Here is a 250,721-nt window from a genome sequence, read left to right as displayed (position 1 = left end):
TAACAATGTACATATATACAGAGTATAATACAATGAATCGGCCACTCAGAAGTCTAAAAGCCAACTGAGGTTAAATGCAAAATGTGAGGTCATATTCCCTATTCAATCCACCCATACCAAATGTACCCAACTTCCTAATCCAAAAGGCCTCCTTTTTTAATAGAGCCTGGTCCCTACTACCTCCCCTCCAGGAGGCAGGCACCCCATCAATTGCAGTGACCCTTAGTTGAGACACTGAATGTCGACACGTGTGGAAGTGCTCCGCCACAGAGGTTGTACAATTAGAATTGCGTATATTCGATTTATGTGAAGAAAACCGGTCCTTCAACCGATGTGTGGTCTTGCCTATGTATGCAAGGCCACAGGGGCACTTCAACATGTATATGACATAAGTTCGAATTTTAAAGGGAAGACCTGAGGACGGATGGTGAAAGGTGTCACCTCTAATAACATGATTACACATGTGGCAGGAAAGGCATTGAAACATGCCACCTCCTTTCCCGCTATTAGAGGAGACACCTCTCCCCCTGTTGATTTTATCACGTACAGTGGGTGCCCTTTTGAATGACATAATGGGCGGATATCTCAATTCAGGAACCGACGGTAAACCATCTCTTAAAATGTGCCAATGTTTACGTATTGACCGGGATATAAGATCACTGTATACATTATATGTGGAAACAAAAGGAATCCTAGGCAACCTATTTCTTTCCCGATGTTGAGTTCTAGTCTCAAAAGTTCTCTCAGGATAACCACATGCTCTAAACTTGTTCTTCATTTGGCAAACACGTTCCTCCCTAATGATGGCATCACTAACCACAGAGGAAACCCTAGAGAATTGGCTCAAGGGTATACTGTCCTTGGTACTTCTTTGATGGAAACTATTATAATGAAGTACCGAATTACGGTCTGTTTCTTTTACATATAAATCTGTTTTAAAGTTACCATCCTCAAGAATGACCAAGGTGTCTACAAAAGGAATACTTCTGCTATCACAATGTACCGTCAGTTTGATATAGGGACATGATTCATGCAACTGTGACACAAAGTCATGTAGGGTCGAATGCGACCCCCTCCAGACGCAAAAAATGTCATCAATGTATCTCCACCAGCACAGTGCGTGTCAGTGGAAATAAACATGGTTGTACACATAGGCCTCTTCATAGAGTGCCATGTACAAATTAGCGTAGGAGGGGGCCACATTCGACCCCAAGGCTGTTCCCCGCTTCTGCATGTAGAATTTACCTGCAACAGAAAAATAGTTAAAGGGACTCCGAGCAGTGCAGAAACTATGGAAAGATGCATATCATTTTAAAGCTCTCTTTCTCCTCTTTCCAATGATATGTAAACCACCGCCCTACGCCTTTTAGTTTTCGCTATTTTCGCTATTGAAATTGCCGCGGCCACAATTTCAATCGCGAAAATAAAGAAAACTAAAAGGCATAGGGCAACGATTTAGGTGTCGCCAGAAAGAGGAGAAAGAGAGCTTTAAAATGATATCCATCTTGCCATAGTTACATTGTATTACACAGGCCACAAATTAGCGTACAAATTAGCGTAGGAGGGGGCCACATTCGACCCCAAGGCTGTTCCCCGCTTCTGCATGTAGAATTTACCTGCAACAGAAAAATAGTTAAATCTCAAAACTATCTCCAACAACTGTATGATGAAACGCTTTTGATTGGTTTGTGATGACCAGGCTGGATGTTACTAATGATCAAATGCGTTTCACAATGATGGCAGACTACTGTTGGCTGCTTCAGAGAGACATTCCAGATGATACTCAAAAGCATAAATGCACCAACAGGAGCGTCACAGGGACGAAGAATTAAGTGTGTAGGTGGACTCATTTAAGTTCAAATAAGGATTTTCATGAAAAAATTTAATAAAACATTAATTTTATAAGTCTATTTCCATTTATTTTGAGGTATTGCCATAGTTAACATAGTTACATAAATTGTCAGGAAACGACATGTCCTATGGCAAAATGGAGGTCATCAGATTCAGTGCACCAAAAAGCATAAAGATTATGTGGAATGACGAAAACAACTCTCAAAAATGTTTTTTTTTTTTTGCAGACCTGCGTAAGGGCTGGTGCACACCAAGAGCACTTCTGAGCACTTCTAAAAATGCTAGCGCTTTAAAAAGCGCTTGGCTAACGTATTTGAATGGGATGGATCACACTAGAGTGATGTGATTTTCTCCCAAAGGCAAATGCGGGTCCTGCAGCATTTCTGCTTATTTCTGAGGCGATTCAGCCTCAATGTAAAGTATAGGAAAGTGGAAAATCACTAGAACAGAGCGATTTTCCAAGCGTTTTTGTTACAGAAGCTGGTTCAGTTACAGCTCTACTGTAACAAAAAAAATGCTACACCAAAACGCTCCAAAAATTACGAGGCATGATAATCACTAGGCACATGCCTAGAATCTTCTTGAAAAATCACTTCAAAAAGCGCTGAGCGTTTGCGATTATGCTAGCGCTTTTTGGTGTGCACTGGCCCTTAGCTGTTTTCTCAGGCATCCTTTTTGTATTTAAAGATAACTATTTTGTGCTTGGAGCTTGTGAGTCAAATAATCTACAGTATGTCTTCTGTTATGTCCAGACTCATTCAGAATTGTGACTCAGCCAGATTGATAGAGAGTTCTGTACATTTTCAGCTAATAATTTTTGAAGGTTAAAACAAACACCGTATTTTTTCGGACCATAAGACGCACTTTTTCTCCACCAAAATTAGGGGGAAAAACTCAGTGCATCTTAGGGTCCGAATAGTACGTTTTGGTGTCGCCCCTCTCCGCATTGACAAATGTTCGCGATGTTCCCGCTAAGCCTTCTGCAGCCCCGGCAGTGTGATCTGTGTGAAAAAAGGTGGTGGCAGAGAGATCCTGAACTGCAGGGTGGGTGGATGGGGCGGCCTCCACTTTGATCCACTTACACTTGTCCCGCTCTCCCGCTAAGCCTCCATGACCCCGGCAGCTAAGTGGTTACCCCGCTAAGTTTTATGTGACCCCCGACACCTAAGCAGCTCCCTGCTAAGTTTTATGTGACCCCCGACACCTAAACGGGTCCCCGCCAAGTCTCCCGGCACCCGCAACACCTGATCGCCCCCCCCCCTCTAAGTTTACCGTAACCCCGGCAGCTCTTGGAGGAAACTCTTATCTGATCTGGCCGTTCCTTGGTCTTCAGTCCGCTCCTGCTTGCATCCTCTCTGGCGCTGGCAATCCCAGCTGCTCGCATCCCCGCTGTCATCCTCTCTCTGTGTGACCCATCATGTGACTTATCATGTGGTCACGCTGAGAGAGGATGCCACCCGGGATGCAAGGAGCTGGTGGTCACGCTGAGAGAGGACGCCACCCTGGATGCAAGGAGCTGGGATTGCCAGGGCGGATGCAAGCGGGAGCGAACACCAAGTAACGGATCAGATGCACTCAGGTGCTGGGGATGTCAGAAGAGTTAGCTGGGAGCAGCTTAGGTGTCCGGATCACATAAAACTTAGTGGGGAGCCGCTTAGGTGCCGGAGGTTGTGGGAGGCTTAGTGGGGGAGCCGCTTAGTTGCTGGGGCCATGGAGACTTAGCAGGAGATCAGGACAAGTGTCAGAAGTAGATCAAAGTATGGGAGGCCATCACACCCTGCAGTTCAGGATCTTTCTGCCACCACCAGGCGCCCCCTTTTTTCACACCGATCACACTGCTGGTGCTTCAATGAATGCACTGGGGCTGCAGGAGGCTTAGTGGGGCTGGGGGAAGTGGGGGCTACTTAAGCTGGGCAGTGCAGCTTAGAGACAGCTTGGGGGGGAGCTCCACAAGATGACCCTGCAACATGGACGCTCTAGGTTTAGTATATATTTTTTCCCTCATTTTTGTCCCTCAAACCTACTTGCGTCTAATGGTCAGGAGCGTCTTATGGTGTGAAAAATACAGTAGTTCACAGTGCTCAGTTGTGTTGCAGAATAATTCTGCATCTCACTGCTCATACAATTCTATGAGACTCTTCACAGTACTGAGTTGTAAATGATCGTGTTATTCTAACTCACTGCATGCAGACTTTGTATTAAAGGAATACTGTAGGGGGTCGAAGGAAAATGAGTTGAACTTACCCGGGGCTTCTAATGTTCCCCCGCAGCCCTGCCTCCGGTTCACTTCTGGAATTTCAGACTTTAAAGTCTGAAAACCACTGCGCCTGCGTTGCCGTGTCCTCGCTCCCGCTGATGTCACCAGGAGCGTACTACACAGGCACAGACCATACTGGGCCCGCGCAGTACGCTCCTGGTGACATCAGCGGGAACGAGGACATGGCAACACAGGCGCAGTGGTTTTCAGACTTTAAAGTCTGAAATTCCAGAAGTGAACCGGAGGTGGGAACGGAGCATCTGTGAGTGGCTGCGCGGGAACAGGATGTCTGCGGGGGACCATTAGAAGCCCCGGGTAAGTTCAACTAATTTTCCCCTCGACCCCCCAACAGTAGTCCTTTAAAGTCTATGTCCAGTCTCCATTGCAGTTCACAGTCATTATAATGGGTGCATTATGCAACTGACCACTGTGAACCTAGCCTCCAGGTATAAAGTTGCATGCAAAAAAATAGCATCTCACTGACCATCTCTAGTCCCTACCATAGTCTTAAGCCTGGTAAATACAGTCAATTTTGATTGGACAATGATTGGACAATCTTACCACCTCCATGTACTATGAGGGCCAACAGATTTTGAATACTATGAACAGATTGTGTAGGTAGGATTGTTTTTAGCTTCTGCCATAAGCAAAATTAGTGGGGTCTGAACCACAACTTTTTACAAGGCTCCCATAATTAGATTCAGAAAGCTAATTATTACTTACCTAACATTTAGGAAATTAAGCATTAGGCTAGGTTTACAGTGCTCAATTGAGCTCAGCTCAGAAAAATTCTGCATGTCAATTCACTGCTCTTACAATTCTATGGGTCTGTTCACAGTAACGGATTGCGTTTTTCTAACTCGCTGTATGCAGGCTTTGTATTAAAGTCTGTGTCCATTCTACATTGCAGATCACAGTCATTATAACACGTGCGTTATGCAACTAACCACTGTGAATCTAGCCTTAGTGTTCTAAATCAGATTATCCCCCTGCAAAATTCCAGCTAAGCCCCTGCTAATTTTGGTTGTTACTTACGGGTGTTACTTATAAATCATGGGGTCCTGGCGAAAGATTGATGGGATCCCCCAACAATTATACCCAGCTCCCAATAGTAACCCCTCAGCATGGGGGACCATATGCCAGGGGTCACTAAAAAAGTGTGACCATTAGAACCCCCCTCTTCCTCCAGTTGAGGTGCAGCCACTTTTTTTCCTTCTATCCATAACAAGAGTGAGCACAACATCTGCTGGGGGCGGGTGGTATTGGAAAGGAGGGGAGAGATGGAGGGGAGAGATAGACACCTCCACAGCTCTGGCCTCCCCTGTGGCTGCTTCCCCGGTAGATAAAGGGATTTTGAAGAGAGTGGAAGAGGAAGGTTGCCATATTCATTCTCTAATAAACAATGCCAGTTACCTGACTTCTGTGCTGATGCTTTGCCTTTAAAGAGAAACTCCAACCAAAAATTGAACTTTATCCCAAATCAGTAGCAGATACCCTCTTTTACATGAGAAATCTATTCCTTTTCACAAACAGATCATCATGGGGTGCTGTATGACTGATATTGTGGTGAAACCCCTCCCACAAGAAACTTTTGAGTATGTACTCCTGGCAGTTTCCTGTCTGTGAACCTTGTTGCATTGTGGGAAATAGCTGTTTACAGCTGTTTCCAACTGCCAAAAAAACATGAAGCAGCTACATCACCTGCCAACAGTAAAAATGTCACCATGTAATAAATGTCAGAATATAAATCAGGGATTTAAAAGATTTTACAATGGGCAAACATTGACTAAATCATTTATACATAATTATTGTAAAAATGAAGCACTTTTTTTATCACATTATTTTCACTGGAGTTCCTCTTTAATACTGTAAAGTCACTGGAACAGAATGAGCATGCCGATCAGATGCTTTGACAATGGTCTGACTCTGCTGGCTGCGTGCTTGTGGCAGGTGTGTGACTCAAAAATGGCTTAAACCACAAGTTCAGCATGACAGCCAGGCAACTGGCAATGGTTGACATCCTCCATACTCCTCTCACTTCATGGTAATCTTGAGACCTTGAGACATTTAAAGCAAAAGCATTTATATTTACCTGGGGCTACCCCAGCCTCCTGTAGTCTGTTAGCTACCTCCATGTCCATCCGGCCCCCTCTGTTGCACTACTGTCAGTCCTGGTAAAGTCCTCAACTGAGTGGTCGCCCCCCCCCCCCCCCCCCAATCGATTCCTGTGGCTGGGAGTGTTCTGCGCATGCGCAGTTCATTAAGGCTGCAACTGCATGCACAGAACACTCCCGATGATGGAAGTGCCATTCGCAAAGCTGTTTCTAGCCTTTTTGTTACTCCAGGCAAGAAATCCTATCGCTGCGGATGTGGACTTGATTAACAGCAGAGCTTCACACAGGCGCAGTAAGGACGACCTCAAAGTCGGCCTCTGCACTGGCAGGGACCCCAGGCCGCGGCTGCAAGCGGAGATGCTGCGTGGGACATGTCGTCTTCAAGGGGCTGGAGGAAACCCTATATTAGTACTGTATATACTCGCATATAAGCCTAATTTTTCAGCACAAAAAATGTGCTGAAAAGTTACCCCCTCGGCTTATATGCGAGTCAGTGAAGCAGAACGGATGGAGGAGCAGGTTTTGTTACTGGCAGAGGAGTGTAAGGATTGTGCACTACTGATCCTGCTCTTGCCAGCTGGCTCCCTGCTGTGTCCATGCCCTCCATCCCCTGCAATATGGTGTGCAGAGTGCGCTGCTCTAGACTACCTGTGTCCCCTGACTTGTGAATTGGAGTGTGCAAGCACAAGGCACATCTGGCTATGAGGAGGGGGGGCTGACTTAAACTGGTGGCACATTTGGCTACTGTGGGGGTGGGGCTATACTGGGTAGGGGGCTTATATGCGAGTCAATCATTGTCCTGGTTTCTGAGGGAAAACCGGGTACCTCTGCTTATACGCGGGTCAGCTTATATGCGAGTATATACGGTATATCAAGGGGCAGCACAATTTGCTTTATGATTCCTTTAAGATGGTAATTGCAAATAGGAAAAAACACATAATAAAGTCTAATTTACTTGTTGCTTGGAAGTTGGAAGAGAACTAAACAAGTGACTATACCTAGGAATAATTGGAAAAAATGCCACCTAAAATGATCATGTGAACAGCGAACAGCGTGATTATTCTGCAATGTAAACATAACTTGTCAAGAAAAACATTACTCATAAGTGGACATCCAAGCAGCCCTGATGAGCGGTCTTCTTTCCCACACATTGGTGGGCTCTACAGGGAACTTTCATTGTTGTACCGAGGCCTCTGAAAGGTGCATTCCCATTGAATTCCCTCATCCTGGTGGCTGTGTGAGAAGCTTGTCATTGTGTCCCTTGAGGCAGAAGGAAAGTAAACATGCCTCCTCTCTTCCCAAGTCTCGTCCCCTCTCACGTCCCTCCTCTTCGCAGCTTGCAGAGGCTGTCCTTCATTATTCAGCAGCAGCAGCAGTCAGCTCCTCTGGAGCACCCCGGATCCGCCTCCAGCCGGACCTCATACACCCCCACCACCTCCTCCTCCTGGCCTGGCTCCGTTCACTGCCACACACTGGCCAGCAGCAGCAGACAAGGGGCTTTCCTGAATGCTGCTCCTCGGCCACTCCTTTTCTCCAGCCCCCTTCACCCTGTGCTTCGCTAACTCACTCAATACATTCTCCATAAAGATGCAGCGTGATGAGCTCTGACAGGAATTCCGTACAGCAGAGGGGGGCTTGCTGCTTGAAAAAGGCGGCTGCTGCTACATAGAGCCAGCAGATTGCTGCTGCACAAAGCTTTCAGTGATCACCACTGTCGGATACAGAACGCTGCCCGCCATCCCCGAACTACATCTGGAGACTTGTCCCTGCAAGATCTGGCAAGAAGGTAAGAAGGGGGCTGGCAGCCGGGGATTCCAGGAGCATTTCGCCCGCATCTTGCTTCTTCTGACGGGGCGACTCTGCTGCCAAGATGTGCTTATTGTCTCTCTCACTATAGTTGCTGCTCGCAAGCTGATGGAGGATGTCAGCACGTCTGTAGTGAATAGCGAGCAGGGGGATCGCGGGGACCACAAGGCTGCCATCCAGGTTTGCTACTTATATGTAGCTTGGTGGCTGGACTGGAGTAGGGGATTAGAGAGGCCTGCTGCATACACACTCCCTCTTGCTGCTTCTCCCTGGCCTAAGCTTGCTAAGACCCAATGAAGCCATCCTGCGCTGTTTTGGTATAATTATAGTAGTGGTGAGTTAACATATGTTGTCTTATGTTTTCTTCTCTAACCAATTTATTTTTTTCTTCACATTCTGTCAGTAATAGTCATATAAAGACTAGTATATTTGTTTTATATCAAGGTAAAGGGCTTGTACACATAGGCTTCAGATGCTTATGTGCGTGTGGCGCTCATGGGAAAAGAAATAGTTTTCTGTATGATAGCATTCCTGTGGGCATGGGTAGTCTTCCTTGAGGAGCTATTATTAATATGTTTTTATTTAGCACTTATGTTTTCTGAAGCACTTTTCATACTGGACTGTGATGTAGGATATGAGCCTTTGACCAAGGTTCAAACCCTGACTCAAGTAAGGAGTGTTTGGGCAAGGCACCCTAATGATCCTGATCGCCTGTGGAGTGTGCCCTACGTGGCTGCAGGCCTGAAACGCTTTGAGACACACAGGGAGAAAAGCGCAATATAAATGTTGTGTGTCTTGTCACTGTCCCTCAAAGGAGCTTGCAATCTAATTTCCCTACAATAATCCTAGTCTGCTTCTTCAGCCATATTTGGGCAAATCCAATCAACCTACCAGCACATTTTTGCTTTGTGGAGGGGTAACTGGATACCCAGAGGCAAACCATTGGAAAACATATAATGTCCTGCCATGGGACTCTAGGAGTACTGCAGGTGTGTTTGTCAATAATGACAACAGCACTAAAGTTGTCAGTGCATGTGTTGATTTTTCCGATTGATTCAATTGCTTTGATTGAAGCTGCTGGAAATGTATTTACCGTAAATGCCTGATTAATAAACATTCTATCAATTTCCGGAACTTATTGATTGGACATGTGAGGTGAGCACAGAGATGCCCACATAGCTTTGTATTGCATGGAGTAGCACAATGCTTGCAGTTATTTTCCTTCTTGAAAGATTTCTGTGGCATGTTCTGTATGCTACCTAAACTGTTTACATTTTTTTTACACACCTGGGGTTTCTTCCAACCCCTGCAGTCTTGCAGGTCCTTTGGTGTCTTCCACTTCCCCTCAGCTGTTCCGTTGTCACCCCAATTAATGTCCTCGACCAGCTTGTGTCACGCACTACAGGGCATGCGCTGTTCTGGCTGTGTGCTTCCATGGGCAGGTACATTCTCCACATGTGCAGTTCATAAAGACTTGTAAGTGCATATGAACAGAACACTCCTGGCCACGAGACTGCTATCAAGGAGGCGCATGGCTGGGACAGCACATGCACCATAGTGCGCTACCCAGCTAAATCAGGGTGACAGCAGAACAATGGAGTGTGGTGACGTGGACAGTGGAGGAGACCTGGAGGATGCTGAGGGAGGTGGAAGAGAGCAGTCTTCAACCCATCGGTTTTGATTTCAGTGAATTTTATATAGTAAATGAAGAGAATTCTGTTCCTGGTGGGAACCATGTCTTTTGCCCACAGTTTAAGGCTAAATACTGATGTCATTTCTTCCCTTAACTTTTTTTATTTTCTCCTCCATTCGCTGAGTCACCTCAGCCTTGCTTGTAAACACACGTGAGCAGGGGATCATGTTTCAGCTATGCAGCTAGGCAGGGAAATAAAGGGAAGAGGAGGAATATATTATAGATAAAAAGAACCCCCAGCTTGACACTGACTATTAAAGGGCCAGTGCTCCTAAAGTATGTGATAACTCCAAACCATAACCGCAGAAAAAGTTTTGAAAGCAGGATTTGCATCTTTATCACCAAAACACTCAGACCAGTTGCTGTTGAAAGTTGATTTTTATGGTGACAATCCCGCTTTAACATCCTGTGTTTACTTATTAGCTGTGTCTGCCAAGGATTGCTGAATTTCTGTGCTGACGCAACTGAAAGATCAAATTACACTTGTGATTACTTAAAGATTAGGGGGAATTAGACAGGCTCTTCACTCTTAAAAACACACGGGGTGCATTTCTCTCTGTTTCTCTTGTGTCCTCAGCAAAAGTTCAGATCCACTTTAACTGCGAAGGACCAATGAATAGATTTGTATGTGTTTTATAACTGTGGGACTTGTCATGTGAAAAATGAAAAAAAGTGTATTTTCTGAATTTACGCCTAATGTTTTCCTGTTAAATGACTATAAAATAAAATTGTTTTTGAAAAAAATAGCCTAGATTGTACTGAATAAAACAAAATATATATCACTAAGATGGTATAAGTGATTTAAAAAGGTACTGCTGTAGTAAAAGCTACACAGTTAAAGTGTCAAAAATGTCAGGAACCTTAAGACCGGTTTTACACCTGGCCATTGTGCTTACGGTTCGAAGCTACTCCCTATCGCACCTTACTCCTACAGATACTTTCATCTATAGGTATAAGGGCCCTTTTCCACCTGCAATCGCTAGCGTTCATGCTGAACGCTAGCGATTGCTGAATCGCAAAACCGGCGATTCCCCCGATGTTTGCGGCCGCGATTTTGCTATGCTATGCACTGCATAGCAAAATCTCGGCAATTATCGCTCCGCCGCGCGTTCGCGTTCCCGACAAAAGCGAATCGCGGTAGTGGAAATGACCTACCGCGATTTCTATGTTAAAAAGCAAACCGTAGCGATTGTAAAATCGCTAGCGGTTTGCGGTTTTGCGATTCAGCCAGCGCAAACGCGCTGGTGGAAAAGGGCACTAAAGGTCCTCGCTCTCTCCTGGATATCTTCCTATCACTCTGTCAGGTTTTTCACAGTTTCTTACTCAGATCAGATCTCATCTCCACATCCTTTACCTGTGGGGGTACCGCAAGGCTCTGTCTTTGGCCCCCTCCTCCTTTCCATCTACATGCAGTCTTGGCAACTTAATACGATACACAACTACACCTTTTGGCCCCAGTCCATAACGCCCTCCTCACATGTGTTCCTGACTGTTTGTCTGCTATATTCTCTTTAATTACCGCTCGCTTCTTAAAACTTAATGAGTAAAACAGAGCTAATTATTTTTCCACCGTCTCTGTCCACCTAAAATAACAATAAATGTTATTAACACCCCCATAACTTCAGTTCCCAAAGCATGGTACCTAGGAGTAATGTTTGACTCCCCTCTCTCCTTTATTCTTTACATTCACTCCCTAACCAGCTCTTGTCATCTCCAACTCAAAAACATATCTCGCAGCCAACTTTTTCTCACTCAGGACACTACTAATATGTTAATACATGCTCTTATAATATCTTGCCTGGACTATTAACCTACTACTTTGTGGACTACCAACTAACAGGCTGGCACCGCTCCCATCTGTACTGAACTCGTCTCATTCATCTTTCTTCCCACTCTTCCTCTGCTGCTCTTTTCTGTCAAGCTCTTCATTGGCTACTGTAACGAGAGGGATATGGAGGCTACCATATTTATTTCATTTTAAACAATACCAGTTGCCTGGCTTTCCTGCTGATCCTCTGCCTCTAATACTTTTAGCCATAGACCCTAAACAAGCATGCAGCGGATTGTCAGATCAAAGCATGTTTGTTTCTGGTGTTATTCAAACACTACTGCAACAAATAGATTAGCAGGGCTGCCAGGCAACTGGCATTGTTTAAAAGAAAATAAATATGGCAGCCTCCATATCCTTCTTGTTATAGTTGTCCTTTAATTCTAACTTACAAAGCTCTCCACAATCTCTCTTCTATGTACATCTCCTCACTAGTTTCCAGATACCAACTCAACCGCAATCTCAGATCTGCACATGATCTTCTATTGTCCTCCTCTAGAATCACCTCCTCACATTCATGTATATAAAATTTTGCATGTGCTTCACCCCTGCTCTGGAATCCTCTGCCACAACACATCCATCACTTCCCAACCGTTGATATCTCTAAGCATACACTCTACTTTAGGCCAGTTCACCCTTTGACCTCTGGCCAAGTTATACTTCCTACCAGATAACCTAAAACACACTGCCCCTAGGTATGAATATTGTATACTACCCAACCTTTTGTTCCTCCTATTCCTTTAGATTGTAAGCTTGCAAGGGCAGGGCTCTCTCACCCTTTATGTTTTGGATTTTGTTACACATTTATTCATATTATTTCTGTCAATGACATTACTAATTCTGTACTTTGTACCGATTCTGTACCGATGTTGTACCCAGGGCTGTGGAGTCGGTACGAAAATCCTCCAACTCCTCAGGTTAGGATTCCTCCGACTCCGACTCCTTTTAATTTGCATATTACAGTTTTGTTGATTGAAAGTATGTAACATGAAATGCATCTCTTAACTGCCAATGCTTAGGAATTTTAAAATACAACTGAAGTGAGAGGGATATGGAGGATACCATATTTATTCCCTTTTAAACAATACCAGTTACCTGGCTAGCCTGCTGATATTCTGCCTCTAATACTTTTAGTCACAGACTTATGCTGGGCATACATGGTTAGATTTTCTCTTATCAATCATGCCACTGATGGCTCGATTGATAATTTCCGACATGTCCGAACACCGCGCGGAAAGATTTCCCGCTCGATACCCGCGGGCGGACAATAGCGGAAATCGAGCGGAAGATAAGGAAGCACCCGCAGGGACTAGCGGGAATCGATCCGGGATGCGCGGGGACGCGGCGGGAGTCGATCCGGCGGCTAATTTAGCTGCTGGATCTAACCATGTATGCCCAGCATAAAACTAGTCCTTGGTAAGAGTACTTGTAGCAGGTACAGACAGGAACAAAGAACATCTATCAGGCCCTAGGCAATGTAACTGTGGGTACATGTAAGAATGATGTGCAGGTACTCTGCAGGAAAATGAGGCTATGCTTCCTCTATTACACATTTTTCATGTACAATCTGAACCAGGTTTATGGGTGATAGACAACACCTCTGTGTTCAATGTGCACGACATTCTCAGTGGATTCCCTGCAGCTCTGTGGGGAGTGCATATGCAGAGTATAGTACTACTATATAACAAAGTAAACCTGAGACAGATAAAATTAAAATTTTATACATACACAGGGCTTCCTCCAGCCCCCTTCAGGCTAATCAGTCCCTCGCTTTCCTCCTCCGCCACCTGGATCTTCTGCTATGGGCCCAGGTACTTGAGCCTGTCAGGCGTAGTGCGCATGCACACACTCCGCCGCTGGGAGCGTACTACACCTGCGCAGCACTGTTGCGCAGGTGCAGAATGTTCCTGGCTGTGGGAGAGGCATGCGGCTGGACTGCGCTGACTGGCTGACTCATAGCAGAAGTTCCAGGTGGCGGAGGAGGACAGCAACTGGATTAGCAACTGGATTAGCCTGAAGGGGGCTGGAGGAAGCCCCAGTGTTGTGTATGTTGCGTTGTGTATGTATAAAACTTTTCTTTTCATCCGTCTCAGGTACCCTTTAATTCGTAGTCACCAAACCTAATTTGAGAAACATATCAAATTATTTGATTTCACGAGCAAAGGGAGTGCATACATTTGCATAAACCACCATCAACGCAGAATTAATTCCATCTTATTGACCATCTTTATTGGATATATTTCTGTGTATACATCATATATACTGTACAGTCACAATCAGATATGTATATCTGACTTTAAAAATACGGGGACTTTATTTCATTTCTGTGGACTAAGCACAGCTATTACTGTATATATAAATTATTTTTGATGACTATTATCTGAGAAATAGAACTATTGATCATACTTTCTTTTAAATTCATTAGGGCAGCACGGTGGCGTAGTGGTTAGCGCTCTCGCCTTGCAGCGCTGGGTCCCTGGTTTGAATCCCAGCCAGGGCACTATCTGCAAGGAGTTTGTATGTTCTCCCCGTGTCTGCGTGGGTTTCCTCCTGGCACACTGGCTCCCCCCCCCCAAAAAAAAAAACCAGTCAGATAAGTTAATGGGCTTCCCCCTTAAATTGGCCGTAGACTACAATACATACATTATGTATGTATGTGTGTGTGTATGTGTGTGTTTATATATATATATATATATATATATATATATATATATATATATATATATATATATATATTTATATATATATATATATTTATATATATATATATATATATATATATATATATATATATATATATATATATATATATATATATATATATATACATACATACATACATACATGTGAAAAACTATTTGCCCCCTTCCTGATTTCTTATTCTTTTGCATGTTTGTCACACTTAAATGTTTCTGCTCATCAAAAACCGTTAACTATTAGTCAAAGATAACATAATTGAACACAAAATGCAGTTTTAAATGATGGTTTTTATTATTTAGCAAGAAAAAAAACTCAAAACCTACATGGAGCTGTGTGAAAAAGAAATTGCCCCCTGAACCTAATAAGTGGTTGGCCCACCCTTAGCAGCAATAACTGCAATCACGCGTTTGCGATAACTTGCAACAAGTCTTTTACAGCACTCTGGAGGAATTTTGGCCCACTCATCTTTGCAGAATTGTTGTAATTCAGCTTTATTTGAGGGTTTTCTAGCATGAACCACCTTTTTAAGGTCATGCCACAACATCTCAATAGGATTCAGGTCAGGACTTTGACTAGGCCACTCCAAAGTCTTCATTTTGTTTTTCTTCAGCCATTCAGAGGTGGATTTGCTGGTTTGTTTTGGGTCATTGTCCTGCTGCAACACCCAAGATCGCTTCAGCTTGAGTTGACGAACAGATGGCCGGACATTCTCCTTCAGGATTTTTTGGTAGACAGTAGAATTCATGGTTCCATCTATCACAGCAAGCCTTCCAGGTCCTGAAGCAGCAAAACAACCCCAGACCATCACCCTACCACCACCATATTTTACTCTTGGTATGATGTTCTTTTGCTGAAATGCTGTGTTACTTCTATGCCAGATGTAACGGGACACACACCTTCCAAAAAGTTCAACTTTTGTCTCGTCGGTCCACAAGGTATTTTCCCAAAAGTTTTGGCAATCATTGAGATGTTTTTTAAGCAAAATTGAGACGATCCTTAATGTTGTTTTTTTTTTTTTTAAAGTGGTTTGCGCCTTGGATATCTGCCATGCAGGCCATTTTTGCCCAGTCTCTTTCTTATGGTGGAGTTGTGAACACTGACCTTAATTGAGGCAAGTGAGGCCTGCAGTTCTTTAGATGTTGTCCTGGGGTCTTTTGTGGCCTCTCGGATGAGTTTTCTCTGCGCTCTTGGGGTAATTTTGGTCGGCCGGCCACTCCTGGGAAGGTTCATCACTGTTCCATGTTTTTGCCATTTGTGGATAATGGCTCTCACTGTGGTTCGCTGGAGTCCCAACCCTTTAGAAATGGCTTTATAACCTTTACCAGACTGATAGATCTCAATTACAGTACTTTTGTTCTCATTTGTTCCTGAATTTCTTTGGATCTTGGCATGATGTCTAGCTTTTGAGGTGCTTTTGGTCTACTTCTGTGTGTCAGCTCCTCTTTAAGTGATTTCTTGATTGAAACAGGTGTGGCAGTAATCAGGCATGGGAGTGACTACAGAAATTGAACTATGTGTATATATATGTGTGTGTGTACAGCGCTGCATAAGATGTCGGCACTATATAAATACGAAATAATAATTAGGAGTCAGAGTCTGTGCCTTTTTCTCCCGACTCCAACTCTAGGTACCCAAAAATTGCTCCCACTCCTCGACTCTGATTTCAAAGCCCTGTTTGTACCACTTCTGAATTTTGTATATAGGTGTATACCATTGTCTGTACTAATTTGTACCCCATGGTTTGTTTCCCATTTTGTACAGCGCCAGGGAATACTGTTGACATTTCACCGAACGGGCCTTTGTGGCGCAACGCGTTAAGTGTGCTAGGTCCCATTGCCTTACATTGTAGTTGCGAGCCTTGGAATGCGAACTGGTTAAGTTCTTTCTTGCATTTTTGACTTCATGTCGTCTTCATTTTTATTTTATAGTCTTTTCACATTGCAAAGCGGTTGAAAAGTATTATTATGAGAATGAAAACTTGCCTTTTTAATAACTTAACTGAAATCTTTTTTTTTTTTTTTTTCTCCTATGTCCATAAATAAGCAGCCAAGGCTGTCCAGGATAAGAGGAATGCCATAAGTGCGTTCTGTAATGATTGATTTTGCTCCTCATACCTGGTTGGTACATTCTTTTCCACATCCCAGGAATTCTTCAGTAGCTTGTATGTTTTTATTTTCTGAACCAAACTCATTTATTACAGCTGCAGTTTGGCATTTGCAGGTAATTCACCATTCTCCAGTCCTATTCCCCTCCACGCTTACACCTTAGTATATTTCAGTGCAAAAAATTCACCATTACTGGAACTTTAGAGCATTATCATACTTCCATCCCTTTTTGTCTTATGATTTTCATTTTTGTTCCTGGTCCAATGCACAGGGAAGGCATGATAGGCATTCATATTGAAGGTCTGCTGCCACCACTTGTTGTGTCACAACTTTAGCTGTTACCACTCAAATTTGTTCACTTTGTTTGCACACCTGGACGTCGTTGCTAGATGTGTAGCCTTACTTTCATAAGGTCATAAAGAGATGATTTGCCTATTTGGGAGCGATGCATCATGGGAAACCACAGTTGCCCACTTAGGGCTCGTTTACACCAGAGGCGCTTTGTGATTTTTTTTTTTTTTTTCTTTTTAAGCGCTGGCCGGTTTTTTTTCTTCTTTTTTTTTTTTTTTTAAATCGCCCTGAAAGCTCTTGTGCAATGATTCTCTATGAGAAAGTTCACATCTGAGCAGTTCGTTTCCGATCCGCTCAGAAAAGCGTTGCATGTACCATTTTTGAGGTGATTCCGCCTCAATGGAAGGTATAGGAAAAACGCAAAACGCTCATAAAATCGCTTAGTGCAGCGATTTGCATGAGCATTTTTAAGAATAAATACATTTCCCACCCCCGGGAGAGCGGTGAGGAGGAGTGTGGCCGGCCAGCTTTGCAGGGGTTGCAGGGACTCAGGATGGCATGGGAAGATTTTTCACTTAAGATTTCCCTTAAAGGGAGCCCGAGGTGAGAGAGATATAGAGGCTGACATGTTTATTTCCTTATAAATAGTGCATATTGCCTGGCTGTCCTGCTGATTCACTGCCTCTATTACTTCAGGCCATAGACCCTGAACAAGCATGCAGATCAGATGTCTAGGACAAATCTGACAAGATTAGCTGCATGCTTGTTTCAGGTGTGTGATATAGACCCTACGGACCAGAAAGATCAGCAATATACCAGGCAACTGGTATTGTTTAAGAGGAAATAAATATGGCAGGTTCCATAGGTCTCACACCGCAGATTGCTTTCAAGTGTGCACGTGTACTTAAGCCAAGGTTCTTATCCACATGTTACCAATATAATTAGCCTAAATATAAAAGCTGATATCTTGAATATTGTTGCATCACATGCAAGAATTATGTATATGGAGCAGTGTTGGTGAAAACCCTTGGTGATGCTGGGATTTGGTGGATGTGGGTTTGTGAATACACATGTTGATGAAGAAACCCTTGTCTTTAAAATCAAGGAACTAGAGCAGTGCTGTCCAACTTCACGGGCATGGAGGGCCATTTTTTTTTCAGACCCCATGGTGGAGGGCCGAAGGTTCTTGGTAGAGACCCCCCCCCCCCCCCCCCCCCGGAAAAAAAAATTGCAATTAAAGGACAATTCGATTGGCAGCACTTTCCACAAAATGCAATTCAAGATTTCGGTGAAGTTGTGTGGAGCGTGCAGTGCGGCGAAAAACGCGAGGGTCCCGTTGCGTGTACGCCCCGAAAAATGGGTGTGGCCATGGACCAGAATGTGGGTGTGGCCACGGGTGGAGACAAATTTACATGAACTTAGCAATGTGGGACATTAGATTAGGGCAGTGGTGGTGAACCTTTTGGAGGCCAAGTGCCCAAACTGCAACCCAAAAGTCACTTTATCGCAAAGTGGCAACAGCAATTTAAGCTACATACAAACGTTTTAACTCATACATGAACAGTTGAAAATAAACTGTGAAGATAAACAATTTCATCCATCCTACTCCTGAAAAATGTATTCTTTTTTTTTACAACCTCCCAGTTTTATTTTCCGTTTTTAAACAGCTAAAAAAGTAGGTTTAACCTCCTGAGCGGTATGGACGAGCTCAGCTCGTCCATCACCGCCGGAGGCTGCCGCTCAGGCCCTGCTGGGTCGATTTTCTTCAAATAAAAAGCAGCACACGCAGCCGGCACTTTGCCAGCCGCGTGTGATGCCTGATCGCCGCCGCTCTGCGGTGATCCGCCGCGAGCAGCGGCGAAAGAGGGTCCCCCCAGCCGCCCGAGCCCTGCGCAGCCGGACCAATCAGTTCCGGCCAGCGCTAAGGGCTGGATCGGAGGCGGCTGACGTCAGGACGTCGGCTGACGTCCATGACGTCACTCCGCTCGTCGCCATGGCGACGAGGAAAGCCAAACAAGGAAGGCTGCTCATTGCGGCCTTCCTTGTTTATTCTGGGCGCCGGAGGCGATCGGAAGAACGCCTCTGGAGCGCCCTCTAGTGGGCTTTCATGCAGCCAACTTTCAGTTGGCTGCATGAAATAGTTTTTTTTTAATTAAAAAAAACCCCTCCCGCAGCCTCCCTGGCGATCTCAATAGAACGCCGGGGAGGTTAATGCTATTGTCTCATATGATGATGATTCAGCTTTTCCCATAGTCTCGCAGTAAGCAATCATGTGACCCCCAACAAGACAAATTCAGCAATCATGAGGCCCCCAACAAATCATGAGGCCCCCAACAAGACACATTCAGCAATCTTGAGGCCCCCAACAAGACAAATTCAGCAATCATGATGCCCCCAACAAATCATGAGGCCCCCAACAAGACAAATTCAGCAATCGTGATGCCCCCAACAAATCATGAGGCCCCCAACAAGACAAATTCAGCAATCATGAGGCCCCAACACGACAAATTCAGCAGTCATGAGGCACATAAATAGACACCTCTCACCTGGCTTCTAAATTCTCCTCTACCGGCTGCTGTGCCTGGCTGGCCTGGCTATACTGTTTTTGGCCGGATTGGGGATGATGTGTGGGCTGAAAGGCCTTGCGGTGACGCTGTGGCCGGGCTGGCGGTGATGCTGTGGTGTGGCCGGATGAGGTAGTGACAGGTGCCCCCCAGTTGAGGTAGTGACAGGTGCCTCCCCAGTTAGTGACAGGTGTCCCCCCCCAGATGAGGTAGTGACAGGTGCCCCCCCAGTTAGATAGTGACAGGTGTCCTTCCCCCCCCCCAGCTGAGGTAGTGACAGGTGCCCCCCCCCAGTTAGATAGTGACAGGTGTCCTTCCCCCCCCCCCAGCTGAGGTAGTGACAGGTGCCCCCCCCCCCAGTTAGTGACAGGTGTCCCTCTCCCCCGGCTGAGGTAGTGACAGGTGCCCCCCCAGGTTAGATAGTGACAGGTGCCCCCCCAGGTTAGATAGTGACAGCCCCCCCCCCCAGTTAGACAGTGACAGGCACCCCCAGGTTAGATAGTGACAGGTGCCCCCCCCCAGGTTAGATAGTGACAGGTCCCCCCCAGGTTAGATAGTGACAGGTGCCCCCCAGGTTAGATAGTGACAGGTGCCCCCCCAGGTTAGATAGTGACAGGCACCCCCCCAGTTAGACAGTGACAGGCACCCCCAGGTTAGATAGTGACAGGCGCCCCCCCAGGTTAGTGACAGGTGTCCCTCCCCCCCCCCAGCTGAGGTAGTGACAGGTGCCCCCCCAGGTTAGATAAGGACAGGTGCCCCCCCAGGTTAGATAGTGACAGGCGCCCCCCCCCAGTTAGACAGTGACAGGCACCCCCAGGTTAGATAGTGACAGGTGCCCCCCCCAGGTAAGATAGTGACAGGTGCACCCCCAGGTTAGATAGTGACAGGTGCCCCCCCAGTTAGACAGTGACAGGCACCCCCAGGTTAGATAGTGACAGGTGCCCCCCCAGGTTAGTGACAGGTGCCCCCCCAGGTTAGATAGTGACAGGTGCCCCCCAGGTTAGATAGTGACAGGCGCCCCCCCAGGTTAGATAGTGACAGGTTCCCCCCCAGGTTAGACAGTGACAGGCGCCCCCCCCCCAGGTTAGACAGTGACAGGCACCCCCCCAGGTTAGATAGTGACAGGCGCCCCCCCAGTTAGACAGTGACAGGTGCCCACAGGTTAGATAGTGACAGGTGTCCAGAGCCTCCAACCATCCAAACCCCTGTTACCTCTGCCGTGCGCTGCCCGGCCACCAATGTCTTCTCCTGTATCCCCGCTGGGCTGCCGCTGCCTGCCTCACAGCTCAGACCTCACAGATCGCGGCGACTGAAGCAAGGAGAGCGCGCATAGCACCCGCGCGGAGGAACTTCACATGCGGAAGTGACTAATGATGTCACTTCCGCATGTGACGTACTCCGTGTATGCGGGTACCGTGCACACTCTCCTTGCTTCAGTTGCCGCGATCTGTGAGGTCTGAGCAGTGAGCTGTAAGGCAGCGGGGACACAGGAGAGGCCACACAAGAGAGAGCAGGCATGGCGCCCATAGCGCACGCCATGCCTGCATCTCAGGGAGACGAGCGGTCCGCAACAGGAGGCCTGGCAGGCCGGATGCGGCCCGCGGGCCGCCAGTTGGACAGCGCTGAACTAGAGGAACAACACTTTATCTCTCCCATTCCCAAATATGCTGTGCTGTCCTGAGGATTCTGACAGACCAGTTCAGTAAGGCCACATTTACAGTGGCATGCAATGGATCGGTTCAGGGCTCGTGCTGCAACGGGTACAGTGAAGCACACAGTCAATGTGAAGGCACGATTAGCAGTAATGCACTGCATGCATATTGCGATGCTCCTTCCACAATGTGAACGTCACATAAGTGATTAACCTATTTTGGTTCCTGGACGTAGAAACTACGTCCAGAAACCATGCGCGCTACCGCGCGCTCCCGCGGCCGATCGTGCACGCACACTCTCGGCTGCGGATTCGGCAGCCAGGCAATCAGTGTATCGGGCTATGGTGCCCGATCACTGATTCCTCTCCCCCGCTGAAAAAGCGACAGCTTCTCTCGGAAGCTGTGCTTTTTCTGGCTGTTCGCTCCCCGATGCGTCACTCTAAGCGTGTGTTACGCTTAGAGTGACGTCATGTAAACAAACTCATGGCCGCCATCTTGTGGCCAAAAAGTAATACTACAACTGAAAATAAAAAATAAATAAAAATTAACACACATTTACATTATCAATCTATTGTTTACCTCCCACCCTCCCAAAACTACCCAAATAAAATGTTTACTATTAAAAAAAAAACCATTACAATAAAAAAAACATGTAAATATTTACCTAAGGGTCTAAACTTTTTAAATATCAATGTAAAGATGAAATATTTCTATATTTTTTTTATTTTAAACTTGTAAATAGTGATAGATGCAAAATGGAAAAAATGCACCTATTGCCGCCATACATTGTGATAGGGACATAATTTTAACGGTGTAATAACCGGGACATATGGTCAAATACAATACGTGAGTTTTAATTATGGAGGCATGTATTATTTTAAAACTATAATGGCTGAAAACTGAGAAATATTAAATTTTTCCATTTTTTTCTTATTCTTCCTGTTAAAATGCATTTACAGTAAAGTGGCTCTTAGCAAAATGTACCCCCCAAAGAAAGCCTAATTGGTGGCGGAAAAAACAAGATATAGATCAGTTCATTGTGATAAGTAGTGATAAAGTTATAGGCGAATGAATGGGAGGCGAACATTTCTCACGTGAAAATGACGGAACGCGAATGGGTTAAAAAGTGGCCGTTACATTGAACCACAACCAGGGCTGTGGCATCAGAGTCGAGGAGTTAGAGCAATTTTGGGTACTTGGAGTTGGATTTGGAGTCTGTGGTTTCCTTAACTGAGGAGTCTGAGTTGGAGTCGGATAATTTTTGTACCCACTCCATAGCTATGCAAGGGCTTTGGAGTAGGAGTCGGAATAATTTTTGGGTACCTGGAGTTGGAGTTGGCGATTTCATAAACTGAAGAGTTGGATGATTTTTGCACCGACTCCACAGCCCTAACTGCAACGCACCACTGTGAACGAGGCCTAAACCAATAGGAATTCCTGGAAGACTCCAAAATGCTTTTAATGGAGTTCCCTGAGGGCTGTTTTATACAGCAATTCACAAATGCATCATAGAGCTTTTGGAATGGTTGCTAGAGAAAAGTAGAAATGCACAAGAAATGCAGCATGCAGGAAGTTTGCGACCGGGGGAAATTAGGCCGCAATTGAATTGCAGTAGTAATAAAAGGTTTTCCAGATTTTGTTTACTTTGAAGATGTCTTCACATTTAGTGTCTTGGTTTCAAATTAAAAACCGATCACTTAATGCAGCAAATCACAACTAGTATAAAACAGCCCTAAATGTTCTGTATGGCGGGAAAAGTTTGGAGAGAAGGGAGTCGCAGGGTAAAGCACACTTGAATTCCTGCTCTTATGAGAGTGAAATGTCAGACTGTATCTGTGGAGGGATGGAGTTTATCTGTTTACTGAGATCTGTATATCAGATCCACTGGCTGCACTATGACCTTTCACTGTCGCAGCTCCTCTCCAAAGGGCCGTCCTGCAAGCTCATGTCAGACTGCAGCCAGTTCATCTGCTAAGATATAATATAATATTATATATATATATATATATATATATATATATGTATGTATTGCAGTCTAAGGCCAATCAATTTATGGGGAAGCCAATTAACTTATCTAGGATGTGGAAGGAAACTGGAGTGCCAAAGGAAACCCACGCAGACACCATATGAACTCCATGCAGATAGCACCCAGCACTGCAAGAGGAGCGTTTTAACCGATATGCCACAAATGTGACATGAATATTAACTAACTACTGTGGGCTCAAAAATGTTAAACTTGCTTCCTTTCATTCCATGTTATGATAAGTTACCACAAACATTTTAAAATCACCCCATTAAAAAAAAATCACTGCCAAATGTCCTTAATTTTCTAATCTGTTCATGGCTATGATGCCAAAAATCATGCAGGATAAAATGGTCACTTTCCAGGACATGCTAAATTTTGGCAGCCAATATGTCAGGTGATTCTTGGTTTGAGCCACACCTTTTTTTTGTTTTTTGTTTTTGTTTCTGTTTCAACAATACTAAAACACTACATTGCACTCTCACAGCATGCACAATTCTTTATTGCTTTCTATAAATACATATATGAAGCCAGCCTGGTGCACTCTGAGTGCCTTCCCACTTACCTAGTTATATAGTTATTTTGGTTGAAAAAAGACATACGTCCATCGAGTTCAACCAGTATAAAGTACAACACCAGCCTGCTCCCTCACATATCCCTGTTGATCCAGAGGAAGGCGAAAAAACCCTTACAAGGCATGGTCCAATTAGCCCCTAAAGGGAAAAATTCCTTCCCGACTCCAGATGGCAATCAGATAACATCCCTGGATCAACATCATTAGGCATTACCTAGTAATTGTAGCCATGGATGTCTTTCAGCGCAAGGAAAGCATCTAAGCCCCCTTTAAATGCAGGCAGGGCTGTGGAGTCGGAGTCGTGGAGTCGGAGTTGTGGAGTCGGGCAATTTTGGGTGCCTGGAGTCGGAGTCGGGAAAAAATGCACCGACTCCTAATGAATTTGTAACTGTAATTAAAATAGAAAATATGATAAAATGTTCTATTTCTCAGATAATAGTCATTAAAAATAATGTATATATACAGTAATAGCTGTGCTTAGTCCACAAAAATGAAATAAACCAATCAAAATTAGTTACTTGTGCTGCTTAAATAAAGCAGTCCCCGTATTTTTAAGGTCAGATATACATATCTGATTATGACTGTATATATGATGTGTACACAGGAATCTCTTATATATACTAAATAACATTTATGCTGTAAGAATAAAGCCTGATGTGTAGCTGTGTCACTAATAGAGATGGTCAATGAGATGGAAATAATTCTGCATTGATGCTGATTTATGCAAATGTATGCACTCTCTTTGCTGATGAAATCAAATAATTTGATATGTTGTTAAAATTTGGTTTGGTGACTACAAATTAAAGGGTACCTGAGACGGATGAAAAGTAAAGTTTTATACATACCTGGGGCTTCCCCCAGCCCCCTTCAGGCTAATCAGTCCCTCGCTGTCTTCCACCACCCGGATCTTCTGCTATGAGTCCTGGTAATTCAGCCAGTCAGCGCTGTCCAGCCGCATGCCGCTCCCACAGCCAGGAACATTCTGCACCTGCGCAATAGTGCTGCACAGGTGTAGTATGCTCCTGGCGGCGGAGTGTGTGCATGCGCACTACGCCCGACTGGCTCAAGTACATGGACTCATAGCAGAAGATCCAGGTGGTGGAGGGACTGATTATCCTGAAGGTGGCTGGAGGAAGCCCCAGGTATGTATAAAACTTTATTTCATCTGTCTCAGGTTTACTTTGTTACACAGTAGTACTATACTCTACATATGCACTCCCCACAGAGCTGCAGGGAATCCACTGAGAATGCTGTGCACATTGAACACAGAGGTGTTGTCTGTCACCCATAAACCTTGTTCAGATTGTGCATGAAGAATGTGTAATAGAGGAAGAATCTCCTCATTCCCCTGCAGAGTACCTGCACATCATTCTTACATGTACTCACACTTACATTGCCTAGGGCCTGATAGATGTTCTTTGTTCCGGTTTGTACCTTTTACAAGTACTCTTACCAAGGACTAGTTTTAGTCTAAAGGGAATAAATATAGTAGTCTACATATCCTTCTCACTTCAGTTGTCTTGTAAAATTCCTAAGCGTTGGCAGTTAAGAGACGAATTTCATGTTACATACTTTTAATCAACAAAATTGTAATATGCAAATTAGAGGAGTCGGAGTCGGTGGAATCCTAAACTGAGGAGTCGGAGTCGGTGGATTTTTGGACCGACTCCACAGCCCTGAATGCAGGTATAGAGTTTGCCATAACGACTTCCTGTGGCAATGCATTCCACATCTTAATCACTCTTACTGTAAAGAACCATTACATAAAAACACACTGTCACTGACTGTGGTCGCGTCAAGACAGAGAGAACCCCACAATACCCCTAATATCTAAAACGGTATACAATCCAAAATGGTGTATACGCTCAGACGGTAAGCTGGGATAATCTCCAAAAGTCAGTTTGACCACAGATCGGCGAGTCCACACTGCTAGGAAGTGTTCCTCAGATAAGACATAAAAAAGGGCAAAGAAAGGGGATAATAATAGTGTAGTATCTTTAAACTTTGGTGTACCTTCACCTGCTAGTGCAATTAGCTATATAGCACCCAGATAACGTATATACAATGCGCTCACCAGATAATGTTGCTGCTCTATGACAAACAGCTTAATAGGCATAAAGTATTCCACATCCGATCACTTGTTAATCCTGCTGTAGATCTTTATACTCCAATAGTCCTCAATAAAAGCAGATAGGGTACAGAATTTATAGCGCGTTTGCACCACCACCTCACCGTGGCTTCAGCTACACACTGTCTGACCCAGCACCCGTGCCACAACAGATTGCACTCACCAGACTGTAATGCTGCTCAGTTACAAACAGCATCAAGCGCAGATAATCGGTATACAGTTGCTAGAAGTTATCAGCCAAACAACGATCCCCTTAAAAACACTAAAAGAAAGCCTCCATAGCGCAATAAAAGACTTTAATATCCAGTAAAAGTAGTGAAAATACACTCACATATTCCAAAGTAAAAATCGCATATCCAACACTTCCAGCGTCCTGGAAAAGCAGCCACCTCCGTGTGCCATCCTGGGCGGAGGAGCGCAATATCACTTTACGTATACAATATCTAAAACGGACCAGTCTGCACATATGCACCTCTACACTATACTGACATTATCCACTAAACACATGTAAGGTGCAAGGCTTGTATAGGGATGTTCTGTTTCGAATTCCCGCTTTATGTGTGAGGCATACTCCAGAAGACCCAGTCTGTATAGCAGTACAACTCCACACTGATTTGGAAACCTCCACAGGCAGTTTACTCGATGAAATAATGACTCCAAGTATAATCTGTAGTATCTTTACTTGCGTTGAAAGCATACAAAGATGTTTTTTAGAGCATATTCATAGATAAAAATATGATGCGACTACAAGCACAGCAGGATCTCCTCACTAACTGAACTCAACTGTTGCAGAAACATCTAGACAAGGCTGTTGAGCAGGGAGTTACAGTTGGGAAATGCTAAATAACTAAATCTTGCAGGGGGACTGGAATATACTAATACAAAGAATATAAATAATGTTAAATAACATTAAAGGAGGCTGTTGTGACAGCACACTCCCCGCTTGGTATCGGTAGATACCACTATATATAATACAATTTAACATTGAAAACTATATGTATAATTAAGACTTGCAGAGAAGAGAGAAAACATAAACATTAATTCTTGTATGCAGATCTTTGAAGAATCTTCCATCACTGTAGAAAGGATGTAACTCAGTAGACTCGAAGGCATATCAGGCTGTTCCCTTGGATCGAGTAGATAAGACATCTTCATTTGAAGGCAGGAGTAAGACTGTCTCCGTGATGGGTCTAAACAAAGTCTTAACACTACCATTTCTTGCTGTCTTCACTTTCACCTTGCGAACCTTTCCATCATCGCTAGTGATTGCCTTTATAAAGTGATCATTCATATCGGGTTTGTTCTTCAGAATTTTTTTAAGTGAAGTTAGCCTAGAAATAACTTGTTTCTTGTTATTTGGAAGCCTAATTCTTGGTGAACTAAACGGTAAAGGAGCTACCCAACTTTTAGTTTCATCCTTGAAGAATTCATTATTCAAGATGTTTATGAACTCTTTATCCTCAATGGAAGGAACTGTCTTATTGTCATCACGAGTTATTTGGAATATAGTGTCACCAGAGTCTTGATGAGAACTGTTCTTACAACTGATTTGCTTTTGTACATCGCATGAAGTCTTTAAACTGAAACTCTCCTGAACTTGAAAGTTAAAAGGATGTTTAAGTGAATGAAAGGTGCATTCAGATTCTTTGATGCTGGTCTTGCATGAGAACACATCATAAGACTCTTGAAATGTATTTAAGCAAACATCTCCTATTATGACCCATCCAAAATCTAGTTTCTGTGCATAAGGGGCATCATTTGGTCCATTGCATTGTTGTCGCACCTTATGGACTCTTGGGATATCTCTGCCTAAAAGAAGGAGAATCTTTGCATCATCATCAAGCGGTGGAATGTAACTGGCTATGTGTTTTATATGAGGATGATAAAGAGCCGCTTCTGGTGTAGGGATCTCTTCTCGATTGTTTGGCAACTGGTCACATTCGATAAGTGTTGGAAGTGGAAATTCTGTGCTTCCATACTCAGATGCTACCACAAAACCATGTGCTCTTCTTCCAGATACCTTAGCCAGACCTGAGCAAGTTTGTAAAATGTAGGGCCAGGTTTCTCCTTGAATATTGAATACGTTGAAGAATTCTGGACTTGCTAATGAACGATTGCTCTGGTCGTCAAGGATAGCATACATCTTCACTGCGCTCTGTGGTCGTCCTTCTGGATATACCTTGACCAGACATATTTTACTGCATGACTTTCTGTGGAATCCTTCTTCACATACCTCAGTACATTTTGTGGATAGAGATGCTGTCATTTCCTCAGTACTCTCCCCGCCATAACTTGGTGTAGTCTTTGAGGCTTGAGCAGTTTGAAGCACTTCTTTGGGAGTACCAGGATGATAAGCCGTTATGTGTTTATCACTGTTGCAGTCAAAACATTTGAGAGGAACTTTACAGTCTTTAGCAAAGTGGTCTGTAGATGCACAACATCTATAACAAATATCGTGTTCTCTGAGGAAAGACTTGCGCTCTTCAAAGGGCATTTGTTTAAACACACGACAATTTCTAAGAGGGTGTGGCTTGTTATGAATAGGACATTGATACCTAGGATCATTTTCCTTGACTTGCTGTGGTTTAAAATCAGAGTCTTGAGAACTTGAGAAGATTCCAGTCTTCTTAACATAGACAGAGTTCCGTGAGTCCTTAAACTTGCCTTGAGTATCGCAATTTAAAGATGTTGAAGGAAGAACTGTAGTATCAAAAAATAAAAAGCTTGGGTCATTCTTTACAGTAGCTATGTCTCTAATGAATTTGGAGAAAAAAGAAAAAGGTGGAAAGGATACTTTATAGTCCTGTTTATATTTAGATCCTTTCTTTGCCCATTCACTCTGAATATTCGGTGGCAACTTCTGTACAATTGGGTTTACACCATGAGCTGTATCCAAGTAGACAAGACCTGGAAGGTGTGGGTCTGCCTTGGCTCTTTCTACTTCAAGAAGAAGGTCGCTTAATTCTTGAAACTTGTGGTTGTCCTTGTTAGACAGTTTTGGGAAGTTTCGAAGTCTCTTGAATAAGGCAAGCTCAATAGCTTCAGAACATCCATAAACTCTCTCTAATCTCTCCCAAACTATGTTAAGACCCGTTGCTGGATCATCGCAATGAACAGATTTCAGTCTTTTAACTTGTTCTGATGACTGCGGTCCCAACCATTTGATAAGTAGGTCAAGTTCTCCTATAGGTTCAATCTCCAGGTTCTGGATTATAGTCTTGAATGTAGCTCGCCAACCTCTGTAGTTTTCTGGTTGATCATCAAATTTCGTTAGTCCAGAGTTAAGAAGCTCTCGGCGAATCATATACTTGCCAACTTCTTCCATTTCAGACTTTTCTGATTTTATTTCTGTACGTGGAAATGCGTCACCACTGCAGACAGTATGTGGCTTGTGCTGTTCCAGTGGTGATGTAGAGAATGGAGATGCAGATGCGTTTACTCCAGGCGAGGGTTTGATCTGTGTGATGTTTGGAGCATGGGAGCTTGAAAAAGACTGTGTTATGAGATTCATGGGATTTGTTCCAATTGGTTGTGATATTTCTTTGTGATTATATCTTGCTGAGATCTGACAAGGTGTATAGATTTGTTCTCTTGGACTTGTAGTGTTGGACAGCATAGCAGAATCCTTCAAAGGTACAGTGTTAAACTGAGATTCATGTGTTAACGATATGCATTCTGGCTGTTTACTTGCTGAACAGGTAGGTGCAGAGACTTCAGCTGTAAGTAGGGGAGTATATCCATTGTTCTGGTTCAGAACAAATTGCAAAGTTCGTTTAGCAGGATCGTCAGCAGACTTTAGGCTAGGGTAATTAATTCCTTCTTCCTCTTCCACAGCTTGTTCGAAGACCTTTAACCTTGCTAGAGCTGCTGCTTCTTCTCTTTTCTTTTGCAGAAGTTCTAACTGGGCCTCTGTCTCTGCCTGCACACGTGTTGCTTCTGCCTGCACACGTGTTGCTTCTGCCTGTGCTTCTGCCTGCACACGTGTTGCTTCTGCCTGTGCTTCTGCCTGCACACGTGTTGCTTCTGCCTGCACACGTGTTGCTTCTGCCTGTGCTTCTGCCTGCGCACGTGTTGCTTCTGCCTGTGCTTCTGCCTGCACACGTGTTGCTTCTGCCTGTTTGCGTGCTGCTTCCGCCTGTTTGCGTGCTGCGTCCGCTTTAAGAGTCGATTCTTGTTCAAAGCAATAAGATTGTGCTTTCGCAGCCTCTGCTTCTGCACGGGCTTTGACTAACTGAATGCTTAATGCTGACCTCTGGGAGAGTGACTGCAGCGATTTGCTTGATCTAGTAAATCTGTGAGAGGTTGCTTGCACTGACAGTTTTTTTGAGTGTCTAGAAGAAATAGAGGTACAGGATGTAGTTTCGATCAAATTTGCTATCCTATTCTCTAACTGTAACTTTGCTTCCATAAACGTAACATGTCTCTGTTGATCAGCGGTGGTAAAGTCATTCAACTCTTTTGATGCTTGTTCTGTACTAACTTGCGATAGAAAGGAAGAATATTTTTCAGAGAGTTTCCTGTAATTTTCATATGTCTTCTTAAGTCTTGTAAGTGCATTGTTTAATTGCTCTCCATTACTGCCAGTCTTCTCAATATCAGATATGTGTTGCTGCGTTTTTATCCACAATTCAGACAGACTATGAAACATTCCTTCACTTTCTGCTTCATACCTCTCTCTTGCCTTTAGAGAAAGATGTATTGACCGCCTTGGTCTCTCAGGTAGTACAACATGTTTATCTGAATCATCTTGACCGAGAATTAATTCATCTTCCATGTTAATAGAATGCGCAGAAATAGACATGCTCTATGGCTGCAGATATGATGTTTATGAATCTTATCACTGGGTGAATTTTTTTTTTTTTTTTTTAAACTTAATAGCGATAGTCCCAAACAGAAGAAATGTACAATTTCTGAAGCAATCTGTACTCACTGTATTCACTGTAGGAAGGCAAACAGGCAATTCTTGTACTTTTTTGCTAAACGTCTATTTACTCTTTGTAGACTTGTGTTTGAGGTGTAGCTAGGTAATCCTTTATCGTATTGCAGATCAGTCCTTTACTGATGAGATGACAGGAAATCCCATTACCTTCTTGCAGATATCATATTTTTACTGTTCTGTTTCGAATTCCCGCTTTATGTGTGAGGCATACTCCAGAAGACCCAGTCTGTATAGCAGTATGACTCCCCACTGATTCAGAAACCTCCACAGGCAGTTTACTCGATGAAATAATGACTCCAAGTATAATCTGTAGTATCTTTACTTGCGTTGAAAGCATACAAAGATGTTTTTTAGAGCATATTCATAGATAAAAATACGATGCGACTACAAGCACAGCAGGATCTCCTCACTAACTGAACTCAACTGTTGCAGAAACATCTAGACAAGGCTGTTGAGCAGGGAGTTACAGTTGGGAAATGCTAAATAACTAAATCTTGCAGGGGGACTGGAATATACTAATACAAAGAATATAAATAATGTTAAATAACATTAAAGGAGGCTGTTGTGACAGCACAGACATTATCCACTAAACACATGTAAGGTGCAAGGCTTGTATAGGGATTCTGTGTCTCAGGACTCGGGTCACATCTGTAAGTCCTGTGAGCCTAAAGGCTTGTACTCATGTCCAACAAATCTGCCCGATTCTTGTTGGATTTTGGTCTGTTGGGCAACAATCAGGCGTATGTATGCGGGGCAAACTACTAGATGAGCGGCTGACAACAAGCGATTTGCCCAACCCATCCAGCCGATCAACTCACACCACTGTTGGGCTGATATTGTGCAGTTGGCCAAGTGTGTACAAGTCGTTTGAGCGACATGCGCTTGTTTTGAATGCAGCCATGTCGTGCAGCCCGTTGTTTTGCTTGCGTGCTCGGTATGCAAATGAGTTGGTCGTTCAGTTGGTGCGTGGCAAATATAAGTCGTGTAAGTTGAGTCGTGGAGTTGGTCGTATACTTTGTTGGACGTACGAGCCTTGAACCATATTTATTGAAGAGACTGGCTGGTATTGATCTGGTCTCACCCAAATCTTCAATAAGTTTGAAATCTCATACTGGTCACAATGTCCGACACTGCACAGAGTGTCACAGACTCGTCTTAAAGGACAACTGAGGTGACATGATGAGGTAGACATGTGTATGTATAGTTTCAAGCACACAAATAACTAGGCTGCGTTCCTTGTTTTCTTTCTCTGCCCTTAAGAGTTAAACATCAGTTATGCAAGTGACAGTTTCTATCTGGGTCGTGACCGGGTTGGACTGGGTCAGACTATAGCATAACCCTCACTGATACGTAATTACAGCCATAACATACTTTCCTGTCAGTAAATGGCTTTCTGGAGCAGGGAAGAGATAAAAAGGGTCAATGATTCATAGATTTGAGCTCTAGCATACTTCAAAGTGTTATTGAGCAGAGACAATTAAACCGTAAAAATGTAAAAACTAGATCTAAATATAAAATAAAACCATGGGATATCTAAAAAAGTCATTTTTAGGAGAAAGAGGATAGATACAATTTTTTTCTCATCAGTTTATTTGCAGCTCGGATGTCCTTCCAAAGAACTGCAGTGAGAGGGATATGGAGGCTGACATATTTATTTCCTTTTAAGCAATACTAGTTGCCTGGCTATCCGCCACTAATACATTAAACCATAGACCCTGAACAAGCACACAGCAGATCAGGTGTTTCTGACTTTATTGTCAGATCTTAGAAGTAGGGTTCCCGCAGCGGTATACTGTGATTTGGTTATGCATGGTAAACATGCCATGCACACTCGCATTTTAGCGGTTGGCGGGGAGGACGCAGTGACGGGGATGCGACAAAGTGGAGGGTGCACGAACAGCGGTGGGGGGTAAACAAATACTCACTTTGCCTCGATCCATCGCGCGTGTACTACTTACTTCTTCCTGGTCTTGCATTCAATCTCCCTGTAACAGCTCCTCCTGGCCAAGTGAGTATTTGTTTACCTCCGCCGCTGGATCCCCCCCCCCCTCCACTTGGCTATCTATACTGGCTACACCTATCCAGGCTACCTATACTGCTGCCACCTAGTACTGGCTACACCTATTCCTGGCCACCTATTGCTGGCTACCTATATTGCAGCCACCTATTACTGCCTACACATATTCCTGGCTACCTATACTGCAGCCACCTATTACTGGCTTCACCTATTCCTGGCTACCTATACTGCGGCCACCTATTACTGACCTATTCCTTGCTACCTTTACTGCAGCCACCTATTATTATTATTATTATTATTATTATTGTGGATTTATATAGCGCCAGCATCTTCCGTGGCATGTACAATAGCATACAAGGTATAACAATACAACAATACAGAGTATAAAATACAACACTTGATACAAGACAAAAGGGTATAACAGCTAATACTGAATAGTGAACAAATTAACTACAGGTTTTTACAAAAGGTGGAAGATATGCACACACATTACACAGCATTTTGAGACAAAAAGGGAAGAGAGCCCTGGCCAATAGGCCTTACAATCTAAACATATAGGACAGTAGGTAAAAGGAAGCTATGTGTGGAGTGGTAGACATGGTGGTTAGTGGGCAGGGTCCCAGGTAGGAGAGTATGCTTGCCTGAAGAGGGTAAGTTTTCAGATAGCACCTAAAAATATTAAGTGTGGGTGAGTGGCGGATGTGTTGAGGGAGAGTGTTCCAGAGGAGGGGAGAGGATTGAGAGAAGTCTTGCAAGCGGGAGTGGGAAGAGGTGATTAGGGAAGAAGACAGAAGGATATCATTAGCAGAGTGGAGATTGCGTGCAGGATGGTATCTGGAAAAAGGTTGATTAAGATAGGAAGGAGCTATGTTGTGCAGAGCTTTGTAGGCGATTTTTTTTTTCTCCCCCCCCCCCTGATTTTTACAAACGACCATTCGTTTGGACGTCAAATCGGGCGTGTGTACAAGGGATCGTTCAACTGATGAGACTGGTTTTGACCGATCCAGCAGGGGGATCTGTCAAAACCAGCATTATCAGCTGAACGACCGTTTGTACACACGCCCAATGTGACTTCCAAACGACCGGTCTAAACGACCAGTTGTTTGTAAAAATCAGACGTGTGTACGCACCTTAAAGAGACTCTGTAACAATTTTTTCAGCCTTAGTTCTTCTATCCTATAAGTTCCTATGCCTGTTCTAATCTGCTCTGGCTTACTGCAGTCTTTCCTAACTGCAAATCAATGTTTCCTATCTGTCTCCCTGGCAGCACACTACGGGTCAGCTCCGCCCCCTGACCCCTCCAGGACTGGTCTGTATAAATTTCCCAGCCCCTCCCCAGTCCAGTGCTTTTTTTCTTCCGTCCACTCCACAGGACTGGTTTTTGTTAAGAACTTGGATATAGATATAGTTACTTTGTTCTCGTTACTTTTTTTTTTTTGCCTTACCTGCTGTGTCTTCACAGCCATCGCGCGACGAACGGCGCATAGTTCCCGCTGAACGATCCTAAAGGGATCCGGGCGGATGCATCTCCCATCTTTTTGCTGGTCTTTATGGGGAGCACAGGACAGGGGGCCAAGCGCTGTAAAGCGGCGCAGAGTATGACTGGGCAGCAGCAATGCGAGACGCAGTATGCGGCTCAGCAAGAAGCGCAGACCTCTTCCGCGTTGCGGCCAGGACGTCACTTCCGGCGAGAGGCAGTAGCCGGACAGGAAGTACTCACTGGAGCCGGAACTATTTCTAGCAGGCGTCCCCTTGCCATCACCGCTTGCCAGACGGACAGGGACACACCAAGCTGAGGCGCTCTCGGTAAGGAGCTCGGAAAACAAGCTACAGGACATGGTGAGAGGTCCGCTTATTACCCTGACTGATTGTATATTTGTGGTCCTCAGGCACATTCATCCCTCTCTGGTAGGCCCTCCCGCAGGAGTTTTTTTCTACTCTGACTACCCGCAGCTAAAGGTACAGGAACCCCTTATTAACTCATTAGCACACTTGTGTTTCAGAGTAGTACTGTGGATACTAACTATGCCCCCCATCGTTCTCTCCCTCATTCTCTCGTAGTGCTGCATATTGTTGCTGCATTGGAGCATGGAGGATCATAACGCTGCCCAGGAAATAGACCAGCATAACTCTGATAGGTAAGGCACGGTTATAGTTAGCAGTAGTTAGAGTCAAAATACAGCCTTTATCAGGAAAGTTTTTTACAGCGGCTCTAATTTATTTTTTTTCAGCCGCTCACAACCTGAAAGGGCAACATCAGACTCGAGGAAGAGGTCATCCTCATCTAGCAAGTCTCACTCACATAAGGGGGAACATGAGCAGCCGCGATCAGGAAGAAGCAGGTCCTGCTGGGCCTGCGGGGACAAGACAATGCCCGGAAAATTAGTGTGTGAAGCATGTTTTTACACGATTCCGGTGGAGGAGGAACCCACCCAGGATCTTCCCACACTTGTAAAAGAAATCGTAAAACAATCTATAGCAGAATGTATGCCCTCTACCAGCATACTCGCTGAAGGTAGAGGTTCAGAGGCATCTGGGGATTCCGAAACTCTCGAGTCTGTGGATGGAATAGCCGCAGGTTTCGATTTCGCATTAGTGAGTTCTTTTGTGAAATCAGTCCGGGAGGCCATACAATGGGAAGAGCCAGAGGAACCACCCACAAAAACAAGGAAATATTATCAACATTTAAATAAGAAACCTGTTTCATTTCCAGTCATGGAAGAAATAGCAGACCTAGTGAGAGATGAGTGGACAAGAGGGGACAGGAGAACCCCCCTATCCAACCGTTTTGCCAAATTGTACCCTATGGACAGTGAGATCACGGCCCAGCTCGAGGCAGCTCCTTCAGTTGATGCATCAGTAATACGACTAGCACGCCACGTTACCCTGCCCTTGGAGGACGCGGTTGCGTTTAAGGACCCACTCGACAGGAAGATAGACTCTGAACTTAGAAGAGCATACTTAGACATGGGAGGAGCGTGCAGACCAGCGATCGCCCTCACGTCAATCTCAAAAGCATTAAGGACATGGACAGACAACCTGGAAGGAGCTATCCAAGCAGAGGTTAGCAAGGAAACCCTCTTTCTAGCCCTAGAGGAATTTAGATTAACGGCTGACTTTATAGGCGAGGCAGCCATAGATACAATTCGTGGCATGGCACGGGCTATGTTCCACGCTATCGCAGCAAAACGCGCCTTATGGCTGAAGCCATGGTCCGCGGATGTGACATCGAAGACCACTTGGTGCAAGATACCATATGATGGGAAAAACCTTTTCGGGCCCAAGATGGACACGGCCATCTCTAGGGTAACGGGGGGAAGATCTGGACTGATTCCCCAGGACAGAAGGCAGGGTAGAACGCGAAGACAGAACAACAGGGGTTTCCAGTCTAGGAACAGGGACTTTCGGGCGTCTAAGAGCAGCCAGCCCTTTCGGAGGCAGTGGAAGGGAGTTCAATCATCCCTCTCCAAATTCAATAGACAACGTAACCCCACGACAGGAGCTCAAACTCAAAAATCCTTCTGAGAATTCGTCCGCCCAACTAGAACCGGTAGGAGGGAGGCTCCGGAACTACAGCAACATCTGGGCGGAACACATACGGGACCCTTGGGTAATCAATACCCTAATACACGGACACTCGTGGGCCTTCAAAGGAAAACCCCCTCAAGACCTGTTCGTGCCCACGAGAATACCGCAGTCACTCCAACGCCGGGGGATACTACAACAATACATACAAGAACTACTTACAAAGAAAGCAATAGTGGAGGTCCCCACAGCAGAAAGGTCACAGGGGTTTTATTCCCCACTGTTTTTTGTTGTAAAAAAATCGGGCCAGTTACGCCCGGTATTAGATTTACGCCAACTCAACCAGCACATACAAGTGGAAAGATTCAGAATGGAATCTCTCCAAACTATTTTGCCGGCTATTGGCTTAGACGACTGGATGCTCTCGCTAGACTTAGCAGACGCATACTTACACATTCCTATCAAGGACAGTTACCAGAGATACCTCAGGTTTGCGATCGCAAACGATCATTACCAATTCCGTGTACTGCCGTTCGGAATAAACACGGCACCCAGAACTTTCACAAATACTCTAGTGACAATCATTTCCCTACTACGGCAGAAGGGACTTCAAACCTTCCACTATTTAGACGACATATTACTTGTAGCTCAAACGAAGTCAACCCTACTACAACACAGAGAGATCATGATACACACTCTGCAGAGCTTTGGATGGTTAATCAACTGGGAAAAAAGCAATTTACAACCAACACAGAATCTCATATTTCTGGGGGCAGAGCTGGACACAGTGCAGAACGCAATAAAATTACCACACGACAAGATCCAAACAATAATTCTGAGGGCGTCACAAATACAACACACACAGCTACTTTCAGCAAGGCAGTGCCTATCTACCATAGGCCTCCTGATGGCAGCAATACCAATGGTGAAATGGGCCAGGTGGAATGTGAGAATACTCCAGAAGAGATTCTTAGACCAATGGAACGGGATAGATTTTCAACAGACAGTACACATACTGCCGGACATGAAAAAGGAATTGAGGTGGTGGACAATCATGGAAAATCTAACAAGACACCACAAGCTGGTGACGAACAAACAGGTGGTAATTACGACAGACGCCAGCTTATGGGGCTGGGGAGCCCACCTAGACAGCAGGTACGCCCAGGGCCGTTGGGAGACAGATCCACAACACACCCCAGCGAATATATTAGAGATCAGAGCAGCATTCAGAGCCTTAATAGTTTTTTCCAGCAGGATAAAGAACAAAGATGTATTACTCAAAATGGACAATACTACTGCAGTGGCATATTTGCAGAACCAGGGGGGAACACGGAGTTGGACACTCCTCAGAGAGATAACACCGATCATGAGGTGGGCACAGGCGAACTTGGCTACCCTACAGGCAGTACATATCCCAGGCACTCACAATTATGTAGCGGACTCCCTCAGTCGGCAATGGCTCGACAACAAAGAGTGGGAACTCAACCCACAAATATTCAACATGATATGTCAGAAGTGGGGCTCACCGCAGGTAGATATCATGGCAACCCCGCAGAATGCCAAATGCCCGACGTTCTACTCACGTTACAAATGCCAACAGGCAGCGGAATGGGATGCCCTGTCGGTCCCATGGAACTTCAGTCTGGGTTACCTCTTCCCTCCTATCCCATTGATCCATCGGACTCTGAGGAAGGTCCGAGAAGAATCGGCAACAATAATTATGATAGCACCCGATTGGCCACGCAGGCCTTGGTTTCCATTGCTCCAGAAACTAATGATAGCACCACCAATGAGACTCCCATGTCCACCGGACTTGCTAACCCAGGGGAAAATCAGGCATCCACATCCGAAGATCTTCAGTTTGACGGCGTGGAAACTGAGAGGGCGACATTGAGACGTTTAGGCTGCTCAACACAGGTCATAGATACATTACTAAGATCAAGGAAAGGCTCGACAAACTCGACCTACCACAGAACATGGAGGAAATTTCTACAGTCGTTGGAGGAGAGAGGTCTACAAATTACAACAATGGACGTAAACGCTGTTCTGGACTTCCTGCAGGCATGAGTAAATCTAGGTCTCAGCCTCAGTACTATTAGAACGCAGGTCTCAGCCATATCAGCATTAACGCATTATAAATGGGCACTACACCCACTGATTATACAGTTCATAAAAGCAGTAACAAAGATCAGGCCACCGAAGAAAGCTTGGTACCCTCAGTGGAGTCTACCTGTAGTACTCAAAGGTCTCACGCGACCTCCTTTTGAACCGATAACCGAGTGTAACCTCTATAATCTAACCTTAAAGATAGTGTTTCTAACGGCAATAACTTCGGCCAGGAGGGTCTCCGAAATTCAGGCGTTAAGTTGCAGAGCACCCTATACACAATTCTATCATGACAGAGTCACCCTCAGACCAGTCGAGGAATTCATACCAAAGGTGTCCAGTTCCTTCCATTTTAATCAAGAGTGGAACTTACCGACATTCTCGGATCCGCAGATGGAGAGCCCTAATTCGCTAGATATCCCCCAGCTTCTGAGATTATACATATCCAGGACAGAGGATATTCGGAAAACCAATAGACTATTTATTGTACCAGCAGGAGGTAGAAAGGGACAGCCGGCGAGCTCTAGAACCATCGCAACATGGCTAGTTAGAGCAATAAGTATGGCCTATAAGAGTATGGGGCAGGATCCCCCTAGACAACTAACAGCACATTCGACCAGATCAATCGCTACAAGCTGGGCAGCATGGGTGAAGGTATCACCAGAGGTGATCTGCCGGGCCGCAAATTGGTCATCAACCAATACATTTGTCTCCCATTACAGAGTAGATCCGGGAGCCTTAACCACAGCACAGTTTGGAAGAGAGATACTTTCAGCCGCTGTAAATTCAGAGATATAATCTGCTTTAATTTTGCTTTGTTTCTTTATTTTCTGTTAATTCTAAACCAGTACACTGGGAATGTATACTATTGCAACATATGTGTTATAAAGTAAACGATTAAATCGAGTGTCAAGCAGAGTTCGTTGCAGTATTTTTCTTCCCACCCTATTTCAATAATACGTAAATCCCGTAGTGTGCTGCCAGGGAGACAGATAGGAAACCGGAAAATTAAATACTCACCTACAGGTAATTTTCCTTTCCTATTTGTCTCCATGGCAGCACACGGAGGCCCACCCAGTACCAACTCAGTCTGTTTATGACTACTAAAAAAGCACTGGACTGGGGAGGGGCTGGGAAATTTATACAGACCAGTCCTGGAGGGGTCAGGGGGCGGAGCTGACCCGTAGTGTGCTGCCATGGAGACAAATAGGAAAGGAAAATTACCTGTAGGTGAGTATTCAATTTTCCGGTATCTTTCCTCTGTCCTGTTTGTCGGGCTAAAGCTTGATTGTGTGGAATGTGCAGGGCTGCTTGTGATTGGTAGAAGCGATACACACCCTCTGCAGGCCCCCTGCATACTCTGAATGACTCATACACTATGCTTAGCTGAGCCTGTTAGAAGCTGGTTAGTTTGTTTGTAAACACTGCCTAAAACTGTTAATTACAAGCCAGGATTGCAGCAGAGAGTGGCAGAAACAGCACAGAGGGGCACAGGAGAAAATAATGAATAGAATGGTATGCTTTTTATTGTAAGAATATTAGAGTACAGATTCTCTTTAAGAATGTTTAATTGTATCCTTTGTGTAACTGGCAGCCAGTGAAGGGCATGACAGAGGGGAATTGGGCTGGAGAAGCGGGAGGAGAGGTGGATGAGTCGTGCAGCAGAGTTCATGATAGACTGTAGCTGGGTTAAACGGTTCGCAGGGAGGCCGCAGAGCAGAGAGTTGCAATAGTCTAGTCAGGAAATAATCAGGGCATGCACCAGAAGTTTGGTAGTGTCCTGTGTTAGAAAAGGGCGGATGCGGAAGATGTTTTTTAGGTGGAGGCGACAAGAGGAGGCTACACCTATTACTGGCTACACCTATTCCTGGCTACTTATTTTGCGGCCACCTATTACTGGCTGCACCTAATCCTGGCTATCTATACTGGCTGCACATATTCCTGGCTATCTATACTGTGGCCACCTATTCCTGGCTACACCTATTCCTAGCTACCTATACTGCGGCCACCTATTACTGGATGACCCTACTCCTGGCTACTTATACTGGTGGCACCTATACCTAACTAGCTATACTAGAGGCACCTAAACCTGGCTACCATACAGCGGGGGTGAGGGAGTGGAGCTCTGTAAAAACGGCACCAGAGATTTGGTCGCAGCCGGCGGCCATGATAGGAATTACGGCTATAGCAGCGCTCAGTGAGTCATTAGGTTGCTGTCAAAAGTCAGAGCACAAATTACTATAAAAACACTGTAATTCGACTGGCAGCAATAGCAGGAAGCCAAATTGCATATTTCACCACTATCCAATGTGACCTGGAGGGGGAATAGTATTTAACACCGCCAGGACTTTTGCAGGGTGAGATGGTTTACAGCTTTACCCTGCGCCCCAAATCTCTCGGCGGCTTAATCATATGTATGCTGAGGAAGTGGGGCACATCAGGCTACCATACTGGGGTGGGGGGCACAATATTCAATGAAAGGGGTAGCCCGGGGTCCAAATAATTGTGTAATACCGTATACCACCATACCATGGTATTATTTTTTTAGATGGCTAGCATGCCGTGGATATTCATACCATTGCAACCCTACTTACAAGATTATCTGCATGCTTGTTTCTAGTGTGATTCAGACACTATTGCAGCCAAATAGAGCAGCAGGACTGCCAGTCAACTGCTACTACTTAAAAGGAAAAAAATATGGCAGCCTCCATATACCTCTCACTACATAAATACATACATACTAAAAAATATGGCAGCCTCCATATACCTTTAAGGCATACACTATTATGCAGAAAGGCTTGTCACCCTCCATTAGTCTCAGGCCGTAGCTGTAAAGTTAATATATCCCAGTATTGCATCACTACTGAAAGTAACATATTAGCAGATCTTTCTAATAAATTGCCGTGACCATCCTTGTCATAGTAATTTATTACAGTATTCATTTTTGCATTAGCTCCTTCTAAAATGGATGCAGAATCTAGACCATTATTAAACCCTATAGGACTACTGTGGCTGACTTCTATCAATAATTAGTTTACCTGTTCTTATAGCAAAGGCCTTTTTTTGTTATTTTTTTTTTTTTAACAAGTCATTATGCAGTGCACTAAATATAAATACACAGGCTGGGGGTAGTACCATTATGTCTCAAAGGACAAATAAACAGAGTCACTTATTAACTGAATTCGGTGTGCACATAAATGCTACAAAGGATCAAAGGAACCTAGTTTTTCTCCGCTTATTATGTTGGGCAATAAGCCTAACAAAAGCTACTGAATTTATAGGTTTTAATTAAAAATGTTTAATGTTCCTAGGAAAGGCCTTTTGAGCTCGTTTCCCCCCCCCAGATATATTCTGTTCTCTACCATCTGCTACAATTCTTTGTTGCATTGTCCAGTTAGGGTTTGAAAGTGTTGTATTATGTGTGCCTAAGGGATTTCGGTTTCAGGGTATTGAGAACTGCAAATGTATAGAAATGGATTACTTTGAAGAACATTCTATCAGGGTATGGGATTTAGACCTTAAGGTGGCCATACACTTGATAAATTTGAAGCAGATTCGACCATCAGGTAGATTTCTGTCAGATGCCTGTCAGGTCGAATCTGACAGGAATCTATCTGATGCGTGCCACACACTAGGAACAGATTTCCAATAGATTTCAGAACGAAATCTATTGGAAAGCTATTGAAAATCTAAGTGCATTATTGCACCATTAGATCCAATGCAACTGTATGGGCCATCGATATGCTGCCGGCAGCAGATCGACCTAAATTTTCCATCCTGTCAGATCAAATTGATCGATTGGCCGATGGATCGGCCATCGATTTCCAATCAATCAATGGCTGAAATCGACCAGTGTATGGACCCCTTTACTCCTTGGCTTTCACAGGACATGATTTCACACCTTAGCAATAAAAGACCTTTTCAGCCCCCAGCAAGCAGTCAAGTAAGAAAAATGGGTTGTCCCAAACGAAGTCAAATTTGATATCACATTTTTTTACCCACTTTTTAGTGTTTTTACACTTAGGTGCTGAAAACGTTTATTGTAGATCAGATGAGAAAGCCTCTCTTAGGAGATAGCTCAGGAGAAAACAGTGCCGTTGTCTTTCTTTAAAGTGGACCTGAACTCAGAACTACCGCAATAGCATAATAACCTTTTAAAGAAAAACCTTTCTTTGTTACAGCTGATACAAATCCTGCAATAAGTCTGCAGTGTGTCTACTTCCTGTTTTCATGGAAGGAGACATGTTGTTGATATCCTGTGCTTTCCAATTAGCTCTCTGCAGTGGCAGGCAGCTGACACAGCTGAGGGGTCAAATTACAACTTGTGCTTGGTCACAGATGAGAGGGAATAAAGGTGCATACACACATCAGACTATAGTCTTTGGAAAATGAAAGATCACAGACCAATCTTACCACCCTTCATGTAGTATGAGAGCCATGCCTACACAGACTATTCTATGGAGCTGAACTCCCCATCAGAAAAAAATCTTTGCAAGATGCTGCACAAATGGATTTTTGGCAGGAACAGATCTTTTGCAGCTACAGATCTTTTGAGTGTGTGCAGCATCTTGCAAAGATTTCTGTCTGATGTGGAGTTCAGCTCCATAGAAAAGACTGTGTAGGTATGGCTCTCATACTTCATTGAAGGGGGTAAAATTGGTCTGTGATCTTTCATTTTCCAAAGACTATAGTGATGTGTGTATGGGGCCTTTAGACAGGCAAAACTCTAAATATATACAGGGTGCATTTATGTATGCTGTCCTGTGCAAGAGTTCAGGTCCACTTTAATTGATGAAAGCAGATAAGAAAATTGAGATAGGTGACTCTTATTATAGACCACACGGTACATGTATATTCTCTTAAAATTAATTATAGAATGTATAAAAAAAACTATGAAGTGTACATCCTGACCTCTTTCATGTACGCAATTGTGCATGGCTGTTCTTAGACATTTTGGAGCGGTAACTTCTCAAAAAAGAATCCCCTGGATGGTGTAGTATTGCTTTAGCATATGAATACTGTTTAGTTTTATTAGCAGAAAATTACCATGGCCTAAACCAGGCATACTCAACTGCGGTTCTATGGAAGTCTAGGGTTCTGCATTATTTTTGCCACTTATGCAGGTCAAAATAGTCCCAATTCCCCATTTCCGTGGGACAGACTAGTCCCACTGCTCCATTGATGAGGCTTGATCTAAGCCGCGCATCACCAGGCTCTGCTATTGGGCACCATCAGCGCTTGAATAGGTGGCAATTAAGCAAGCGGCAAGTGTGGCTGAGATGATCCCGGTAAGTTAAGAGAGGGGAAGATCAGCGAGGGAGGAGAAAACGAGACAGGTGGGTCAGAAAAGACAGAGGAAATGGAGCACAGTATGATGGTATCTGTAAGGTATATCTGTAAGATCAAGAGCTCCCTCTTACCTGTGCTGGCGCTTTATGCCCTGTTAGCTCCAGTGGGAGATCAAGAATGCAGTGTGCATTGCTATGCCAGCCATTCTCAGCCAAGGAGGAGGTGAAAGCCATGTTCTGTGCTGGGGTTGGGTGTGGGGGCTCGGGGTTAACTGAAGACCAATGATCTGGTAGCAGTTGGGTAAGGTGCTCCTTCAAAGCCCACTGACATCAATGGAGAATAGACCTGTGATTGCTGCACTGTGGGTTAATTGTTGCACTTCATGTGCTGGAAGATTTATTGCTCACAAATTACGGTAAGGTCCTTTCTTTTTTTTTAAAAATAAACATTTTGCTCTTTGTGACAATCCAGCCCCGCGATCTCGTCCGATCTGCTCCCGTTAGCGTACGCAGGAAGTACGGGTGCAGGCGGACAACGAAGATCGGTGGCTGGATCGTCAGAGGAAGAAGAATAATGCGACAGAGCGTGCCAATCCCATCTAATCTGCTCCCGTTAGCATACGCAGGAAGTACGGTGAACAGACTGACAATGAAGATTGATCGCGCAGCTGCCGACAATATGTAATGGGACAATCCCTCACCAATCCCGTATTACTAGGCCACTGTTGCCATGCAGGTCTCATGCACTGGAGACTTCTGGAGGCAAATTCACTGTGTGCGTAGTAAACGGTTAAGATTGGTTGGAGGTGCCCATACATGTACAATCCCGATTGTATCTACAATCGGTAAACTAAAAATATCGATTTTGCGCTGGAAATCGGGTAAATTCACTGCCACCACTGTCTGATTGAATGCATGGAGCAGACAGTCTAGAACTAGGGCAAAGAGACCCCAACGCTATCGTAATATGATAGCCAGCCCAATCACGTTCGACATGCTCCAGTCACCGTTCGGGGAATAGTCACTTCCGACAGCTTAAAGACTGTGAGCAATGTGACGTTTAAAGAAAGGTTACTGGGTCCATATATGATGCAATCTCGATTGTATCCAATTAAGAAACTAAAGTTATTGATTTCGCACAGGAAATCGGGTACTAGCTAATCCTAGAAGGAAGAAACAGTCATTTACAACCTAGCTAGCAAATCAACAATTTATAAGCAAATAATAAAACAATACGGTAGTATGACTGACTCTTCAGAGGGCAGATTCGTTATAGCAGCAATCAGATGACCAGAACAGACACAAGACTGAACGATAAAATGGTTAGTTTTATTCTAAAACTACATACACACAGCTTAATGTAGCCCACAGATAGATATACCTGTCCAGCAGAACAGATTGGTTTGATAGAAAGAGAATAGCGATGAAAAGAAACGGAATGTCTTAATATACAGTTCAAATGCCGTTATTGGTAGTCCATGTGGCAATCGCAAGTCTTAGGAGGAAGTACAAAATGGCGGTTTTTGGCCCGTGTCCTGGCAGGCTGGTCGATTAAAGGTGTCAGCAGTTGGCTGATGGTGTAATGGTTAAGGGCTCTGCCTCTGACACAGGAGACCAGGGTTCGAATCTCGGCTCTGCCTGTTCAGTAAGCCAGCACTAATTCAGTAGGAGACCTTTGGCAAGTCGCCCTTACACTGCTACTGCCAATAGAGCGCGCCCTAGTGGCTGCTGCTCTTCTCTGGCGCTTTGAGTCCGCAAGGAGAAAAGCGCAATATAAATGTTATTTGTCTTGTGAAGGACGCTGGACCTTTGTGTCATGTTAGTTTTGTTCCTCACTGTAGGTGGGGGGAGTTATGACACGTACAAGTCCAGCGTTGTGCAATTAGAATAAGGCAGTGCCCCCTTAGGCAGGGAGAGATTTTGGGCCAATTCATGTTTTGCCCGCTCTCTGCGTGCCCGTAGGTCGCATCAAAAACCAGAATGGATATTCATAATCAGCGTAATTTTAGGAAACATTTGGTACTAAACACGAGGACCAGATATGACCCATAACACATTTTTCTACTTCTCCTCTTTGTAGCCTGGGTTTGGAAGCACCTAGCTTGTCCAAACTCTCTCAGCACCTGCACCAAGTTGAACCTCAGAACTGGTGCACCTTTCAGTGGCCTAGGAACTTTCTATGCCATGAATTATGAGGAAAATGTGGAGAACATATGAATATGGGGCATTCAAGGGTCACATGGGGGTCAGCTGTTGCAAGGCCTTAGTCAGCTGGGAGATGGATTCTTTTGATCTCTCAGGACATGGGGCCAGGTGACAAACCCTGCTGAGATCGGTGCCTACAGGTTTCCAGAAAGAGGCTTTTTATTGAATTTTGTCAGGCTTATCTATGATGAATGAGGCTATAAACATCTCAGGGGGTCCCAGGAAACCCGCGTGTCACACTGAGGTGAGAGAAGCTAGGTAATTAGGAACAGCGTTTGCTGCCAGAGCCAGGAAGCAGAGAGGAAAAAAACAGTGGATTTAAAGCAAAGAAACTTGCGTTTATCGCTCACATGACGCCTAAGCGGTTTTCTCGGGAACCGCAGAGCGTCACACTCTTGATGAACTTTAGAAGTCCAGGCCACAATGCAAGTAATAGGGATGCCACATGTTCATGCCTCTGTGTAAAGTAGGTGCATGGCAGGACTAGTTTGTTTCAGGCATTGCGTGTTCTTCATCAGGTAAACAAACAAGCAATAGCGCTTTTAGACAGCTAGAAACAAGCATAAAATAAAATCACAATTGTCACTAAAGGCTCTTTTACACTGCAAAACGCTATGCAATTGCGATTATGCAATGTGTTTTTTTTTTGAAGGGGGGGAGGGGTGTTTGGGCAGCGAGAATCGCAGGCAAAATGCTACATGCATGACTTTTCTGATTGCCCAAAATCGCAGTACAATCGCAACATGTTAGTTTCAAATAGTGCCTGCGATTTCTATTTTAGCCAGTTGAGGACCACAGGTTTATACCCCCCTAGTGACCAGGTGATTTTTAACAATTCAGCACACTGCAGCTTTAACAGTATATTGCTCAGCCATACAACTTGCCACCCAAATAAATCTTACCTCTGTTTTTTGTCACTAGGAGAGCTTTCTTTTGGTGGTCTCCGATCGCTGCTGCGATCGTTAGGTTTTTTTTTTTAATTTAAAAAAGAGCCTTTTTTAATTGCTGTAGATCCCCCTCCCCCCCCCCCCCTTAAATTGGCCCTGGACGGCAATCCATCCACTTTCTCTCCTCTCATAGGCATTGGCCTATGAGAGAGATTTGAATGTGAGCTGCTCAGGGGGACAGCTAAGTGTCCCCTGTACATCGCTGCGATGAGTTTTTTTTTTTTTTTAATTCGTTAACAGCCTGCCAGCTGCGATAGCAGGCTGGCAAACTGATCACGGAGCTCCACTCTGTGTCTCTGTAAGGATCAATTGCGCATGCACGCGCATTCCCTGCTAAATCCCGCCTCCAGGACCTGATGCTGATCAGTGTTAGGCGGTCCTGGGGCTGCCACCCTCCCGTCAATCAGCGTTAGGCGGTCGGTAGGGGGTTAAATTCTGTGTTCTTGTGTATTGCAAATCACATGAAATGGCTTATATTCAGAATAAATGGTGCAGAGTGTACAGGGAGGCGCTCACTGATCCTGCTGCTGCGCTCCTCTCCTCCCCATCTTGGATCATCTGGCCGATGTACGCGCTGGTCATCTAAGGGTACCATTCTTCACACATCAGGCCCCCAGCCGCCACTCTCTTTCCCACAGTTTCCATCTGCAGGCTGCAGCGACCGCACATCCTTCACATGCGCTACCGCTGTCCTTCATCTGCACTTCCTGATTACTGTTCTCCTGTGTGGCCTGACGGTGCAGGGGTCACGCGTGATGCGCGGCGTAGGCGCACTGTCAGGTCTGGTGTAGCTGTGCAGCGTATCTTAGATAGAGACAGTTTTTTTTGGGGGGGGGGGGGGGGGGGTGGAGCAACATAAGACTTCCCTGACTATAGACACACCAGGTTTAGTTTTTTTCCCCCTGATTTTTGCCCTCCACACCGAGATGCATCGTATATTTCGAAAAATAAGGTACCTCATTGATCTGAAACACCATGATACCACCTTATCAGATCTTACATTTTTTACCAGTGGCAATTAATTTTAGAGTGTTTGGAAGGCATATGTTATTGTGATTGCCTGTTGTATACAAACTGAGTGGTATATTTTTATTTAGGGAATGATTGTTCGGTCACCTTGGTTGAATCTGCTTATAAAGAGAATAGTAGAATCTTCGATTGTGTATTTGGGTTGAAAATTGTGTAATTTGACAGATCTCGTAAAGTGATATGCTTTACTGTTGGCAGTTGCTAACAGCAGTTTAAAATAATGTATCTAAGCAGAACTCCAGTAAAAAGGCTTTTCATTGTAAAATGGAGCTTTTATATATGTAAAGAACAGTTATATCCCTGGGAACAGTATGGAGCAGAATAAAGTGCTGGAACTGCTTTACAGCTCCCACCTTTAAAATGTATTTTCAATAAATACATTTTTCCTTTCTACCCACACTGGCATCATAATAGCATGAACAGGGTTTTTATGTTTTTGTTTTTTTCTTTAATGAAAGCTGCGACTGTCCTACTCCCTTCAGTACTCTGGCAGTCTTGATGTCTATGCTATATGCCCACCCACCTGAAACTATTTGCTGGGAGTAAATTCCCTTTGGAAAAGTAAAGTCATGTGACCAAGGATCCATTCACAAACGTTTGCAGCTGCAAGGAGACTGAGTGTTCCCTGACTACTGAGTAGCTTAGTGCACAGATAAGCTTTCCCGCCATTTCCCTAGGGCAGGGATATCAAACCGGTCCTTCGAGGGCCGAGGGCCTCACACATTTTTGACACAGCTCAAATTAATTGATGTGTCTGAATAAGGAAAGGTGTGGTCCATCAGGTAGAACACATTCCTTTCTTTCTCTGTCCATCATGAACACTGGCATGGATTTGGAACTCCAGGCCTGGAGTTCGACACCTGTGCCCTAGCGTGAAGAGTTTGAACAGCTTTCTCTCAACACTCATCTCAAAAGGAAATAGAAATATAAACAGTACCCTACTTGCAAACAAGAGTTACGACATTTCATACATACAAAGTAGTCCTTATGTACACACCTTTGCAATGTCTGAGGGGAGGGATCACACTTCTGTCTACGGGAATCACAAATGATTCCTCGCAAGCAATTTTCCACACAAAAAAATAAGTATATATTCATACAGGGTGGGCCATTTTTATGGATCCACCTTAATAAAATGGGAATGGTTGGTGATATTAAATTCCTGTTTGTGGCACATTAGTATATGTGAGGGGGAAAACTTTTCAAGATGGGTGGTGACCATGGCGGCCATTTTGAAGTCTGCCATTTTAAATCCAACTTTTGTTTTTTCGATAGGAAAAGAGTCATGTGACACATCAAACTTATTGGGAATTTCACAAGAAAAACATTGCTGTGCTTGATTTTAACATAACTTTATTCTTAAGTTGTTTACAAGTTTCTGACCACTTATAAATTGTGTTCAATGTGCTGCCCATTGTGTTGGATTGTCAATGCAACCCTCTTCTCCCACTCTTCACACACTGATAGCAACACTGCAGGAGAAATGCTAGCACAGGCTTCCAGTATCCATAGTTTCAGGTGCTGCACATCTCATATCTTCACAGCATATACAATTGCCTTCAGATGACCCCAAAGATAAAAGTCTAAGGGGGTCAGATCGGGGGACCTTGGGGGCCATTCAACTGGCCCACAACGACCAATCCACTTTCCAGGAAACTGTTCATCTAGGAATGCTCGGACCTGACACCCATAATGTGGTGGTGCACCATCTTGCCTGGAAAAACTCAGGCAACGTACCAGCTTCAGTGCATAAAGAGGGAAACACATCATCATGTAGCAATTTTGCATATCCAGTGACCTTGAGGTTTCCATTGATGAAGAATGGCCCCACTATCTTTGTACCCCATATACCACACCATGCCGTCAATTTTTTTGTTCCAACAGTCTTGGAGGGATCTATCCAATGTGTCAGACCAATAGCGGTGGTTTTGTTCGTTATCTTCACCATTCACATAAAAGTTTGCCTCATCACTGAACAAAATCTTCTGCGTAAACTGAGGGTCCTGTTCCAATTTTTGTTTTGCCCATTCTGCAAATTCAGTGCGCCGATCTGGGTCATCCTCGTTGAAATGCTGCAGTAGCTGGAGTTTGTAAGGGTGCCATTTGTGAGTAGCTAATATCCGCCGAAGGGATGTTCGACTAATGCCACTCTCCAGTGACATGCGGCGAGTGCTACGTGGTGGGCTCTTGCTGAATGAAGCTAGGACAGCCGCTGACGTTTTTTCATTAGTGACAGATTTCATGGGTCCACATTTTGGCAAATCCAACACTGAACCAGTTTCACGAAACTTAGCAAGCAGTTTGCGAACTGTAGCATGGAAGATGGGTGGTCTCGTAGGGTCTTGCATTGAAATCTGCTGCAATGATATGGTTACTGCATTCACCAGACATCAACACAATTTCTATCCGCTCCTCACGTGTTAACCTAGGCGACATGTCAATGACTGTAAACAAAGAGAAACTTGTAAATAACTCATGAAAGAATAAAGTTACGTTAAAACCAAGCACACCAATAAGTTTGATGTGTCACATGACCCTTTACATATTGAAAAAAGTTGGATTCAAAATGGCCAAATTCAAAATGGCCGCCATGGTCACCACCCATCTTGAAAAGTTTTTCCCCTCACTTATACTAATGTGCCACAAACAGGAAGTTAATATCACCAGCCATAACCATTTTATTAAGGTGTATCCATATAATTGGCCCACCCTGTATATTAATATGCGTTTATCTGTGATTGAACGCTGGCATTTTTTTACAGTAGCCATTTATTTTCAATGAGAAATTACTTGCATGGTGGGAAATGGTAGTGCAGGTTGTATCTTTGCGTACATTTGTTCTGGCTGGCTGTAATTTGGGCGCAGGAAAGAGGTAATCTAGGGAACAAATGTAGAACTCTACTGATTACCCAATTTTTTTTCTTTGGGCCACGTAATTTGAGGTCCGCCTATTGCTGCCACCCGAATTACAGTGATTTTGTAGCAATTCGGCCTGCGCCGCTATAATTAACATTATGTTCTATGGCAGCGTCCAAATGAGGCACAACACGGTTCTGAACAGCTTTCTCTCAACACTTATCTCAAAAGGAAATAGAAATACAGGCAGTCCCCTACTTAAAGAGACTCCGTAACAAAAATTGCATCCTGTTTTTTATCATCCTACAAGTTCCAAAAGCTATTCTAATGTGTTCTGGCTAACTGCAGCACTTTATACTATCACTGTCTCTGTAATAAATCAACTTATCTCTCTCTTGTCAGACTTGTCAGCCTGTGTCTGGAAGGCTGCCAAGTTCTTCAGTGTTGTGGTTCTGCTATGAACTCACCTTTCCAGGCCCCTCTCTGCACACTGCCTGTGTGTTATTTAGATTAGAGCAGCTTCTCTCTTCTCGCTTATCTTTTACAAGCTGGATAAATCGTCCTCTGAGCTGGCTGGGCTTTCACATACTGAGGAATTACAAACAAAGGCAAAGCTGTTTGCAGGAAGAAAAGAGCAGCCTGAAACTTCAGTGCATGGGGGAAAGAAACACACAAATGATCTCTTGAGATTCAAAAGGAAGGGTGTATACAGCCTGCTTGTGTATGGATGTATTTTCTATGTGTGGACATACTGTACATCAACCTACTTCCTGTTTTGGTGGCCATTTTGTTTGTTTACAAACAAACTTTTTAAAACTGTTTTTAACCACTTTTAATGCGGCGAGGAGCGGCGAAATTGTGACAGAGGGTAATAGGAGATGTCCCCTAACGCACTGGTATGTTTACTTTTGAGCGATTTTAACAATACAGATTCTCCAACACGAGTTACAACATTTAATACAGACAAAGTAGTCCTTATGTACAAAACATACAGTAATGTTTTTATTATTTCATATATTTTTGTTATTACATGTATTGTATAAACTCTTGTAAGTAGTTAAAACCGTTAAAGAGGAACTGTAGTGAAAATAATTTTATGAATTTTAGAAGGTTTTTTTTTTTTACAATATTCAATTTTTAAATTATGTATTCATTGTTTGAATCGCAATCCACTATGAAACGCAAACTCACTGCGATGAAATTGCGTTTCAAGCTAATTTCCGCTAATGTGATTGAGCAAGTATAAGGAGCTCAATCACATCCAAAATGTGGCAGGACGACAGTTGCGCTTGGGACAAAATCGCAACTCAATCAGATCGCACTAATTGCCACTGCCATTTCCATTAGTTTTACTGTACAATGCATTTTGCGAATGCAATCAGATCGCAAGGAACGGTAGTGGAAAAGGGCTCTAAGATTGTCAGACATTACCATCAAGATTGTATGTTGTATGGCCAGCACATTTTAGCCTTCATTTTGGATGCTTTTTTTTTTTTTGTGTCTGGAGTTGAGCTAAATAAATTAAGTAAAAATGAATTTGAATGTAAATTGTTAGTTTTGCGTTATTACCCTGTGGTGCTCTTTGCCAGGCATTATGTAGAGATTAATAAATAGCATCTGACAGTGTTTTGTGTTTACCAGCCAAATCTTATTGTTTGCCTGTTTCCTGAATGGAGCATTGAACTTGCTGGCTTTTCACAAACCACAAAGCACATTGTATCGCCTTGCTCTGGGCTTTGGGAATTGTAATAATTATGTATTCACTCTGCAATTGTGGCGTTTGTGTCACTGGGGCATTTTGGCTGCTCGTTAATGTATTCACTATGGTTTTATGGCACTTTATTAATTTTATCACTGGAGGTTACCCTGAGACTTTTTTTTTCCTCTTACACTGAGATGTATTTGCTGCAGCGTATGGCACCATGTTAGCCTGATGTGTCCCTATGAGAGTGAACCCACTACAGCATTACAATTTGAATTGAATTGGAATTGCGCTGCATGCAGCATTTTCTGAGTGATTGCACTTGAAGGAATGTTGCAAAATCGCACATCCCTTCAAAATAACTTGGAAATACACTTAAAGAGGAACTCCAGTGAAAATAATGTAATAAAGTGCTTTATTTTTACAATGATTATGTATTCATGATTTAGTCAGTGTTTGCCCATTGTAAAATCTTTCCTCTCCCTGATTTATATTCTGACATTTACCACATGGTGACATGTTTACTGCTGGAAGGTGATGTCAGTGGAAGGAGATGCTGCTTGCTTTTTTGGCAGTTGGAGCTGTTATTTCTCACAATGCAATGAGGTTCACAGACAGGAAACTGTCAGGACCATGGTCCTGACATCACACCGTGGGAGGGGTTTCACCACCATATCAGCCATATAGCGCCCCCCTGATGATCCGTTTGAGAAAAGGCAAATATTTCTCACGTAAAAGGGGGTATCAGCTACTGATTGGGATGAAGTTCAATTCTTAGTCACGGTTTTTCTTTAAATACACAATTTGTAGTGTCAACTAGCAGATTTTCATAGTGTTTTTTTTTTTTTCTTTTTTTTTTTAAGGAATATGCGTTTTTGAATTGAAAATGCTCCTGTGGGAACACCCTCATAGATGACACTAGATTAGCGATTTTGCCGATCGGCAAGCACAGCGCAATCGCCCCCAGCGTAAACCGCCCTTAATGTAATGAAATGGGCTATTTCACAGTGGAGTGTTTTTTTTTTTTTTTTTTTTTTTAAATCACAAAAGTGATGCATGTAGCATTTTTGCAGTGTTTGCAATTCTGTAAAACGTATAGAAAAGTGAGTGAGAATCAATTTAACCTTTTGCCTTCTTTTTTTCTTTTCAATGTGAGCTGTGGCACAATGTTGTTTTAAGCCTCCTCAGTGTTTCCCTCCCCCAGCAGGCTATAATGCAGAGTGTGTGCAGGGAGCACTTTTTTAATATTTATGGTACCTGTTCCTAACTTTGGCTCAGCTCTCCTCTTACTCCACCGAGCAGGCGCTGTAATGCTGACATCCTCTTCTGGGTCCCAATATCATCCATATGACATGATCGGGACCCAGAGGATGATGTCAGCATTTCAGCGCTGCTCAGTGGTGAAAGAGGGGTGTTGGAAGAAACTCGGGTGGGGCTGCTAAAAAAAAAAAGTTTGCCAAAAATCGTTCCACAGTTGCTAATCGCAAAGCACTTTTTGGTGTAAATCTGCTCTAAGGACAGATCTCAACAGGAAAGATAATCATTTTAAACCCAATCAATGTTTTATTTTATTTTTTTTATAAAAAAAATAACTTTTAATTGTTTTACAGCTTTCACTTGCCTTGTTTGAGTAAGCAGAGAATACTGAACACTACAGCGAAAAAAGTACACAGTTAAAATCTCAGTACACAGTTAAAACAAGTTTTGGACTAGCCCATCTCCTCATGGAGTATTCTCAGGGTTTACTTTGTTTTCAAAATCTTTTCCTGAACAGCAGTTGCTAAGTAGCTGCCAAAATAGTGTGCAAGGGAGTAGAGCGGCTGCCTGGTATCTTACTATTTTGGCAGTTAGACTTGGCAACTGCTGTACTGGAAATAGTTTTGAAAACAAAGAAAATCCTGAGAATCCTCCATGAAGAGAGGGACCTGTCGGTTCTGTCAGGTTTTAACTGCTTACTTTTTTTTGCTATAGTAGTCATTTAAACAGATTCATTGTTTGCATGAATTTCCCGTTGCCATAAGGAACTACATGACTGTTAATATACAGATGGAGAACCTTGTGACTTAGGTGTTACTTTGTTCTGTCTCTAATAGCCTGTTACATGCTGAGGCTGGAGGAGGAAAGTGGCTGTTTTCAGTGACCTGCTAGGGAGAGGTAATGAGTTAATGCGGCTATTGAGAACTTTGTCTCTCTCTGTTTCCAGGCAACGGTAGAATTTGTCAGCTGTGCAGGTCAGAAATCTGTTGGATCATTGATCTCTGCTTACTTCACCATGCATGGGAGAATGACAAGTTCTCTTAGCTCCTCTATCCATGCCTCTACCTGAGGTGGTATCCACTATTGATCCCCATAAAATGTTTCTCATGCAACACCCCCTAGCCTGCAATACATTATTTTTAGCCAGTTGCTTTGTTCTACCACCACACACCCCTTTTTGTTATATGAACTTATTTTTTCTGTCTTCTAAACTGTCTAGACTTCCACAGCATTGCCATGCCAACCATTGGTTTTGAGCCAATCTAGAACTAATTATCACTCACCTATCTTCAGCATACCTATTGCATTATTTATATTACAATCTCTCTGGACGTCGCACTTGCCTTCCCGCTGCGTGCTACATCCGATCAGCGCAGTGGCCAATCAGTGGCAGGGGGCAGTAGGTTGTGTGTGGAGTGGATGGACACCACGCTACAACCAATCAGAGTAGGGTAGGAGGGGGCGTGTGCATGATGGAAGGACATACGGATACTCAGCTGCCGACTTGGACATTTTTTTTGTCAGGCTACAGCTAAGATGGGGCTTTCTTAGTACAAACAATGTTTTCCAAAAATAAAACAGAATACAGGGAAATTTAATAATTATTCACAAGTTTTAACCTAATATGAGGGCACACTTTGCTACCTTTAGGGGGAACACCTGGCTGTCTATACTAGGGGGTAGCTATTAAGGTTGAAGATCTGACTATCTATTGGGGGGGGGGGGGGGGGGTAATAAAGAAGCTTTACTGGCTATCTATACATGGGTGGGGGTAATCTAGGAGAACATCTGGCTGTACTTTTATGACAAAGTGACACATCTGGCTATAAAGGAGGGGGGGGGGGGGTGATGAAGTGGTACATCTGCCTTTCTATAGGGGGGCTAATAAAGGGGTACATCTGACTATTTATAAGCGGGGAGTTAATAAAGGGGCTAATCTATGTGGGGATGGGTACACTAATAAAGGGGCACTTCTGGCTATTTATAAGCAGGGAGTTAATAAAGGGGCTAATATGACTATCTGTATGGGGATGGGGGCACTAATAAAGGGGCACATCTGGCTATCTATACTGGGGGAGCTAATACTGGGGCACATCTGGCTATGCATAATTGGGGGATTATACTGGGGCACATCTGGCTATCACTGTGGGATTGAGTGGTAATAAAGGGGCACATAATGGCTATAAATATGAGGTGTGTGTGTGTTAGGGGGGGGAAATAATACACACACACTCTCTCTCTCTCTCTCTCTCTCTCTCTCTCTCTCTCTCTTTATATATATATATATATATATATATATATATATATATATATATATATATATATATATATATATATATATGTGTATATATATATATATATATATATATATATATATATATATATATATATATATATATGTGTGTATATATATATATATATATATATATATATATATATATATATGTGTATATATATATATATATATATATCTCTTAGGAGGCAAACATGTGGAGTAGAAAATCAAGTTTTCTGTCCAGTTAACCAGCATTTGTTAATTTTTCGGTGATTTGCCAGTACCAACTTTCCTTTCCTGTGGGAAATATTTTTTTTGTTTGTTTTTTTTGCTTATTACTACTTACCAATTATAGAGAACATATAAGTACTCTTCTGTATGTTTTTTTGTTTTAGGGGTGGAGGAACATATTTTGGCAGCTGTGCTATTTAGCTGACTGGCTGAAGTACAGTTGATCAATAACAACACTTAGGAGATGGAAGATTAGTGTAGCAGGGGTGATGATGCAAGAGGCCAGAGCAATGTAGCAACGTTTTTGATTGTAGTGTCTGGTTACCCTCTGAGATCCTTGTTAGTTACCCTGAGTGAAGGCCTCTTTGTTTACATTGCGCACTGTGCATTTGCCAGCAAACTTACTTATGGATTTTGGCAGTTCCTTTTTGTTTTTTTTATCCCCCTAGTTTTTTCTGTGTCAAAATGTATGCCTTATGCCAGTGACCTTTTCTTTTTGTTATTAAAACAGTGCTTGCTATTCCTATGATTTTGGAGGCTGACCAAGATGTTTTAGCAGTTACCAAACAGCTTCATTTAAAGTGTCTGCATATTTACATAACACAGCACCATTTTTTCTCTTGTATTGTTTGCAGGAGCTATTGATTTATGCAGGTAACAAGTGATTCTTTCATTGAACAGTCACAATCTATTATTCTGTCGATGTGACCATAATAGCCATTGCACTGTGTCTGTGTTTGAACACAAGGCTTAATAACCCACACACAAATTCTGCAGCAGAAAAACAGAAGTGCATGATGTAAAGGGATGGTGATTTCTGTGATGATCTGCTGTGTATGTGGTTGAGCAATAAACAGATATGTATATTTGATGATGGAAGTGCATACTCCTGATAACTAGAACAACCCCTACTACCCATGCAGAGAGAAGACTTTATGGCCCATACTCACGGGCTACAATTGTCTCCCGTGAGTATGAGGCGCAACACGGGCGCGCACCCCGAACCGTCGCTGCTGTCGCCAGGCTATCAATCGCCCGGCGACAGTTGCCGCCGCAACTGTCGCTAGTCCGCGTGAGTATGCGGACTAGCGACAGCAACCTCTGTCCAGAACACGGAGCTTCCGGCGGCGGGGGAGGAACATCGGCGACAGCTTCCATCGCACAGCTGATCCCTCTTCCGCGTGTGTACGCAGAGGGACCTGGCGACGAGCTGTCGCCGGCCTGTCGCGCACACGCTCCCGTGTGCTAGCGACAGGCCACAAATGTAGCCCGTGAGTATGGGCCTGTTTCCACTTGTGCGAATCTGCATGCGTTTTCCGCATGCATATTCGCATAACCAATACAAGTGGATGGGCCTGTTTCCACTTGTCAGAAATCCTGTGCGGTTTTCTGTGCAGGAAAAATCTGCACGGCAGAGCCCTCAGAATTCGCATACAATGTATTTAATAGGAAATTCGCATTCGTTTTCGTATGCAAATTTTACCGCGAATTCGTGGGCGTTTTTGCATAAAATCAATGTAAAAGCACACAGGCACCGACATGCCTAAATTTGCATACTTACTAACCTATGCAAAAAACGACCCGCGAATTTGCGGTAAAATTCGCATCTGCATGCAAATTCATTTTGCGTTTTCCGCGACTAATTCGCACCGCACAAGTGGAAACGGGCCCTTACTTGTGTTTTACTTACCAGCTATAATGTGACTAGTGAAGTTTAGAAACTGCACCACTTGCTCAAATTCTCTTTGCAGTGTACCCACTGACTTGGAGCTAGCATGGCCAGCTGCTGGAGGTTTTTCTAGAGGTATGCAAGTCCATTAATAACAGTTTAAAGGATACCTGAGGTGACATGTGACATGATGAGATAGACATGTGTATGTATAGTGCCTAGCACACAAATCACTATGCTGTGTTCCTTTTTTTCTGCCTGAAAGAGTTAAACATCAGGTATGTAAGTGTATGTGTATGTAAGTGGCAGTTGCTGTCTGAGTCAGGACTGGGTCCGACTATAGTGTGCCCCTCACTGATAAGAAATAACAACTATAAAACACTTTCCTAGCAGAAAATGGCTTCTGAGAGCAGGAAAGAGATAAAAATGGTCAATAGTTCATAGATTTTAGCTCTGGCATACTTCAAAGAATTTGTCATTGAGCAAAAACAATAAAACAGTAAAAACTTAAGTAGATTTAAATATATAAAATTAAACAGTGGAATATCTTAAAAAGTCATTTTTCGGAGGAGGATATATAAAATTGTTTAGTTAATTAGTTTATTTTCACCTTGGGTGTCCTTTAAATGAAGACAACATAAACCAAACTTATTGGATCTGAACTACACTATACTTGTAAGTAATGTTGTTAATGGTAAAGGGAGTGTACAGTTGGGGTGGTGGTGCTTCCTGCTGGCCTGCCCACTTCCTTGTATGATCAGCCTATGCAAGGACAGCTGTTAGAATAGTGATGTGGCTAAAATCAAAATTTCAGTACGCGAATGCGAATTCACTGCAAATGTTTGCGAACCGACTGTTTGCAGCGGGCTCCATAGACTTAAATGTTAAAATAAGAGGAAAAAAGTTGCAGTAAAATGACAGATAATGTGTGTGTGTGTGTGTATGTATGTATGTATGTGTATATATATGTATATTTTTTATATGTGTATATATATATATATATATATATATATATATATATATATATATATACATACATACATACATACATACATACATACATACATACATACATGGAGTCCCACCTCCCAAGCCTCTTTAACCCTTTGTCCCCCATGCAGGCTGGGATAGCCAGAATGCGGAGCCCCAGCCGCGTGGGGCTTCACACCCTGAGCTATACCAGCCAGCATGGTCCGTGGTATGGGGGGCTCCGGGGGAGAGAGGTGGCCAAGCCGTCCTCTCTCTCCCCCAGAGCCCTTGCCCAATCCTCTGGGGCTCTAGGAGTAAGTGGGGGGTGAAGACTGGGTTCATGGTGGCATCTGGGAGTCCCCTTCAAGAAGAGTACCCCCAGATGTCCACCCCCTCCCAGGAGAAATGAGTATAGGGGTACAAAGTACCCCCTACCCATTTCCACAAAGGGTTAAATGAAATAAAAATACAACAAAAAAAGTCAAAAATACAACAAAAAGTTTTTCTTAACCATAAATACTTTTCTGTACCTTTAAGAAAATGTTCCTATGCCAACATCTTGTCCCAAACCAATCTCAGCGCACCCGACGCCACACACCGCCGCTTCCCGCGTAGCTCTAGCTATACTCTATACTCTGTATAGCTAGAGCTAAACCATCTTTACATTTTTGATAAACTGAAAGAAAAGCACGGACTCCGGCACTCCACAGGAACTCTTCTTTTTATTAAGGCCACAAAGCAACAGATACAGCAGAAAGCCCCTACTGTCTACAGCTGTTTCGCGTGAGGTTCACGCCTCATCTTTACATTTTGGCTCCAAGGCTCCCCATTAGTCTGTTAACAGTCTGTTTATCCTCCTGATTCTACTTCTGTTGTGTTTTGATTTAATTTAACCCTTTGTGGAAACGGGTAAGGGGTACTTTGTACCCTTACACTCATTTCTCCTGGGGAGGGGGCTGGTATCTGGGGGTCCCCTTCTTAACCTTCCTGGCGGTAAGCCAGCCCTATGCCGCGCAGGAGGATTTCTCAGGCCCTGCTTGGCCGATTTGCATATTTTTTTTTTTTTGGTACACGCAGCTAGCACCTTGCTAGCTGCGTGTACTGCCCGATCGCCGCCGATTCGCCTCTCCCCGCCGCCCCCCCCCCCCTCAGACCCCATGCGCTGCCTGGCCAATCAGTGCCAGACCGCGCTGAGGGGTGGATCGGGACTCCCTTTGACGTCACGACGTCGGTGAAGTCATCCCGCCCGTCGCCATGGCGACGGGGGAAGCCCTAATGGAAATCCCGTTCAGAACGTGATTTCCGGACGGGCTTGATCGCTGGAGGCGATCGAAGAGGGTGGTCATGTAGCTAGCGCTAGGCTAGCTACATGATTTAAAAAAAAAAAATAAAATAGTGCTGCGCTGCCCCCTGGCGGTTTTAATTGACCGCCAGGAGGGTTAAAGGGGCCATCCAGATGCCACCATGAACCCTCCATGTCATCGTCGCCCCCACCTTCTCTTGGGGCACCAAAGGTGGGGAAGAGCCCTTTGTCCATGGATTGGACAAGGGCTCTGGGAGAGAGGGGAAGGCTTGGCCGCACCTCTCCCCGGACCCCCTCCCCCCCCCCCATACCATGCGGGCTGGTATAGCACAGTTACCTCTTGTTCTCACTGCCCTCCCTAATATACCCTGCAAATGTGGTGTCGGAGGCTTTGTTATTAGCCGCCGAAGTTGGCGGCCATTGAAAATATTTCCCACACTCAGAGGGAGGCTTTTTTGAAAAAAAAAAAAATCCACTTGTACCTACTGACCTCCTCCACATACCGTGCAAATTTGGTGCTTCTAGCGTGGATGGGGGCATTGCTATTGACCACTTCTTAAGTCAGTGGCCATTGATTTTAATGTAAAATGCGAACGCAAATTTTTTTTCAAAATATTTGCGTTTAAATGCGAACAGCCCAAAGTTTGCTGGCGACTGTCTGCTGGCGAAATGTTCGGGCCACCTCTAGTGAGAAATCCTTATTGTTTTTTATTTTTTATATGTTTGTTCATGACTCCTTTTAACAAGGCTAGATGGGCTTTAAGTACACTAATTACTAGTTTTCTGTAGTCTCTTTTTTACAATGTGTAAGTGCATATGTACTGTATATGAAATTTTGCTTGCAGAGAATCTGTATTGTTAAAATCGCACAAAAGTAAACATACCAGTGCGTTAGGGGACATCTCCTATTACCCTCTGTCACAATTTCGCCGCTCCCCGCCGCATTAAAAGTGGTTAAAAACAGTTTTAAAAAGTTTGTTTATAAACAAACAAAATGGCCACCAAAACAGGAAGTAGGTTGATGTACAGTATGTCCACACATAGAAAATACATCCATACACAAGCAGGCTGTATACAGCATTCCTTTTGAATCTCAAGAGATCATTTGTGTGTTTCTTTCCCCCTTGAGGGGGGAGTGCATAGCAGAACCACAACACTGAAGAACTTGGCAGCCTTCCAGACACAGGCTGACAAGTCTGACAAGGGAAAGATACATTGATTTATTACAGAGACTGTGATAGTACAAAGTGCTGCAGTAAGCCAGAACACATTAGAATAGCTTTTGGAACTTGTAGGATGATAAAAAACAGGATGCAATTTTTGTTACGGAGTCTCTTTAAGACTTACTTGTCTATCTTGAGTCTTTTTTGCCTCAGCTGCTGCAATACATGCAGCACATATACACTCTGGCAATGTTATAGATCCTGGGATACTGAGAGGGCACTGGGGAAAGAAATCTGTAGGTAGTATTCTTTTTACAAGCCTCAACAGTAACCCTGTAAGTGTCAGGATGATCTGTTTATATGAGTACCCAGTTAAGTTATGGAGACCCAAGGCCACCAGAATTTTCTATGGCCTTTAATTGTTCAGGAAATTAATGGTTTCTATCTGTTGGATATTACTAATTTGGAAATTATATACTGTTATTGGTATATTTGGGTTTATGGTGAATAACTGTTACATTTTTCCTCAGGTTGAAAACATCCTCCTTGCATGACGAATAAGTGGTGAACTCCTCTCTGTCCTGGAACGTTTTTGGGAAGTGAAGACAACCACAAGTTCTCATTACAAATACTGGTATGTAAGTTCCTTAGAACATGAATTCCAACTATATCTTCGGTTATTAAAGGACACTGGTGTGAGAGGCATATGGTGGTTGCCATATTTATTTCCTTTTAAACAATACTAGTTGCCTGGCATCCTGCTGATTTCTTTGGCTGCAGTAGTGGCTGAATCACACACCTGAAACAAGCATGCAGCTAATCCAGTCTGACTTTAGTCAGAGTACCTGATCTGCATGCTTGTTCAGGGTCTGTAGCTAAAAGCGTTTGGGCGTATTCACACAACAAGAGCTTTTCTAAGCACTTTGTGATTTTAAAAGCTCTTGCTAATATAATGCTATGTGGGCTCTCACTGGAGCAATGTGTTTTTTTCAAAATCCCCCATAGCATTAACCAGAGCTTTTCAAATAACTAGCACTTAAAAAGCTCTTGCAGTGTGAATCAGCCATTAGAGGCAGAGGATCAGAAGGGCAGCCAGTCAATTTGTATTGTTTAAAGGGAAATAAATATGGCCACCTCCATATCCCTCTTACTTTAGGTGTCCTTTCATTTAACCAGTCAGTCGTCTCGGTTAGGTACACAATTGTTAGTGCTAAGCAAAGTGACTGATGAACGGTAAAGCAATGTTCAGAAGTGAAATTTGCCACCATTTACGATTATATGTGATATAGTAGCAATACCACTGAATGGAAAACTATAAAAAAAAGTACTAGTACACTAACCCTTTTTTTTTTTTTTTTTTTTTTTTTTTGGTTTTGCGACCCTAATGCCTGTAAGAGCTAGTGCACAGGTGCTTTTCACATGAGCTTTTTTTGTGTTCCGGCTATACTTGTACATGACGCATTGAAGTCGTAGTAATGTGAAAAGCACATGTACGCTTGCACTAAAACTATAGACTATAAATGTTTCCACTTTATGTTCCTCTTTTCTGATCCATTTATGTGAATGAAAAGGCTGTTCTCTGTAGTTTTTCACTTCCTGTTCCTATTTTTAATCTTTAAAACATGGAAAAAAAAGAGAAGAAGCTTCTGTTGCAGACAAATTGGATGGTCATAATTCGAGATGGTCAGTGAGATGCTAATAATATAATAATACAGACTTAATGGTATCTGAGTAGACCTAAGGGAAGTTTGTAAACTGTGAACGCAGTGGAGGATAAAGCAGGCATATACTTAACTAAGGGGGCTGCTCTGTAGCCCCCTAATATAGAAGCCTCCATCTTCTCTCTCCCCTAATGCACAATCCACAGATTCCAGCTTGCCTATTGTATGTCCCCAACCACGTAAAGTATGATGGGAGATGCATTTCTCATTGATGTTGCTACAGATTATCTCCAAGCATAACTACATCTCGCGGCATGCATCACACGTCTCGGACATGCATTGCGCGCCCAGAGAAATACAAATAACCAGTGCGATCCTTTGGCTGTCAGGGAGGGGAGAGAGAAGATGGAGGCTTCTATATGGGCGTAGGGGAGTACGGAGCAGCCCACCTAGGTTAATAAATGCTTGTTTTATCCCCCACAGTGTGCACAGTTTAGAGGGAGGTTCGTTTGATCATTTTAATGTTGTTTTTATACAAATTTATTTAGCTTGGAATTGCATCAATGAAATTCATCAGCTATTGCATTTCATTGGTGCAATGGCAGACTGCATGAAATTAACATACTATAAGTATTAACATGAAATTATTATTATTTCATTGACCATCTTCATATGATGATTCGTTTTTACATTCAATATATAAACACAGCAACCTGAGAAATAGACGGTGATTAAAACCTCTAAGGTTGGTTAAAACGGAGGATATCGTTTCCCTTTAGAAAATGCAGCTTTTCTGTACTATGCCAGTTTGTGGTCATGGTTCATGCCTTAGAACTGGAACTTAGGAAGTGTCGGTAATCAATTTCATGATATGAGTGTTCTAAGTCAAGTGAAGCTATCCAGTTACTTATGTGCACTTTCATCTGTAGTAATGGAAACCTGTGCAAGCTTTTTACATCTTGCTTTGCTACAATTGCCCCATATCTGGCTTCATTGTTTTGTCTGCTCTGAAAATGCCTTTTGTGTGTATACAATCTTGAGTCATAAATTGTGGTCGGACCCTTTCTCCATCTCCAACCTCCTTTCCATTGGACAACTGTTATGTATCTTGTCATGTGATATTTGTAGCAGGATTAATGGACACCTGGAGTAGCTTTTCCTGTGAGAAACTGAAAGCCAGAACCTCGCATGTAGAAAGCATTCAGGTTTGTCATCTCTTGTGGACAAAATGTGTAAAATTGCCATGCACAAGAAGTTTACTGTATTTTTACTGATACTTATGCCACTGACAAAGCATGTTCTACACTACACAAGCAGCTTAGAGGCAGGGATGCTTACCGAGGTTAACCACAACTGATTACTCGTGAATCAAATAAGGGTTAATTGCTGCAGGTGTGGGGCTGGATGTTAATTACCCATAATGCCGCCGTCCACCCTGCGCGTCGAGATTGCAAGCATCCTATTGGTCGCGTTGCAAGCCTCGCTATGGCGCACTTTCTCCTTCAAGTCGGAAGAAGGAAGTGCACCATAGCGAGGCTTGCAACGCGACCAATAGGAAGCTTGCAATCGCGTTGACACGCACGGCGGACGACGGCATTATAGGTAATTAACCCCACCGCATCCATCCCTGCACCTGCAGCAATTAACCCTTATTTGAATCACGAGTAATCAGTTGTGATTACTTGTGGGTAACCTCGGTGAGCATCCCTGCTTAAAGGATACCTGAAGTGATATGTGATATGATGAGAAAGACATGTATGTACAGTGCCAAACATACAAATAACTAAGCTGTGTTCCTTTAAGTCTTTTTCTGCCTGAAACAGTTAAAAAAACAAATTAACCTTTTGCACACTCACGTGCAAATGCTCAAACAAATGCATTCACAGATTCACTCATCCAGGCAATCCATTCTCTTGCTTAGTTACCTACACTGCGCAGAAGTACCCAGGTAATCGTAGGTGTCCTAACTCTAGCCCTGTAACATGCATAGTGCAGATATGCAAACATTCATTGCATCAAACCTATCTAGGGATTAGGAGCACACATCCTGACGTCCTCTCCTGGGACATATAGCGCATCATACCTATCGCACAAGGGAGCTAACGTAATGTATCCATGCGCACCATGCACATACACCAGCATAAGCTGTGTGCATGCTGACAAAAAACACAAACAGAGAAAGGAGGGAGTGCACTGGATTAAAACCCTGGCCACAAGGGCCAGTAACAAGAGAAAAAAATACATATATATCTAGGCACATCACCTCTAGTTAGGACATTTAAAGAGACACTGAAGCGAAAAAAAAATATGATATTATGATTTGTATGTGTAGTACAGCTAAGAAATAAAACATTAAGATCAGATACATCAGTCTAATTGTTTCCAGTACAGGAAGAGTTGAGAAACTCCAGTTGTTATCTCTATGCAAAAAAGCAATTAAGCTCTCCGACTAAGTTAGTCCTGGAGAGGGCTGTTATCTGACTTTTATTATCTCAACTGTTCCTGGACTATTTACTTTTCCTCTGCTAGAGGAGAGGTCATTACCACAGACTGCTCTGAAAAGGCCCATACACACGTCGGATTTTAGCGAACGACCCGTCGTTTAAAACGTTCCGTTGTTCGGACGTTTTCGCGTCAAATCCGACGTGTGTACAGACTATCGTTCGGGTGATAAGACTGGTTACCAACGATCCGCCGGGCGGATCGCTGGTAACCAGTCTTATCACCCGAACGATAGTCTGTACACACGTCGGATTTGACGCGAAAACGTCCGAACGACGGAACGTTCAAACGACGGGTCGTTCGCTAAAATCCGACGTGTGTATGGGCCTTAAGACTCATTTTGAATGCTGAGTGTTGTGTAATCTGCACGTATTATAGAATAATGCAATGTTAGAAAAAACACTATATACCTGAAAATAAAAGTATGAGAATATTTTCTTTGCTGCTAATCTTCTAGTAATTATTCATAGTACACAACCAATTCATTATATCATATTTTTTTTTTCGCTTCAGTGTCTCTTTAAATAAGTTATTAAGGAAAGGGAGGTGCTAAAGGGGGTGTGGCTCCCCAAAATAGCAAAAAACTATTGGCGCTGATTGCCTGCGATCACCGCCAATTGCGGCAGTGAGATCACTGCCATAGCGCTAGGATAGCACTAGCGCTTCGGTGATTAGCAGGAATCGCCCGTTAATCACCTTAGTGAGAACGGCCCTAAGCAGGAATCGCCCGTTAATCACCTTAGTGAGAACGGCCCTAAGCCAAACATTGACAGCAAGTTTCCCCCATTGAAATAATAATACTAAGCAGGTCTTGCTTTCTAATTCTTTCTTGTATGATGAAAAAACTGTATTGCAGGTCCTGGAGTGCAGGGGAAGCCTGTAAAATGTCAGTGGTCTGCTGCCATTACAGCCATTTCTATCTGGCTTGGTCACGATCTGGTGCACACATTTTAACACAAATAAATAAATAAATGGGAGCCAAGCCACTCTCAAACTAGGTAGTACCAGCCGTCACACAGCAGACCTTTGGCTATTGACAGACTTCTGCTGGGCTCCTGTCTCTGTAATAAAACTGATCTCTATTTTTTATTGTATCATTATTCATTTACAATTAAAGCATAAATTGGCAAGTAAGACCTTTTTATTTTTTTGTGTAAAATGAGTTAGGTTTTATGCTGCATTCACAGTGGGTCTGCTGCCCTATATTTTTGAAGGAACAGTCAGTGGACAAAAATGGATGAGGTGAAGCCTGCAATGACTTTATATGGGCTGATACTCGCCTATCCCTTTTGATGTGTTCATCTTGTCTGTTACATTTCTACAAGGCACACTCCGCTGTCTCATCAGGAAGAATCCAAGCGTATCAAATCCGTATAGACTGCAGGTTGTATTTCGGTTTAAATACCTAAGCATAATTATCACAAAAGAATCACAGGGTTTGTAAAACAAGACTTATATCTGCTTATATCATATGCCAGTACTAAGGATATATTTTTTTTTTTAATGTAGCCGTCCGTATAAACAGGGGCATAGCAAGAGTTATAGCGGCTGCCATGGGAGCAAGGGGACACAGGAATTCCTTATTATGTTAAATTCTTTTCATTTTCTTTATTCCCCCATCCTGTGATTACCAGACATTTGTATTTAAATCAAGAGGTGGAGTTCAGGGAGGATGTGTGGAATGAATGCAGTGTGGAGAAAGGGGAAATCCATGGGTATTCACATGTACACAGAGCCCATAGGGAGGGCAGCTGGAGAATGTCATTCTCTGTGCCCAGGTCAGGAGCTCCATCTAAAGTCTGCTGTGGGGTCCATGTCTTGTATTTAAGCCATGAAGCCACGGTTTATAATATCCCTGTCTCTCTCATTTTCTAAGTATTTTATTGAATTAAAACCTCACCTTCACAGAGTAAGAGAACGCGGTATGAGCATGATTACACAGTTGTACCTGCGGAGAATGAATACAGAAAGTAGTAGTAAACTTTTTTTTTTTTTTTACTTGATAAAAAAAATTCTGTAAACAAAATCAAAAATAAACAAAGGAAGAGAAAATAACAGAAACCTTAGTTAGATCTATGCACCAAGCAAATATTAGTATTGGGGTTAAGAAAATGAAGTTAGTAATAAAGAACTTTTCATTCTCATTAAAGGGATACTGTAGGGGGGTCGGGGGAAAATGAGTTGAAGTTACCCGGGGCTTCTAATGGTTCCCCGCAGGCATCCTGTGCCCATGCAGCCACTCACTGATGCTCCGGCCCTGCCTCCGGTTCACTTCTGAAATTTCAGACTTTAAAGTCTGAAAACCACTGCGCCTGCGTTGCCGTGTCCTCGCTTCCCCTGATGTCACCAGGAGCGCACGGTGCAGGAACAGACCATACTGGGCCTGCGCAGTATGCTCCTGGTGACATCAGCGGGATCGAGGACACAGCAATGCAGGCACAGTGGTTTTCAGACTTTAAAGTCGGAAATTCCAGAAGTGAACCAGAGGCGGGGCCGGAACATTGGGGAGTGGCTGCGCGGGCACAGGATGTCTGTGGGGGACCATTAGAAGCCCCGGGTAACTTCAACTCATTTTCCCTTGACCCCCCTACAGTATCCCTTTAACCTACATGTTTCAAGAGCAGTACATCTAACCCTGTAAACCTAACCGCTTTAAACCCTGTAAACCTGTACATTAGCAATTCTATCCATGGTGCCCGTGTCTTCTGCAACTGATCCATTCATAATTGCCAAACATTTATTTGTGAATATTTACCGCTCCAGCGCAGTCCAGTATCGGCTCTCCACTCGAACATAGACGGAAATAGCCGATCAGTGTCAGGCCGCTCTACTGCGCAGGCGCAGTGCGGAGAGCTGCAACAGCGCCCCCGCTGGAGCCTGGAAAGGTAAATAAATCAGCGCTTGTCAGGCTTGTCGAGGGAGGATTCCGGGACACTTCGTGGGAGCCAGCGCTGGACTGCTTGCAGCTACAGGGGAGGGGGAAGCCTCATTGGGACCCTGAAGCTTCCCCCTCCTGAGGCGAGTACCCCCCAGGGGAACTTTTTTTGTTACAGGTTTTTTTTAAGTACTGACAAGAATGAAAAGACTTTAAAATGAACAGTCGGTAACGGCTTTAGTTGGGAGGTGGAAGGGTCTAGTATGAAATCCTTTGCATGCAAATTATTTTAGAAGCGAACCTCCTCCATTAGTGTAGGTGTGTAGCACCTGTTTCAAATGTAACGAGCGCAGTTGCAGCTATGCAGCTAGTGTCAGTCAGGTGCAGCTTGGTTCAGATGCGCTGCCATTCCTCTCTACTGCGTACAAAACTGTAATTTCTACCTTTTTTTTATTGGTTAACAGCTTTAATTGTGGTACAGTTTTATTTTTAGAAGAGCCAATGTGCATGTATGTAACGTTAGTTGGTTGAAGCAGAAATTGTCATGCCAACATATTTATTTTAAAGGATTATTCTTTTACAATAAAGTATGACTTATGAGCAGTTATATTTCTAGCATTTTAGTGCTGATATACAATTGCATATCTCTGCCGTATTCTGCAACATGCTGCAATATTTGACATTATTTCCTGTTCTGTGACTGCTTTTTATTCTTAACAGCAAAATGCAGTTACTTAAGATTTATTTTTTTAATACAAAGTTCTTGTGGTGGAACTTTGCTGGCGGCAGTGGGGGAATCCAGAGTTAAATCTTAGCACTGACTCATCACTGCCCTTTGCTGTATTTGCATTTTGAGCCAAGAAATTCTACGAAGATTCCCTTTCCAGAAAATCCTGATTGTTTGTACTATTTGCAGCAAGGAATTAATACCTGCAGCACTGGGTTTCAAAGGACCACTCTGGGGAGCGCAGCTGGGTGCCTACGAACCCCATAACCATTTATAAATAAAGAAAACTTTGTTGGCTGTGACTAGTAAAACTAATTGAGAAGTAATTGATTGTTTAAATCCTGATGTGACCTTGCAAACTGCATCAGCATCTATTCCCTTTCCTTGCTGTTTACATAACACAGCCTTCTTCTGTGGGAATGAGTCATCCAGCCCACAAGTCCTTGGGATTCCGTGGGAGAGCTGAGGTGAGATCTCCTCCTGAGAGCTGCAGTTCTTTAAATAGATGAATGTGAGAAAACGCGGAAAAGCCGCCGCCAATACTCAGAGTGAGGCGGCTGATTCCGCGTTTGACATGGCAGTTGGGGCACAGTCGGAGCGCGGAGAAACCGCCGCATGCTCTAACTACAGGGCGGCGGATTCCGCGTCCATTGCGGCTAGTTGCTCGCATAGGCCTGCTTCTCTCAGAAAGGCGGAATGCGGAGGAAACGCCGCACGCTCAGACAGCGTGGCGGCGGATTCCGCATCCAATACAGTAGCAACATTACAACACATGACTGGTGTGGCTGGGACTGATAGTCCACACTGGTTTAGGAGGACGCGCGCGCACACAGAGGCAGGGCCTTTTTGGCAGTCAGAGGAGGGTCAGCTGACCAGGCCGGTCAGCTGACAATTGCAGCAACTTTCATTGGTCCAGCACTTAGGGGAGGCGCTGGAGAGCGCTGGTGTATATATACTGGGTGCTGGTCATTTCTCGGGTGTCTGGCGTTGCGATCACTACGTGGTAGCACTCAGACCTTGTCAGTATCTGTGTTTATTAGTCAGTTTCCAAAGGTGTTGATGATCACGGAACTCACACCTTAGCCTAGGAATTCTGTTACTATCTGTATTGTTATCTAGACTAGTTTCCTAGGTGTTGACGGCTAGGGATCTCACACCTTAGTCTAGGAACTCTGTACCATCTGTATTATTTGTATGATCTTGTTAGTCCTGGAGTGTGAGAATCTTGGAGCTCACACTCAAGCTTAGACATTGTTGATTATCTGTTATGACTTTCTGCATTCCTGACCATTCTCCTGATCTCTGATTTTGTACCTTGTATTTCTGATTCTCTGTTGCCGATACCTGGCTAGTCTCTGGATTCTGTATCTGCCTACTGTCTCTGTACTTTATCTGTCCGTGTGTTTACGACCTGGCTTGTCCGACCTCGAGAACTATCTCCACTGTTAGGAGATAGTTCACAGAACTGTCAGTGACACTCCTCCACTGGTGTCACTCACGTTCTGTCCTTCCCACTGTCTCAGCCTGGCTCCGCCCCTTGGGGAGCAGCAGGCTCGTGGAAGGAAGCTAACCCGTCACAGTAGATCCTACTGTCTTGCTCCCATTCCCTGGGTGCTTTCCACAAAGTATTACTGTTGCACCAAACACTCTCATCTCTGGTGTCCAGAGGTTAGTAGATATATCTGATTATCGGTGATACTGCAGATCATCAATAATCGGGTATATTCTGCATTCTCGGTGATACTGCAGATCACCGATAATCAGACCCTCTCTGTGTTACACCGATCGTTACAGAACGCCAGACCCAAAAATACAAATGGACGCACACACTGACCGTCTGGGCGCACTTACCACTTCGGTGGACTCCATCAATCAAGTACTGGGTAATCACAAAGCTATGATTGATGCTTTGTCCGGTTCTCTGCGTACCCTTCAGACGGCAGTGGATGAAGTGCGATCCCCTCCTAGCACAGACATACGTATGTCTGTACCTGAAAAATGTTCTGGTCACAGATCTGACTTTCGAAATTTTAGGAGTAGAGTGTTGTCATATTTTGAGTTAAGACCTAGATCTTCAGGAACCATGACCCAAAGGGTCACATTTATTAAGACTCTGTTATCAGGCGATTCCCAGACCTGGGCATACAGTCTGCCCGTCGGAGATGCAGCTTTAAACTCTGTAGATGAATTTTTTAAGGCCATGGCAATAATTTACGACGATCCAGACATTGCCTCGACTTCTGAGGGGAAGCTCAAGTTACTGCGTCAAGGCAAGGGTCCGGTCGAGGATTATGCGGCAGAATTTAGGAGATGGCCAGTTTCAGCCAGGTGGGACACCTATGCCCTTTTAGACTGTTTCCTATCAAGGTTATCATATGAGGTTTCAGATTTAATGTTAAGTCTGCCCGAACCTAAAACTGTCGATGAGGCCATTTCATCGGCAATCAGGATTGATCGTAGGTTACGATATCAAAAGCAGACCAGGGGCAGAGACAATGTTAAAATGTTGACCTATGATACAACCCCGGTGACTACATCTCCGCCCGCTTCTCCTCCCTCCGAGCCAATGCAGATTGGTCGGTCAAAACTGTCTCAGATGGAGCAGAGACGCAGGATTTCTGAGCATTTGTGTCTTTATTGTGCTGAGGGGGGACATAGAGTACGAAATTGCCCTAGAAAGTCGGGAAACGCCATTGCCTAGGAGCTATTGAGGGTGATACCCTAGGTGTGAAGTTTTTACCCCTAGAGGATAAGTGGTTACTCCTTCCTTGTATGATTACATGGGAGTATAAATCAGGTCTCTGAGGCCTTCATTGACTTAGGCTCAGCGGCTAATTTTATTGATTACGAATTTGCTAAAAAATTGGGTATTCCATTTACCCCGGTAAAACCACCTATACAGGTTACAGCAGTGGATAATTCCCCACTACAGCGTAAACATTCTCTGTCTCAGACACCAGAGGTGGAAGTCACTATAGGGGTGTTGCATCAGGAAAGATTGCAGTTTTTTGTGTTGCGCATGACAACCTCCACAGTCATCCTTGGCATGCCGTGGTTGCACCTTCGCTCTCCTCAGTTAAACTGGGCTACCGGTCAGCTAGCCAGCTGGTCAGCCCACTGTTTTCGTCATTGTTTAGCGAAGGTGACCTTAGGCCAAACCAAACAATATGCAGAGTTTTTGGACGTGTTTTGTCCCAAAGCTGCCGATAAATTACCCCCACATCGCCCTTTTGATTGCCTGATTGATCTTCGATCAGGTTGTATGCCCCCTAGAGGTCATCTCTACAATCTGTCAGGGCCAGAAAAGGTGGCCATGCAAGAGTATATCCGTGAAAACTTAGCGAAAGAGTTCATCCGTCCTTCTCGGTCACCTGCCGGAGCGGGGTTTTTTTTTGTGAAGAAGGACGGAGGCCTTCGGCCATGCATTGATTACCGGGGACTGAATAAAATTACAGTCAAAAATCGTTATCCATTACCTTTGATAGACGATTTATTCACTCAAGTCACCAAGGCTAAGATTTTTTCAAAATTGGATTTACGAGGTGCATACAACCTGGTGCGGATCAGGGAGGGCGATGAATGGAAGACGGCCTTTAACACACCCGACGGGCATTATGAGTATCTGGTGATGCCCTTCGGGTTGTGTAACGCCCCGGCCGTCTTCCGGGAACTCATTAATGAAGTTTTCAGAGAGGTGTTGGGTAAATTTGTCTTAGTTTACCTGGATGACATATTGATCTTCTCAGACAACCTCTCTGAGCACAGGGCTCATGTCAGATTCGTGTTACACAAGCTCAGACAAAACAGACTTTATGCTAAATTGGAGAAATGCATTTTTGAGGTAACATCTGTTGCTTTTTTGGGAACATAATTTCCACCTCAGGCCTTTCTATGGATCCCGCCAAAGTCTCTGCTGTTTTGGAATGGCCCCAACCAGTAGGTCTCAAGTCTCTTCAGAGATTTCTCGGGTTTGCAAATTACTATAGAAGGTTCATAAAGGGGTACTCCACTGTCATTGCACCCCTCACCAGTCTCACTAAAAAAGGGGCAGATACCAACCATTGGTCCCCCGAAGCTCTGACCGCTTTCTCCACTCTGAAAGAACTGTTTTGCTCTGCACCCATATTGAGACACGTGGACACCTCCTATCCATTCATTGTAGAGGTTGACACCTCAGAAGTTGGGGTAGGGGCTGTGCTGTCTCAACGCTCTGGGCTGCAGGGAAGGTTACACCCGTGTGCCTATTTCTCTCGGAGGTTTTCGCCAGCAGAAAAAAACTACGAAATAGGTAACAGGGAGCTTCTAGCCATTAAGTTGGCCTTTGAGGAATGGCGTCACTGGCTAGAAGAAGCAGAACATACGATTACAGTCTACATGGATCACAAAAATTTGGAATACATTGAGGGGGCTAAGAGATTGAGTCCCCGTCAGGCTCGGTGATCACTGTTTTTCTCGAGGTTTAGATTTGTAATTACGTATACTCCTGGTAGTAAAAACATTAAGGCAGATGCCTTGTCCAGATGTTTTGAGCCAGAGACAGCACAGCCCTCAGAACCTGAACCCATTGTGCCACAGAAAGTAGTACTGGGAGCCACGGAGACTTGGGAAGACTGGACGGAGACCTTAGGTCCCTTCCAGCAGGATGTCCCGGAAGGAATGCCTGAAGGGGTTATGTTTGTGCCACTGCCCTTTCGTCTCCAGGTGTTAGATGTTTCATTCACACAAGAATGCTGGACATCCAGGGGCCTCCAGAACACAGGACTTGATTGGTAGATGTGCTTGGTGGCCTTCTTTGGCAACAGACTGCAAGGAGTATGTCAGAGAGTGTGCAGTGTGTGCTAAAAGTAAACCCTCCCGTCTGGCACCTGTGGGAACGTTTCAGCCTTTGCCCACCCCGAGTGAACCATGGACCCATCTGTCCATGGATTTTGTAGGTGAGCTTCCTAGGTCTGAAGGCATGTCGATCATTTGGGTGGTAGTCGTCCGTTTCAGCAAAATGGCCCATTTTGTGCCCTTGAAGGGACTCCCCTCGGCCCAGGAGTTGGCCAATCTTTTTATCACTCATGTTTTCCGACTTCATGGCATTCCGGAAAACATCGTGTCGGATCGGGGAGTCCAATTTGTCTCTAGATTTTGGAGGGCATTTTGCCATCAAATGGGCATGGAACTGTCATTCTCTTCAGGCTACCACCCACAGACCAATGGTTAGACAGAGAGGGTTAATCAGTCTTTGGAGCAATTTTTGAGGTGTTATGTTGCTGAAGCGCAAACTGATTGGGTCAAGTTCTTGCCGTATGCAGAATTTGCGCACAATAATCTGAAAAGCGCTTCCTCTGGGTTCTCTTTGTTTCAGGTGGTAACTGGAAAGTTGCCCAAGTATTCCCCATTGCCAGTAGCTTCCACTCCGTTTCCAGCTCTGGAGGCTTGGCAAAAGTCGTTCAAAAACATTTGGGGGATCGTGAAAAGCAACTTGGAAAAGGCTTTTCAAAGTCAGAAAGGTCAAGCTGACAAGAAACGATCCTTGGAGTGGAAGTTCCGACCAGAAGATCTGGTCTGGGTCTCCACTCATCATTTGACCCTGAAACAACCCTCGGCCAAGTTAGGTCCCAGGTTTGTGGGCCCTTTTTCTGTGACCAGGAAGATCAACAATGTTACTTATGCCGTCGATCTTCCTGCTAGCATGCGTGGTGTAAGATCTTTTCATGTATCCCTGCTTAAGCCAGCAGTCCATGTGGGTACCAATCCTCCTCCTTCTGTGATGGTAGATGACCAACCTGAGTATGAAGTAGAGAAAATTTTAGATTTACGAGTAGTGCAGAATTCACTACAATATCTGGTTCATTGGAGGGGGTATGGTATAGAGGAGAGAACATGGGTACCTGAGTGTCGCATGCATGCGGACAAATTGAGAAGGGAGTTCCACACTTGATATCCTGAGAAACCTGGTAGGAGTTGTCCGTAGTCCACTCCTCAGGGGGGGGAGTACTGTGAGAAAACGCGGAAAAGCCGCCGCCAATACTCAGAGTGAGGCGGCTGATTCCGCGTTTGACATGGCAGTTGGGGCGGAGAAACCGCTGCATGCTCTAACTACAGGGCGGCGGATTCCGCGTCCAATGCGGCTAGTTGCTCGCATAGGCCTGCTTCTCTCAGAAAGGCGGAATGCAGAGGAAACGCCGCACGCTCAGACAGCGTGGCGGCGGATTCCGCATCCAATACAGTAGCAACATTACAACACATGACTGGTGTGGCTGGGACTGATAGTCCACACTGGTTTAGGAGGACGCGCGCGCACAGAGGCAGGGCCTTTATGGCAGTCAGAGGAGGGTCAGCTGACCAGGCCGGTCAGCTGACAATTGCAGCAACTTTCATTGGTCCAGCACTTAGGGGAGGCGCTGGAGAGCGCTGGTGTATATATACTGGGTGCTGGTCATTTCTCGGGTGTCGGGCGTTGCGATCACTACGTGGTAGCACTCAGACCTTGTCAGTATCTGTGTTTATTAGTCAGTTTCCAAAGGTGTTGATGATCACGGAACTCACACCTTAGCCTAGGAATTCTGTTACTATCTGTATTGTTATCTAGACTAGTTTCCTAGGTGTTGACGGCTACGGATCTCACACCTTAGTCTAGGAACTCTGTACCATCTGTATTATTTGTATGATCTAGTTAGTCCTGGAGTGTGAGAATCTTGGAGCTCACACTCAAGCTTAGACATTGTTGATTATCTGTTATGACTTTCTGCATTCCTGACCATTCTCCTGATCTCTGATTTTGTACCTTGTATTTCTGATTCTCTGTTGCCGATACCTGGCTAGTCTCTGGATTCTGTATCTGCCTACTGTCTCTGTACTTTATCTGTCCGTGTGTTTACGACCTGGCTTGTCCGACCTCGAGAACTATCTCCACTGTTAGGAGATAGTTCACAGATCTGTCAGTGACACTCCTCCACTGGTGTCACTCACGTTCTGTCCTTCCCACTGTCTCAGCCTGGCTCCGCCCCTTGGGGAGCAGCAGGCTCGTGGAAGGAAGCTAACCCATCACAGTAGATCCTTCTGTCTTGCTCCCATTCCCTGGGTGCTTTCCTCAAAGTATTACTGTTGCACCAAACACTCTCATCTCTGGTGTCCAGAGGTTAGTAGATATATCTGATTATCGGTGTTACTGCAGATCATCAATAATCGGGTATATTCTGCATTCTCGGTGATACTGCAGATCACCGATAATCAGACCCTCTCTGTGTTACACCGATCGTTACAATGAAATATATATATCTCAATAAAGGATGCAGCCACTGCACCCGCAGGGGAGCCCGCTCGCAGAATGTGAGCGACCAAGATTGCCTCAGACCCCTCTCACCCAGCTCACTCCATCTTCCAGCGCATGCCTTCAGGAGTAAGATTCTGGTCAGCCTCAACTAAAACTTCTAGGCACATGAACCGGTTCTTCCCTCAGGCGTTAGCCATGCTTAATGCAGAACCATGCTAGATTTGCTAGGACTTTAACCTCCTTAGCGGTATGGACGACTTAATACGTCCATTACTGCCGGAGGTCGCCGCTCAGGCCCCGCTGTGCCGATTTGAATAATTTTTTTTTTAAACACGCAGCAAGCACTTTGCTTGCTGGGTGTCTCACCTGATCGCCGCCACCCGCCGCGATGCAGGGCCCCCCCAGGCGAGACCCTGTGCACTGCATGGCCAATCAGTGCCAGGCAGCGCTGAGGGGTGGATCGGGTCTCCCTGTGACGTCACGACGTCGATGACGTCACGACGTGTGTCGCCATGGCGACGGGGGAAGCCCTAAAAGAAATTCCGTTTCAAAATGGGATTTCTTTATGGCTTACAGCACCGGCGGCGATCGGAGGGGTGGGAGGGATGCGGAAGAGAGGGGGGCATCATGTAGCTAGCGCTAGGCTAACTACATGATTGAAAAAAAAATAAAAAAAAATAGCGCTGCGCTGCCCCCTGGCGATCTTTAATAGAACGCCAGGGAGGTTAAAGGGAAGGTCCAAGCAAAATAAAAAAATGAGTTTCACTTACCTGGGGCTTCTACCAGCTCCATGCAGCCATCCTGTGCTCTCGTAGTCACTCACTGCTGCTCCAGTCCCCCGCTGGCAGCTTGCCGACGTCGGCGGGCCGCATTGCGTACATTTTTACGCATTCCAGCTAGTGCAGGAACATTAACAAATACATTTTTACGCGTTACTGGTTTAATGCATAAATTTTTACGCGTTGCATCACTAACGCGTACAAATGTATGTGTTAATGTTCCTGCACTAGCGGGAATGCGTAAAGATGTACGCAATGCGTCCTGCCAACCTCCGAGGTCGGCAAGCTGCCAGCGGGGGACTGGAGCAGCAGTGAGTGACTACGAGGGCACAGGGTGGCTGCATGGGGCTGGTAGAAGCCCCAGGTAAGTGAAACTCATTTTTTTATTTTGCTTGGACCTTCCCTTTAAAGCATTACAGCAAGTACCCACCAGGGCACCTCCTACCCCCCATCGTGTGCTGTTTCTCCCTTAGGAATAGGGGACACCACCTTGGCAGGTGTTTTTTTTCCAAGGCGCTGCGACCACAAAAGTGCTATCACAAGGCCGAGTGGGGACGGTACTTCCCCACATGCGACACTACGTGGTTGCCTTTGGTGCAACCCGGCTTTGTGAGTATATTTGATTACTCTTAAACGTTGATCCGTTATACGTGAGATAATACACCATCTTATTTTTTCTACCTCACCCCCCCCCCCCCCCCCCCCCCAGCATATTTCAAGTTCAGATTAGATATTTCACTAAATGTGCATGCAATCAGTGTCGCCTGTCAGGACTGAACATGAACCTGCAAGTAACACAGTGTGTAATGAGCACTGTAATGACACGTTGCCTGAGTATACCAGATCGTTGTGTACTGTTTCTATAGAGATGGGAGGAAGGATGATGGCGTGGTGCACAGGGCTGTGGAGTCAGAGCAATTTTGGGTATCTGGAGTCTGAGTCGGTAGTTTCAGTAAACTGAGGAGTCGGATGATTTTTGAACCAAATCCATAGTCTTTGTAAAAATTAGACTAAGGAGTCGGAGTCGGAGCAATATTGGGTACCTGGATTCGGAGTAGGATTCGGTGGTTTCATAGAATGAGGAGTCGGAGTCTGATGATTTTTGTACTGACTCCACGGCCCTGTGCACTATGATGCGGCTTACAACAGGCAAGTTAGGTGGAGGAATAAAGGTCCTTTTATCTTTGATGTGTAGCTTGAGCCACAGAAGCTGACTATAACCTTCAGTATGGCCAAGCTTACAGGAAACTGCCTTTTATTGCTACGTAGTTGTTTAACTTTGATCTGTTTGAAAGGTAAAATGATAGATTTTGTTCTTGATGTTCTGCTTGAAATGCAGGTGAGTCTACAGCTGAGTGCTTATAACATGACTTCATGTAAGCGATGCTTATTCTGATTACAGCTGTGTGTTAACCACTTGAGGACCTAGGGCTTTACCCCCCTTAACCTCCCTGCCGTTATAAAAAATTGCTGCGCACGGCAGGGAGGGTGTTTTTTGGCATTATTTTTTTTTTTTATAGCATGTAGCTAGCCTAGCGCTAGCTACATGCTTCCCCCCTCCCTGCGGCGTCCCCCCGAATGCGCCGATCGCCGCCGGCGCATTTACCCATCCGGAAATCCCGTTCTGAACGGGATTTCCAGGAGGGCTTCCCCCGTCGCCATGGCGACGGGCGCGATGACGTCACCGACGTCATCGACGTCATGACGTCATCGACGTCGTGACGTCAGAGGGAGTCCCGAACCACCCCTCGACGCTGCCTGGCACTGATTGGCCAGGCAGCGCACGGGTCTCGGGGGGGGGGGGCACCCTCTGATGCGGCGAATCGGCGCGGAGCGGCGGCGATCGTAAGTTACACGCAGCTAGCAAAGTGCTAGCTGCGTGTAACAAAAAAAAAATTATGCAAATCGGCCCAGCAGGGCCTGAGGAATCCTCCGCGGCAGGTTACCCCGAGCTAAGCTCGGGATAACCGGCAGGGAGGTTAAGGACCGGCCACTTTTTTTCCATTCAGACCACTGCAGCTTTCACGGTTTATTGCTCGCTCATACAACCTACCACCTAAATGAATTTTGGCTCCTTTTCTTGTCACTAATAAAGCTTTCTTTTGGTGCTATTTGATTGCTCCTGCGATTTTTACTTTTTATTATATTCATCAAAAAAGACATGAATTTTGGCAAAAAAATGATTTTTTTTAACTTTCTGTGCTGACATTTTTCAAATAAAGTAAAATTTCTGTATACATGCAGCGCGAAAAATGTGGACAAACATGTTTTTGATAAAAAAAAAAACCATTCAGTGTATATTTATTGGTTTGGGTAAAAGTTATAGCGTTTACAAACTATGGTGCAAAAAGTGAATTTTCCCATTTTCAAGCATCTATGACTTTTCTGACCACCTGACATGTTTCATGAGGGGCTAGAATTCCAGGATAGTATAAATACCCCCCAAATGACCCCATTTTGGAAAGAAGACATCCCAAAGTATTCACTGAGAGGCATAGTGAGTTCATAGAAGATATGAATTTTTGTCACAAGTAAGCGGAAAATGACACATTGTGACAAAAAAAAAAAAAAAAAAGTTTCCATTTCTTCTAACTTGCGACAAAAAAAAATGAAATCTGCCACGGACTCACCATGCCCCTCTCTGAATACCTTGAAGTGTCTACTTTCCAAAATGGGGTCATTTGTGGGGTGTGTTTACTGTCCTCGCATTTTAGGGGGTGCTAATTTGTAAGCACCCCTGTAAAGCCTAAAGGTGCTCATTGGACTTTGGGCCCCTTAGCGCAGTTAGGCTGCAAAAAAGTGCCACACATGTGGTATTGCCGTACTCAGGAGAAGTAGTTTAATGTGTTTTGGGGTGTATTTTTACACATACCGATGCTGGGTGGGAGAAATATCTCTGTAAATGACAATTTTTTAATTTTTTTTACACACAATTGTCCATTTACAGAGATCTTTCTCCCACTCAGCATGGGTATGTGTACAAATACACCCCAAAACACATTATACTACTTCTCCTGAGTACGGCGATACCACATGTGTGGCACTTTTTTGCACCCTAACTGCGCTAAGGGGCCCAAAGTCCAATGAGTACCTTTAGGATTTCACAGGTCATTTTGAGAAATTTCTTTTCAAGACTACTCCTCACGGTTTAGGGCCCCTAAAATGCCAGGACAGTATAGGAACCCCACAAATGACCCCATTTTAGAAAGAAGACACCCCAAGGTATTACGTTAGTAGTACGGTGAGTTCATAGATTTTATTTTTTGTCACAAGTTAGCGGAAAATGACACTTTGTGAAAAAAACCAATAAAAATCAATTTCCGCTAACTTGTGACAAAAAATAAAATCTTCTATGAACTCACCGTACTACTAACAGAATACCTTGGGGTGTCTTCTTTCTAAAATGGGGTCATTTGTGGGGTTCCTATACTGTCCTGGCATTTTAGGGGCCCTAAACCGTGAGGAGTAGTCTTGAAACGAAATTTCTCAAAATGACCTGTGAAATCCTAAAGGTACTCATTGGACTTTGGGCCCCTTAGCGCAGTTAGGGTGCAAAAAAGTGCCACACATGTGGTATCGCCGTACTCGGGAGAAGTAGTACAATGTGTTTTGGGGTGTATTTTTACACATACCCATGCTGGGTGGGAGAAATAACTCTGTAAATGGACAATTGTGTGTAAAAAAAATCAAAAGATTGTCATTTACAGAGGTATTTCTCCCACCCAGAATGGGTATGTGTAAAAATACACCCCAAAACACATTATACTACTTCTCCAGAGTACGGCGATACCACATGATTGGCACTTTTTTGCAGCCTAACTGCGCTAAGGGGCCCAAAGTCCAATGAGTACCTTTAGGATTTCACAGGTCATTTTTGTTTCAAGACTACTCCTCACGGTTTAGGGCCCCTAAAATGCCAGGGCAGTATAGGAACCCCACTAATGACCCCATTTTAGAAAGAAGACACCCCAAGGTATTCCGTTAGGTGTATGGCGAGTTCATAGAAGATTTTATCTTTTTGTCACAAGTTAGCGGAAATTGATTTTAATTGTTTTTTTTTTCACAAAGTGTCATTTTCCGCTAACTTGTGACAAAAAATAAAATCTTCTATGAACTCACCATACTCCTAACGGAATACGTTTGGGTGTCTTCTTTCTAGAATGGGGTCATTTGTGGGGTTCCTATACTGCCCTGGCATTTTAGGGGCCCTAAACCGTGAGGAGTAGTCTTGAAACCAAATGTCGCAAAATGACCTGTGAAATCCTAAAGGTACTCATTGGACTTTGGGCCCCTTAGCGTACTTAGGGTGTAAAAAAGTGCCACAGATGTGGTACCGCCGTACTCAGGAGAAGTAGTATAATGTGTTTTGGGGTGTATTTTTACACATACCCATGCTGGGTGGGAGAAATATCTCTGTAAATGACAATTGTTTGATTTTTTTTACACACAATTGTCCATTTACAGAGAGATTTCTCCCACCCAGCATGGGTATGTCTAAAAATACACCCCAAAACACATTATACTACTTCTCCTGAGTACGGCGATACCACATGTGTGACACTTTTTTGCAGCCTAGGTGCGCTAAGGGGCCCAACGTCCTAATCACAGGTCATTTTGAGGCATTTGTTTTCTAGACTACTCCTCACGGTTTAGGGCCCCTAAAATGCCAGGGCAGTATAGGAACCCCACAAGTGACCCCATTTTAGAAAGAAGACACCCCAAGGTATTCCGTTAGGTGTATGGCGAGTTCATAGAAGATTTTATTTTTTGTCACAAGTTAGTGAAAAATGACACTTTGTGAAAAAAAAACAAAAATCAATTTCCGCTAACTTTTGACAAAAAATAAAATCTTCTATGAACTCGTCCTACACCTAACTGAATACATTGGGGTGTCTTTTTTCTAAAATGGGGTCAGTTTGTGGGGTTTCTATACCGCCCTGGCATTTTACGGGCCCAAAACCGTGAGTAGTCTGGAAACCAAATGTCTAAAAATGACCTTTCAGGGGTATAAGCATCTGCAAATTTTGATGACAGGTGGTCTATGAGGGGGCGAATTTTGTGGAACCGGTCATATGCAGGGTGGCCTTTTAGATGACCGGTTGTATTGGGCCTGATCTGATGGATAGGAGTGCTAGGGGGGTGACAGGAGGTGATTGATGGGTGTCTCAGGGGGTAGTTAGAGGGGAAAATAGATGCAATCAATGCACTGGGGAGGTGATCGGAAGGGGGTCTGAGGGGGATCTGAGGGTTTGGCCGAGTGATCAGGAGCCCACACGGGGCAAATTAGGGCCTGATCTGATGGGTAGGTGTGCTAGGGGGTGACAGGAGGTGATTGATGGGTGTCTCAAGGTGTGATTAGAGGGGGGAATAGATGCAAGCAATGCACTTGCGAGGTGATCAGGGCTGGGGCCTGAGGGCATTCTGAGGGTGTGGGTGGGTGATTGAGTGCCCTAGGGGCAGATAGGGGTCTAATCTGATAGGTAGCAGTGACAGGGGGTGATTGATGGGTAATTAGTGGGTGTTTAGGGTAGAGAACAGATATAAACACTGCACTTGGGAGGTGATCTGACGTCGGATCTGCGGGCGAACTATTGGTGTGGGTGGGTGATCAGATTGCCCGCAAGGGGCAGGTTAGGGGCTGATTGATGAGTGGCAGTGACAGGGGGTGATTGATGGGTGGCAGTGACAGGGGGTGATTGATGGGTGATTGTCAGGTGATTGACAGGTGATCAGTGGGTTATTACAGGGAAGCACAGATGTAAATATTGCACTGGCGAATTGATAAGGGGGGTCTGAGGGCAATCTGAGCGTGTAGGCGGGTGATTGGGTGCCCGCAAGGGGCAGATTAGGGTCTGATCTGATGGGTAACAGTGACAGGTGGTGATAGGGAGTGATTGATGGGTGATTGATTTGTAATTAGTGGGTGTTTAGAGTAGATAACAGATGTAAACACTGCACTTGGGAGGTGATCTGACGTCGGATCTGCGGGCGATCTATTGGTGTGGGTGGTTGATCAGATTGGCCGCAAGGGGCAGGTTAGGGGCTGATTGATGGGTGGCAGTGACAGGGGGTGATTGACGGGTGATTGACAGGTGATCAGGGGGATAGATGCATACAGTACACAGGGCGGGGGGGGGGGGGGGGGGGGGTCTGGGGAGAATCTGAGGGGTGGGGGGGGGGGGTGATCAGGAGGGGGCAGGGGGGGGGATAAAAAAAAATAGCATTTACAGATAGTGACAGGGAGTGATTGATGGGTGATTAGGGGGGTGATTGGGTGCAAACAGGGGTCTGGGGGGTGGGCAGGGGGGGGGTCTGAGGGGTGCTGTGGGCGATCTGGGGCAGGGGGGGGGGGAGAAATCAGTGTGCTTGGGTGCGACATAGGGTGGCTGCAGCCTGCCCTGGTGGTCCCTCGGACATTGGGACCACCAGGGCAGGAGGCAGCCTGTATAATACACTTTGTAAACGTTACAAAGTGTATTATACACTTTGTATGCGGCGATCGCGGGGTTAACATCCCGCCGGCGCTTCCGTATGGCCGGCGGGATGTTGCGGCGGGTGAGCGGTGATAGGCGCCGGCGGAGGATCGCGTTACGGATGACGGGATCGCTCCGCACATGCCCCTACAAGGACCGCCGCCTTTGGGCATGAGCTGGTCCTTGCGGGGTCCACTTCTCGGCCGCCTCTGTGCGTTAGGCGGTCGGGAAGTGGTTAAGCTAGCATTTCTGAGTGTTCATTTGACATGTAGCTTGGGGGGAAAAAACAATCATGATTTGCTGAGGTTTTTTTTTCATCTCTTTTAATCTCGTCTAATGTTTTAAACAATTAGGTGTTACACAATATGAGCCTAGTATAACTGATCCAAATGGGGTCACATCAGGTGTCAATTGTGTTTCAGAGCCTCAAGGCCAAAGGAGTGACTAGGTCTTTTTAATTTATGTGACCAGCTGGTGTAGTTTCCCTTTTAACTGGAATCAAATATCAATGGCTTAGTGACCTTCTTTTCTTGTTATGCGGCAGCATAAAAAAGAGCTACCTATCTCCCATATGGTGAGCCCTTTCTCTCTTTTCTATCCATCAGCTGGCCTGTGACACACAACAAAGATTGCTTTTTTGCTTAAGCTTCTCCCAGGAATTCCTTTTCTATTTTACTTATGCAACAGCTGGTATTGCAATGCAGGAATCTGTTTGTATTATTACTGAAAAATGTGGCAGGTAACAATAAAATGGTATAAGCTAACACTAGTTATTACGAAGTTCTTGTATAGCATCAGTAAAATTCTCTACTCTCCATTCCCATTAAATGCTGTATACACAATCTTCAAATGACAATCTTGTCTACATTTAGGGCTTATTTCCACTGGTTGCCATTTCCTAACCAGGCGCAGTACCTATGCTGCCGCGAAGCTGCAGCCCAATAGCTATTGCCGTGCCATGTATAGCTGTAGGGATTCAGATGTGTGCTACAGAATACTGCTGCATGCCATCTACTGGCATGCGATTTGAAAGGCAAGTGTTTCTCCATCCGGCTCGCATGTGGCGAAACGCTGCATGTTCAGAGTGGAAGCGGGTTCACACTTAAAGGGACCTTGAGTGCTACACAAAAAATAAATTTGGACTTACCTGAGGCTTCCTCCAGCCTCTGTAGCCTGTGAGGTCCCCCGGCCTCCTGCTCCCTTCCGTGGTCCTGGTCCCGGCTTCGGTAAATCGGTGACTTCGGTTGAAGTGGCCCGCGTGTGAGCAAACTGCGCGTCATAACGCTGACCGACGTAAGACTCCTGCACATGCGCAGTTCTTAAAGACTGAACCACGCATGCACAGGACTCTTAAGGTGGCCAGCGTGATGACGCGCAACGTGCATGGCGGGGGCGCGCACGGCCGACTTAAGCAGCAGTCGTCGGATTACCGGAGCCGGGACCAGGACCACGGAAGGTACCAGGAGGACATTGGGGGACATCGCAGGCTACAGGGGGCTGGAGGAAGCCCCAGGTAAGTCCAAATTTCATTTTTATTCAGGGCTCAGGGTCCCTTAAAGCGAATGCAAAACTGTCATGGTAAGCGCATCCGTTTGGCGTATGGAGGGGCTTGTTTGTCCATCTGGAATATCTTGGAAATTGATGTGCAGTGTGTATTAGGATTCAAATCCTTTTGAATCTATTCTTTTCAGAAATAAATCAATTGTTTTGGAACATTGGTTGGAAATCTATCAATGCATAGCCAGCTTTAGAGCATGTCAAGGATTATAGGACCCCATCATTTAACAGATTAGCACAGACTATTACAGTCACCTTGTGGTGTTTGCTTGTAAGTACTGTTGGATTATATATCTTAACAGCTGACCGGTTCACTTCAATGAATTTGTTTAATGTTTGGATTAGCATTCATATACGGTAGTCTTTGCTTACATGTGATGAGAAATCCTTGCTGATTTATGTCCTTGCTTTATACTATGGAGTATTGTTCAGATGAGGAATGCTTGTCATGTGGCGACTGAATATGTAGAGAAATATTTTGCATTGGGTGGTACTGTTTGGTACAGGAACAAGTTTAGCCAGTTCTACATTACAGCACCATTCTTGCTTTTATACATTTTTTAAAGTGTACCTCCAGACCTAGAAAATTAAAGTATTGCTTTCCATGTGGCCAGACTAAAATCCAGTAATTGATTAAGAATTATGTTTTAAATATTGCAGAATAATTTGCTGTGTAAGCAATCTTCCTGACCCTGATTCCTAGTTTACAGTGGACGAGAAAGAGCGATTCATTTCTTGATTTAACAAATATAGGAAGGTGCTAAATACTCAGTCCTTCCATAAAACACCACTTTTAAAGTTTGCTTTCTTTACTTACTCTTGTTTTCCTTTTATAATTGGAGTAGAAGTGTAGAGTTCATCATCCTTTTCCGGGCCCATATGCAATTAACTTGTTCTCCCAAGTTTTCTCCTAAGTAATATTTTCAAATTTGTCAGTAAAATGCCCTTTAAATCACCAGCAAGCAAGAACATTCTAAAAATAGTTTTGATGGTACTTTACCACCTACTTTTTGGTACTTTTTCAATAGCAAAGTGCTAAAAAGTTATTCTAAATACAAGATGAAAAATAAACTCCTAGGAGAAAACTCTAGGTGAAAAAGTGAATTGCAGATGGGCCCCAGGGTTCCCCCCAGAAATTTTTCCAAGCTGGGTGGCACGAAAAATTAGCTCGGTGGGGCAGGACAAAAAAATAAAGGGCTGGCACTGCCAAAAAGATAAGCTACACTAGTGCCCAGAGCCGGCTGGCAGGCCCCCAGGTCTCCTCCCAGTTGCAGTGCAGCTCTCCCCTCAGGGGGAGCCTAGGCAACCCTGCAGGGAGCAGATAAAGTGTCACCTATTCGGCCCAGAGTGCAGTGTGTTCTGTCATGGCAGTGGCACTTTAGTTGCCCTGAACTAGTCAGATGATTTACAGGATGTTGCTGTGGCTTTCAGGGACCAGGTCTGCCCTACTGAGCAATTTGGGGGCTGCAGCAAGCCTATGATGCTCTCAGTGTGGCGTCTCCTTGAAGGCAGCCAGTTAGAGGATCCTCCCCACTCCCTGCTCAGCTCCTATTCCTGTAACTTTTTGAGCACTACAGAAGCCTCCTCAGATCCTCTGTCCCCATCCCAGGAACATTTCAAACTGTGGCATGGCTGAATCCTTAATCCCCCCTCCCCCCCCCCAAAAAAAACAAAAAAAAACAGGAACCCCACCCCTACTTGTCTCTGATCAACAGGTGTATGATAAAAGAAGAACCAGCAGCTTAACTCTGGCCATTGCAGCAGCATATGGAGAGCAGGAATGCCAGCCAGGAGTGCAGTGAATACTAATGAAGAGGGGCGGGACACACACCTGCAGCTCTCCTGTACTGTGAGCAGGGATGCTCTTACGAGTAATCACGAGTGATTACTCGTGATTCAAATGAGGTTTAATTGGCACAGGTGTGCGGCGGGGATACAAGGGCTTATTTACCCACAATTCCGCCATCTGCCCTGTGTTCCAAAGAGCTTGCACGTGTTCTATTGGTCCTGTTGCAAGCCTCACACTGGCGTACTTCCTCCTTCCGGCTTAAAGGAGGAAGTGCGCCGGTGTGAATCACGAGTAATCAGTGATTACTCGTGAGAGCATCCGGTGAGCATCCCTGCAGTGAGTCAGCAGGAGAGGGAGAGTGTGAGAAAGCTCATCTGCTTTTTCAGTTTACAGAGCTGCTGCCCCCTAGAGTTTGCTGCTTGAACTGCTTGAATTACTATGACAAGAACCTGAATCAACGAATTCAGGCAGAAAACTACGGGGCAGCAGTCCTGAACACTGGAAAAGCAGACAATCATCTTTACACCCTGCTGCTGATTCAGTTTGGTAGAGCTGTAAGTGAGTGCCCCCCCCCACCCCCCCATTAGTATTCACTGCTCTAACTGGCCCTGCCTCATCTGCTTGTGCTGCCTATAAGAGAGTCATGACAGCTGGGTGGTCACAAGAATTATCCGGGCAGAGCACTCTGTTAAAAGGGCTTGGGGAGAACACTGCTTTCAGTGACCTGACAAAGTTCTGGCTTTGCACCAATCTCCCTTCCCCAATGCTTCTTGCACATTATCCAGCCATGTCACTTCAGGCCTCGCTCTAAGGTTTTAGGGTGCGGTTACTGTTGCCTGCAGGGATGAAAACTCAATCCTTGGGCTCCAGTTTGCAGGCGAGTGCTGTAAAGATGTGTTGCAACTATATGGACTAGAAGCAGCATTTGGATGTTTTGGAGTGGGGAGGAGAGACGGTATGTGACACATGAGGGTTAACTTAGAGAATATTGCTCTCGGCTGAGATGATCCGGCACTCCAGATCTCTTGACAATGCTTCGGGGAGGAGCAGAGTCAGTGTAAATGTGCCAGATTGGCTGCAGGGATGGCCTAGACCTGCCACCTTGCAGAGAACCATGTAGCATGTGTAGAAGGCTTTATTCTGACCTTTCCTTGTTTCAGATACTTTCTTGGGAAGTGTTGAGGACAGCATAGTGTATCAGGTGAGGCTAATGATGACCCTTGGACTGGTTTTGGGCTGTTATTACTTCAGTTTCCTTAAAAGTGGGAAAACTTTGTAAAATGTAAATAAAACATTGCAATGATTTGCAAATTAGTGAGGCTACCTTCACAGTGGTAAGTTGCGATGCAGTATAAAGGCCACATTGTAGCATGGCTTTCCGCTCTGCAATACGCCGCCTATGCAACACTCACAGTGCGGCGGGTTCAGCGTGGTATAACTGCGTGTGGCATCCAAACAAACTGCATGCAGAGCATTACCGCAAAACATACGCATTAACCATGTCAGTGAAGCATTCTCTTCATTGACTATACACTCACACACACTCTCTCTCCCCCTCCCTCTCTCTCTCTCTCTCTCTCTCTCCCCCTCCCTCTCTCTCTCTCTCTCTCTCATCCACAATCTTTTCACATGCCAGCAGAAGTCTGGAAGTGTTGTGCAGTGAAAAAAAAATCTGGTGGGGCATCTTACAACTCATTAGATGAATTGGCAACAAGCTAGTAACAATAGCCTGGGTATAAAAAGCATTACAGATAGGCTGAATCTTTCACAAGAAAATAATCTGTGAAATGTTGCATGGGCATATAATGAAACCATGTAGCGGCCTGTTCACACAGCCAGCAGTGCTCACAGCTTAAAGGGAATGTCCAGGCTCCGTTAAAAAAACTACTTACCCGGGGCTTCCTCCAGCCCCTGGCAGCCGACATGTCCCATGCCGCAGCTCCGCTCTCAGCCACCGGCCTGGGGTCCCCGCCAATGCAGAGGTCAACCCTGCAAGATTGTCCTCTTCTGCGCCTGCGTGAGCGCCACTGTCAATCAAGTCCACGTTGTCTGGAGTGTACTGCGCAGGCACAGTAGTTCTGCGCACTGCAAAAAGTAGAATATCTGTAAATTATCCGATATTTACTGATATTCTACTAGCCACTATTTCGGGTGCCCACATTTCTGGGCACCTTTTTTGCATGTATGCATGTATAGAACTGCCAAACCTATATGGCATGGTGGTCAATCAACGGTTGTTCTGATCCCTCAGCTCTCTGAAAGTTATGCTGCACAATTGTTTAAAAATAATTGTGAGAGTGAACTAGGCATTAGACTGTGGCACTGCAGGTTTCTCTAAACAAATATAATGCCTATTTAGAATAAAGCTGCTTTGGTCCGCTGATCTTCAGTGTGGATGCAACCCGCTGCTGAACAGCAGATATCCTCATTACTTGCCTTCCCTGGCATGTGGCCAACAGGAACTAAATGCTCTCTTGGATTTCCCCTGCCATTCTATACTTTTTTTGCTCTAAAGTTAAAGTTTCAGAGTAAAGTTAGACTTATAATAAAGTTTTATGTTCATTTTATAATACTATCTTTTCAGGTTAAGGGTCCATTTAAAAAAAAAGAAAGATCTTCTAGTAAGATATTGTATTTAGCACGTTAGCCATTATGTGCTGCCTATTGTATATAAATTAAATTAGGATTTCAACTTTCAGGACATTGGCCCTGATTCACTAAAGGTTAGCAACAGTGCATAACATATGTTCTACTAGCAACACATGCATTGTGCATATAAGTGCTTTTCGGTATTTGTGCAATACAAGTTATGTTGGAACCCTTGGTGGGCAGATTTCAGTCTCATCTCCTTCTTCTCCCTTACCTGATCTTAACCTCGCCACATTCTCAATCTTCTCCACAGTCGCTAACAATGTTCTCCATGCTGCAGTTTGAGCCTTTACACTGCCACCTGCTATCCTTTCTTCTGGACCACAACACACTATTGTCATTGCAGTAATGGTACACAAGACTCTGCACATTGTGCAACAGACACATTATCTTCATCATCCAGCCTTTGCGTTTCCATTAGAGATGATCAGTGACAGTGAGATGATAATTTTTCTGACTCAATGCAAATTTTGAAGACTTAATATGGTAATACTGTCTGTTTGTGCAGGTGTACTTCCGCTGCTGGGAGAGTAGCACTCGGCAGCTAGCAACCCCCCCCCCCCCCCCCCCCAAAAAAAAATCCTTTGTAGAAAGTCTCACCCCTTCTGATGCCACTAGTTGACCCTTTTTTTCAGGAAGGATGCAAATACTGAACAACCCCACCTCACTTATTAGCTACTTCAAGCTATGATCTGTTTAACCTATCCTGCCACTCAAGAGTCTGTCCCCCACCCATTACAAAAAGAATACTACAGAGTACACCCTCTGCAAAACAATCAGTCCCACCCCTGTAATGCTAGGTACACACCATACAATTTTCTGTTAGATTACCTGCCAGATCGATTATTTCCAACACGTCCGATCTAAATTTTGATAGATTTTTCGATTTTCCAATCGTTTTTTTTATATATATTTTTTTATCGATTTTTGCTCAGTTCTATGAAAATTGATTTAAAAAATGATCGAAAAAACGATTACAAATATAATCGGAAAATCAAACAATCGAAATTCAGATCGGACATGTTGGAAAAAAATCAATCTGGCAGGTGAATCTAACAGAAAATTGTATGGTATGTGTACCTAGCATAACAAACTACTTTACCACTGCATCCCACCACACAGGTTAGGTCATCAGCGAAACCTACAGTATGCTTCCATGTCCTGCTATTCCCACGAAGTGCGGCGCTGCCTTCCAAACTGCTCACATTACCCAACCTCAATACATAATATGTTCTTAACAGAGTAGCCACTCTAAAATCATCAAAGGATCTTTGGAAATGTGGCCCCAGTACATGCCACTATAAGCAACATTTCTCTTAATGATTTGTTTTCATGAATCCCCTATTCTTCTAGAGTTATTGCAGAGATGTAAAGCAGCTTACACCTTTTCCATTAATCTTCACACACAGGTTGTGCTGCAGTGAGCTATAAGGTAGTGGTGTTTCATGTTAATGAGCTAAAACAGTTGTCATGGGGATTTAAGAGTGCACAAGGATTCTCTCAGGGGGTTTAGGACTAAATAGCTTATCTAAGTGGCTAATCTATTGTGCTCAATGTTTACATTATCAGCAGTTCCCATTCCAGTTGGACGATCGCTGGCAATTGTTTAGGCGACAATTTTTATTTTTTAGAAATGACTGTTGTGTAGCCACTGTTTGGCTACATCAGAGTAGGTAGTTCTTCTATATGGTGAGAGAAGGGGATGGTGAGTGATCAAAAAGCACACTGTGGATGATTTGTTGACCAGACTACATTGTTTAACTACAGTAGAGAAAATGGAGGTGACCAGTCATGCAAGCGCTGTTTACTACAGGAAGACAATTGTGATCATTTGTCATTTACTGGTCTGTCATGATAGATTGCTAAACAATGTCAACAGAAGGTTGTACTGACCTTGGGTCTTTACATAAGGTGATATCATGAATGATCATCTCTAAAGGTGCCTATACATTGTTAGACTTGGTGGCTGATTGCCCATACAATTTGATAACTATTATTGAATTGGATGAAAATTGGTGCCACCAAGGGCATGCCAGATCGACGTTGCAACCAATTGCTGGCCAAAATTGGTCTCATCTGTCGATATGACTTGCTTGCAAATCTCGGACCAACGTGCTTGGGTGCATGGCGGTAACGGCATGTAATATCGGGACTAGCAACAAACGTGATGGAACCCCTGGCAATCCCCCCCGTTGGTGCATTTATATGTTACCTGTCCGCGGTCGCCTGCCGTGGTGCCCATCTGTCTATGACTTTCTCACACACTGCTGGTGTATAGCATGTGCTATCCACCAGCAGCGTATGAGGTTCCAAATTGAGGAAGCCAAAGACGGATGGGCACTGCGGCGGATGTCAGCGAACAGGTAAAGTATAAATGCATGCACGGGGGGCACATTTACACTAGGGGGCAGCGACGAAGGCGACAGATGCGGTGTCACAAGGTCAATTCCAGAGAGATTTCATTCTGAAATCGATCGGGAATTGGCCTGCTGTGTATGAGCAGCCGACAAATCTCTCCAATAAAATTTGATCAGAGGAAAATCTGTCTCTTGGCCAAATTTGCCCATTATCGCTAGATGTATGGGTACCTTAACTGCGTTCTAAACAAAAGTCTAGCATCTCCACATACCTTTTAGGGTTTTTACGAGGACATTTTCTGCAACGCCATGCAGAGCACACCAGAGGGCGATTCACCAAGGCAAAAGGTGTCTATGCCAAATGGCATACATGCATTTTAAGAAAGAACGTCCATGCTCATACACAGCAAGGGGTCTCTGATGGCTGTACAGGAGTTCAGTCCTGAACAAGAGATAGGACTTTGCATGCCTTTGTCTTAGCCAATTCCCATTTATGATGTGGGTGCTAAATGCTGGCAGGTAGCAAGCATCCAACAATTATAGCAAGCAAACTAGGCATCCAGCATGCACTCAATGTTGGTTGATGGGTTAGGGGCCACAAAGGACCCTCATTTTCATATGTATACTCCTTTTTTTTGTATTCTATTTCTCTATTCTTTAACTTCTTCTGTTCTTGTAGATTTCTGTTTCTCCATCTTGCTTGCATCTGCCACACATCCCTATGGCCAATATGATTGCCTAGGGTAGCCTGAGATGAGAACACAAAAAGATTTTATACTTACCCGGTTCTTCCTCCAGTCCCATGAGCACGATGCGTCCCTCACTGTCCTCCCGAGTGCCTCCATTCGCCTGGTATTGATCCCGGTAACTGTCTCAGTCACACCAGTCGGCTGTTCTGCACATGCGTGGATCCTCCGCACATGCGCAGAAGAGCTCGACTGGCGTGACTAAGCCATTTACCTGGCCCAATACCAGGTGAACGGAGGCACTCTGGAGGACAGCGAGGGACGCATCGTGCTCATGGGGCTGGACCAAGCCCAGGGAAAGTATAAAATCATTCAATTTGCCTATCTCAGGTTCCTTTATACCTGGTACACGCCATGCAATTTCCCTTCAGACAGGTCAAAACGATTTCCGACAGGTCTGATCTGACTTCCGGAAATCGGAAATCAGATCTGACCTGCTGAAAAATAATAAATTCAACCCAACTGTCTGATGGGAAATTGCATGGTGTGTACCAGGCATTAAAGGTGCACTATTGTGAAATAATCCATTAGCAGGTTAAGTAAATAACATGACATGGAAGTGGTAGAAATGTGAAAGAAAAATGAGGAAGAAGAAGTAAACAGATGACACAATAATCACACTTCAGGCATCCAGAGCTACTCGCTCACTTGTGGAGGCCAAGAAAAGCAGCTGGAATTGAGATTTAAAAAAAATCTCTCCTCACTTGCAAATTGTAGGACAGTTGCTAAGTTCCTAACGTTCAGTGATCTCTCACTAACCCCTCCAGTGGCACGCAAAATCAGTGAAAGTTAGGAATGTACCCACTTTTCCTAGAACATGTATCCAGTTAGGGTGTTTTTGTTGGCCTCCACAAACGAATGAACTGCTCTGCAACTTTGTTGCTAAATGCACAAGTGACAGGATGCCAAGAGAGTATGTGATATTTGTGTTCCTTTAATACTTATACCACTTCCATGTAAAGTTATTTACTTTACCTGCTTGTGGATTATTTCAAAATAGTGCCCCTTAAACCATGACCGAGGCAGGGCCGAGGCTGTACAGATGTGTGGCTAGCCTCTAGGCTAGCAACTTGCTCTGTTGCTATGCCCTGAGGAGTAGGGTCAGTTGAGCAGAGTGGTGCATGACAGAGTGGGCAGGGTAAGAGGAGAGAGCAATGCCCTTGGCCAGTGCTCAGTGTTACGTTTTACTTAATAGTTCTATTTATCTCTTAAAACCTGTGAGCCTGATCAATCCTAAGAGATTGTTTATGCAAGTCATTGATGAAAATGCAAACAATAGTTAGGGAGCAGAAGATCCTAGAGCAGGTATGTCAAACCGGTCCTACGAGGGCCGAGATCCTCACACATTTTTGATACAGCTCAAATGAATTGATGGGTCTGAATCAGGAAAGGTGTGGGCATCAGGTAGAACACATTCCTTTCTTTCTTAGTCCATCCTAAACACTTCCATGGATCCGGCCCTCCAGGCCTGGAGTTCGACACGTGTCCTAGAGGAATGGAGAGAGTTCAGGACACTCCCAGACTAAAGTTTAGCTGAGGCCTTGAGAAATAACGGATAGTGATGGAAAATGTTGTACATATGAATAAAAAGGTGTTAATTCATGGGGATCAAGTAAAAGTGATATTTAGACATGTATATGAATATCCCATATTATACAGCTCTTTCTATGTTTAGCATCTATAAATTACATTTGTAATGGAATTGATGAGGCTACAGCACACAGGAGCTTGAATATCTGAAATAACAGACCTGCAGAAAGATTAAAATGTGTTTGTTGCTGCTTTTTTAGGCCTTGTTCAGGAATATGCTGCCCATGTGAACTAAAGAACATGTATATTACTTTTAAGACAGCTTTACATCTGTAATCTGCTTTAGAAAAGTAGGCCTGCTATTTCCTTTCAAAATCTGTTGGTATGTTTATTGGTTCAGTCAGTCCTTTGTTGCCTGGCAACTTTAGCAGTCCGATTCAGAAAACATTTAGAAAACTTGGCTTACATCTTTATATTCTTTCTGCGCTGTCTTGCTTTATTTTGCTTCATTAATCACTTTAGTGTTTAGTGGATTTTTAGTGAGTTAAGGTCTACATTTGAACTGAACTTAAAGGTAACCTTAAGTCTGCTAAAAAAAAAAAAATGACATTTACTCACCTGGGGCTTCCCTCAGCCCCCTGCAGCCGATCGGTGCCCTTGCCGTGTCTCAGAGATCCTCCCTTCCTCTCCGGCGACCACTTCCGGTTTGGCCATCAGGACCCGACAGGCATGGGAACGCGAGTGATTCTTTGCGTTCCCAGCCACAATATCGCCCCCTATGCTGCTATTGCGGCCAGGAGGCCGCAATAGCAGCATAGGGGGGCAATATTATGGCTGGGAACGCGAAGAATCACTCACGTTCCCATGCCTGTCAGCCCGGTGACGGCCAAACCGGAAGTGGTCGCAGGAGAGGAAGGGAGGATCTCTGAGACACGGCAAGGCCACCGATCGGCTGCAGGGGGCTGAGGGAAGCCCCAGGTGAGTAAATGTCATTTTTTTTTTTTAGCAGACTTAAGGTTACCTTTAAGTGTTTTTAGTGTTTGCAGTATACAGCAATTTACCCTTGATCTATCGGGGTTCGTTTACACTATCTTGCATTTGAACCGCCCAGACTGCGAATATTAAATGGACAGGTTAAAAACTGCAATTCTTTTCTTGGGGACCTTTCACATATGTCCATTCCATTTACTGTATGTTTATTGCATTCCATTGGGTAAAAGTCCTGCAGCGCACATTGTTGTGGATATTTGTTCTGTTATGCAAGTCAGTGCATTTTAACTGACAGTGTGCCCACTGACAGTCACCTGAGGACGATCGCGACATCTGGGGGCACTATTGTGAAGTAATCTGTTACCAGGTAAATAAAATAACTGGACGTGGAAGTGGGGGAAGCGTGAAAGAAAAACAAATGTGGAAGAAAAAGTAAACAGATGACTCACACTAATAATATTCTCTCCGGGGCATCCCGATGGAGGTGCAGAGCTGTCCACTCACTAGTGGGGACAAATAAAATCAACAGTAAAAAAACAAACCTCCTTGCTTGAATCCACTAAAACCTGTTCATGAAGAGTGTATAGGTGTCTCTGATTTGTTACAAACTGTTCTGTGCAGTGAGGGCATTACAATAGTAAGAGGCATCCCCACATCCCTTTAGAATGTACACGTTTGTTATACTGCCTCTGCTTGCTCTGAATCTGTCCATTAGTCTTTCTTAAAGCGGTATTGTCATCATAAAAATCAAATTTTAACAGCAACTGGTCTGAGTGTATTAAATGATAAAGATGCTAATCCTGCATTCAAAAATTGCAAAACTTCTTCTGCTGTTATGATTTGGAGTTATCACATACTTTAGGAGCACTGGCCCTTTAGTAGTCAATGCCAAACAGTTTAATGCTGGGAGTTCTTTTTATCTATAATAATTTCCTCCTCTTGCATTTATTTTACTGCCTAGCTGCTTATCAGAAACACCCTCTGATAACTTGTGTTTACAAGCAAGGCTGAGGTGACTCAGCGATTGGAGGAGTAAATAAAAAAAAAAGACAGTGCAGTTCCTAGTATACACCTCAGTGGGAGTGTCTGAAGACACTGGGAGGAGGGCAGCTAATGAATGCACAATGAGCAAGAGAAGGGGATATGATGTCAGCATTAGCTTGGCAAAATGGCCACTGCCTAGAATAGGATTTTCTGCTTTTCCTTTATAAAATTCACAAGAATTATTACGTGGATAGCACAATACATCTGTTATGTAAGTAGAGGTAGTATTTATCTACTTATATATGCGTTTTTTATTTCTAGGTTAGCATGGGTGTCGCTTGTTCTTTAAAACTTTATTTAATTGCCACAGCTTAGATGAACTTCCAGGAGACATTACACATGCCATGCTTAGGTGATTTTCCCACTAGCTACCCTGCATCTTCAAACAGGAACCTAAGGGGCTAAACGGCCGAATGGCCGCAGGAAAACCTCTTTTGTTCTGAATCTCTCTGTTTGCTACCTGGGAGGTAGAAAAGCTTGACCATCCAGAGAAGGCATTGCGTCCGATCACAGGGACTTGCAGGTGACAGAGGCTCTCTGCTCCTGTCAATCATGGGGCTATACATGCTCTCTGCTCCTGTCAGTCATTGGGATATCCACACGGAAGGCATTTGAAGTTGATTTTCAACAGATAAGAGCTGCTGGTAATTAGAGAACATGTTCCTAGGCTTTACCGCATGCTCTGATCGTCATTAATTGACATTTGCTGACATGTGTTGGAGGTGTTTACTGCACAAGTCTGTAATTTACCTCACTGCTCGGTAATTTCAGCTTCTCATGCAGTAACAGCCTTGATGAATTGACATTTTACTAAATGCTCCGTAAACTCAGCTTTACGGGATGCTGTAATGCTTGATTAATTGACGCCCAAACACCTTAATTTCATTGTGAAAGAAAGCTTTTTCAAAGTTCATCTGTTCTGAGGATTACCATATAAAAGAGTGGTTCAAAATAAAGTTTTCCTCAGAACCCCAAGCCAGATTCATAATATCAGAAAGCCCAGTGGAGCTGAAGGCAGCAGAAACCTGTATTCCCAAGAACCAGTACTACTTTTTTCTGAATTATGTTGGATTACGGGAATTGTGTTCCATACTTTGACCAGAATCATCCCTTCTTATTATTATCATTATTTAGTATGTATATTGCTCTGGGATCTTCCGCAGCGCTGTACAGAGTATATTGTCTTGTCCCTTAAATGTTCCCTCTAAGGGGCTCACAATCGAATCCTTACCAAAGACATACATCTATGTATGTATCGTAGTCTAGGGTCAATTTTAGGGTGAAGCCAATTAACTTGTCTGTATGTTTTGGGATATGGGAGGAAACCAGAGTGTCTGGAGGAAACCCACTTAGACACAGAACATACAAACTCCATGCAGACAGTGCCCTGGCTGGAATTCAAACTGGGGACCCATCGCTGCAAGGCGAGAGTGCTTTCCATCACCCCTTTGTGCTGCCCTTAAGGTGGTCACACACAATACAATAAAATAATCCAACTTTACTGCACTTCAATAAAAATGATCAGTTATACAGAACATTTTAAAGCCTTTTTTTTTTTATCGAGAATTAAATCTGATTTACCTTTTTTTTCTTTTTTCTATATACGGGAGTGGTGGACTTTTCTGATCGATTTTTATGAAAATTGAAAGGTGTAGGGTAGATTGCCAATTTCTTAATATATAGACATTTTTTTCAGATTTGGGTAGAGAAAGAACACAGGTGTGTCAAATGTTATAATCAATAGAAAAATAGATTATAATTCTTGAATTTAATAGAAATGTAAAACATTGTATGGCCTCCTTTATTTAGACATCCTGTCAAATTTGTCAAATTTGTGACGTACTGCACTATTTGGGCTCCCAGTGTCTCTGTGTTTTTTTCATTCCAGGGTGACTGTTTACCCTCTACTTTGTCTTTGTATGTATGAGACTTTTGTAAGCAGGAGACTATTTATGTGTGGGAGGTTTTGGCACAGGGGGCGGCGGAAATGAGTTTTTTGTGGGCATGGATTTTAGGATGCAATACTATACTACATCCATTTCCCGATTTGCTGTCCCTGGGCACCTTACCCTCTATGGCAGAGCCTGGGCCTTTAGAAACCTGCGCAAATTTGCTCTCAATGTTGAAGCTTACATATCTGTTTTCACAAAGTTTAGTTTAAAGTATTTTCACACCTTTGTCATTTCATAAAGAGCATGTCTTCCAGTGGAACATCATTTAAATATACAGTAGATGAAATAGGAGAAGTAATATAACTAACTTTGAATTGTGCTAGCAGTACTTATTATTCCTTTGTTTAATGCTTATGCAGGCCTTACAGATGTCTTTGAGACCAGTAAGAAATGTTAATTGGTTAGTTGCTATGGAGGTCTGTCTTCAGTTTTAGTTAGCAGCAAAATGTTCAGATGGACAGAACGTTCCATGTTGACACTGATAGCAACAGGGAAAATCTGAATTTTACATTACCAATTGTTAAGAAACACAATTGAGCAGACATCTGAAGAATGGGTGCTTTTTACAGGTCAAATGAAAGGCCCTTCTGTTGTACAGGAATAAAGCTAGCAGAACTTCGGAGCTGGAAGCTAAACATGACAAACAAGAAATTGCATAATGTATTCTGATTAACACAAAGGCACCAAAGAGAGCTAAAACCACAGCTATGGAGAAAATGAAACTTGGGAAGCAGCTTTATCGAGATGGATATGAATAATGCTTTTTGTGTCATAGTAACTTGCAGGGCTGCTTTCTTTCCATGCTTGTTGCCAAAATAACTTCCTAACTGCTTCTGTTGCATAGAAATATGGAGTATGGGATTAGAAATACATACAAGAACTTGATAAGTTCATTATGAATGCATGAGCCTGAACACTGCGAGGGCAGAGAAACCGGGCGTGCACTTAAAGCCCTAGCTCCTCCTTCATTTTTATTGATTTATTTTTGTTTTTAAATGCATATTGTGTGGGAAAGTTATGATTTGCTGTATACAAAGTATTTTGTGCATTACATGCAAACTGTTTTTGTATTATTAATTTGGCATTATCTGGCTTACTGGGTTTGCAGGACTGTTTTCCTGTGTGTAAAAAAATGGCGATGAAGAGTGCTATCTGCAAGGTAAAATACTGTATGGTTTACTATGGTTTACTACTTGGATACACACAAAATAAACTGATGGATGATGGATTTTTCAGGCTAAACCAAGTGGTAGGAAACTTTAGTTTAAAAAAAATGATAGCCAAATTATGATTTTTAGAGATGGCCCTCACCACCAGTACGGTGGTGAGGGCCACCTCTAAGTAATGCCATCAGTGCGTGTGTGCCAGGTTGTTGTGGCAGTGCATCTTGTGCTGTGGCATCATAGTGCTTACAAACAGAGCCCCGTGAGGCCACAGCACAAGATGCATAGATGCATTGCCACAGCAACATGTACATTACATTCTGAAGCTGGCCTGCATGTATATTATGTGGGTGGGGGGAGGGTGTTAGAACTGATGGCTTCAATATATTGGGAATGGGGGAAGTTTGCAAGGAAGGAAAAGATTCTCACTTTCTCCCTTGGGGCTTTACTATCTTTTTATTTGTACACAGGAGTGCTTTTTACAAGAATCCAGATCATATAACCGTCCCCCCCCCCTCCCCCAGGACTTTCTGACCTTTAATGAGGATCTTCAAGGTTTTCTTGAACCTTTATATTAGCCCTGAGAAAATGGCCACCCCCAAAGGACCATAAAAACATTGCCACCAACACAGACCTCCAGCCAGTTTCCAGCGTGCGATGGAACAGCCGCTATGTATTGCAAAATGTAACTCTGTCACCCACCTGGCCTGCACCATAGACACCCACTAAGGATTCACAGTTTGCATCTGCCCACCCCATCGTCCTGCTGTCCACCTAATTAGAGGCTCCCTATACTAATGAGGTTTTTTCATTTGGCACTGTTATTGGCCTGAGGAAGCTGGCTTAGACCCGTGAAACATGTTGCCTGTGCTTAATAATAAAAAATCTTTTGTTGTTACAAAGATTTTGTTATTTGAGGTAAGCTACTTCCCTTTCTTTCATTTGTATTTGTTTTTAAAGAATTTTATATACACCAGGGCACCTGTTTCTCCCATATTGCACCTAATTAGATGGTTGAGCCATGGCAAATTGGCCAAAGCCAGGGGTGCTTCACCAAAATGGCCACCGTTTAGAGGTCACATCGCCCATTGACATCATTTTTTGGTGCCACAGCTGACCTTGACTTCTTTCTCCTGGAACGTTATGACCTTTAACTGGGATCGTCAATGTTTTCTGGGTCAGGAAATTAGGGACAAGAACATAAGTTCCAGTTCTGTTCACAAGATAACTTTTATTGCTGTCGCTTTCCCTGTTGGAGAGGACTGCCCCATTTCTGGTCAGGACAGAAGGTGAGAGAAATTGTTCCGGATAGAGTCATAGCAATAACTGCTGTAAAATTCTCACCTTTTTTTCCAAGCACACACCATAAATGATAAGATTTGGCTGAGTGTAGGCATAATTTATTTATATAATAACTCTTACATATAACTTTTTTGTTGTTGTGATATTTACAGAACACAGAAATTAAACTATTTTTAGTATTAATTTTGATGAAATGTTAGGAACTTGGAGTAAATATTTTTACATAAAATAAAACCAGTGTTTGTGTACTGTATCTATAATTAAATGTGTTTAAAGTAACTTAAAATATGTTTCTGAATAAAACCTCTTCATACATGAGCGGTTTGTTTTAACCTCAAGCCTTTCAGCCCCATTATATAAAGTAAAAGCTGTTACTCTGTGCTTACACTGCTTTCGTACACACTTTGTGTGTATTGTGTCCTATTTGAATAATGTGTTTTTTAAAACTGTCTCACTGTTTCTATGGTTGAACAATGACCCTCTATACGTATAAGCAAGTGCTGATAACATCTGCCAAAACAGGGAATAAGAGTACAGTATAGGCTTTTAATAACTCTTTTTGTAAAGTGAACAGTGGCAGTCATCAGTTTGTGTTTTAAAACAGAAGCAAAATCAGCAATCCAAATACACTGTACCCTGTTGGCCAGAGACTTATTTTATGTTATTTAAGCACATTGAAGTTGCGGTTCATTATCACCTGTAACATTTTGGTTTAGGTGACTACTACACTTTCAAAGCTTGGGTGTGGTTTTTAGTCTTTTCTTCAGGCTGTCTTGCTAGGATTGTTCAAGGGCATTGGTGGAGCATGCAGACACTTAAGTAGACGGTACACTGGACATATTTTTCAGCCTATGCTCCTGGGCTTTTCTTACTGCTGATTCCTGAGCCTAAAGGTGCCCATACACTCGTCAGATTAGCAGCAGATAGATAAGAACTCCATCTGATGATCTATCTGATGCGTTTTTTAGAATTTTTTTTACTAGGATAGAATTCCAATAGATTTCAGCTTGAAATCTATTGAAATTCGATCTGATGGCATTTTTTTGCCATCAGATTTCCATTAGGGCCAATGCAAAATGATAAGCAATCTCATCAGATCGACCTACATTTTCCAACCTGCCAGTTCGATGGAAATCGATCGAAATCGGCCGTCGATCGGTCGTTTGGCCAACCGATTTGCAATCGATCGATTTTGATCGATCGGTCGGCCAGAAAATCGGCTGAGTGTATGGGCCCCTTTAGAGTGGCTCATTGCAGCTAAAGTGCAGGAACACTAAACAACTCAGTTTTATAAACGCACACTTCACACATGTGGCTTCCTGCATGTTAAATGCATGTGTTTGTGGTTACCTTGGAAATACACTGATTGCAAAAATCATAATTTCAATCAATTTTTTTTTCAGTGAACCTAGATTGCAGTGATTGATATGGCTGGATGGAAAATCTTCATCAGTCGGAGCCAGGGCATGAGTAGTGGTAGAATGACAGCCCATAGTATGGCAATGCATCAAGCACTGCTGTGGTTCAATAGGTTTACAATATAAATGAAAGGGGTGGCATGGAGAAATGACAAGAGTTGGCTTTCCCCTAAATTGGAGTACTTATGTTCCAGCTACATGAAAGACTGCTCTCCCTGCGCTAGATAATCTCCGGGACTATAACAAATATATTATCCTACTGATTACCTAATTTTCTTCCTTTTGCCACATAATTCATGGTCCGGCTATTGCCAGCTACCAAATTAGGGTAATTTTTTCATAATTTGGACTGCACAGCTATAGCCATAATTAACTTCTGTAATGATTGGTGTCAGCAAGTAACAGATTTCTGATTATTAGGTGATCTGCAGTATCACCTATAATGCAGATATGTACCTGATTATATGATGATCTGCAGAATCACCAATAATCCAAGTATACCAACAGCTAATGTGATAGCAAAGTATAGTGCTTGGTGCAACAGTAGTACTGATAGGTTTAGCTATGCCACACCAGAGGAGCTGGTGGGCACTAACAGTACAAAACCCCTCACCAGACACTAGGGCCCTCTGGTGAGAGTAGAGTGGTCAGATTAAACGAGTTGGTGCAACAGTAGTACTGATAGGTTTAGCTATGCCACACCAGAGGAGCTGGTGGGCACTAACAGTACAAAACCCCTCACCAGAGACTAGGGCCCTCTGGTGAGAGTAGAGTGGTCAGACTAAACGAGTTGGCAACAGACTGGCAGATATGGTACAAAGACAGAAGGCAAAGGCAAGAAGGTTCTAACAGGCAGAATCGGCAACAAGATCAGATGGGCAGAAGTACAGAATCACTGAGAGTATGAATAGTCAGAATGAGCAAGAGTCATACACAGATAATACAATATTCAATTATGATTATGGCTATCAAACAATTCTATCACTGTATGAAATCCCCGGTTTCCTCCCGGATCAAAGCACACTGGATCTATCTAAGGTCTGAGCGCTAACACGAAGTATTCGCAACAGCAGACAAGTTGCGAGTGATTTAGGGAAGCTTAAGAAGCAGAGGAGACCCCTCCGGCACGCCCCCTCTCATCAACCAATGAGGAGCGGCGAGCGTCTCCTCTGACGTCAGCCGACCAGCCGGTCAGCTGACGCGCCTCCTCCCCTCATAAAGGTCTCGTCTATGCGCGCGCGACAATGTAACCCTATGTGCTGCTGACAAACTCGTCCTCGGCGTGCAAGATGCCCGAGGACTGGATAGATCGCTAGGCAGGGAGATGGAGGCAGCTGCGGTGGTATCGCTGTTCACCGCAGCTGTCTCTTCCGTGTTTGTTACAACTTCCTTATTATTTACAGCATATTATATACTACCACCATATTTGTTTTACTAGAACAGCATTCAACTAGTTAAACACAGCACTTACAAGCTCCCTGCAGGGAATGCTGGACACATCTGAACTGGAGATAATGTTATCTTGTGTTTACATTTCTCACTTGATACAATTAAGTAAACATTTTTCTGACTGTGCAGAGACTCCTGAACACAGACAGACACGCAGAAAGCATTTCTGCACACATTACAAGATGAATACACCAGTTATGAATAAAATGCAAAGGCAGCTCTCAAAGCAAAAAAATTGTACTTTGTGAACTTGTAATTTCTAAATGAATTATTATACTTGTGCACAAAAGCAAATATGATAACCGCCTGCTTACGTGAACTACAGCAATGGATGAATGACAACTGGCTGAAACTAAATGCAGACAAAACTGAAGTCCTTCTGATTGGAGGGCAGAGCATGATAACAAAACAACTTAACTTGCAGTCTTCACCACTGGGAATAGGAGGCACGGATCTACGCAGCTCTGATCATGTGCGTAGCCTGGGAGTTCTAATTGATGGGGATTTAAACTTCAGAACTCAAATCTCTGCTGTGGTGAAATCATCCTATTTTCACCTGAAGAACATTGCAAAAATCAAGCACCTCATACCCCCAGAAGATCTGCCAACCTTAGTCCACGCCTTCATCACATCCCGACTGGACTACTGCAATGCTCTCTACACTGGCCTTCCAAAAAAGGCCTTGTACCGCCTACAGCTGATACAGAATACTGCTGCCAGACTGCTAACCAACCAACCCCGTCACTGCCACATAACGCCAGTCCTGCATTCCCTTCACTGGCCACCTATAGAATGGAGGGTCCTATTCAAGATCGGCCTACTGACATTTAAATCCCTGAATAATCTGGGCCCTGGATACATGAAAGATATGTTACAGCTGCGAAGCAATCCCCGCATTCTCAGATCCACAGGTTCTAATAATCTAGTCATACCCAGAGTCCACTTAGAAACTTTTGGTCCCAGAGCCTTCTGTCATGCTGCCCCTACGTTTTGGAACTCCTTACCTCAACAGATCAGGACAGCCCCATCCCTGGACGTGTTTAAATCCAGACTGAAAACCCACCTGTTCAGTCTGGCATTTGCAGAAATATAACTTTTGTTGTGTGAATACTTCATCCTACTAATTACTGAATCTGAGAGAGCCTAAGCGCTTTGAGTCCTATGGGAGAAAAGCGCTATAGAAATGTTATTGTATTGTATTATTGTATTGTATGGCATATAAAAAGTAGGAAAACATGTTTTTATTGAATATTATGTCAGGGTTTTATACTGCTTTAAGGGGTTGTCATTTAAAATGCATTTAATTGACAGTATTGTGAGATAAAATGAGCTGCCCAATGACACATTTTGTTCCATTTCCATAAGCTCAGGGGCGGCGCCAGGGGGGTGCTTGGGGGTGCTCGAGCACCCCCTAGAATTGTCCAAGCACCCCCAAAGCACCCCCTGGAGTGAACTGACTTCAGGCGTCTAAAAGACGCCAAGTCAGTTCACAGCGGCAGCACGGAGCAGCAGGCAGGGCTACGGTAAGATGGCCGCCCGGAGCCCTGTTCTGCAGGCTTCGGGCGGCCATTTTCCCGTAGCCCTGCTCTCTGCATGCAGGCAGTAAGTCTCGTCGTGACGTCGGGAAGGAAGAGGATCGTGGGCGCGCGGGCGCTGCGCGCCACAAGGAGGTCGGGACTCGGGACAGGAGGTCGGGAAAGAAGGTCTTCTGGCTGTAGGTGAGTAAATGGGTTTTTCTTTTCTTTTTCAGGTGATGCGGATTGTGCATATTGGGGTCATATCTGCTACGGATTGTGCATATTGGGGTCATATCTGCTACGGATTGTGCATATTGGGGTCATATCTGCTACGGATTGTGCATATTGGGGTCATATCTGCTACGGATTGTGCATATTGGGGTCATATCTGCTACGGATTGTGCATATTGGGGTCATATCTGCTACCGATTGTGCATATTGGGGTCATTTCTGCTACCGATTGTGCATATTGGGGTCATTTCTGCTACCGATTGTGCATATTGGGGTCATTTCTGCTACCGATTGTGCATATTGGGGTCATTTCTGCTACCGATTGTGCATATTGGGGTCATATCTGCTACGGATTGTGCATATTGGAGTCATATCTGCTACCGATTGTGCATATTGGGGTCATATCTGCTACCGATTGTGCATATTGGGGTCATATCTGCTACCGATTGTGCATATTGGGGTCATATCTGCTACCGATTGTGCATATTGGGGTCATATCTGCTACCGATTGTGCATATTGGGGTCATATCTGCTACCGATTGTGCATATTGGGGTCATATCTGCTACCGATTGTGCATATTGGGGTCATATCTGCTACCGATTGTGCATATTGGGGTCATATCTGCTACCGATTGTGCATATTGGGGTCATATCTGCTACCGATTGTGCATATTGGGGTCATATCTGCTACCGATTGTGCATATTGGGGCCATATCTGATAACGATTGTGCATATTGGGGCCATATCTGATAACGATTGTGCATATTGGGGCCATATCTGCTACCGATTGTGCATATTGGGACCATATCTGCTACCGATTGTGCATATTGGGGCCATATCTGCTACCGATTGTGCATATTGGGGCCATATCTGCTACCGATTGTGCATATTGGGGCCATATCTGCTACCGATTGTGCATATTGGGGCCATATCTGCTACCGATTGTGCATATTGGGGCCATATCTGCTACCGATTGTGCATATTGGGGCCATATCTGCTACCGATTGTGCATATTGGGGCCATATCTGCTACCGATTGTGCATATTGGGGCCATATCTGCTACCGATTGTGCATATTGGGGCCATATCTGCTACCGATTGTGCATATTGGGGCCATATCTGATAACGATTGTGCATATTGGAGCCATATCTGATAACGATTGTGCATATTGGGGTCATTGGACGTTTTTTGTTAAAATATGCTCACATTACGTGTATTTTCTTGAGAAAACCTGCACAATTATGTGAATTTTCTGGGAAAAGGGTCACCAAAACTTGGGCCCTCTGTCTTTGCGTTGCACTTTTAAAGGGAACCCGAGGTGAGAATAATATTGAGGCTGCCATATTTATCTCCCTTTAAGCAATACCAGTTGCCTGGCTGCCGTGCTGGTCCTCTGCCTCTTATTCTTTCAACCATAGACCCTGAACAAGCATGCAGCAGGTCAGGGGTTTCTGACAATATTGTCAGAACTGACAAGATTAGCTGCATGGCTTGTTTCTGGTGTAATTCAGTTCACTACTACAGCCAAATAGATCAGCAGGGCTGCCAGGCAACTAGTATTGTTTAAAAGGAAATAAATATGGCAGCCACCATATCACTCTCACCCTGGGTTCACTTTAAATTACAGTTAGCCCCGCCCTCATCCGGTCATGACCACGCCCATTTTTTCGCTGCGGCGCGCAAGGTTGTAGCCACACCCATTTTTTGCCGCGGCGCGCGAGGTCGTCAGCTCCCCCGGAAATTGGTCCAGCACCTGCATAGCACCCCCTAAAAAAATTTCCTGGAGCCGCCACTGCATAAGCTGTACACAAAGCATCTTTTGTGACTTTCTAGTACTTTGCCAGCTTTTCAGAAATTTACAGAGTCGTTGAAATTTGTTACTGTGCACAGACCTGACCTGTGGATTAGACTTGTGTGGGTAGCACATTACAGGTCTTGTCAATATAATCTAAGCTGGTAAATACTGCTGTAATTATTTTAGCTAGTCTTCTAATTTTTAAACACATGAAACGTAATTATGAAAAGCTCCTATAGGAATGTATTGTAAATGTTGCTGCCATATTTTAAGTATTGCAGAATTTGAAATGCTTGCATATTTCTAGAACATGACTCTGTCCTAAACTTAAAGAGAATCTGTATTGTTAAAATCGCACAAAAGTAAACATACCAGTGCGTTAGGGGACATCTTCTATTACTCTCTGTCACAATTTCGCCGCTCCCCGCCGCATTAAAAGTAGTCAAAAACCGTTTTAAAAAGTTTGTTTATAAACAAACAAAATGGCCACCAAAACAGGAAGTAGGTTGATGTACAGTATGTCCACACATAGAAAATACATCCATACACAAGCAGGCTGTATACAGCCTTCCTCTTGAATCTCAACAGATCATTTGTGTGTTTACCTTCTGTCCCCCTGCAGCTCTCATCCACTGAATACTAGTGACAGGCTGATCGTTTCTTCCTGCAGACAGCTCTGCCCTGTCTGTAATTCCTCAGTATGTGTCAGCCAGCTCCTTTCACAGTCTAACAGAGGAGAATTTTTATCCAGCTCTCTTCTCTCACTGATAAGAGAGCAGAGACGTTGCTAGCTTATGTAAATAACACACACACGGGAGTGTGCATAGAGGGGGCCTGGAAAGGGGTGTGCATAACAGATCAGCACGGAAGAGTTGGAAGCCTTCCAGACACAGAGCGACAAGTCCGACAGGGGAAAGATACATTGATTTATTACAGAGACGGTGATAGTAGGAAGAGCTGCAATAAGCCAGAGTACATTAGAATAGGTTTAGGAACTTGTAGGATGGTAGAAAAAAGGATGACATTTTTGTTACAGAGTCTCTTTAAGGGTCGGTTCACATGGTTGACTGCTGTCAACTCGTTTCTTCATGGCCGTAGGCTTCTCTGCTACCTTGCAGAAAAGCGTTTGACGTTGTTTGCCTTTGATTCGATGTTGCATTTGACCCTAGGGGGATAGACTGCAAGGACAAATGCAGTCGACTCCAGAACCTGCATGTAGCAATTGGGGACTATCAATCAACCACGCCACTTGACTAAACGTTGGCAATCGATGGTAAACCACATGAGGTGAACATATCTGTCCATTGCAATACGCAATGCCCCACCCGCGCCGCATTGCAGCTTTTGTGGCCCCTTGCAGCCATATAGATTAACACAACGCAGGTTTAGCCTGCTAGTGTTAAAGGGCCCTAAAGGAAAACTATCTGCCATTGGCTTGCGAGCACACTTTTTTATTCTGATCTACAAAAACCCATTTATAATTTTACAAGCCCTACTGCATAGAGCCAAATAATTCCATGCCATGCACTGATGAGGATCAAACAATCCGAAACAGTCTGTATGCATGTTGGACTATTATGGCTCTGTACAAATTAACAAGCTGACACATCATTGCATTCCAGCGGTTCTGGAGGTGTGTTTAGCGTCTAAGGGTACAATGGTTAATTTACATATATTCAGCTGTGACACCATGGGAGACATCTCAAGCTCACTCCAACCTGAATCATCGCAAATTCTTTCTGTTTTAAGAAAGCAAACTTTTGTTTTTTATAATTTTAGTCAATGGCATTAATTCATTGGTCTTCTTTAATCCAGCCTAAAAAGCTTTGAGGTATTTTATTTTTTGTTACAGCAGTGTCTTGTACATAACAGATATTCAACTATTTGTATGGCAACTGTAACACATTGGTAGCTCAGGCCCAGAGAGCTTCCTCAGACACAGCATGGCTATGTGGAGCACAATCCTGGAAGCTGGCAGGCATTTATTTATGTTTAACTCATCCCATCTGTTGTCTGAGGGAACACGTGGGAGAGCAGTATTATAAGAGAGCAGCGAACATAATTCATTTGCAGGCCTTTAGTGGAACACAGCTGCCGCCACTTGTCTAGTGTTTTGGCCCCGTTTTTGTTTTTGTTTTCCAATGTTTTCATGCAACAAAAATCAGCCAGTAAAGTGGCAAAATGTGTGTTTATTTATATATCTTTTTCCTTACTAGATGCCGAATTACTTTGTTGTGATTTTTTTTTTTTTGCATCGTCAACTGTAAAGGTGGCCACACACGATGCAATAAAATGATTCGATTTTATGGCAATTCGATAAATATGATTGCATCTCCCTAAAAAATCGAAAGCTTTATTTTATTTTTTTTATTTTTTTTCATTCGACTGAAAAATCAGATTGGCTTTCCCATTTTGTTTCAATTTTTATCAATCTGGAATGCTGGAAATTTTTCTTCAATTTTTTTTTTGTCAGTTTATTAAAATACACACCCTAGCAGTTTTCTTAGCGTTTCCAATCATTTTTATCATAATTGGGGAAAAATTGAACATAGGTGTGTGGTACATTGGTCATATTTTTGAAATGTTCAATCAGAAAAATTGATTGCAATCCTTGAATTGAACAGATATTTAAAAAATGTATTGGTGTGTGGCCACCTTAAGACAGTGGAACATCCTGGCCATGTACTGTATATTTTAATTGCGGTTGTCCAATGACACTTTTGAGTTAATAGAACAGTGAGATTTGCTGATTAACCACTTGCCAACTGCACACTCATGCCGTGCGGCGGCATAGTGGTAGCTGGAGGACCAGCGACGCATATCTGCGTCGCCAGGTGCCTCCCTAATTATTCAGGAAAGGCCGCTCGCGCGAGCGGCCGTTTCATGTCAGATCACGGAGCGGGTCTCCGTGAATAGCCTGCGAGCCGCTGTTCACGGCTCGCAGACTAAATGTAAATGCAGGAGACGTTTGTCTCTGTTTACATTGGACGACGCTGCTGCTACAGCAGCGCCGTAAGGCAGATCGGCGATCCCTGGCCAATCAGCGGCCGGGGATCGCCGCCATGTGACAGAGGACAGCCTGTCACTGGCTGCACAGGACGGATAGCGTCCTGTGCAGCCCAGATCACCAGGGGGAACAGGGAGGAGAGGGAGGGGGGAATTTTGCCGAGGAGGGGGGCTTTGAGGTGCCCCCCCCCAACACTCAGGCAGGCAGGAGAGATCAGACCCCCCCCCCCCCCTGCACATCATCCCCATAGGGGGAAAAAAGGGGGGGCGATCTGATCGCTCTGCCTGCAACCTGATCTGTGCTGGGGGCTGCAGAGCCCACCCAGCACAGATCATATAAAACAGCACTGGTCCTTAAAGGGGAACTGAAGAGAGAGGTATATGGAGGATGTCATGTTTATTTCCTTTTAATCAATACCAGTTGCCTGGCAGCCCTGCTGGTCTATTTCTCTGCAGTAGTATCTGATTAAAACCAGAAACAAGCATGCAGCTAGTCTTGTCAGATCAGACTTATAAGTCTGAACCACTGAAACACCTGATCTGCTGCATGCTTGTTCAGGGGCTATGGCTAATAGTATTAGAGGCAGAGGATCAGCAGGGCTGCCAGGCAACTGGTATTGTCTAAAAGGAAATAAACATGACAGCCTCCATATACCTCTCTCTTCAGTTCCCCTTTAAGGGGGGGTAAAGGCTGGGTCCTCAAGTGGTTAAATGTGATAATTCTCTATCAAATGAGATCTGGAGAATTTCAGATTTTATTAATAAAAAAAAAATCAGCTGAACACAATAACACAGTTTAGATTCTTTTTAGTTGTTTTAAAATCAACAGTTTTAAGAAAATGACATGAACATATTGAAGTTGTTCGCTTTTGTTGAAAATATACTGCATATCAATAATAATGTATAGTTTCAGAGGTACAGGCAGCTAATCATAATCACCCAAATTAAATGTATTGGTTAGTTCCAGAGGTACAAGCAAGTACAGTAACTGTACAAAATTCATTTTTTTTGCAATGGTTGGCTTGAATCACCCTCCACATTTGTCACTTTTTTTTTACTTATACTCTAAACCCTTATAGATTTGGCGTAAGAGTTATGCACTGTACTAAAGTATTATGGATACTATTGTCACCAAATTAAATGCTTTCATTATTTGCTAACCCTAACATAAACTTTAACAAAGGGAAAAAAACAAATCCTTTCTGCTAGATCCTGTTTTATTTCCTGACCTTATTGCTATCCAACTTTTACCTTTTTAAAGAGAGCTGAGCATCACTTTTAACGCCCAGGGCAGCTCAATTGCAACTTACAAATCCATTCTAAAAATGTGGTTTATTAAAAAAAAAAAAGCTTTCATTTTCCCTTATCTTTTTACATTTAAGGGTTGAAACAGGCAGTATCCATCTACCTCCTCAGTCTGCTACAAAGGAGCAACAGATGATGGAATGCAGATAATAAGTCACCTAATTAATCTTAATTACTCACAAACAAACCCTGAGTCTTCCCCACTGTACTTCAAACAGAAAACATTACTCACACTTGTAGAATTTCACACCTAGCCTGGATAATGGCAGTGAAAAAGCAGCAGGGGGGTGAACTTCTCAAACATGGCAGCTCTTTTAGCTATTTGAAGCTAGGAGCTGCTAAGATCCCTTTTAACTCCACTCCAGTCTACTCTATCTCCCAGCTCTCTACATATACACATACATATACTAAAACATAGCATAACATTTGAATCTACTTGTAATTACTTGCATGTTCCTGACCATCCTTTGATAAAACCTCTGTAAATTAAACACTAGTTTGTGATTGCATTATTTTGATTGTACTTTTTCTTTGTCCTCAGATTACATCGTCCATTTGATGATCTCCTGTTCCGCAAAGGAATTGCCTACGAAGAACATAAACCCAGTCGTTTGTCCAACAGCAAGAGAATAGGTGGCTGTGCCCTCATTAAGGAACCATGACCATATCTTGCGATTTTCTTTCTACTTCTGGTTTATAGATTTCAACCATTTTTCAAAAACAGTTATCAAAAATGACAAGTCTGTTTCGTAGGAGTAACAGCAATGGGAGTGCGCGGAGCAGCAGCTCTTCCACTCATGAACTTAACAATAGCCGACCTGTGCGCAGGCTGGAATTTAACCAGGCTATGGACGATTTCAAGACAATGTTTCCAAATATGGAATATGATATAATAGAGTGTGTACTAAGGGCTAATAATGGAGCAGTGGACGCTACTATTGATCAGTTACTACAGATGAACCTGGATGATGGTGGCTATGATGACAGTTCGGACTCTGATGACAGCATTCCTCCTGAGGTTGTTCTCTCTTTTTTTTTTTGTTTTAGATATTAGGTCAATTTTATGTTGTGTGCATGGTACACATTTTGACGTTTTGTTTTTGCACAAATTACATCTTTTGCAGACCTTGTTGATGTGTGATGCATAATGGTTTCCTCCTTTCTGTAGGTCATTTTAAAATGTTGCTACTTGCTCTGGTTGAGTACCAGTGAAAGAAGTAGCTCAGATGTGATTACATTTCAGTACAAAAAATTGCTGTATTTTTGGGGTTCAAACCTCCCATCCTCCAAAAATTTGGACTGTTTGGGGGTCTTCTGTAACAGCCAAGAGACATTGGGTCTATTCTGTACAATTACTGGCAGATGCAGATGGCTGCACAGTGTCTTTTGGTCTTTGTCTAGAACTGCTCCTTCAATATTCCGTGGTGCTATACCAAGTAAGAAGCAAACATGGGGTACAAAAAAATACAGACAATGGTGTACACCAAATATAGGCACTGGTACAACATACAGAATTGGTAATTACAGTGACAGATGTAACATGATGAACAAAATATACAACAAATTCCAAGATACAAAAGGGTGTAAGCCAGATAAACACTATTATTTTCTGGCTACAGACAGGCTGAATAGAGGATTGGTGGAGGTGTAAAGTAGTAGAAGCCACTTTGTATGTACTATAGCTGGTGGACTGAAAAAAAGGAGCAGCATGCACAGGGAAACAGATGAATGCAGAGGTCCTATCCATCCCAGCTGTGACAGGTGGTTCTCCTAACTCTAGTAGTCACACATTATGATGACCTGTAATTCCTCCCATGAATCCCGTCAGTCATACAAAACAATCTCTACTCTTCCAGCATTCACAGGGGGACTCATACCTCATATCATACCACATATTAGTTTAAGTACTCTTGTGGCTACCATCAATTATAGATGACCTTCCCGTTGTCAAACAATGCAGCCTCCATCTTTCCTAGAAGTCATATATCACTCATCATTCCTGTCATTACAGATGGTCTTCCATCTCTCCCAGCATTCACAGATGGTCTCCCCATATTTGCCAGCAGTCACAGATGGTGCCTCCATCTTTGCTACCTGTCACAGGTGGCCCCTCTTGTATTTCACTTACATCACAGATGGCTCATTGATCTCTGCCAGTATTCTCAAGTGGCATCTATATCTTTGCCAGCAGTCACAGGTGTCTCATCTATTTTTGCCAATAGTCAAAGGTTGCCTTTCTAGCTCTGCCAACAGTTGCAGGTGGCCCTTCTAACTCTGCCAACAGTCGCAGGTGGCACTTCTAGTTCCACCAGCAGTTGCAGGTGGCCTTTCTAGTTCTGCCAGCAGTCACAGGTGGCCCTTCTAGTTTTGCCAACAGTTGCAGGTGGCCTTTAATTTCTGCCTGAAGACCCAGGTGGCCCTTCCACTTCTGCTAGCAGTCACAGGTGGCTCTTCCATTTTTGCCAGCGTTTGGTGTTGTTACATCTATTTCAACCAAAAGCAATAAGTGGACCCTCCATTTCTACCAGCAGTCACAGGCGGTGGTCGTTTCATTTCTGCCAGCAGTTACCTGTGGCCCCTCAGTTTTTGCCAGCAGTCGCTAGTTATCCCTCTTTTTCTGCCAGTAGTCACAGGTGACCATTCTATCTCTCGCAGCTTTGACTTTGTTGTTCCACAATCTCTGCTGGCAGAAAGCAGGTAGACTGGGCACCAGCACTTGTTTACAGTGTGGCATTTGTAATGCAGTGGTGATTTAAGTGCCAGCACTTTGGCTGTGAGTGGGAGGTAGAGGTTAGACATTAGGTAGAGGTTAGACATTAGGAAAGGGAGGGATTTAATGTAGGTTAGAGGTTGACGAAAGGCATGGGTAAAGTGGGGGTGGATAGTGGAGGAACCATTTGGCATGGTGGGTGGGGGATAAGGTTAGGCATCAGTCAGGTATAGAGCTGATCTAAAGAGATTGTTTGTTTATTTGCAACAAAGGGGAATTTCAGTTTAAGGTCATGCTGAGGGTTGGGTCACGGGGATATAAGGCTACAAACAGAAATGGGTGTTGTTGTATAGAAGGCTTGCATGTAGAGTTGTTGTGCATAGGGGTCCAGTGTCGAATGGGCCTGCTGAATATGGGATGTGCGTTGCTGCTACATGGGAATTTGTTGTACATAGAAGAGGGTGGCTGCATAGATGTTAGGAAGAATTTTACATGTGGCACTGTGTATTCAGTGTTGTGAAAGCGCTGCAGTAAGAAGAGGAGATTACCATGGTGTTTATCTAAAAAGAGGTACACATACTGAAAATGCAAACAGCCACCCAGCATGGCGAAAGTTCATTGTAAGGGCAGTTTAAAGTGGATCCGAGGTGAACGTTTACTCATTGCATAATTGTGTTCCTTTCCTATTGTTTAAAGGGGATTCCTCAAGCCAAATACTTTTTTGTTTTAATACTCGAATTCCCTATAAACTAAATAGACCACGCCCACAGGTTTTCAGAGAGCCTTGGCAGTAGCAAGGGCTCATGGGAGCTCAGTCTGGGCAGGAGGAGGAAGAGGTGTTACTAGCTATTGATTTCAGAGGCAGAGGGGAGGTGGGAGGAGGAGAGGGGATTAGGCTGATGGCTCAAGATACAGATAAGCCTGCCTCTATGTAATATTTACAAACAACATGGCTGCTGTCGTATCACAGGAAGAAATAATCATTTTCTATTAAAGCTGTTTGCAGCTAGATTTGCTGTGTAAACTATCTAAACTTTAGATAAGATATATAGACAAGTTACTTGTTATAGTTAGTTTTTCATCTCGGATCCGCTTTAAGTGTAAAGATCCAGATTACCAATGGTTATTTGTAGGTAAAGGTTTTCTTTCAGTTTGAAAAGGTTCATATCTATACAAACATGGAGCAGACAAAATATTAAAACCACTTGCCTATTATTATGTAGGTCTCTATTGTTCCCTCAAAACAGGAATTATCTATTGAGGCGTGAACTCCACAGAGTGTGTACTGTAGCATCTGGCATTAAAATATTACTAAAACATCCTTTAAAGTTGATCCGAGATGAACTTTTACTTATTGCATAATTCTGTTCCTTTCCTATTGTTTATAGGGCATTCCTCAAGCCAAATACTTTTTTGTTTTAATACTCTAATTCCCTATACACTAAACAAGCCTCGCCCACAATTTTTCAGAGAGCCTTGGCATTTTCAGACAGTAGCAAGGGCTCATGGGAGCTCAGTCTGGGCAGGAGGAGGGGGAGGTATTAGCCAGAGATTTCAGAGGGGAGGAGGGGGGGATTAGGTTTTGTTCACAGGCTGAGTGCTGAAGATGCAGATACGTTTGCCTGTGTGTAATGTTTACAAACAACATGGCTGCTGTCATTGTATCACAGGAAGAAATAATCCTATTCTGTTGAAGCTGTTTGCAGCTAGATTTGCTGTGTAAGCTATCTAAACTTTAGATAAGATATATAGACAAGTTACTTGTTATAGTTAGTTTTTCATTTTGGATCCTGCAAAGTTGCAAAGTTGCAAGGTGGGGTCTACATGGATCTGAATTTTTTTTTACAAGCACATTTCACAGATGCTTAAGATCTGAGGAATTTGACAACTAATGAAAATGGGATAGCCCAATCCACTTCCTTCCATTGCTTCATGGAAAACGTTTGACACTTGCTTCTCTGTAGTAAAACCATTTTACCAAAGCGTTGCCGGCACCTAAATTACCTGCTTCACCCCACAAGACCTGCTTTTTTATTGTCTAGGCACCACAATTTGACAATAGGTTAAGTCTCACAAACTTTTACGCTGCCAATTTTCCTGCATCCAGTACTTCATCATCATCAAGAATGGATTCTTCACCTGCTGACCAGTATATCCCACAGCTTGACAGTGGACTTAGAGAGTGAATTTATGGCTTTATGCACATTATTTTAGTGCACTGTGTGTGCATAATGTTCTTGCCGCTTAAAACCTTAACATCTGTGAAATATATAACATCCTCTATAATAAAACCCCTGTGTCCCTGCGTGTGCTGTCTCTGTGTAGCTGGGTCCGTGGGTTTGCGCAACTGCGCATTTGCAGCACGGACAACAGTTGGGACAGGAGGAGGACGGGCCAGGCAGACGTGTGTGCGCGCATGTGAGCTGACATGCGGCGGTGGTCACAGGGGCGGGAGTGGAGGGGGGTTGTGAGACAGACCTAGAGCCCGTTTATATTTATGGGTTTAGGTCTACTAGTAATAAATAAAATCACTTGTTTTTAAAATATTACTTTATAAATGTTAAGTTAGTGTTTGCTCATCGTAAAATCATTTCCCACTCTGATTTACATTCCGAAATATATCGGAGGTGGTGACCTCTTTATTGCTGGAAGGTGTTTACTGTGTGTGCCGAAGCCAGCAGAACATGCTCATGCAGGAGAATTCACCCCAGCAGTGGGGAACCTAATGGCTCACCTGCCAGAGGTGGCACTCGGAGCTATGTCTGTGGATACACGCACCATCGTCCAAGCCCAGCTACTTCAAAAGTTTTCTAGGAGAGTGGTGAGCTGTGCCAGGGTCATAGGCTACAGCCCAACCATTTTTCTTTTCTACTGTGTGCATATTTGTCCTGACTCAGACTCCAGGTACCCAAAAATTGTTCCGACTCCACTGCCCTGGTAATATTTAATACCAGATGTAGCCATGTTGGTTTGCAAAGTACAACAGTAGCTGTCTTCTTGGTGGTGTGTTTACCTGGTACACACATTACATTTTGATTGGCCAATTACTTTCCAATTTAACCACCTCCATGTTGTATGAGGGGCAACAGATTTTGAATTCTGTGAAAAAACTGTGTAGGTAAGCTTTTATACTCAAAGGAAGTGGTAAAACTGTCCACTAACTAGCCAGTCCAAATTGTATGCATACACACCTATGCATTGTGTGCAGTAGACAGACTGTGTGTTTACAGACGTGTGATAAAACAATGAAAGGCTTGCCATTTTTGTATTTCTTTCTGCAGATATTTCTGCTTCTTTCTCTTTAGCAAGCAACGATGGATAGGAAATGGTAGACAGTATTGCAGTTCTTTTTTTTGTCACTTGATCACTGCAGATGCTGCTATTTATAGATCCTTTTCTGCTACCTGAACTGTTCTGTATTGATAGCTCCTGTGAATATCATGAGGTTAGTGAGTTACTGTGAACATCATGCAGTTAGTCAAAGAGAGCATCACCCAATGCTTTAGTCTTTCTGAATAGTGCTGCTTTTGTTTCCTTATCACCCCAGTGTACTGTATAAGAACGCATTGCCTCTCAGTTAAAGAGGAACTCCAGTGAAAATGTTATAAAAAAAGTGCTTCATTTTTACAATAATTATGTATAAATGATTTAGTCAGTGTTTGCCCATCTTTTAAATCCCTGATTTACATTCTGACATTTATCCTATTAAGACATTTTTACTACTGGCAGGGGATGTAGCTGCTGCATGTTTTTTTTGGCAGTTGGAAACAGCTGTAAATAGCTATTTCCCACAATGCAGCAAGTTCACAGACAGGAAACTGCCAGGAGTACCACGGTCCTCAGAGTTTCTTGAGGGAGGGGTTTCACCACAATATCAGCCATACAGCGCCCCTGATGGTCTGTTTGTGAAAAGGAATAGATTTCTCATGTAAAAGGGGGTATCAGGTACTGATTGGGATAAAGGTAAATTCTTGGTCAGAGTTTCTCTTTAAGTGTAATTTTTTTTTAATAAATAGTAAGATAGCTTTATTACCCTTAATAAATAAATGGGGTGAAAACTATATGTTGAGTTTAGTGGTAAAGATGTGCAACATTTTTAAGTGGAGTTCATTGCTACTGTACAAAAAGGGCCTTGAAGGAATACTGTAGGTGGGTTGGGGAAAATTAGTTGAACTTACCCGGGGCTTCTAATGGTCCCCCGCAGGCATCCTGTACCCGCGCAGCCACTCACCCATGCTCACTTCTGGAATTTCAGACTTTAAAGTTTGAAAACCACTGCGCCTGCGTTGTCGTGTCCTCCTGCTTGCTCATGTCACCAGGAGTGTATTGTGCAGGCCCAGTATGGTCTGCGACTGCACAGTACGCTCCTGGTGACATCAGCGGGAGCGAGGACACGGCAACGCAGGCACAGTGGTTTTCAGATTTTAAAGTCTGAAATTCCAGAAGTGGACCGGAGGTGGGGCCGGAGCATCGGTGAGTGGCTGCGCGGACACAAGATGTCTGCGGGGGACCACTAGAAGCCCCGGGTAAGTTCAACTCATTTTCCCCTGAAACCCCCCCCCCCCCCCCCCCCTTACAGTATTCCTTTAAGTTTTCAGTATTATAATTATATTTTATTGTAATTAATCTTACTGCAGCCATAAAGTGGTACCCACTTCAAACACATGGAAGAGAGGGATCTGCCTGCCTACAAAGGGATGGAAAGAAGAACTTAAAACCGTGTCCACTAGAGCGAATCGGTATGCGTTTCCTGCATGCAGATTCGCATAGACAATACAAGTGGATGGGACTGTTTCCACTTGTCAGGATTTCTGAGCGTTTTTCTGTGCAGAAAAAATCTGCACGGCAGAGCCATCAGAATTCGCATACCATATACTGCTATGCGATTCACATACAACGTATTTAATAGGAAATTCGCATGCGGTTTTGGTATGCGAATTTTCATGCGAATTCGCATACGATTTCGCATAGAAACAATGGAAAAGTACTCAGGCACTGCCATGGTTAAGGGCCCGTTTCAACTAGTAAGCGATGCGAATGCGGCTACCTAGCCGCATCATATCACTTTTGCCGCCGGCCGCATCACTTCCGCATCTCCCGATGCGGAAGTGAATTGAGGAGATAGGACGCGGCTGCGGGCGGATGCGGCCATGCGAAAATCTGCAGCATGCTGCAGATTTTCGAATTGCTCCGCACCGCACAACATGCACGCAGTGGGAACTCTTCCACTGGGGTGCATGTGTTTCAGCACATCCGCGGTGCGATGTGGCTATGTAGCCACATTGCACCGCTCCTAGTGAAAACGAGCCCTAAATTCAGATACATAGTCATCTATGCAAAATCGTATGCGAATTCGCATGAAAATTCGCATACAACCGCATGTGAAATTCGCATCCACATGCAAATTTTTTCCGCGGCGATTCCCACCGCACAAGTGGAAATGGGCCCTTAGTCACCAGTCTGGCTTCTGTGGTTTCCTGTTCCTTGCACATATAAGGAGTAGGAACTAAGAGCTTCCTGTCTGCAGCTGGAGCTCTTTCTTCTGCACTTGCACTGACATGGTAATGGTGGTCCTGCTGGTCCCTTTGCTACTGCAGTGAGCTTAATGGGGTTCCTCTAATGGGTGTCTGTTTCCACTTTTGTGAGATGGTAAGGTGAAAAGTAGACACGAAAATTCTTGCTTCTAGGCTTGGAATTGGGATGCTGGTTACCATAGTTCCCTATCTGGACGACTTTCCAATAGTAACTACCCCTCCCCCTTGATATAGCCATGTGAACTCAACAAGTAATTTAGTTTCTATCTGAAACTCTGCATGGCCGTGGCCAAAATCTTTTGGAGTGTAATTTTAGACTCAGAACAACATGTCCTACCTTCTTGTGGAATAAAGCAGGGCTGTAGAGTTGGTAGAAAAATCATCTGACTCTGACTCCTTAAAGGAATACTATCGATACCCAAGTGTTCTAAAATGACAGTGTGCAAATAATGTCTAAGTAGCTGTGTAAACATTTTCCTACTTTTCTTGTTAAATATCAGCGGCAAAAACTGTAATTTATTGAGGGTAGGATTTAGCTATATTGGGACAAATCAATTGCAGAAGGGGTTTCTGATATGCAACTCTGGCTGTGTATTGAAGCAGACTACAGAAAGCAAATATCAAACTCTGAAAGCAAAAACAGTATGAAATGCAGTGAGAATTAGTTACATTTCCTCTGCTCTCTTCAGACAGGTCAGTCAGAAACACAGGGCACAGGAGCTGCAGCTGTTCTCTCTGTCACACACAGAGATACACATAGAGTTAACTGATCAAGTGTGAGGGGAATTTCCCCTCTCCTCATGGCTCAGTCAGCGGTCAGTTTTGGCGTCAGTAAACTTTGAAAGTATTTTGCTAACAGTAAACAATGAAGTTGCTACTAAAATGTATACACCAGTACTTAGCAGCACTTCCCAAACAATTCCTGTGTCAATTGAAAAAAATATGTGACTCAATAGTATTCCTTTAATTTATGATACCTCCAACTCCTCGGCTTCAACGACTTCATTTTGCATATAACAATCTTGTTGATTGAAAGTTTGTCACATAAAAGGTGTTTCATCAAAGCCAAAGCTTAGTAATTTTAATGCTATAGTAAGATGGCTCAAAACCCGAAAGGAGTGTATGGGGGCCAATTTTCCTAATCTGCGTACATATAATCTGGTTGCCATTTTGAGACATGCTAAAAACTCGTTGGGGCGGCCTAAATTCTACACTAATACGATCCTGGAGGAGGAGTTGGTGAAGCCTTGGTCATTAGCTGGGTTGTTGCACACTGGATTTTCTGACCTCCCCTCACTTATCAAGAGCAATATCTTACTGAGGGACATTAAAAAGTTGGGAGTTTGCCATGAAGCCGTAGCGCAAATGTTCAAATTACTCACTATATATTAATTATTAAATATGGGAACTGGTGAATTGGTGTAGCCAGTGTTGATTTATATATAAAGTTATTGCACAAAATTGGCCATGTACACCTAATACATCTCAGTTGCATAAGTGATTCTTTATTAAACAAGCAAAGCTGAGGGTTTACACCTTTAACGACCAAACCACAGACAGTAATTAAAACCTATTTCTGCGCAGAAATTTGAACAATTAAAACAGAGGAGCCATCCCACACACCCCCTAGATCAATGCTCTAGGCTTGTGTGCATGGAGTCTGTCAAAGGACTCTTATGCTCCATGCACGCAAGCCCAGCCCACCCACAACTCACACACCACCTTACACCATGCATACAGCAGCTGCCTCCCCCTATTGGGGATAAGTCCTGTGTGGTTATTCAAGGTGCAGCAAGCAAGCTTTAGTCAGGCAATAGGGGTGCAAGCCAGAATGCTGTTTGATGGGGCAATGTCATTCAGGCATCATTCTCCCATAACTCATCCTGCACATGCATTATTTGGTTATACTTGCAATACCCCACGACTTAAGACAGTTCAGCTTCACCGCTCCTCTCCACTCCTTTCCAATTGCCCGGAGTCCAGTCCGCTACTGCAGTGATCGTCTAGCTTCTCTGGTCCACTCCAATCCAACTTTTGTGACATCTACATACATTGCACGCAGGGGTAGGGTGCCAAGCATTCCCATCAACAGGTCTTAGGCAGGTCAGCGGAGCAGGGCTCAAACTTCCACCACACTTTGGCATAGAATAGTCTCTAAATGTTGACTGTACGCTAGCTCACTGTATCAGCATTGAGCTCTGTAAGTTCATGTATGCATGGTAAGCGCCTCAGCCTTGCCTGGCCATGCCCGGATGCGGCTAGCAGGCGCTGTCCGGCTGTGATGATGTGGGCAGCGGGGACGCTGAATACGTGTGATGCGGTAATAGGCTCCTCCCACCGACGTTTCGCGTCACATGATGCTTCTTCAGGGCGTGGCTACGGGGCACAGCGTTCGCCTCTTTATAGGAGGAGTAAGTCCCTTCCTAATATGACTCACCAACCTCCGTGGTGATGTCAGTTTCTTGTTCCTCTGAACAAAGCTTTATTGCTTACTGAGGGACACCTGCATTGCATGGTGGGAGCTACGTAAATACTGGGAAATTTGTCACCGTCGATGCCCCTTTGGTCTTCTCCGGATTTTCCTGGGGGAAGATGGACAAGCATGGCTACTGCATGGAAGTCTGGGAGTGTTTGGGGGGAGGGGGGGGGTTATCTATAAACTCTTGCAGCTCTTGGGATCTGATGGAAGTCATATAACTTCAATTTATTAAAGGCACAGTTTAGCCTACCAGAGTCTCAAGTTTATGTTATGTCGTCTCTGTGTTGAGCTATGGGGTTTCTCTCCCTGTACATGACCAGTTTCTTAATGTTCTGGGAGACCTTGCGGGAAAAAAAAACTATATCTGACCTTTATCAGGATGGACTCGACCTTTATTGGGCAAAATGCCTGGGTAGTACTCCCACAGAAATGGTTCCTTAGCTGAAAAAAGGGTGGAATGATGTGAGACGGGTGGTCATGGGTGAACAGTGAAGGGAAATGCAACTTAAAATTCTCCTAAAAGGTTATTATGCCTTTGATTTTAAGTCTTCTCTGCCGGGAGCGCACTATTTTACATCCTGCCTCAAGTGAGGGATGTCCTCCTGAACTTTACCCTCAGATACAGGGGTTATGGGTGAAGGTCTGATGGATGTCATTGTTTTTTTTTCTGCTTTTCAGAGGACTGCTAATCCATGGACAGCTTTGTTCCACTGCTTGAACCCCTCCCTGCACACAGAGTACACTCCCCTATCTCCTGTGGAGTATTTGATCGGACGGACACACAGCTGGTACCCTTGGGCTGTTTGATATAGGAGACTAGTGTTCTCTCTCACTTGCTCTTTCCCCCAGCTAAACCCTATCGAATAACATTTGCTAGATTTGGATTTATTTTGGGAGGTCTGGTTGCCCCAATGTTGGGGAAATGAAGGGATTGTGTTAAAAAAATACTTTAGTTGCCTCATATTTTTATGCAACCTTTTTTGTTCACCCCCACTGAATTAAAGCTGAAAGTTGTCTCAGGTCCATAAGTATTTTGACAAAATGTATAATATATAAAATATTCCTTTGTATATATGTTTTTAAAAATATGGTGACTGCTTTCAGGGCTATGGAGTCGGAGTCTGAGTTGGAGCAATTTTGGGTACCTGGAGTTGGAGTTGGCGGTTTCAATAAAGTGAGGAGTCAGAGTCGGATGATTTTTAAAGAGAATCTGTATTGTTAAAATCACACAAAAGTAAACATACCAGTGCGTTAGGGGACATCTCCTATTACCCTCTGTCACAATTTCGCCGCTCCCCGCCGCATTAAAAGTGGTTAAAAACAGTTTTAAAAAGTTTGTTTATAAACAAACAAAATGGCCACCAAAACAGGAAGTAGGTTGATGTACAGTATGTCCACACATAGAAAATACATCCATACACAAGCAGGCTGTATACACCCTTCCTTTTGAATCTCAAGAGATCATTTGTGTGTTTCTTTCCCCCTGCATCTCTCATGCACTGAAGTTTCAGGCTGCTCTTTTCTTCCTGCAAACAGCTTTGCCCTTGTCTGTAATTCCTCACTATGTGAAAGCCCAGCCAGCTCAGAGGACGATTTATCCAGCTTGTAAAAGATAAGAGAGAAGAGAGAAGCTGCTCTAATCTAAATAACACACAGGCAGTGTGCATAGAGGGGCCTGGATGGGGGATTTCATAGCAGAACCACAACACTGAAGAACTTGGCAGCCTTCCAGACACAGGCTGACAAGTCTGACAAGAGAGAGATAAGTTGATTTATTACAGAGACTGTGATAGTACAAAGTGCTGCAGTAAGCCAGAACAGATTAGAATAGCTTTTGGAACTTGTAGGATGATAAAAAACAGGATGCAATTTTTGTTACGGAGTCTCTTTAAACCAAATCCTTAGCTTTTGTAAAACTTAGACTAAGGAGTCGGAGAAATTTTGGGTACCTGGAGTCGGAGGTTTCACAAACTGAGGAGTTGGAGTCGAAGATTTGTGAACCAACTCCACAGCCCTGACTGCTTTATTTCAACAGCACAAGTAACTGGTTATTTGATAAAGCACTGCCATTACTGTATATACCATTTCTTTATGCTGACTTTCTCTGACAAATGAAAATGTTATCATATTTTTTCTTTTAATTACAATTTATATATATTAGGAGTGGGTGCAGCCAGGTACATTGTAGACCTTACAAAAATCATTATTCTTTCTCTCATGATACTAATATATTTTTCAACTTATTTATGAGAATAGCAAGCTTTATAAGTCATGGATAACCTAAGCAAGGGATTTCCATGGCTTTTTCTGGGCCAGATTTGCAGATACCTGTGAGTTGTAGATAGGTCTCTTTTCAGCATGTGATAGAACCCCAATGCATGTCTTCAAGTTATAGAGAGCTAACAGCAGCCTAGTGAGCCATGGATCAGGCAAAACATGTGAGCTGGAGCAAACCTATAACGTTTCTGCTAGACAGAAGTACAGCACTGAATTGAGAGCGTGGAACCAGGTGTCCTTTAGGATAGAGCAAGCCTCACACTCACAAACACACACCATATTTCATAATGACTGTCCGCTTACCTCCTGGAGACATCCCCTCATATAGTGTTCTGCTCATCTGTCTTTTTCTCCCCATCACAGTGATAGTGCTTCCTTTTCTAAGCCATCCACTATGATGGAATTACGGTATATAGCCGTATTACTGTATGCCAAACTATCTGCGTAACAGCACATTGTATAGCACTGAATGCAATAATGTGGCTGTATGGATCCTTTGTGTTGAGTTGCATTGCTGATATGGCAGCACATTATAGATGGGAAGGATTAGGAGCCCTCCCCCAGGCACTAGGCCCCATAGAGCTGCTTTGGCACTCTATGCCATTTATATCTAAAAGCACTTAAAAAGGGAAACTGAACATCAAAATAGACTACCTAAGCAGAAATACCCTGAATAAACCAGAATTGACCATGAAGGAGGTGACATTGAGCCTGTTAGTAAAGAAGTGTGGACTTCCATCCGGCAACATATGTGCTACAAGATGAAGCAAAAAGGTAGAACGGTCCTATTCTTTGAATCTGCCAGGTGCCCTGAACTGAGGATGGAAGAAATGTTTTTTATGGGTATTGCCTTCCTTACTGTTTTTCCTTGCAATTTAAAGAGAAACAGTAATCAACAATTGAACTTCATCCCAATCAGTAGCTGAAACCCCCTTTTACATGAGAAATTAATCTATTCCTTTTCTCAAACGGATCATCAGGGGGTGCTGTATGGCTGATATTGTGGTGAAACCCCTTCCACAGGAAACTGTGAGGACCATGGTCCTGGCAGTTTCCTGTCAGTGAACCCTGTTGCATTGCGGGAAATAACAGCTTTTTACAGCTGTTTCCAACTGCCAAAGAAGCAAGCAGCAGCTACTTCCATCTGAAATCACCTGCCAGCAGTAAAAATGTCCCAATGTGATAAATGTCAGAATGTAAATCAGGGAGAGGAAAGATTTTACAATGGGCAAACACTGACTAAATCATTTATACATAAATATTGTAAAAATGAAGCACTTTTTTATTACATTATTTTCACTGGAGTTCCTCTTTAAAGAAGATAAGAGATGAGTAAACATTTTGTTCTTCTCAGTGCACTATTATAGTACTATATATCTTGGTGCTCTCTCCTTATGCTGGAAATACACAATGATTTTTTGAGGGCAGATAGATGGATCGATAGATCATTTCTGACAGGTCCAATCTGATTTCGATTATTTTTCTGATCTATTTTCTCATAGAAGTGAATAGAAATTAATTGGAAAAATGGTTTGAAAATCGATCGGACAATTGATCGGTCAGTAAATATGCCAAAAAAACTCATTGTGTATTCCCAGCATAAGACCAGTGTCAAAAGAGAAGTGATTTTAGCTGACAGAAATCTAAACTGTGTGCTTAACACCAATGAAGACTGGATATAGCGACTATACATAACAGTGGATGCTGCGGGAACAGTTCCCACTGTGGTTGCTGTCCTTATACCCTTTTGTTTTGATAAAAATGTGCTACCTTGACTAACTTTCCTACAGACAAAAGAATCTCAATCTACACGATACGATTCTTTGTGCGATTCGATTACGATTCTATTTACGATCCGATTAAATCCAACATGTCCGATAGGGATTCGATTCGATTCAATTCGATTTGCCATTGCAAAACAATGGCAAATCGAATTGAATTGCATCGAATCCCGATCGGACATGTCAGATTTAATCGGATCGTAAATAGAATCGTAATCGAATCGTACAAAGAATCGTATCGTGTAGATGGGGCTTTACGTTGCACACAGGAAGATATAGATAACATAAGGAGGAAAACAACATTGCGTTTGGGAGGATATTGTCATCACTCTCAAGTTATATCAAACTGGAAGTAATCTGAGCTATAGAACTAAACAATGTAAAAAATATGAAGCAGTTTTTATTTCACAATGGACAATATACTGTTAGGTGGTGTTGTTGCATTTTAGCCATTTTGCTTATAAATATCTATTCTTCCTTTGCATTTTCAGATTCTGGAAAGGACTCTAGAACCAGACAGTTCTGATGAGGAACCTCCTCCAGTTTATTCCCCGCCATCCTATGATGTGCAGTCGTTTGACAGACCTCATCTTCAAACCCCACCCACACCACCACCCCGGTATGTTAATGCATTTGATGTGTGTGGTTTACATATGGTAATATTACTTTGGAAAGTCACACAGGGAAAATGTGCAATGATATTTGTAATACAAGAAATGTGAAGGCTATTAGTACTGACACAACACCACAGAAGATACTGGCAGTATATAAATCCAAAATAATAATACCGACTTCCTTCTTTTCCTTCCTTACGGATTTCTGCCTTTAATACTCTAGTACTGATAAATTAAATCTGGGACAAAGAAATAAATGGAAAAAAAGGTTCTCAAAGCAACTGATCAGGTTTTAACTGCAAAGGACTTAAGGATTTTGATTGGTTGTTTTGGGCAACTACTCCAGATTCACACTAGTTTTCCTTGCATCTGTATTGATTTATTATTATTATTGATTAGTACAGTACCAGCATCTTTTGTGGCGCTGTACAACAGGATAAAAGGTATAACAATACCCTATAAATAGCCTCCTCATTGCAAAATCCAAAGGTCAAATTTCTGTACTAATACTCTCGACCTATCCTCTGCTTTTGACACTGTCGATCACTGTCTGCTTCTCCAGACACTCTTGTCACTGGGTGTCAAAGGCCTGGCACATTCTTGGAATAGCTCCTACCTGTCTGGAGACTTTTTCACTGTCTCCTATTCCATCACTAACTCCTCTTCAAGCCTGCTATCTGTTGGTGTACCACAAGGCTCCCTTCTAAAGGCCCATACACACGGGCTACAACTGTAGCTGGAAACACATGGTGCGCGCATGTTGCGGCAACAAGTCCTCCATGTGTATGAGGCGCGCGCAAGCAACTGTTGCTAATCAGAGCTGTCTCCAGGCGATTGACTTGTTCAATCCCCGGCAACAGCTGTTGCAGCAACCGTCCCTAGTCTCAAGTCGGTGCGGTCGTGTGTATGCTAGTCTCTAGCAACTGTTGTGAGTCCGACAGTTCATTGAACCTGCGACAGAAGTTGCTGAGCAACAGTTTCCGCTATGTTGCAGACAGGTTGTTGCCGCGTATATACAATCGTTGCTTGTATACAACTGTCGTTGCTGGAGACTTTCAACTGTTGCTTGTCTCCATGCAACTGCAGACATCCGTGCCTCATGTGTATTTAGCTTTAGACCTCTTATCTTCTCCATCTATACCAGGGATGTCAAAATCAAATACAAAGTGGACTGAAATTGAGCTCTGGTACCAAGTTGCGGGCCAACCTCAATGTCTAGTGGCCACCTCTCTCCCTGATAAAGTTCCCTGGTGTCTAATAGCCCCTCTCCACCCCCTATACAGTTCACTGGTGTCTAGTGCCCCACCCCTTCTCCTATACGGTTCCCTGGTGTCTAGTGGCCCTTATCTATACAGTTCCCTGGTACCTAGTGATTTCCCCCTCCTCATATGGCTTCCCTGGTGATCTAGGGCTTACCCTCCAATATAGCTTCTCTGGTAGTCCTAAGTGGGCCAAACATAATGCAAAGTGAGGAAAACACATGAGGGCCAAATCTGATGGCTCCAAGGGCCAGATTTGGCCCACGGGTCGGAGTTTGACATGTATGATCTGTACTCATGGCTTGGGACAATAAATAAACTCTTGATATCCAGTATCACCGCAACGTTGATGACACTCAAATCAATCTATCTCCCAGCTTCTGACCTCTCTACCTAAAGCTTGCTGTCTAAGGGGACCTCTGGACTCTGAGCTCTCATTTAAACCGCAAACTTTTTTTTTTAAACTGCAAAGTTCTTTACTAATAACTTTCAAATAGCATACATGACATTATGCATTGCATTCAGACTTGATAGTGACTTATATGAAAACAGTTCATGGGATTCAGGATGCAGCACAAGGAAGGGGAGATAAGAAAGTATTGGCTTATGGAGCTGTGACAGATGATAGCATAGTCTGGCCGAGTCAGGGCAATTATTATTTAGGTAACATTGTTCATTGTAAACTAAGAGGACCTTAATCCCAAACATCTTCAAACCTCAAGGGCTTGTTGGACAGGTCAGAGGTAAGCTTCTACAAATGGTAAATGGCCTAAATCCTACTGATAAGGAAGTTTCTATGAGGAGGAGGGATCTCCAACTCTTGGCAAGCTGGGCCTGGGCTGGATTACAAACGTGGTTGACAAAGGCTGGTGCACCCAGGAGCAGGGTTGTGGGAAATGGTCACCAGGGGATCTTTAGTGCAAATTGTTTCCAGCTGACCTCAGGCGTTTTGGACACTATCATCCCAGAACTCATGGGCAGCAGGGAATAACCAGGTCTGAAGTTCATTGTTTCATTTACAGCTGTAGGCGACCATTTAAGACCCAAAAAGGATAAATGGAGGAGCATGCATAAGGTACAGTTTAATACATCAATTCTGTATGCTGCAATGTGTATGGGACACAGCTACAACAGTTTCCATACATTATTGTGTTCCTTCTCAGAATAACATCAAACTGGATTCAGGCTCTTCTTGAAACGTAAACCTGGTGTAAACCTTAAAACCGTAGTCAGATCTACTGGGGAGGGTCTCCCTCAGATCATGTGCAAATGACAACCAGAGATCTTGTTACAGTCCTAGATAGAAGGGAGGGAGGCAGAGAGTGCCTTGCTCCAGAGGGAAAAAACAAACAAATAATACAGAATATTGAATACACACAATTGCAGATTAACATCAGTCAAGTTCCTGTGCAAAATAAAATGGATAATTAGCATTTGTAGTCACTTCCAGCTTGCACTACACGGATTGAGGTTTCCCTTAAATAAAGTATTACTCAGCTCTTCTGTCTCTTAACTGTTCCCAAGGACATGGTGAGAAGACCATGACAAATCATACAGGAAAAAATGCAGGCATCCATCCCAGTCTTTGCTAGGACAGCAGCACTGTAATAAAGTTCTTACAATCTTACACTCATAACATACCGGTAGTAGTAGTAGGTGAAAACCAAAGAGAAAAGAAATCCTGAACAGGAAAAAGGCTGCACCACCATTCCACAGTATCACAAATCTTTATTTCTCTGTGCGGATTCACATGCATGCATACTATAGTAGCAGTAGGTGACATATGTGCAAACAGTACACTATTAGTCCCCCCAATGTGCCATGGTCCTAAAAAGGAGAGGCAGTGTATGCTATGGAAAATGGCAATGGAAAGTGCTGAGGTTTGCCTGGCAGTGCTGAGCTTGTCAGTGCTAGAGCTGCTGTTTCACCAATTTTAAGTTTAGATCATTTTCAAGTATAAGCACACATTTAAAGCAGTGGAGTTAAAATGCAAGTTCAGTGTAGGCTTATTGCATTAGATATAGCCTATTAAGAAAACTGGGACATTCCTACTGCCCAGATCTGTCTATAATTTGTTTATGTTGATTTACAATTCAGAACAGTTAATTCAAGATAATTGGTCAAAAATGACCTGAATGGGTGTTGGAATAAAGGTTTATAACAGTGAACAAAAACTGTTCAACAAGTTGAAGTATGGTTTTGAATGAGGGAACCTTGAAGGTAGCTTTGGCTCCAGGGAATCTATCTGTGACTGCTTTTACCATGTATGCACAAGCACTGCCATCTGCTGGTAGTCTAAGAAAATGCTGCTATTTATTTGGAAATTAAATCTGCATTCCAATAAGATGAAATCACTTCAGTCAAATAGTTCTGTTCCTTAACTGAAGCAGCAGGAAATCCATGCCTTGTTAACTACATATTACTGTTAAGACACATTTTAAAAAAATTGACCACCAAGCTGCTGAGGTGTGCGCTATGAGGGAGGTTCATTAGAGTTCTCGGGTGGTTAGTGGTGGAGCAGTAGATAAGCACATGTCATAGTTAATAATTGGCCCTATCCACTAATATTGGTTAAAGTGTTATATGCAAGGCAATGTTAATGTTAATTAGGTTGACTAAGTAGCGTGCGTTGCACAATTACCCACGTTATCTAGGTAACAAGTGCTACGCTACTTGTGTTCCTTATTTAAAACAAAATCTCAGATCAGATTTGCATTAATGGCCGAAGCCCATTTCATGAAGAGCCGGAGCAAAGACCTGCCAATGTGTAAATACAGAACACTGGTATACTTAAATCGGCCACATTATTATATCTTTTATTTATAGGATAGTAATTTACATATTCCTCATCAGAGGTATTTTAAAGAATATCAGTATTGTAATACGAATTCCAGAGTTTTGAGGAATTGCCCAGTCCCTCCTATCACTTTGATTTTCTACCACAGTTAAAAGCAGAAATGATGTAATTTTATCTTATGTCTAACAGGCAGGGAAGGACAGCTAAGCTCTTCTCTTCAGAGCAGACTGCAATCCTCTGTTCTGCCATGCTTCCTGCATAGGACTATGGTGGCACATCTCCTCCAAAGCATAGCATCAGTGATATGTGATGCTGCACACTGCCTCCAGGGAAATGGTAAAAGGAGGAGGAAGAGTTGGTGTAGAATGAAATCAAGAGAATCGATAGGGTTGGGGATCAATAAGGAGAGGTTACAGTTTGGCGACCTGTAATTCATAAATGTAGAAACCAGATCCAAACATCCACTTAACTGGAACCCAATCACCAATTATAATCTGTGAGATCTTCTAACCCTATCCCACTCTAGCCAAAACTACAATAAAATAATTTTATCTAAAGGTTTGCTTGAGGCTGCTTCCACAGTGAGACGTTAAAGTCCCACGTTACAGCAGCCTGTAACGCAGCCCAACTCACAGCAATAATAAATCAATGGGCTGTTCACAGTACCCACGTTGTGTTGGGAGTATAACGCAGCACGTTAAATGAAAGTGCAGCGTGCTGTGCATTATACTCGTATTTGGCTGCGTTACTGTTTGCACATGCTCAGTAATGTTTTTTATTAAATGTGCCGCATGCGCCGTTTTCGTTCGATCCGTATGTATCAAAAAGTACGCATCACATATGCATCAAGAGACGCATAACGCAGTGCAATGTAACGTCCAACTTCAAAGCTAACATGCGTTGCGTTAGGGGCACATTATGCGACCTTAACGTTGCATCAAACGCAACGTCTTAGTGGGAAAGAGCCCTAAGTTCACTTTCCTATTTTCCCTGAATTAAGTGTTAGATAGTCTTTTTTTTTTTTTTTAAACTTCTTTTTTTTTAAAGATTTTTTGTCAATACAAAACACACAAACAAAAACAAAAACACCCCGAACTCCCACACTCGCAGGTGAGGAGATCAAACAATAAACTCAGTTACAAAAAGCTAGGGATTGCAATAATTACAGTAGCTGTTTACAATATGTAATATATGCAGTGTTTACCATTGCTAGGTTCAACTCCTGTGCTAGGGTATATCGCTATGTTGAGCCAGTCATGTCGCTTTTGTTACACAGGGTCAAGCTCACCCTCTTGGACCTCCCAGGATATAACTAGAGGCTTCACTCTATGTATATAGCTGGGTTATAACAGTAATTATTATACAGTGTCTTTGCTTGACGTCCAGGGCCCCCACACCTTCTTAACCACTTCCCGACCGCCGTATGTACAATTGGCGGCCGGGAAGTGCACCCCGCAAGGACCGCCGTATTGACAAATGGCGGCGGTCCTTGTAGGGGCATGGGCGGAGCGATCGCGTCATCCGTGACGCGATCCTCCGCCTGGCGCCGCTCACCCGCCGCAACATCCCGCCGGCCATACGGAAGCGCCGGCGGGATGTTAACCCGACGATCGTCGCATACAAAGTGTATAATACACTTTGTAATGTTTACAAAGTGTATTATACAGGCTGCCTCCTGCCCTGGTGGTCCCAGTGTCCGAGGGACCACCAGGGCAGGCTGCAGCCACCCTAGTCTGCACCAAGCACACTGATTTTTTACCCCCCCTGCCCCAGATCGCCCACAGCACCCATCAGACCCCCCCCTGCCCACCCCCCAGACCCCTGTTTGCACCTAATCACCCCCCTAATCACCCATCAATCACTCCCTGTCACTATCTGTCAACGCTATTTTTTTTTATCCCCCCCCCCCTGCTCCCTGCCCCCTCCTGATCACCCCCCACCCCTCAGATTCTCCCCAGACCCCCCCCCCCCGTTTACTGTATGCATCTATCCCCCTGATCACCTGTCAATCACCTGTCAATCACCCATCAATCACCCCCTGTCACTGCCACCCATCAATCAGCCCCTAACCTGCCCCTTGCGGGCAATCTGATCACCCCCCCACACCAATAGATCGCCCGCAGATCCGACATCAGATCACCTCCCAAATCCATTGTTTACATCTATTCTCTCCTCTAAACACCCACTAATTACCCATCAATCACCCATCAATCACCCCCTATCACCACCTGTCACTTTTACCTATCAGATCAGACCCTAATCTGCCCCTTGCGGGCACCCAATCACCCGCCCACACGCTCAGATTGCCCTCTGACCCCCCCTTATCAATTCACCAGTGCATTAATTACATCTGTTCTTCCCTGTAATAACCCACTGATCACCTGTCAATCACCTGCCAATCACCTATCACCCATCAATCACCCCCTGTCACCCCCTGTCACTGCCACCCATCAATCAGCCCCTAACCTGCCCCTTGCGGGCAATCTGATCACCCCCCCACACCAATAGATCGCCTGCAGATCCGACATCAGATCACCTCCCAAATCCATTGTTTACATCTATTCTCTCCTCTAAACACCCACTAATTACCCATCAATCACCCATCAATCACCCCCTATCACCACCTGTCACTTTTATGTATCAGATCAGACCCTAATCTGCCCCTTGCGGGCACCCAATCACCCGCCCACACGCTCAGATTGCCCTCTGACCCCCCCTTATCAATTCACCAGTGCATTAATTACATCTGTTCTTCCCTGTAATAACCCACTGATCACCTGTCAATCACCTGCCAATCACCTATCACCCATCAATCACCCCCTGTCACCCCCTGTCACTGCCACCCATCAATCAGCCCCTAACCTGCCCCTTGCGGGCAATCTGATCACCCACCCACACCATTAGATCGCCCGCAAACCCGCCGTCAGATTACCTCCCAAATGTATCGTTTACATCTGTTATCTTCTCTAAACACCCACTAATTACCCATCAATCACCCCCTATCACCACCTGTCACTGTTACCTATCAGATCAGACCCTAATCTGCCCCTTGCGGGCACCCAATCACCCGCCCACACGCTCAGATTGCCCTCAGACCCCCCCCCCCTTATCAATTCGCCAGTGCATTAATTACATCTGTCCTTCCCTGTAATAACCCACTGATCACCTGTCAATAACCTGCCAATCACCTATCACCCATCAATCACCCCCTGTCACTGCCACCCAACTATCAGCCCCTAACCTGCCCCTTGCGGGCAATCTGATCACCCACCCACACAAATAGATCGCCCGCAGATCCGACATCAGATCACCACCCAAGCGCAGCGTTTACATCTATTCTCTCCTCTAAACACCCACTAATTACCCATCAATCACCCCCTATCACCACCTGTCACTGTTACCCATCAGATCAGACCCTAATCTGCCCCTTGCGGGCACCCAATCACCCGCCTACACGCTCAGATTGCCCTCAGACCCCCCCTTATCAATTCGCCAGTGCAATATTTACATCTGTCCTTCCCTGTAATAACCCACTGATCACCTGTCAATCACCTGCCAATCACCTATCACCCATCAATCACCCCCTGTCACTGCCACCCATCAATCACCCCCTGTCACTGCCACGCATCAATCACCCGCTGTCACTGCCACCCATCAATCAGCCCCTAACCTGCCCCTTGCGGGCAAACTGATCACCCACCCACACCAATAGATCGCCCGCAGATCCGACATCAGATCACCACCCAAGCGCAGTGTTTCCATCTATTCTCTACCCTAAACACCCACTAATTACCCATAAATCACCCCCTGTCACTGCTACCTATCAGATTAGACCCCTATCTGCCCCTAGGGCACTCAATCACCCGCCCACACCCTCAGAATGCCCTCAGACCCCAGCCCTGATCACCTCGCCAGTGCATTGCTTGCATCTATTCCCCCCTCTAATCACACCTTGAGACACCCATCAATCACCTCCTGTCACCCCCTAGCACACCTACCCATCAGATCAGGCCCCAATTTGCCCCGTGTGGGCTCCTGATCACTCGGCCAAACCCTCAGATCCCCCTCAGACCCCCTTCCGATCACCTCCCCAGTGCATTGATTGCATCTATTTTCCCCTCTAACCACCCCCTGAGACACCCATCAATCACCTCCTGTCACCCCCCTAGCACTCCTATCCATCAGATCAGGCCCAATACAACCTGTCATCTAAAAGGCCACCCTGCTTATGACCGGTTCCACAAAATTCGCCCCCTCATAGACCACCTGTCATCAAAATTTGCAGATGCTTATACCCCTGAACAGTCATTTTGAGACATTTGGTTTCCAGACTACTCACGGTTTTGGGCCTGTAAAATGCCAGGGCAGTATAGGAACCCCACAAGTGACCCCATTTTAGAAAAAAAGACACCCCAAGGTATTTTGTTAGGTGTATGACGAGTTCATAGAAGATTTTATTTTTTGTCAAAAGTTAGCGGAAATTAATTTTTATTGGTTTTTTTTCACAAAGTGTCATTTTTCACTAACTTGTGACAAAAAATAAAATCTTCTATGAACTCGCCATACACCTAACAGAATACCTTGGGGTGTCTTCTTTCTAAAATGGGGTCACTTGTGGGGTTCCTATACTGCCCTGGCATTTTAGGGCCCCTAAACCGCGAGGAGTAGTCTAGAAAACAAATGCTTCAAAATGATCTGTGAATAGGACGTTGGGCCCCTTAGCGCACCTAGGCTGCAAAAAAGTGTCACACATGTGGTACCGCCATACTCGGGAGAAGTAGTATAATGTGTCTTGGGGTGTATTTTTACACATACCCATGCTGGGTGGGAGAAATTTCTATGTAAATGGACAATTGTGTGTAAAAAAATCAAACAATTGTCATTTACAGAGATATTTCTCCCACTTAGCATGGGTATGTGTAAAAATACACCCCAAAACGCATTATACTACTTCTCCTGAGTACGGCGGTACCACATGTGTGGCACTTTTTTACACCCTAAGTACGCTAAGGGGCCCAAAGTCCAATGAGTACCTTTAGGATTTCACAGGTCATTTTGCGACATTTGGTTTCAAGACTACTCCTCACGGTTTAGGGCCCCTAAAATGCCAGGGCAGTATAGGAACCCCACAAATGACCCCATTCTAGAAAGAAGACACCCAAAGGTATTCCGTACGGAGTATGGTGAGTTCATAGAAGATTTTATTTTTTGTCACAAGTTAGCGGAAAATGACACTTTGTGAAAAAAAACTATTAAAATCAATGTCCGCTAACTTGTGACGAAAAAATAAAAACTTCTATGAACTCACCATACTCCTAACGGAATACCTTGGGGTGTCTTCTTTCTAAAATGGGGTCATTAGTGGGGTTCCTATACTGCCCTGGCATTTTAGGGGCCCTAAACCGCGAGGAGTAGTCTTGAAACAAAAATGACCTGTGAAATCCTAAAGTTACTCATTGGACTTTGGGCCCCTTAGTGCAGTTAGGGTGCAAAAAAGTGCCACACATGTGGTATCGCCGTACTCGGGAGAAGTAGTATAATGTGTTTTGGGGTGTATTTTTACACATACCCATGCTGGGTGGGAGAAATACCTCTGTAAATGACAATCTTTTGATTTTTTTACACACAATTGTCCATTTACAGAGGTATTTCTCCCACCCAGCATGGGTATGTGTAAAAATACACCCCAAAACACATTGTACTACTTCTCCCGAGTATGGCGATACCACATGTGTGGCACTTTTTTACACCCTAAGTACGCTAAGGGGCCCAAAGTCCAATGAGTACCTTTAGGATTTCACAGGTCATTTTGAGAAATTTCGTTTCAAGACTACTCCTCACGGTTTAGGGCCCCTAAAATGCCAGGGCAGTATAGGAACCCCACAAATGACCCCATTTTAGAAAGAAGACACCCCAAGGTATTCCGTTAGTAGTATGGCGAGTTCATAGAAGATTTTATTTTTTGTCACAAGTTAGCGGAAATTGATTTTAATTGTGTTTTTTCACAAAGTGTCTTTTTCCGCTAACTTTTGACAAAAAATAAAATCTTCTATGAACTCACCATACTCCTAACGGAATACCTTGGGGTGTCTTCTTTCTAAAATGGGGTCATTTGTGGGGTTCCTATACTGCCCTGGCATTTTAGGGGCCCTAAACCGTGAGGAGTAGTCTTGAAACGAAATTTCTCAAAATGACCTGTGAAATCCTAAAGGTACTCATTGGACTTTGGGCCCTTTAGCGCAGTTAGGGTGCAAAAAAGTGCCACACATGTGGTATCGCCGTACTCAGGAGAAGTAGTATAATGTGTTTTGTGGTGTATTTTTACACATACCCATGCTGAGTGGGAGAAAGATCTCTGTAAATGGACAATTGTGTGTTATAAAAATTAACAAATTGTCATTTACAGAGATATTTCTCCCACCCAGCATGGGTATGTGTAAAAATACACCCCAAAACACATTATACTACTTCTCCTGAGTACGGCAATACCACATGTGTGGCACTTTTTTGCAGCCTAACTGCGCTAAGGGGTCCAAAGTCCAATGAGCACCTTTAGGCTTTACAGGGGTGCTTACAATTTAGCACCCACCAAAATGTCAGGACAGTAAATACACCCCACAAATGACCCCATTTTGGAAAGTAGACCCTTCAAGGTATTCAGAGAGGGGCATGGTGAGTCCGTGGCAGATTTCATTTTTTTTTGTCGCAAGTTAGAAGAAATGGAAACTTTTTTTTTTTTTTTTTTTTCTCACAAAGTGTCATTTTCCGCTTACTTGTGACAAAAAATAATATCTTCTATGAACTCACTATGCCTCTCAGTGAATACTTTGGGATGTCTTCTTTCCAAAATGGGGTCATTTGGGGGGTATTTATACTATCCTGGAATTCTAGCCCCTCATGAAACATGACAGGGGGTCAGAAAAGTCAGAGATGCTTGAAAATGGGAAAATTCACTTTTTGCACCATAGTTTGTAAACGCTATAACTTTTACCTAAACCAATAAATATACACTGAATGGGTTTTTTTTTAATCAAAAACATGTTTGTCCACATTTTTCGCGCTGCATGTATACAGAAATTTTACTTTATTTGAAAAATGTCAGCACAGAAAGTTAAAAAAATCATTTTTTTGCCAAAATTCATGTCTTTTTTGATGAATATAATAAAAAGTAAAAATCGCAGGAGCAATCAAATAGCACCAAAAGAAAGCTTTATTAGTGACAAGAAAAGGAGCCAAAATTCATTTAGGTGGTAGGTTGTATGAGCGAGCAATAAACCGTGAAAGCTGCAGTGGTCTGAATGGAAAAAAAGTGGCCGGTCCTTAAGGGGTAGAAAGCCCTAGGTCCTCAAGTGATTAAACTTAGGGGCACAACCTCTGGCAATGTAGGCAGCCTTATATAGATGTACGGAACTATTTATTAGCTTTTTCCAGCTCTGGATTGAGGGCGGCAAGGGCTGCTTCCAGTTTAGGACTATTTCTTTTCTATAGTAGAATAAAAGTAAACCTATCAAGCTCCTCTGGGCTCTGGTAGGGGCAAGGGCATGGACATTCCCTAATAGGCAGTGCATGGGCTCAGGTGTGATGTGTATTTTAGTGACCGATCCCACAATACGGCAAATATTAAGTGTTAGATAGTCTTAAAGAGAATCTGTACTGTGAAAATCTTCCATAAATAAAAGTACCAGCCAGTTTGTTGTCTTCTCCTAGCACCCTCTGTGACATTTTCGCCACTCCCGCTGCTTTCCTGGTGATAAAATCACTGTTTTATTCATTGTTTTTGTAAACCATGAAGATGGCCGCCAAACAGGAAATACATCATCAGAGCAGGTGCCTTTGCAGAAGCTCCTCTCAAATTTGACTTGATTGCTCGAATGTTACTCCCACGTGTTTCCTTAGCTGCTTGTCTGAGCTCTGCACTGATCTCTCTGCACTTACAGCTGATTAAAATGTCTCAGCTCCACAGCCTTTCAGAGATGCTGGCTGTGTGCAGAGACATGCCTGTGAGTCATGCACACAGGAGAGCCTGCAGGGAGTGTGCATAACTTCTCCCTATCACAGCAGAGAGAGTGCATTCCTCTTCGTCTCGACAAGCCTTGACAAGAAAAGATTAGATCTATTACAGAGACAGTGCAACTAGAAAAGGCTGCAGTAATCCAGACCACATTAGAACAGGTATAGGAACTTATAGGCTTGAAGAAATAAGGCTGAACATTTTGTTACAGAGTTTTTTTAAACAAATAAAACAAATCACATTTGTGAACACAATATTTGTACTATTATTTGTAATAGTACTACAGTATAGTCTAAACGGATGAAGAAAAAGTAAAAAAAAAAAGTTGAGTTGCCTTTGTTGTATAGCATTTACAACATACGGTAGTTGATAGTAATGCCCATGCATTTTTAGTAAATGCTCATACACTTTCTAAATGCAGCTCTGTATGCCATATTGTTAACAGTAGGTATGAGGCAACTGCTTATAGGGTTCTTGGAACCCTAAAGCACAACACTGTAGCTGTGTAACCTAGTGTTTGAAAGTGCAATTAAGAGGATCCGTATATGACATGTTGCAATCAGCCAGTATGTATGGCATTTGCAACATCTGTAAACACCATATAAGCAGCAGCTGCTCACCTTCCCTTCAAGATGTAGTAATGCAGTCTCAGTCAGAAGGTTCTGCTCAGGACCTGAGGTGCTTCATAGTTGGAATAAATTGGATGGATTTTAAACTACTGCAAAGGAAAGCTGCATACCTCCCAACATTTGAAGATGTGAAAGAGGGACACTTAAGCCACGCCCCCTATACGGCCTTAAGCCACACCCCTGCTTTTGCAGGAGGGTGACAATGGGAGGAATGAGTTTGCGGAGGAGGGTGCCAGTGGGTGGGAGAGGGTGACACTGGGTGGAAAGGTGGGGTGCCAGTGGGTGGGGAGGAAGGTGCCAGTGGGTAGGAGGAGGGTGTTAGTGGAAAGTGTCAGTGGGCAGAGAGGAGGGTGCCAGTGAGCAGGGAGGAGGGTGACGCTGGGTGGGGAGGAGGGTGCCAGTGGGTAGGAGGAGGGTGCCAGTGGGTGGGGAGGAGGGTGCCAGTGGGTGGGGAGGAGGGTACCTGTGGGTGGAAAGGAGAGTGACACTGGGTGGGGAGGAGGGTGCCAGTGGGTAGGAGGAGGGTGTCAGTGGGTAGGAGAAGGGTGACACTGGGTGGGGAGGAGGGTACCTGTGGGTGGAAAGGAGGGTGACACTGGGTGGGGAGGAGTGTGCCAGTGGGTAGGAGGAGGGTGTCAGTGGGTGGGAGGAGGGTGACACTGGGTGGGGAGGAGGGTACCTGTGGGTGGAAAGGAAGGTGCCACTGGGTGGGGGAGAAAGGTGTCAGTGGGTAGGAGGAGGGTTTTAGTCAGCAGAGAAGAGGGTACCTGTGGGCATGAAGGAGGGTGCCAGTGGGTGGGGAGGAGGGTTCTGGTGGGTGGGAAGGAGGGTGCTGGTGGGTGGGGAGGAGGGTGCTAGTGGGGAGGGGGGAGAATGCCCGTGGATGGGGAGGAAGGTGCCCCTGTGTGGGGAGAAGATTGCCCTGGGTAGAGAAGACAGAAAAGAAATGAACGAGGCGCCAGCCGCGCCAATAAGAGATGCGGGAGCCTGCTTTATTCCTCCCTCCCTTCCTCTGAATGCCCCCACCTGTTGTGAATGCGTGCCCCCCCCCTGTAGGCAGTGTGTGCGGAGCAGAGCGATAGGTCCTCTTACCGCAATCCATGCGCACCGGCAACTAGAGTCTCCTGCTTCCTGTTTACCATGATGTCACAGGAAGTAGAGACTAGTTGCCAGTGCGCATTGATTGCGGTAAGAGGACCTACCGCTCTGTTCCGCACACACTGCCTACAGGGGGGGACACACATTCACAGCAGGTGGGGGCATTCAGAGGAAGGGAGGGAGGAATAAAGCAGGCTCCCGCATCCCTTATTAGCGCGGCTGGCGCCTCAATCATTTCTTTTCTGTCTCCTCTCCCCAGCCGACCGGGACTTAAGGGGGGCTTCCCGGGATAGCGGGAGAGCCCCCCCAAATCGGGAGAATCCCGACCAATCCGGGACGGTTGGGGGGTATGAAGCTGTGTTATTTGAGGTGGCAGATATTTGGTGAACTTCAGACCAAAGGGGGCGTGCCATTGCAGGATGCACTTGCTGACGACACATGTGGCTCACTATATCACCTGGTGGCACGCTGTTTAAAAGTTGTGATAACAGTAATACACTATGTATAGCACTTTTTTCTTCCCACTATATTCAGTGGTTCAGCTGTCTGTAGCTACCTGCAGCTACAGCTAAATGTTTCTTTGGGCTTAAAGAGGATCCCAGATAAACTTCTACTCATTGCACAATTGTGTTCCTTGCATATAGTTTATAGGGCATTCCTCCAGCCAAATACTTTTTTTGTTTTCTTTTAATATTCCAATTCCCTATAAACTAAACAAGCCTCGTCCACAGCTCCCTTTGTGCCTTGGCACTGTAGCAAGGGCTTATGGGAGCTCAGTCTGGGCAGGAGGAGGAGGTTACTAGCTATTGATTTCAGAGGCAGAGGAGAGGAGGAAGGAGGAGAGGGGACTGAATTTACACACAGGCAAGCTGATAGCATCTCCAGCCCTCAGCCTGTGACAATGTGACAAACAGAACATGGCTGCCCTCATTGTATCACAGGAATAAATAATTATAAACATTTGAAGCTGTTTGCAACTTTAGATAAGATATATAGACAAGTTACTTGTTATAGTTAGTTTTTCATCTTGGATCCGCTTTAAGAGAAAACCTAGAATTAGAGCTTAGATCGGGAGTCCTAACATGACACTCAAAACATATGTTGCTACACTGCTGCATTGTAGGGTGTGATATAGGAGTGGGACTTGAATTCTCCTGTTCTGCCTGGACTGATATCTTGGGAAGAGTAGAAAAACCTAATCCCAATACCACCCAGTCAATGGACCACTATCACAGGTCAGGTGCAAAGTTCTTACCTTCCATAATAGCAGAAACGCCCCAAAAATGGTACAGGCACCGCTTTGCTGAATGCACAGCGCACAAACTGCGCTGATATGAATCTTCTCATGGAGATTCATTGCACAAGCCTGGACGATTTTTAAAAATTGCCTGCGCTTGTAAAAAGGCTGAAAAGCCCCTAGTGTGAACGAGCCCTACAAGATGGTGAAATTGAAAGCTCTAGTTCAGGCTCCTATATTTTAATGGGTGTAATGATACATTTGAATTAATTAGCAATGTACAAAGTTTTGTGCATGGCACCCCTGTTCTTTTTGCAATTAACGTATTGAGAGTGCCTGGCTAATATTATTATTATTATTATTATTATTTATTGTTTTGTATAGCACCAGCCTATTACGCAGCACTGGACAATAAATAGGGATAAACATAAAATGTTAGGCCTATAGCACAAGGTTATACAGTGTATAACAAGGTTATACAAGGCAACAGGGTACAAGAAACATGATCATGCAACTTGAGAGCTGGTCCTATAGCTTCCTGCTGCCAGAAGAGCAGTCTCATCTTCCTGGTATGTTGAAAAACCCAGTTACTTCACATGTGCATACATGCTTAGCTTTATTTAAGACAAGACATGTACAAAGTTCATTCAAATGTCCACTGACCCAACTGTTTTAACCTATTGAGTGATTAAGTTTGTACAATGCACTAAGCTATTATTATTTAGTATTTTATATAGCGCCGACATATTACGCAGCGCTGTACAGTGTATATATATATATTGTCTTGTCACTAACTGTCCCTCAGAGGGGCTTACAATCTAATCCCTACCATTGCCATATGCCTATATTATGTAGTGTAAGTACTGTAGTCTTAGGCCAATTTTTAGGGGGAGCCAATTAACTTATCTGTATGTTTTTGGAATGTGGGAGGAAACCGGAGTGCCTGGAGGAAACCCATGCAGACATGGAGAGAACATACAAACTCTTTGCAGATAGTGTCCTGGCTGGGATTCGAACCAGGGACCCAGCGCTGCAAGGCGAGAGAGCTAACCACTACGCCACCGTGCTGCCCATTATCTAACTAATGCTAGCTAAGTAAGCCCAGCTGTGTTTTATATATTTAAAAGCAAGAAGTTTTAAATCAGGATGATAGCATTTATTGGCTAACTAAAAATGAATAAAATAAGCAAGCTTTCAGCCTTGCAGCCTTCGTCTGGCTTATATCCTGTTAGTTTGCAAACTGGTGGTACAGACAGCTTATATACATGCAACATCAAAAGGGAAAACAGATATTTTTTTCAAGCATAAATACATGTCATTAAGATGCCTTAATTCACACAGACCATCGACCTGGGGTTAGAGGTTGTAAGCCAAGATAAGAATCCTTGTTTACTCCCTGCTCACATACCTGGGAGTTGGACTGACACAGAGGTATCGTAAATTCTTAGTTCACAAGTTCAGCTATAATGGCTGAGAAAAGTTCAAATGTCATCAGTCTCATACCAATATAGAAAGTTGTTGTCCTTATTCAAACCCTTCTGCACAGCTTTGAACCAATTTATAAATTTTGTTTCTGCTATTAATCGATCATTTGACGTTTTGAAGCCACCCTTCAGGGCAGTGACACGAAGATCACCCATGCTGTGTCCGTTGGACCGAAAGTGTGTAGCAACTGGGAGCCCAGATTTGGTATCTTTAATAGTGTGCCTGTGTCCATTCATACGTTTGCGCAGAGTTTGTCCAGTTTCTCCCACGTACATAACATTGGGGCATTTAGCACACATGATCAGATACACCAGATTGGTGGAACCACAGGAAAATGTACCTTGTACTCTGTACTCCTGTTGTGAACCTGGTATCGTTACCCTGTCAGTGGAGTAAATGTGTCCGCAGGTCCCACATATTTTTTGTCGGCAGGGTGATGTTCCGTTTTGTTGAGGCCTATTCAAAGAACTCCTGACAATCATCTGTTTTAGATTGTGTGGTTGCCGATATGACAAGAGTGGAGGTTTAGGGAATATCGTTCTCAGTCTGTGATCCTTGTGTAAAATGGGATGTAGTTCCTTAGCAATCCTCCTTAAGATTTCCAGGTGTGGGTTGTAGGTGACAACCAAAGGGACACGTTCCTCTTTCTGGTTTTGCTTATATTTCAGGAGTTCAGTCCTGGGGATGTTGCTGGCTTTCCTGATTTGGGCCTCAGCCATAGGAGGACTGTAACCTTGTTTAATGAAAGTGTTCTTAAGGCGATCCAGGTGCTTGTCTCTGTCTATCCTGTCAGAACAAATCCGGTTGTACCTTATTGCTTGGCTGTAAATTATAGAGTTCTTAATGTGCTTAGGATGAAAACTGTCATATCTTAGGTATGTGGGACGGTGTGTAGGTTTGCGATACAGAGGTTTGTATGTTGTTACCCCTGATGTATATGGTGGTGTCCAGAAAGTTAATCTCTGTGTGAGAGTAGGTAAGTTTCAATTTGATTGTAGGATGGAAGGCATTGAAGTTCCTGTGGAACTGGAGAAGATCATCCTCACTTGCGGACCAGATGATTAAAATATCATCAATGAAGCGGAAGTAGGCCATGGGTTTTATGCCACATGCATTGAGGTATTCCTCTTCGATTTTGGCCATGAAGAGATTTGCATACTGTGGTGCGAATCGCGAACCCATTGCCACGCCCATCTGCTGTAAATAGAGGTCTTGTCCAAAAGTGAAATAATTATGAGTGAGAATGAATTTGATCAGTCCAGCAATAGGCTTTACAGGTATGCCCTGACCCTGAAGATATTTACGGCAGGCCGCAATACCATCATCATGGGGAATGTTCGTGTACAGGGAATCCACATCCATCGTGGCCAGTATGGTTCCCTCAGGTACTGGGCCGATGGCTGTCAGTTTGTTCAGGAGGTGGGTGGTATCCTGTATGTAGCTGGGTCTTTTACAGACAAGAGGTTTCAAGATGTTTTCCAGCCACCCTGAGATGTTCTCTGTAAAAGTTCCGCTCCCTGAGATTATGGGCCTGCCTGGGTTTCCCTCTTTGTGGATCTTGGGAAGCATGTAAAAGCAGGCTGTTCTAGGCTCTTTAGGGATAAGGGTGTTGTCTGACTGAACTCCTGAAATATAAGCAAAACCAGAAAGAGGAACGTGTCCCTTTGGTTGTCACCTACAACCCACACCTGGAAATCTTAAGGAGGATTGCTAAGGAACTACATCCCATTTTACACAAGGATCACAGACTGAGAACGATATTCCCTAAACCTCCACTCTTGTCATATCGGCAACCACACAATCTAAAACAGATGATTGTCAGGAGTTCTTTGAATAGGCCTCAACAAAACGGAACATCACCCTGCCGACAAAAAATATGTGGGACCTGCGGACACATTTACTCCACTGACAGGGTAACGATACCAGGTTCACAACAGGAGTACAGAGTACAAGGTACATTTTCCTGTGGTTCCACCAATCTGGTGTATCTGATCATGTGTGCTAAATGCCCCAATGTTATGTACGTTGGAGAAACTGGACAAACTCTGCGCAAACGTATGAATGGACACAGGCACACTATTAAAGATACCAAATCTGGGCTCCCAGTTGCTACACACTTTCGGTCCAACGGACACAGCATGGGTGATCTTCGTGTCACTGCCCTGAAGGGTGGCTTCAAAACGTCAAATGATCGATTAATAGCAGAAACAAAATTTATAAATTGGTTCAAAGCTGTGCAGAAGGGTTTGAATAAGGACAACAACTTTCTATATTGGTATGAGACTGATGACATTTGAACTTTTCTCAGCCATTATAGCTGAACTTGTGAACTAAGAATTTACGATACCTCTGTGTCAGTCCAACTCCCAGGTATGTGAGCAGGGAGTAAACAAGGATTCTTATCTTGGCTTACAACCTCTAACCCCAGGTCGATGGTCTGTGTGAATTAAGGCATCTTAATGACATGTATTTATGCTTGAAAAAAATATCTGTTTTCCCTTTTGATGTTGCATGTATATAAGCTGTCTGTACCACCAGTTTGCAAACTAACAGGATATAAGCCAGACGAAGGCTGCAAGGCTGAAAGCTTGCTTATTTTATTCATTTTTAGTTAGCCAATAAATGCTATCATCCTGATTTAAAACTTCTTGCTTTTACTGATGGCTAACACGGTACAATACCCTACTGCTACTTATATATTTACTAACTTTGGTATGTATATTTTTCCATCAACAGGACTGATGTATTGCCTAACAGTGGCTCTCAGGTACCCAAAGTGTGCAGGAATTGGAATCCCCCTCTCCTAGGAAATTTGCCTGACGATTTTCTGCGTATTTTACCCCAACAGATGGAAAGTGTTCAGGTGAGAATATTAGTTTTGTAATTGGAGAATTATTGTTTTATGCAACCGTAATCCTCAAATGGTTCTGTTGCAAATATTGCACACTATAAATGTGACCATACATTGTTTGTTTGAGTTCTCTTTTTTTAAACTTTACATTTTTACAACATACCATTTTCAGACCATAAGACATGCCTAGGTTTAGATGACAAAAATCAGGGAAATATATACTAAACGTGGTGCTACCATGGTGCAGGGGTGTCTTTGGATTTTCACCCTTCAATCCTTTTAGCTTTTTAATGCTAATCCGTCGGATTGCTTTTTGAATAAAAACTTTTTTTCCATTTGAACTGGTGTCTATATCTTCTGGAGAGGTAAGCAAATACCTCTCTTTTTATTATATAATTTTTTTATTTGCATTTAAAAATAGCAAAATAGAACATACAAGGGGCGCCTCCATCCTACCCACTACTATATAAGACTGCTATTTATCCATTCCGAAGAGATTGCAAGCAGTTCTGAATGTCAAAGCTGGTCCAATGCCGAGGAGGAGATTTTGCGGAAAGTCAGTTAACCTATTAGAATACTTTTGAGTTGTGTGCTAGGAAACTGAGTTTGGTTTAGATGGTCTTTTCCAACTTTTTCAGTTTGAATCTTGGACATTTATATGGAGAGTGCGATCTATTTTATCATCATGATGGTCATCGATTTGGCATAGCTAGATGTTGAACCTCACTGCTTCATTCATTAGCCCTTTCCTCTCCTCACCTAGTATCTACACCCCACTATCCTGTAGGTTGTTAGCTTGCAAGGGCAGGGTCCTCCCCTTATTATTTCTTGTACTTTATCCATCCAATTAACATGTATACTGCTGTTTTAAACCACACATGAACTATATATGTATCTGTACTTGTGATGCTGGATATCCTGATTGTGCAGATTGTTGAGCTATTTATTTATATGTGCTACCCACTATTGTCTGTTTTGTACATTGTTATGGAAGATGTTGGCACTATTTGTAAAAAAAGAATAGCAATAATAAAAACACAGCAATCTAAACTTTACTTTGCCTACAGCAGTATAGAAGCTGAATTTTAAATGGTCTTTCCTGTACAATATTTATGTGTAAGCTTGCCACAATGGTTCTTGTTTAGGCTTCAGTTGTTATTATTATTAATTTATAAAGCACCAACATTCTGTGGCGCTGTACAGAATAAGAAACAATCATGGTGAACATAATAATACAAACAATGGTATACACAAAATATACAGTTTCTTACATTTTTGAAAATATTTTATTATATCTTTTCATATGACAACACTAAAGATATGACACTGATACACTGTAAATTAGTCAGTGTGCAGTTTGTGTAACAGTATAAACTTGTTGTCTCATCAAAATAACTCAGCACATAGCCATTAATGTCCGGCAACAAAAGTAAGTTCACCTCTAAGTGAAAAATGTAAACATTTTACCTCCCTGGGGTCCTGTTGTTAGTGTTACAGGGTCTCAGTTGTAAATGGGCAGCAGGTGTGTTAAATTTGGCTTCTTGTTCTTACACTGTCTCATACTGGTCACTGGAATATTAACATGACACCTCAAGGAAGAGGTCTTTCTGCCGTTCATAGATTGCCAACACCCTGAAACTGACCTGCATCACGGTGGCCAAGACCGTACAGTGGTTTAACAGGGCAGGGTCTACTCAGAACAGGCCTCGCCATGGTCGTCCCAAAGAGGTTGAGCGCATGTGCTCAACATCATATCCAGAGATTGACTTTAGAAAATAGATTTATGAGTGCTGGCCACATTGCTGCAAAGGTTGAAGGGGTTGGGGTGGCATCAGCCTGCCAGTGCTCAGACCATACACCGCCACACACCATACTCCAAATTGGTCTGAATGGCTGTCATCCCCCAAGGATGCCTCTTCTTAAGATGCACAGGAAAGCCCTCAAAGAATTCGCTGAAAACAGGTAGACTAAGGACCCGGATTACTGGAATCATGTCCTGTGGTGTGATGAGACCAAGATAAACTTATTTGGTTCAGATGCCTACATTCAAGCATGGTGTTGGAAGTGTCATGGTTGGGGCTGCATGAGTGCTGCCGACACTGGGGAGCTACAGTTCATTGAAGGAACTGAAGTGACAGAGAAATGGATAGAGATGGTGGAAAAATGATTACTTCCATTTTACTGCAGTGAAAAAAACCGTAATGAAAAAAAGTGCTTAATTTTTACAATAATTATTTATAAACGATTTAGTCAGTGTTTGCCCATTGTAAAAACTTTCCTCTCCCTGATTTATATTCTGAAATCTACCACATGGAAACATCTTTACTGTTGGCAGGTGCTGTCTGTGGAAGGAGATGCTGCTTTTTTGGCAGTTGGAAACCGCTTTTATTTCCCACAATGCAACAGGGCTCCCACAGAGTGATGTCAGTACCTAGGTCCTGACATCACACTGTGGGAGTGGTTTCACCACAATATCAGCCATACCAGGGCTGTGGAGTCGGAGTCGTGGAGTCGAAGTCGTGGAGTCGGGCAATTTTGGGTGCCTGGAGTCGGAGTCGGGAAAAAATGCACCGACTCCGACTCCTAATGAATTTGTAACTGTAATTAAAATAGAAAATATGATAAAATGTTCTATTTCTCAGATAATAGTCATTAAAAATAATGTATATATACAGTATATATACAGTAATAGCTGTGCTTAGTCCACAAAAATGAAATAAACCAGTCAAAATTTGTTACTTGTGCTGCTTCAATAAAGCAGTCCCCGTATTTTTAAGGTCAGATATACATATCTGATTGTGACTGTATATATGATGTGTACACAGGAATCTCTTATATATACTAAATAACATCTATGCTGTAAGAATAAAGCCTGATGTGTAGCTGTGTCACTAATAGAGATGGTCAACGAGATGGAAATAATTCTGCATTGATGCTGATTTATGCAAATGTATGCACTCCCTTTGCTGATGAAATCAAATAATGTGGTATGTTATTAAAATTTGGTTTGGTGACTACAAATTAAAGGGTAACTGAAACGGATGAAAAGTAAAGTTTTATACATACCTGGGGCTTCCTCCAGCCCCCTTCAGGCTAATCAGTCCCTCGCTGTCCTCCACCACCCGGATCTTCTGCTATGAGTCCTGGTAATTCAGCCAGTCAGCGCTGTCCGGCCGCATGCCGCTCCCACAGCCAGGAACATTCTGCACCTGCGCAATAGTGCTGCACAGGTGTAGTATGCTCCTGGCGGCGGAGTGTGTGCATGCGCACTACGCCCGACTGGCTCAAGTACCTGGACTCATAGCAGAAGATCCAGGTGGTGGAGGAGGACATACAGGGACTGATTATCCTGAAGGCGGCTGGAGGAAGCCCCAGGTATGTATAAAACTTTAATTTCATCTGTCTCAGGTTTACTTTGTTACACAGTAGTACTATACTCTACATATGCACTCCCCACAGAGCTGCAGGAATCCACTGAGAATGCTGTCCACATTGAACACAGAGGTGTTGTCTGTTTACAATCTCCTCATTCCCCTGCAGAGTACCTGCACATCATTCTTACATGTACCCACACTTACATTGCCTAGGGCCTGATAGATGTTCTTTGTTCCGGTCTGTACCTTTTACAAGTACTCTTACCAAGGACTAGTTTTAGTCTAAAGGGAATAAATATAGTAGTCTACATATCCTTCTCACTTCAGTTGTCTTGTAAAATTCCTAAGCGTTGGCAGTTAAGAGACGAATTTCATGTTGCATACTTTTAATCAACAAAATTGTAATATGCAAATTAGAGGAGTCGGAGTCGTGGAGTCGGAGTCGGTGGAATCCTAAACTGAGGAGTCGGTGGATTTTTGGACCGACTCCACAGCCCTGAGCCATACAGACCCCCCCTAATGACCCATTTGAGAAAAGGTAACGATTTCTCATGGGAAAGGTGATATCGGCTGCTGATTGGGATGAAGTTCAATCCTTGATTACAGATCCTCTTTAAGTTTTAGGAAGCAAGAGGATATAGCAGACAAACAATCAGGAACACATATAAGGGATTTAAGGTCTGGGGCTGAGATAGTTGTAGACATCCACACACTGTATAATCTGCCTAAATTAGTATTGAAAGCCAAATGAGTTACCGGTAATTAAAGGGACCCTAAGCAGGTGCTAAAATCTAAATTTCTACTTACCTGGGGCTTCCTCCTGCCCACCAAAGGCCGCGAGGTCCCCCGACGTCATCCTGGCTCCTCTCCCGGCTCGGTTATTGTATGACTTCAGTCTGAAGTTGTCAGGGCTGCTTCCCGCTTGGCTGATACTCCGTCATCATGCCTGCCGGCGTGAGAGTCCTGCACATGCACGGGTCTCTAATATTGAACCTCACATGTGCAGGACTCTTATGCTGGCTGGCGTGATGACGCATAGCCGGCAGGCATGATGGCGGATTATTAGCCAAGCGGGAAGCAGCCCTGACAACTTCAGACCAAAGTCGTACAATAACAGAGCCGGGAGCAGGAGAGGAGCCAGGAGCACGCCAGGGGACCTTGCAGCCTACGGTGGGCTGGAGGAAGCCCCAGGTAAGTGGAAATTTTGATTTTAACAGCTGCTCAGGGTCCCTTTAAGTTGTTAAGACCAGTTGTAAGGAAGCAAAATGGAAACGTTAAAGGGGCAATGAAATGTAGTACTACAGTAAGAGCATGATATTTTGTTTAAACTCCAAGAGAAGAGACCCAGCACCATTTTCAAGTGTATTATAAGCTCTTTTATTTATTTAAAGCATCAACAAGACAAAAAGGGCAAGTCTGTGCAACGTTTTGAGGGGAGACTCCTCTCTTTCTCAAGCTGACAAGCCCTCTGAATACATGAAACACAATCAGCCTTAAATAGTACTTGCTCCACTAGGGAGCCAATCAAAATGGTCTGGATGCCCTGTCATCAACCAATCAGGTTAAGTTCCTGCTTGTAGGCCCTCCCATCTAGTGGAGGACCTGATGGGGAACCAAATCTATTTATATACTCCAATCATTTTAAAATGGCCACTGGAGGGCCGACCAATAAGGGTAGAACATGTTCTGAATAGGAAAAACGTCATTCAACTGCCACGCGGAAATCTGCATTGAAAATCCGCATGTGGTTAAATTCAATGCGTATGCGTAAAAACGTACGCGTAAAAACCCTGAAGCGTAAAAAGTCTAAGACACAGACGTTCCCATCTAATTGCCACGCAGAAATCCGCATTGGAGATCCGCATATGGTTAAAGTCAATGCGTATGCGTAAAAACGTACGCGTAAAAACCCGGAAGCAAAAATCGTCTAAGCCATAGATGTTCCAATCCAATCGCCTATACCGGTCACGCATTAAACTTATCTTTTCAGACTAAAAAGTGTACATGCTCCTAACCCTTAATAGGGATGAGTATCAACAATATATAGTAGGAGAAATCTGAAAAATGAAAAAAAGGGACAAAACTAACGCTAGGTGTCTGGCGGCCACCCACAGCAGCGGCCAGACACCGAACATCGCAACCAAGACAATAATCACATCTCACCCTCCTAGACTGGCGTCCGCCTAAATGGCGGCGGCCAGTCTGGGCTGGCGAGAATAAAAATGACCAATTCTGTCCCGACCGGCGTCCATCCCTGGCGACCAGGTGGGAAAGAAACAGGCAAAAAAACAAAAAGATATTTTGAAGACCAACCCAGGACTGGCGGCCACGTTTCAGCGGCGGCCAGTCCAGGAGAGACAACAAATCAACATAATCAAAAATCAAAAAAATTTAAAGAATAATAATAAATTTCTCTATAAACCCCTCTCCCTCCCGACTGGCGGCCACCAAATGTGGCAGCCGGTCGGGAAGGATCGGGGAAAAAAAGGAAACAGAACCAACCCAAAGAGAAGACTCCAGGCATTCAGACCAAAAAATCATCAGCAAGACATCTATCTATAAACACATGGACCCAACTCGCACTCCCGGTTAAGACCCTCTGGACCAAGGGCATCTACCTTCCTAATCCAAAACAGCTCCCGTCTCAATAATAATTTGATCCTATCACCCCTCCCCTATGTGGCGGGGGGACAGAGTCAATCACCTGGACCCTCAACTGGCTAACATTATGGCGACAGGCAGGAAAATGGCTAGCAACCGCTTGTTCAGATGTGCCCGAGCGGATAGCTGACTTATGGTCATCCCCACATAAATCAATCCGCAGGGGCAACGAAGAAGATACACAACATATGCAGAGTCACATGTGTAATAGCCATTGATGGAAAAACGTTTCCCTGTAGTAGGGGGTGTAAAAGTATCTCCTTTAACAATGGAATTACACATATGACACAACAAGCAGGGAAAAGTCCCTTTTCTTGTAGTAGTTAAATTAGCAGTCCGAGAGCCAATATCTGCCCTCACCAAAGTGTCACCAACTGTAGGAGCCCGTCTATATGACATAAGTGGATATTCCTGAAATTCCCTAACCTGTGGAAAGCCTTGTTCTAATAAAGGCCAATGTTTTCTAACAATTTTCTCAATCTGTTTAGAATTAGTTGAAAAGGTAGTAACAAGAGGAATCCGATCGATCTGTCTGGAGCGTGGTCTTTTGGTTGAGGAGGATCGACTAAAAGGATTACACAAATCTAGAGGATAATCTCTCTGAACAAATCTATTGGCCATGTCTTTCAGACATGTATCTCTCAATGTAGCATCAGACACTATTCTATTTACACGTTCAAATTGGTTTTTAGGAATATTATTAGCAATATGTCAGCGCATAAGTCAACTATCCGCTCGGGCACATCTTAACAAGCGGTTGCTAGCCATTTTTCTGCCTGTCGCCATAATGTTAGCCAGTTGAGGGTCCAGGTGATTGACTCTGTCCCCCCGCCACGTAGGGGGCCGCCGGTCGGGAGGGAGAGGGGTTTATAGAGAAATTTATTATTATTATTCTTTACATTTATTTGATTTTTTTATTATGTTGATTTGTTGGCTCTCCTGGACTGGCCGCCGCTGGAACATGGCCGCCAGTCCGGGTTGGTCTTCAAAATATCTTTTTTGTTTTTTTTCCTGTTTCTTTCCCGACTGGCCGCCAGGGATAGACGCCAGTCGGGACAGAATTGGTAATTTTTATTCTCGCCAGCCCAGACTGACCTGGGGCCCCAGGCTGGCTTGTGCAGCATTGTTTTTAATTTTGGCTGCCGCTATTTAGGCGGACACCAGTCTGGGAGGGTGAGATGTGATTGTCTTGGTTGCGATTTTCGGTGTCTGGCCGCTGCTGTAGTCTGAAAAGATACGTCTTTTAGTCTGAAAAGATACGTTTAATGCGTGACCGGTATAGGCGATTGGATTGGAACGTCTATGGCTTAGACGATTTTTGCTTCTGGGTTTTTACGCGTACGTTTTTACGCATACGCATTGACTTTAACCATATGCGGATCTCAAATGCGGATTTCCGCGTGGCAATTAGATTGGAACGTCTGTGTCTTAGACGATTTACGCTTCCGGGTTTTTACGCGTACGTTTTTACGCATACGCATTGAATTTAACCACATGCGGATTTTCAATGTGGATTTCTGCGTGGCGGTTGAATGACGTTTTTCCTATTCAGAACATGCTCTACCCTTATTGGTCGGCCCTCCAGTGGCCATTTTAAAATGATTGGAGTATATAAATAGATTTAGTTCCCCATCAGGTCCTCCACTAGATGGGAGGGCCTACAAGCAGGAACTTAGCCTGATTGGTTGATGACAGGGCATCCAGACCATTTTCATTGGCTCCCTAGTGGAGCAAGTACTATTTAAGGCTGATTGTGTTTCATGTATTCAGAGGGCTTGTCAGCTTGAGAAAGAGAGGAGTCTCCTCTCAAAACGTCGCACAGACTTGCCCTTTTTGTCTTGTTGATGCTTTAAATAAATAAAAGAGCTTATAATACACTTGGAGACGGTGCTGGGTCTCTTCTCTGGAGTTTCTGCTTGCTGTTCCTGGAGACAGAGGGACAACGACCAAAAGCACATCGCAGCTAGATGGTTGGGTGCTGCCTGTAACTACTCGTCCACTGATCTTTTGTTTATAAATGGCTACCAATGGTTTATTTTTGAACTTCAGGATCAGGAGAAAGTATTGGGTTGTACAGTATTATTGCTCTGGAGGAGTGAACAAGAATAACTTGTAATTTTAGACATTTAAAGATAACTTGAAGTGACAGGAATGTGGAGGCTACCATCTTCATTAGCAACCTCTGTCTTCCTCTCACTTCAGGCTTCCTTTAACCCTCTGGGCGATACAATTATATCGCCCAGGAGGTGGCGCAGCACTATTTTTTTAATTTTTTGTTTTTTAAATCATGTAGCGAGCCCAGGGCTCGCTACATGATAGCCGCAGCGCAGCGGCATCCCCCCACCCACTCCGATCGCCTTCGGCGATCAGAGTAAGCAGGAAATCCCGTTCAGAACGGGATTTCCTGCTGGGCTTCCCCGGTCGCCATGGCGACGGGGCGGGATGACGTCACCGACGTCTTGGACGTCGTGACGTCAGAGGGAGTCCCGATCCACCCCTCAGCGCTGCCTGGCCTGATTGGCCAGGCTGCGCAAGGGGTCGGGGAGGGGGCTGCGCGTCACGGCGAGCGGCGGCGAGCGGCGGCGAGCGGAAGTTACACGCAGCTAGCAAAATGCTAGCTGCGTGTAACAAAAAAAAAATTATGCAAATCGGCCCACCAGGGCCTGAGAAATCCTCCTGCGCGATATACCCCGAGCTCAGCTCGGGATTATCGCTCAGGAGGTTAAAGGAGTCGTCAGACAAAAAAAAAAAAAAAAGAGTTTCACTTACCTGGGGCTTTTACGCGTTAGAGGTTCAACGCGTAAAATTTTACGCGTTGAACCGCTAATGCGTAAAAATGTATGCGTTAATGTTCCTGCACTAGCAGGAATGCGTAAAAATGTACGCAATGCGGCCCGCCGACCTCGAGGTCGGCAAAAACTAAACGAGCTGACGGAGGGGGACCAGAGCAGCAGTGAGTGACTACGAGGGCACAGGATGGCTGCATGGGGCTGGTAGAAGCCCCCGGTAGTCCAGCGCCAGCAGGGTCTCCTTTACACAGATCCTGGCTCCTTAAAAGTAAGCAGACAACAAGAGGGGATTCCTCACAGCGAGTACCGCTTTAACACTTTACCCCTGTGCTCAAAAAGGTGGCTGAAGTGATAAGACTGTCACCAATAGGAAAGGGGGATATCACACTTCCCCTCCGTTTTCTCCTGCTCACCAGATCAGCGTCTTGTTACATGCATGTCAAATCTCATGTAGCAGATTCTGACAAACTGCAAATAGAACAGCTTCTCATAGCGTTAAAAAGTTTTAATACAAAGCCAATGGCCCCAATTAAAATACACGTACATAAAATCCACTTGTCATAAAACACAGTTACAGATCCCAGATCGTAGCTCCGGTCGCCTCCTGCGCGTCCCCGGCTCAATTCCTGTATGCAGCGTAGCGTGCGTGCGTCCTCCCTACGCAGTTCGTCACGCCTGGTGACTCATCAGCCCCTTATCACTTATCACTTCAGCCACCTTTTTGAAGCGGTACTCGCTATGAGGAATCCCCTCTTGTTGTCTGCTTACTTTTAAGGAGCCAGGATCTGTGTAAAGGAGACCCTGCTGGCGCTGCTATTATTGCTGGACTATTATTTGGGAAGTGACTCTCATTTACAGCGTGCTGCCTGGAGGTCGGTGGATATAAAGGACATTGAGCGCAGTTTCATCTGTTAAGAAGCCCCAGGTAAGTGAAACTCTCTTTTTTTTTCTTTTTTTTTTTGCCTGATGACTCTTTTAAGAACTTTTTGTCTTTCATTGTTGTAAACTGCACTGTACTCATCTACCTCATAGTATCTTTGTTAAACTACATGCACATAGCAAAGTTTTGCTTGTCCCACAGGTGTCCTGCTCACCCGCTTTTCTCCAACAAATATACTGTATCTGTACATTGATCATTTGTGCATGAAACCATGACATATGATTTGGGAGATTGAAGTCTAAAGTTTGTAGGTAGTTTAAAGTGTAGCTCTACTTTTGTGTAAAACAAAAAACTATTTTTTCTTTACAGCAACAATAAGAATAACAAACATTTCATCACACATTTTTAAATATTACTTAACTTTTCCATTGCTATGCCGCTGCCAGACCCGGCTGAAACTGACTTTGATGTGTGTCTGCATATGAACTGAGCACTGATTTATCAAAATAAATTCCATACAGTTGTGAGAACCCTGACCTGCTTGAAAAAAGCTAAACAGTAAAAGATTGATTTAAAAAAATAAAAATTCAGACCCAGATACAGCCACAATGAGTGGACTATTTCCATGGCTGCATCCACAAATGGTAGATTGTTGCCATGGCAGCAAGAAAGCATTATACATCCTGCCTAGAATCATGAATGACTGCACAATAACCTAGAAATTTACATTTACAACATTAAATTATAAAATATTAATTGTGTTTCATTTTTAAATGAATGTGGAAATAAAACCGAGCAATCAGTGGAGGCATAGTGGTTTGTTTCAATACTTATCCCATGAACTTACTGTTTGTTTTTGAGTTTGTTTGTTTATTTTTATTTACTGTTATCTATATAATGTAAAACCACTTAAGCTGGCCATACACTGGCCCGATTTACCGCCGTTTCGACAGCAGATTCGATCACTGGGATCGAATCTGCTGCCAATCGTTCGCGCTAGACGCCGAATTTCGATTCATTTCGTCCGATCCCGTCGATCGCGCCGTGCGGAAAATTACCGTCGATCGCCCGCGGGTAAAGAGCGCATCGCTAGCGGCGTTCGAGTGCCCGACGACCGACGCAATAGAGCCCGCATACATTACCTGCTCCGCTGGCGCGACTGCCCCCGCTCGTCTCCGCCCTTCTCCGCTCTGGTCTCCGGCATGCCTTCACTTATTCCTGCCCGGCAGGAAGTTTAAACAGTAGAGGGCGCTCTACTGTTTAAACTTCCTGCCGGGCAGGAAGAAGTGAAGCATGCTGGAGCCGGAGACCAGAGCGGAGAAGAAGAGCGGAGAGAGACCCGGGAGTCGCGCCGGCGGAGCAGGTAATGTATGCGGCGGGGGGGGGGGGGGGGGGGGGGGGGAGCGGCGGCAGCACCACAGATTGTGAACAGTTTCAGGCTGAAATCGGTTCACAATCTGTTTGCAGTAAAGGCAGCCATACGATCCCTCTCTGATCAGATTCGATCAGATAGGGATCTGTCTGATGCCAAATCGATCAGTGTATGGCCACCTTTAGGCTGCTTTTCCACTTGCTGCGATCTGTTTCAAAAGGCAGATGTCAGTTTTTCCAATCGCAACAGCATTGCGATTTACATGTAAATTGCGGTGCTCATTTACCATTGCTGCCTTTTGATTTTTCCTGAATTGGAATAGTCGGATTGCGCGATGCAGTCACGGCGAGTGGAAAATGTAGGTTGTGCAATGGCATCTCAGCATGATTTTGTAAGTGATTGCACATCCCAGTGACTAGTTTACTTACACAATTAATGTGCAAAAAAGGGAGAGGGTGGAAATATTATAATCTATGTTTTGCGCATGTTAAATTTGAGTAAACGGGATGACATGAATGCAGAATCAGTACATACTAGGGTTGCCACGGTATGAAATTCCACGGTATGATAACTGTAAAAAAAAAAATACCACGGTATACGGTATTAAACAATTATTTGTACCCGGCCCCACCCCCTACATTAACCCATTTGCGTTCCGTCGTTTTCACTTGAGAAATGTTCACATCCCATTCATTAGCCTATAACTTTATCACTACTTATCACAATGAACTGATCTATATCTTGTTTTTTCCGCCACCAATTAGGCTTTCTTTGGGGGGTACATTTTGCTAAGAGCCACTTTACTGTAAATGCATTTTAACAGGAAGAATAAGAAAAAAACGGAAAAATTCATTATTTCTCAGTTTTCAGCCATTATAGTTTTAAAATAATACATGCCTCCATAATTAAAACTCACGTATTGTATTTGCCTATATGTCCCGGTTATTACACCGTTAAAATTATGTCCCTATCACAATGTATGGCGACAATATTTTATTTTGAAATAAAGGTGCATTTTTTCCGTTTTGCATCTATAACTATTTACAAGTTTAAAATAAAAAAAAATATAGAAATATTTCATCTTTACATTGATATTTAAAAAGTTTAGACCCTTAGGTAAATATTTACATTTTTTTTTTTATTGTAATGTTTTTTTTTTTTTTATATGAAACATTTTATTTGGGTATTTTTGGGAGGGTGGGATGTAAAGTATGGTTTTATAATGTAATTGTGTGTGGTTTTTAATTTTTTTTACTTGTAGTTGTAGTTTTACTTTTTGGCCACAAGATGGCGGCCATGAGTTTGTTTACATGACGTCACTCTAAGCGTAACACACGCTCAGAGTGACGCAGAGGGGAGGCAACGGCCAGAAAAAGCACAGCTTCCGAGAGAAGCTGTCGCTTTTTCAGCGGGGGAGAGGAGCCCCATACATTGATTCCGTGGCTACCGAATCCGCGGCCGGGAGTGCGTGTGCACGCGCGCGATCGGCCGCGGGAGCGCGCGGTAGCGCGCATGGTTCCTGGACGTAGTTTCTACGTCCAGGAACCAAAATAGGTTAAATAATGTGCCACCACCCACCCAGTAATAGGTGGCTGCAGCATAGGTAGCCAGGGGTAGGTGTAGCCAGTATTAGGTGTCCGCAGAATAGTTAACCAGGGATAGGTGTAGCCAGTGGTAGGTGGCCGTAGCACAGGAAGCCAGGGATAGGTGTAGCCAGTGGTAGGTGGCCGCAGCACAGGAAGCCAGGGATAGGTGTAGCCAGTGGTAGGCCGTCGCAGCACAGGAAGCCAGGGATAGGTGTAGCCAGTGGTAGGTGGTCGCAGCATAAGTAGCCAGGGATAGATGTAGCCAGTGGTAGGTGCTCACAGCATAGGTAGCCAGGGATGGGTGTAGCCAGTGGTAGGTGGTCGCAGCATAGGTAGCCAGGGATAGGTGTAGCCAGTGGTAGGTGGTCGCAGCATAGGTAGCCAGGGATAGGTTTATCCAGTAGTAGGTGCTCGCAGCATAGGTAACCAGGGATAGGTGTAGCCAGTAGTAGGTGCTCGCAGCATAGGTAGCCAGGGATAGGTGTAGCCAGTGGTAGGTGGTCACAGCATAGGTAGCCAGGGATAGGTGTAGCCAGTAGTAGGTGCTCGCAGCATAAGTAGCCAGGGATAGGTGTAGCCAGTAGTAGATGGCTGCAGCATAGGTAGCCAGGGATAGATGTAGCCACTGGTAGGTGCTCGCAGCATAGGTAGCCAGGGATGGGTGTAGCCAGTGGTAGGTGGTCGCAGCATAGGTAGCCAGGGATAGGTGTAGCCAGTAGTAGGTGCTCGCAGCATAAGTAGCCAGGGATAGATGTAGCCAGTAGTAGATGCTCGCAGCATAGGTAGCCAGGGATAGGTGTAGTCAGTGGTAGGTGGTCGCAGCATAGGTAGCCAGGGATAGGTGTAGCCAGTGGTAGGTGGTCGCAGCATAAGTAGCCAGGGATAGATGTAGCCAGTAGTAGGTGCTCGCAGCATAGGTAGCCAGGGATAGGTGTAGCCAGTAGTAGATGGCTGCAGCATAGGTAGCCAAGGATAGATGTAGCCACTGGTAGGTGCTCGCAGTATAGGTTGCCAGGGATGGATGTAGCCAGTGGTAGGTGGTCGCAGCATAGTTAGCCAGTGATAGGTCTAGTCAGTGGTAGGTGCTCGCAGCATAGGTAGCCAGGGATAGGTGTAGCCAGTAGTAGGTGCTCGCAGCATAGATAGCCAGGGATAGGTGTAGTCAGTGGTAGGTGGTCGCAGGACAGGTGTAGCCAGTGGTAGGTGGTGCAGCATAGGTAGCCAGGGATAGGTGTAGCCAGTGGTAGGTGGTGCAGCATAGGTAGCCAGGGATAGGTGAAGCTAGAATTAGGTGGCCGCAGCACAGAGAGCCGGGGGGGGGGGGGGGAGGGAGAGGGGACAAATACTTACTTGTCGGCGGCCAAGTCCTCAGGCGTGTACTGGGCTTCATTCTACTTTCTGTTTTTGCTTGCATCATCTCCTTGTAATAGCACCCTGGGAGCGCTGTTTCAGGGAAATGTGATGCAAGAACAGGAAGAACAATGAAGCCCAGTATAGCATGGAGGACAGACCTGGTTGCCGGCAAGTGACTATTTATCCCCACCGCTGTTTGTGTGCTGCCGCTACGTCGCGCCGCCCACGGTAGCCCCGCCCCCCGAAAACCGGTAAAACGAGATTGTTTTTTTTTCCAGGGGTTGGAGAGGGTTGCCCGTTCCATTAGAGGTGGGGATACATATAAACTTTAACGTAAAAGAGAGGGTCTCTGGATTTGGAGACTGGACACGTGCCCCAAAGGGGTTAAATTCTAGGATGGACATCAACCTAGTCTACGACTTTGGTGCATAGATCCACATATATATTAAAAAGGTTTGTGGACAATTTATCCCAATGCTATGTGGATTTTTTGATGTCTCTTTTATTATTACTGCTATGAATTGCATAATAATATTTATAACAATTTTTGAATTTTCAAACTTATGCACTTTTTCTCCTGTGCCATTTATACGACTTGATATCGTTGCTGTTTTTTTATATATTTTTGTATATTGGTTTTAATACACCGTAAATAGGAATTCCTGTTACTCTGTACTGAAATTTATGTGTATGTCACTTTAAGGCTGATAACCACCCCTTCCCCTTCTTCCTGTGGGGAGGTATCAAACTATATAAACCAGTGCTTTGTATCAGTATGTAAGCTATGATTAAGGGGCCATGAGCCCCGATACGCGTGAGCTTTTTATCCTTTGTATTCACTGATGAAATAATAAATGCCGACCTTTTTTCACCCAACCTTTGGTGCAGCGGAACCTTTTTCTTCTTGATGCCTAGTACATACATGGTCAGGGACTGAGATTAAATTGTATAATAATGTAGTGTATTTTCATAATAACCAGCACTCCTGGTATGATAAATAATTTGTATTTTAAAGAATTATCAAGTTATTAACAAGTTATCTACAGTACAGACCAAAAGTTTGGACACACCTTCTCATTCAAAGAGTTTTCTTTATTTTCATGACTATGAACTTTGTAGATTCACACTGAAGGCATCCAAACTATGAATTAACACGTGTGGAAGTATAGTACATAACCAAAAAGTGTGAAACAACTGAAAATATGTCATATTCTAGGTTCTTCAAAGTAGCCACCTTTTTGCTTTGATTACTGCTTTGCACACTCTTGGCATTCTCTTGATGAGCTTCAAGAGGTAGTCACCTGAAATGGTTTTCACTTCACAGGTGTCCCCTGTCAGGTTTAATAAGTGGGATTTCTTGCCTGATAAATGAGGTTGGGACCATCAGTTGCGTTGTGGAGAAGTCAGGTGGATACACAGCTGATAGTCCTACTGAATAGACTGTTAGAATTTGTATTATAGCAAGAAAAAAGCAGCTAAGTTAAGAAAAACGAGTGGCCATCATTACTTTAAGAAATGAAGGTCAGTCAGTCCGAAAAATTGGGAAAACGTTGAAAGTGTCCCCAAGTGCAGTCTCAAAAACCTTCAAACGCTACAAGGAAACTGGCACACATGCGGGCCACCTCAGGAAAGGAAGACCAAGAGTCGCCTTTGCTGCGGAGGATAAATTCATCCGAGTCACCTGCCTCAGAAATTGCAGGTTAACAGCAGCTCAGAATAGAGACCAGGTCAATGCCACACAGAGTTCTAGTAGCAGACACATCTCTAGAACAACTGTTAAGAGGAGACTGTATGAATCAGGCCTTCATGGTAGAATATCTGCTAGGAAACCACTGCTAAGGACAGGCAACAAGCAGAAGAGACTTGTTTGGGCTAAAGAACACAAGGAATGGACATTAGACCAGTGGAAATCTGTGCTGTGGTCTGATGAGTCCAAATTTGAGATTTTTGGTTCCAACCACCGTGTCTTTGTGCGATGCAGAAAAGGTGAACGGATGGTCTCTACATGCCTGGTTCCCACCGTGAAGCATGGAAGAGGAGGTGTGATGGTGTGGAGGTGCTTTGCTGGTGACACTGTTGAGGGATTTATTCTAAATTAAAGGCATACTTAACCAGCATGGCTATCACAGCATCTTGCAGCAGCATGCTATTCCATCCGGTTTGCATTTAGTTGGACCATCATTTCTTTTTCAACAAGACAATGACCCCAAACACACCTCCAGGCTGTGTAAGGGCTATTTGACCAGGAAGGAGAGTGATGGGGTGCTGTGCCAGATGACCTGGCCTCCACAGTCACCATACCTGAACCCAATCGAGATGGTTTGGGGTGAGCTGGACCGCAGAGTGAAGGCAAAAGGGCCAACAAGTGCTAAATATTTCTGGGAACTCCTTCAAGACTGTTGGAAGACCATTTCAGGTGACTACCTCTTGAAGCTCATCAAGAGAATGCCAAAGAGTGTGCAAAGCAGTAATCTAAGCAAAAGGTGGCTACTTTGAAGAACCTAGAATATGACATATTTTCAGTTGTTACACACTTTTTGGTTATGTACTATACTTCCACATGTGTTAATTCATAGTTTGGATGCCTTCAGTGTAAATCTACAATGTTCATAGTCATGAAAATAAAGAAAACTCTTTGAATGAGAAGGTGTGTCCAAACTTTTGGTCTGTACTGTATATTGCTAAAAGACAGTTGTAATGTGCTGTGTGGGCGCAGCTGTGCGGGGGGTGGGGGTGGGGATTCTTAAAAATAATTGAAGGATTACTGGTTTTGAATAAAATCCAGCTTCCTCGGGTTAATGTGATAAATTGAATGTTTGTGCAGGTCTGATCTGGTCTGACCAAGAAATGACCAATCCATGATGTATTTTCAACACCCCGACTGAGGGAAGACGGTGCTTGAGGGTACATGGCCCTGTGCAATGTCCCTTCCATGAGTTGAAGATGTCCTGTCCCCTTTGCAAGAAAACACATCCAAAGCATAAGGTGCCCAACTCCATGTTTGATGGCAGGGATGGTGTTTGTAGGATCATTTCTCCTCCAAACATGTTGAGTTGATACCAAAGACCTAAATTTTGGTCTCATCTGATCACAACACGTTCACCAAGTTCTCCTAGCTCTCCTCCTGTACATGTGCTCTCTTGAGCAAGGGGACCTTGTGGGCTCTGCAGGCGTTGTGTGATACAAATTGTTTTCCTGATGAATATTGTCCCAGCTGCTCTGGGATCATTGACAAGTGTAGTTCTAGGATGCTTCGTCACCATACTCATGGTCACTGCAGCTCCACGAAGTGGGGTCTTGCATGGAGTCGCAGACTGAGGGAGAATGACAGTTATTATGTGTTTCTTCCATTTGCAAATTATCATGCCAGCTGTTTTCACCTTCTCACCAGGCAGCTTGGCAAAAGTCCAGGTCTATAATCTTCTCCCTTCCATCCATGGACAGCTCTTTGGTCTTGGTGGAGGACTTTCAAGACAACTGCCAACATGACCAGGCCTGACATTGGTACAAGTCCCCCAGAATGGACTGTAAGATACTAAAGGAAGTTTCCAAAACCCCTAAAATGTCATTACAATCTGTTACAGAAGCCTCTTGCTACTGTTAGTGCTTTTGGAGACTGCACAACTTGAACTTGTATGGGAGGCGCGGAATACGGAAACCAAGACCAGGATTTCTGGAATAATGATCTTTTTAGACACGTCTAAAATTTCATTATGTGGTCACCACAACAGAGGACACATTTGGCATAACACTTGGCATAACCGTATTCTAAGAGAAAAACATCATACCAGCTGTGAAGTATGGAGATGGAAGTGTCATGGTTTAAAGGTGTTTTGCTGCAGCAGGACCTGGGCAGCTCACCTTCATAGAATTCACCATGAACTCAACTGTGCATCAGAGATTGCTTGAAAAACATGTAAGACCCTGTGTAAGAAAATTAGAGTTGAAGTTGAACTGGATACTGCAACACATCAATGACACAAAATATACAAGTACTGTAAATCCAAGACTGGCTGAAAACTAAAATATAAAGTCCTGGAGTGGCCAAGTTAAAGCCCAGATCTTAATCCCATTGAGATGCTGTGGAGTGACTTGAAACAGGCTGTACATACAAAAAAATATATCAAAACACCCTCAAATATCTCACAATTGAAAACATTCTGCATTGAGGAGTGAAGCAAACTTTATCCAGACGATGTCAGAGACTGGTAGATGGCTACAAGAACTGCAGTTATTTCAGCCAAAGGGGGTAACACCAGCTATTAGGAGATAGGGTGTCTTTTTTTCTTTTTCCTCAGTTTTAATACACATTTTGTAGATCTATTTTGTTTAATCACTTGCAGACTAAACGGCTCTGATTCCTTTAAGACCAGAGCCGTCAGTGTGACAGCAAAACAAAGCGGGTGCAACAAAGAAAAAAAATGACGAGAGCGAGTGGACTGAGTGACCGGGGCTGGTAAAATCTACGACCTGGAAGGAATAAGTGGCCACAAACAGGGCATAGCTTTCAATCACCGCCATCTGAGAGAGGTTAATGAGTAAATCAAGGTTAATTTTGTTGTTTACCTTTAATTGAATCTTTTAACCTCTGGCATGTTACACCGCTCAGGAGGTTTTGTAGCCTCAGAGTCCCCCAGGCGAAATCTATTAGATTTAATGCCTGCCGAATATGTTAGCTATTGATCCCCCTTGATCGGCCCCGATCCCCCCCGATCCAGCCACTTATACATTACCCAGCCTCGTTCCAGCGATCAGCGCAGCCTCCCCGCACAGCTCTGGTCTTCTCTATGGCAAGGATCAGACATGACATCATGACCTCATGCACAGTCCCGATCCTCCTCATAGAGACGACGGAGCTGTGCAGATAGGCTGCGTCGATCTCTGGAACCAGGCTGGGTAATGTATAAGCGGGGGCGATCGGGGGGTGCTGGCCACCTATACTAGCTAGCCTAGTGCTAGCTAACATATTCGGCAGGAATTACATCTAATAGATTTCTCCTGGGGGACTCCTAAGGCTGCCAAAACCTATATAGTGGCATGCTTGACACCGTGTCGGGCATAGTGCTCAGGAGGTTAATATCTTCTCACATTTATTATCAAATCAAACCTGTAATGTTAGAAGCAAAGTTATATATACTTGCCTAAGTACAAGGAAGCCTCTGAACTATCCAGGGGCTAGCCATCTCCTCCTCGAGCCCACTGCCACTGGCCAGGACCCTCTTCTAGTTCACCGCCACACTCTCCTTTGTGTACTCGCAGCACTTGCTTACTACGCAGACTCAACTGCGCCTGTACACTGAGAAGAATGCGGCCATAAGAACATATTTGACAAGCTCTTATGGAATATGTTCAAAGAGACCCTGTAATGCAGTGGTGGGCTCCTAGAAGGATCGGAAAGCCCCTGAACCATCCAGAGACTTCACTCTTCTTAGTTAAGTACCTACCTTTATGTTTCTAACGTTACAGGTTTTCTTTAATACAGTACATGGTTGCAAACTGGCCTTTCAAGGGACTGAATATTTTTACATTAGTGACATTTTTTCCCATACTGAAGTATTTTTGGCTATGTTACATATTTTAAGTCTTGGAAGCATTAAGTTAATTTTAGAGGTAATAAATGTTTTATTGCATTCTCAGGTCAGCTTTTTCCCGAATCTTTAAAATACATCCGAGAGACTGTATATCTGATTATGACACATCTTTCTAGAACTGAGATTAGTAGCTAAATATAGCATCACAGTTATATTTATGCGCGTTGGAACATGACTAATGCACCCTTATAAAAATCATAACAATGAAGCCCTGGCGGAATAAAGATTCTGGTAGCTTGATAATTCAGCTATTTTATGAACTGAAAATAATTTCATGAAAAGGTTTCCATTACACAGCAATAGTTTTCCCAATATGTCTGTGGTATGTCTGTTTAGAGAATACAGTAATGTACAGTAGGTGGTTGTGGAAGCAATGACAGTTTGCACTTTGGAACGAGCATGCATACATAATACTAGTATGGTCCGCTTTATTGCTGGTAATGATATCTCCACCTTGTATTGGCCCTGGAGAAATCTGCCACTCTTTCTATAAACTCTGATCTTGTTTTCTGTCTAGGTTGTTTGAATCTCTGCCTACTGGCTTCACTGGATTGATGTGAAATAATTATAAATAATATCTCATAATTCAACCACTTAAGTACCAGCAGTCTCTGCCCCCTTAAGGACTAGAGACCATTGGTACAATAACGACGAAATCCCAACGAATCGCTGCATATACCCGCCGCAATTGCCGTCACTGCAGCACGCCGGGATCCTAAGGACATCCGCTCTGCCGTCTCTATGATGGCAAAGTCATAGGAGCCAATCAGAAGCCGCTTTCATTGGCTCCTGACCGTGTCTATCAGTATAAGCCTATGGGAGTTGCTTACATTGATGGACATGGCCAGGAGCCAATGACATTGGCTCCTGACCAGCTCACAGGGCTCTGCCGTCATAGAGACAGGCAGAACAAGTGAGCTGCGGCGGGACACGGCAGAAATTCAGTGGCAAAAACAGCAGATGCGCGCTGCGGCGGTGATTGAAATCTACGCCCTGCCAGCCAGGTAACCACGAAAACAGGGCGTCGATTTCAATCACCTTGGTCCATAAGTAGTTAAAGTAAATAAGTTAGTAAACCCCGCACATTCCCTTAAAGAGACACTGAAGCGGAAAAAAATTGATATTATGATTTGTATGTGTAGTACAGCTAAGAAAGAAAACATTAAGATCAGATACATCAGTCTAATTGTTTCCAGTACAGGAAGAGTTAAGAAACTCCATTTGTTATCTCTATGCAAAAAAAGCCATTAAGCTCTACGACTTTCAAAATTCCTGAAGAGGGCTGTCTTCTGACTTTTATTATCTCAACTGTTTTCTTTTTCTCTGCCAGAGGAGAGGTCATTAGTTCACAGACTGCTCTGAAAGAATCATTTTGAATGCTGAGTGTTGTGTAATCTGCACATATTAGAGAATGATGCAATGTTAGAAAAAACACAATATACCTGAAAAAAAAATATGAGAATATTTTCTTTGCTGCTAATCTTCTAGTAATTATTCATAGTACACAACCAATTCATTATATCATATATTTTTTTTCACTTCAGAGTCTCTTTAAAGATTACTCTTTTTTTTAACCTTATTTTCTTATAAAGTCCTCTTCAGCATTAAATTCTAAGTAGATTTGCTGCATTCCCGCAGCAGAACTAGCGATTTATTGCCCAGAAATAGCCCTGCAAAGTTCCACGACTTTGCAGGTCTGTGCAAGTCGCAGATATTGCTGCCCGGGGGAGGCAGAGCTTTGCACAGTAGCTCTGCCTCCTATCCAGTCAATCTCCACCGATCTCCGCCTCTCCCCGCCCTGTCAGTGAAAGAAGACTGAGAGGGGCGTGGAGATGTGGAGATCGGAAGAGATTGACTGGAGAGGAGGCAGAGCTATAGTGCTAAGCTCTGCCTCTACCAGGAAGAAAAATCTGTGAGCCCTGGAACTTTGCAGGGCTATTTCTGGGCAATAAATCACTCGTTCTGCCGTGGGAATGCGGCGAATCAGCTTAGAATTTAATGCTGAAGAGGACTTTATAATTAAATAAGGTAAAAAAAGAGAATTCAGTGTCTCTTTAAATGTCATTCACTTTTCCTTAAAGGTGGGATTTAAATTTACCAGTTAGACATCCCTTTGTGTAGTATGGCATTAATAAAAATATTGCTGTTCCAAAAACATTCTGAAAAGTTAATTGTTCCTCTCAGAACTGGTCTTTAGGGTAGGAACACACTAGGAAGAATCGCATATGCATTTTCCACTATGAGCTATGGAAAATGCATATGCGGTTCTGCCTAGTGTGTTTCTACCCTTAAACAATCATAGATACATGCTTTGATTATGCTGAGGATTAGATTTTGAGCTCCTCTGAGAAGCACTTAGTGAAATTACTATGTACTTTGTAAAGCACTGCGGAAGATGTCAGTTGTGTATAAATGCACAATAAGAAGAACACATTTTCTGTTCATTAATTCTGTCAGAAGTCACGCTTAGTATCTGTATGAGGCAGATATCACAGTACACATCCCTCTCAGAAATACGAGTTTTACCACAGAGTGGGAGGTGGGAGGGAAATGACCTGTCACAGACCAATGTCTTTGAACTGCTGACTGCAGTCTTTGTGTTTAGCCCACTGTCCTTATTGGCCAGGCAGACCAGCAGCCTTTAGATTTACTGTATGCAAACAGAACAGCTGATTGTGAAAAGACGTACTGATATATTACCTTCCATAGACTTCTTACAGCTTGAATTGTATGCCAAGACTTTAGTTTAGAAGTCAGATCAGCTCCTTTGAGTAACGTATAGCCATGCTATCCCTAGTAATTGTGACTGTAAATATGTTCCTTTGAGAAACTCTTCCAGAATGCTTTATTTCTGTTATTGATTTTGCTGTAATGTAAAGAACACTTCTTTATACTGATGGTTCTATACCTAGCTGTTGTGTGCACAATCATGAACAGTTATTTGTTTTCTGGTAAGCATTAATTTGTTAAACCTTTCTATTGACCCTGCATTCATTCATACATAAATATCAATATGCAGTGTGCAGGGTTTGAACGTCCTTTTGCAGATACACTTACAGTGACGTTGCAGAAACTATGGGCACCATCACTGATACCAGGATTTATTTGGATGCTGAATGCTGAAGCCAAATGAACAAGAGAAGGCGAGCATTAGTTAGAATTAATCAGAGATTTATAGGGTTAGGGTGTGGAATAGGAGTAAGTTATCATAAGATAGTAGGGTTGGAAGGTGAAGGTTAGGCATCAGGAAGGCGTTTTTGGTCCTGAGTCCCAATCTTTGCAGGCGAGAATCTTTGATGGTGTGTATGCATCTTGAGGCCTGAATCTGACCCCAGTATAATGCTACATTTTAAGATGGCTTGCTAGGCATATTATGGGGATTAATTGGAACTACTGTTCCCATATTACACAAGTCTGGATAGAATGGTTCTCTTGAGAAAAAATCCTATATGCCTATGAATGTGGAGAAACTTTCCATGCACCTTTCTGTGTATACATGATATCAAACTCACAAACTGCCCTATTAAAATGATAAAACAATAGTTTAAGTTTAACAATTAAGGGAGGGGAAAGTATTTCCCCCCGTTCACCTCCAACCTCGTTAAACTCTTGTCTTCCATGTTAGACGCATGGGCCTCTGTCAACCTATCTATAACAGCCTTCCTGGTCCATGGCATGGGAAAGGGGGAACTCTGTAGGAGAGGGGCAGAAATCTTTCTTCTCACCCACTAAGCCCTATTTATGTCAAGGATAAGAAGCTTATTATGGTTGGGTAGGAGGCACTTGCGGTGGAATTTGGTAGCCCCTTTAATAAGGGGACCTCCAAATGCCCATCCCCAAATTTCAGTTAAATAGCTAAAAGTACTTCTTTTTTTTAACACCCCCCTCCTACTTAAAAGAAAGGACAGTACTACAATTAAAAACTTTATTATAGAAAAAAACTGTTTTTCCTCACCTGTATACTTTCTTTATATTACTACTGCCGCACCTCTTTTTTGGATTCCGCTGGCACCTTTGTTCCCACCGTAGCATCCCCGGCACATCCGCAACAGGAAAAAGGGACCTCCGGCAAAAGCATCTTTTATTGGTGAATTGATTAAACCAATGTGAATCCTCCTTGTGAAGAATTTGCATTGCTCACTACAGTTTGGCCAATGGGAAGCTCTGGTGGCAGATTCAAGGATGATTTTGCCAGGGTTCCTTGTATTGCTGCAATTCAATAGACTTGCACTAAACCATGTTCTCTTTACAGGTTTTTACCTCTTTCCAGGTTTTTTCGAATGTTAAATTTATGTAAACTATTTGTTGCTGCTTACACGGGGATCTGGGAAGATTATCAATCATCTTTTGTATTTACTTATGCGATCCCATATTATATGTTTTGCATTTTCAGAGCTGCCAGAGTGGATTGTCTTCAGTGCATTGTGAAGAAACCAAAAAAGAGCAGCATGGGTCAATGGACCAGGAGCGGAAGTTGAAGCAGTATTTGCAGGATGAGAGGATTGCACTCTTTTTACAGAATGAAGAATTTATGAGAGAACTTCAGAGAAACAGAGAATTTCTACTTGCACTAGAAAGAGGTAAAAGGAATTAAATGTGTTCAATTGTTATGATTTTTTTAATTTACTGTTTAAATAAATTACTCATTCAAAAATGACTATAAGGTATTTATTCCTCTCTACTGGCATATTGTCCTGACTTCAATTTAATAAGGCCTAATTTTTGGAAATTATTTGTTTTACTTTTGGGTTATGTAGAAAGGCTGGAACCTCTATGGAATTTGATGGCTTTGGGACAGGAAATTAACCACTTATGCCGCAGGGATGTGAGTCTCATGTCCGCGGCTGCTACGAGCACTTTGGGGGCTGCGCGCGTGATCATGCTGGCGGAAGCCCGTTATCGTGATGGTCCCGGCGACGGGGGATTGGTGGCAAGAGACAGAAGTCCCCTGCACCAATCCGTTCTGGTCCGGCTAGAATGATCACTGTTTTAGTTCATAAACAGTGATCGTTCTCAAATGGGGCCACCTCACTACCTCCCGCTTGCTCGTTACCGACGCTACCGTCACTGATAATTAGATTAACCACTTCAGCCTTCAGTCGTGTTTCACTTTATGCATCCGAGCAATTTTCACCTCCCATTCATTTGTCAATAATGTTATCACTACTTATCACAATTAATTAATCTATATCTTGTTTTTTTCCGCCACTAATTAGGCTTTCTTTGGGTAGTACATTTCGCTAAGAGCAAATTCATTATTTCTCAGTTTTCGGCCATTATAGTTTTAAAATAAAACATGCCTCCATAATTAAAATCCACGTATTGTATTTGCCTTATAGTCCCGGGTATTACACCGTTTAAATTATGTCCCTATGACAATGTATGGCAACAATATTTTATTTGGAAATAAAAGTGCATTTTTTCCGTTTTGCAACCATCACTATTTACAAGCTTATAATAAAAAAAAAAATTCATCTTTACTTGGATATTTAAAAGTTTAGACCCTTATGTAAATATTTACTTTTTTATAATTGTAATGTTGTTGTTTTTTTTATTTTTTTTTTATTAAACATTTTATTTGGGTATTTTTGGGAGGGTGGGATGTAAACAGTAATTTTTTAATGTAAATGTGTGTTTTTGTTTTTTTTACATGTAGATGTAGTTTTACTATTTCGCCACAAGATGGCAACCATGAGTTTGTTTACACAGGGACGGATCTAGGGGGGGGGCAAGCGGGTATCTTGCCCCAGGCGCAGTTTGTTGAATTATTAAAAAATGCAGCAAAATGAATGGCAGTTTAGGCGCCAAAACCTGACCCTTAGGCGCCAAAACCTGACCTTGCCCCAGGCGCAACTTGGTCTTGATCCGTCCCTGTGTTTACATGACGTCACTCTAAGCGTAACATGTACGCTTAGAGGGACGTAAGAGGCAGAAAGAGTGAGGCTTCCGAGAGAAGCAGTCACTTTTTCTGCCGGGGAAAGGGATCAATGATCGGGCGCACATGGCCTTTTGGACATAGCCTCTACGTCCAGAAGGCTTAAATGGTTAATGAATGGGAACATTGTTCCCATTCATTCATCTCCCCTCTAAGTCACTGTGATCGCCAGCATCAATGAGATACCCGCGTCACTTCCAAAGTAACACAGCCATGTATCTAGGATGCTTTTTCACCTTTCTCAGAACCATTGACATCCCATGAGGTGAGATCTTGCGTGGAGCCCCAGAGCGAGGTCGATTGATAGTCATTTTGTGCTCCTTCCATTTTCGAACAATCGCACCAACAGTTGTCACCTTCTCTCCCAGCTTCTTGCTAATGGTTTTGTAGCCCATTCCAGCCTTGTGCAGGTCTACAATTTTGTCTCTGACATCCTTGGACAGCTCTTTGGTCTTTCCCATGTTGGAGAGTTTGGAGTCTGCTTGATTGATTGATTCTGTGGACAGGTGTCTTTTATACAGGTGACTAGTTAAGACAGGTGTCCTTAATGAGGGTGACTAATTGAGTAGAAGTGTCTAACCACTCTGTGGGTGCCAGAACTCTTAATGGTTGGTAGGGGTTCAAAAACTTATTTCACTCAATGAAATGCAAATCAGTTGCTATCTTTTATTTAAGGTTATTTTTTCGATTTTCCTTTTGATGTGCTATCTGCCACTGTTAAAATAAACCTACCATTGAAATGATACTGTTCTGAGACTTTTCATTTCTTTGTCATTGGACAAACTTACAAAATCAGTGAGGGGTCAAATAATTATTTCCTCCACTGTACAATGTGTAGCTTTTATCCACAGTTTTACATTTTATTTTAAAACTATACTGGGAAAAAATTGAGAGATAATGATTTTTTTACATTGTTTTCCACACAAAGACTAAACCACTAATTGGTGGTGAAAAAAACAAGGTATTAATCATTTTGTTGTGATAAGTAGTGATAAAGTTATTGGGGAATGAAAGGGAGAAGTGCTGAAATGTGAAAATTCCTCTTGTTCATAAGGTAAAAAAAACCTGCGGGCTGAAGTGGTTAAGGGCAACAATAAAAACCTTTTGGGCATCCTCACAAAGAGTGTTTCATTTATTAATGTCTCTCTTGGAGATATTTTCTCACTTCCTTTTTAAACAGGAAGTGATACAAATTTTCACGTGTTGATGCAGTGAAGCAACACAACTAAAATACAAAAAACAACAACCTGGAATTGCAATTTAACCTTGCTTAGAAATTTACTTGTTAGAGAAAATTGTGCACTATGGGCAATGTCAGCAGTGTATTACATTTGTATAAAGTAGAACTATCTCATCCATCTCCCAGTCCCGTCAATGGTGCCTGTTGAACAATTACATTGCTAATCTCTCGACCAATGCCTCTGGTTTCCTATTTGTGAATGCCAAACATCATTTTTACACCTCTGTTTAGTGAATGCCTAGTGTACAAAGAGTGATAACCAGAAATGATATTTCTCATAGATGGAATGAGCCAAAATGAATGCGTTTGCTGTGCTAGTTAACTACATAAATGCTATTTCTTCTTCTGCAAGGGTTTATGTACATGACCATGTGTAGATGGTTTTGAAAGCTTAAAGGGGTTCTTCCGCGAATGAGGAAAAAAAAACAAAGTGGTTTATGCATAATCTATTAAAAATCCTTCTAGAATAGTGTGAAAAGTTTTTCAAAAAAATGTATGGTTTCTTCAATACAACATGTAATGTAATCAGTGACGGATGTCGGAATGTGAGGCTGAACCATTTGTTAGGGGTGGTTTTTTTTGTACTTTCATTTCACAAATATAACTGCTGCTGCCTACCTAGTTTTCATTAGTGTAATCCAGGGCTGTGATGAATTGCTGTTGAATTGCAGTTATAGCTGTTAAAATAAACGGCTCAGCTGCTCTGTAGTTCCTTGTTGTACTTCCTCACAGAGAGGACCCCCCTCCCTGCAGGCAAATGTCAGGCAGATGTCGGGGCAGCTCCTCATCTCCTCCGTAAGCACATCACATGTTTACCTGTTGCCCAGCAACCAGACTCCAGCGTCTGTGCAGAGTACTTCCTATCCTGCACTGCATGAGTCATCTGTTCCTCCCTGCTGTGAGAAACGTATAAAATAGGTGGCTCCAGCTTCTCTGAAGGAGTTATTTGTTATCATAGTCTGTTTCCCCTTATCTTATGTGTTAGCTGCCAGAACTACTAGTTCAATGTTATACAGTGTGTCATGCCATTTGTTATTTAGCTGCAAAGAAAAGCAGCAACAAAAAACTGTCTTTTTACACTTTGTTTTTTAAAGTTTATGTACATTGCAATAAAGTTTTGTAATGGATGCGCTATATATATATATATATATATATATATATATATATATATATATATATATAAAATGTGTGTGTGTGGTGTGTGTATATATATATATATATGTATATATATATATTTATGTATATATGTGTGTGTGTGTGTGTGTATGTGTGCATGCTTGGTGGGGTGGGGGGAAACTGGTGTAGGATGATGTGTATGCTAAGGCCTAGCGCCTATTTATTAAACGAAACTTCAAACAACAATGAGTTCCCTATGATATACTTACCGGGGGCTTCCTCCAGCCTCTTGAAGCCGACACGTCCCACCCCACATCTCCGATCGCAGCTACCAGCCCGGGGTTGTTCGCCGTGTACAGAAGCCGAACGTGAGGTCGTCCTTACTGCGCCTGTGTTAAGCGCTGCTGTCAATCAAATCCACGTTGTCTGCAGCTTACTGCGCAGGCACAGAACTACTGCGCAGTACGCTGTGGATAACGTGGACTTAATTGACAGCGGAGCTTAACACAGGCGCAGTAGAGGAGGTCGGACTCTGCACATGGCGCGGACCCTAGGCTGGCAGTGGCGGCTGCGTTTGGAGATGCGGCTTGGGACATGGCTTCAAGGGGCTGGAGGAAGCCCCCAGTAAGTATATCATGGGGAATTAGTTTTTGCTTGATGTTCCTTTAAAGGGTCTTCCAACTAGTGCTCATATATGTTTGTATATTTTTTTTTTTCATTGAACGTATTATGTTTTTTTTTTTTGTAATTATATGTACATATGTATAAAAATATGTATAAATACATATTTATATACGAATCCTCTATAAGAATCTCTGTGTGTCCCAGCGTCACGCTGTCCCTGTGTAGCTTGGTCCGTGCTTTATGCTACTGCGCATGTAGCCTCAGATAGACAGGAGGACAGGGCCAGGGTGCCGGCCGGGCGTGTGAGCGGGCGGCCGGGTGTGCATGCGTATGCAGTAACATGCGGCGGGGCAGCGAGAAACACAGACCTAGAGCCCGTTTTTAAACGGGTTTGGGTCGGCTAGTATAGGTATATTTATATACATTTTTATATTTGCATATATGCATAAATATATGCATATATGTATAGGTTTATACTTAGAGACACTTTTAAAAAAAGAATCTCCCCCTGACAGATACTTACCTCGGGAGGCGGAAGCATCAGGGTCCCAATGAGGCTTCCCCTTTTTCTGTAGCTTAGGGGAATCCAGCGCTGGCTCCCCCAAAAATGCTTCGACAAAGCCTGACATTTACTGCGCAGACACGGCAATATTTACCTGCCGTAATCCTGCGTAGGCGCAGTAGTGGCTGTTCGTTCAGGCCAAGGCGGAAATTGTTGAGCTCGATCGTATCCGCTGTACTGTCAAGGCGCAAAGCACTCGCACCCGTGCATTAGAGCGGATATGACCGGGCGTGGCTATTTCAGCCGTAGCCCTAATGAAGAGCCACCACTGCGACTGCGCTGGTTTGCGGCACAGCGGCAGGTAAGTATTTACCTCATCGTTCTGCGTGGGGTCGCAGGGCTGGATTGTCGGAACGGGGAAGCCTTGTTAGGATCCAGAGGCTTCCACCCCATGAGGTAAGTATCCCCCAGGAGAGGGGTATTTTTTCGTTACAGGTTTTCTTCAGATATGTCATAATATGTATATGCATATAATTATATGTATATTTAGCAGCATATGACTATCTGAATAGCGATATACGTATATGTGTATGCAGGGGTGTAACTAGAAATCACTGGGCCCACCTGCAAAACTTTGGATGGACCATACCCCAGGTATTCTAACCCTCACCCTGCGTATTCGTGCTCTCAGTATAAATAGCTAGGTATAGTTGCCCCCAGTATAGGCAGGTACAGGTGCCCGCCCCCGGTATAGCCAGGTATAGGTGACCTCAGTATAGTTAGTATTAGGTGCCCCCTGTATAGATAGGTGCCCCCAGTATAGCCAGGTTTAGAATGCCTCAGTACAGCCAGGTATAGGTGCCCACAGTATATCCAGTCATGAATTTCCTCAAGTATAGCTAGGCATGGATGCCCCCAGCATATCCAGGCATAGGCGCCCCCAGTACAGCCAGGTATAAGGGCCACACACAGCGGCGGGGAGGCAGGGGCAAACGCAGGATTTTTAAGGGGGGGGGGGGGGATTCCTGAAAGGTCCAGAAGCACTTATGTCCCCGAGTGCTTCCGAATACAGGTGGCTCCATACTGCCTATGCACAAAAGTGCGCTGGCGTATTACGGAGCTGCCTATCTTTGGAAGTACTCAAGGATACAAGTGTTTCTAAAGGGCTTCTGGAAGCAGCAAATTTGAACAGGGGACAGCGCTGGAACAACTCCCCGAGAGAGGAACGGGAGATAGACTTAGTTTGGACAATTCAGTGGAATATGTCACATGTCACATAGCGCAAGCGATACCCATATGATGCAGGGATATATGCATCTGCGGAAGATGGCGGCGCTATATAAATACTAAATAATAATAATTTGCCTCACCAGGATTGCACTTTTATTTAGCTTTCCTGTATGACAAGAAGACACAGCCAGCCAGCACTAGGGAAAGAGGGAAACAAAGGTGAATGAGGGAGGGCTGGTGCACACCAAGAGGGCTTCTGAGCGTTTTTCAAATCAACATTGATTTAAAAAGCGCTTGGCTAATGTTCCCACAGCAGCGTTGTGATTTTTTTCAAAATCGCAGGTATACAGCATGTAGCATTTTTTTGAGTGATTCATTCAGAAATCGCTCTGAAAATCGCACTCACTAATTGCTAGCGATTGCTATTGTGATAATGGCGTGCACTAGCCCAGAGAGAAGAGGAGTGGAGAGAAATTGAGAATAGCCTGAGATGGAGCATTATCTGTATTGCAGTCCCACATCACACAGAGGCTACTTGCCTGTAATAAGACTCCTGTCCCTGCCAGTCTCTCACACAAGTCAGAAAGCAGCCCTCCTGGAGTCTAGGGACTGTCAAAAAATGTTCACCTTGTTTAACACCTTATCCACACATGCAGTCATTATAACATAGGGGAGAGACAGATTTTTGCCCACGGACCCTCCAGGCAAGCTCTGCATCATGCTGTGTATATTTACCAGCTTGCCTGCCCTTTAATTGCAGTTTTATCAGCTAGCCTAGTATTTTGCATTGCCTTACAACAACAAACCTGAATACACCAGACACCAGCCCTAAATCACTGAATGAAAGGGGACCTGGGGGGAGATTGCCCCCCAGGTGGAGTGGAGAGACTGAGATAGAGCAGATAGCGTATCTGTATTGCAGTCCCACATCACACAGAGGCTACTTGCATGCACTGTGTCTCCTGTCCCTGCCAGCCAAATCCAAAAAAGCTTTATTGGCAGGACCAAATACATTTAGCATTGCCAAAGCAAAAACAAAACATTAACAGCGCCACGGAATATGTTGGCGCTTTATAAATCAATAATAATAATAACATTAACAACATGGTGGTGGGGGGGGGGGGGGGTTGTGGGAATAGGGGAAGGATATAGGTATACTGTCCATAGGGGTGTGGAGAATGTAAGGGATGGTCAGCCTCTCACACAAGCTGCAGGCAGCCCTCCTGGAGTTTAGGGACTGTCAAAAACTTTTCAGCCTGTGACATACCTTATGTAGCTCGTTAAGCAAAAAGCAATACGGGGAGCACCATCCCCTACAATCAATACGCCACCCTATATGTATAAGCAAAGGGTGGGTCTGTAATGTGCAGAATGGTCAAAAATACAGTAAATATACCAAAGGCAAAAAGCAATGAGTAAAGTCAATAGAGTGAGATACAGACTGTATAAGAATTGTATAGGGAATAAGAGTGAGGTCAACAACCAAGTGAATAGGATCCTACCAGTACAGTGTCTCCACGGGTCCCCACCGCCGCTATCGCGATTCGCCACGTATAGCGTGGCTTTTTCACTATACTATACTATTTCGCTATACGTGGCGAATCGCGATAGCGGCGGTGGGGACCCGTGGAGACACTGTACTGGTAGGATCCTATTCACTTGGTTGTTGACCTCACTCTTATTCCCTATACAATTCTTATACAGTCTGTATCTCACTCTATTGACTTTACTATATTGCTCACAAACTATGATTACTATGTGATTGATTTCTGGTTCTGTTCTGGTTCTACAATACTATTTCAGGAGGTTCCTCCCTTCCTGGTGTTATCACACTTTTCTCCCTTTACTCATATTATGCATTTGTAATATTTATTCATGCTATTTGCACATGTACAGGTATGTAATTTATGGTTGGTTTTGTATGTGTCACAATATTGATACACGGTCAGTGCCACGTTTATGCTAATTTGAGGTTCTTCAATATTAACACTAGCACTTTTTAATTCCTCCGGTTCTCCGATACTGTGGGTTTATACATTTTCCCCCACCATATTTTAATGGTTTTTATGTTTGTATTTTCAATAAAGGATGGTCTATTGCTTACTGATATAGCTGTTTTGGTGCGGTTTCTTTGAGGTCATTGCTTTTTGCCTTTGGTATAAATACCTTATGTAGCTGTCTACATGCAGTCTTTACAATAGGGAAAGAGCTGAGTTTTTCCCACAGACCCTGCAGGCAAGCCTCTGTGTCTGCTTCAGTGATTTCAGGGAATTTTTTTTAAAGGTACAGGAGTCTCAGGGGGGTGTTCCATACATCCAGAACCCCCCGTCTGGATACGCCAGTGGGAGGGGGCCCTTTCCCTCCCTCTTCAGCGCTCCCTCCTCCAGCATTAACAGCAGCAGCAAGCAGGCAGGGAACAGTGAACACGGACATACTTCCGCGTTCCATGCGACACAGGTTCTTCTCTGTTTGCGCTTGACGCTACTTCCTGTTTTCCAGAAAGAAGCGTGAGGCACTGTCACAGAGAAGACCAAACCTCCGTTGCATGGAATGCGGAAGAGGTATGCCCGCGTTCACTGTTCCTTGCTCGCTTGCTGCTGCTGTCAATGCTGGAGGGGAAAGTGCTGAAGAGGGAGCCTGAGGTGAGGGAGGAGGGGAGTGGGCCCCCCCTGACTGCCTCTCTGTGTAGCCATAACTCCTCCATCATGCAATGCGCGCCCACCAGCACCCCCCAAAAAAAACAACCCTAGGCAGGTATCCCGTGCAGGCGCCCCTGTGTGTATGAGAGTGTGTGTGTATGTATATATACAGTGGGTTGCAAAAGTATTCGGCCCCCTTGAAGTTTTCCACATTTTGTCACATTACTGCCACAAACATGCATCAATTTTATTGGAATTCCACATGAAAGACCAACACAAAGTGTACACATGAGAAGTGGAACGAAAATCATACATGATTCCAAACATTTTTTACAAATAAATAACTGCAAAGTTGTGTGTGCATAATTATTCGGCCCCCTTTGATCTGAGTGCAGTCAGTTGCCTATAGACATTGCCTGATGAGTGCTAATGACTAAATAGAGTGCACCTGTGTGTAATCTAATGTCAGTACAAATACAGCTGCTCTGTGAGGGCCTCAGAGGTTGTCTAAGAGAATATTGGGAGCAACAACACCGTGAAGTCCAAAGAACACACAAGACAGGTCAGGGATCAAGTTATTGAGAAATTTAAAGCAGGCTTAGGCTACAAAAAGATTTCCAAAGCCTTGAACATCCCACGGAGCACTGTTCAAGCGAGCATTCAGAAATAGAAGGAGTATGGCACAACTGTAAACCTACCAAGACAAGGCCATCCACCTAAACTAACAGGCCGAACAAGGAGAGCGCTGATCAGAAATGCAGTCAAGAGGCCCATGGTGACTACAGCTACAGCTCAGGTGGGAGACTCTGTCCATAGGACAACTATTAGTCATGCACTGTACAAAGCTGGCCTGTATGGAAGAGTGGCAAGAAGAAAGGCATTGTTAACAGAAAGCATAAGAAGTCCCATTTGCAGTTTGCCACAAGCCATGTGGGGGACACAGCAATCATGTGGAAGAAGGTGCTCTGGTCAGTTGAGACCAAAATGGAACTTTTTGGACAAAATGCAAAATGCTATGTGTGGCAGAAAACTAACACTGCACATCACTCTGAACACACCATCCCCACTGTCAAATATGGTGGTGGCAGCATCATGCTCTGGGGGTGCAGCTCTTCAGCAGGGACAGGGAAGCTGGTCAGAGTTGATGGGGAGATGGATGGAGCCAAATACAGGGCAAACTTGGAAGAAAACCTCTTGGAGACTGCAAAAGACTTGAGACTGGGGCGGAGGTTCACCTTCCAGCAAGACAATGACCCTAAACATAAAGCCAGGGCAACAATGTAATGGTTTAAAACAAAACATATCTATGTGTTAGAATGGCCCAGTCAAAGTCCAGATCTAAATCCAATCGAGAATCTGTGGCAAGATCTGAAAACTGCTGTTCACAAACGCTGTCCATCTAATCTGACTGAGCTGGAGCTGTTTTGCAAAGAAGAATGGGCAAGGATTTCAGTCTCTAGATGTGCAAAGCTGGTAGTCTCTAAAAGACTGGCAGCTGTAATTGCAGCAAAAGGTTGTTCTACAAAGTATTGACTCAGGGGGCCGAATAATTACGCACACCCCACTTTGCAGTTATTTATTTGTAAAAAATGTTTGGAATGATGTATGATTTTCGATCCACTTCTCACATGTACACCACTTTGTATTGGTCTTTCACGTGGAATTCCAATAAAATTGATGCATGTTTGTGGCAGTAATACTTTTGCAACCCACTATATATATATATATATATATATATATATATATATATTCTTTTATTGTATCTATACAGCGCCAACATATTACGCAGCGCTGGACATTACTTTAGGTTACAGACAATATTTAGGGGTGACATACAGCAATATGACAGTACAGGAATACAAGAAAAACAGATCACACAGCACAGTATGAGTACAAGGTAATGCTTAGTCAGTCACTGGATGGGAGCATGGAGATTAAGCAAGTTAGGTTCACTCAAATGCATAGCATGGGTTTACAGTAATGGAGGTGAATGATCAGGTAGGACACAAAAGGAGGAGGACCCTGCCCAAAGGCTTACAATCTAGAGGGAGAGGTAGGGACATGAGAGGTAGGGGACCAGAGTTCAGCTGTGGGTTTAGAGCACTTGTGAGGGGTGGTAGGCCAGAGTGAAAAGGTGAGTTTTGAGGGCCTTCTTGAAGGTGTTGAAGGAGGGGGCTGCCCTAATGGGTGGAGGTAGGGAGTTCCATAGTGTTGGAGCGGCTCTTGAGAAGTCCTGGAGGCGTGCATGGGACTGGATGAGGCGGGGGACGGTCAGGCGAAGTTCATTGGAGGAGCGGAGTGAGGGGCTTGGTGTGTATCTCTGAGTAAGATCAAAAATGAATACACACACATATATATATATATATATATATATATATATATATATATATATATATACACACACACACACACACACTCGCATACACACAGGGGCGCCTGCACGGGATACCTGCCTAGGGTTGTTTTTTTTGGGGGGTGCTGGTGGGCGCGCATTGCATGATGGAGGAGTTATGGCTACACAGAGAGGCAGTCAGGGGGGGCCCACTCCCCTCCTCCCTCACCTCAGGCTCCCTCTTCAGCACTTTCCCCTCCAGCATTGACAGCAGCAGCAAGCGAGCAAGGAACAGTGAACGCGGGCATACCTTTTCCGCATTCCATGCAACAGAGGTTTGGTCTACTCTGTGACAGTGCCTCACGCTACTTTCTAGAAAACAGGAAGTAGCGTCAAGCGCAAACAGAGAAGAACCTGTGTCGCATGGAACGCGGAAGTATGTCCGTGTTCACTGTTCCCTGCCTGCTTGCTGCTGCTGTTAATGCTGGAGGAGAGAGCGCTGAAGAGGGAGGGAAAGGGCCCCCTCCCCGCTGCTGTGTGTGGCCCTTATACCTGGCTGTACTGGGGGCGCCTATGCCTGGATATGCTGGGGGCATCCATGCCTAGCTATACTTGAGGAAATTCATGACTGGATATACTGTGGGCACCTATACCTGGCTATACTGAGGCATTCTAAACCTGGCTATACTGGGGGCACCTATCTATACAGGGGGCACCTAATACTAACTCTACTGAGGTCACCTATACCTGGCTATACCGGGGGCGGGCACCTGTACCTGCCTATACTGGGGGCAACTATACCTAGCTATTTATACTGAGAGCACGAATACGCAGGGTGGCGGTTAGAATACCTGGGGTATGGTCCATCCAAAGTTTTGCAGGTGGGCCCAGTGATTTCTAGTTACGCCCCTGCATACACATATACGTATATCGCTATTCAGATAGTCATATGCTGCTAAATATACATATAATTATATGCATATACATATTATGACATATCTAAAGAAAACCTGTAACGAAAAAATACCCCTCTCCTGGGGGATACTTACCTCATGGGGTGGAAGACTCTGGATCCTAACAAGGCTTCCCCGTTCCGACAATCCAGCCCTGCGACCCCACGCAGAACGATGAGGTAAATACTTACCTGCCGCTGTGCCGCAAACCAGCGCAGTCGCAGTGGTGGCTCTTCATTAGGGCTACGGCTGAAATAACCACGCCCGGTCATATCCGCTCTAATACACAGGTGCGAGTGCTTTGCGCCTTGACAGTACAGCGGATACGATCGGGCTCAACAATTTCCGCCTTGGCCTGAACGAACAGCCACTACTGCGCCTACGCAGGATTACGGCAGGTAAATATTGCCGTGTCTGCGCAGTAAATGTCAGGCTTTGTCGAAGCATTTTTGGGGGAGCCAGCGCTGGATTCCCCTAAGCTACAGAAAAAGGGGAAGCCTCATTGGGACCCTGATGCTTCCGCCTCCCGAGGTAAGTATCTGTCAGGGGGAGATTCTTTTTTTAAAAGTGTCTCTAAGTATAAACCTATACATATATGCATATATTTATGCATATATGCAAATATAAAAATGTATATAAATATACCTATACTAGCCGACCCAAACCCGTTTAAAAACGGGCTCTAGGTCTGTGTTTCTCGCTGCCCCGCCGCATGTTACTGCATACGCATGCACACCCGGCCGCCCGCTCACACGCCCGGCCGGCACCCTGGCCCTGTCCTCCTGTCTATCTGAGGCTACATGCGCAGTAGCATAAAGCACGGACCAAGCTACACAGGGACAGCGTGACGCTGGGACACACAGAGATTCTTATAGAGGATTCGTATATAAATATGTATTTATACATATTTTTATACATATGTACATATAATTACAAAAAAATATAAACATAATACGTTCAATGAAAAAAAAAAATATACAAACATATATGAGCACTAGTTGGAAGACCCTTTAACCTCCTTGCCGGTTATCCCGAACACAGTTCGGGGTAACCTGCGCAGGAGGATTTCTCAGGCCCCGCTGGGCCGATTTGCATAATTTTTTTTTTGTTACAAGCAGCTAGCACTTTGCTAGCTGCTTGTAACTTGCGATCGCCGCCGCTCGCCGCCGATTCGCCGCTACCCGCCGCGCCGAGCCGCCCCCCCCCGCCCCAGACCCCTGCGCAGCCTGGCCAATCAGTGCCAGGCAGCACTAAGGGGCGGATCGGGGTTCCCTCTGACGTCACGACGTCTATGACGTCGGTGACGTCATCCCGCCCGGTCGCCATGGCGACCGGGGAAGCCCTGCAAGAAATCCCGTTCTCAACGGGATTTCTTGCATACTCTGATCGCCGAAGGCGATCGGAGTAGGTAGGGGGATGCTGCCGCTCAGCGGCTATCATGTAGCGAGCCCTTGGCTCGCTACATGATTTAAAAAAAAAAAAAAAAAAGTGCGGCGCTGCCTCCTTGCCGGATTTTTTAGACCGGCAAGGAGGTTAAAGGAACATCAAGCAAAAACTAATTCCCCATGATATACTTACTGGGGGCTTCCTCCAGCCCCTTGAAGCCATGTCCCAAGCCGCATCTCCAAACGCAGCCGCCACTGCCAGCCTAGGGTCCGCGCCATGTGCAGAGTCCGACCTCCTCTACTGCGCCTGTGTTAAGCTCCGCTGTCAATTAAGTCCACGTTATGCACAGCGTACTGCGCAGTAGTTCTGTGCCTGCGCAGTAAGCTGCAGACAACGTGGATTTGATTGACAGCAGCGCTTAACACAGGCGCAGTAAGGACGACCTCACGTTCGGCTTCTGTACACGGCGAACAACCCCGGGCTGGTAGCTGCGATCGGAGATGTGGGGTGGGACGTGTCGGCTTCAAGAGGCTGGAGGAAGCCCCCGGTAAGTATATCATAGGGAACTCATTGTTGTTTGAAGTTTCGTTTAATAAATAGGCGCTAGGCCTTAGCATACACATCATCCTACACCAGTTTCCCCCCACCCCACCAAGCATGCACACATACACACACACACACACACATATATACATAAATATATATATATATATATATATACATATATATATATATATATACATATATATATATATACACACACCACACACACACATATTTTATATATATATATATATATATATATATATATATATATATATATATATATATATATAGCGCATCCATTACAAAACTTTATTGCAATGTACATAAACTTTAAAAAACAAAGTGTAAAAAGACAGTTTTTTGTTGCTGCTTTTCTTTGCAGCTAAATAACAAATGGCATGACACACTGTATAACATTGAACTAGTAGTTCTGGCAGCTAACACATAAGATAAGGGGAAACAGACTATGATAACAAATAACTCCTTCAGAGAAGCTGGAGCCACCTATTTTATACGTTTCTCACAGCAGGGAGGAACAGATGACTCATGCAGTGCAGGATAGGAAGTACTCTGCACAGACGCTGGAGTCTGGTTGCTGGGCAACAGGTAAACATGTGATGTGCTTACGGAGGAGATGAGGAGCTGCCCCGACATCTGCCTGACATTTGCCTGCAGGGAGGGGGGTCCTCTCTGTGAGGAAGTACAACAAGGAACTACAGAGCAGCTGAGCCGTTTATTTTAACAGCTATAACTGCAATTCAACAGCAATTCATCACAGCCCTGGATTACACTAATGAAAACTAGGTAGGCAGCAGCAGTTATATTTGTGAAATGAAAGTACAAAAAAAACCACCCCTAACAAATGGTTTAGCCTCACATTCCGACATCCGTCACTGATTACATTACATGTTGTATTGAAGAAACCATACATTTTTTTGAAAAACTTTTCACACTATTCTAGAAGGATTTTTAATAGATTATGCATAAACCACTTTGTTTTTTTTTCCTCATTCGCGGAAGAACCCCTTTAAATGGATGACTGTTCTGGGTTTGATGTAAAGGACATGGAACACCCACGCATTCACGCCTCCATTTTTTTTTTTTGCATCAGGCTAACTCTACATTTTCCACATGGCTGCCAATTGCAAATTTATTATACGTTTTACCATATGTTTCCTGTTCTTTTCTGCAGTATTCTTTTTCAAACAACCTTTATAATGTGACCAGTGTTTTCAATATGTGCAAGAAGTCTACATTTTTAAAAGAAGATCTTTTATATGTGTTTTTTTTAAAGAGAAATAATGTTATCTTAGAAATTAAAATGTCATCAGTTGGAAAATTCTTAGCATCTTATTGGCCGGCCATCCCTATTAGTCACACTGCAACAGCTGCTAGCTTCGTTCCCCAACTTTGGGCCAAGATGCCACCCTTGCCTTAAGGTCACTGTTTCAAATCTGCAGTACATGTTGCGGAACCGCCATGTGAGTGGTGTGCCTGATGGTGCCGCTTGAGCCCCCTCCTTCCTAGTGCCTATCACTCACCCCCCCCCCCCCCCCCCCCCTCCTCATGCCTAACACAAAGCACCCCTTCCTTATTGATTGCCACTGAACTCTCTAACATTGTAAAAACAGGAACCTAAGTGGTTAAACTGCCGAAGGGAGGCATAGGAAGCGTCTTTTGTTCCAATCTCTCTGCTCGCTGCCTGGGGGGGGGGGGGGGGTAGGAAAGCTGGATCCGCCGGAGAAGGCTTCGGGTCCAATCATAGGGGCCAGCAGGAGACAGGGGCTGTTTCTATTGGCTTCTGCTCCTGTCAATCATAGGTAATCATCTCTGCTCCTGTGATTTTTGTGAGTCCCATACTGATTCCAACAGAGGAGAACTGCCGGTAATTATAAAGGGCTTTATCGTATGCTGTTAATGAATTGGCATTTATTGACATTTGTTTAGGTGTGTACTGCACAATTCAGTAATTTACCTCACTGCTTGGTAATTTCAGCTTTTCATGCGGTAACAGCCTTGATGAATCGACACTTTCCTAAGTGCTTGGTAAAATCAGCTGTTTTCAGCATTACCAAATGCGGTAATGCTTGATGAATTGATGCCATTGTCTCTCAGGTTACAGCACAGCTATTGCTAGAAGCAGTCATGTTGTAATATCGAATGTCATATCCAGTTCAGATAGCCTGAATGTGGCACAGTTTCCAGTCTTGTGAAGTGGAGTGTGACATGGCTTTCAGTCTTGTGATAAGGCTGCAGGACATGGAGGAATACGTTTTTATTAATATACAGGCACTCTCTTATGACAGGCTCCTTCTTAGCAGTTATAATTGAGTGGGCAATATATTTGAGCAGAGAGAAAATTTTGACTTTATGTCTGCTTTAAATAAAACTTTAGTTTGAGATTGCAGCTTTTTACTGGATCATGGTGAATTTGTTCAGGAAATGGTCAGCTAAATATTTTCTGGGAAGAAATCAGAAGGTAGGCCTAATGTAAGCTTTCCAATCAATAATTAATAGCTCCTATTGCTGCTAATGAAACAAGCTGGTAAATTACTGTGCAGTATTGCATATAGCACTAACCAGCCGTACTCTATCCTTTCTCAAAAGACCTATAAAGACATAATCTACTTTCTGTAAGTGGTTTTGTAGTTCAGAGCTGTAAGAACCACAGCAGCTTCTTCATAACACATTATACTAAGCACTTCATGATCTAATGGTAGTATTGCTATGCCCATTTGTGGCTTGCAGGTGTCCAGTAAGGTAAATCCTTTTGCAGGATGCATCTCTAAAGGGTCACCGAATAGTTGAGTTAAGAAGATATTTTCCATGTCAATACTAACAAAAGCTTTATTTTAAGCACTTTTACAGAATGAATGTTTGCAATATTTGTTTTTGTGATTAGAGGCCGTTTACCGCTAAACCCCGAACCGCTGGCGCTTTTTAAAGCTCTAGCGCAAAATTAACTATATGGCAATGATCTTACTGCCGCGATTGCCTCTGATCGTGGGCAATTCACGGCAATTGCAAACCGTGGTCCATATAGCACCGTGATTCTGGAGCAATCACGATACAGTGCTTAAAAAGTGCTAATCGCGATTGCTCGGGAATCGCGAGAGTGTACAGTGATTTTACTAAGCTAATTGCGGTAAAATCACCCGTGCAAAACGGTTTTGCGTTTACAATGGGAATTATTGTTATTATTATTATTGATTTATATAGCGCCAGCATCTTCCGTGGCGCTGTACAATAGCATACAAGGTATAACAATACAGAGTATACAATACAACACTTGATATAAGACAAGCGGGTATAACAGCTAATTAGGTTTTTACAAAAGGTGGGGGGTATGCACAGCCATTACACAGCATTGTGAGACAAAAGGGGAAATGGGCCCTCTAAGCGTGAGTCCTAAAAAATTAATTGGTCCTTACTGTCCATATATAAAGTTTCAGCCCCCCCCCCCCCCCTCAAAAAAAAAATGGACTGCACTAAATGGCCAGAGTGCTAAAGTCTATAGTGACTACAAAATGGCTCCTTTTACCTGATGGACACAGGCTCACTGGATAGAAACACACACTACATTCTCAAAGAAATACATTGTCTAATGTTTACCTTTTTAGTGGAGACTGGAAGCCGCTTGCCAGCCACCTAGGAGCATGCAGATGCCACTATTTTCCTCCACTGCAGCAAAAACAGAACATTTCAGTTTAAATAGCAATGTTTAGGTAATTATTTAAATAGCGTTCTCTGGATTACATCAGGAGTGCACCATCATCGAGATATATATATTTAGATCAAAAGAGAAGCTCTTTTCAATGCAAACCATATGAGCTATTTATTTAAAACCTCATAAATTGCAGGGATGTGGAGTTGGTACAAAAATCTTCCGACTCCTCAGTTTATGAAACCACGACTCCAACTCCAGGTACTCAAAATGGCTCCGACTCCTCGACTCAGACTCCTTAGTCTAATACTTACCAGGGCTGTGGATTTTGTACAAGAACCACCCGACTCCTGACTCCGACTCCTCAGTTTATGAAATCACTGACTCCAACTCTGGGTACCCAAAATTGCCCCGACTCTGACTCCTCGGCTCCAACTCCAACTCCACAGCCCTGATAAAATGCCCAAAGTACTTAGTAGAGCATTTAAATCATCACTGTAACGTAACTTATGGTGCTGAGCTCATTTATTCCTTGTACTCGAGCAACTTCTTAAAGGGAATGTCCAAGCAAAATAAAAAAATGAGTTTCACTTACCTGGGGCTTCTACCAGCCCCATGCAGCCACCCTGTGCCCTCGTAGTCACTCACTGCTGCTCCAGTCCCCCGCTGGCAGCTTGCCGACCTCGGAGGTCGGCGGGCCGCATTGCGTACATTTTTACGCATTCCCGCTAGTGCAGGAACATTAATACATACATTTTTACGCATTACTGGTCCAATGCGTAAAAATTTACGCGTTGAACCAGTCATGCGTAAAAATGTATGTGTTAATGTTCCTGCACTAGCGGGAATGCGTAAAAATGTACGCAATGCGGCCCGCCGACCTCCGAGGTCCCAGGTAAGTGAAACTCATTTTTTTTATTTTGCTTGAACCTTCCCTTTAAATTTTTTGATAGGTAGATTGCAGTGCCAGGCAGGTAAGGATTGTTAGATTCTAGTGGCAGGCAGGTAAATTCTAGTACTAGGTACCAACAAGTAGTGGATGACTAGTATAGGGGTATACATTGCAAAGGGGGCATGCACTTTGTACTGATGGTGCCCCAGGAAGGCACCTGTAATGCTTGTTTCCAAAAATGGCCCTGCATGGGAAGGTTTTTATTACGTTTTCATTTCAGACTTAATTGGACCACTAAGTCTGTTAAATATGGGTCTTCTTTAATAAAGAAAAATGAACCAATACTTTCTGACCAGGAAACAGATATTTGGCTGCAGAGATATGTGAAGCTTGCCATTAGTATGCCTTGGTATTCCTACAAAGAGCAGTACTTTGGAATACATGGCTCAGTCTCCCCCCATTGATTTTAACAATTGTTTCCTAAACTGTTAAAAACACCCCACTGGTGGAAGATGTCCTTGGTCTACTCGGCTCAGGCTGTAGGGCTCTTTCTCTGCAGAGCTGCATTGTGAGGAATATGCACACCTCACTTTAAGATAGTATAGTGAAAATGCTTGCAATGGCTTTAAAGGACAACCGACATGAGAGGTATATGGAGGCTGCCATATTTATTTCCTTTCAAGCAATACCAGTTGCCTAGCTATCCTGCTGAACCTCTGCATTTAATCATTTTAACCATAGCCCCTGAACAAGCATGCAGCAGATCAGGTGTTTCTGACATTAATGTCAGATCTGATAGGATTAGTTGCATGCTTGTTTCTGGTGTTATCCTGACACTACTGCAGACAAATAGACCAGCAGGGCTGCCAGGCAACTGGTATTGTTTAACAGGAAATAAATGACAGCTCCCATATCCCTCTCACTTCAGTTGCCCTTCAATGGGTTCCAAAGCCTGTCCTGGAGATGATAGTGGCTGGATTCTGGGTCGGCAGTGGAGTTGTGTGCCACTGGTGATATTTACGCTGTACAAAGGTTGTGCTGATAGTACTTTGTAAAGCAGAGTTTGGGAAACAGATGGAAACTGTGAACATCTGGATCCGTGTCACCCTTTTGCTTTCTAATGGTTTGTACCCTTCTCTTGCTAAATGGAAAACTTTAAAATTCCCCAGCACTGCAAAGCACTGAATATTAAAAGATAAACAACATCTTTGTTATTAACCACTTCTGTACTACGCTATTTTGTGCTGATCTGTGCTGCGTGGGCTCTCCAGCCCACAGCACAGATCAGGTTGCAGCCAGGCCGATCAGACTTCCCCCCCTTTTTTCCCCACTAGGGGGATGTCCTGCTGGGGGGGTCTGATCGCCGCCGGCTGCTTGCGCTTGCGGGGGGGGGGCTCTTCAAAGCCCCCCTCCGCAGCGCTTCCTGGCCTCCTTCCCCTTCCCTCCCTCTCCCTCCCCCTGTGAGCGGCGCAGGACGGATTTCCGTCCTGCGCCTGATGGGATAGGCTTTAGCCTATCAGATGCCGGCGATCCCCGGCCAATTAGAGATGGGAAGTTCGGATCTTTTCAATGATCCGGATGATTCGAATCGGATCATTGAAAAGATCCGGATCTTTGATCCAAATCTCGGATCATTTTACAAGGAAAGCATTCGGGGGTGAAATGACTAGCAGGACAGGAGAAGGGGAGGGGGTGGACACACAGAGAAGGGGAGAAGATGGACAGAGGGCACGGAGTGGACAGAGAAGGGAGGAGGGACGAGCAGAGAGCAGAAATGTTTGCTTGCACACAATACCCACATGCTGCAATCATATGCTTTACATGTATTCCACCTATATGCTCATCTGTGTACTTTGAAAGCAAACGTCGAACAGTGAAAGAAAGCATTCCCAGACGTTACAGTGCAGCTGTTTAGTGCCGAGTGCAGGAGGATCATATTGCGCTGCAATCACAGTGCCTGCAAAGTTACTGAGCTGTGCTGAGCTGAGCCAAAAGCTTCCAATGTGTTCACTGTGCACAACTACGGAACAGACAGCCTGTAATGGGCAGCACATTGCAGCCAGTATGTGTGCTCTACACATATCTGGCAGTGGCACCCATGTCCCCTCTCTCTCATCTACCTGTCCCTGCAAGGCTGGCTCCCATCCAACAGAGCGATCCATCTCTGCTCTGCTTCCAGGACCCCGCTGCCCGCTGAGAGGGGGCGTGTTGCTCCTGGCCCCGCCCCTTTTGCGATCCAAATCACTCATTTTGATGATTCGGATGATTCGACTCACAAAATAGATTCGGATCAAAGATTCGAATCGTTCGTGATCCGGACAACACTACGGCCAATCAGAGGCCGGGGATCGCCGATCTCCTCTACGGCGCTGCTGCACAGCAGTGCCGTATACATGTAAACACCGGGGAAGATCTTCCCCGTGTGTTTACATTTACCCTGCGAGCCGCCGATCGGCTCGCAGGGTGTTCACGGAGACACCCTCCGTGAACTGACATGGAACGGCCGCTCATACGAGCGGCTGTTTCCATGAAATACACTTCAGGATTCAGGGACGTACATATACGCACCGAGAATCCTGAAGTGGTTAAATTGCCATAGACAGAGATCTGTGCTGCACGTGTTTTTTTGTAATGTCGTGTTGTTCAAAATGTATTTTTCCGAGTAGCTCAAATTGCTGTGTATTTGAGGTACAGATTGTTCAGAAACATCCACCATGCTGTGTACACAATTAGCTGAACAGAGCAGGCACTCTCGCTCATTTTTAACACCTGCTTTAATCTGATGACCATCAAATAAGTCTACCAGGACTATAGGAAACGTGGGAATAGCTGTGTTTTATATGCTCGTGAAAGTAGGCACGCTGAAAAAAGGTTTGCCATTAAGTCTTGCAATGGATGGAGCTTAACTGTGGTTTTCTAAACAGTGCAATTTCTCATTAAAGTGGTATAAAACCCTGACATAATATTCAATAAAAACATGGTTTCCCACTTTTTATATGCTATACGGTTATCATATTTGCATTTTTGCATACGTATTATTATTCATTTAGAAATTACAAGTTTCCAAAAGTACAGCTTTTTTCTTTGAGAGCTGACCTTGCATTTTATTCATAACTGGTTTTATTCATTATGTATTGAAGGCACAGACTAACCAGCAAGCTCATGGTGACCCAGAAATCATTGGTGTGTGTAAGGGGCTACGATGGTCCTAAAAGCCCCCTTACTAAAATGTTATGGAAAACAAAAGTTTGCTTTCTTAAAACAGAAAGAATTTGCGATAATTCAGGTTGGAATGTGCTCCGAGATGTCTCCCAGGGCATCACTGCTGAAAATATGCAAATTAACCATTGTTACCCTTAGAAGCTAAACACACCTCCAGAACCTCTGGAATGCAATGATGTGTAAGCTTGTGTGCAGAAAGACTTTGAGTATCTGTCTTTCCAGGAGCTTCTGCACAGTCAGAGAATGTGTCACATTCCTCACTTAATACAATTAAGTGAACACAAGATAACATTATCTCCACTTGGGATGGGTTCAGATTTCCTGGCACTGAACTTTGAAATCCTGTGTGTAACCCTTTGAATGCTGTTTTAGTAAAAAAAAAAATGCTGGTTGTATATAATATGCTGTAAATTATTGTTTAGAGCAAAGAAGGAATGTTGGGTTTCATTCCGCTTTAAAGTGTACCCGAGGCGACATGTGACATGAGATAAACTAGTGTATGTACAGTACAAAACATATTAATAACCAGGCTGCTTTGCTTGTTTTATTTTGCTGCCTGGAAGAGTTAATGTATAGGCATTACTGGCTGTCACTGATTAGAGACAGTAAAACATTCAACCTAGTTTGTTCATGTTTAAATATGAAATAAATCCATGAAATACTTTAAAAAGTAGATTTTAGGAATAATAGAATAAATGTAATTGTTTATCGCATCAGTTTATTTTCACTTCGTGTTCACTTTAAGGCTTCTTTTCCAGTAGCAAGTGCGATCGCACCAAAAATTGTGCAGCGCCACTATTGGGTTTCAGGAAAAATCATATCGTGGTAATGGAAAATTAGCTGTTGCAATCGGCTAAACGGCCGCAGTCCACTTTTTGAAGCTGATCGCAGCAAGTGGAAAAGCAGCCTAAGCATTTGCCGAAACACATTGTGTTGGGGAAACAAGGACGATTAAACTAGCTCTCTTTTTCTTCAGATCGTTTGAAGTATGAATCAAAAAAATCCAAGTCAAGCAGTATGCCGGCAAATAATGATTTCAGCTTCTGCCCTTCAGTATCAGGTAAGGACATGGCAGGGAAAAATCAATATGCTTCCTGCATGCCAGTGAGCTTCTATAGTATGATGCACAATGAAAAACATTAGTCGTCATAATTGTCTTGTGGTTGAAACTAGAAAATCCTAGATTAAATTAATGTGTTTGAATCTAGAGTTTCTGCATACTGAGCACATTTGATACATGATTTGGTCTACTTCAGGAATGTGTATTATGCGTGTTGTCTGTCAAATTGCACATAACAAATCTATGGTGGATGCAATTGACTTCAGATGCACAGCCAATAATTTTCTGCTCTTTAGGCAGCCTCCACTATGTTCTGATACTACTTATAAGTATAAGTGGTTAAAAACAAAATTCAGTTTCCCCTTTTATATCCTCCCAATACTTCCTACTTTACAGACGAAAGGATGTATCAGGAGCAGAAGGATGGAAGTATCGAGAGGATGTAGAGGGGTGTGGAGCACTGCTGGCAGAGGCCCGCGTACACCAATGCTCAGTTTTGGTTTAGGTTTTGCCCACTCATCCTTCACTACGTAAAGAGAGCTGTAAGCTTATGTGAACTAACAGCAGACATAAAAAATAAACCCCAGACCAAGTTTGCTGGACCACTTTTGTGTTTCCCAACCTCACACCAACCCCGTGTGTTACAGTTAGTACCAGCCTTTTTTTTCCATCATTTTTAGATCTGTTTTATGACCTAAACCTGTGAGAATAATTAAACGTGCAGACAGAATTCAGTTATCCCTAGGCCTTCAGCTCTATGCAGAGGAACACTTAGCTTAGCCAAGTACTCCTGTGTAAGATAAAGAAAAGAGAGTTGGACATGTCCTGATTTCTCTTTACTCTCATTATCTGAAGGGGATAGGGATGGCGATGGAGCACAATTGTCCAGCATGGAATGCACAAACGTAAAAACAGCCTAGCAGAGACTGCCATCACAAGTCTGTTAGCATTTTGATAATGAACATAAGGTGATGTATCTTTAATAATGTAGGCAGAGGCTTGCTGTCTATCAGTGCATATCCGCTGCTGCTTATTCTGCAGACTTTATAAAACTGCATTTTTTAGTAATCTACATTATCTGTTGCCTTCTGACCCTTCTTCCATCTCCATAGGAATACACTTGAATGCTTAACTGATTCATTCATGTTTGCAATGCTTGTCAAAGTAACCTGTAAGCTGCTTATGCATAGATGTATGATTGCACTCTTATGTATGGTATATGCTACTTAGTTTTACTTTTGAACCAATAGTTCAATCACTACAGTGTTTCCAGGTCTCTAAATTCTTTAAATCTATAAAATGGTCTAATAAAAGATATAAGGGAGCCAACAAAGGGTAACTCTGCAATGTGTCGCTTCACTTACAAGTCCAAAAGATGGCTAGCACACCAAACTGCTCTTCACAAGCCGTTTATGCTATCACCATGCAAAATATCCAACAATTGTTTCGGGGTCGCCAAACCGTACCCCTTATCAAGGCAGGTTCACACAGTATCATTTCACCTGACATGGCAAGTCTCACCAGTGCGTTAACACCACTGGATTAACACCCCTCATTTGGAACACACCCCAACCGGCAAGTGTCTGTCCTTTAGCTTTTCCACTTCACAGACTCAGCATATCAAGGTAATCTCAAAGACAAATGTATGGATATTTCATATCCATTAAAAACATGATTACTTAAAAAAAACTTTTCAATAAACCTTATTGATCTACTGTACATAAAACCACGGTGACCCGCTGGCTATACTGGTCCCTCTGCCTCCCTTTCCCATCCAAACCTCACATGGCTGTACAGCTTAGTAATGCTCAGATTTAGCAACTCAGCCATACTAGTTTCGTCCTCACTTCCAGATTCATCGGGCATGAGGATCCTCCCAACATGTTACGTATTTATGCATATTGCATTCCCCTGGTGCTTACTAATTGTCTATGAAACGGGAGTGCCCACCTCCTTCCACATTATACACTTCCTTCATTCATTTGACCTGTAACCTAAAGTAGTTAAATCGGTAAACTTAAAGAGAAACTCCAACCAAGAATTGAACTTTTTCCCAATCAGTAGCTGATACCCCATTTTACATGAGAAAGACAATGATTTTCACAAACAGACCATCAGGGGGCGCTGTGTGACTGATTTTGTGCTGAAACCCCTCCCACAAGAGGCTCTGAATACCGCGGTACTGCTGGCAAACTGCCACAATGTAACAATGTTCAGAGACAGGAAATAGCTGTTATTAGCTGTCTGTAACAGACAGAGCAGCTAGAGATAGCTAAATAACCTGCCCACAGTAACAATGTCACCATGTAATACATGTCAGAATGTGAATCTGGGAGAGGAAAGATTTTACAATGAGCAAACACTGACTAAATCATTTATACATAATTATGGTAAAAAATGAAGCACTTTTTTTACTACATTATTTTCACTGGAGTTCCTCTTTAAAGCGGAATATAACCCTGCATTTCAACTTTGCTCTAAAACATTATTTACAGCATATTATATGCAACCAGCATTTTTTTTTACTAGACCAGCATCGGAAGGGTTACACACAGAGCTTTAAAGTTCCTGGAGAGAACTGCTCCCCACAGCCGAAGTTTAGATAGATACATTTAAGCAAAACAAAATGTAACAACTGTGGAATGTGACTCACTCTCTCTGACTGTGCAGGAGCTGGAGGACAGCCAAAGAGTGTGTAACATTCCTCACTTGTTACATTCTGTTTACTTAAATGTATCTATCTAAACTTCGGCTGCTGGGAGCAGTTCTCTCCACGGAACTTTAAAGCTCTCTGTGTAACCCTTCCAATGCTGGTCTAGTAAAAAAAAAAATGCTGGTTGCATATAATATGCTGTAAATAATGTTTTAGAGCAAAGTTGAAATGCAGGGTTATATTCCGCTTTAAGTAATAATTTTCGGAACTGCTTGTCATTTTCACAAGTCTTTTTAGTAGCACTTTCTGTTTGGTCAGTTATTACAATTTGACATCATATGCTAACTGATACCTGTTTTGTTCTTTTGCAGCAGATGAATTTCAAGCTGTGCCTGGAGGTGTTATATCTGAGGATGCCTTATTTAGGGATAAATTAAAACACATGGGCAAATGTAAGTATGATCACAAAGGTATTTCATTTCACTTATCCCAAAAAAGGCCTCAGGAGTGCTAAGCGTAGCTGGGCAGCCCAGCATTTCTTTAGCTTGACTACAAGCTGAAGTACCTCCTGTTAGACTTCAGGGGATTCCTCAGCACAAGAGCGTAACACGCATCACTGGCCTAGATTGAAAGAGTGGGTTGAACCAATGGCTCTCAATGTGCTTAACATGCCAGCAATCACAAGAGAGCTGGCATTGCAGAATTACCGTACTTATGAAAATGCTGGTCACCTGGCTGTAATGATGATTCGCTGTTCACTGACCTAAAATTCATAAATGCTAGATGCTTGAGATTAAGGCGACCATTCAAGGCTTGACTTAAAAAGAAAAGATTGATTTTTTTTAGTAAATTTGATAATTTTGTTAGAATCTGCCTTAAATCTTTAACTTTCAGTTGATTTGCGAGGGTCATGGTTGGATAAAAATCTTAACAGATTTCAGATTTTTGATCGAACTTGGTGTTGATTTTTATTTACTGTTGCAGGGGGTTTGTTTGGAGTGTCTATGCAGCCGCTAGACTGGGAGCCGCAATGCACCAGAGTTTGGCTGCACTGTGGCTGAACTCTGGACTTTTTGATTATCTGGCTGGTTAGGGAGGGGTGGGGGGGAGGGATTCATTAGAAGGTGGCTAATGTTAGGAGTAGAAAGGAGATGTTCATGTTAAGGTCCGTACACACGCACTATAGTAACAAACAACGGGTCCGTCAGATCCTCCCGTGGCACGGTCCTTTTGCCGACAGTTGTACGTGAGTACAGGCTGTCGGCAGACTGATAACACTGTTTTTGACTGATCCGCGGGAGGGTCTGACGGACCCGTTGTTACAATAGTGCGTGTGTACACAACTTTAGGTTACAGAGGGTGGTAGTAGAATACTGGTGTTTACACTGATGTTCTGCTTGTCAACCTCTGTAATTTAAATCTACCCCCCCTCCCCCCCCCCCCCCCATCTACTCCTAGCACTAACCTTCACCATCTACACCAGCCTTTCTCAACCTTTTTACCTTGGAGGAACCCTGTAAATAACTTTTGGATCTCAAGGAACCCCTGCAAACCATTTTTTTGGTCTCGAGGAACCCCTACATTTATTTTTCAGGAGGCATGGTCTTTAAATAGGTTAGGCTGCTAATTTCACTATCTCCTATTACACTGCCACTCATTATACTGTCTCCTGACCCCCCAATTTAGTGCTTCTTGTTACAGTACCACCTATTATAGTGTGCTCTATTATACTTCCCCCACAATGGGGTAAAATGCCAAGGAACCCCTGCAGAGTCCTCAAAGAACCCTTGGGTTCCAGGGAACCGTGGTTGAGAAAGCCTGATCTACACCTTACCTAAATCTCCCCCTGTGTACTCCTAACACTAAACTCCCCCCATCTTCTTCAAACACTAACCCTGATATAGGGGATTTGTGATAATCTACCTCGTGCTCATTTTTCCTGGTGCCCATATTACATGCATGCTCTGTCCATGGAGTATCTTTTTGTCCCTTCCTTTGTTAGTTCTGTGGGAGACACTTTACTGTGTCCTAGTAAGAAAGTCCATTTTGAATTCATTCATTTCAGAAAAAGACTAAACCATGACGAATGCTGATTAGATGAAAAAAGTTTTAAGACTGTTTTGTCATCTTTGAATTTACTATTCCAAACAATCCAGTGATTCATTTCCTGCAAACATCAGAAGTCTGGTGAGACATAAGTACAGTCTTTCAAGTAGTGAATGAATAACTATGTTAAATATTAATCATACTTAACAGAACAAGAGATCTTGTTATTATCAAACAAAAGCATCACCTGAACTGCTGACGGTAGAGCTGAGAACAGTTGGGGCAGCATTATCAAAATCAGCACAAGGAGAATTGGAGCAAATTATGTGGAAAAGTGGGGCAGCTGATCCAATCAAAATCCTTGATCTGGACATCTGTTTCAGTTTTGCACCAGTTCTGCTACAGTTTTCCTGGCCCTGATTTTGATGAATCTCCGTGAAACCAATTAGACTTCACCTGTTTAAAGAACTACCGTATTTTTCGGACTATAAGACGCTCCGGACTATAAGACGCACCTAGGTTTAGAGGGCAAAAACTAAGAAAAAAAATAATATACTGAACCTGGTGCATCCATGGTGCAGGAGCCTCTTATGAACCTCGCCCCCTCCCCTTATAGCCCCTGCGCCTGAAAACTATCCCAGCAGCCTTCTTTATTTTCACATTGGTATTCACAATCATCTCACCAATCATGCTTGCAACTGCAACACAACACTCAAGAACAAATTGGTGTGTGATCCTTATTCTGCCAAAGAAGTAAAGAGCTACTTATGCCGCCTGGCAATCCTAACATTGGTGACCCATGCATGACACAGCCGGAGGGATGCAGGTCAGCCATCACTGCAGTAGTATGTGAAAGCTGTGCAGATTGGCTGTTGTCTACCTATGTCTCTTGCTCTCGTGGAATCAGCAAAAATACAGGCATGCCACTCATTACCCTGTCCTCCCCAGTGTGTTGTCCCTCTGTGTTCCCAATTGTCCCCTCTGGCTCACTGTCCTGTTGCCCTCTCGGTGCACTGTCTCCCTGCCCCCTCCATGCACTGTCCTACTGTCCCCTCCGGCACACTGTCTCCATGTCCCTTCTGCACACTGCCCTCCATGCCCCCTCCATGCACTGTCCCCTCCAGCACACTGTCTCCATGTCCCTTCTGCACCCTGCCCCCTCCATGCACTGTCCCACTGTCCCCTCCGACACACTGTCTCCATGTCCCTTCTGCACACTGCCCTCCATGCCCCCTCCATGCACTGTCCCCTCCAGCACACTGTCTCCATGTCCCTTCTGCACCCTGCCCCCACCACGCACTGTCCCACTGTCCCCTCCGACACACTGTCTCCATGTCCCTTCTGCATGCTGCCCCCCATGTCCTCTCCATGCACTGTCCCCTCAAGCACACTGTCCGCATGTACCTTCCGCGCGCTGCCCCTCCATGCACTGTCCCGCATGCCCCCTCCAGCACACTGTCCGCATGTCCCTTCTGCGCGCTGCCCCTCATGCCCCGTCCATGCACTGTCCCCGCGGCGTGTGATTCCCCTTCTACATACCGTACATGCTGCAGCTGATGAAGTACGGTATCTTCCGGGATATCACAGCCGCATCTACTACGAATCAGGAGCGCTTCCCCAACCTGCCAATCACGGCAGTCTCCGTCATTAGGGCCAATCACAGCACTTCCTCAGTAGCAGGAAGTGCTGTGATTGGCCCCAATGACGGAGACTGCCGTGATTGGCAGGTTGGGGAAGCGCTCCTGATTCGTAGTAGATGCGGCTGTGATATCCCGGAAGATACCGTACTTCATCAGCTGCAGCATGTACGGTATGTAGAAGGGGAAATCACACGCCGCGGGGACAGTGCATGGACGGGGCATGAGGGGCAGCGCGCAGAAGGGACATGCGGACGGTGTGCTGGAGGGGGCATGCGGGACAGTGCATGGAGGGGCAGCGCGCGGAAGGTACATGCGGACAGTGTGCTGGGGGGGGACAACGGGACAGTGCGCTGGAGGGCACAGGTGTAAACACCAGGAAACAGGCGGAGGACGGGGACAGCAGGCAGGAAAGATGGACACAGCACTGCTGGAGGAGGCAGAGGACAGGGACAGCACTCCAAAAGACAGGAAAAGGAGGATGGGGACACAGCATTCGGACTATAAGACGCACCCACTTTTCCCCCCCACTTTTGGGGGAGAAAAAGTGCGTCTTATAGTCCGAAAAATACGGTATGTTATGTGGAATCGGACTGGGCATTGACTAGAACAGTGCTGTCCAACTTCATGGGTCAAATCATTTCCCCCAAAATAAACATGATCTGGCATTTCCCTCATAATACACATAATCTCACAGTATTTCCCCAAAATAAACATGATCTGGCAGTAATCTCACAGCATTTTAGCAAAATGCAATTAGATTGGCAGCATTAACCTCTCCAAAAAAAACATACCGTACCAGTAAGCATATCCCCCCCCCCCCCCCCCCCAAAAAAAAAAAACATTAGGCATAGTTCCCCATTAATAAAATTAGCAACTTAAGGTGGTAGTGTACTCACCTATGCGATGACTTCTTCAGAGCCGATCTCCGGTCTTTAACCTCCTTGGCGGTTTAATTTTTTTGCCAAGGAGGCTGCATTAAACTTTTTTTGTAATTTTTTTTTTGTTTCATGTAGCTACCCGAGTGGTAGCTACATGAAACACCACTAGAGGGCGCATGTGTCCCTCTAGTCCGATCGCCGCCGGCAACAACAGCAAACAGCAGATTGCGTATAGAACGCAATCTCCTGTTTGGCTTCTCCTGTTGCCATGGCGACGATCGGAATGACGTCATTTACGTCAAGCGCACCCGATCCAGCCCTTTGCGCTGCCCGGGAGTGATTGGTCCGGGCTGCGCAGGGCTCTGGCGGGGGGCCCTCTTCCGCCGCTGCATGCGGCCGATCGCCGCGCGGCGGTGCCGATCAAGCTGTACGCGTGGCTAGCAAACTGCTAGCTGCGCGTACAGCAATTTGCAGAATGCAAATCGCCCCACCAGCGCCTGAGGTATCCTCCGAGGCGGCTTACCCCGTGTCCAGCACGGGGCTACCGCTAAGGAGGTTAATGTCCACTGGAGTGCAGCAGCTCCGGCTGCAAATCTCCCACCTCACGCTGAGCCGACTAGTAATAAGTTCCAGGTGATGCAGTTAGTGTGTATCAGTCTGCATCATATTCAGCACCCATTGCAGCCGGCCCATCGTGGCCTAAGAACTATCAGCTGCCTCTCTGCCTTCCCGGGACTCTTGAGGGGGAAAACGCAGGGCACAGAGCCAGTGGCTGGTGGGCCGCAGGAGGCCTGGTAGGCTAGATGTGGCCCAAAGGCCGCCAGTTGGACAGCAATGGACTAGAAGAAACATTTGCTTGTTAAAGAGAACCCGAGGTGGGTTTGAAGAATATTATCTGCATACAGAGGCTGTATCTGCCTATACAGCCCAGCCTCTGTTGCTATCCCAAACCCCCCTAAGGTCCCCCTGCACTCTGCAATCCCTCATAAATCACAGCCACGCTGCTGACAAACAGCTTGTCAGAGCTGGCTGTGTTTATCTCTATAGTGTCAGTCTGCTGCTCTCCCCGCCTCCTGCAGAACTCCAGTCCTTGCCTGCATCCCTTCCCTCCCTGCTGATTGGAGAGAAGGGACGGGGGCAGGGACTGGAGCTATGCAGGAGGCGGGGGAGCAGCTGAGACTGACATTACAGATGTAAACAGCCTCACGGCTGTGATTTATGAGGGATTGCAGAGTGCAGGGGGACCTTAGTGGGGTTTGGGATAGCAACAGAGGCTGGGCTGTATAGGCAGATCCAGCCTCTGTATGCAGATAACATTCTTTAAACACACCTCGGGCTCTCTTTAACAAAAATAAAACCTCTATAGCTTATTAGCTGGAGAAGATTTATTTCAACAGTCTCTCCAGTCTGCTGTTTGACTCAGCTATTTGAATGAGTTAGGAGATCACTAGAGAAACAGATTAGTTTTAACCTTACTAGGAAATTGGATGGCTAGGAGAATCTCCTTACCATTGTGAAGACAGCAAAAGATGTAAATAGCTGTCTTCTGAAAGTCTATGTAATTAAAGGAATAATTAATCAATTAAATGCGTACAGTGTAGAAAATGCCTTTAACCCTTTCCCTGCCAAGTACACACTAGGTACGTTTTGGCAGGGAAGTGCCTGCTGGGAAGTGAGTTAATTACACACCGACAGCTGCGCTCCAGCCATGCAGGGGGGTCCATGTGCAGGGAGGGAGGAAGATGTCGGCCCTCTCCTCACAGTGGCACCCATACCTGCTACCTATACTGGGGTCTCCTATACCTGCTACCTATACTGGGGCACCTATACCTGCTACCTATACTGGGGCACCTATACCTGCTACCTATACTGGGGCACCTATACCTGCTACCTATACTGGGGCACATATACCTGCTACCTATACTGGGGCACCTATACCTGCTACCTATACTGAGGCATCAATTCCTGGTTACCTATACTGGCTGCACCTATATTTGGCTACCTATATTGGGGCACCTATACCTGGCTACCTATAATGACTGCACCTATACCTGGCTATTGGGGCATCTATTCCTGGCTACACCTATATCTGGCTACCTGCACTGGTGGCACCTATTCCAGGCTATCTGTCCTTGGCTGCACCTATATCTGGCTACCTGTATTGGCTCACCTATTCCAGGACAGGAAAAGTGAGATACCAATACATATCTGGTATCGTTGGATTCAGCAGAACAGGGCTTTTACAAACAGTAACATTTTTGTCAGTAAAGGTACCGTATTTTTCGGACTATAAGACACACTTTTTCTCCCCCAAAACTGGGGGAGGGGAAAGTGGGTGCGTCTTATAGTCCGAATACTAAACTAAATTTTGACTGGCTTTACCCTCCCCCGCCTGCCTGTCTCCACCATTGTGCTGTCCCTCATCCCCCTGTCCTATTCGTCGGTGTCCTCAGCCCCTTTTTTACTGTGTACGCTGCAGGTTGCGGAAGTGCGGTATTGTCAGGAGGGGAGACATCTACGAATGAGGCGGGGGGTGCTGCCCCAGCCCACAAATCATGACCACCCACAGCTTCCTCTTCTGACTAGACGCAATGGTCTCAACGGCAGGACAAAGGCTCAATCATTAGGGCCAATCATTGCACTCCCTAAGTAGCAGGGAGTGCAGTGATTGGCCACAATGATGAAGCCTTGGTCCCACCCTTTGAGACTGACAAGTCCAGTCAGAGGGAGCTATGGGTGGCCATGATTAGCGGGCTGGGGCAGCGCCCCCCGCCTCATTCGTAGATGTGTCCCCTCCTGACAATATCATACTTCCGCAACAAGCGGCAGTGATCGCAGTTTGAGCAGCACGTGGGCGGGCGAGTCTCTAACACTCGCGTCCCGAGTGACAACAACCTGGCGGCAGCCACCTGATGCATCCACGTGGATGCAGGGACCCGCAATTGTGCTCAGCCCTACCGGAAGTGGCGACTCTGTGGTGGCGGCCCGTCCGCTTGGTGTCCCTTCCCTACCCGACAGCATGAGCAGCAATGGTCAGCAGAAGATGGCACAGCTCAGCCGACTTCGGAGCTCCTGACAGGCGCACCAGTATCCAGAGCCCGGCATGCCCAGGCTCCCAATGACAGGGTGGAGCAGGGGGAACTCATCTGCGGGGCCAAAGGTGATCCATCTTCCAGCACATGAGCACATACATCCAGCACAGGGGATGGGGGACATCACACTGATGGGGGTGGATGAAAGGGAGACAAAAGAGACAGGATGGCAAATGACAGAGGACGCAGGGTGTCACAGATGAGGAGGACACAGGGGGGACAGAGGATGCAGGTTTACACAGGACATGGGGACAGAGGAAGCAGGGCGACAAAGGACACAGGAGGAAACTGGGACATAAGAGGGGACAATAATTGAGGTGAGATAAGATGCCCCTTCACTATGGATGCACCAGGTTTAGTATAATTTTTTCTTGAAAAAAAAACACAAAAATATTTTACTTTTTATTTCACTTTGTTTTACAGATTTCACTCAAAAATGTTGTTATATCTCCAGAAAAAGAACAAAATTTTGTTTCAGTGTTCAAGCCCAATTCATTACGGAAAAAAAAATATATAATATGTCCTATTTTATGTAGGTTTTATTGTCAAAAATCCTAAGTAAACCTAATGCGTGCAAAGTGCAAAATGTTTAAAAACTGCTTGGCAGTAGATGGTCGCGTTAAGGACAAATCGGCTTGCAGGGAAAGGGTTAAAGTAGATAGTAGATAGATTAGCAAGGGAAAACAATATTTGAAGACTAGTTGCGATAACTAAGGAGGTACATTATGTAACAACCCTTCTAACCCGATACAGCACTATCAAAAGCTAAAGTAAAATATCAGTGGACTCAGACTTCAACCACTTAATGTAAAATGGATGTTTATAAACATCCTTTTAGTGTACTTATTCTGTCGAAATGGGCGTGCTTTGTTTTAACCCCGCAATGGATAGCGTTAAGTGGTTAAAGCACTTCTGAAGTAGGAGTGAGGTGGAGGCTGCCATATTTATGTCCTTTTAAATAGAGATGGGACAAATCCCAAATTTACTCAAACCTCGCTCCGATTCCTTAAATAATCTAGAATCTTACGAATCCTTTATATAAGAAATTCTTCCATCTCCGTTAGAAACCTGTGATAGATTACCTAACTATATAGTGCAACCTTTGATAGGAAATGCCCCTGCCTCCCTCACTATACAGTGCCCCCACCCCTCCGGCGTCTCGAGGCAGGTCTCTCCGTCAGCAGCTTCTCAGGCGGCGGGTCTCTTTCTGCCAGCAGCTTGTCAGGTGGTAGGACTTAAAGCTCCAGCAGCAAGTAGGTTGTTTTTCTCTCTCGCAGGGCAGTTTCTAAGCATAATAGCCAGCCAGAGGGAGCCCCAGTACATGTAGCCAGATGTGTCCCCCAATATAGGTAGCCAGACCCCCCCAGTATGAGTAGCCAGAGTCCCCTCTCATTATAGGTAGCTAGAGAGCCCTCCCTCAGTATAGGTAGCCAGAGAGCCCCCTTCAGTGTAGGTAGACAGAGAACCCTCCAGCGTAGTTAGCCAGAGACCCCCCCCCCCCCTCACTGTATAGGTAGCCAGAGAGCCCCTCCCCAATATAGGTAGCCAGAGAGCTCCCCAGTATAGGTAGCAAGAGATCTGTCCCTCAGTATAGGTAGCCAGAGAGTCATCCCCCTTCAGTATAGGTAGAGTTAGCCACCTTTAGTATAGGTACCCAGAGAGACTTGCCCCTCAGTATGGTAGCCAGAGAGCCCAACCCCCCCCCCCCCTCACTGTAGGTAGCCAGGGAGCGCTCTCCAGTATACAGAAGGTAGTCAAAGAGCAAACCCCTCCTCCCAAGTATACATAGTCAGAGCCCCCCATTCCTAGTATAGGTAGCCTTGGACCCCCCCCCCAGTATATAAGAGAGTGCCCCCCCCAATGCAGAGTGCAGAGTTCTCAGCGGAGAAATGGGCTTTCCAATTACAGAAATTTAAATCTTCAAAACCTCTTTTTGATTCATGGATTTGACGGATTTGTTGTCGCATTTCTACTCTTAAATAATGCATTGGCAGTCTCCCTGATCCTGCGCAAATCAGATGTTTGACTCGATTAGCCACATACTTGTTTCAGGTGTGTAATTCAAATACTACTGATTAACATTCAGCGGGACGCCAGGCAACTGGCATTGTTTAAAAGGAAATAAATATGGCAGCTTCCATATCCCTCTCACTTGAGGTCTACTTAAAATAATTAAGGTTTCTCACTGATGGGCAGCACGGTGCCGTAGTGGTTAGCGCTCTCGCCTTGCATCGCTGGGTCCCCGGTTTTAATACCAGCCAGGTCAACATCTGCAAGGAGTTTTTTTATGTTCTCCCCGTGTCTGCGTGGGTTTCCTCTGTGCACTCCGGTTTCCTCCCACATCCCCAAAAACATACAGATATGTTAATTGGCTTCCCCCCTAAAATTGGCCCTAGAATGCAATACATACAGTAAACAATACATACATAGACATATGACTATAGTAGGGACTAGATTGTGCGCCCCTCTGAGGGACAGCTAGTGACAAGACAATGTACTCTGTACAGCACTGTGTAATATGTTGGCGCTATATAAATGCTTAAATTAATCTGATTGCTGCGGGCAGCTGCCAAAACATTGCACTCATTTATATAGCACTTGTCTTTTTAAATCTGGCCCAGTTTGTTCTTGATAAAGCAATAACTTAACTAGTTTAAACAAGATTTCAAGTTCATTTTTGCAGTACAAAACTTTATATTTATAAGGTCACCAAATATGCTACCCTAGCAAAATAGTGTTGATGCAGTTGTCTTAGAAACAGCAGTTCTACTGAGCAACCAGCAGATGGCCTTCGTGTTTTACATTTGTGCAAGAAATTATTTTTAGTTTAATTAGAGTGATGTAGTTAGCTCTTGATCATCAGACAGAAAGTGTTCAGGCATTGTAAACGTTAATTCATGAGTGCAATTAGTGCAGCTCCTCTTAGTTAAATTTCGATAATGTTATCTTGCTATTTATGCGAGGAAAAGGCTGTTGTTAAATGGCCTTGTTGCGTTCTATTCTTCGTGGAACAGGAGAATATGAACGCTTTACTTTCCACAGCAGTTCTGAGAACCCCAGCCATCGTGTTTGTGGATAAATGATCTTTAAGATTTTAAAAAAAAGTTTGAATCTTAAAGAACAGATGTTTTCATAAATTCAATCTAATGTGAAAGCAAGTTATCTCTTTTACATGCAGAGTTGCTGAAATAATTTACATAACCAATAGTTACGGATTGATGACACAGCAGTGGCCTAGCTAAGGAGCTATGAGCCCTAGTGCAAGTTTTCCATTGCCCTGCCCCCCCCCCCCCCCCCCCAAAAGCACTCTATACATAAGAATTCATACAGAGCACCAAAACTGGCTAATGATGGGCCATACATGGTACAATTTTTTCATCCAATCTTGCCATTTCTATGTATCTATATATCTATATAAGGGAACTGCCTAAATTATCCTTTCAATATATTCACTTAATTTACCCTTATACTACATAGAAATGGTAAGATTGGATGAAACAATTGTACCATGTATGGCCACCATAAGGACAACCGCAGTGTCAGAGGTGCAAGAAGGGGGTGGGAAACAGTTTAATGATTACAAATGTTTAAAGCATCTGTAAAAGTGGTTAGTACCAGCACAGGAGGTAGGTTTAGGGAGGGCCCATCTGGCCCAAGGGCCCCGGTGCAGTCGCAACCTCTGCATCCCCTATTGCTACAGTACTGTAGCGCAGCTTATACAGCGCCTACTGTAGCATCACATATTTCTCTTCATGATATAGACCTTTTCAGCTGGGGCATGTTGAGGAAGTGGAGCAGTTCTGGGAATTTTGGCATTTTCCCTTCTAAGGCTATTCTTACATTGTACGTGTTGCAATAGGAGTGTGATGTGACGAATTCAGTGAAGCTCACTATACATTGAAATACTGTAAATGCACACATCACATGTAAATGCTGAGAATACTTTACATTATTCCTGAAACCTGCCACGCTGCATTGCTGACGCACCAGTGTGAACTTACCATAAAGATGTAATTGCACTGTTTAAATACATTAATGTCAGCGATATCTACTGCAGTCATGTGACCCCCGCTGCTCCATGTATTCCTGTTACTGATTGGCAGGCTTCGTAACAGAGTATCCTGGGAGTCTGACACAGCAATCACACCTTTGCAGCCCCTCCCCATTTATCCACATGGGAGAGGGGATGATTGCAGCTAGGCTAGGCCCCTTTTACACTTCTAATAGGAGAAGTGATGAGACGTAGCAAGAAAAGAAGAGCAGTGAAAAACTGACAGAGGTCCCATGTCCTTCATGTCAGAAAAAAAAGTGTTCTACAATGTTGCTGAACATATTTATCCTCTTATATAGACAAGCAGTGAGGAATTATCCCCCCAGTAGGGACACTGGCAACAGTCAAAACCCATAATAGAAGCCCATTTTCCACTGAACCAAAAACGAAAACAAGTTTTGTCTGGAGTTGGCCTTAAACTAGACTCCATTGTGTGTGTGGCTGAAGATGACAGCGGCATACAGAATGGCACATGGAAGCTTTTTTTTGTGTGTGAAGTTTGAAATGTTTGTTCATCATAGCTAGCAAATAAATTGATATCAAGCAGCCAGAAGAGATGGACTATCTGGAGATGTTTGAAATGAAAATAGCAAATCATCCTGTTTATTTCCCATGAATAGTGTCTGCATGATGCTCTATTTCATCAGTGAGAGACAAATGGCATTCTGTAGTGGGATTCTCATGAATGTGCAAAGAACAGAGGGGGCGCCCATCATTCAATCCAGCTATTGAAAGTGTCACACTACCACTGCCGAATTTTATCTTTGTAATCATATTTCAGCATCCCATGAATCTAATAAAATAGAAGTCTAGCTTAAACAAATATACGCCTGACATAGATATTGAAGGGCTCCAGTCAGATGTAAAACTTCCCTGTAACCCCACGTGTATATATATACAGTGGGTTGCAAAAGTATTCGGCCCCCTTGAAGTTTTCCACATTTTGTCACATTACTGCCACAAACATGCATCAATTTTATTGGAATTCCTTGTGAAAGACCAATACAAAGTGGTGTACATGTGAGAAGTGGATTGAAAATCATACATCATTCCAAACATTTTTTACAAATAACTGCAAAGTGGGGTGTGCGTAATTATTCGGCCCGCTGAGTCAATACTTTGTAGAACCACCTTTTGCTGCATTTACAGCTGCCAGTCTTTTTAGGGTATGTCTCTACGAGCTTTCCACATCTAGAGGCTGAAATCCTTGCCCATTCTTCTTTGCAAAACAGCTCCAGCTCAGTCAGATTAGATGGACAGCGTTTGTGAACAGCAGTTTTCAGATCTTGCCACAGATTCTCGATTGGATTTAGATCTGGACTTTGACTGGGCCATTCTAACACATAGATATGTTTTGTTTTAAACCATTCCATTGTTGCCCTGGCTTTATGTTTAGGGTCATTGTCCTGCTGGAAGGTGAACCTCTGCCCCAGTCTCAAGTCTTTTGCAGTCTCCAAGAGGTTTTCTTCCAAGTTTGCCCTGTATTTGGCTCCATCCATCTTCCCATCAACTCTGACCAGCTTCCCCGTCCCTGCTGAAGAGATGCACCCCCCCCCCCCGAGCATGATGCTGCCACCACCATATTTGACAGTGGGGATGGTGTGTTCAGAGTGATGTGCAGTGTTAGTTTTCTGCCACACATAGCGTTTTGCATTTTGGCCAAAAAGTTCCATTTTGGTCTCATCTGACCAGAGCACCTTCCACATGGTTGCTGTGTCCCCCACATGGCTTGTGGCAAACTGCAAACGGGACTTCTTTCTGTTAACAATGCCTTTCTTCTTGCCACTCTTCCATAAAGACCAACTTTGTACAGTGCATGACTAATAGTTGTCCTATGGACAGAGTCTCCCACCTGAGCTGTAGATCTCTGCAGCTCGTCCAGAGTCACCATGGGCCTCTTGACTGCATTTCTGATCAGCGCTCTCCTTGTTCGGCCTGTGAGTTTAGGTGGATGGCCTTGTCTTGGTAGGTTTACAGTTGTGCCATACTCCGTCCATTCCTGAATGATCGCTTGAACAGTGCTCCGTTTGATGTTCAAGGCTTTGGAAATCTTTTTGTAGCCTAAGCCTGTTTTAAATTTCTCAATAACTTGATCCCTGACCTGTCTCGTGTGTTCTTTGGACTTCACGGTGTTGTTGCTCCCAATATTCTCTTAGACAACCTCTAAGGCCCTCACAGAGCAGCTGTATTTGTACTGACATTAGATTACACACAGGTGCACTCTATTTAGTCATTAGCACTCATCAGGCAATGTCTATAGGCAACTGACTGCACTCAGATCAAAGGGGGCCGAATAATTATGCACACACCACTTTGCAGTTATTTATTTGTAAAAAATATTTGGAATCATGTATGATTTTCGTTCCACTTCTCACGTGTACAACACTTTGTGTTGGTCTTTCATGTGGAATTCCAATACAATTGATTCATGTTTGTGGCAGTAATATGACAAAATGTGGAAAACTTCAAGGGGGCCGAATACTTTTGCAGCCCACTGTGTATGTATGTATATATATATATATATATATATATATATATATATATATATATATATATATATTCAGTGATCAAATCATTCAGTAAATTTGATGTACAAAAGTTGTCAGTATCATGTAAACAAGTGAATTCCAGCAGTGGCCAAATAGTCTGCTCTGGCTATTTAAAATGTGAACACAAAAGAACGCGGAAGTCTACAACACTGAACCAACATTACACTGTAGCTTAAAGAGTAACTGTCAGGCTACAAAAGCTAATTTAAACCTCTATTCTCCTGTGTTAAACAGTTTAGAAGGGAGACAAAAAGGCATTACTGAAGATAAAAATCTCTCTTACATTTGATGTGTGCTTATCAGCAAAGCTGTTATTCCCAAGCTCTTAAGAAGACGCAAGCCGCATACCATACTGCAAAGCATTCTGGGGCTCTCCCCTCGGCTGCTAATGAGAAGTTACAGGGTCAAGTAACAATAGCATGTAACTCAGTCCAGCGCACAGCACTGATAAATCTCCCGGCAGAGTACACTGCAGGAGTCCGCTATTGTTCCTAGCCACATGGCTAATTAATATTCACTGCACACTAGTGTTATACAGTACAAGCTTTTCTGTGATCAGGAAGCAGGGAGGACATGACGACACATTTGGCTTCATAGGAGACAGACAAACATGGAACCTGCCATGAGCTGTCAGGAGCATCATTCTCTGCATATACTATATAAAAATTCTGTGAAATCCAAACGTGGACAGTGAAATGCATATGTAATATAAGTACAGCCTATATTTAGCTACTGATATATGTGTTTATTTTCCCTGAGACCTTATACCTAACAGCTCCTCTTTAATGACTAACTCCAGCAAAAACTGATAGTTTAGCATGGTATGGAAACAGGTTAAATTAGAGCATCTATTGTGTTTTTTTTTACTGAGATGTCAATGTCTTCATAGGGGAGAATTTCCCTTGCTTCTTGTCCACAATGATTGGGGGTAAATCTCTACAGCACGGATAGAAGTTTTATTGCCATCTCTAAGGCCTTTTTGAGACAGGCAGCTGAAGGTGGTGAATTCCCCGCTTGTTAGCGCTCTGTAGCGGTGGTTGACAGGCGCCCCCCACTAGTCACATCCGACATGCCACGGTTTTCTGCCGCAGCATAACACCACCGTGTGACACACTGACACCCAAATGGCGCTTGTGGGTGGCAGATGGAACGCTGAACTGTGTGCTTATGGGCCTGTCCATCTGAAAGAGGCCTAAACCCTGTTCCCAGGCTTACCAGGTTTAATGAATGGGCTGAAGGAATATAGGTGGTAATTGTAGTGTTGTTGTTTCTTTTGTTAGGACTGACTGTCAAATCGAATATTTCATGCATTTGGATGTTTTTTGCATGGGACCCCTCAATGTTTACGGGCTACCTCTTATTGTTACTTTTTCCCAGTTATGTGGGACTGAATGCATATCTTGCAAAAATAAATAAAATCTGTGAAAAAAAAGAAACACTACTGTGTCCAATGTGGCAGAGAAGTATAGTTCAAACTTAGTTACTTTTGGAAATGTTTAGCTGGCTGCAAATCGAAGTGGAAATGTAATTTTATTACCCTTAAGGCTGTAATATGTTGGCGCTTTATAAATACAACAAATAAATAAATAATAATAAATATATAGCATAAAGATTGCTGCAATGTTTTTAATTCATTAGATTGATCAATAATGGCGTTCTTTGTCGTTATTTTGGGAACGATGCTGGCCAGAGGACTGTGAGGGTGGTAGGATGCAACAGTATGAAAGCAGTAACTTGGTGCTTCACCGGGGAGTACAAAACTAGGGGCAAAGTCAATAATACAGAATAAAATATTTCAGCAAAAATGTTTCTTCTACTGGTGCAATATGATACAAGTAAATCGTCATTATTAGGAAGATATCAGTCGTTTACCAGAATGAAAAGTAATTGGGTTCAGTAAGTAGGACACTGTGTTGGTGTACGTTAGTTTTGGTCAGTAGCTGCGGGGCATCATGTATGTTCTGCTGACATCTACTTATGTACGGAATGCTTAGGAGCAGCCAGCCTACTTTCATTATATACATGGCCATATACATATTTCCACCTGACTGATTGTGATCAGTCTCATAAGACATCCTGCAGTTACTAGGCATGGTTTTATAGTTTCAAAAAGTAAACTTCACCTAGAATTTTCCATAGTTATTACATCTGCCCCTAATAAATACTTTGTGCATTTTAGCCACCAGGAAAAAGTTGCTGGAGATTGCCCGGGCATTTTCTGAGAAGACAAAGATGAGGAAATCAAAGAGAAAACATCTGCTCAAGCATCAAGTGTATCTTTTATTACCATGTAACAATATTTTTTTCCTTCACTATGATTATTATTATTATTATTATTATTATTATTATTATTACATGTGTTTGGTAATAAGCTGTTTGAAGGGTAACAGTGATTGTGATTTCTGACTTTCGGATAAAAAGTAGGAAAAAAGCCAATCAGCCAAGGTGAAAATTACTGTCTGGTTTTGAGTAGGATTTCTCTGTAGTCCACACAAGGGTTGAGCATCATATCTACAGCCTATGTTTTGCCAATAGAGAATTCAACAAATAAATGTTTTATCTTTCACATATGAAGTCAATATAAACACTAGGAGGACCTGGTGCTCGATGGATGAAGGATGCAATGTCCCTGAAAAACAGCCGCTGTATTAAATATGTGAAAACAGTACCTGCAAGCAGCAGGGACATTGCATCCTCCAGCCATCGAGCGCCAGGTCCTCCTAGTGTTTATATTGACTCTGAACTGTTTGGGGTTTGAGGACTGACCCTGAGAATTCTGACCTAGGCTGCTTTTTTTCACCAGTGCGCCCACTGCTCTCTTTTATATTTGTGTTCACATAGGAAGGGTCTTTGGAAGGTTTAGTTGATTTTATAAACTAATATATAATAATGTATCACCGGTTATCCTTGAGGACCACTAGTTGGGATACCATAAGCAAATCCGCAAACCTGAACTGCAATAATAAATGCTTGGGGACTGTGCGACTATTAAATATATCTGTATCAAGGGGTACTTGAGGTAGACTTTACCATTCCACAGCGTACTTGGACAGGCTTTCAAAAGGAGATGCATACCCCTGAAATGTTAAAACAGTGGTCTAGTACAAAACTGTTAAACTGGAAAGAGAACCTGTTTTTTACAGGATGTGAGTACAGATATATGGTATGTAATTATGGTAAAGTCAAATTGTTTCAGGCATGTCGTTCTAAAAAACGTCTTCATTACATGATCAGTAGTGGGAGCTTGCAACCTGTACCTCTAGTGATACACAATAGAGAGATACCGCTCTACCTCTTGTACCATACATGAGGTGCTGGAAGCCAAGTTGCATAGACTGGATCATAAAGAAGATGAAGTCCGCACACTCGCTGGTTGTAAAGTCCAAAAGGTTTTTATTCCAAGATCACAGATACAGCAGAACGGCTGACATGTTTCGGATCAGTATCCTTACTCATAGCCTTACAAAACTGACATCTTAATCGGACATATATACTCCAAGTACCGCCTCTCAGGGTGTGTATTCTTGGAGAGAACAGCTGACAACTAAAAATGTAAAGGTACAGAGCTCTCATACTACTGATGATGCTACTGACCTAGCAGAGCATAAAAGACTTATAATTAGTCATCTTTATTACATATACAGTATGCAAAAAAACAACAAAAATACAAAAGTACAAAAACAATAATAATAAAAAGATAAAAGTATGTAAAATTAATATCCCACCTAGCATTAAGGCTATTAGGTTCCCTGGTGCCCAACTGTAGAATCCAAAATGCCTCTCTCATCCGCGACTTTTTGTATACATCACCCCGTCTCGCAGGGACAACGACCCTCTCAACACCCTGAACGGTGAAACCTTGCATATCTCTGCCATGTTTCTCCCTGTAATGTCTCTCCACATTACTCACACTATCTGTCTTCCATGAGGCACCATTAAAATGGTCAGAGATTTTTTGTCTCAAACAGCGAGTGGTGCAACCCACGTACTGTAAATTACAAATTATACAGGTGACAATGTAAATGACAGACTTAGTGTTGCAGTTAATGAACTGCCGCAAAGGGAAAGTTTTATGATTAGTAACTGAAATAACATGTTGCGAGGAACGATGACAGAAACAATAGTTACAGGTAGAAAAACCACAGCTGAAGAACCCCACAGTGGACAACCAATACAATTTTTTTAAATATCTGTTAAATTTAAGAATTGCAATCAATTTTTCTGACTGATTGTAACATTTCAAAAATATGACCAATGTACCACACACCTATGTTAAATTTTTTCCTCAATTGTGATAAAAATGATTGGAAACTCAGAGAAAATTGCTAGGGTGTGTATATTAATAAATTAACAATCCAACACACACCATACAATCTTTAGTAGAAATTGTAGAGAAATATCTGGCTCTCCGGATCGATTTAAATCGAAAAAAACGGGAAATCCGATCAGATTTTTCAGTTGAATGGAAAAAAAAGCTTTCAATTTTTTCGAGAGATACGATCGTTTTTATCGAATTACTGTAAAATCGGATCATTTTATTGTATCGTGTGTGGCCACCTTAAGGGAGAGTGTCATTGCCAGTGATGGAGCTCTCTTATATGAAAACCTGCAACCAGGTTCCAAAATTTTCTGCAACTTCTCATCAGCATAGAGAACTGAAATATATTTTTTAATATTAATAACCTTATTGTATTGCTGGCTGTATGCCGTTGTGAAGTTCACAGAATTAACTCTACGGTCTGGGTCCATTGTGTTCTCTGAATTGATCCTGAGAAAAGAGTCCCTGTCTCTAGACATGGCAATTCTTTGCGCTCTTTCCAGATCAGAGTCAGAGTATCCCCTAAGCTTAAAGGGAACCAGAGAGGATGCAATATACATACCTGGGGCTTCCTCCAGCCCCATACGCACGGATCGCTCCCACGCCGCCGTCCTCCGCTGCCTGGATCCGCCGCCACCGGGTCCCGTCATTGCCGCGAGTCGGCAAGTCGGCCGGCGGACGCGACCAATTCTCCGCATCACAGGGTGCTCTCCCCATACAGATACGCATGTGGCTGCTTACTGCACAGCCGCATGCGTACATGTATGGAGGGAGCCCCTGTGATGCGGACAATTGGCTGCGTCCGCCGGAAGTGACGGGCCCGGTACCGGCGGATCCAGGAAGCTGAGGACGGCGGCGTGGGAGCGATTCAGGCTTATGGGGCTGGAAGAAGCCCCAGGTATGTATAAAATCTTTTTCTTTTTTCACCCCCTCCCCCCCCCCCCCCCCCCCCCGTTCCTCTCTGGTTCCCTTTAAAACGTGATCTCAAAGTGGAAAACTCCTGTACTGCGAACTCATTAGTGGAGCAGTTCCTCCTGGCTCGGATATATTCTCCAACTGGAACACCCTTAATCGTGTTCTTAGGGTGACAACTAGTAGCTTGTAAGACAGAATTCCCAGCACATGGCTTTCTAAAGGTCTTAGTCTCTATCCTGTTCGTCGATATACATCCTAACAGGGTAATGTCGAAGAAGTCAATCTGGCTATCGTTAACTTTATGGGTGAAGATTAGATTGAAGTCATTGGTATTTAAATATGTCACAAAACGATCCAGAGCTTCATCTGTCCCCTGCCAAATCAGGAGGAGATCATCAATGAAACGACCATACCAAACAATAGATTCAGAAAAGGGGTTCATCTGCCCAAAGATGCGGATCTCCTCCCACCACCCCATCTAGAGGTTGGTGAGAGAGGGCGAAAATTTCGCCCCTATAGAAGCTCCGCATCTCTGGAGATAGAAACCCCCCGTCAAAACAAAAATAATTGTGTGTGAGTAAAAACTCAGTAACCACTTGGATATAAGCCTGTAACGAGGTCGAAAAATAACTGTAATGGGAGAGATGAAACTCCAAGGCCACAATGGCCAGGTCATGAGGAATCGAGGAGTACAACGCTTTTACATCTAGGGTTACCCATTTATAATGGGATTTCCAACCCACATCATGTAGACTATGCCAAAACAGGTTTGGTGTCTTTAATCAGACCAGGTAATCTCAAAACTAAAGGCTGCAGGTGGGAATCCAGCCATTCCCCCAATCTCTCCCCAAGGGAACCAATCCCTGACACAATGGGTCTCCCTTTGGGGGGGGGTGGGGCTTCTGTACATTGGGGAGCATTCTCTGCTGCTAGTTGGTGTGCTGTAATAAGAGTGCAAGTATCCTGAAATAAGGGAATCTCAGGCAATGGGGTCGGTGCACGAGTCAATTGTGTATGAGAAGGAGCTTGTGAAAGGAAGTGTTTCTTTAACATAAGTGATCTTACAAATCTATTAACATCCATGAGTGTGTCAAAAAGGTTGAACTTACTCTGTACTTTTGTATTTTTGCAGTTTTTTGCATATATGTAATAAAGATGAGGCTGCATTTCCACTTGTGCGGTGCGAATCGCCGCGGTAAAAATTCGCATGCGGATGCGAAATTCGCATGCGGGTCCATGCGAATTTTCATGCGTATTCGCACGCGAATTCGCATGGATGACGATGTATGCGAATTTAACCATGGCAGTGCTGGTGTGCTTTTCCATTGTTTCTGTGCGAATTCGCATGAAAATTCGCATACCCAAACCTCATGCGAATTTCCTATTAAATGCATTGTATGCGATTCGCATAGCGGTATGCGGTATGCGAATTCTGATGGCTCTGCCATGCGAATTTTTTCTGCACAGAAAAACGCAAAGGAATCCTGACAAGTGGAAACACTCCCATTCACTTGTATTGCTATGCGAATTTGCATGCGAAAAACGCATGCGAATTCGCGATAGTGGAAATGAGCCCTGACTAATTGTAAGTCTTTTATGATCTGCTAGGCCAGTAGCATCATCAGTAGTATGAGAGCTCTGTACTTTTACATTTTTAATTGTCAGTTATTCTCTCCAAGAATGCACGCCCTGAGAGGCGGTACTTGGAGTATATATGTCCGAATAAGATGTCAGTTATGTAAGGCTATGAGTAAGGATACTGATCCGAAACATGTCAGCCGTTCTGCTGTACCTGGGATCTTGGAATAAAAAGCCCTTTGGACTTTACAACCAGCGAGTGTGCAGACTTCATCTTCTTTATGATCTTTACCACTAGCCATGCAGCTTCTGAGCACCTACAGTACCTACAGTATTCTCAGACTGCTTTGCATTTAGCTAAATCATTAAGTTCATGTATACATATAAGGACATTATTATAAATACAGATGTTCTTGTGTTTCCGGTGTGAAATAAATGGAATTTACTGTTCTTTGCTAAAGACATACATTCAGTTACAAAATATAAGTCAAGGTGGCCACATATGATACAATAAAATGTCCAATTTTATGGCAATTTGAGAAAAAAAGATCAAATTTCCAGAAAAAATGTAAAAATTTATTTTTATTTGAGCATTTTATTAAAAGTTGATCGGGAATGGTGGATTTTTCTGATCAATTTTTATGAAAATGTAATGGTGTGTGTGGTAGATTGTAAATGTATTAATATATACACCCAGGCAATTTTCTCAGAGTAACCAAACATTTTTATCATAACTGGGGAAAAATTGAGCGCAGGTGTGTGGCACATTGGTCAGATTCTTGAGATGTTACAATCAGTCAGAAAAATTGATTGCTTTTGTTGAATTTAACAGATATTTTCAAAATTGTATGGTGTGTGGCCACATTTAGTAACTGTGCTCTCAGATCTCAAGGCTCATTCTAAAATGTAGGTTTATTGAAGTATACCTGACCTGAGGCAAAGCTACCTAGGTAAGCACATTACATTTATGCTTGATGTACAGATTTCTGTGGGTTGTCTGGTTTTTCTTCTCGTTCCCCCACTGATCCTCATATTTACTTGTTCACAATTTTGATTTTCTACTAAAATGAAATTTTCAGACAGAAAGAGGTAGGCTTGCAGCCATGTTCCTTGCCATCAAACTCCTCTTCCCCACCCTATTCACTCTCCTTAAAGTAAACTGAACACCTGGGTGCTCCTAGGTTAAAGCAGACCTGAACTCTTGCACAGGAGAGAAGAATATAGAGAAATCTACCCTACATGTTTTTATAGAGAACAGCTTGTTTAATTCTTCCCTCTCGACAAGTAATGAGCTAATGTATTTTAGTTTCAAAGGTTTTTATAGAATTTTTTCAAAAAGTAAAAAGAACAATACTCAATATGCATTATAATTGCCCCAGTGGGGCCATGTTTACAATGATAAGCTTAACCACTTAACGACCGCCCCCAGCCGATGGGCGGCGGCAAAGACCGGGCCCAAACGACCGCAATACGCCCATCGGCGGGGGCGGCTGCGGGAGTGGCTATGCGGCGATCGCGTCATTCGTGACGCGATCAGCCGCCGGGGACTGGCTCCACCCACCGCTCGTAGTAACCCGCCGGCCGTTCGGAAGCGCTGGCGGGTTACTAGCACCCGGATCGCCGCTGAAACAATGTATAATAGACTTTGTAATGTATACAAAGCCTATTATACTGGCTGCCTCCTGCCCTGGTGGTCCCAGTGTCCGAGGGACCACCAGGGCAGGCTGCAGCCACCCTAGTCTGCACCCAAGCACACTGATTTCCCCCCCCCTGCCCCCTGATCGCCCACAGCACCCCTCAGACCCCCCCCTGCCCACCCCCCAGACCACTGTTTGCACCCAGTCACCCCCCTAATCACCCATCAATCACTCCCTGTCACTATCTGTCAACGCTATTTTTTTTATCCCCCCCCCTGCCCACTGCCCCCTCCTGATCACCCCCCACCCCTCAGATTCTCCCCAGACCCCCCCCCCCCCCCCAGACTCCCCCCCCCGTGTACTATATGCATCTATCCCCCCTGATCACCTGTCAATCACCTGTCAATCACCCGTCAATCACCCCCTGTCACTGCCACCCATCAATCAGCCCCTAACCTGCCCCTTGCGGGCAATCTGATCACCCCCCCACACCAATAGATCGCCCGCAGATCCGACATCAGATCACCTCCCAAATCCATTGTTTACATCTATTCTCTCCTCTAAACACCCACTAATTACCCATCAATCACCCATCAATCACCCCCTATCACCACCTGTCACTGTTACCCATCAGATTAGACCCTAATCTACCCCTTGCGGGCACCCAATCACCCGCCCACACGCTCAGATTGCCCTCAGACCCCCCCTTATCAATTCGCCAGTGCAATATTTACATCTGTTATTCCCTGTAACAACCCACTGATCACCTATCAATCACCCCCTGTCACTGCCACCCATCAATCACCCCCTGTCACTGCCACCCATCAATCAGCCCCTAACCTGCCCCTTGCGGGCAATCTGATCACCCACCCACACCAATAGATCGCCCGCAGATCCGACATCAGATCACCTCCCAAGTGCAGTGTTTACCTCTCTTCTCTCCTCTAAACACCCACTAATTACCCATCAATCACCACCTGTCACTGTTACCCATCAGATTAGACCCTAATCTGCCCCTTGCGGGAACCCAATCACCCGCCCACACGCTCAGATTGCCCTCAGACCCCCCTTATCAATTCGCCAGTGCAATATTTACATCTGTTATTCCCTGTAATAACCCACTTATCACCTGTCAATCACCTATCAATCACCCCCTGTCACTGCCACCCATCAATCACCCCCTGTCACTGCCACCCATCAATCACCCCCTGTCACTGCCACCCATCAATCAGCCCCTAACCTGCCCCTTGCGGGCAATCTGATCACCCACCCACACCAATAGATCGCCCGCAGATCCGACATCAGATCACCTCCCAAGTGCAGTGTTTACATCTCTTCTCTCCTCTAAACACCCACTAATTACCCATCAATCACCCCCTATCACCACCTGTCACGGTTACCCATCAGATTAGACCCTAATCTGCCCCTTGCGGGCACCCAATCACCCGCCCACACCTCAGAACGTCCTCAGACCCCAGCCCTGATCACCTCGCTAGTGCATTGCTTGCATCTATTTCCCCCCTCTAATCACACCTTGAAACACCCATCAATCACCTCCTGTCACCCCCTAGCACACCTACCCATCAGATCAGGCCCTAATTTGCCCTGTGTGGGCTCCTGATCACTCGGCCAAACCCTCAGATCCCCCTCAGACCCCCTTCCGATCACCTCCCCAGTGCATTGATTGCATCTATTTTCCCCTCTAACCGCCCCCTGAGACACCCATCAATCACCTCCTGTCACCCCCCTAGCACTCCTATCCATCAGATCAGGCCCAAAACATCCTGTCATCTAAGAGGCCACCCTGCTTATGACCGGTTCCACAAAATTTGCCCCCTCATAGACCACCTGTCATCAAAATTTGCAGATGCTTATACCCCTGAACAGTCATTTTGAGAAATTTGGTTTCCAGACTACTCACAGTTTTGGGCCCGTAAAATGCCAGGGCAGTATAGGAACCCCACAAGTGACCCCATTTTAGAAAGAAGACACCCCAAGGTATTCTGTTAGGTGTATGATGAGTTCATAGAAGATTTAATTTTTTGTCAAAAGTTAGCGGAAATTGGATTTTTATTGTTTTTTTCACAAAGTGTCATTTTTCACTAACTTGTGACAAAAAATAAAATCTTCTATGAACTCACCATACCCCTAACGGAATACCTTGGGGTGTCTTCTTTCTAAAATGGGGTCACTTGTGGGGTTCCTATACTGCCCTGGCATTTTAGGGGCCCTAAACCGTGAGGAGTAGTCTAGAAAACAAATGCCTCAAAATGACCTGTGAATAGGACGTTGGGCCCCTTAGCGCACCTAGGCTGCAAAAAAGTGTCACACATGTGGTATCGCCATACTCAGGAGAAGTATTATAATGTGTTTTGTGGTGTATTTTTACACATACCCATGCTGGGTGGGAGAAATCTCTCTGTAAATGGACAATTGTGTGTAAAAAAAATCAAAAATGTGTCATTTACAGAGATATTTCTCCCACCCAGCATGGTTATATGTAAAAATACACCACAAAACACATTATACTACTTCTTCTGAGTACGGCGATACCACATGTGTGACACTTTTTTGCAGCCTAACTGTGCTAAGGGGCCCAAAGTCCAATGAGTACCTTTAGGATTTCACAGGTCATTTTGAGACATTTGGGTTCAAGACTACTCCTCACGGTTTAGGGCCCCTAAAATGCCAGGGCAGTATAGGAACCCCACAAGTGACCCCATTTTAGAAAGAAGACACCCAAAGTATTCTGTTAGGTGTATGATGAGTTCATAGAAGATTTTATTTTTTGTCACAAGTTAGCGGAAATTGATATGTATTGTTTTTTTTTCACAAAGTGTCATTTTCCGCTAACTTGTGACAAAAAAAAAAAATCTTCTATGAACTCACCATACTCCTAACAGAATACCTTGGGGTGTCTTCTTTCTAAAATGGGGTCACTTGTGGGGTTCCTATACTGCCCTGGCATTTTAGGGGCCCTAAACCGTGAGCAGTAGTCTAGAATCCAAATGCCTCAAAATGACCTGTGAATAGGACGTTAGGCCCCTTAGCGCACCTAGGTTGCAAAAAAGTGTCACACATGTGGTATCGCCGTACTCAGAAGAAGTAGTATATTGTGTTTTGGGGTGTATTTTTACACATACCCATGCTGGGTGGGAGAAATCTCTCTGTAAATGGACAATTGTGTGTAAAAAAAATCAAACAATTGTCATTTACAGAGATATTTCTCCCACCCAGCATGGGTATGTGTAAAAATACACCCCAAAACACATTATACTACTTCTCCTGAGTACGGCGGTACCACATGTGTGGCACTTTTTTGCACCCTAAGTGCGCTAAGAGGCCCAAAGTCCAATGAGTACCTTTAGGATTTCACAGGTCATTTTGCGACATTTGGTTTCAAGACTACTCCTCACGGTTTAGGGCCCCTAAAATGCCAGGGCAGTATAGGAACCCCACAAATGACCCCATTTTAGAAAGAAGACACCCCAAGGTATTCCGTTAGGAGTATGGTGAGTTCATAGAAGATTTTATTTTTTGTCACAAGTTAGCGGAAAATGACACTTTGTGAAAAAAAACAATTAAAATCAATTTCCGCTAACTTGTGACAAAAAAAAAAAAATCTTCTATGAACTCACCATCCTCCTAACAGAATACCTTGGGGTGTCTTCTTTCTAAAATGGGGTAATTTGTGGGGTTCCTATACTGTCCTGGCATTTTAGGGGCCCTAAACCGTGAGGAGTAGTCTTGAAACGAAATTTCTCAAAATGACCTGTGAAATCCTAAAGGTACTCATTGAACTATGGGCCCCTTAGCGCAGTTAGGGTGCAAAAAAGTGCCACACATGTGGTATCGCCGTACTCAGGAGAAGTAGTATAATGTGTTTTGGGGTGTATTTTTACACATACCCATGCTGAGTGGGAGAAATATCTCTATAAATAGACAATTGTGTGTAAAAAAAATTAAACAATTGTCATTTACGGAGATATTTCTCCCACCCAGCATGGGTATGTGTAAAAATACACCCCAAAACACATTATACTACTTCTCCTGAGTACGGCAATACCACATGTGTGGCACTTTTTTGCAGCCTAACTGCGCTAAGGGGCCAAAAGTCCAATGAGCATCTTTAGGCTTTACAGGGGTGCTTACAATTAGGCACCCCCCAAAATGCCAGGACAGTGAACACACCCCACAAATGACCCCATTTTGGAAAGTAGACACTTCAAGGTATTCAGAGAGGAGCATAGTGAGTCTGTGGCAGATTTCATTTTTTTTTGTCGCAAGTTAGAAGAAATGGAAACTTTTTTTTTTCTTTTTTTTGTCAGAAAGTGTCATTTTCCGCTAACTTGTGACAAAAAATAAAATCTTTTATGAACTCACCATGCCTCTCACTGAATACTTTGGGATGTCTTCTTTCCAAAATGGGGTCATTTGGGGGGTATTTGTACTATCCTGGAATTTTAGCCCCTCATGAAACCTGACAGGTGCGCAGAAAAGTCAGAGATGCTTGAAAATGGGAGAATTCACTTTTGGCACCATAGTTTGTAAACGCTATAACTTTTACCCAATCCAATAAATATACACTGAATGGTTTTTTTTTATTAAAGACATGTAGCAGAATAACTTTCGCGCTCAAATGTATAGGAAATTTTACTTTATTTGAAAAATGTCAGCACAGCAAGTTAAAAAAGTCATTTTTTTGCCAAAATTCATGTCTTTTTTGATGAATATAATAAAAACTAAAACTCGCAGCAGCAATCAAATAGCAGCAAAAGAAAGCTGTATTAGTGACAAGAAAAGGAGGTAAAATTCATTTAGGTGGTAGGTTGTATGACCGAGCAATAAACCGTGAAAGCTGCAGTGGTCTGAATGGAGAAAAAGGCTTTGGTCCTTAAGGGGCGAAAAGACTGTGGTCCTGAAGTGGTTAAAGAGCTAATGTACTTTGATCTCCCAGCTGTCTGCTGAGTTGTGAGCTAATATGTAAACTCAGGATGGAGACCTTTGTACAGTATAGACAAGGTTCTTGGGATCAGCTCGCACCAATTGCGAACCTTCCAAAGGGCTGGGAAATACTAGGCGTGCTTTGGCAATGGATCCTAATGGTGGAGGTCCCACTAGCAGCGTTAAGATTGCTGAGTACCGTATATACTCGCAAGCAAGCCGACCCGCATGTAAGCCGACCCCCCCACTTTTACCCCAAAAAACAGGAAAAAATGATTGACCCTCATGTAAGCCGGGGTAGGAAACGCTGGCCGCGTGATCCCCCCAGTATGTCCCAGTATAGCTAGTATAGTGCCCAGTATAGGTAGGTAGTGCTCAGTATAGCAAGTAAAATGCCCCAGTATAGCTAGTATAGTGCTCATTATAGCTAGTATAGTGCTCAGTATAGCTAGTATAGTGCTCATTATAGCTAGTGAAGTGCCCCAGTTTAGCTAGTATAGTGCTCAGTATAGGTAGGTAGTACTCAGTATAGCTAGTAAAATGCCCCAGTATAGCTAGTATAGTGCTCAGTATAGCTAGTATAGTGCTCAGTATAGCTAGTATAGTGCTCAGTATAGCTAGTGAAGTGCCCCAGTTTAGCTAGTATAGTGCTCAGTATAGTTAGTATAGTACCCCCAGTATAGCTAGTATAGTGCCCCCAGTATAGCTAGTATAGTGCCCCCAGTATAGCTAGTATAGTGCCCCCAGTATAGCTAGTATAGTGCCCCCAGTATAGCTAGTATAGTGCCCCATTATAGCTAGTATAGTGCCCCATTATAGCTAGTATAGTGCCCCCAGTATAGCTAGTATAGTGCCCCCAGTATAGCTAGTATAGTGCTCCCAGTATAGCTAGTATAGTGCCCCCAGTATAGCTAGTATAGTGCCCCCAGTATAGCTAGTATAGTGCCCCCAGTATAGCTAGTATAGTGCCCCATTATAGCTAGTATAGTGCCCCATATAGCTAGCATAATGCCCCAGTATGGGTGGGTAGGTGCTGTCCCTCCCCGCTCCCCCTGCGGCCGCCGCTGCTGCTATTACCTCAGGCGGCGCCGCTTCCTCTATCCCCGTCCTCCTCCGGTAGTAACTCATTCACAGCAGCGCGCCTCTCGCTGCTGTGATGACGAGGAAACCATAGAGAGCGGCTTCCTGTAGCGTGATGCCGTTACTATGGGAACCGCTCTCTATGGTTTCCTGCGTCATCACAGCAGCGGGGGGCGCGCTGCTGTGAATGAGTTACCGGAGGAGGACGGGGATAGAGGCAGCGGCGCCGCCTAAGGTAATAGCAGCGGTGGCCGCGGGGGGAGCGGGGAGGGACAGCACCTATCCACCCACCCACCCACACATGACTCGCAAGCAAGCCGACCCCCCAACTTTTGGCCCACTTTTGGGGGGTCAAAAATTCGGCTTGCTTGCGAGTATATACGGTAATCGCAAAACGCTGCTTGCAGCAGTTTGGTAGTGATGCTGAAGTAATCACATTGGTGGCTATAGTAGCCAAATCAAAATCGGTCTGTGAAATTGCAGCACATTCATTATTATGCAAATCGCCACGGGTGCTTTGAACTTCCACGAAGTGCCTGTAGTTGTTCCCAGCTTAAAGGGAGTTCGTTTTTGGTGTTCAGCTCCCTTTTAACCTTCTGAGCATTGCGCCGCTCAGGAGGTTTTGCTGCCTTAGAGTCCCAGGAGAAATCTATTAGATCTATTGGCTGTAACAGCTTTAGCTAGCACTAGGCTAGGTAGTACAGGTGGCCGGCACCCCCTGATAGCCCCCGATCCCCCCGCTTATACATTACCCAGCCTGGCTCTAGCACAGCCTCCCCACACAGCTCTGCTCTTCTCTATGGGGAGGATTGTACATGATGTCATGACTTCGCCAACGTCATGACGTAATGCGCAGTCCCGATCCTCCCCATAGAGAAGACCGGAGCTGTGCAGGGAGGCTGTGCCGATCGCTGGAGCCAGGCTGGGTAATGTATAAGTGGCTAAATCGTGGGGATAGCAGGTGATCGGGGGTTGCCGGCTACCTGTACTAGCTAGCCTAGTGCTAGCTAAAAGCTTTCGCAGCCAATAGATCTAATAAATTATACAAGAACAATTAGGAGGTATTAAAGCAGGGCATATACTCCAAACAACACAGGAGAAAAATATTTGTTAAAATATTAAAATTTTATTATAATTAATTATAAAATATCAAAAAAACACATACACACATATAACCTAAAAAAGAAGAACCCAATGGCCGTCAGCTCATCGCCAATCCATACCACATATACACATCACCATTCACTCCTGGCTACCTAGTTCTATCATAGAGATACATCTCATATAATTAGGGCCGTTGGTCAAATATATGGTTCCCATGCAAAGATCAGTTCCTCTTCTTGTTTAAATGACGTGCACACAATAAATATTCAATTCCTGAACTTATCTATAAAGTCTGTTGCAATTGATCACATAGTTCTGCAGTCAATTAACCTTCCTGGCGGTAAGCCCGAGCTGAGCTCGGGCTATGCCGCGCAGGAAGATATCTCAGCCCCTGGTGGGGCGATTTTCTTCATTTAAAATGCTGTACGCGCAGCTAGCACTTTGCTAGCCGCGCGTACAGCTTGATCGCCGCCGCTCTGCGGCGATCGCCCGCACGCAGCGGCGCAACAGGGCCCCCCCCCCGCCAGAGCCCTGCGCTGCCCGGACCAATGAGTTCCGGGCAGCGCTATGGGCTGGATCGGAGGCGTCTGACGTCAGGACGTCGGCTGACGTCCATGACGTCATTCCGATCGTCGCCATGGCGACAGGAGAAGCCAAACAGGGGAACACGTTATATACGCGTTCCCCTGTTTGCTATTGATGCCGGCGACGATCGCACTAGAGGGACACATGCGCCCTCTAGTGGTGTTTCATGTAGCTACCACTCTGGTAGCTTTACATGAAACAAAAAAAAAAAAATTAAAAAAAAAGGATTTTTGCCTTTTTGGCAAAAACAACTAACCGCCAGGAGGGTTAATAAAGGGCACTGTCCAGCAGGGCATAGCGGCCATGTCAAAGCAAGCATAAGGTAGAAGTGCCAGTTAAGCAAGTACTCTGATTCTTGTTTAAATGCAACAAAAAGTCCAGCAGCAGCAGGCAGTTATAAGCAGCACATTTGGAGCAGAGAGTCAGACTTGATAGAACTTGCAAATCCTTTTATGAAAAGTGATAGCAGTAGTACGCAAGACAGAGTCCATCAGGGGACAGACAGGAGCGACAGACTGTATGGAGCAAAGTACATAGTAATGCAGGTGAACATAAAGCAAATTCCAAACTGCCAGCCAGGCAGTGCATACAGTACCAGATGAGTGCTGTCGAGTCAGCTCCAGTCAGCGTGTTGATTATTCAGTATAGCTTGCTTCCTTTGTCTCAGACAAAGTCCTTGCAATCCTCCTGATAAGGTAATTGCCGGAATGCCCTGGACAGACCCAAGTTGCAGGTTAAGAGGGCATGGAAGAAGCAAAGGATCAGCTAGGAGACGGCCAGGCAGTGTATAGCAGCGGCAGTCAGCGAGTGTGAGCAGCCTCAGGACGCCAAGCCACGCTGTCCTGACATGTTTCGCCGGACTTCTGGCTTTTTCAAAGGGAGGGCGTGACAAAGTAAATCTAATAATCTAGTCTAATAAATAATCTAGTCTAATAAATTATTCCTGGGGGACTCCTGAGGCCAACGAGCGGTATGCCTGATACAGTGTCGGGCATACTGCTCAGGAGGTTAAAGTAAACCTGAAGCGATTTAAAAAATAAATCATATAGTCATGAGCCTTTAAGGCACACATAGCAGGTTGCTCTGTCCCTGCTCCTCTTGGTGCCCCCTTGTCACCAAAATAGGTAGGTAAAGTATTTGACTAAACAGGTCCAATACTGATAAAATATGGAGCGGCAAAGCAGACCTTTCTGGCTTTGCCTTTTGTCCCACCTACCTCTGCCTACAAAACCTCCCATTTCCTGCCCATCCTAGCCGCAGCATGCAGGATCAGTACACAGAAGGCAGTGCATGAGCTGTGCAGCGCCCTCCGCAGCACAGCATGCGTGGCCACAGAAGCCAGTGATGACATGAAAGAGCTGAAGAGGTCTTAGCCATTTTGGGTGAAAATAACAATTTTGAAGGATGAAAAATAATAGAAAGGATGGACGGGTGAAAGACAGTAATGGTACAAAATTATTTTATTTGAAATGCCCTTTACGCTAATGTGTGTTTTTGTAGATCCAGATTGGCTTTAGGTTTGTTTTAAGGCTGGGAGCAAACTTATAAGAATAACGCAAGCAAAATCATTTATAATAGAAGTCTATGGGCTGCACAAAAATCACCTTTTGAACTGCGCAATTATTCACAATGTGTTTTGTATGTGATTTTATGTATATATGTGAATTGCACACAATTTTCATACAATGCTTTCTGATGAAGATGCAATGTTCGTTTTTGATATCTAGTGATATAATTTTTCAGCCTAAGAGAGTGAATAGGGCAGGAAAGAGAAGGGAATGAGAGGGTGATAGGAGGGAATATAACTGCAAGCCTGTCTCTTCCTGTCTGAAAAGTTTACTTTAGCTGAAGGTCACCGTTTTCAAGGAGTGATTATGGGGACCAGGAGGAATGAGGAAAGGACACTGTAGAGAGGTGTGGAACCAACATGAACATACCTCCGTTAAAGTAGCTTTGCCTTGAGTCTGGTATACTTTAAATGCTATAGGCCAAGTGATTCGTAAAATATTGTGCAGTCTTGCTGACTGGCCCAAAGTTTTTTTTATTAGCGCCATTCACTATGGGAATCTACTGTAGTTACACGGGCCATTTCAAAATGCACTTAAATTTTTTTTATCCTTAACATAAAATATAGCCTAGGTACAGCAGCCTCCACAGCCAATCTCCTGGATGATGTTGAAGGACATTCTTGTGGTAATTGTTTTTTTTCGTAATCTTTATTTTCATTTATTTGGATATATTGTCATGTAGTTACAAAAATATTCATTGCCCAGATTCGTTCTATTGGACTTATTTATTGAGGCACAGTGCAAATAACCCCTAGCAAGACAAGCAAAATGAGGTGCAATACCACAGATACATCCTACTATGAACAAGGTAGGGGGAGTAAGGAGGTGGCTTTCAATGATCATAATAATCATAGATAGATCATAATAAATTAAGCACATACATCTATACTGGGATGTGGGTGTAGAGTCACAATTGTGCTTCCTGCATGAAAGAAAGGACCCTTTTCATATTGGCATTCCCCATATTTCTCCACGTCACCATTGTATGTCTTTACAACCATCCTCAGGATCTGCACAAACGGATGCAAGTTCAGTTCATTTTAGAAGCACGTGAACATTGATTTGTCACTTTCTGACTTACTGGTCACAACCATGTGATCATATCTCCCTCTTGTTTTATGTGTACACTGGTTTGGAATCAACCTGTATGAGAAGTACTAATCAAGTATCTGACAAATCAATAATTTGCTTTTCTATAAATTCTTTTTCTAGAACTGGCCATCTCTATTTGCCCCACATATATTAGCCACTGTTTTTTATGTGAGTTGACCCCGATCAGGGGCCATATCCATTCATATTAAAGAGAACCCGAGGTGGGTTTGAAGAATATTATCTGCATACAGAGGCTGGATCTGCCTATACAGCCCAGCCTCTGTTGCTATCCCAAACCCCCCTAACGTCCCCCTGCACTCTGCAATCCCTCATAAATCACAGCCACGCTGCTGACAAACAGCTTGTCAGAGCTGGATGTGTTTATTTCTATAGTGTCAGTCTGCTGCTCTCCCCGCCTCCTGCAGAACTCCAGTCCCCGCCTGCATCCCTTCCCTCCCTGCTGATTGGAGGGAAGGGACGGGGCAGGGACCGGAGCTATGCAGGAGGCGGGGGAGCAGCTGAGACTGACACTACAGATGTAAACACAGCCTCACAGCATGGCTGTGATTTATGAGGGATTGCAGAGTGCAGGGGGACCTTAGTGGGGTTTGGGATAGCAACAGAGGCTGGGCTGTATAGGCAGATCCAGCCTCTGTATGCAGATAACATTCTTTAAACACACCTCGGGTTCTCTTTAAAGATCGTGAATGAAAGAAAAAGAAAAAAACACTTCCTGGTAATCCAGGGAATGCTTCTATTGCCATCTAGTGGCGAAAAGTTAAATTACACACAACAAATTTTTAAATAAAAAAATAATATAATTAATCCCTTCCAAAGCCCCCTCCCCTCTGCCTCAGTTACCAAGCAAACAGACGTTGAAAAAAAACTGTAAAAAAATAAATAAATCCATAAATAGTTGCCTTAAAGACTTAGCTTTTTTTATATGTATGTCATGAGGGTATATTTCTGTTTTTTTTTAGTACATACTGGCTTACAATTGACAGGACACAAAAAAACCAAAACAGAAAAAATACAACTTTATGTCCTAATATATTGGCGTCATACATTGTACTAGGAACATACGGTAATTTAAATATTGTGCTGGGCGGGACTAATGGGCAAATAAAATGGGTGAGTTTTTTTTACAGTTGCGGTGCTTATTTTAATACTAGACAAGACAATTATATCGCCCTTTTCTCCTGGCGGACTCAAAACGCCAGAGCAGCAGCCACTAGGACGCGCTCTATAGGCAGTAGCAGTGTTAGGGAGACTTGCCAAAGGTCTCCTACTGAATAGGCGCGCTTACTGAATAGGCAGAGCCGAGATTCGAACCCTGGTCTCCTGTGTCAGAGGCAGAGCCCTTAACCATTACACCATCCAGCCACTATAGGGGATGGAATTGGAGAAATAGTGTATTTCTTTTTCTGCATTTCCCTATAAAATGCACAGTAAATAAAGTAATTGCTGAAAACAAGTATCGCCCATAAAAATCTTAGTTTGTGGCGAATGAAACAAGATATAGATCATTTACGTGTGATGAGTAGTGATAATGTTATTGGCGAATGAATGAGAGGAGTGCTGACAGGTGAAAATTGCTTCTGTCCTTGAGATGAAAACACCTGTAGGCTGAACTGGTTAATGTATCCCAGCATTGACAGTCAGAATTGGTTGCTGCAGGTTACTCTTCTTTCTACTGCATGTATTGTTGCAGATTGGCAAGTTCCTTTTTTACTGCATAAACCTACAAAGGTTCACATGTTCTTATCTTGAGGATTATTGTTATGATTGTATAAGCCCTCTTTTCTGTCATCTGTAGCTATATCTTTAATGTGCATGAAGTATAAACTGCATGGGCTCAATTCACTAATAGGGTAATAGTAACGTATGTGGCATAGTACAGAATAGATAAAGCATTGTTAAATATTGTTTATTGCCTGAATAAGCTGACTGTGTTAGAGCTTGTCAGCAAATTAAGAATCTTATCCTTACCAAGCCGTTAGTATACTGACGCATGCTTTATATTAAGAATTCTCCCCCATTCACACTCTCTCTGTAGTATCGGTTGCTGTCTCCCCTATCCCCCCTCACTGTAGTATAGATAGCTGGCTCCCCTATCCCCTCCCTCCTTGTAGGGTATGAAGCTGTCTCCCCCATCCCTGTTTCCCTTTAGCATAGAGGTAGCTGTCTCCCCTACCCCCCTCCCTGTAGTATAGGTAGTTGTCTCCCCTATCCCTGTAGTAAAGATAGTTGTCTCCTCTTTCCCTCCCTCCCTCCCTGTATTATAGGTGGTTGTCTCCCCTACTCCCCCCCCCTCCCCCCTACACACACACACACCCTGTAGTATAGGAAGCTGCCTCCCCTATCTTCTCTCCCTTTAGTATAGGTGTAAGGATCCCTCCTGCCAGTTGCAGCGGTTTCTGCCTGCGTTTGGTTGCTTGGTTTTGTTTGCATTTGTCATGAGAGTCTTTGCTTTTTGCAAGCACACTGTAGTTCAGAGTAGCTCAGGATGTTGTCATGAATCCACCTATGGCTGGTTGCAGTTGAACTGCAGTCAGACAGTTGTGGATTTCTTACATGCATGTGGTTGCATAATCTGGCATGCATTTGCAATGAGAGTTCCTTGCATTCCCAGACAGCTTGCCGCTTTCAATCAGTGTAGCACAGGACTGCATGATTACCATTTAGCTGTGTGGGAATTTGCACGCCAGTTTCCATTGGCTGATGTCTACATAAAAGTCTGCCTCTCATTCCATACTTCGCCCAACATAGCGTTCAGCTTGCCTGAGTTGTTGCTGGGTCCATGCTGTTAAAGTTGTATTTTGTATTGCCTTGCTTTGTATTACCTTGCCTGCCTGGACGTTCACTACACCCGCGGGGTACAGTGAAGTCCTACCTTCCTGCTAGCTGGAGACTGCCTTCACCACATTGGTGACTGGTATTTTTCCTGTTTGCTCTGTTCCTGAGGACGTGACTAAAGCAGCAGTTGCTATTAATTACGCTCCTACCAGTTTGTCTTGTCTATGTCAGTGTGGATGCTTGCTATCGCTGGGGCAGCGACTAGATTGGCAAACATTCCGTCTGTCTCTCTGTTGTCTGTCTTGTTACTCAGTTAAAGGCTCAGGCGACGGTTGCCCTGGGCAACCATTGTATCTTGTTCGCTAACAGCCAGTCTGTTGTCTGTCTTGTTACTCAGATCAGAGACTCAGTGCGGTGTCGCACTGAGCAGCCATTGTGTCTTGTTTATTTGTGGCGGTATCGGAAGCCCAGAGCTGCAGTTGCTCTGGGTAATCTTGCTCCCTTGTTCATTACTCCTGTGACAACCTGTGTAGCCTCTTCCATCACCCAGCTACATAGTCTCTTTGTTCTGGTGGTACTCTGGCTTTCTAGGCCTCAGCTGCTATACCTTGCACCTCCAAGGCCTGGGTGTAACCGAAGTCGGGCAGGTGTTGCTCTTCACCTCCCGTTCAAGCGGGGACGCGCCACATAGGGTGAAGAAGGTGGTGATAGATTGGGGCATAGTGGCTTAAAAGAAAGCAGGAGATCTGCCAGGCATTACAATAGGTAGTTGTCTCCCCTATCCCCCCCTCCCTGTAGTATAGGTAGCTATCTTCCCTCCCTGTAGTAAAGGTAGTTGTCTCCCCATCCCCTCCTCCCTGTAGTGTAGGTAGCTGTCTCCCCTATCCTCCCTCCCTGTAGTATAGGTAGCTGTCTTCTCTATCCCTCCCTCCCTGTACTATAGGTTGCTGTCTCCCCAATCCCCCTCGTGCGGCATTCCATTACTAGATGTAGATCCATTCCATTACCGCTGTGGCAGGACTGTCCTTGGTCTAAAAACATGTCTTGCAATTATGCAGACCCTTCTCCTTCTCTGCCTTCTTCTTTGTAGCATTTTAAACATATACAACACTTGCTCAAAAGGCTCCATTCCATTTTCTCTTTAGTCTTACCACTGCTTCCTATTTACTGGGGAGATAAATTAGAACAGGTTGAGAGCGGTGATTAATAAGAGCAGGCTAAAACTTTATTACCACCGAACATAGCGTAAATAAATTGACACACGTGCTTTCTTTTATCAACTTTGTCTGTAATTTATCATTTCCGACTGTAAGTGTAACGATTGGTGTCAGCACACAGAAAATATCTGATTATTGGTGATCTGCAGTATCACCAATAATACAGATGCTATACCTGATTATATGGTGATCTGCAGAATCGCCAATAATACACGTATAGCTTGACACAGGACACCTAATGTAGTGTAAGTGTTTGGTGCAACAGTAAGATAAGTGATCTCCCGAGGAGCGGGAGATACAGACACCACTGCAGCCGAGAATTCCCTGAAGAGCAGGGAATTGGACTGCACTGCAGCCAGTGAACACCTGAGGAGCAGGTGGCCTCTGACTATGTCGAAACTAACCTCTTTAAGAGGAAGAGATGGAGACTGTACTGCAGCCAAGGATTCCCTGATGGATTTGGGAATCAGACCGTACTGCAGCCAAGGATTCCCTGATGGGCTGGGAATCAGACTGTACTGCAGCCAGTGGACTCATATGGGTTAGAGTCCTCTGACTGGACTGCAGGAGGTCTTCCTGTGGAGCAGGTAACCTTTACAGTAAATGGACACCTAGAGGGTTGGTGTCGTAGGGAGTACAGTGAGGCTGCTCACCCAAGGGACGAGTGACCGCCAGAAGGGTCATACAGGCCGAGTCGGCAACACACGAGCAGATAAAGTACATAAACAGAAGACTGATACGGTATCCGGGTACAGACAAGATTGGCAACGGGTAGACAGTTAGGCAAGGTACCGAATCAGTAGGCAGGAGAGTGGTCAGCCAAGCCAGGGATCATAACAGGTAGCCGTATTGCACAATCCTAGTATGAGGTCCTTGGTCTCAACACCCGGGAACTAGTCTAAATAATAACAGTAGTAACACAGTTCCTAATCTTAGGTGTGAGGTCCTTGGTCTCAACACCCTGGAACTAGTCTAGATAATAACAGTAGTAACACAGCTCCTAAACTTAGGTGTGAGGTCCTTGGTCTCAACACCCGGGAACTAGTCTAGATAATAACAGTACAATAATACAATAGAGGTAAAGCGGAATCTGACTAAGTGTGAATTCCTAGCTCCAGCTGGTTCTAACACACTGTAAGATCTGACTGAGGTCTGAGTGCTCACACGTAAATATTCGCAACGACAGACCACCTGCAACTGAAAAGCAAGTGCTATATATACTTGCAGCGCTCCACAGCGCCGCCCCAGCCACTCAGCCAATCCAGAGTCCAGCTGGGATCAGCTGATCGGCCTGATCAGCTGATTCCCCTTCTGCTGGCATAAAGGTCCTGTCGCCTGGTGCGCGCACGCGTAGCTCTCCATCTGTGTGCACTAGAAGGACCAGGCGAACCAGAGACATGTTGCTGCGCGGAAAAAGCCGCCGGCTTGAACGCGGAGACAGCCACCCTGCCGCCTGCCCGCGCGGCGGTGTCTCCGCTATTCATTACAGTAAGTTATGAATTCCATTGGTATTTTAAGAATTGTCTTTATTTTAGTACCACAGTTGATAAAATAAGAACAAACAGCTTATGGAATTTGACTCACTGAAAAACCATTTGCAAATAAGCAAATCCCTCCGGAAATGACAATATCACCACTTAAAAAAAAGGTTTAGAGAGTTGTGCCCAATGTTACATATTATATTTTGATTTACAGATGAAGATGTCCAGGCAAGGATGAGAAGACTCAATAATGAGGGAGAAGAAACACAAAAAGAGGGACAATCAAAGTAAGTTTTCATGATGTAGTATTCTGACCTCTAGCAAAGTATTAGGCATGTGCTGAATAATGATATTATAAAGTTTGCATGCAACATTAGATTGAATTTACTGAATAGCACAATATAAGGTGAGTGCAGATGGCCATGGTGATTACATGCTCCTAATTTACAGAAAGTTTAAAAGTGAGCTCCTGCTTAGTAATTGTGCCAAAGTACAGTATATAGAAAGTAAAATGGAGGACAAAGAAAGGTATTCTACCTTTAAAGGACACCTGAAGTGAGAGGATATCGGGGCTGCCACATTTTTTTCCATTTCAACCATAACAGTTGCCTGGCAGTCCTGCAGATCTTTCAGGCATCAGTAGTATCTGAGTCAGACACCAACAACAAACACGCAACAAATTCAGTCAGACTTCATGCAGAGACATCTGATCTGCTTGTTCAGGGCCTATTATTATTATTATTCTAATTTATTTATAAAGCGCCAACATATTCCGTGGCGCTGTACAATGTATCAAAACAAACATGTGGTACATAATAATACAGACAATGATATACATCAAATGTGAACACTGGTACAAAATACAGAACAGGTGATTGCAATAGCAAATTTAACATGATGACTAAAATGTTAAATGTATGTATAAATGTATAATAGAGTGCAAGCAATTAAAATAACATTCCATGACACAAACGGGTGAGAGCCCTGCCCTTGCGAGCTTACAAGCTAAAGAAATGGGGTGGAAACAAGAGGTGGGGGCCTATGGCTAAAAGTATTAGAGGTAGAGGATCAGCAGGACCGCCAGGCAATTTGTATTGTTTAAAAAGCAATGAATATGGCAGCCTCCATATTCCTTTCACTTCAGGTGTCCTTTCAGGATTGCTTTAACTTGTCGTAGCACTGCTAGAAAAAAGTTATTGCTGCCCAAGGGGTGGCTGGGCATGGATGAGACTGCAGATGGGGAGCGCCACGTAGACGAGGGGAATTGGTGAACAAGAAAGCTGTACATCCAAGAGATGGGCTGCTGTACATGGATGGTACACATAAAAAAGTGAGTTGAATATGTCATGGGAGGCGGGCTGCAGCACATGGAAAGGAAGTCACTACAAAATCTATTTCCTTATTTATATTATAAAACTAGTTGAGCATCGCCTGGGCCCTATCTTACTATTTTGACATTAAAAGGAAGACTGCAATCGTGCCACTTATATTCCTTTCACTTCTGGTCTCCACCTTTTACTGCAGAGAGTTTAGGCTGCAGAAGAATGTGTCTGTGAATAATGTTCCAATATACCAACCATGTCCAGCCATACACCCTTACAGTTAAAATGCCCACAGACAGGCTTGCTGAATTTCCAATTTACAGTAATAAAGCAATATGGAGGCATGCAGAAGCAAAACATTCTCATAGAAATTAAATCAGCAAATCCTCTAGCTGCTGGGTAATTAGCTGCCATCTAATTGATCAACAGCTAGGGTTTCTGATAACTTCTTTCCTTTCTGGAGTAACTGAAATTTTGTATGTTAGTGGACTTTTTTTGCTCATCACTAGTATTGTCCATGTGTAAGGGACCGTTCTCACTAAAAAGTAGCAAAACGGTAGCGCTTAGTGAGAATCGCGGCAAATGCTGTAGGTAACTTTTTACGATTGCTGTTAATTGCATAACATCCGTGACCGGCAGCAATCGCAGCAGTGAGAACACTGCCATTAGGTTTCTATTGCGCTACCACTTTGGCGATCCTGCACCCGTCTGTATACTCCACTCCTTCTCTTCCAATAATAGAATAAGTTGCCGTTAATCCTTCAATTGCCTGTAATTTTTTAACTCGATGTTCAATACACAGAAATTTTAACAGTGGATGTGCTTGTCAGCTATATCTTGATTTCATTGTCTCATACTGATTGAATTTTAAGCAGCATTGCTGATGTTCACGGCTACAAGCCTGTGCGCCCACTTTCTTTTCATGGTATGAATGTGTGCCATGATCTTTTTTTCTTTTCTTCTAGGTCTTAAATCCTGTTGGGTCCCCTGCAAAGGCCTGGATTGTTGATGGGACACACATTTGGCTACCTACTGTGGTGCAATCCACCTTGTAAAAGACATACTGTGTACATGGCACAACTTTTTTAATCACCTATTTTAGTATCTGATGACCGTAGCCAAATCTTTGGGAAATTTAGTAAACATTCTGCTTTAAGAATAATTGTGTGTTTTAAAAAGGTACAGATAATATACCACTTTGTTTTTAACTTTTTCATTAGTTGGAAGGATAGCTACATATCCAGTCTGTGGAATGTTTAACTAAGGTGCAGCACAAATTTTAAAGTTATTTTAGTACATAGATTGTTAAAATGAGTTATCTGTTACTAAGATTTAGATGAAGAATGAGATTGTTGTTCACTCTAGACTAGAAAATTCATGCATTAATGCATGTCAGCGCATATGCATCTACTGTGCATTTTCTATGATTCAGTTTAGTAGACTTAAAAATGTACTTCACTGCAGGAAAAATGTAGTATATCTCATTGTTGAGAATAGCTCTTATTAAAATCTGTCTCTCGTGCATTTTTCCTGCACTGGAAAATGTATGTTAACACACCAAATTTAACACGGCTGAAAGTAATAGTTTAATTGGCCTTAAAAAGGTCTGACTATGGAGAAACCCTGTCTTATATATTTACCCTCATAGCCTTTGCTATAAACCACAATGCTAGGCTTGTTTTTGCACTGATACTTGCCTGTACTGGCCAGATTTTCCTGACCTGTAAACCTTACTCAGTAAATGGCAGGTACCCTTAGGTTAACTACAGTTGTCATTTGTACTTGATAAAAGGCCCAGTTGGTGCCTGCACCTGTCAGAATTGCTGGCATTCGTAAACAGAATTCTGCCTTTTATGGGTAACTTAAAGAAATCCTGTGGAAGAATAGAATTTAAATATGTATTAAAGAGTACCTGAGGTAAAAACGACAGAGCTTTTCTCGACAGGCTCTATCTTAATGATAAAGGATTGGAGGTGAAATACTTAAATATCCTGGCATCATCACTCCAGGCAGATGATCGCTCTGCCCCCCTCAGAGATGCGGTCCTGGCGATTAAAGTATTTTTCAAAATGCTGCTGAAGCTTTGGCCACCTGCATTGCCGCGGTCTGACCTCTGCTCAGCAGCCGCTGCCTAATTGGTGTTTGCAGAGCTGGTGGTGGGCTGCAGCAACGCCGGTGGTCAATACATTACCACAATTGTGTTCCCAAGGAAGGGGGGTGAAGTGTCACCTGTAACCCGATGACGTCTGATCTGGCAAGTATTTAAGCCCCCCGCTACCCCATCCAAAGGGGCTCCCCTGTGTCTTGGGGAGTCCTGGTATTTGGAAGATAAATACCAGGGGGAGTCCTGGTATTTAGAGATAAGATGCAGTGACATAATACTGGATTGTTTTAATTTATACTTGTCATGGAATAAATATGAAGGTGGAGGGGGGAGGGAGGGGGTTAGAAGAATATTGTCATTGATATTTTTTTTTCTAAACCCTTAATTACCTAGGTGTAATACTGAACCTCTCACTAGAATACCTTGAGTCACTCATGAAGGACAAATACAGCGATCTTGCGTTTTTGACTTTTTATACATATTTATACTTCTCTTGTACTTAAAAAATCCCTTTTCCTTCTTGCATTATATGTTTTTTTAGTTTGAATTATTACTGCACTAGTAGAATCAACTAATTTCTGTTCTGACTGTTCCTGATTTGCATATTTGTTCCAGCTGATTTATCCAAAGTATTGTGGCTGAGGATGATCATCAGTCCTTGTCTGCACGCTCTTTTGAAGGAGTGCTCAACAAGCATTTCTTACCTTCAATGAAGGCCACTACAGATGATGGGCGCAAAAGGATAAAGTGAACTATGGAGTTCAATATACATTTCTGCAGTTGACTAGTTCAGTAGATATAGAGAGTAATCACCTCTTTCAAAATATTCACGTTTTGTTGCTTTGCAGCCTGAATTGAAGAGACACACAAAAATATTTTTTCTGCAGATGTGCTTAACAGCAAGACATAAGATTTAATAGCAACTGTTAAGAAAAAAAGAAACCAGAATCACTGAGACAGATAAAGAATCAACCCTTGGGTCATTACTTTGAGAAACCACCTTTTGCTTTGATAACCACATTATGTCTGTTTCTTTACCAATTTATATCACCAGTATTTTCCCACTCTTACAGTTTACAGAACTGTTCAGTTCATTCATATTGGAAGATGGCCAGCCTTGGAGTGTGTCATTCCACACATTTTCAGTAGGGTTTGGGCTCTGTTCTGGCCACACAAGGACATTGGCCATTTTCTCTTTCAGCCGCTGTGTATCTTATCTTGCTGTGTGCCTCGGTTCATTGTTATAATAGAAGGTGAACCTTCTTTCCCATCACAACTTTCTGGCTGAGGGTAGCAGGTACTCTTCAAGAATTTGACACAAATTTTCCTCAGCCATTTTTCCCTTTATTCTCACAATGCCCCAGTCCCTGCTGCAAAGAAACACCTCTGCAAAGGGAGCTTACGGTACCACCATGTACCGCTGTAGATTTGCTGTTCTTTAAATGAAGAGCTGAATTGGCTCTTCATTTAATACCATTTGGTGTTGAGGTTAGTCTTTGGCAAACCCTCACCAATCACAGCTGAATCTTTCAGGCAGAATATTCTCCCACACCATCATTGGTCAATCATATCAAATGATGTTTTCAGTATCATGTATCCCATTAAAAGCCACTGCGGAGTCAGCAGATGCGAAAGATGTATTGCTTGCTGGTCATTGCAGTGGTGTTTTACATAACAAAAAAATTAACCTTTTTATAATTAAGCAGCTGATGTTTTGGGATGAGCAGTTAATGTGGGACAACTCGGAAAGTGGTACTTGTGTTTGGAATAAACATAAATAATGGAGCCAAGCACATAGAAACACATTTCAGTTTAAAAGCATGACAGCAGTCTACCCTATCTACCAGGCTACATTTTCTTGTTTTTCCCACCTTGCTAAATAAATGCTTACTATTTTGTTTTAAATATAGTATAGAATGTACACTAGGAATGCGTAGCAAATGTAAATGATGCATTTTGCTAATTCATGAACTACCTTAATCATCATTTTTTTCTGAAACCACTCACCTTGTAGTAAAGTGGATAGTAAAGGATGCACTTGTGCATTATAAATTGTGTGCGCTTAGAAAAAAATCACAAAGGACAGATTTTGCTCATGTTATTGCCAAAACAAATTTCATAAATGTCTCCCAGTGTTCTTATTCTGCAGAAGTGTTTTTTATTGGAAGATAAATTCTGTTGTTCGCTCAGAGTATCAGCTGCTACCAGCAACATCAAAGGTTGCTGTGAGCTATATGAGGCCTCAGAGCTCCAGCATGTGGATTAGCGCAAAGGGTGTGGGGGAGAGCAGAGGAAGCTGAATGGAATACTGTACTGAGAGATATACATATCTGACTAGAACTTCAGCATTACCTCACAATGTTGCACTTATAGAAGCTAAAACACTTTGTTTTCACAGACATTCTAGGAAACCCTAGAAAAATAAGAGTTTAAAGGGACTCCGAGCTCACGAAAAAAAGAAAAGTTGTACTCACCAGGGGCTTTCTCCAGCCCAGTGCTGGTCGGGAGGTCCCACGCCGGCGTCCTGGCTCCTCTCCTTCTCCCCGCTCCGGTATAGCTGACAGGCCGCAGCCCGGGCGACACTCGGTGGAGTGTCGGGCTGCAGCTTCCGCGTATGACGCGGATTACGTCACACGCCGGCCGCCTCGCGTCATCACGGCGGCCGGCGTGAAAGTACTGCGCATGCGCGCTTTAATCGCGCATGCGCAGTACTTTCACGCCGGCCGCCGTGATGACGCGAGGCGGCCGGCGTGTGACGTAATCCGCGTCATACGCGGAAGCTGCAGCCCGACACTCCACCGAGTGTCGCCCGGGCTGCGGCCTGTCAGCTATACCGGAGCGGGGAGAAGGAGAGGAGCCAGGACGCCGGCGTGGGACCTCCCGACCAGCACTGGGCTGGAGAAAGCCCCTGGTGAGTACAACTTTTCTTTTTTTCGTGAGCTCGGAGTCCCTTTAAGGTTGGTTCCTTAGTTTTAAATAACCGCTACAAAGCATTTCAGACATCTGAAAATTTCAATCAATCATGTACTAGTTCTTATATTTAATTTAAATGACAACTGAAGTGAGAAGAATATGGAGGCTACCATATTTATTTCCTTTTACAATACCAGTTCCCTGGCAGCCCTGCTGCTCTATTTGGATGTGTCTGAATAACACCAGAAACAAGCATGCAGCTAGTCTTGTCAGATCTGACAGTAATATCAGAAACACCTGATCTGCTGCATGCTTGTTCAGGGTTTATGGCTGAAAGTATAAGAGGCAGAGGATCAGCAGCATAGGTTAACGGGGAATAAATATGGCAGCTTCCATATCTCTTGCTTCAGTTGTCCTTTAAATTAAACATCATTTCTGATCGTGCTTTCCTTAATGCTGTACTAAGGTGCTTATTCTTATTTTACAAACAGTAAAATCTGTATTCACTAAGGTGCTTATTCTTATTTTTCCAACGGTGGAAGCTGTGTAATGACTTTCCTGAAATTACCAAAAAATTCACAAAACATCACATTTGCGACATGCAATACATGCATACCTGTAAAATTATTATCACCAAACCTAAACCTATTCTTACTTGAACCTTTCCTCTAATGATGCCTAACCCTAACCAACCCCCCAACCTTTCATCTGCGCTAGCTATGTATTAGTTAAGTGTACTGGCCTTCACCAAATGGTCCTTGGGGACTGTGACTGTAATGAAAAAAAATGTTTTGTAACAGGCAATAATCGCAGAAAGGAGACATATTTCATCCTACAAATCACAAAAGTCACCTACGCAGGCCAAGTGGGTGAATTCCTAAACACAAATTCCCTTAATAAAATCTTGAAATGCAACGGTAATTTTAGCGTTTTAGAATTCCACTGATTTAGCGCCCGTTTCCACTAGAGTGAATCTGCATGCGTTTTCTGCATGCAGATTCACATAACCAATATAAATCAATGGGCCTGTTTCCACTTGTCAGAAATTCTGTGCGGTGGACTGTGCAGAAAAAATCTGCACAGCAGAGCCATCAGAATTCGCACACCGCAAGGCTAGTGTGCGATTCGCCTGTAATGTATTTAATAGGAAATTCGCCTGCGTTTTCGCTATGCAAATTTTCCATGCGAATTCGCGTATGTTTTTGCTTAAAATCAATGTAAAAGCACACAGGCACTGACATGGTTAAATTCACATACTTACAAACAGATGCAAATTTTAACACGTTTTTGCGTCAAAATCCGCATACAAACGCGTACGGATTCGCATCTGCATGCAAATTCAGTAGGCAGTAGCATTGTTAGAGAGTCTCACCCAAAGAACTCCTTACTCAATAGGTGCTGGCTTACTGAACATGAATAGCTGGTATTTAAACCCTGGTCTCCCGTGTCAGAGGCAGAGCCCTTAAAGGGAACCTTAACTGAGAGGGATATGAATGTTTCCTTTTAAACAATACCAGTTGCTTGGCAGGAAGTAAAGAAGTGTAAAATGATTGAATAGTCAAATTAGTTACCTGATCTTAGCTCAATTTAGCGTGCATTTCACTAGTTGAAGACTAATCTTCGACCAGAAAGGACAACAAACTGCAACTGAAAGCCGCTTTAGTTGCCTCACATTTTTATGCAACTGTTTTGTTCACTCGTCTGAATGAAAGCTGAAAGTCTGCACTTCCAACTGCATCTGAGTTGTTTCATTTAAAATTAATTGTGGTAATGTACAGAACCAAAATTAGAAGAAGGTTGTCTCTTTCCAAATTTTTATCGACCTAACTGTAGAATATTATATATGGGAATATCATTGAACAGAAGGCTGTTACAGATGCATAATGCATTTTCTGTTACTTATGGTACGGCTTGTAACAGAGAACAACTTTTCTCTATATTATGATTAATTGCTTACACAGTATTTATTATTTTGTGTTAATATAAAAAAAAACACTGTATATTAAAACATAATACAGAATGTGAGAACCATGTTTTTCTCTCTGGCAATATCTTTGGCAATAATGTCTATCTCTTTGATAGACGCTAGAACTGTGCGGGTTTTGAGTCCCACATTTCTGTCAGTTAACGTGACTTTAAAATGAAAATTTGGGGTAATTTTTTTCAGTTTATCTAGTATAGTTAAAGGTGGTTTCTGACTTACTGCCTAAAACAAAATATTTTGTTATATTTTTCTGACGAGATATGGGCTAAAAAATGACTTCAGGTTATTTTCTTGCTCTGCAGGAAGCAGAATTCCTCTACAAACGACCAGAATTAGACACGTCAGGTGTAAAAAGTAAATTGGTTTCAATATTTAGCCTTCTCAACCTGATTTGTTTCATGCAAAATGTCTGTTCAGCCCAGGAAAGCTAATGCTTAACCTAAGTTCACACAAGCGACCACTGTGGTCCCTGTCAGGGTTCAGGAATCGATTCCTTGGGTGACAGTTTAGGGCTGATGCTGAACAGATGATTTGCTAGCTTGAGGCAGGGAACACACTTGTCTTTCAGTTTTCTGTACACGTTTTCCTGCATACTTTTTCTGCACACCAAGTGTGTTTCTATGCAGGAAAACGCGCGCGTTTTTTCACAGCAGCTGATGTAATTGATAGAGAAAACTGACAAAATGTGCAGAACAGGATGCAGAATGTCAGTTTTTTTCTGCGCACCAACAACATATTAAGGTTGGACTAGCCCATTGATTAACATGAGTTCTCAGTTTTTCTGTGCAGAAAACGCGCACGAAAACAGTCAAGTGTGTTCTCTGCCTCAAGGATAGTGACACAGTTTATTACTATGCAGGGGGTGGAGATACGAGGAGTGGCACGGAGGGGTAAGGAGGGATACGATACAGTCAGGCTTATCTAGTTCTGACCCTGCATACAGAAATTCATGTTTGCCAGTTGGAAGTCTGTCTGCTGCCTATTAGCATTCTTTGTTTATTCACTCTATCAATAGGTGCTTGCACTTTTTGTTGCTAAGTGCCGTTGCTCTGCTCTATTATACTATGTGGCAGTGAGATATCATATCACACTGTAGTGCAGAGCTCTGATGTGAACATCAGACATTAACTTCAATGCAGGTTCTGACGTTCCTGCATATCAGAGGAAAGTTGTATTGTGTTATAATGTGCAATGATGCATATCGTGTGAGCAGGCCTTAAAGAGGAACTTTAACCTTGGATTGAACTTCATCCCAATCAGTAGCCGATACCCAGTTTCCCAAAATAAATCCTTACCTTTTCTCAAACAGATCATCAGAGACGTTGTATCCCTTGGTGGAGGGGTGTTACCCCCTTTTTTCTTAATCTACAGAGAGCGACTTTTTAATCCTTAGTGGGGACAGGTCTAATCTCCCCACCTGCATTTACAGTGGTTACCTTTGTGGTGACCTTGGTTTGTGAGTATAATTTACTTACTCTACATATTCACCTAATACCAGTACTTAATGCACTATATTTGGCTCTCTGTATCTTCTTTTAGGCTGCTTTCAAAGTGGGACGTTACAAGCGCACGTTAGAGCAGCCGGTAACGCAGCCCAACTCACAGTAATGAAAAATCAATGGGCTGTTCACAGTGCCCACGTTGCGTTACAGTGTAACGCTGCACGTTCAATGAAAGTGCAGCATACTGTGCGTTATAGGTGGTTTTAGCTGCGTTAGACTGTTTGCAATGCTCAGTAAGGGGAGAGTCTGCTATTGTTCCTAGCCACATGGCTAATTAATATTCACTGCACTGTAATGTTGTCCAGATCATAAACGATTCGGATCTTTGAAACAGGAACTGCAGCTTCTGTGCACAAGCACAATCTTCCTTCTGCATCTCTCCCTTCCCCATTAGCACCCTCAATGTGCCCTCATTCTCCTGCACCTCTCACTCTGCTGCACCCCTGCTTCCCTAGTAAAATGATTCAAAGATTTGGTTCAAAGATCCGGATCTTTTCAATGATCCGATTTGAATCATCCAAATCATTGAAAAGATCCAGACTTCCCAGGATAGAACGTAAGCGGGGCACCAAGAGCCGCATAACGCCGCTCAATCTAACGCCCAACTTCAACACCACCATGCGTTGCGTTAGGGGCACGTTATGTGACCTTAACGTCCCCTAAAACGCAACGTCTTGGTGTGAAAGAGGCCTTAGGTCATCAGGGACGTCTGTATGGCTGATATTGTGGGAAATCCCCTCCCATAGTGTGATGTCAGGACCATGGCCCTCACAGTTCCTGTCTGTGAACCACGTTGCATTTGTCGGAAATAACGCCCGTTTCCAACTGCCAAGCATACAGTATTTCTCTATGTGGAATGTTGGGTTCTATGCACAGACATCACCTGGCAGGACTAAAGATCTCGCCACCTGTGATACATTTCAGAATGTAAATCAGGGAGCAAACACAGAGTAAATAATTTATAAATTAATATTGTAAAAAATAAGCCATTTTATTCATTACATTATTTTTACTACAATTTCTCTTTAATTTCAGGAGATGTTATACAGTTGTAGTTTTAGGGGCAGAGAAGTCTGTACCTGGTGGAATAGGTCATGTTAAAGGATGTGATTGTAAAATCAGCAACAGGTACTTCTAGATGTTATGGCTCGTTTTACTGAAAGTAAAGCAATCTCTACATATACAATGTTGGAATTAAAATGAAATAAAACACATTATTAGAGAACCCTAGGGGGCTTGAAAAAAAGTGTCATATACACATAGAATGTTAACTACTTAGGGTGATTTTTATTGTCCTACTCTGTTTTGCAAGAGGTGTGTATGTGCGCATCCTATTCATGTCAGCCTCATGGTCTTAAATTCCTCTGATAATTTTACACAATTAAGCAATCTCTATTACACTGCATTAGTATCATAACGGAAGTAAAAGCAAAACTTTGATACTCTCCACTGATGCTCCAGAGGCTTACCCAATCCTTTTTTGCGCCTCTGCTGCTTGCCGGGACCCTCTTCCTTTTTGCGGCTTCGCTCCCCTGCTTGTACAAGTGCAGCCGTAATGCGCAGGCGCTACTTGGGGTCGCACCCACTAAGTAGCACAGAGTCACTTGTACGATAATGCATGGGCCATACTTTGTGCCTTCGCAGTTGGGTGCAGGATCAGAGGGTAAGAAGATTGGAGAAGCCTCTGGACTATCCAGAAGCATCCCTCTACTGAGGTAAGCATCTAACATTTTTTAATTCATTTCAGGTACGCTTTGAACTGAGAATAGATAAGTTGATTATCTGTATGTATGTGTGTCTCAAAAGATTTAGACCACATGAAGTTCTGTTTATCACAATTTAAGCATTTTGCGAGTGCGCCTTACAATACAAAAAAATACAGAATGGAGTTTTGTTTTAAAGGATCACTATCGGGAAAATCGTAAAATTTAAAATATCTGTAAACTTACACAGATAAGAAGTATGTTTCTTCCAGAGTAAAATGAGCCATTAATTACTTTTCTCCTCTGTTACTGTCACTTACAGTAGGTAGTAGAAATCTGACAGAACCGACAGGTTTTTTTTACTAGCCCATCTCCTCATGGGGGATTCTCAGCAAAGCTTTTGTTCTTTATAAAAACATTCCTTGAAAAGGATTTATATAATGATGCTGGCCAGCCTTCCTGCTCGTTGCACAGTTTTTTCCATTCACTAAGTGCTTTTGAAACTAAAATAAGCCCTGAGAATCCCCCATGAGGAGATGGGCCAGTCCAAAACCTGTTGGTTCTATCAGATTTCTCCTACCTACTGCAAGTGACAACAACATAGGAGAAAAGTAATTTATGGCTCATTTTACTCTGGAAGAAACGTACTTCTTATTTGTAGTAATATTGAAGAGGAGAAAACACAGTACCTGGCACCAAAATGCAGCAGGGCAGACACACCGGACCCAGGACCAAGGAGCGTGCACATCCACAAGTGAGTTGTATCCAGCAGAGTTGCAGACAAAAAGAAGGGGCACCGCTTCTTAAAATTCCTTTATTCCGGTGGGGGAAATAGCAGGTACACAGCAGTGGGGGTGGAAATAGCCTGACAGCTGTTTCGCTGGTTTAAACCAGCTTCTTCAGAGGCAGAGTGTACGAAGAGTGTGTGAAGAAGCTGGTTTAAACCAGCGAAACAGCTGTCAGGCTCTTTCCACCCCCACTGCTGTGTACCTGCTATTTCCCCCACCGGAATAAAGGAATTTTAAGAAGCGGTGCCCCTTCTTTTTGTCTTCAACTCTGCTACTTCTTATTTGTATATGTTTACATGTATTTTACATTTTTTGCAATAGTGGTCCTTTAAAAAAAAAATGTGTTAAACACAGGACATAAATCTAATAGGAAAAACAGGCTGAATATTAAACTCCTTAAATGAATACCATTTGAAGTGATTTTCAATAGAAAAACAACCTTAAGTAAAAATGCTTGACGTTTTCCTGAAAATTCATTGCAACTTTATTGCTACAATGCCCACAAATGATTTGCACAAGTGTGCTGTTAGGTGTGACTCTCTATCTCCCAAATTGGCGTCACTGAGTTAAAGCACAATTTTCTCTCAACTAACTTAGCTGTGTGACACCAAAAATCTCTGTTCTCCCGTACTCAACTGTAACGGTCTCCATCTTCAGATCACATGACCCCACTATCCTGCTGGACAGTTAGGAAACCAAAGCACCTCCTGGTTGCTTTGGCTCTGTTCTGCACTGTCCTGCCCCCTTTTTACCTGGCTCATGTAGCCCATACAACATTCCAAAACCTCCTTCTCTTCAGTCCTACATGACCATGCACACTGCCACATCACATTTCCACAGCCCCCGCTGTTCTGTATAGTTGGGGGAGATCTTTAATTCCAAATACATGAGCCCACAACTAGTAAAAAGCTGCACTAATTAGATCTAAATAGGGGGTATGCCAGGAGGAAACATTTACTTCCCAGAAAGAATAGAAGGTCAAGACTGACATTTGTTTATGAACATCTAAGCAAAGTTCAAGACTTCAGAAACCACGTGCTGTGGCGCATCAATTGTCATTTGGGCCTAGTACCAGAAGACATTTAGCATAAACATATGTAGCACTTCACTAATGGTGAATCCACCATAATGTACCTGTTATCCAGCAGTGTGTACAGTCAGAGCGGCAGACCCTGTATGGTACTAAAATAGCAGCAAATACTTAATGGAAAAGAAATGTTTCTGGAATGGGCCCATCAATTTTAAATCTCACTGAGTTCAGATAAAGCATGGAAGTGTGTTTAAGATTATTACTTTCCTTTGAAATGACAAAAAGTTGTCTATTAAGTCTCATACCTGAGAGTATGGCATGGTCCTGAAGATGAATTCAGTATTCCACTAACTCTATATAGGTCACCAACCTTAGTCAGGAAAACTCAAAATGCCATAATGCCCCTTAATGCTTAAAGCAACTTTGAAGTCACACTACCTAAAGCAATTTGGCCATGTTAAAATATAAGCAGCAACGTTTGCTTTTACACATTCATTTACCTATTCACGTAGTTATGTGTTTAAACATTTTATGCTAATTCCATAGCATCAGCGAGCAGAGCCAATGAGGAATATTTTATTATTGAACAACAACCATGTTCTCAATGAACCCAAAAAACTCATTAATATCAAAGCTGAATATTTTTGAAAGTAGTTTTTAGTTTGTTTTTAGTTTTAGCTATTTTAGGGGGATATCTGTGTGTGCATGTGACTTTTACAGTGCATAATTATTAGGCAACTTAACAAAAAACAAATATAAACCCATTTCAATTATTTATTTTTACCAGTGAAACCAATATAACATCTCAGCATTCACAAATATGCATTTCTGACAATCAAAAACAAAACAAAAACAAATCAGTGACCAATATAGCCACCTTTCTTTGCAAGGACACTCAAAAGCCTGCCATCCATGGATTCTGTCAGTGTTTTGATCTGTTCACCATCAACATTGCGTGCAGCAGCAACCACAGCCTCCCAGACACTGTTCAGAGAGGTGTACTGTTTTCCCTCCTTGTAAATCTCACATTTTATGATGGACCACAGGTTCACATTGGGGTTCAGATCAGGTGAACAAGGAGGCCATGTCATTAGTTTTTCTTCTTTTATACCCTTTCTTGCCAGCCATGCTGTGGCGTACTTGGACACGTGTGATGGAGCATTGTCCTGCATGAAAATCATGTCTTTCTTGAAGGATGCAGACTTCTTCCTGTACCACTGCTTGAAGAAGGTGTCTTCCAGAAACTGGCAGTAGGACTGGGAGTTGAGCTTGACTCCATCCTCAACCCGAAAAGGCCCCACAAGCTCATCTTTGATGATACCAGCCCAAACCAGTAGTCCACCTCCACCTTGCTGGTGTCTGAGTCGAACTGGAGCTCTCTGCCCTTTACCAATCCAGCCATGGGCCCATCCATCTGGCCCATCAAGACTCACTCTCATTTCATCAGTCCATAAAACCTTAAAAAATCAGTCTTGAGATATTTCTTGGCCCAGTCTTGACGTTTCAGCTTGTGTGTCTTGTTCAGTGGTGGTCGTCTTTCAGCCTTTCTTACCTTGACCATGTCTCTGAGTATTGCACACCTTGTGCTTTTGACACTCCAGTCTTGTTGCAGCTCTGAAATATGGCCAAACTGGTGGCAAGTGGCATCTTGGCAGCTGCACGCTTGACTTTTCTCAGTTCATGGGCAGTTATTTTGCGCCTTGGCTTTTCCACATGCTTCTTGTGACCCTGTTGACTATCTTAAAGGAAACGCTTGATTGTTCGATGGTCACGCGTCAGAAGCTTTGCAATTTTAAGAGTGCTGAATCCCTTTGCAAGATATCTCACTATTTTTGACTTTTCTGAGCCTGTCAAGTCCTTCTTTTGACCCATTTTGCCAAAGGAAAGGAAGTTGCCTAATAATTATGCACACCTGATATACGGTGTTGATGTCATTAGACCACACCCCTTCTCATTACAGAGATGCACATCACCTAATATGCTTAATTGGTAGGCTTTTGAGCCTATACAGCTTGGATTAAGACAACATGCATAAAGAGGATGATGTGGTCAAAATACTAATTTGCCTAATAATTCTGCACTCCCTGTAGATGGCCATATAAGTAGCTGATTACCACAGTTGGCACTTAATGATGTCTCCTTTTAATAATGCAACATTAGGCCGCATTCACATTACAAACGCGGATGGGCACGCACGCGGAATGCAACGCGTACGAACGCACGCCATCCGCGTTTGTATGCATTGCGTGGCTGATCCCATCACTGAAAAGTGAATGGGACAGCCACGCGTTTTGGCAAAAAATGCGTGCAGCATGTGTTCCCGGACCGCACAGGTCCGGAACGCATGCAGTGTGAACATCAGACAGTGCACTCTATGCACTGTCTGATGTCGTGCGTGTCAGCCACCTGCACGCGTTTCCAAAACGTGGCTGGAAACGCGTGCAGTGTGAACGGGGCCTTACAGTCACATTACTTATGCTACCATGCTAAGAAATTGGAGCGGTTACCAAAAGCAGCCAGTTTTGTTTCAGATGTAAAATAAAACAAGGACTATTTGTTTTTGAATCCTCTAGATAATTTATTGGGAGGTGCAACCAAAACTCAAGTAAAACGGGAACGCTTGTTAGTGAGTTCTCACCCCTGGTCAGTATGACATAAATAACATTTCTTGGTGGAATTCATCAGTTCACAGTATGGTTTTCCATTCTGCTAAAATCTATTGTACTTCTTAGCTTGAGCACACCTCTTGCCATTCTTTTGTTGCTGGTCAGAGGTTTACGCTGCTACTTCACCCTTTAGGGCCCGTTGCCACTGGCCACCACTTGCCAGCACTGGCGTGGCGGCACTTCCGGGTCTGCGGGAACGCAGACGAATCCCAGAAGCCGTGCAATGCACGTCTATGGGATTCGCTGCCTCCCGTGTGAAAACTCAGGGCAATGCCGGCCGAATCGCTAGGGCAAGCGATTCGTCTGGCGGTGCCATTACTTCCTATGGCAGAGTTTCCCCTAGCGATTTGCCTGTGGGGAAACTGTGCGGATTCGGCCCAGTTTCCACACTAGTGGAAACGGGCCCTTAGTCCTATTTCCCAAAGTCTTCTCTGCACTGTTGAAGTGAAAACTTTTTGTACTTCAACAACTGCAGCTTGCTTTTCAGTGCATAAAAATTAGAAACACAGAGAGCCCAATATCGTGTAGTATGTGTTAGAACATGTGGAATAATAAAGCGTAAGATAGAAATACTCACAAGCATGGGTTACCACTCAGGCAACCACTGTATATGCAGGTGAGGAGATTA

General features: G+C 43.8%; 1 protein-coding gene across 6 annotated transcripts; it reads left to right on the top strand.

Annotated features, from left to right (window-relative positions):
* The first annotated feature begins 7,585 nt into the window (after window positions 1–7,585).
* CUEDC1 (CUE domain containing 1) lies at window positions 7,586–236,565 on the top strand. 6 transcript variants are annotated; one of them, XM_068269335.1, is made up of 12 exons: window positions 7,586–8,008; window positions 61,598–61,701; window positions 111,690–112,166; window positions 126,421–126,548; window positions 145,796–145,922; window positions 169,910–170,096; window positions 192,774–192,857; window positions 195,882–195,962; window positions 211,946–212,039; window positions 228,062–228,120; window positions 234,296–234,368; window positions 236,369–236,565. In XM_068269335.1, exons 3-12 carry the CDS (start codon window positions 111,882–111,884, stop codon window positions 236,373–236,375), a joined length of 1,125 nt encoding a protein of 374 aa, XP_068125436.1. In that variant the 5' UTR covers window positions 7,586–8,008; window positions 61,598–61,701; window positions 111,690–111,881; the 3' UTR covers window positions 236,376–236,565. The 6 variants fall into 6 exon arrangements, with proteins under 6 accessions (XP_068125436.1, XP_068125439.1, XP_068125440.1 ...); XM_068269338.1 differs by lacking the exon at window positions 7,586–8,008 and adding an exon at window positions 8,044–8,362; XM_068269339.1 differs by lacking the exon at window positions 7,586–8,008 and adding an exon at window positions 31,095–31,121.
* The last annotated feature ends 14,156 nt before the right edge of the window (window positions 236,566–250,721 follow it).

Source organism: Hyperolius riggenbachi, chromosome 2 (assembly GCF_040937935.1).
Source record: "Hyperolius riggenbachi isolate aHypRig1 chromosome 2, aHypRig1.pri, whole genome shotgun sequence".
Classification (NCBI taxonomy): Eukaryota; Metazoa; Chordata; class Amphibia; order Anura; family Hyperoliidae; genus Hyperolius; species Hyperolius riggenbachi.
This window is presented reverse-complemented; position numbering and strand designations above follow the sequence as displayed.

What these genes read in the sequence shown, in the direction of transcription:
- CUEDC1 (XM_068269335.1), top strand. Translation starts at nt 111,882, where the DNA reads ATGACAAGTCTGTTTCGTAGGAGTAACAGCAATGGGAGTGCGCGGAGC. An exon ending in ATTAAAACACATGGGCAAAT is followed by an intron (nt 195,963 to 211,945) that starts GTAAGTATGATC and finishes TGTGCATTTTAG; the next exon opens with CCACCAGGAAAAAGTTGCTG. An exon ending in TGTTGAAGGACATTCTTGTG is followed by an intron (nt 228,121 to 234,295) that starts GTAATTGTTTTT and finishes TTTGATTTACAG; the next exon opens with ATGAAGATGTCCAGGCAAGG.